This window comes from Symphalangus syndactylus, chromosome 10 (genome assembly GCF_028878055.3).
Source record: "Symphalangus syndactylus isolate Jambi chromosome 10, NHGRI_mSymSyn1-v2.1_pri, whole genome shotgun sequence".
Classification (NCBI taxonomy): Eukaryota; Metazoa; Chordata; class Mammalia; order Primates; family Hylobatidae; genus Symphalangus; species Symphalangus syndactylus.
The window spans coordinates 136,675,757-136,964,114 of record NC_072432.2 but is presented as its reverse complement, the minus strand read 5'-3'; positions in this window follow the sequence as shown (position 1 = coordinate 136,964,114).

Genomic DNA, 288,358 nt, shown 5'->3' with positions numbered 1-288,358 from the left:
TCCACTATTACCCACTTAGCGCTAAGAATGTCCAGTTGCATTTTCTACAGACAGAGTGTTTCAAAACTGCTCAATCAAAAGTATGGTTTAACTCTGTTAGCTGAATGCTCAGATCAGAAAGAAGTTTCACAGAAGGCTTCTGTGTAGTTTATATTTGAATATATTCCTTTTTCCACAACTACGCTCTTAGCGCTCCAAATGTCCAGTTGCATTTTCTACAGAAAGATTGTTCAGATTTGCTCAATCAAAAGTATGGTTTAACTCTGTTAGCTGAATGCACAGATCAGAAAGAAGTTTCACCGAATGATTCTGTGTAGTTTATATTTGAAGACATTCCTTTTTCCACTATTACCCTCTTAGCGCTCCGAATCTCCACTTGCATTTTCTACAAAAAGAGTGTTTCATAACTGCTCAATCAAAAATATGTTTTATCTCTGTTAACTGAATTTACACATCAGAAATAATTTTCACAGAATGCATCTGTGTCGTTTTTATTTGAAGATATTTTTTTTCCCAATGTAGGCCTCTTAGCGCTTAGCATGTCCAATTGACGTTTCTACAGAAAGAGTGTTTCAGAACGGCTCAATCAAAAGTAAGGTTCAACTCTGTTAGTTGAATGCACAGAACAGAAAGAATTTTCACAGAATGCTACTGTGTAGTTTATATTTGAATATATTCCTTTTTCCACTATTACCCTCTTAGCGCTCCGAATGTCCACTTGCATTTTCTACAGAAAGAGTGTTCAGAACTGCGCAATCAAAAGTATGGTTTAACTCTGTTAGCTTAATGAACATATCAGAAATAAGTTTCACACAATGCTTCTGTGTAGTTTTTATTTGAAGATATTATTTTTCCCAATAGAGGCCTCTTAGCGCTCAGAATGTCCAATTGCACTTTCTACAGAAAGAGTGTTTCAGAAAGGCTCAATCAAAAGTAAGGTTCAACACTGTTAGTTGAATGCACAGAACAAAAAGAAGTTTCATACAATGCTTCTGTGTAGTTTATATTTGAACACACTCTTTTTTCCACTATTACCCACTTAGCGCTACGAATGTCCAGTTGCATTTTCTACAGACGGAGTGTTTCAAAACTGCTCAATCAAAAGTATGGTTTAACTCTGTTTGCTGAATGCTCAGATCAGAAAGAAGTTTCACAGAATGCTTCTGTGTAGTTTATATTTGAATATATTCCTTTTTCCACTACTACTCTCTTAGCGCTCCAAATGTCCAGTTGCATTTTCTACAGAAAGAGTGTTCAGATCTGCTCAATCAAAAGTATGGTTTAACTCTGTTAGCTGAATGCACAGATCAGAAAGAAGTTTCACAGAATGATTCTGTGTAGTTTATATTTGGAGACATTCCTTTTTCCACTATTACCCTCTTAGCGCTCCGAATCTCCACTTGCATTTTCTACAGAAAGAGTGTTTCAGAACGGCTCAATCAAAACTAAGGTTCAACTCTTTTAGTTGAACAAACAGAACAGAAAGAAGTTTCACACAATTCTTCTGTGTAGTTTTTATTTGTAGACATTCTTTTTCCCAATATAGGCCTCTTAGCGCTCAGAATGTCCAATTGCAGTTTCTACAGAAAGAGTGTTTCAGAACGGCTCAATCAAAAGTAAGGTTCAACTCTGTTAGTTGAATGCGCAGAACAGAAAGAAGTTTCATACAATGCTTCTGTGTAGTTTATATTTGAACATATTCTTTTTTCCACTATTACCCACTTAGCGCTACGAATGTCCAGTTGCATTTTCTACAGACAGAGTGTTTCAAAACTGCTCAATCAAAAGTATGGTTTAACTCTGTTAGCTGAATGCTCAGATCAGAAAGAAGTTTCACAGAATGCTTCTGTGTAGTTTATATTTGAATATATTCCTTTTTCCACTACTACGCTCTTAGCGCTCCAAATGTCCAGTTGCATTTTCTACAGAAAGAGTGTTCAGATCTGCTCAATCAAAAGTATGGTTTAACTCTGTTAGCTGAATGCACAGATCAGAAAGAAGTTTCACCGAATGATTCTGTGTAGTTTATATTTGAAGACATTCCTTTTTCCACTATTACCCTCTTAGCGCTCCGAATCTCCACTTGCATTTTCTACAAAAAGAGTGTTTCATAACTGCTCAATCAAAAATATGTTTTATCTCTGTTAACTGAATTTACAGATCAGAAATAAGTTTCACAGAATGCATCTGTGTAGTTTTTATTTGAAGATATTCTTTTTCCCAATGTAGGCCTCTTAGCGCTTAGCATGTCCAATTGCAGTTTCTACAGAAAGAGTGTTTCAGAACGGCTCAATCAAAAGTAAGGTTCAACTCTGTTAGTTGAATGCACAGAACAGAAAGAATTTTCACAGAATGCTACTGTGTAGTTTATATTTGAATATAATCCTTTTTCCACTATTACCCTCTTAGCGCTCCGAATGTCCACTTGCATTTTCTACAGAAAGAGTGTTCAGAACTGCGCAATCAAAAGTATGGTTTAACTCTGTTAGCTTAATGAACATATCAGAAATAAGTTTCACACAATGCTTCTGTGTAGTTTTTATTTGAAGATATTATTTTTCCCAATATAGGCCTCTTAGCGCTCAGAATGTCCAATTGCAGTTTCTACAGAAAGAGTGTTTCAGAAAGGCTCAATCAAAAGTAAGGTTCAACTCTGTTAGTTGAATGCACAGAACAGAAAGAAGTTTCATACAATGCTTCTGTGTAGTTTATATTTGAACATATTCTTTTTTCCACTATTACCCACTTAGCGCTACGAATGTCCAGTTGCATTTTCTACAGACAGAGTGTTTCAAAACTGCTCAATCAAAAGTATGGTTAAACTCTGTTAGCTGAATGCTCAGATCAGAAAGAAGTTTCACAGAATGCTTCTGTGTAGTTTATATTTGAATATATTCCTTTTTCCACTACTACTCTCTTAGCGCTCCAAAGGTCCAGTTGCATTTTCTACAGAAAGAGAGTTCAGATGTGCTCAATCAAAAGTATGGTTTAACTCTGTTAGCTGAATGCACAGATCAGAAAGAAGTTTTGCAGAATGATTCTGTGTAGTTTATATTTGGAGACATTCCTTTTTCCACTATCACCCTCTTAGCGCTCCGAATCTCCACTTGCATTTTCTACAGAAAGAGTGTTTCAGAACGGCTCAATCAAAACTAAGGTTCAACTCTTTTAGTTGAACAAACAGAACAGAAAAAAGTTTCACAAAATTCTTCTGTGTAGTTTTTATTTGCAGACATTCTTTTTCCCAGTATAGGCCTCTTAGCGCTCAGAATGTCCAATTGCAGTTTCTACAGAAAGAGTGTTTCAGAACGGCTCAATCAAAAGTAAGGTTCAACTCTGTTAGTTGAATGCACAGAACAGAAAGAAGTTTCATACAATGCTTCTGTGTAGTTTATATTTGAACATATTCTTTTTTCCACTATTACCCACTTAGCGCTACGAATGTCCAGTTGCATTTTCTACAGACAGAGTGTTTCAAAACTGCTCAATCAAAAGTATGGTTTAACTCTGTTAGCTGAATGCTCAGATCAGAAAGAAGTTTCACAGAATGCTTCTGTGTAGTTTATATTTGAATATATTCCTTTTTCCACTACTACGCTCTTAGCGCTCGAAATGTCCAGTTGCATTTTCTACAGAAAGAGTGTTCAGATCTGCTCAATCAAAAGTATGGTTTAACTCTGTTAGCTGAATGCACAGATCAGAAAGAAGTTTCACCGAATGATTCTGTGTAGTTTATATTTGGAGACATTCCTTTTTCCACTATTACCCTCTTAGCGCTCCGAATCTCCACTTGCATTTTCTACAAAAAGAGTGTTTCATAACTGCTCAATCAAAAATATGTTTTATCTGTGTTAACTGAATTTATAGATCAGAAATAAGTTTCACAGAATGCATCTGTGTAGTTTTTATTTGAAGATATTCTTCTTCCCAATGTAGGCCTCTTAGCGCTTAGCATGTCCAATTGCAGTTTCTACAGAAAGAGTGTTTCAGAAAGGCTCAATCAAAAGTAAGGTTCAACTCTGTTAGTTGAATGCACAGAACAGAAAGAATTTTCACAGAATGCTACTGTGTAGTTTATATTTGAATATATTCCTTTTTCCACTATTACCCTCTTAGCGCTCCGAATGTCCACTTGCATTTTCTACAGAAAGAGTGTTCAGAACTGCGCAATCAAAAGTATGGTTTAACTCTGTTAGCTTAATGAACATATCAGAAATAAGTTTCACACAATGCTTCTGTGTAGTTTTTATATGAAGATATTATTTTTCCCAATATAGGCCTCTTTGTGCTCAGAATGTCCAATTGCAGTTTGTACAGAAAGAGTGTTTCAGAAAGGCTCAATCAAAAGTAAGGTTCAACTCTGTTAGTTGAATGCACAGAACAGAAAGAAGTTTCATACAATGCTTCTGTGTAGTTTATATTTGAACATATTCTTTTTTCCACTATTACCCACTTAGCGCTAAGAATGTCCACTTGCATTTTCTACAGACAGAGTGTTTCAAAACTGCTCAATCAAAAGTATGGTTTAACTCTGTTAGCTGAATTCTCAGATCAGAAAGAAGTTTCACAGAATGCTTCTGTGTAGTTTATATTTGAATATATTCCTTTTTCCACTACTACTCTCTTAGCGCTCCAAAGGTCCAGTTGCATTTTCTACAGAAAGAGAGTTCAGATCTGCTCAATCAAAAGTATGGTTTAACTCTGTTAGCTGAATGCACAGATCAGAAAGAAGTTTCAAAGAATGATTCTGTGTAGTTTATATTTGGAGACATTCCTTTTTCCACTAATACCCTCTTAGCGCTCCGAATCTCCACTTGCATTTTCTACAGAAAGAGTGTTTCAGAACGGCTCAATCAAAACTAAGTTTCAACTCTTTTACTTGAACAAACAGAACAGAAAGAAGTTTCACACAATTCATCTGTGTAGTTTTTATTTGTAGACATTCTTTTTCCCAATATAGGCCTCTTAGCGCTCAGAATGTCCAATTGCAGTTTCTACAGAAAGAGTGTTTCAGAACGGCTCAATCAAAAGTAAGGTTCAACTCTGTTAGTTGAATGCACAGAACAGAAAGAAGTTTCATACAATGCTTCTGTGTAGTTTATATTTGAACATATTCTTTTTTCCACTATTACCCACTTAGCGCTACGAATGTCCAGTTGCATTTTCTACAGACAGAGTGTTTCAAAACTGCTCAATCAAAAGTATGGTTTAACTCTGTTAGCTGAATGCTCAGATCAGAAAGAAGTTTCACAGAAGGCTTCTGTGTAGTTTATATTTGAATATATTGCTTTTTCCACTACTACGCTCTTAGCGCTCCAAATGTCCAGTTGCATTTTCTACAGAAAGAGTGTTCAGATCTGCTCAATCAAAAGTATGGTTTAACTCTGTTAGCTGAATGCACAGATCAGAAAGAAGTTTCACCGAATGATTCTGTGTAGTTTATATTTGAAGACATTCCTTTTTCCACTATTACCCTCTTAGCGCTCCGAATCTCCACTTGCATTTTCTACAAAAAGAGTGTTTCATAACTGCTCAATCAAAAATATGTTTTATCTCTGTTAACTGAATTTACACATCAGAAATAATTTTCACAGAATGCATCTGTGTAGTTTTTATTTGAAGATATTTTTTTTCCCAATGTAGGCCTCTTAGCGCTTAGCATGTCCAATTGCCGTTTCTACAGAAAGAGTGTTTCAGAACGGCTCAATCAAAAGTAAGGTTCAACTCTGTTAGTTGAATGCACAGAACAGAAAGAATTTTCACAGAATGCTTCTGTGTAGTTTATATTTGAATATAATCCTTTTTCCACTATTACCCTCTTAGCGCTCCGAATGTCCACTTGCATTTTCTACAGAAAGAATGTTCAGAACTGCGCAATCAAAAGTATGGTTTAACTCTGTTAGCTTAATGAACATATCAGAAATAAGTTTCACACAATGCTTCTGTGTAGTTTTTATTTGAAGATATTATTTTTCCCAATAGAGGCCTCTTAGCGCTCAGAATGTCCAATTGCACTTTCTACAGAAAGAGTGTTTCAGAAAGGCTCAATCAAAAGTAAGGTTCAACTCTGTTAGTTGAATGCACAGAACAAAAAGAAGTTTCATACAATGCTTCTGTGTAGTTTATATTTGAACACACTCTTTTTTCCACTATTACCCACTTAGCGCTACGAATGTCCAGTTGTATTTTCTACAGACGGAGTGTTTCAAAACTGCTCAATCAAAAGTATGGTTTAACTCTGTTTGCTGAATGCTCAGATCAGAAAGAAGTTTCACAGAATGCTTCTGTGTAGTTTATATTTGAATATATTCCTTTTTCCACTACTACTCTCTTAGCGCTCCAAATGTCCAGTTGCATTTTCTACAGAAAGAGTGTTCAGATCTGCTCAATCAAAAGTATGGTTTAACTCTGTTAGATGAATGCACAGATCAGAAAGAAGTTTCACAGAATGATTCTGTGTAGTTTATATTTGGAGACATTCCTTTTTCCACTATTACCCTCTTAGCGCTCCGAATCTCCACTTGCATTTTCTACAGAAAGAGTGTTTCAGAACGGCTCAATCAAAACTAAGGTTCAACTCTTTTAGTTGAACAAACAGAACAGAAAGAAGTTTCACACAATTCTTCTGTGTAGTTTTTATTTGTAGACATTCTTTTTCCCAATATAGGCCTCTTAGCGCTCAGAATGTCCAATTGCAGTTTCTACAGAAAGAGTGTTTCAGAACGGCTCAATCAAAAGTAAGGTTCAACTCTGTTAGTTGAATGCGCAGAACAGAAAGAAGTTTCATACAATGCTTCTGTGTAGTTTATATTTGAACATATTCTTTTTTCCACTATTACCCACTTAGCGCTACGAATGTCCAGTTGCATTTTCTACAGACAGAGTGTTTCAAAACTGCTCAATCAAAAGTATGGTTTAACTCTGTTAGCTGAATGCTCAGATCAGAAAGAAGTTTCACAGAATGCTTCTGTGTAGTTTATATTTGAATATATTCCTTTTTCCACTACTACGCTCTTAGCGCTCCAAATGTCCAGTTGCATTTTCTACAGAAAGAGTGTTCAGATCTGCTCAATCAAAAGTATGGTTTAACTCTGTTAGCTGAATGCACAGATCAGAAAGAAGTTTCACCGAATGATTCTGTGTAGTTTATATTTGAAGACATTCCTTTTTCCACTATTACCCTCTTAGCGCTCCGAATCTCCACTTGCATTTTCTACAAAAAGAGTGTTTCATAACTGCTCAATCAAAAATATGTTTTATCTCTGTTAACTGAATTTACAGATCAGAAATAAGTTTCACAGAATGCATCTGTGTAGTTTTTATTTGAAGATATTCTTTTTCCCAATGTAGGCCTCTTAGCGCTTAGCATGTCCAATTGCAGTTTCTACAGAAAGAGTGTTTCAGAACGGCTCAATCAAAAGTAAGGTTCAACTCTGTTAGTTGAATGCACAGAACAGAAAGAATTTTCACAGAATGCTACTGTGTAGTTTATATTTGAATATAATCCTTTTTCCACTATTACCCTCTTAGCGCTCCGAATGTCCACTTGCATTTTCTACAGAAAGAGTGTTCAGAACTGCGCAATCAAAAGTATGGTTTAACTCTGTTAGCTTAATGAACATATCAGAAATAAGTTTCACACAATGCTTCTGTGTAGTTTTTATTTGAAGATATTATTTTTCCCAATATAGGCCTCTTAGCGCTCAAAATGTCCAATTGCAGTTTCTACAGAAAGAGTGTTTCAGAAAGGCTCAATCAAAAGTAAGGTTCAACTCTGTTAGTTGAATGCACAGAACAGAAAGAAGTTTCATACAATGCTTCTGTGTAGTTTATATTTGAACATATTCTTTTTTCCACTATTACCCACTTAGCGCTACGAATGTCCAGTTGCATTTTCTACAGACAGAGTGTTTCAAAACTGCTCAATCAAAAGTATGGTTAAACTCTGTTAGCTGAATGCTCAGATCAGAAAGAAGTTTCACAGAATGCTTCTGTGTAGTTTATATTTGAATATATTCCTTTTTCCACTACTACTCTCTTAGCGCTCCAAAGGTCCAGTTGCATTTTCTACAGAAAGAGAGTTCAGATGTGCTCAATCAAAAGTATGGTTTAACTCTGTTAGCTGAATGCACAGATCAGAAAGAAGTTTTGCAGAATGATTCTGTGTAGTTTATATTTGGAGACATTCCTTTTTCCACTATTACCCTCTTAGCGCTCCGAATCTCCACTTGCATTTTCTACAGAAAGAGTGTTTCAGAACGGCTCAATCAAAACTAAGGTTCAACTCTTTTAGTTGAACAAACAGAACAGAAAGAAGTTTCACAAAATTCTTCTGTGTAGTTTTTATTTGCAGACATTCTTTTTCCCAGTATAGGCCTCTTAGCGCTCAGAATGTCCAATTGCAGTTTCTACAGAAAGAGTGTTTCAGAACGGCTCAATCAAAAGTAAGGTTCAACTCTGTTAGTTGAATGCACAGAACAGAAAGAAGTTTCATACAATGCTTCTGTGTAGTTTATATTTGAACATATTCTTTTTTCCACTATTACCCACTTAACGCTACGAATGTCCAGTTGCATTTTCTACAGACAGAGTGTTTCAAAACTGCTAAATCAAAAGTATGGTTTAACTCTGTTAGCTGAATGCTCAGATCAGAAAGAAGTTTCACAGAATGCTTCTGTGTAGTTTATATTTGAATATATTCCTTTTTCCACTACTACGCTCTTAGCGCTCGAAATGTCCAGTTGCATTTTCTACAGAAAGAGTGTTCAGATCTGCTCAATCAAAAGTATGGTTTAACTCTGTTAGCTGAATGCACAGATCAGAAAGAAGTTTCACCGAATGATTCTGTGTAGTTTATATTTGGAGACATTCCTTTTTCCACTATTACCCTCTTAGCGCTCCGAATCTCCACTTGCATTTTCTACAAAAAGAGTGTTTCATAACTGCTCAATCAAAAATATGTTTTATCTGTGTTAACTGAATTTACAGATCAGAAATAAGTTTCACAGAATGCATCTGTGTAGTTTTTATTTGAAGATATTCTTCTTCCCAATGTAGGCCTCTTAGCGCTTAGCATGTCCAATTGCAGTTTCTACAGAAAGAGTGTTTCAGAAAGGCTCAATCAAAAGTAAGGTTCAACTCTGTTAGTTGAATGCACAGAACAGAAAGAATTTTCACAGAATGCTACTGTGTAGTTTATATTTGAATATATTCCTTTTTCCACTATTACCCTCTTAGCGCTCCGAATGTCCACTTGCATTTTCTACAGAAAGAGTGTTCAGAACTGCGCAATCAAAAGTATGGTTTAACTCTGTTAGCTTAATGAACATATCAGAAATAAGTTTCACACAATGCTTCTGTGTAGTTTTTATATGAAGATATTATTTTTCCCAATATAGCCCTCTTTGTGCTCAGAATGTCCAATTGCAGTTTGTACAGAAAGAGTGTTTCAGAAAGGCTCAATCAAAAGTAAGGTTCAACTCTGTTAGTTGAATGCACAGAACAGAAAGAAGTTTCATACAATGCTTCTGTGTAGTTTATATTTGAACATATTCTTTTTTCCACTATTACCCACTTAGCGCTAAGAATGTCCACTTGCATTTTCTACAGACAGAGTGTTTCAAAACTGCTCAATCAAAAGTATGGTTTAACTCTGTTAGCTGAATTCTCAGATCAGAAAGAAGTTTCACAGAATGCTTCTGTGTAGTTTATATTTGAATATATTCCTTTTTCCACTACTACTCTCTTAGCGCTCCAAAGGTCCAGTTGCATTTTCTACAGAAAGAGAGTTCAGATCTGCTCAATCAAAAGTATGGTTTAACTCTGTTAGCTGAATGCACAGATCAGAAAGAAGTTTCAAAGAATGATTCTGTGTAGTTTATATTTGGAGACATTCCTTTTTCCACTAATACCCTCTTAGCGCTCCGAATCTCCACTTGCATTTTCTACAGAAAGAGTGTTTCAGAACGGCTCAATCAAAACTAAGTTTCAACTCTTTTACTTGAACAAACAGAACAGAAAGAAGTTTCACACAATTCATCTGTGTAGTTTTTATTTGTAGACATTCATTTTCCCAATATAGGCCTCTTAGCGCTCAGAATGTCCAATTGCAGTTTCTACAGAAAGAGTGTTTCAGAACGGCTCAATCAAAAGTAAGGTTCAACTCTGTTAGTTGAATGCACAGAACAGAAAGAAGTTTCATACAATGCTTCTGTGTAGTTTATATTTGAACATATTCTTTTTTCCACTATTACCCACTTAGCGCTACGAATGTCCAGTTGCATTTTCTACAGACAGAGTGTTTCAAAACTGCTCAATCAAAAGTATGGTTTAACTCTGTTAGCTGAATGCTCAGATCAGAAAGAAGTTTCACAGAAGGCTTCTGTGTAGTTTATATTTGAATATATTGCTTTTTCCACTACTACGCTCTTAGCGCTCCAAATGTCCAGTTGCATTTTCTACAGAAAGAGTGTTCAGATCTGCTCAATCAAAAGTATGGTTTAACTCTGTTAGCTGAATGCACAGATCAGAAAGAAGTTTCACCGAATGATTCTGTGTAGTTTATATTTGAAGACATTCCTTTTTCCACTATTACCCTCTTAGCGCTCCGAATCTCCACTTGCATTTTCTACAAAAAGAGTGTTTCATAACTGCTCAATCAAAAATATGTTTTATCTCTGTTAACTGAATTTACACATCAGAAATAATTTTCACAGAATGCATCTGTGTAGTTTTTATTTGAAGATATTTTTTTTCCCAATGTAGGCCTCTTAGCGCTTAGCATGTCCAATTGCCGTTTCTACAGAAAGAGTGTTTCAGAACGGCTCAATCAAAAGTAAGGTTCAACTCTGTTAGTTGAATGCACAGAACAGAAAGAATTTTCACAGAATGCTACTGTGTAGTTTATATTTGTATATATTCCTTTTTCCACTATTACCCTCTTAGCGCTCCGAATGTCCACTTGCATTTTCTACAGAAAGAATGTTCAGAACTGCGCAATCAAAAGTATGGTTTAACTCTGTTAGCTTAATGAACATATCAGAAATAAGTTTCACACAATGCTTCTGTGTAGTTTTTATTTGAAGATATTATTTTTCCCAATAGAGGCCTCTTAGCGCTCAGAATGTCCAATTGCAGTTTCTACAGAAAGAGTGTTTCAGAACGGCTCAATCAAAACTAAGGTTCAACTCTTTTAGTTGAACAAACAGAACAGAAAGAAGTTTCACACAATTCTTCTGTGTAGTTTTTATTTGTAGACATTCTTTTTCCCAATATAGGCCTCTTAGCGCTCAGAATGTCCAATTGCAGTTTCTACAGAAAGAGTGTTTCAGAACGGCTCAATCAAAAGTAAGGTTCAACTCTGTTAGTTGAATGCACAGAACAGAAAGAAGTTTCATACAATGCTTCTGTGTAGTTTATATTTGAACATATTCTTTTTTCCACTATTACCCACTTAGCGCTACGAATGTCCAGTTGCATTTTCTACAGACAGAGTGTTTCAAAACTGCTCAATCAAAAGCATGGTTTAACTCTGTTAGCTGAATGCTCAGATCAGAAAGAAGTTTCACAGAATGCTTCTGTGCAGTTTATATTTGAATATATTCCTTTTTCCACTACTACGCTCTTAGCGCTCCAAATGTCCAGTTGCATTTTCTACAGAAAGAGTGTTCAGATCTGCTCAATCAAAAGTATGGTTTAACTCTGTTAGCTGAATGCACAGATCAGAAAGAAGTTTCACCGAATGATTCTGTGTAGTTTATATTTGAAGACATTCCTTTTTCCACTATTACCCTCTTAGCGCTCCGAATCTCCACTTGCATTTTCTACAAAAAGAGTGTTTCATAACTGCTCAAGCAAAAATATGTTTTATCTCTGTTAACTGAATTTACAGATCAGAAATAAGTTTCACAGAATGCATCTGTGTAGTTTTTATTTGAAGATATTCTTTTTCCCAATGTAGGCCTCTTAGCGCTTAGCATGTCCAATTGCAGTTTCTACAGAAAGAGTGTTTCAGAACGGCTCAATCAAAAGTAAGGTTCAACTCTGTTAGTTGAATGCACAGAACAGAAAGAATTTTCACAGAATGCTACTGTGTAGTTTATATTTGAATATATTCCTTTTTCCACTATTACCCTCTTAGCGCTCCGAATGTCCACTTGCATTTTCTACAGAAAGAGTGTTCAGAACTGCGCAATCAAAAGTATGGTTTAACTCTGTTAGCTTAATGAACATATCAGAAATAAGTTTCACACAATGCTTCTGTGTAGTTTTTATTTGAAGATATTATTTTTCCCAATATAGGCCTCTTAGCGCTCAGAATGTCCAATTGCATTTTCTACAGAAAGAGTGTTTCAGAAAGGCTCAATCAAAAGTAAGGTTCAACTCTGATAGTTGAATGCACAGAACAGAAAGTAGTTTCATACAATGCTTCTGTGTAGTTTATATTTGAACATATTCTTTTTTCCACTATTACCCACTTAGCGCTACGAATGTCCAGTTGCATTTTCTACAGACAGAGTGTTTCAAAACTGCTCAATCAAAAGTATGGTTTAACTCTGTTAGCTGAATGCTCAGATCAGAAAGAAGTTTCACAGAATGCTTCTGTGTAGTTTATATTTGAATATATTCCTTTTTCCACTACTACTCTCTTAGCGCTCGAAATGTCCAGTTGCATTTTCTACAGAAAGAGTGTTCAGATCTGCTCAATCAAAAGTATGGTTTAACACTGTTAGCTGAATGCACAGATCAGAAAGAAGTTTCACAGAATGATTCTGTGTAGTTTATATTTGGAGACATTTCTTTTTCCACTATTACCCTCTTAGCGCTACGAATCTCCACTTGCATTTTCTACAGAAAGTGTGTTTCAGAACGGCTCAATCAAAACTAAGGTTCAACTCTTTTAGTTGAACAAACAGAACAGAAAGAAGTTTCACACAATTCTTCTGTGTAGTTTTTATTTGTAGACATTCTTTTTCCCAATATAGGCCTCTTAGCGCTCAGAATGTCCAATTGCAGTTTCTACAGAAAGAGTGTTTCAGAACGGCTCAATCAAAAGTAAGGTTCAACTCTGTTAGTTGAATGCACAGAACAGAAAGAAGTTTCATACAATGCTTCTGTGTAGTTTATATTTGAACATATTCTTTTTTCCACTATTACCCACTTAGCGCTACGAATGTCCAGTTGCATTTTCTACAGACAGAGTGTTTCAAAACTGCTCAATCAAAAGTATGGTTTAATTCTGTTAGCTGAATGCTCAGATCAGAAAGAAGTTTCACAGAATGCTTCTGTGTAGTTTATATTTGAATATATTCCTTTTTCCACTACTACGCTCTTAGCGCTCCAAATGTCCAGTTGCATTTTCTACAGAAAGAGTGTTCAGATCTGCTCAATCAAAAGTGTGGTTTAACTCTGTTAGCTGAATGCACAGATCAGAAAGAAGTTTCACCGAATGATTCTGTGTAGTTTATATTTGAAGACATTCCTTTTTCCACTATTACCCTCTTAGCGCTCCGAATCTCCACTTGCATTTTCTACAAAAAGAGTGTTTCATAACTGCTCAATCAAAAATATGTTTTATCTCTGTTAACTGAATTTACAGATCAGAAATAAGTTTCACAGAATGCATCTGTGTAGTTTTTATTTGAAGATATTCTTTTTCCCAATGTAGGCCTCTTAGCGCTTAGCATGTCCAATTGCAGTTTCTACAGAAAGAGTGTTTCAGAACGGCTCAATCAAAAGTAAGGTTCAACTCTGTTAGTTGAATGCACAGAACAGAAAGAATTTTCACAGAATGCTACTGTGTAGTTTATATTTGTATATATTCCTTTTTCCACTATTACCCTCTTAGCGCTCCGAATGTCCACTTGCATTTTCTACAGAAAGAATGTTCAGAACTGCGCAATCAAAAGTATGGTTTAACTCTGTTAGCTTAATGAACATATCAGAAATAAGTTTCACACAATGCTTCTGTGTAGTTTTTATTTGAAGATATTATTTTTCCCAATAGAGGCCTCTTAGCGCTCAGAATGTCCAATTGCAGTTTCTACAGAAAGAGTGTTTCAGAACGGCTCAATCAAAACTAAGGTTCAACTCTTTTAGTTGAACAAACAGAACAGAAAGAAGTTTCACACAATTCTTCTGTGTAGTTTTTATTTGTAGACATTCTTTTTCCCAATATAGGCCTCTTAGCGCTCAGAATGTCCAATTGCAGTTTCTACAGAAAGAGTGTTTCAGAACGGCTCAATCAAAAGTAAGGTTCAACTCTGTTAGTTGAATGCACAGAACAGAAAGAAGTTTCATACAATGCTTCTGTGTAGTTTATATTTGAACATATTCTTTTTTCCACTATTACCCACTTAGCGCTACGAATGTCCAGTTGCATTTTCTACAGACAGAGTGTTTCAAAACTGCTCAATCAAAAGCATGGTTTAACTCTGTTAGCTGAATGCTCAGATCAGAAAGAAGTTTCACAGAATGCTTCTGTGCAGTTTATATTTGAATATATTCCTTTTTCCACTACTACGCTCTTAGCGCTCCAAATGTCCAGTTGCATTTTCTACAGAAAGAGTGTTCAGATCTGCTCAATCAAAAGTATGGTTTAACTCTGTTAGCTGAATGCACAGATCAGAAAGAAGTTTCACCGAATGATTCTGTGTAGTTTATATTTGAAGACATTCCTTTTTCCACTATTACCCTCTTAGCGCTCCGAATCTCCACTTGCATTTTCTACAAAAAGAGTGTTTCATAACTGCTCAAGCAAAAATATGTTTTATCTCTGTTAACTGAATTTACAGATCAGAAATAAGTTTCACAGAATGCATCTGTGTAGTTTTTATTTGAAGATATTCTTTTTCCCAATGTAGGCCTCTTAGCGCTTAGCATGTCCAATTGCAGTTTCTACAGAAAGAGTGTTTCAGAACGGCTCAATCAAAAGTAAGGTTCAACTCTGTTAGTTGAATGCACAGAACAGAAAGAATTTTCACAGAATGCTACTGTGTAGTTTATATTTGAATATATTCCTTTTTCCACTATTACCCTCTTAGCGCTCCGAATGTCCACTTGCATTTTCTACAGAAAGAGTGTTCAGAACTGCGCAATCAAAAGTATGGTTTAACTCTGTTAGCTTAATGAACATATCAGAAATAAGTTTCACACAATGCTTCTGTGTAGTTTTTATTTGAAGATATTATTTTTCCCAATATAGGCCTCTTAGCGCTCAGAATGTCCAATTGCATTTTCTACAGAAAGAGTGTTTCAGAAAGGCTCAATCAAAAGTAAGGTTCAACTCTGATAGTTGAATGCACAGAACAGAAAGTAGTTTCATACAATGCTTCTGTGTAGTTTATATTTGAACATATTCTTTTTTCCACTATTACCCACTTAGCGCTACGAATGTCCAGTTGCATTTTCTACAGACAGAGTGTTTCAAAACTGCTCAATCAAAAGTATGGTTTAACTCTGTTAGCTGAATGCTCAGATCAGAAAGAAGTTTCACAGAATGCTTCTGTGTAGTTTATATTTGAATATATTCCTTTTTCCACTACTACTCTCTTAGCGCTCGAAATGTCCAGTTGCATTTTCTACAGAAAGAGTGTTCAGATCTGCTCAATCAAAAGTATGGTTTAACACTGTTAGCTGAATGCACAGATCAGAAAGAAGTTTCACAGAATGATTCTGTGTAGTTTATATTTGGAGACATTTCTTTTTCCACTATTACCCTCTTAGCGCTACGAATCTCCACTTGCATTTTCTACAGAAAGTGTGTTTCAGAACGGCTCAATCAAAACTAAGGTTCAACTCTTTTAGTTGAACAAACAGAACAGAAAGAAGTTTCACACAATTCTTCTGTGTAGTTTTTATTTGTAGACATTCTTTTTCCCAATATAGGCCTCTTAGCGCTCAGAATGTCCAATTGCAGTTTCTACAGAAAGAGTGTTTCAGAACGGCTCAATCAAAAGTAAGGTTCAACTCTGTTAGTTGAATGCACAGAACAGAAAGAAGTTTCATACAATGCTTCTGTGTAGTTTATATTTGAACATATTCTTTTTTCCACTATTACCCACTTAGCGCTACGAATGTCCAGTTGCATTTTCTACAGACAGAGTGTTTCAAAACTGCTCAATCAAAAGTATGGTTTAATTCTGTTAGCTGAATGCTCAGATCAGAAAGAAGTTTCACAGAATGCTTCTGTGTAGTTTATATTTGAATATATTCCTTTTTCCACTACTACGCTCTTAGCGCTCCAAATGTCCAGTTGCATTTTCTACAGAAAGAGTGTTCAGATCTGCTCAATCAAAAGTGTGGTTTAACTCTGTTAGCTGAATGCACAGATCAGAAAGAAGTTTCACCGAATGATTCTGTGTAGTTTATATTTGAAGACATTCCTTTTTCCACTATTACCCTCTTAGCGCTCCGAATCTCCACTTGCATTTTCTACAAAAAGAGTGTTTCATAACTGCTCAATCAAAAATATGTTTTATCTCTGTTAACTGAATTTACAGATCAGAAATAAGTTTCACAGAATGCATCTGTGTAGTTTTTATTTGAAGATATTCTTTTTCCCAATGTAGGCCTCTTAGCGCTTAGCATGTCCAATTGCAGTTTCTACAGAAAGAGTGTTTCAGAACGGCTCAATCAAAAGTAAGGTTCAACTCTGTTAGTTGAATGCACCGAACAGAAAGAATTTTCACAGAATGCTACTGTGTAGTTTATATTTGAATATATTCCTTTTTCCACTATTACCCTCTTAGCGCTCCGAATGTCCACTTGCATTTTCTACAGAAAGAGTGTTCAGAACTGCGCAATCAAAAGTATGGTTTAACTCTGTTAGCTTAATGAACATATCAGAAATAAGTTTCACACAATGCTTCTGTGTAGTTTTTATTTGAAGATATTATTTTTCCCAATATAGGCCTCTTAGCGCTCAGAATGTCCAATTGCAGTTTCTACAGAAAGAGTGTTTCAGAAAGACTCAATCAAAAGTAAGGTTCACCTCTGTTAGTTGAATGCACAGAACAGAAAGAAGTTTCATACAAAGCTTCTGTGTAGTTTATATTTGAACATATTCTTTTTTCCACTATTACCCACTTAGCGCTACGAATGTCCAGTTGCATTTTCTACAGACAGAGTGTTTCAAAACTGCTCAATCAAAAGTATGGTTAAACTCTGTTAGCTGAATGCTCAGATCAGAAAGAAGTTTCACAGAATGCTTCTGTGTAGTTTATATTTGAATATATTCCTTTTTCCACTACTACTCTCTTAGCGCTCCAAATCTCCAGTTGCATTTTCTACAGAAAGAGTGTTCAGATCTGCTCAATCAAAAGTATGGTTTAACTCTGTTAGCTGAATGCACAGATCAGAAAGAAGTTTCACAGAATGATTCTGTGTAGTATATATATGGAGACATTCCTTTTTCCACTATTACCCTCTTAGCGCTCCGAATCTCCACTTGCATTTTCTACAGAAAGAGTGTTTCAGAACGGCTCAATCAAAACTAAGGTTCAACTCTTTTAGTTGAACAAACAGAACAGAAAGAAGTTTCACACAATTGTTCTGTGCAGTTTTTATTTGTAGACATTGTTTTTCCCAATATAGGCCTCTTAGCGCTCAGAATGTCCAATTGCAGTTTCTACAGAAAGGGTGTTTCAGAACGGCTCAATCAAAAGTAAGGTTCAACTCTGTTAGTTGAATGCACAGAACAGAAAGAAGTTTCATACAATGCTTCTGTGTAGTTTATATTTGAACATATTCTTTTTTCCACTATTACCCACTTAGCGCTACGAATGTCCAGTTGCATTTTCTACAGACAGAGTGTTTCAAAACTGCTCAATCAAAAGCATGTTTTAACTCTGTTAGCTGAATGCTCAGATCAGAAAGAAGTTTCACAGAATGCTTCTGTGTAGTTTATATTTGAATATATTACTTTTTCCACTACTACGCTCTTAGTGCTCCAAATGTCCAGTTGCATTTTCTACAGAAAGAGTGTTCAGATCTGCTCAATCAAAAGTATGGTTTAACTCTGTTAGCTGAATGCACAGATCAGAAAGAAGTTTCACCGAATTATTCTGTGTAGTTTATATTTGAAGACATTCCTTTTTCCACTATTACCCTCTTAGCGCTCCGAATCTCTACTTGCATTTTCTACAAAAAGAGTGTTTCATAACTGCTCAATCAAAAATATGTTTTATCTCTGTTAACTGAATTTACAGATCAGAAATAAGTTTCACAGAATGCATCTGTGTAGTTTTTATTTGAAGATATTCTTTTTCCCAATGTAGGCCTCTTAGCGCTTAGCATGTCCAATTGCAGTTTCTACAGAAAGAGTGTTTCAGAACGGCTCAATCAAAAGTAAGGTTCAACTCTGTTAGTTGAATGCACAGAACAGAAAGAATTTTCACAGAATGCTACTGTGTAGTTTATATTTGAATATATTCCTTTTTCCACTATTACCCTCTTAGCGCTCCGAATGTCCACTTGCATTTTCTACAGAAAGAGTGTTCAGAACTGCGCAATCAAAAGTATGGTTTAACTCTGTTAGCTTAATGAACATATCAGAAATAAGTTTCACACAATGCTTCTGTGTAGTTTTTATTTGAAGATATTATTTTTCCCAATATAGGCCTCTTAGCGCTCAGAATGTCCAATTGCAGTTTCTACAGAAAGAGTGTTTCAGAAAGGCTCAATCAAATGTAAGGTTCAACTCTGTTAGTTGAATGCACAGAACAGAAAGAAGTTTCATACAATGCTTCTGTGTAGTTTATATTTGAACATATTCTTTTTTCCACTATTACCCACTTAGCGCTACGAATGTCCAGTTGCATTTTCTACAGACAGAGTGTTTCAAAACTGCTCAATCAAAAGTATGGTTAAACTCTGTTAGCTGAATGCTCAGATCAGAAAGAAGTTTCACAGAATGCTTCTGTGTAGTTTATATTTGAATATATTCCTTTTTCCACTACTACGCTCTTAGCGCTCCAAATGTCCAGTTGCATTTTCTACAGAAAGAGTGTTCAGATCTGCTCAATCAAAAGTATGGTTTAACTCTGTTAGCTGAATGCACAGATGAGAAAGAAGTTTCACCGAATGATTCTGTGTAGTTTATATTTGAAGACATTCCTTTTTCCACTATTACCCTCTTAGCGCTCCGAATCTCCACTTGCATTTTCTACAAAAAGAGTGTTTCATAACTGCTCAATCAAAAATATGTTTTATCTCTGTTAACTGAATTTACAGATCAGAAATAAGTTTCACAGAATGCATCTGTGTAGTTTTTATTTGAAGATATTCTTTTTCCCAATGTAGGCCTCTTAGCGCTTAGCATGTCCAATTGCAGTTTCTACAGAAAGAGTGTTTCAGAACGGCTCAATCAAAAGTAAGGTTCAACTCTGTTAGTTGAATGCACAGAACAGAAAGAATTTTCACTGAATGCTACTGTGTAGTTTATATTTGAATATATTCCTTTTTCCACTATTACCCTCTTAGCGCTCCGAATGTCCACTTGCATTTTCTACAGAAAGAGTGTTCAGAACTGCGCAATCAAAAGTATGGTTTAACTCTGTTAGCTTAATGAACATATCAGAAATAAGTTTCACACAATGCTTCTGTGTAGTTTTTATTTGAAGATATTTTTTTTCCCAATATAGGCCTCTTAGCGCTCAGAATGTCCAATTGCAGTTTCTACAGAAAGAGTGTTTCAGAACGGCTCAATCAAAAGTAAGGTTCAACTCTGTTAGTTGAATGCACAGAACACAAAGGAGTTTCATACAATGCTTCTGTGTAGTTCATATTTGAACATATTCTTTTTTCCAATATTACCCACTTAGCGCTACGAATATCCAGTTGCATTTTCTACAGACAGAGTGTTTCAAAACTGCTCAATCAAAAGTATGGTTTAACTCTGTTAGCTGAATGCTCAGATCAGAAAGAAGTTTCACAGAATGCTTCTGTGTAGTTTATATTTGAATATATTCCATTTTCCACTACTACGCTCTTAGCGCTCGAAATGTCCAGTTGCATTTTCTACAGACAGAGTGTTTCAAAACTGCTCAATCAAATGTATGGTTTAACTCTGTTAGCTGAATGCTCAGATCAGAAAGAAGTTTCACAGAATGCTTCTGTGTAGTTTATATTTGAATATATTCCTTTTTCCACTACTACTCTCTTAGTGCTCCAAATGTCCAGTTGCATTTTCTACAGAAAGAGAGTTCAGATCTGCTCAATCAAAAGTATGGTTTAACTCTGTTAGCTGAATGCACAGATCAGAAAGAAGTTTCACAGAATGATTCTGTGTAGTTTATATTTGGAGACATTCCTTTTTCCACTATTACCCTCTTAGCGCTCCGAATCTCCACTTGCATTTTCTACAGAAAGAGTGTTTCAGAACGGCTCAATCAAAACTAAGGTTCAAATCTTTTAGTTGAACAAACAGAACAGAAAGAAGTTTCACACAATTCTTCTGTGTAGTTTTTATTTGTAGACATTCTTTTTCCCAATATAGGCCTCTTAGCGCTCAGAATGTCCAATTGCAGTTTCTACAGAAAGAGTGTTTCAGATCGGCTCAATCAAAAGTAAGGTTCAACTCTGTTAGTTGAATGCACAGAACAGAAAGAAGTTTCATACAATGCTTCTGTGTAGTTTATATTTGAACATATTCTTTTTTCCACTATTACCCACTTAGCGCTACGAATGTCCAGTTGCATTTTCTACAGACAGAGTGTTTCAAAACTGCTCAATCAAAAGTATGGTTAAACTCTGTTAGCTGAATGCTCAGATCAGAAAGAAGTTTCACAGAATGCTTCTGTGTAGTTTATATTTGAATATATTCCTTTTTCCACTACTACGCTCTTAGCGCTCCAAATGTCCAGTTGCATTTTCTACAGAAAGAGTGTTCAGATCTGCTCAATCAAAAGTATGGTTTAACTCTGTTAGCTGAATGCACAGATGAGAAAGAAGTTTCACCGAATGATTCTGTGTAGTTTATATTTGAAGACATTCCTTTTTCCACTATTACCCTCTTAGCGCTCCGAATCTCCACTTGCATTTTCTACAAAAAGAGTGTTTCATAACTGCTCAATCAAAAATATGTTTTATCTCTGTTAACTGAATTTACAGATCAGAAATATGTTTCACAGAATGCATCTGTGTAGTTTTTATTTGAAGATATTCTTTTTCCCAATGTAGGCCTCTTAGCGCTTAGCATGTCCAATTGCAGTTTCTACAGAAAGAGTGTTTCAGAACGGCTCAATCAAAAGTAAGGTTCAACTCTGTTAGTTGAATGCACAGAACAGAAAGAATTTTCACAGAATGCTACTGTGTAGTTTATATTTGAATATATTCCTTTTTCCACTATTACCCTCTTAGCGCTCCGAATGTCCACTTGCATTTTCTACAGAAAGAGTGTTCAGAACTGCGCAATCAAAAGTATGGTTTAACTCTGTTAGCTTAATGAACATATCAGAAATAAGTTTCACACAATGCTTCTGTGTAGTTTTTATTTGAAGATATTATTTTTCCCAATATAGGCCTCTTAGCGCTCAGAATGTCCAATTGCAGTTTCTACAGAAAGAGTGTTTCAGAACGGCTCAATCAAAAGTAAGGTTCAACTCTGTTAGTTGAATGCACAGAACACAAAGGAGTTTCATACAATGCTTCTGTGTAGTTCATATTTGAACATATTCTTTTTTCCAATATTACCCACTTAGCGCTACGAATATCCAGTTGCATTTTCTACAGACAGAGTGTTTCAAAACTGCTCAATCAAAAGTATGGTTTAAGTCTGTTAGCTGAATGCTCAGATCAGAAAGAAGTTTCACAGAATGCTTCTGTGTAGTTTATATTTGAATATATTCCTTTTTCCACTACTACGCTCTTAGCGCTCGAAATGTCCAGTTGCATTTTCTACAGACAGAGTGTTTCAAAACTGCTCAATCAAAAGTATGGTTTAACTCTGTTAGCTGAATGCTCAGATCAGAAAGAAGTTTCACAGAATGCTTCTGTGTAGTTTATATTTGAATATATTCCTTTTTCCACTACTACTCTCTTAGCGCTCCAAATGTCCAGTTGCATTTTCTACAGAAAGAGAGTTCAGATCTGCTCAATCAAAAGTATGGTTTAACTCTGTTAGCTGAATGCACAGATCAGAAAGAAGTTTCACAGAATGATTCTGTGTAGTTTATATTTGGAGACATTCCTTTTTCCACTATTACCCTCTTAGCGCTCCGAATCTCCACTTGCATTTTCTACAGAAAGAGTGTTTCAGAACGGCTCAATCAAAACTAAGGTTCAAATCTTTTAGTTGAACAAACAGAACAGAAAGAAGTTTCACACAATTCTTCTGTGTAGTTTTTATTTGTAGACATTCTTTTTCCCAATATAGGCCTCTTAGCGCTCAGAATGTCCAATTGCAGTTTCTACAGAAAGAGTGTTTCAGATCGGCTCAATCAAAAGTAAGGTTCAACTCTGTTAGTTGAATGCACAGAACAGAAAGAAGTTTCATACAATGCTTCTGTGTAGTTTATATTTGAACATATTCTTTTTTCCACTATTACCCACTTAGCGCTACGAATGTCCAGTTGCATTTTCTACAGACAGAGTGTTTCAAAACTGCTCAATCAAAAGTATGGTTAAACTCTGTTAGCTGAATGCTCAGATCAGAAAGAAGTTTCACAGAATGCTTCTGTGTAGTTTATATTTGAATATATTCCTTTTTCCACTACTACGCTCTTAGCGCTCCAAATGTCCAGTTGCATTTTCTACAGAAAGAGTGTTCAGATCTGCTCAATCAAAAGTATGGTTTAACTCTGTTAGCTGAATGCACAGATGAGAAAGAAGTTTCACCGAATGATTCTGTGTAGTTTATATTTGAAGACATTCCTTTTTCCACTATTACCCTCTTAGCGCTCCGAATCTCCACTTGCATTTTCTACAAAAAGAGTGTTTCATAACTGCTCAATCAAAAATATGTTTTATCTCTGTTAACTGAATTTACAGATCAGAAATAAGTTTCACAGAATGCATCTGTGTAGTTTTTATTTGAAGATATTCTTTTTCCCAATGTAGGCCTCTTAGCGCTTAGCATGTCCAATTGCAGTTTCTACAGAAAGAGTGTTTCAGAACGGCTCAATCAAAAGTAAGGTTCAACTCTGTTAGTTGAATGCACAGAACAGAAAGAATTTTCACAGAATGCTACTGTGTAGTTTATATTTGAATATATTCCTTTTTCCACTATTACCCTCTTAGCGCTCCGAATGTCCACTTGCATTTTCTACAGAAAGAGTGTTCAGAACTGCGCAATCAAAAGTATGGTTTAACTCTGTTAGCTTAATGAACATATCAGAAATAAGTTTCACACAATGCTTCTGTGTAGTTTTTATTTGAAGATATTATTTTTCCCAATATAGGCCTCTTAGCGCTCAGAATGTCCAATTGCAGTTTCTACAGAAAGAGTGTTTCAGAACGGCTCAATCAAAAGTAAGGTTCAACTCTGTTAGTTGAATGCACAGAACACAAAGGAGTTTCATACAATGCTTCTGTGTAGTTCATATTTGAACATATTCTTTTTTCCAATATTACCCACTTAGCGCTACGAATATCCAGTTGCATTTTCTACAGACAGAGTGTTTCAAAACTGCTCAATCAAAAGTATGGTTTAACTCTGTTAGCTGAATGCTCAGATCAGAAAGAAGTTTCACAGAATGCTTCTGTGTAGTTTATATTTGAATATATTCCATTTTCCACTACTACGCTCTTAGCGCTCGAAATGTCCAGTTGCATTTTCTACAGACAGAGTGTTTCAAAACTGCTCAATCAAATGTATGGTTTAACTCTGTTAGCTGAATGCTCAGATCAGAAAGAAGTTTCACAGAATGCTTCTGTGTAGTTTATATTTGAATATATTCCTTTTTCCACTACTACTCTCTTAGCGCTCCAAATGTCCAGTTGCATTTTCTACAGAAAGAGAGTTCAGATCTGCTCAATCAAAAGTATGGTTTAACTCTGTTAGCTGAATGCACAGATCAGAAAGAAGTTTCACAGAATGATTCTGTGTAGTTTATATTTGGAGACATTCCTTTTTCCACTATTACCCTCTTAGCGCTCCGAATCTCCACTTGCATTTTCTACAGAAAGAGTGTTTCAGAACGGCTCAATCAAAACTAAGGTTCAAATCTTTTAGTTGAACAAACAGAACAGAAAGAAGTTTCACACAATTCTTCTGTGTAGTTTTTATTTGTAGACATTCTTTTTCCCAATATAGGCCTCTTAGCGCTCAGAATGTCCAATTGCAGTTTCTACAGAAAGAGTGTTTCAGATCGGCTCAATCAAAAGTAAGGTTCAACTCTGTTAGTTGAATGCACAGAACAGAAAGAAGTTTCATACAATGCTTCTGTGTAGTTTATATTTGAACATATTCTTTTTTCCACTATTACCCACTTAGCGCTACGAATGTCCAGTTGCATTTTCTACAGACAGAGTGTTTCAAAACTGCTCAATCAAAAGTATGGTTTAACTCTGTTAGCTGAATGCTCAGATCAGAAAGAAGTTTCACAGAATGCTTCTGTGTAGTTTATATTTGAATATATTCCTTTTTCCACTACTACGCTCTTAGCGCTACGAATGTCCAGTTGCATTTTCTACAGAAAGAGAGTTCAGATCTGCTCAATCAAAAGTATGGTTTAACTCTGTTAGCTGAATGCACAGATCAGAAAGAAGTTTCACAGAATGATTCTGTGTAGTTTATATTTGGAGACATTCCTTTTTCCACTATTACCCTCTTAGCGCTCCGAATCTCCACTTGCATTTTCTACAGAAAGAGTGTTTCAGAACGGCTCAATCAAAACTAAGGTTCAAATCTTTTAGTTGAACAAACAGAACAGAAAGAAGTTTCACACAATTCTTCTGTGTAGTTTTTATTTGTAGACATTCTTTTTCCCAATATAGGCCTCTTAGCGCTCAGAATGTCCAATTGCAGTTTCTACAGAAAGAGTGTTTCAGATCGGCTCAATCAAAAGTAAGGTTCAACTCTGTTAGTTGAATGCACAGAACAGAAAGAAGTTTCATACAATGCTTCTGTGTAGTTTATATTTGAACATATTCTTTTTTCCACTATTACCCACTTAGCGCTACGAATGTCCAGTTGCATTTTCTACAGACAGAGTGTTTCAAAACTGCTCAATCAAAAGTATGGTTTAACTCTGTTAGCTGAATGCTCAGATCAGAAAGAAGTTTCACAGAATGCTTCTGTGTAGTTTATATTTGAATATATTCCTTTTTCCACTACTACGCTCTTAGCGCTCCAAATGTCCAGTTGCATTGTCTACAGAAAGAGTGTTCAGATCTGCTCAATCAAAAGTATGGTTGAACTCTGTTAGCTGAATGCACAGATCAGAAAGAAGTTTCATCGAATGATTCTGTGTAGTTTATATTTGAAGACATTCCTTTTTCCACTATTACCCTCTTAGCGCTCCGAATCTTCACTTGCATTTTCTACAAAAAGTGTGTTTCATAACTGCTCAATCAAAAATATGTTTTATCTCTGTTAACTGAATTTACAGTTCAGAAATAAGTTTCACAGAATGCATCTGTGTAGTTTTTATTTGAAGATATTCTTTTTCCCAATGTAGGCCTCTTAGCGCTTAGCATGTCCAATTGCAGTTTCTACAGAAAGAGTGTTTCAGAACGGCTCAATCAAAAGTAAGGTTCAACTCTGTTAGTTGAATGCACAGAACAGAAAGAATTTTCACAGAATGCTACTGTGTAGTTTATATTTGAATATATTCCTTTTTCCACTATTACCCTCTTAGCGCTCCGAATGTCCACTTGCATTTTCTACAGAAAGAGTGTTCAGAACTGCGCAATCAAAAGTATGTTTTAACTCTGTTAGATTAATGAACATATCAGAAATAAGTTACACAATGCTTCTGTGTAGTTTTTATTTGAAGATATTATTTTTCCCATTATAGGCCTCTTAGCGCTCAGAATGTCCAATTGCAGTTTCTACAGAAAGAGTGTTTCAGAAAGGCTCAATCAAAAGTAAGGTTCAACTCTGTTAGTTGAATGCACAGAACAGAAAGAAGTTTCATACACTGCATCTGTGAAGTTTATATTTGAACATATTCTTTTTTCCACAATTACCCACGTAGCACTACGAATGTCCAGTTGCATTTTCTACAGACAGAGTGTTTCAAAACTGCTCAATCAAAATTATGGTTTAACTCTGTTATCTGAAAGCTCAGATCAGAAAGAAGTTTCACAGAATGCTTCTTTGTAGTTTATATTTGAATATATTCCTTTTTCCACTACTACGCTCTTAGCGCTCCAAATGTCCAGTTGCATTTTCTACAGAAAGAGAGTTCAGATCTGCTCAATCAAAAGTATGGTTTAACTCTGTTAGCTGAATTCACAGATCAGAAAGAAGTTTCACAGAATGATTCTGTGTAGTTTATATTTGGAGACATTCCTTTTTCCACTATTACCCTCTTAGCGCTCCGAATCTCCACTTGCATTTTCTACAGAAAGAGTGTTTCAGAACGGCTCAATCAAAACTAAGGTTCAACTCTTTTAGTTGAACAAACAGAACAGAAAGGAGTTTCACACAATTCTTCTGTGTAGTTTTTATTTGTAGACATTCTTTTTCCCAATATAGGCCTCTTAGCGATCAGAATGTCCAATTGCAGTTTCTACAGAAAGAGTGTTTCAGAACGGCTCAATCAAAAGTAAGGTTCAACTCTGTTAGTTGAATGCACAGAACAGAAAGAAGTTTCATACAATGCTTCTGTGTAGTTTATATTTGAACATATTCTTTTTTCCACTATTACCCACTTAGCGCTACGAATGTCCAGTTGCATTTTCTACAGACAGAGTGTTTCAAAACTGCTCAATCAAAAGTATGGTTGAACTCTGTTAGATGAATGCTCAGATCAGAAGAAAGTTTCACAGAATGCTTCTGTGTAGTTTATATTTGAATATATTCCTTTTTCCACTACTACGCTCTTAGCGCTCCAAATGTCCAGTTGCATTTTCTACAGAAAGAGTGTTCAGATCTGCTCTATCAAAAGTATGGTTTAACTCTGTTAGCTGAATGCACAGATCAGAAAGAAGTTTCACCGAATGATTCTGTGTAGTTTATATTTGAAGACATTCCTTTTTCCACTATTACCCTCTTAGCGCTCCGAATCTCCACTTGCATTTTCTACAAAAAGAGTGTTTCATAACTGCTCAATCAAAAATATGTTTTATCTCTGTTAACTGAATTTACAGATCAGAAATAAGTTTCACAGAATGCATCTGTGTAGTTTTTATTTGAAGATATTCTTTTTCCCAATGTAGGCCTCTTAGCGCTTAGCATGTCCAATTGCAGTTTCTACAGAAAGAGTGTTTCAGAACGGCTCAATCAAAAGTAAGGTTCAACTCTGTTAGTTGAATGCACAGAACAGAAAGAATTTTCACAGAATGCTACTGTGTAGTTTATATTTGAATATATTCCTTTTTCCACTATTACCCTCTTAGCGCTCCGAATGTCCACTTGCATTTTCTACAGAAAGAGAGTTCAGAACTGCGCAATCAAAAGTATGTTTTAACTCTGTTAGCTTAATGAACATATCAGAAATAAGTTTCACACAATGCTTCTGTGTGGTTTTTATTTGAAGATATTATTTTTCCCAATATAGGCCTCTTAGCGCTCAGAATGTCCAATTGCAGTTTCTACAGAAAGAGTGTTTCAGAAAGGCTCAATCAAAAGTAAGGTTCAACTCTGTTAGTTGAATGCACAGAACAGAAAGAAGTTTCATACAATGCTTCTGTGTAGTTTATATTTGAACATATTCTTTTTTCCACTATTACCCACTTAGCGCTACGAATGTCCAGTTGCATTTTCTACAGACAGAGTGTTTCAAAACTGCTCAATCAAAAGTATGGTTTAACTCTGTTAGCTGAATGCTCAGATCAGAAAGAAGTTTCACAGAATGCTTCTGTGTAGTTTATATTTGAATATATTCCTTTTTCCACTACTACGCTCTTAGCGCTACGAATGTCCAGTTGCATTTTCTACAGAAAGAGAGTTCTGATCTGCTCAATCAAAAGTATGGTTTAACTCTGTTAGCTGAATGCACAGATCAGAAAGAAGTTTCACAGAATGATTCTGTGTAGTTTATATTTGGAGACATTCCTTTTTCCACTATTACCCTCTTAGCGCTCCGAATCTCCACTTGCATTTTCTACAGAAAGAGTGTTTCAGAACGGCTCAATCAAAACTAAGGTTCAACTCTTTTAGTTGAACAAACAGAACAGAAAGAAGTTTCACACAATTCTTCTGTGTAGTTTTTATTTGTAGACATTCTTTTTCCCAATATAGGCCTCTTAGCGCTCTGAATGTCCAATTGCAGTTTCTACAGAAAGAGTGTTTCAGAACGGCTCAATCAAAAGTAAGGTTCAACTCTGTTAGTTGAATGCACAGAACAGAAAGATGTTTCATACAATGTTTCTGTGTAGTTTATATTTGAACATATTCTTTTTTCCACTATTACCCACTTAGCGCTACGAATGTCCAGTTGCATTTTCTACAGACAGAGTGTTTCAAAACTGCTCAATCAAAAGTATGCTTTAACTCTGTTAGCTGAATGCTCAGATCAGAAAAAAGTTTCACAGAATGCTTCTGTGTAGTTTATATTTGAATATATTCCTTTTTCCACTACTACGCTCTTAGCGCTCCAAATGTCCAGTTGCATTGTCTACAGAAAGAGTGTTCAGATCTGCTCAATCAAAAGTATGGTTGAACTCTGTTAGCTGAATGCACAGATCAGAAAGAAGTTTCATCGAATGATTCTGTGTAGTTTATATTTGAAGACATTCCTTTTTCCACTATTACCCTCTTAGCGCTCCGAATCTTCACTTGCATTTTCTACAAAAAGTGTGTTTCATAACTGCTCAATCAAAAATATGTTTTATCTCTGTTAACTGAATTTACAGTTCAGAAATAAGTTTCACAGAATGCATCTGTGTAGTTTTTATTTGAAGATATTCTTTTTCCCAATGTAGGCCTCTTAGCGCTTAGCATGTCCAATTGCAGTTTCTACAGAAAGAGTGTTTCAGAACGGCTCAATCAAAAGTAAGGTTCAACTCTGTTAGTTGAATGCACAGAACAGAAAGAATTTTCACAGAATGCTACTGTGTAGTTTATATTTGAATATATTCCTTTTTCCACTATTACCCTCTTAGCGCTCCGAATGTCCACTTGCATTTTCTACAGAAAGAGTGTTCAGAACTGCGCAATCAAAAGTATGTTTTAACTCTGTTAGATTAATGAACATATCAGAAATAAGTTTCACACAATGCTTCTGTGTAGTTTTTATTTGAAGATATTATTTTTCCCATTATAGGCCTCTTAGCGCTCAGAATGTCCAATTGCAGTTTCTACAGAAAGAGTGTTTCAGAAAGGCTCAATCAAAAGTAAGGTTCAACTCTGTTAGTTGAATGCACAGAACAGAAAGAAGTTTCATACACTGCATCTGTGAAGTTTATATTTGAACATATTCTTTTTTCCACAATTACCCACGTAGCACTACGAATGTCCAGTTGCATTTTCTACAGACAGAGTGTTTCAAAACTGCTCAATCAAAATTATGGTTTAACTCTGTTATCTGAAAGCTCAGATCAGAAAGAAGTTTCACAGAATGCTTCTTTGTAGTTTATATTTGAATATATTACTTTTTCCACTACTACTCTCTTAGCGCTCCAAATGTCCAGTTGCATTTTCTACAGAAAGAGAGTTCAGATCTGCTCAATCAAAAGTATGGTTTAACTCTGTTAGCTGAATTCACAGATCAGAAAGAAGTTTCACAGAATGATTCTGTGTAGTTTATATTTGGAGACATTCCTTTTTCCACTATTACCCTCTTAGCGCTCCGAATCTCCACTTGCATTTTCTACAGAAAGAGTGTTTCAGAACGGCTCAATCAAAACTAAGGTTCAACTCTTTTAGTTGAACAAACAGAACAGAAAGAAGTTTCACACAATTGTTCTGTGCAGTTTTTATTTGTAGACATTGTTTTTCCCAATATAGGCCTCTTAGCGCTCAGAATGTCCAATTGCAGTTTCTACAGAAAGAGTGTTTCAGAACGGCTCAATCAAAAGTAAGGTTCAACTCTGTTAGTTGAATGCACAGAACAGAAAGAAGTTTCATACAATGCTTCTGTGTAGTTTATATTTGAACATATTCTTTTTTCCACTATTACCCACTTAGCGCTACGAATGTCCAGTTGCATTTTCTACAGACAGAGTGTTTCAAAACTGCTCAATCAAAAGTATGGTTTAACTCTGTTAGCTGAATGCTCAGATCAGAAAGAAGTTTCACAGAATGCTTCTGTGTAGTTTATATTTGAATATATTACTTTTTCCACTACTACGCTCTTAGTGCTCCAAATGTCCAGTTGCATTTTCTACAGAAAGAGTGTTCAGATCTGCTCAATCAAAAGTATGGTTTAACTCTGTTAGCTGAATGCACAGATCAGAAAGAAGTTTCACCGAATTATTCTGTGTAGTTTATATTTGAAGACATTCCTTTTTCCACTATTACCCTCTTAGCGCTCCGAATCTCCACTTGCATTTTCTACAAAAAGAGTGTTTCATAACTGCTCAATCAAAAATATGTTTTATCTCTGTTAACTGAATTTACAGATCAGAAATAAGTTTCACAGAATGCATCTGTGTAGTTTTTATTTGAAGATATTCTTTTTCCCAATGTAGGCCTCTTAGCGCTTAGCATGTCCAATTGCAGTTTCTACAGAAAGAGTGTTTCAGAACGGCTCAATCAAAAGTAAGGTTCAACTCTGTTAGTTGAATGCACAGAACAGAAAGAATTTTCACAGAATGCTACTGTGTAGTTTATATTTGAATATATTCCTTTTTCCACTATTACCCTCTTAGCGCTCCAAATGTCCACTTGCATTTTCTACAGAAAGAGTGTTCAGAACTGCGCAATCAAAAGTATGGTTTAACTCTGTTAGCTTAATGAACATATCAGAAATAAGTTTCACACAATGCTTCTGTGTAGTTTTTATTTGAAGATATTATTTTTCCCAATATAGGCCTCTTAGCGCTCAGAATGTCCAATTGCAGTTTCTACAGAAAGAGTGTTTCAGAAAGACTCAATCAAATGTAAGGTTCAACTCTGTTAGTTGAATGCACAGAACAGAAAGAAGTTTCATACAATGCTTCTGTGTAGTTTATATTTGAACATATTCTTTTTTCCACTATTACCCACTTAGCGCTACGAATGTCCAGTTGCATTTTCTACAGACAGAGTGTTTCAAAACTGCTCAATCAAAAGTATGGTTAAACTCTGTTAGCTGAATGCTCAGATCAGAAAGAAGTTTCACAGAATGCTTCTGTGTAGTTTATATTTGAATATATTCCTTTTTCCACTACTACTCTCTTAGCGCTCCAAATGTCCAGTTGCATTTTCTACAGAAAGAGTGTTCAGATCTGCTCAATCAAAAGTATTGTTTAACTCTGTTAGCTGAATGCACAGATCAGAAAGAAGTTGCACAGAATGATTCTGTGTAGTTTATATTTGGAGACATTCCTTTTTCCACTATTACCCTCTTAGCGCTCCGAATCTCCACTTGCATTTTCTACAAAAAGAGTGTTTCATAACTGCTCAATCAAAAATATGTTTTATCTCTGTTAACTGAATTTACAGATCAGAAATAAGTTTCACAGAATGCATCTGTGTAGTTTTTATTTGAAGATATTCTTTTTCCCAATGTAGGCCTCTTAGCGCTTAGCATGTCCAATTGCAGTTTCCACAGAAAGAGTGTTTCAGAACGGCTCAATCAAAAGTAAGGTTCAACTCTGTTAGTTGAATGCACAGAACAGAAAGAATTTTCACAGAATGCTACTGTGTAGTTTATATTTGAATATATTCCTTTTTCCACTATTACCCTCTTAGCGCTCCGAATGTCCACTTGCATTTTCTACAGAAAGACTGTTCAGAACTGCGCAATCAAAAGTATGGTTTAACTCTGTTAGCTTAATGAACATATCAGAAATAAGTTTCACACAATGCTTCCGTGTAGTTTTTATTTGAAGATATTATTTTTCCCAATATAGGCCTCTTAGCGCTCAGAATGTCCAATTGCAGTTTCTACAGAAAGAGTGTTTCAGAAAGGCTCAATCAAAAGTAAGGTTCAACTCTGTTAGTTGAATGCACAGAACAGAAAGAAGTTTCATACAATGCTTCTGTGTAGTTTATATTTGAACATATTCTTTTTTCCATTATTACCCACTTAGCGCTACGAATGTCCAGTTGCATTTTCTACAGACAGAGTGTTTCAAAACTGCTCAATCAAAAGTATGGTTTAACTCTGTTAGCTGAATGCTCAGATCAGAAAGAAGTTTCACAGAATGCTTCTGTGTAGTTTATATTTGAATATATTCCTTTTTCCACTACTACGCTCTTAGCGCTCCAAATGTCCAGTTGCATTTTCTACAGAAAGAGTGTTCAGATCTGCTCAATCAAAAGTATGGTTTAACTCTGTTAGCTGAAAGCACAGATGAGAAAGAAGTTTCACCGAATGATTCTGTGTAGTTTATATTTGAAGACATTCCTTTTTCCACTATTACCCTCTTAGCGCTCCGAATCTCCACTTGCATTTTCTACAAAAAGAGTGTTTCATAACTGCTCAATCAAAAATATGTTTTATCTCTGTTAACTGAATTTACAGATCAGAAATAAGTTTCACAGAATGCATCTGTGTAGTTTTTATTTGAAGATATTCTTTTTCCCAATGTAGGCCTCTTAGCGCTTAGCATGTCCAATTGCAGTTTCTACAGAAAGAGTGTTTCAGAACGGCTCAATCAAAAGTAAGGTTCAACTCTGTTAGTTGAATGCACAGAACAGAAAGAATTTTCACAGAATGCTACTGTGTAGTTTATATTTGAATATATTCCTTTTTCCACTATTACCCTCTTAGCGCTCCGAATGTCCACTTGCATTTTCTACAGAAAGAGAGTTCAGATCTGCTCAATCAAAAGTATGGTTTAACTCTGTTAGCTGAATTCACAGATCAGAAAGAAGTTTCACAGAATGATTCTGTGTAGTTTATATTTGGAGACATTCCTTTTTCCACTATTACCCTCTTAGCGCTCCGAATCTCCACTTGCATTTTCTACAGAAAGAGTGTTTCAGAACGGCTCAATCAAAACTAAGGTTCAACTCTTTTAGTTGAACAAACAGAACAGAAAGAAGTTTCACACAATTCTTCTGTGTAGTTTTTATTTGTAGACATTCTTTTTCCCAATATAGGCCTCTTAGCGCTCAGAATGTCCAATTGCAGTTTCTACAGAAAGAGTGTTTCAGAACGGCTCAATCAAAAGTAAGGTTCAACTCTGTTAGTTGAATGCACAGAACAGAAAGAAGTTTCATACAATGCTTCTGTGTAGTTTATATTTGAACATATTCTTTTTTCCACTATTACCCACTTAGCGCTACGAATGTCCAGTTGCATTTTCTACAGACAGAGTGTTTCAAAACTGCTCAATCAAAAGTATGGTTGAACTCTGTTAGATGAATGCTCAGATCAGAAGAAAGTTTCACAGAATGCTTCTGTGTAGTTTATATTTGAATATATTCCTTTTTCCACTACTACGCTCTTAGCGCTCCAAATGTCCAGTTGCATTTTCTACAGAAAGAGTGTTCAGATCTGCTCTATCAAAAGTATGGTTTAACTCTGTTAGCTGAATGCACAGATCAGAAAGAAGTTTCACCGAATGATTCTGTGTAGTTTATATTTGAAGACATTCCTTTTTCCACTATTACCCTCTTAGCGCTCCGAATCTCCACTTGCATTTTCTACAAAAAGAGTGTTTCATAACTGCTCAATCAAAAATATGTTTTATCTCTGTTAACTGAATTTACAGATCAGAAATAAGTTTCACAGAATGCATCTGTGTAGTTTTTATTTGAAGATATTCTTTTTCCCAATGTAGGCCTCTTAGCGCTTAGCATGTCCAATTGCAGTTTCTACAGAAAGAGTGTTTCAGAACGGCTCAATCAAAAGTAAGGTTCAACTCTGTTAGTTGAATGCACAGAACAGAAAGAATTTTCACAGAATGCTACTGTGTAGTTTATATTTGAATATATTCCTTTTTCCACTATTACCCTCTTAGCGCTCCGAATGTCCACTTGCATTTTCTACAGAAAGAGAGTTCAGAACTGCGCAATCAAAAGTATGTTTTAACTCTGTTAGCTTAATGAACATATCAGAAATAAGTTTCACACAATGCTTCTGTGTGGTTTTTATTTGAAGATATTATTTTTCCCAATATAGGCCTCTTAGCGCTCAGAATGTCCAATTGCAGTTTCTACAGAAAGAGTGTTTCAGAAAGGCTCAATCAAAAGTAAGGTTCAACTCTGTTAGTTGAATGCACAGAACAGAAAGAAGTTTCATACAATGCTTCTGTGTAGTTTATATTTGAACATATTCTTTTTTCCACTATTACCCACTTAGCGCTACGAATGTCCAGTTGCATTTTCTACAGACAGAGTGTTTCAAAACTGCTCAATCAAAAGTATGGTTTAACTCTGTTAGCTGAATGCTCAGATCAGAAAGAAGTTTCACAGAATGCTTCTGTGTAGTTTATATTTGAATATATTCCTTTTTCCACTACTACGCTCTTAGCGCTACGAATGTCCAGTTGCATTTTCTACAGAAAGAGAGTTCTGATCTGCTCAATCAAAAGTATGGTTTAACTCTGTTAGCTGAATGCACAGATCAGAAAGAAGTTTCACAGAATGATTCTGTGTAGTTTATATTTGGAGACATTCCTTTTTCCACTATTACCCTCTTAGCGCTCCGAATCTCCACTTGCATTTTCTACAGAAAGAGTGTTTCAGAACGGCTCAATCAAAACTAAGGTTCAACTCTTTTAGTTGAACAAACAGAACAGAAAGAAGTTTCACACAATTCTTCTGTGTAGTTTTTATTTGTAGACATTCTTTTTCCCAATATAGGCCTCTTAGCGCTCAGAATGTCCAATTGCAGTTTCTACAGAAAGAGTGTTTCAGAACGGCTCAATCAAAAGTAAGGTTCAACTCTGTTAGTTGAATGCACAGAACAGAAAGAATTTTCACAGAATGCTACTGTGTAGTTTATATTTGAATATATTCCTTTTTCCACTATTACCCTCTTAGCGCTCCGAATGTCCACTTGCATTTTCTACAGAAAGAGAGTTCAGAACTGCGAAATCAAAAGTATGTTTTAACTCTGTTAGCTTAATGAACATATCAGAAATAAGTTTCACACAATGCTTCTGTGTGGTTTTTATTTGAAGATATTATTTTTCCCAATATAGGCCTCTTAGCGCTCAGAATGTCCAATTGCAGTTTCTACAGAAAGAGTGTTTCAGAAAGGCTCAATCAAAAGTAAGGTTCAACTCTGTTAGTTGAATGCACAGAACAGAAAGAAGTTTCATACAATGCTTCTGTGTAGTTTATATTTGAACATATTCTTTTTTCCACTATTACCCACTTAGCGCTACGAATGTCCAGTTGCATTTTCTACAGACAGAGTGTTTCAAAACTGCTCAATCAAAAGTATGGTTTAACTCTGTTAGCTGAATGCTCAGATCAGAAAGAAGTTTCACAGAATGCTTCTGTGTAGTTTATATTTGAATATATTCCTTTTTCCACTACTACGCTCTTAGCGCTCCAAATGTCCAGTTGCATTTTCTACAGAAAGAGTGTTCAGATCTGCTCAATCAAAAGTATGGTTTAACTCTGTTAGCTGAATGCACAGATGAGAAAGAAGTTTCACCGAATGATTCTGTGTAGTTTATATTTGAAGACATTCCTTTTTCCACTATTACCCTCTTAGCGCTCCGAATCTCCACTTGCATTTTCTACAAAAAGAGTGTTTCATAACTGCTCAATCAAAAATATGTTTTATCTCTGTTAACTGAATTTACAGATCAGAAATAAGTTTCACAGAATGCATCTGTGTAGTTTTTATTTGAAGATATTCTTTTTCCCAATGTAGGCCTCTTAGCGCTTAGCATGTCCAATTGCAGTTTCTACAGAAAGAGTGTTTCAGAACGGCTCAATCAAAAGTAAGGTTCAACTCTGTTAGTTGAATGCACAGAACAGAAAGAATTTTCACAGAATGCTACTGTGTAGTTTATATTTGAATATATTCCTTTTTCCACTATTACCCTCTTAGCGCTCCGAATGTCCACTTGCATTTTCTACAGAAAGAGAGTTCAGATCTGCTCAATCAAAAGTATGGTTTAACTCTGTTAGCTGAATTCACAGATCAGAAAGAAGTTTCACAGAATGATTCTGTGTAGTTTATATTTGGAGACATTCCTTTTTCCACTATTACCCTCTTAGCGCTCCGAATCTCCACTTGCATTTTCTACAGAAAGAGTGTTTCAGAACGGCTCAATCAAAACTAAGGTTCAACTCTTTTAGTTGAACAAACAGAACAGAAAGAAGTTTCACACAATTCTTCTGTGTAGTTTTTATTTGTAGACATTCTTTTTCCCAATATAGGCCTCTTAGCGCTCAGAATGTCCAATTGCAGTTTCTACAGAAAGAGTGTTTCAGAACGGCTCAATCAAAAGTAAGGTTCAACTCTGTTAGTTGAATGCACAGAACAGAAAGAAGTTTCATACAATGCTTCTGTGTAGTTTATATTTGAACATATTCTTTTTTCCACTATTACCCACTTAGCGCTACGAATGTCCAGTTGCATTTTCTACAGACAGAGTGTTTCAAAACTGCTCAATCAAAAGTATGGTTGAACTCTGTTAGATGAATGCTCAGATCAGAAGAAAGTTTCACAGAATGCTTCTGTGTAGTTTATATTTGAATATATTCCTTTTTCCACTACTACGCTCTTAGCGCTCCAAATGTCCAGTTGCATTTTCTACAGAAAGAGTGTTCAGATCTGCTCTATCAAAAGTATGGTTTAACTCTGTTAGCTGAATGCACAGATCAGAAAGAAGTTTCACCGAATGATTCTGTGTAGTTTATATTTGAAGACATTCCTTTTTCCACTATTACCCTCTTAGCGCTCCGAATCTCCACTTGCATTTTCTACAAAAAGAGTGTTTCATAACTGCTCAATCAAAAATATGTTTTATCTCTGTTAACTGAATTTACAGATCAGAAATAAGTTTCACAGAATGCATCTGTGTAGTTTTTATTTGAAGATATTCTTTTTCCCAATGTAGGCCTCTTAGCGCTTAGCATGTCCAATTGCAGTTTCTACAGAAAGAGTGTTTCAGAACGGCTCAATCAAAAGTAAGGTTCAACTCTGTTAGTTGAATGCACAGAACAGAAAGAATTTTCACAGAATGCTACTGTGTAGTTTATATTTGAATATATTCCTTTTTCCACTATTACCCTCTTAGCGCTCCGAATGTCCACTTGCATTTTCTACAGAAAGAGAGTTCAGAACTGCGCAATCAAAAGTATGTTTTAACTCTGTTAGCTTAATGAACATATCAGAAATAAGTTTCACACAATGCTTCTGTGTGGTTTTTATTTGAAGATATTATTTTTCCCAATATAGGCCTCTTAGCGCTCAGAATGTCCAATTGCAGTTTCTACAGAAAGAGTGTTTCAGAAAGGCTCAATCAAAAGTAAGGTTCAACTCTGTTAGTTGAATGCACAGAACAGAAAGAAGTTTCATACAATGCTTCTGTGTAGTTTATATTTGAACATATTCTTTTTTCCACTATTACCCACTTAGCGCTACGAATGTCCAGTTGCATTTTCTACAGACAGAGTGTTTCAAAACTGCTCAATCAAAAGTATGGTTTAACTCTGTTAGCTGAATGCTCAGATCAGAAAGAAGTTTCACAGAATGCTTCTGTGTAGTTTATATTTGAATATATTCCTTTTTCCACTACTACGCTCTTAGCGCTACGAATGTCCAGTTGCATTTTCTACAGAAAGAGAGTTCTGATCTGCTCAATCAAAAGTATGGTTTAACTCTGTTAGCTGAATGCACAGATCAGAAAGAAGTTTCACAGAATGATTCTGTGTAGTTTATATTTGGAGACATTCCTTTTTCCACTATTACCCTCTTAGCGCTCCGAATCTCCACTTGCATTTTCTACAGAAAGAGTGTTTCAGAACGGCTCAATCAAAACTAAGGTTCAACTCTTTTAGTTGAACAAACAGAACAGAAAGAAGTTTCACACAATTCTTCTGTGTAGTTTTTATTTGTAGACATTCTTTTTCCCAATATAGGCCTCTTAGCGCTCAGAATGTCCAATTGCAGTTTCTACAGAAAGAGTGTTTCAGAACGGCTCAATCAAAAGTAAGGTTCAACTCTGTTAGTTGAATGCACAGAACAGAAAGAATTTTCACAGAATGCTACTGTGTAGTTTATATTTGAATATATTCCTTTTTCCACTATTACCCTCTTAGCGCTCCGAATGTCCACTTGCATTTTCTACAGAAAGAGAGTTCAGAACTGCGCAATCAAAAGTATGTTTTAACTCTGTTAGCTTAATGAACATATCAGAAATAAGTTTCACACAATGCTTCTGTGTGGTTTTTATTTGAAGATATTATTTTTCCCAATATAGGCCTCTTAGCGCTCAGAATGTCCAATTGCAGTTTCTACAGAAAGAGTGTTTCAGAAAGGCTCAATCAAAAGTAAGGTTCAACTCTGTTAGTTGAATGCACAGAACAGAAAGAAGTTTCATACAATGCTTCTGTGTAGTTTATATTTGAACATATTCTTTTTTCCACTATTACCCACTTAGCGCTACGAATGTCCAGTTGCATTTTCTACAGACAGAGTGTTTCAAAACTGCTCAATCAAAAGTATGGTTTAACTCTGTTAGCTGAATGCTCAGATCAGAAAGAAGTTTCACAGAATGCTTCTGTGTAGTTTATATTTGAATATATTCCTTTTTCCACTACTACGCTCTTAGCGCTCCAAATGTCCAGTTGCATTTTCTACAGAAAGAGTGTTCAGATCTGCTCAATCAAAAGTATGGTTTAACTCTGTTAGCTGAATGCACAGATGAGAAAGAAGTTTCACCGAATGATTCTGTGTAGTTTATATTTGAAGACATTCCTTTTTCCACTATTACCCTCTTAGCGCTCCGAATCTCCACTTGCATTTTCTACAAAAAGAGTGTTTCATAACTGCTCAATCAAAAATATGTTTTATCTCTGTTAACTGAATTTACAGATCAGAAATAAGTTTCACAGAATGCATCTGTGTAGTTTTTATTTGAAGATATTCTTTTTCCCAATGTAGGCCTCTTAGCGCTTAGCATGTCCAATTGCAGTTTCTACAGAAAGAGTGTTTCAGAACGGCTCAATCAAAAGTAAGGTTCAACTCTGTTAGTTGAATGCACAGAACAGAAAGAATTTTCACAGAATGCTACTGTGTAGTTTATATTTGAATATATTCCTTTTTCCACTATTACCCTCTTAGCGCTCCGAATGTCCACTTGCATTTTCTACAGAAAGAGAGTTCAGATCTGCTCAATCAAAAGTATGGTTTAACTCTGTTAGCTGAATTCACAGATCAGAAAGAAGTTTCACAGAATGATTCTGTGTAGTTTATATTTGGAGACATTCCTTTTTCCACTATTACCCTCTTAGCGCTCCGAATCTCCACTTGCATTTTCTACAGAAAGAGTGTTTCAGAACGGCTCAATCAAAACTAAGGTTCAACTCTTTTAGTTGAACAAACAGAACAGAAAGAAGTTTCACACAATTCTTCTGTGTAGTTTTTATTTGTAGACATTCTTTTTCCCAATATAGGCCTCTTAGCGCTCAGAATGTCCAATTGCAGTTTCTACAGAAAGAGTGTTTCAGAACGGCTCAATCAAAAGTAAGGTTCAACTCTGTTAGTTGAATGCACAGAACAGAAAGAAGTTTCATACAATGCTTCTGTGTAGTTTATATTTGAACATATTCTTTTTTCCACTATTACCCACTTAGCGCTACGAATGTCCAGTTGCATTTTCTACAGACAGAGTGTTTCAAAACTGCTCAATCAAAAGTATGGTTGAACTCTGTTAGATGAATGCTCAGATCAGAAGAAAGTTTCACAGAATGCTTCTGTGTAGTTTATATTTGAATATATTCCTTTTTCCACTACTACGCTCTTAGCGCTCCAAATGTCCAGTTGCATTTTCTACAGAAAGAGTGTTCAGATCTGCTCTATCAAAAGTATGGTTTAACTCTGTTAGCTGAATGCACAGATCAGAAAGAAGTTTCACCGAATGATTCTGTGTAGTTTATATTTGAAGACATTCCTTTTTCCACTATTACCCTCTTAGCGCTCCGAATCTCCACTTGCATTTTCTACAAAAAGAGTGTTTCATAACTGCTCAATCAAAAATATGTTTTATCTCTGTTAACTGAATTTACAGATCAGAAATAAGTTTCACAGAATGCATCTGTGTAGTTTTTATTTGAAGATATTCTTTTTCCCAATGTAGGCCTCTTAGCGCTTAGCATGTCCAATTGCAGTTTCTACAGAAAGAGTGTTTCAGAACGGCTCAATCAAAAGTAAGGTTCAACTCTGTTAGTTGAATGCACAGAACAGAAAGAATTTTCACAGAATGCTACTGTGTAGTTTATATTTGAATATATTCCTTTTTCCACTATTACCCTCTTAGCGCTCCGAATGTCCACTTGCATTTTCTACAGAAAGAGAGTTCAGAACTGCGCAATCAAAAGTATGTTTTAACTCTGTTAGCTTAATGAACATATCAGAAATAAGTTTCACACAATGCTTCTGTGTGGTTTTTATTTGAAGATATTATTTTTCCCAATATAGGCCTCTTAGCGCTCAGAATGTCCAATTGCAGTTTCTACAGAAAGAGTGTTTCAGAAAGGCTCAATCAAAAGTAAGGTTCAACTCTGTTAGTTGAATGCACAGAACAGAAAGAAGTTTCATACAATGCTTCTGTGTAGTTTATATTTGAACATATTCTTTTTTCCACTATTACCCACTTAGCGCTACGAATGTCCAGTTGCATTTTCTACAGACAGAGTGTTTCAAAACTGCTCAATCAAAAGTATGGTTTAACTCTGTTAGCTGAATGCTCAGATCAGAAAGAAGTTTCACAGAATGCTTCTGTGTAGTTTATATTTGAATATATTCCTTTTTCCACTACTACGCTCTTAGCGCTACGAATGTCCAGTTGCATTTTCTACAGAAAGAGAGTTCTGATCTGCTCAATCAAAAGTATGGTTTAACTCTGTTAGCTGAATGCACAGATCAGAAAGAAGTTTCACAGAATGATTCTGTGTAGTTTATATTTGGAGACATTCCTTTTTCCACTATTACCCTCTTAGCGCTCCGAATCTCCACTTGCATTTTCTACAGAAAGAGTGTTTCAGAACGGCTCAATCAAAACTAAGGTTCAACTCTTTTAGTTGAACAAACAGAACAGAAAGAAGTTTCACACAATTCTTCTGTGTAGTTTTTATTTGTAGACATTCTTTTTCCCAATATAGGCCTCTTAGCGCTCAGAATGTCCAATTGCAGTTTCTACAGAAAGAGTGTTTCAGAACGGCTCAATCAAAAGTAAGGTTCAACTCTGTTAGTTGAATGCACAGAACAGAAAGAAGTTTCATACAATGCTTCTGTGTAGTTTATATTTGAACATATTCTTTTTTCCACTATTACCCACTTAGCGCTACGAATGTCCAGTTGCATTTTCTACAGACAGAGTGTTTCAAAACTGCTCAATCAAAAGTATGCTTTAACTCTGTTAGCTGAATGCTCAGATCAGAAAAAAGTTTCACAGAATGCTTCTGTGTAGTTTATATTTGAATATATTCCTTTTTCCACTACTACGCTCTTAGCGCTCCAAATGTCCAGTTGCATTGTCTACAGAAAGAGTGTTCAGATCTGCTCAATCAAAAGTATGGTTGAACTCTGTTAGCTGAATGCACAGATCAGAAAGAAGTTTCATCGAATGATTCTGTGTAGTTTATATTTGAAGACATTCCTTTTTCCACTATTACCCTCTTAGCGCTCCGAATCTTCACTTGCATTTTCTACAAAAAGTGTGTTTCATAACTGCTCAATCAAAAATATGTTTTATCTCTGTTAACTGAATTTACAGTTCAGAAATAAGTTTCACAGAATGCATCTGTGTAGTTTTTATTTGAAGATATTCTTTTTCCCAATGTAGGCCTCTTAGCGCTTAGCATGTCCAATTGCAGTTTCTACAGAAAGAGTGTTTCAGAACGGCTCAATCAAAAGTAAGGTTCAACTCTGTTAGTTGAATGCACAGAACAGAAAGAATTTTCACAGAATGCTACTGTGTAGTTTATATTTGAATATATTCCTTTTTCCACTATTACCCTCTTAGCGCTCCGAATGTCCACTTGCATTTTCTACAGAAAGAGTGTTCAGAACTGCGCAATCAAAAGTATGTTTTAACTCTGTTAGATTAATGAACATATCAGAAATAAGTTTCACACAATGCTTCTGTGTAGTTTTTATTTGAAGATATTATTTTTCCCATTATAGGCCTCTTAGCGCTCAGAATGTCCAATTGCAGTTTCTACAGAAAGAGGGTTTCAGAAAGGCTCAATCAAAAGTAAGGTTCAACTCTGTTAGTTGAATGCACAGAACAGAAAGAAGTTTCATACACTGCATCTGTGAAGTTTATATTTGAACATATTCTTTTTTCCACAATTACCCATGTAGCACTACGAATGTCCAGTTGCATTTTCTACAGACAGAGTGTTTCAAAACTGCTCAATCAAAATTATGGTTTAACTCTGTTATCTGAAAGCTCAGATCAGAAAGAAGTTTCACAGAATGCTTCTTTGTAGTTTATATTTGAATATATTACTTTTTCCACTACTACTCTCTTAGCGCTCCAAATGTCCAGTTGCATTTTCTACAGAAAGAGAGTTCAGATCTGCTCAATCAAAAGTATGGTTTAACTCTGTTAGCTGAATTCACAGATCAGAAAGAAGTTTCACAGAATGATTCTGTGTAGTTTATATTTGGAGACATTCCTTTTTCCACTATTACCCTCTTAGCGCTCCGAATCTCCACTTGCATTTTCTACAGAAAGAGTGTTTCAGAACGGCTCAATCAAAACTAAGGTTCAACTCTTTTAGTTGAACAAACAGAACAGAAAGAAGTTTCACACAATTGTTCTGTGCAGTTTTTATTTGTAGACATTGTTTTTCCCAATATAGGCCTCTTAGCGCTCAGAATGTCCAATTGCAGTTTCTACAGAAAGAGTGTTTCAGAACGGCTCAATCAAAAGTAAGGTTCAACTCTGTTAGTTGAATGCACAGAACAGAAAGAAGTTTCATACAATGCTTCTGTGTAGTTTATATTTGAACATATTCTTTTTTCCACTATTACCCACTTAGCGCTACGAATGTCCAGTTGCATTTTCTACAGACAGAGTGTTTCAAAACTGCTCAATCAAAAGCATGTTTTAACTCTGTTAGCTGAATGCTCAGATCAGAAAGAAGTTTCACAGAATGCTTCTGTGTAGTTTATATTTGAATATATTACTTTTTCCACTACTACGCTCTTAGTGCTCCAAATGTCCAGTTGCATTTTCTACAGAAAGAGTGTTCAGATCTGCTCAATCAAAAGTATGGTTTAACTCTGTTAGCTGAATGCACAGATCAGAAAGAAGTTTCACCGAATTATTCTGTGTAGTTTATATTTGAAGACATTCCTTTTTCCACTATTACCCTCTTAGCGCTCCGAATCTCCACTTGCATTTTCTACAAAAAGAGTGTTTCATAACTGCTCAATCAAAAATATGTTTTATCTCTGTTAACTGAATTTACAGATCAGAAATAAGTTTCACAGAATGCATCTGTGTAGTTTTTATTTGAAGATATTCTTTTTCCCAATGTAGGCCTCTTAGCGCTTAGCATGTCCAATTGCAGTTTCTACAGAAAGAGTGTTTCAGAACGGCTCAATCAAAAGTAAGGTTCAACTCTGTTAGTTGAATGCACAGAACAGAAAGAATTTTCACAGAATGCTACTGTGTAGTTTATATTTGAATATATTCCTTTTTCCACTATTACCCTCTTAGCGCTCCGAATGTCCACTTGCATTTTCTACAGAAAGAGTGTTCAGAACTGCGCAATCAAAAGTATGGTTTAACTCTGTTAGCTTAATGAACATATCAGAAATAAGTTTCACACAATGCTTCTGTGTAGTTTTTATTTGAAGATATTATTTTTCCCAATATAGGCCTCTTAGCGCTCAGAATGTCCAATTGCAGTTTCTACAGAAAGAGTGTTTCAGAAAGACTCAATCAAATGTAAGGTTCAACTCTGTTAGTTGAATGCACAGAACAGAAAGAAGTTTCATACAATGCTTCTGTGTAGTTTATATTTGAACATATTCTTTTTTCCACTATTACCCACTTAGCGCTACGAATGTCCAGTTGCATTTTCTACAGACAGAGTGTTTCAAAACTGCTCAATCAAAAGTATGGTTAAACTCTGTTAGCTGAATGCTCAGATCAGAAAGAAGTTTCACAGAATGCTTCTGTGTAGTTTATATTTGAATATATTCCTTTTTCCACTACTACTCTCTTAGCGCTCCAAATGTCCAGTTGCATTTTCTACAGAAAGAGTGTTCAGATCTGCTCAATCAAAAGTATTGTTTAACTCTGTTAGCTGAATGCACAGATCAGAAAGAAGTTGCACAGAATGATTCTGTGTAGTTTATATTTGGAGACATTCCTTTTTCCACTATTACCCTCTTAGCGCTCCGAATCTCCACTTGCATTTTCTACAAAAAGAGTGTTTCATAACTGCTCAATCAAAAATATGTTTTATCTCTGTTAACTGAATTTACAGATCAGAAATAAGTTTCACAGAATGCATCTGTGTAGTTTTTATTTGAAGATATTCTTTTTCCCAATGTAGGCCTCTTAGCGCTTAGCATGTCCAATTGCAGTATCCACAGAAAGAGTGTTTCAGAACGGCTCAATCAAAAGTAAGGTTCAACTCTGTTAGTTGAATGCACAGAACAGAAAGAATTTTCACAGAATGCTACTGTGTAGTTTATATTTGAATATATTCCTTTTTCCACTATTACCCTCTTAGCGCTCCGAATGTCCACTTGCATTTTCTACAGAAAGACTGTTCAGAACTGCGCAATCAAAAGTGTGGTTTAACTCTGTTAGCTTAATGAACATATCAGAAATAAGTTTCACACAATGCTTCCGTGTAGTTTTTATTTGAAGATATTATTTTTCCCAATATAGGCCTCTTAGCGCTCAGAATGTCCAATTGCAGTTTCTACAGAAAGAGTGTTTCAGAAAGGCTCAATCAAAAGTAAGGTTCAACTCTGTTAGTTGAATGCACAGAACAGAAAGAAGTTTCATACAATGCTTCTGTGTAGTTTATATTTGAACATATTCTTTTTTCCACTATTACCCACTTAGCGCTACGAATGTCCAGTTGCATTTTCTACAGACAGAGTGTTTCAAAACTGCTCAATCAAAAGTATGGTTGAACTCTGTTAGCTGAATGCTCAGATCAGAAAGAAGTTTCACAGAATGCTTCTGTGTAGTTTATATTTGAATATATTCCTTTTTCCACTACTACGCTCTTAGCGCTCCAAATGTCCAGTTGCATTTTCTACAGAAAGAGTGTTCAGATCTGCTCAATCAAAAGTATGGTTTAACTCTGTTAGCTGAATGCACAGATGAGAAAGAAGTTTCACCGAATGATTCTGTGTAGTTTATATTTGAAGACATTCCTTTTTCCACTATTACCCTCTTAGCGCTCCGAATCTCCACTTGCATTTTCTACAAAAAGAGTGTTTCATAACTGCTCAATCAAAAATATGTTTTATCTCTGTTAACTGAATTTACAGATCAGAAATAAGTTTCACAGAATGCATCTGTGTAGTTTTTATTTGAAGATATTCTTTTTCCCAATGTAGGCCTCTTAGCGCTTAGCATGTCCAATTGCAGTTTCTACAGAAAGAGTGTTTCAGAACGGCTCAATCAAAAGTAAGGTTCAACTCTGTTAGTTGAATGCACAGAACAGAAAGAATTTTCACAGAATGCTACTGTGTAGTTTATATTTGAATATATTCCTTTTTCCACTATTACCCTCTTAGCGCTCCGAATGTCCACTTGCATTTTCTACAGAAAGAGTGTTCAGAACTGCGCAATCAAAAGTATGGTTTAACTCTGTTAGCTTAATGAACATATCAGAAATAAGTTTCACACAATGCTTCTGTGTAGTTTTTATTTGAAGATATTATTTTTCCCAATATAGGCCTCTTAGCGCTCAGAATGTCCAATTGCAGTTTCTACAGAAAGAGTGTTTCAGAACGGCTCAATCAAAAGTAAGGTTCAACTCTGTTAGTTGAATGCACAGAACACAAAGGAGTTTCATACAATGCTTCTGTGTAGTTCATATTTGAACATATTCTTTTTTCCAATATTACCCACTTAGCGCTACGAATATCCAGTTGCATTTTCTACAGACAGAGTGTTTCAAAACTGCTCAATCAAAAGTATGGTTTAACTCTGTTAGCTGAATGCTCAGATCAGAAAGAAGTTTCACAGAATGCTTCTGTGTAGTTTATATTTGAATATATTCCATTTTCCACTACTACGCTCTTAGCGCTCGAAATGTCCAGTTGCATTTTCTACAGACAGAGTGTTTCAAAACTGCTCAATCAAATGTATGGTTTAACTCTGTTAGCTGAATGCTCAGATCAGAAAGAAGTTTCACAGAATGCTTCTGTGTAGTTTATATTTGACTATATTCCTTTTTCCACTACTACTCTCTTAGCGCTCCAAATGTGCAGTTGCATTTTCTACAGAAAGAGAGTTCAGATCTGCTCAATCAAAAGTATGGTTTAACTCTGTTAGCTGAATGCACAGATCAGAAAGAAGTTTCACAGAATGATTCTGTGTAGTTAATATTTGGAGACATTCCTTTTTCCACTATTACCCTCTTAGCGCTCCGAATCTCCACTTGCATTTTCTACAGAAAGAGTGTTTCAGAACGGCTCAATCAAAACTAAGGTTCAAATCTTTTAGTTGAACAAACAGAACAGAAAGAAGTTTCACACAATTCTTCTGTGTAGTTTTTATTTGTAGACATTCTTTTTCCCAATATAGGCCTCTTAGCGCTCAGAATGTCCAATTGCATTTTCTACAGTAAGAGTGTTTCAGATCGGCTCAATCAAAAGTAAGGTTCAACTCTGTTAGTTGAATGCACAGAACAGAAAGAAGTTTCATACAATGCTTCTGTGTAGTTTATATTTGAACATATTCTTTTTTCCACTATTACCCACTTAGCGCTACGAATGTCCAGTTCCATTTTCTACAGACAGAGTGTTTCAAAACTGCTCAATCAAAAGTATGGTTTAACTCTGTTAGCTGAATGCTCAGATCAGAAAGAAGTTTCACAGAATGCTTCTGTGTAGTTTATATTTGAATATATTCCTTTTTCCACTACTACGCTCTTAGCGCTCCAAATGTCCAGTTGCATTGTCTACAGAAAGAGTGTTCAGATCTGCTCAATCAAAAGTATGGTTGAACTCTGTTAGCTGAATGCACAGATCAGAAAGAAGTTTCATCGAATGATTCTGTGTAGTTTATATTTGAAGACATTCCTTTTTCCACTATTACCCTCTTAGCGCTCCGAATCTTCACTTGCATTTTCTACAAAAAGTGTGTTTCATAACTGCTCAATCAAAAATATGTTTTATCTCTGTTAACTGAATTTACAGTTCAGAAATAAGTTTCACAGAATGCATCTGTGTAGTTTTTATTTGAAGATATTCTTTTTCCCAATGTAGGCCTCTTAGCGCTTAGCATGTCCAATTGCAGTTTCTACAGAAAGAGTGTTTCAGAACGGCTCAATCAAAAGTAAGGTTCAACTCTGTTAGTTGAATGCACAGAACAGAAAGAATTTTCACAGAATGCTACTGTGTAGTTTATATTTGAATATATTCCTTTTTCCACTATTACCCTCTTAGCGCTCCGAATGTCCACTTGCATTTTCTACAGAAAGAGTGTTCAGAACTGCGCAATCAAAAGTATGTTTTAACTCTGTTAGATTAATGAACATATCAGAAATAAGTTTCACACAATGCTTCTGTGTAGTTTTTATTTGAAGATATTATTTTTCCCATTATAGGCCTCTTAGCGCTCAGAATGTCCAATTGCAGTTTCTACAGAAAGAGTGTTTCAGAAAGGCTCAATCAAAAGTAAGGTTCAACTCTGTTAGTTGAATGCACAGAACAGAAAGAAGTTTCATACACTGCATCTGTGAAGTTTATATTTGAACATATTCTTTTTTCCACAATTACCCACGTAGCACTACGAATGTCCAGTTGCATTTTCTACAGACAGAGTGTTTCAAAACTGCTCAATCAAAATTATGGTTTAACTCTGTTATCTGAAAGCTCAGATCAGAAAGAAGTTTCACAGAATGCTTCTTTGTATTTTATATTTGAATATATTACTTTTTCCACTACTACTCTCTTAGCGCTCCAAATGTCCAGTTGCATTTTCTACAGAAAGAGAGTTCAGATCTGCTCAATCAAAAGTATGGCTTAACCCTGTTAGCTGAATTCACAGATCAGAAAGAAGTTTCACAGAATGATTCTGTGTAGTTTATATTTGGAGACATTCCTTTTTCCACTATTACCCTCTTAGCGCTCCGAATCTCCCCTTGCATTTTCTACAGAAAGAGTGTTTCAGAACGGCTCAATCAAAACTAAGGTTCAACTCTTTTAGTTGAACAAACAGAACAGAAAGAAGTTTCACACAATTCTTCTGTGTAGTTTTTATTTGTAGACATTCTTTTTCCCAATATAGGCCTCTTAGCGCTCAGAATGTCCAATTGCAGTTTCTACAGAAAGAGTGTTTCAGAACGGCTCAATAAAAAGTAAGGTTCAACTCTGTTAGTTGAATGCACAGAACAGAAAGAAGTTTCATACAATGCTTCTGTGTAGTTTATATTTGAACATATTCTTTTTTCCACTATTACCCACTTAGCGCTACGAATGTCCAGTTGCATTTTCTACAGACAGAGTGTTTCAAAACTGCTCAATCAAAAGTATGGTTGAACTCTGTTAGATGAATGCTCAGATCAGAAGAAAGTTTCACAGAATGCTTCTGTGTAGTTTATATTTGAATATATTCCTTTTTCCACTACTACGCTCTTAGCGCTCCAAATGTCCAGTTGCATTTTCTACAGAAAGAGTGTTCAGATCTGCTCTATTAAAAGTAAGGTTTAACTCTGTTAGCTGAATGCACAGATCAGAAAGAAGTTTCACCGAATGATTCTGTGTAGTTTATATTTGAAGACATTCCTTTTTCCACTATTACCCTCTTAGCGCTCCGAATCTCCACTTGCATTTTCTACAAAAAGAGTGTTTCATAACTGCTCAATCAAAAATATGTTTTATCTCTGTTAACTGAATTTACAGATCAGAAATAAGTTTCACAGAATGCATCTGTGTAGTTTTTATTTGAAGATATTCTTTTTCCCAATGTAGGCCTCTTAGCGCTTAGCATGTCCAATTGCAGTTTCTACAGAAAGAGTGTTTCAGAACGGCTCAATCAAAAGTAAGGTTCAACTCTGTTAGTTGAATGCACAGAACAGAAAGAATTTTCACAGAATGCTACTGTGTAGTTTATATTTGAATATATTCCTTTTTCCACTATTACCCTCTTAGCGCTCCGAATGTCCACTTGCATTTTCTACAGAAAGAGAGTTCAGAACTGCGCAATCAAAAGTATGTTTTAACTCTGTTAGCTTAATGAACATATCAGAAATAAGTTTCACACAATGCTTCTGTGTGGTTTTTATTTGAAGATATTATTTTTCCCAATATAGGCCTCTTAGCGCTCAGAATGTCCAATTGCAGTTTCTACAGAAAGAGTGTTTCAGAAAGGCTCAATCAAAAGTAAGGTTCAACTCTGTTAGTTGAATGCACAGAACAGAAAGTAGTTTCATACAATGCTTCTGTGTAGTTTGTATTTGAACATATTCTTTTTTCCACTATTACCCACTTAGCGCTACGAATGTCCAGTTGCATTTTCTACAGACAGAGTGTTTCAAAACTGCTCAATCAAAAGTATGGTTTAACTCTGTTAGCTGAATGCTCAGATCAGAAAGAAGTTTCACAGAATGCTTCTGTGTAGTTTATATTTGAATATATTCCTTTTTCCACTACTACTCTCTTAGCGCTCCAAATGTCCAGTTGCATTTTCTACAGAAAGAGTGTTCAGATCTGCTCAATGAAAAGTATGGTTTAACTCTGTTAGCTGAATGCACAGATCAGAAAGAAGTTTCACAGAATGATTCTGTGTAGTTTATATTTGGAGACATTTCTTTTTCCACTGTTACCCTCTTAGCGCTACGAATCTCCACTTGTATTTTCTACAGAAAGTGTGTTTCAGAACGGCTCAATCAAAACTAAGGTTCAACTCTTTTAGTTGAACAAACAGAACAGAAAGAAGTTTCACACAATTCTTCTGTGTAGTTTTTATTTGTAGACATTCTTTTTCCCAATATAGGCCTCTGAGCGCTCAGAATGTCCAATTGCAGTTTCTACAGAAAGAGTGTTTCAGAACGGCTCAATCAAAAGTAAGGTTCAACTCTGTTAGTTGAATGCACAGAACAGAAAGAAGTTTCATACAATGCTTCTGTGTAGTTTATATTTGAACATATTCTTTTTTCCACTATTACCCACTTAGCGCTACGAATGTCCAGTTGCATTTTCTACAGACAGAGTGTTTCAAAACTGCTCAATCAAAAGTATGGTTTAATTCTGTTAGCTGAATGCTCAGATCAGAAAGAAGTTTCACAGAATGCTTCTGTGTAGTTTATATTTGAATATATTCCTTTTTCCACTACTACGCTCTTAGCGCTCCAAATGTCCAGTTGCATTTTCTACAGAAAGAGTGTTCAGATCTGCTCAATCAAAAGTATGGTTAAACTCTGTTAGCTGAATGCACAGATCAGAAAGAAGTTTCACCGAATGATTCTGTGTAGTTTATATTTGAAGACATTCCTTTTTCCACTATTACCCGCTTAGCGCTCCGAATCTCCACTTGCATTTTCTACAAAAAGAGTGTTTCATAACTGCTCAATCAAAAATATGTTTTATCTCTGTTAACTGAATTTACAGATCAGAAATAAGTTTCACAGAATGCATCTGTGTAGTTTTTATTTGAAGATATTCTTTTTCCCAATGTAGGCCTCTTAGCGCTTAGCATGTCCAATTGCAGTTTCTACATAAAGAGTGTTTCAGAACGGCTCAATCAAAAGTAAGGTTCAACTCTGTTAGTTGAATGCACAGAACAGAAAGAATTTTCACAGAATGCTACTGTGTAGTTTATATTTGAATATATTCCTTTTTCCACTATTACCCTCTTAGCGCTCCGAATGTCCACTTGCATTTTCTACAGAAAGAGTGTTCAGAACTGCGCAATCAAAAGTATGGTTTAACTCTGATAGCTTAATGAACATATCAGAAATAAGTTTCACACAATGCTTCTGTGTAGTTTTTATTTGAAGATATTATTTTTCCCAATATAGGCCTCTTAGCGCTCAGAATGTCCAATTGCAGTTTCTACAGAAAGAGTGTTTCAGAAAGACTCAATCAAAAGTAAGGTTCAACTCTGTTAGTTGAATGCACAGAACAGAAAGAAGTTTCATACAATGTTTCTGTGTAGTTTATATTTGAACATATTTTTTTCCACTATTACCCACTTAGCGCTACGAATGTCCAGTTGCATTTTCTACAGACAGAGTGTTTCAAAACTGCTCAATCAAAAGTATGGTTAAACTCTGTTAGCTGAATGCTCAGATCAGAAAGAAGTTTCACAGAATGCTTCTGTGTAGTTTATATTTGAATATATTCCTTTTTCCACTACTACTCTCTTAGCGCTCCAAATCTCCAGTTGCATTTTCTACAGAAAGAGTGTTCAGATCTGCTCAATCAAAAGTATGGTTTAACTCTGTTAGCTGAATGCACAGATCAGAAATAAGTTTCACAGAATGATTCTGTGTAGTTTATATTTGGAGACATTCCTTTTTCCACTATTACCCTCTTAGCGCTCCGAATCTCCACTTGCATTTTCTACAGAAAGAGTGTTTCAGAACGGCTCAATCAAAACTAAGGTTCAACTCTTTTAGTTGAACAAACAGAACAGAAAGGAGTTTCACACTATTGTTCTGTGTAGTTTTTATTTGTAGACATTCTTTTTCCCAATATAGGCCTCTTAGCGCTCAGAATGTCCAATTGCAGTTTCTACAGAAAGAGTGTTTCAGAACGGCTCAATCAAAAGTAAGGTTCAACTCTGTTAGTTGAATGCACAGAACAGAAAGAAGTTTCATACAATGCTTCTGTGTAGTTTATATTTGAACATATTCTTTTTTCCACTATTACCCACTTAGCGCTACGAATGTCCAGTTGCATTTCCTACAGACAGAGTGTTTCAAAACTGCTCAATCAAAAGCATGGTTTAACTCTGTTAGCTGAATGCTCAGATCAGAAAGAAGTTTCACAGAATTCTTCTGTGTAGTTTATATTTGAATATATTCCTTTTTCCACTACTACTCTCTTAGCGCTCCAAATGTCCAGTTGCATTTTCTACAGAAAGAGTGTTCAGATCTGCTCAATCAAAAGTATGGTTTAACTCTGTTAGCTGAATGCACAGATCAGAAAGAAGTTTCACCGAATGATTCTGTGTAGTTTATATTTGAAGACATTCCTTTTTCCACTATTACCCTCTTAGCGCTCCGAATCTCCACTTGCATTTTCTACAAAAAGAGTGTTTCATAACTGCTCAAGCAAAAATATGTTTTATCTCTGTTAACTGAATTTACAGATCAGAAATAAGTTTCACAGAATGCATCTGTGTAGTTTTTATTTGAAGATATTCTTTTTCCCAATGTAGGCCTCTTAGCGCTTAGCATGTCCAATTGCAGTTTCTACAGAAAGAGTGTTTCAGAACGGCTCAATCAAAAGTAAGGTTCAACTCTGTTAGTTGAATGCACAGAACAGAAAGAATTTTCACAGAATGCTACTGTGTAGTTTATATTTGAATATATTCCTTTTTCCACTATCACCCTCTTAGCGCTCCGAATGTCCACTTGCATTTTCTACAGAAAGAGTGTTCAGAACTGCGCAATCAAAAGTATGGTTTAACTCTGTTAGCTTAATGAACATATCAGAAATAAGTTTCACACAATGCTTCTGTGTAGTTTTTATTTGAAGATATTATTTTTCCCAATATAGTCCTCTTAGCGCTCAGAATGTCCAATTGCAGTTTCTACAGAAAGAGTGTTTCAGAAAGGCTCAATCAAAATTAAGGTTCAACTCTGTTAGTTGAATGCACAGAACAGAAAGAAGTTTCATACAATGCTTCTGTGTAGTTTATATTTGAACATATTCTTTTTTCCACTATTACCCACTTAGCGCTACGAATGTCCAGTTGCATTTTCTACAGACAGAGTGTTTCAAAACTGCTCAATCAAAAGTATGGTTTAACTCTGTTAGCTGAATGCTCAGATCAGAAAGAAGTTTCACAGAATGCTTCTGTGTAGTTTATATTTGAATATATTCCTTTTTCCACTACTACTCTCTTAGCGCTCCAAATGTCCAGTTGCATTTTCTACAGAAAGAGAGTTCAGATCTGCTCAATCAAAAGTATGGTTTAACTCTGTTAGCTGAATGCACAGATCAGAAAGAAGTTTCACCGAATGATTCTGTGTAGTTTATATTTGGAGACATTCCTTTTTCCACTATTACCCTCTTAGCGCTCCGAATCTCCACTTGCATTTTCTACAGAAAGAGTGTTTCAGAACGGCTCAATCAAAACTAAGGTTCAACTCTTTTAGTTGAAAAAACAGAACAGAAAGAAGTTTCACACAATTCTTCTGTGTAGTTTTTATTTGTAGACATTCTTTTTCCCAATATAGGCCTCTTAGCGCTCAGAATGTCCAATTGCAGTTTCTACAGAAAGAGTGTTTCAGAACGGCTCAATCAAAAGTAAGGTTCAACTCTGTTAGTTGAATGCACAGAACAGAAAGATGTTTCATACAATGTTTCTGTGTAGTTTATATTTGAACATATTCTTTTTTCCACTATTACCCACTTAGCGCTACGAATGTCCAGTTGCATTTTCTACAGACAGAGTGTTTCAAAACTGCTCAATCAAAAGTATGCTTTAACTCTGTTAGCTGAATGCTCAGATCAGAAAAAAGTTTCACAGAATGCTTCTGTGTAGTTTATATTTGAATATATTCCTTTTTCCACTACTACGCTCTTAGCGCTCCAAATGTCCAGTTGCATTGTCTACGGAAAGAGTGTTCAGATCTGCTCAATCAAAAGTATGGTTGAACTCTGTTAGCTGAATGCACAGATCAGAAAGAAGTTTCATCGAATGATTCTGTGTAGTTTATATTTGAAGACATTCCTTTTTCCACTATTACCCTCTTAGCGCTCCGAATCTTCACTTGCATTTTCTACAAAAAGTGTGTTTCATAACTGCTCAATCAAAAATATGTTTTATCTCTGTTAACTGAATTTACAGTTCAGAAATAAGTTTCACAGAATGCATCTGTGTAGTTTTTATTTGAAGATATTCTTTTTCCCAATGTAGGCCTCTTAGCGCTTAGCATGTCCAATTGCAGTTTCTACAGAAAGAGTGTTTCAGAACGGCTCAATCAAAAGTAAGGTTCAACTCTGTTAGTTGAATGCACAGAACAGAAAGAATTTTCACAGAATGCTACTGTGTAGTTTATATTTGAATATATTCCTTTTTCCACTATTACCCTCTTAGCGCTCCGAATGTCCACTTGCATTTTCTACAGAAAGAGTGTTCAGAACTGCGCAATCAAAAGTATGTTTTAACTCTGTTAGATTAATGAACATATCAGAAATAAGTTTCACACAATGCTTCTGTGTAGTTTTTATTTGAAGATATTATTTTTCCCATTATAGGCCTCTTAGCGCTCAGAATGTCCAATTGCAGTTTCTACAGAAAGAGTGTTTCAGAAAGGCTCAATCAAAAGTAAGGTTCAACTCTGTTAGTTGAATGCACAGAACAGAAAGAAGTTTCATACACTGCATCTGTGAAGTTTATATTTGAACATATTCTTTTTTCCACAATTACCCACGTAGCACTACGAATGTCCAGTTGCATTTTCTACAGACAGAGTGTTTCAAAACTGCTCAATCAAAATTATGGTTTAACTCTGTTATCTGAAAGCTCAGATCAGAAAGAAGTTTCACAGAATGCTTCTTTGTAGTTTATATTTGAATATATTACTTTTTCCACTACTACTCTCTTAGCGCTCCAAATGTCCAGTTGCATTTTCTACAGAAAGAGAGTTCAGATCTGCTCAATCAAAAGTATGGTTTAACTCTGTTAGCTGAATTCACAGATCAGAAAGAAGTTTCACAGGATGATTCTGTGTAGTTTATATTTGGAGACATTCCTTTTTCCACTATTACCCTCTTAGCGCTCCGAATCTCCACTTGCATTTTCTACAGAAAGAGTGTTTCAGAACGGCTCAATCAAAACTAAGGTTCAACTCTTTTAGTTGAACAAACAGAACAGAAAGAAGTTTCACACAATTCTTCTGTGTAGTTTTTATTTGTAGACATTCTTTTTCCCAATATAGGCCTCTTAGCGCTCAGAATGTCCAATTGCAGTTTCTACAGAAAGAGTGTTTCAGAACGGCTCAATCAAAAGTAAGGTTCAACTCTGTTAGTTGAATGCACAGAACAGAAAGAAGTTTCATACAATGCTTCTGTGTAGTTTATATTTGAACATATTCTTTTTTCCACTATTACCCACTTAGCGCTACGAATGTCCAGTTGCATTTTCTACAGACAGAGTGTTTCAAAACTGCTCAATCAAAAGTATGGTTGAACTCTGTTAGATGAATGCTCAGATCAGAAGAAAGTTTCACAGAATGCTTCTGTGTAGTTTATATTTGAATATATTACTTTTTCCACTACTACGCTCTTAGCGCTCCAAATGTCCAGTTGCATTTTCTACAGAAAGAGTGTTCAGATCTGCTCTATCAAAAGTATGGTTTAACTCTGTTAGCTGAATGCACAGATCAGAAAGAAGTTTCACCGAATGATTCTGTGTAGTTTATATTTGAAGACATTCCTTTTTCCACTATTACCTTCTTAGCGCTCCGAATCTCCACTTGCATTTTCTACAAAAAGAGTGTTTCATAACTGCTCAATCAAAAATATGTTTTATCTCTGTTAACTGAATTTACAGATCAGAAATAAGTTTCACAGAATGCATCTGTGTAGTTTTTATTTGAAGATATTCTTTTTCCCAATGTAGGCCTCTTAGCGCTTAGCATGTCCAATTGCAGTTTCTACAGAAAGAGTGTTTCAGAACGGCTCAATCAAAAGTAAGGTTCAACTCTGTTAGTTGAATGCACAGAACAGAAAGAATTTTCACAGAATGCTACTGTGTAGTTTATATTTGAATATAATCCTTTTTCAACTATTACCCTCTTAGCGCTCCGAATGTCCACTTGCATTTTCTACAGAAAGAGAGTTCAGAACTGCGCTATCAAAAGTATGTTTTAACTCTGTTAGCTTAATGAACATATCAGAAATAAGTTTCACACAATGCTTCTGTGTGGTTTTTATTTGAAGATATTATTTTTCCCAATATAGGCCTCTTAGCGCTCAGAATGTCCAATTGCAGTTTCTACAGAAAGAGTGTTTCAGAAAGACTCAATCAAAAGTAAGGTTCAACTCTGTTAGTTGAATGCACAGAACAGAAAGAAGTTTCATACAATGCTTCTGTGTAGTTTATATTTGAACATACTTTTTTCCACTATTACCCACTTAGCGCTACGAATGTCCAGTTGCATTTTCTACAGACAGAGTGTTTCAAAACTGCTCAATCAAAAGTATGGTTAAACTCTGTTAGCTGAATGCTCAGATCAGAAAGAAGTTTCACAGAATGCTTCTGTGTAGTTTATATTTGAATATATTCCTTTTTCCACTACTACTCTCTTAGCGCTCCAAATCTCCAGTTGCATTTTCTACAGAAAGAGTGTTCAGATCTGCTCAATCAAAAGTATGGTTTAACTCTGTTAGCTGAATGCACAGATCAGAAAGAAGTTTCACAGAATGATTCTGTGTAGTTTATATTTGGAGACATTCCTTTTTCCACTATTACCCTTTTAGCGCTCCGAATCTCCATTTGCGTTTTCTACAGAAAGAGTGTTTCAGAACGGCTCAATCAAAACTAAGGTTCAACTCTTTTAGTTGAACAAACAGAACAGAAAGAAGTTTCACACTATTGTTCTGTGTAGTTTTTATTTGTAGACATTCTTTTTCCCAATATAGGCCTCTTAGCGCTCAGAATGTCCAATTGCAGTTTCTACAGAAAGAGTGTTTCAGAACGGCTCAATTAAAAGTAAGGTTCAACTCTGTTAGTTGAATGCACAGAACAGAAAGATGTTTCATACAATGCTTCTGTGTAGTTTATATTTGAACATATTCTTTTTTCCACTATTACCCACTTAGCGCTACGAATGTCCAGTTGCATTTTCTACAGACAGAGTGTTTCAAAACTGCTCAATCAAAAGCATGGTTTAACTCTGTTAGCTGAATGCTCAGATCAGAAAGAAGTTTCACAGAATGCTTCTGTGTAGTTTATATTTGAATATATTCCTTTTTCCACTACTACGCTCTTAGCGCTCCAAATGTCCAGTTGCATTTTCTACAGAAAGAGTGTTCAGATCTGCTAAATCAAAAGTATGTTTTAACTCTGTTAGCTGAATGCACAGATCAGAAAGATGTTTCACCGAATGATTCTGTGTAGTTTATATTTGAAGACATTCCTTTTTCCACTATTACCCTCTTAGCGCTCCGAATCTCCACTTGCATTTTCTACAAAAAGAGTGTTTCATAACTGCTCAAGCAAAAATATGTTTTATCTCTGTTAACTGAATTTACAGATCAGAAATAAGTTTCACAGAATGCATCTGTGTAGTTTTTATTTGAAGATATTCTTTTTCCCAATGTAGGCCTCTTAGCGCTTAGCATGTCCAATTGCAGTTTCTACAGAAAGAGTGTTTCAGAACGGCTCAATCAAAAGTAAGGTTCAACTCTGTTAGTTGAATGCACAGAACAGAAAGAATTTTCACAGAATGCTACTGTGTAGTTTATATTTGAATATATTCCTTTTTCCACTATTACCCTCTTAGCGCTCCGAATGTCCCCTTGCATTTTCTACAGAAAGAGTGTTCAGAACTGCGCAATCAAAAGTATGGTTTAACTCTGTTAGCTTAATGAACATATCAGAAATAAGTTTCACACAATGCTTCTGTGTAGTTTTTATTTGAAGATATTATTTTTCCCAATATAGGCCTCTTAGCGCTCAGAATGTCCAATTGCATTTTCTACAGAAAGAGTGTTTAAGAAAGGCTCAATCAAAAGTAAGGTTCAACTCTGATATTTGAATGCACAGAACAGAAAGTAGTTTCATACAATGCTTCTGTGTAGTTTATATTTGAACATATTCTTTTTTCCACTATTACCGACTTAGCGCTACGAATGTCCAGTTGCATTTTCTACAGACAGAGTGTTTCAAAACTGCTCAATCAAAAGTATGGTTTAACTCTGTTAGCTGAATGCTCAGATCCGAAAGAAGTTTCACAGAATGCTTCTGTGTAGTTTATATTTGAATATATTCCTTTTTCCACTACTACTCTCTTAGCGCTCCAAATGTCCAGTTGCATTTTCTACAGAAAGAGTGTTCAGATCTGCTCAATCAAAAGTATGGTTTAACACTGTTAGCTGAATGCACAGATCAGAAAGAAGTTTCACAGAATGATTCTGTGTAGTTTATATTTGGAGACATTTCTTTTTCCACTATTACCCTCTTAGCGCTACGAATCTCCACTTGCATTTTCTACAGAAAGTGTGTTTCAGAACGGCTCAATCAAAACTAAGGTTCAACTCTTTTAGTTGAACAAACAGAACAGAAAGAAGTTTCACACAATTCTTCTGTGTAGATTTTATTTGTAGACATTCTTTTTCCCAATATAGGCCTCTTAGCGCTCAGAATGTCCAATTGCAGTTTCTACAGAAAGAGTGTTTCAGAACGGCTCAATCAAAAGTAAGGTTCAACTCTGTTAGTTGAATGCACAGAACAGAAAGAAGTTTCATACAATGCTTCTGTGTAGTTTATATTTGAACATATTCTTTTTTCCACTATTACCCACTTAGCGCTACGAATGTCCAGTTGCATTTTCTACAGACAGAGTGTTTCAAAACTGCTCAATCAAAAGCATGTTTTAACTCTGTTAGCTGAATGCTCAGATCAGAAAGAAGTTTCACAGAATGCTTCTGTGTAGTTTATATTTGAATATATTACTTTTTCCACTACTACGCTCTTAGTGCTCCAAATGTCCAGTTGCATTTTCTACAGAAAGAGTGTTCAGATCTGCTCAATCAAAAGTATGGTTTAACTCTGTTAGCTGAATGCACAGATCAGAAAGAAGTTTCACCGAATTATTCTGTGTAGTTTATATTTGAAGACATTCCTTTTTCCACTATTACCCTCTTAGCGCTCCGAATCTCCACTTGCATTTTCTACAAAAAGAGTGTTTCATAACTGCTCAATCAAAAATATGTTTTATCTCTGTTAACTGAATTTACAGATCAGAAATAAGTTTCACAGAATGCATCTGTGTAGTTTTTATTTGAAGATATTCTTTTTCCCAATGTAGGCCTCTTAGCGCTTAGCATGTCCAATTGCAGTTTCTACAGAAAGAGTGTTTCAGAACGGCTCAATCAAAAGTAAGGTTCAACTCTGTTAGTTGAATGCACAGAACAGAAAGAATTTTCACAGAATGCTACTGTGTAGTTTATATTTGAATATATTCCTTTTTCCACTATTACCCTCTTAGCGCTCCGAATGTCCACTTGCATTTTCTACAGAAAGAGTGTTCAGAACTGCGCAATCAAAAGTATGGTTTAACTCTGTTAGCTTAATGAACATATCAGAAATAAGTTTCACACAATGCTTCTGTGTAGTTTTTATTTGAAGATATTATTTTTCCCAATATAGGCCTCTTAGCGCTCAGAATGTCGAATTGCAGTTTCTACAGAAAGAGTGTTTCAGAAAGACTCAATCAAATGTATGGTTCAACTCTGTTAGTTGAATGCACAGAACAGAAAGAAGTTTCATACAATGCTTCTGTGTAGTTTATATTTGAACATATTCTTTTTTCCACTATTACCCACTTAGCGCTACGAATGTCCAGTTGCATTTTCTACAGACAGAGTGTTTCAAAACTGCTCAATCAAAATTATGGTTAAACTCTGTTAGCTGAATGCTCAGATCAGAAAGAAGTTTCACAGAATGCTTCTGTGTAGTTTATATTTGAATATATTCCTTTTTCCACTACTACTCTCTTAGCGCTCCAAATCTCCAGTTGCATTTTCTACAGAAAGAGTGTTCAGATCTGCTCAATCAAAAGTATGGTTTAACTCTGTTAGCTGAATGCACAGATCAGAAAGAAGTTTCACAGAATGATTCTGTGTAGTTTATATTTGGAGACATTCCTTTTTCCACTATTACCCTCTTAGCGCTCCGAATCTCCACTTGCATTTTCTACAGAAAGAGTGTTTCAGAACGGCTCAATCAAAACTAAGGTTCAACTCTTTTAGTTGAACAAACAGAACAGAAAGAAGTTTCACACAATTCTTCTGTGTAGTTTTTATTTTTAGACATTCTTTTTCCCAATATAGGCCTCTTAGCGCTCAGAATGTCCAATTGCAGTTTCTACAGAAAGAGTGTTTCAGAACGGCTCAATCAAAAGTAAGGTTCAACTCTGTTAGTTGAATGCACAGAACAGAAAGAAGTTTCATACAATGCTTCTGTGTAGTTTATATTTGAACATATTCTTTTTTCCACTATTACCCACTTAGCGCTACGAATGTCCAGTTGCATTTTCTACAGACAGAGTGTTTCAAAACTGCTCAATCAAAAGTATGGTTTAACTCTGTTAGCTGAATGCTCAGATCAGAAAGAAGTTTCACAGAATGCTTCTGTGTAGTTTATATTTGAATATATTCCTTTTTCCACTACTACGCTCTTAGCGCTCCAAATGTCCAGTTGCATTTTCTACAGAAAGAGTGTTCAGATCTGCTCAATCAAAAGTATGGTTTAACTCTGTTAGCTGAATGCACAGATCAGAAAGAAGTTTCACCGAATGATTCTGTGTAGTTTATATTTGAAGACATTCCTTTTTCCACTATTACCCTCTTAGCGCTCCGAATCTCCACTTGCATTTTCTACAAAAAGTGTGTTTCATAACTGCTCAATCAAAAATATGTTTTATCTCTGTTAACTGAATTTACAGATCAGAAATAAGTTTCACAGAATGCACCTGTGTAGTTTTTATTTGAAGATATTCTTTTTCCCAATGTAGGCCTCTTAGCGCTTAGCATGTCCAATTGCAGTTTCTACAGAAAGAGTGTTTCAGAACGGCTCAATCAAAAGTAAGGTTCAACTCTGTTAGTTGAATGCACAGAAAAGAAAGAATTTTCACAGAATGCTACTGTGTAGTTTATATTTGAATATATTACTTTTTCCACTATTACCCTCTTAGCGCTCCGAATGTCCACTTGCATTTTCTACAGAAAGAGTGTTCAGAACTGCGCAATCAAAAGTATGGTTTAACTCTGTTAGCTTCATGAACATATCAGAAATAAGTTTCACACAATGCTTCTGTGTAGTTTTTATTTGAAGATATTATTTTTCCCAATATAGGCCTCTTAGCGCTCAGAATGTCCAATTGCAGTTTCTACAGAAAGAGTGTTTCAGAAAGGCTCATTCAAAAGTAAGGTTCAACTCTGTTAGTTGAATGCACAGAACAGAAAGAAGTTTCATACAATGCTTCTGTGTAGTTTATATTTGAACATATTCTTTTTTCCACTATTACCCACGTAGCGCTACGAATGTCCAGTTGCATTTTCTACAGACAGAGTGTTTCAAAACTGCTCAATCAAAAGTATGGTTTAACTCTGTTAGCTGAATGCTCAGATCAGAAAGAAGTTTCACAGAATGCTTCTGTGTAGTTTATATTTGAATATATTCCTTTTTCCACTACTACTGTCTTAGCGCTCCAAATGTCCAGTTGCATTTTCTACAGAAAGAGTGTTCAGGTCTGCTCAATCAAAAGTATGGTTTAACTCTGTTAGCTGAATGCACAGATCAGAAAGAAGTTGCACAGAATGATTCTGTGTAGTTTATATTTGGAGACATTCCTTTTTCCACTATTACCCTCTTAGCGCTCCGAATCTCCACTTGCATTTTCTACAAAAAGAGTGTTTCATAACTGCTCAATCAAAAATATGTTTTATCTCTGTTAACTGAATTTACAGATCAGAAATAAGTTTCACAGAATGCATCTGTGTAGTTTTTATTTGAAGATATTCTTTTTCCCAATGTAGGCCTCTTAGCGCTTAGCATGTCCAATTGCAGTTTCCACAGAAAGAGTGTTTCAGAACGGCTCAATCAAAAGTAAGGTTCAAATCTGTTAGTTGAATGCACAGAACAGAAAGAATTTTCACAGAATGCTACTGTGTAGTTTATATTTGAATATATTCCTTTTTCCACTATTACCCTCTTAGCGCTCCGAATGTCCACTTGCATTTTCTACAGAAAGACTGTTCAGAACTGCGCAATCAAAAGTATGGTTTAACTCTGTTAGCTTAATGAACATATCAGAAATAAGTTTCACACAATGCTTCTGTGTAGTTTTTATTTGAAGATATTATTTTTCCCAATATAGGCCTCTTAGCGCTCAGAATGTCGAATTGCAGTTTCTACAGAAAGAGTGTTTCAGAAAGGCTCAATCAAAAGTAAGGTTCAACTCTGTTAGTTGAATGCACAGAACAGAAAGAAGTTTCATACAATGCTTCTGTGTAGTTTATATTTGAACATATTCTTTTTTCCACTATTACCCACTTAGCGCTACGAATGTCCAGTTGCATTTTCTACAGACAGAGTGTTTCAAAACTGCTCAATCAAAAGTATGGTTTAACTCTGTTAGCTGAATGCTCAGATCAGAAAGAAGTTTCACAGAATGCTTCTGTGTAGTTTATATTTGAATATATTCCTTTTTCCACTACTACGCTCTTAGCGCTCCAAATGTCCAGTTGCATTTTCTACAGAAAGAGTGTTCAGATCTGCTCAATCAAAAGTATGGTTTAACTCTGTTAGCTGAATGCACAGATGAGAAAGAAGTTTCACCGAATGATTCTGTGTAGTTTATATTTGAAGACATTACTTTTTCCACTATTACCCTCTTAGCGCTCCGAATCTCCACTTGCATTTTCTACAAAAAGAGTGTTTCATAACTGCTCAATCAAAAATATGTTTTATCTCTGTTAACTGAATTTACAGATCAGAAATAAGTTTCACAGAATGCATCTGTGTAGTTTTTATTTGAAGATATTCTTTTTCCCAATGTAGGCCTCTTAGCGCTTAGCATGTCCAATTGCAGTTTCTACAGAAAGAGTGTTTCAGAACGGCTCAATAAAAAGTAAGTTTCAACTCTGTTAGTTGAATGCACAGAACAGAAAGAATTTTCACAGAATGCTACTGTGTAGTTTATATTTGAATATATTCCTTTTTCCACTATTACCCTCTTAGCGCTCCGAATGTCCCCTTGCATTTTCTACAGAAAGAGTGTTCAGAACTGCGCAATCAAAAGTATGGTTTAACTCTGTTAGCTTAATGAACATATCAGAAATAAGTTTCACACAATGCTTCTGTGTAGTTTTTATTTGAAGATATTATTTTTCCCAATATAGGCCTCTTAGCGCTCAGAATGTCCAATTGCATTTTCTACAGAAAGAGTGTTTAAGAAAGGCTCAATCAAAAGTAAGGTTCAACTCTGATAGTTGAATGCACAGAACAGAAAGTAGTTTCATACAATGCTTCTGTGTAGTTTATATTTGAACATATTCTTTTTTCCACTATTACCGACTTAGCGCTACGAATGTCCAGTTGCATTTTCTACAGACAGAGTGTTTCAAAACTGCTCAATCAAAAGTATGGTTTAACTCTGTTAGCTGAATGCTCAGATCAGAAAGAAGTTTCACAGAATGCTTCTGTGTAGTTTATATTTGAATATATTCCTTTTTCCACTACTACTCTCTTAGCGCTCCAAATGTCCAGTTGCATTTTCTACAGAAAGAGTGTTCAGATCTGCTCAATCAAAAGTATGGTTTAACACTGTTAGCTGAATGCACAGATCAGAAAGAAGTTTCACAGAATGATTCTGTGTAGTTTATATTTGGAGACATTTCTTTTTCCACTATTACCCTCTTAGCGCTACGAATCTCCACTTGCATTTTCTACAGAAAGTGTGTTTCAGAACGGCTCAATCAAAACTAAGGTTCAACTCTTTTAGTTGAACAAACAGAACAGAAAGAAGTTTCACACAATTCTTCTGTGTAGATTTTATTTGTAGACATTCTTTTTCCCAATATAGGCCTCTTAGCGCTCAGAATGTCCAATTGCAGTTTCTACAGAAAGAGTGTTTCAGAACGGCTCAATCAAAAGTAAGGTTCAACTCTGTTAGTTGAATGCACAGAACAGAAAGAAGTTTCATACAATGCTTCTGTGTAGTTTATATTTGAACATATTCTTTTTTCCACTATTACCCACTTAGCGCTACGAATGTCCAGTTGCATTTTCTACAGACAGAGTGTTTCAAAACTGCTCAATCAAAAGCATGTTTTAACTCTGTTAGCTGAATGCTCAGATCAGAAAGAAGTTTCACAGAATGCTTCTGTGTAGTTTATATTTGAATATATTACTTTTTCCACTACTACGCTCTTAGTGCTCCAAATGTCCAGTTGCATTTTCTACAGAAAGAGTGTTCAGATCTGCTCAATCAAAAGTATGGTTTAACTCTGTTAGCTGAATGCACAGATCAGAAAGAAGTTTCACCGAATTATTCTGTGTAGTTTATATTTGAAGACATTCCTTTTTCCACTATTACCCTCTTAGCGCTCCGAATCTCCACTTGCATTTTCTACAAAAAGAGTGTTTCATAACTGCTCAATCAAAAATATGTTTTATCTCTGTTAACTGAATTTACAGATCAGAAATAAGTTTCACAGAATGCATCTGTGTAGTTTTTATTTGAAGATATTCTTTTTCCCAATGTAGGCCTCTTAGCGCTTAGCATGTCCAATTGCAGTTTCTACAGAAAGAGTGTTTCAGAACGGCTCAATCAAAAGTAAGGTTCAACTCTGTTAGTTGAATGCACAGAACAGAAAGAATTTTCACAGAATGCTACTGTGTAGTTTATATTTGAATATATTCCTTTTTCCACTATTACCCTCTTAGCGCTCCGAATGTCCACTTGCATTTTCTACAGAAAGAGTGTTCAGAACTGCGCAATCAAAAGTATGGTTTAACTCTGTTAGCTTAATGAACATATCAGAAATAAGTTTCACACAATGCTTCTGTGTAGTTTTTATTTGAACATATTATTTTTCCCAATATAGGCCTCTTAGCGCTCAGAATGTCGAATTGCAGTTTCTACAGAAAGAGTGTTTCAGAAAGACTCAATCAAATGTATGGTTCAACTCTGTTAGTTGAATGCACAGAACAGAAAGAAGTTTCATACAATGCTTCTGTGTAGTTTATATTTGAACATATTCTTTTTTCCACTATTACCCACTTAGCGCTACGAATGTCCAGTTGCATTTTCTACAGACAGAGTGTTTCAAAACTGCTCAATCAAAAGTATGGTTAAACTCTGTTAGCTGAATGCTCAGATCAGAAAGAAGTTTCACAGAATGCTTCTGTGTAGTTTATATTTGAATATATTCCTTTTTCCACTACTACTCTCTTAGCGCTCCAAATCTCCAGTTGCATTTTCTACAGAAAGAGTGTTCAGATCTGCTCAATCAAAAGTATGGTTTAACTCTGTTAGCTGAATGCACAGATCAGAAAGAAGTTTCACAGAATGATTCTGTGTAGTTTATATTTGGAGACATTCCTTTTTCCACTATTACCCTCTTAGCGCTCCGAATCTCCACTTGCATTTTCTACAGAAAGAGTGTTTCAGAACGGCTCAATCAAAACTAAGGTTCAACTCTTTTAGTTGAACAAACAGAACAGAAAGAAGTTTCACACAATTCTTCTGTGTAGTTTTTATTTTTAGACATTCTTTTTCCCAATATAGGCCTCTTAGCGCTCAGAATGTCCAATTGCAGTTTCTACAGAAAGAGTGTTTCAGAACGGCTCAATCAAAAGTAAGGTTCAACTCTGTTAGTTGAATGCACAGAACAGAAAGAAGTTTCATACAATGCTTCTGTGTAGTTTATATTTGAACATATTCTTTTTTCCACTATTACCCACTTAGCGCTACGAATGTCCAGTTGCATTTTCTACAGACAGAGTGTTTCAAAACTGCTCAATCAAAAGTATGGTTTAACTCTGTTAGCTGAATGCTCAGATCAGAAAGAAGTTTCACAGAATGCTTCTGTGTAGTTTATATTTGAATATATTCCTTTTTCCACTACTACGCTCTTAGCGCTCCAAATGTCCAGTTGCATTTTCTACAGAAAGAGTGTTCAGATCTGCTCAATCAAAAGTATGGTTTAACTCTGTTAGCTGAATGCACAGATCAGAAAGAAGTTTCACCGAATGATTCTGTGTAGTTTATATTTGAAGACATTCCTTTTTCCACTATTACCCTCTTAGCGCTCCGAATCTCCACTTGCATTTTCTACAAAAAGTGTGTTTCATAACTGCTCAATCAAAAATATGTTTTATCTCTGTTAACTGAATTTACAGATCAGAAATAAGTTTCACAGAATGCACCTGTGTAGTTTTTATTTGAAGATATTCTTTTTCCCAATGTAGGCCTCTTAGCGCTTAGCATGTCCAATTGCAGTTTCTACAGAAAGAGTGTTTCAGAACGGCTCAATCAAAAGTAAGGTTCAACTCTGTTAGTTGAATGCACAGAAAAGGAAGAATTTTCACAGAATGCTACTGTGTAGTTTATATTTGAATATATTCCTTTTTCCACTATTACCCTCTTAGCGCTCCGAATGTCCACATGCATTTTCTACAGAAAGAGTGTTCAGAACTGCGCAATCAAAAGTATGGTTTAACTCTGTTAGCTTCATGAACATATCAGAAATAAGTTTCACACAATGCTTCTGTGTAGTTTTTATTTGAAGATATTATTTTTCCCAATATAGGCCTCTTAGCGCTCAGAATGTCCAATTGCAGTTTCTACAGAAAGAGTGTTTCAGAAAGGCTCATTCAAAAGTAAGGTTCAACTCTGTTAGTTGAATGCACAGAACAGAAAGAAGTTTCATACAATGCTTCTGTGTAGTTTATATTTGAACATATTCTTTTTTCCACTATTACCCACGTAGCGCTACGAATGTCCAGTTGCATTTTCTACAGACAGAGTGTTTCAAAACTGCTCAATCAAAAGTATGGTTTAACTCTGTTAGCTGAATGCTCAGATCAGAAAGAAGTTTCACAGAATGCTTCTGTGTAGTTTATATTTGAATATATTCCTTTTTCCACTACTACTGTCTTAGCGCTCCAAATGTCCAGTTGCATTTTCTACAGAAAGAGTGTTCAGGTCTGCTCAATCAAAAGTATGGTTTAACTCTGTTAGCTGAATGCACAGATCAGAAAGAAGTTGCACAGAATGATTCTGTGTAGTTTATATTTGGAGACATTCCTTTTTCCACTATTACCCTCTTAGCGCTCCGAATCTCCACTTGCATTTTCTACAAAAAGAGTGTTTCATAACTGCTCAATCAAAAATATGTTTTATCTCTGTTAACTGAATTTACAGATCAGAAATAAGTTTCACAGAATGCATCTGTGTAGTTTTTATTTGAAGATATTCTTTTTCCCAATGTAGGCCTCTTAGCGCTTAGCATGTCCAATTGCAGTTTCCACAGAAAGAGTGTTTCAGAACGGCTCAATCAAAAGTAAGGTTCAAATCTGTTAGTTGAATGCACAGAACAGAAAGAATTTTCACAGAATGCTACTGTGTAGTTTATATTTGAATATATTCCTTTTTCCACTATTACCCTCTTAGCGCTCCGAATGTCCACTTGCATTTTCTACAGAAAGACTGTTCAGAACTGCGCAATCAAAAGTATGGTTTAACTCTGTTAGCTTAATGAACATATCAGAAATAAGTTTCACACAATGCTTCTGTGTAGTTTTTATTTGAAGATATTATTTTTCCCAATATAGGCCTCTTAGCGCTCAGAATGTCGAATTGCAGTTTCTACAGAAAGAGTGTTTCAGAAAGGCTCAATCAAAAGTAAGGTTCAACTCTGTTAGTTGAATGCACAGAACAGAAAGAAGTTTCATACAATGCTTCTGTGTAGTTTATATTTGAACATATTCTTTTTCCACTATTACCCACTTAGCGCTACGAATGTCCAGTTGCATTTTCTACAGACAGAGTGTTTCAAAACTGCTCAATCAAAAGTATGGTTTAACTCTGTTAGCTGAATGCTCAGATCAGAAAGAAGTTTCACAGAATGCTTCTGTGTAGTTTATATTTGAATATATTCCTTTTTCCACTACTACGCTCTTAGCGCTCCAAATGTCCAGTTGCATTTTCTACAGAAAGAGTGTTCAGATCTGCTCAATCAAAAGTATGGTTTAACTCTGTTAGCTGAATGCACAGATGAGAAAGAAGTTTCACCGAATGATTCTGTGTAGTTTATATTTGAAGACATTCCTTTTTCCACTATTACCCTCTTAGCGCTCCGAATCTCCACTTGCATTTTCTACAAAAAGAGTGTTTCATAACTGCTCAATCAAAAATATGTTTTATCTCTGTTAACTGAATTTACAGATCAGAAATAAGTTTCACAGAATGCATCTGTGTAGTTTTTATTTGAAGATATTCTTTTTCCCAATGTAGGCCTCTTAGCGCTTAGCATGTCCAATTGCAGTTTCTACAGAAAGAGTGTTTCAGAACGGCTCAATCAAAAGTAAGGTTCAACTCTGTTAGTTGAATGCACAGAACAGAAAGAATTTTCACAGAATGCTACTGTGTAGTTTATATTTGAATATATTCCTTTTTCCACTATTACCCTCTTAGCGCTCCGAATGTCCACTTGCATTTTCTACAGAAAGAGTGTTCAGAACTGCGCAATCAAAAGTATGGTTTAACTCTGTTAGCTTAATGAATATATCAGAAATAAGTTTCACACAATGCTTCTGTGTAGTTTTTATTTGAAGATATTATTTTTCCCAATATAGGCCTCTTAGCGCTCAGAATGTCCAATTGCAGTTTCTACAGAAAGAGTGTTTCCGAACGGCTCAATCAAAAGTAAGGTTCAACTCTGTTAGTTGAATGCACAGAACACAAAGGAGTTTCATACAATGCTTCTGTGTAGTTCATATTTGAACATATTCATTTTTCCACTATTACCCACTTAGCGCTACGAATGTCCAGTTGCATTTTCTACAGACAGAGTGTTTCAAAACTGCTCAATCAAAATTATGGTTTAAATCTGTTAGCTGAATTCTCAGATCAGAAAGAAGTTTCACAGAATGCTTCTGTGTAGTTTATATTTGAATATATTACTTTTTCCACTACTACGCTCTTAGCGCTCCAAATGTCCAGGTGCATTTTCTACAGAAAGAGTGTTCAGAACTGCACAATCAAAAGTATGGTTTAACTCTGTTAGCTTAATGAACATATCAGAAATAAGTTTCACACAATGCTTCTGTGTAGTTTTTATTTTAAGATATTATTTTTCCCAATAGAGGCCTATTAGCGCTCAGAATGTCCAATTGCAGTTTCTACAGAAAGAGTGTTTCAGAAAGGCTCAATCAAAAGTAAGGTTCAACTCTGTTAGTTGAATGCACAGAACAGAAAGAAGTTTCATACAATGCTTCTGTGTAGTTTATATTTGAATATATTCTATTTTACACTATTACCCACTTAGCGCTACGAATGTCCAGTTGCATTTTCTACAGACAGAGTGTTTCAAAACTGCTCAATCAAAAGTATGGTTTAACTCTGTTAGCTGAATGCTCAGATCAGAAAGAAGTTTCACAGAATGCTTCTGTGTAGTTTATATTTGAATATATTCCTTTTTCCACTACTACTCTCTTAGCGCTCCAAATGTCCAGTTGTATTTTCTACAGAAAGAGTGTTCAGATCTGCTCAATCAAAAGTATGGTTTAACTCTGTTAGCTGAATGCACAGATCAGAAAGAAGTTTCACAGAATGATTCTGTGTAGTTTATATTTGGAGACATTCCTTTTTCCACTATTACCCTCTTAGCGCTCCGAATATCCACTTGCATTTTCTACAGAAAGAGTGTTTCAGAACGGCTCAATCAAAACTAAGGTTCAACTCTTTTAGTTGAACAAACAGAACAGAAAGAAGTTTCACACAATTCTTCTGTGTAGTTTTTATTTGTAGACATTCTTTTTCCCAATATAGGCCTCTTAGCGCTCAGAATGTCCAATTGCAGTTTCTACAGAAAGAGTGTTTCAGAACGGCTCAATCAAAAGTAAGGTTCAACTCTGTTAGTGGAATGCACAGAACAGAAAGAATTTTCATACAATGCTTCTGTGTAGTTTATATTTGAACATATTCTTTTTTCCACTATTACCCACTTAGCGCTACGAATGTCCAGTTGCATTTTCTACAGACAGAGTGTTTCAAAACTGCTCAATCAAAAGTATGGTTTAACTCTGTTAGCTGAATGCTCAGATCAGAAAGAAGTTTCACAGAATGCTTCTGTGTAGTTTATATTTGAATATATTCCTTTTTCCACTACTACTCTCTTAGCGCTCCAAATGTCCAGTTGCATTTTCTACAGAAAGAGTGTTCAGATCTGCTCAATCAAATGTATGGTTTAACTCTGTTAGCTGAATGCACAGATCAGAAAGAAGTTTCACAGAATGATTCTGTGTAGTTTATATTTGGAGACATTCCTTTTTCCACTATTACCCTCTTAGCGCTCCGAATCTCCACTTGCATTTTCTACAGAAAGAGTGTTTCAGAACGGCTCAATCAAAACTAAGGTTCAACTCTTTTAGTTGAACAAACAGAACAGAAAGAAGTTTCACACAATTCTTCTGTGTAGTTTTTATTTTTAGACATTCTTTTTCCCAATATAGGCCTCTTAGCGCTCAGAATGTCCAATTGCAGTTTCTACAGAAAGAGTGTTTCAGAACGGCTCAATCAAAAGTAAGGTTCAACTCTGTTAGTTGAATGCACAGAACAGAAAGAAGTTTCATACAATGCTTCTGTGTAGTTTATGTTTGAACATATTCTTTTTTCCACTATTACCCACTTAGCGCTACGAATGTCCAGTTGCATTGTCTACAGACAGAGTGTTTCAAAACTGCTCAATCAAAAGCATGGTTTAACTCTGTTAGCTGAATGCTCAGATCAGAAAGAAGTTTCACAGAATGCTTCTGTGTAGTTTATATTTGAATATATTCCTTTTTCCACTACTACGCTCTTAGCGCTCCAAATGTACAGTTGCATTTTCTACAGAAAGAGTGTTCAGATCTGCTCAATCAAAAGAATGGTTTAACTCTGTTAGCTGAATGCACAGATCAGAAAGAAGTTTCACCGAATGATTCTGTGTAGTTTATATTTGGAGACATTCCTTTTTCAACTATTACCCTCTTAGCGCTCCGAATCTCCACTTGCATTTTCTACAGAAAGAGTGTTTCAGAACGGCTCAATCAAAACTAATGTTCAACTATTTTAGTTGAACAAACAGAACAGAAAGAAGTTTCACACAATTCTTCTGTGTAGTTTTTATTTGTAGACATTCTTTTTCCCAATATAGGCCTCTTAGCGCTCAGAATGTCCAATTGCAGTTTCTACAGAAAGAGTGTTTCAGAACGGCTCAATCAAAAGTAAGGTTCAACTCTGTTAGTTGAATGCACAGAACAGAAAGAATTTTCACAGAATGCTACTGTTTAGTTTATATTTGAATATATTCCTTTTTCCACTATTACCCTCTTAGCGCTCAGAATGTCTACTTGCATTTTCTACAGAAAGAGTGTTCAGAACTGGGCAATCAAAAGTATGGTTTAACTCTGTTAGCTTAATGAACATATCAGAAATAAGTTTCACACAATGCATCTGTGTAGTTTTTATTTGAAGATATTATTTTGCCCAATATAGGCCTCTTAGCGCTCAGAATGTCCAATTGCAGTTTCTACAGAAAGAGTGTTTCAGAAAGGTTCAATCAAAAGTCAGGTTCAACTCTGTTAGTTGAATGCACAGAACAGAAAGAAGTTTCATACAATGCTTCTGTGTAGTTTATATTTGAACATATTCATTTTTCCACTATTACCCACTTAGCGCTACGAATGTCCAGTTGCATTTTCTACAGACAGAGTGTTTCAAAACTGCTCAATCAAAATTATGGTTTAAATCTGTTAGCTGAATTCTCAGATCAGAAAGAAGTTTCACAGAATGCTTCTGTGTAGTTTATATTTGAATATATAACTTTTTCCACTAATACGCTCTAAGCGCTCCAAATGTCCAGTTGCATTTTCTACAGAAAGAGTGTTCAGATCTGCTCAATCAAAAGTATGGTTTAACTCTGTTAGCTGAATGCACAGATCAGAAAGAAGTTTCACCGAATGATTCTGTGTAGTTTATATTTGAAGACATTCCTTTTTCCACTATTGCCCTCTTAGCGCTCCGAATCTCCACTTGCATTTTCTACAAAAAGAGTGTTTCATAACTGCTCAATCAAAAATATGTTTTATCTCTGTTAACTGAATTTACATATCAGAAATAAGTTTCACAGAATGCATCTGTGTAGTTTTTATTTGAAGATATTCTTTTTCCCAATGTAGGCCTCTTAGCGCTTAGCATGTCCAATTGCAGTTTCTACAGAAAGAGTGTTTCAGAACGGCTCAATCAAAAGTAAGGTTCAACTCTGTTAGTTGAAGGCACAGAACAGAAAGAATTTTCACAGAATGCTACTGTGTAGTTTATATTTGAATATATTCCTTTTTCCACTATTACCCTCTTAGCGCTCCGAATGTCCACTTGCATTTTCTACAGAAAGAGTGTTCAGAACTGCACAATCAAAAGTATGGTTTAACTCTGTTAGCTTAATGAACATATCAGAAATAAGTTTCACACAATGCTTCTGTGTAGTTTTTATTTTAAGATATTATTTTTCCCAATAGAGGCCTCTTAGCGCTCAGAATGTCCAATTGCAGTTTCTACAGAAAGAGTGTTTCAGAAAGGCTCAATCAAAAGTAAGGTTCAACTCTGTTAGTTGAATGCACAGAACAGAAAGAAGTTTCATACAATGCTTCTGTGTAGTTTATATTTGAACATATTCTATTTTACACTATTACCCAGTTAGCGCTACGAATGTCCAGTTGCATTTTCTACAGACAGAGTGTTTCAAAACTGCTCAATCAAAAGTATGGTTTAACTCTGTTAGCTGAATGCTCAGATCAGAAAGAAGTTTCACAGAATGCTTCTGTGTAGTTTATATTTGAATATATTCCTTTTTCCACTACTACTCTCTTAGCGCTCCAAATGTCCAGTTGTATTTTCTACAGAAATAGTGTTCAGATCTGCTCAATCAAAAGTATGGTTTAACTCTGTTAGCTGAATGCACAGATCAGAAAGAAGTTTCACAGAATGGTTCTGTGTAGTTTATATTTGGAGACATTCCTTTTTCCACTATTACCCTCTTAGCGCACCGAATATCCACTTGCATTTTCTACAGAAAGAGTGTTTCAGAACGGCTCAATCAAAACTAAGGTTCAACTCTTTTAGTTGAACAAACAGAACAGAAAGAAGTTTCACACAATTCTTCTGTGTAGTTTTTATTTGTAGACATTCTTTTTCCCAATATAGGCCTCTTAGCGCTCAGAATGTCCAATTGCAGTTTCAACAGAAAGAGTGTTTCAGAACGGCTCAATCAAAAGTAAGGTTCAACTCTGTTAGTGGAATGCACAGAACAGAAAGAATTTTCATACAATGCTTCTGTGTAGTTTATATTTGAACATATTCTTTTTTCCACTATTACCCACTTAGCGCTACGAATGTCCAGTTGCATTTTCTACAGACAGAGTGTTTCAAAACTGCTCAATCAAAAGTATGGTTTAACTCTGTTAGCTGAATGCTCAGATCAGAAAGAAGTTTCACAGAATGCTTCTGTGTAGTTTATATTTGAATATATTCCTTTTTCCACTACTACTCTCTTAGCGCTCCAAATGTCCAGTTGCATTTTCTACAGAAAGAGTGTTCAGATCTGCTCAATCAAAAGTATGGTTTAACTCTGTTACCTGAATGTACAGATCAGAAAGAAGTTTCACAGAATGATTCTGTGTAGTTTATATTTGGAGACATTCCTTTTTCCACTATTACCCTCTTAGCGCTCCGAATCTCCACTTGCATTTTCTACAGAAAGAGTGTTTCAGAACGGCTCAATCAAAACTAAGTTTCAACACTTTTAGTTGAACAAACAGAACAGAAAGAAGTTTCACACAATTCTTTTGTGTAGTTTTTATTTGTAGACATTTTTTTCCCAATATAGGCCTCTTAGCGCTCAGAATGTCCAATTGCAGTTTCTACAGAAAGAGTGTTTCAGAACGGCTCAATCAAAAGTAAGGATCAACTCTGTTAGTTGAATGCACAGAACAGAAAGGAGTTTCATACAATGCTTCTGTGTAGTTTATATTTGAACATATTCTTTTTTCCACTATTACCCACTTAGCGCTACGAATGTCCAGTTGCATTTTCTACAGACAGAGTGTTTCAAAACTGCTCAATCAAAAGTATGGTTTAACTCTGTTAGCTGAATGCTCAGATCAGAAAGAAGTTTCACAGAATGCTTCTGTGTAGTTTATATTTGAATATATTACTTTTTCCACTACTACGCTCTTAGCGCTCCAAATGTCCAGTTGCATTTTCTACAGAAAGAGTGTTCAGATCTGCTCAATCAAAAGTATGGTTTAACTCTGTTAGCTGAATGCACAGATCAGAAAGTAGTTTCACCGAATGATTCTGTGTAGTTTATATTTGAAGACATTCCTTTTTCCACTATTTCCCTCTTAGCGCTCCGAATCTCCACTTGCATTTTCTACAAAAAGAGTGTTTCATAACTGCTCAATCAAAAATATGTTTTATCTCTGTTAACTGAATTTACAGATCAGAAATAAGTTTCACAGAATGCATCTGTGTAGCTTTTATTTGAAGATATTCTTTTTCCCAATGTAGGCCTCTTAGCGCTTAGCTTGTCCAATTGCAGTTTCTACAGAAAGAGTGTTTCAGAACGGCTCAATCAAAAGTAAGGTTCAACTCTGTTAGTTGAATGCACAGAACAGAAAGAATTTTCACAGAATGCTACTGTGTAGTTTATATTTGAATATATTCCTTTTTCCACTATTACCCTCTTAGCGCTCCGAATGTGCACTTGCATTTTCTACAGAAAGAGTGTTCAGAACTGCGCAATCAAAAGTATGGTTTAACTATGTTAGCTTAATGGAGATATCAGAAATAAGTTTCACACAATGCTTCTGTGTAGTTTTTATTTGAAGATATTATTTTTCCCAATAGAAGCCTCTTAGCGCTGAGAATGTCCAATTGCAGTTTCTACAGAAAGAGTGTTTCAGAAAGGCTCAATCAAAAGTAAGGTTCAACTCTGTTAGTTGAATGCACAGAACAGAAAGAAGTTTCATACAATGCTTCTGTGTAGTTTATATTTGAACATATTCTATTTTCCACTATTAGCCACTTAGCGCTACGAATGTCCAGTTGCATTTTCTACAGACAGAGTGTTTCAAAACTGCTCAATCAAAAGTATGGTTTAACTCTGTTAGCTGAATGCTCAGATCAGAAAGAAGTTTCACAGAATGCTTCTGTGTAGTTTATATTTGAATATATTCCTTTTTCCACTACTACTCTCTTAGCGCTCCAAATGTCCAGTTGCATTTTCTACAGAAAGAGTGTTCAGATCTGCTGAAACAAAAGTATGGTTTAACTCTGTTAGCTGAATGCACAGATCAGAAAGAAGTTTCACAGAATGATTCTGCGTAGTTTATATTTGGAGACATTCCTTTTTCCACTATTACCCTCTTAGCGCTCCGAATCTCCACTTGCATTTTCTACAGAAAGAGTGTTTCAGAACGGCTCAATCAAAACTAATGTTCAACTCTTTTAGTTGAACAAACAGAACAGAAAGAAGTTTCACACAATTCTTCTGTGTAGTTTTTATTTGTAGACATTCTTTTTCCCAATATAGGCCCCTTAGCGCTCAGAATGTCCAATTGCAATTTCTACAGAAAGAGTGTTTCAGAACGGCTCAATCAAAAGTAAGGTTCAACTCTGTTAGTTGAATGCACAGAACAGAAAGAAGTGTCATACAATGCTTCTGTGTAGTTTATATTTGAACATATTCTTTTTTCCACTCTTACCCACTTAGCGCTACGAATGTCCAGTTGCATTTTCTACAGACAGAGTGTTTCAAAACTGCTCAATCAAAAGTATGGTTTAACTCTGTTAGATGAATGCTCAGATCAGAAAGAAGTTTCACAGAATGCTTCTGTGTAGTTTATATTTGAATATATTCCTTTTTCCACTACTACGCTCTTAGCGCTCCAAATGTCCAGTTGCATTTTCTACAGAAAGAGTGTTCAGATCTGCCCAATCAAAAGTATGGTTTAACTCTGTTAGCTGAATGCACAGATCAGAAAGTAGTTTCACCGAATGATTCTGTGTAGTTTATATTTGAAGACATTCCTTTTTCCACTATTACCCTCTTAGCGCTCCGAATCTCCACTTGCATTTTCTACAAAAAGAGTGTATCATAACTGCTCAATCAAAAATATGTTTTATCTCTGTTAACTGAATTTACAGATCAGAAATAAGTTTCACAGAATGCATCTGTGTAGCTTTTATTTGAAGATATTCTTTTTCCCAATGTAGGCCTCTTAGCGCTTAGCATGTCCAATTGCAGTTTCTACAGAAAGAGTGTTTCAGAACGGCTCAATCAAAAGTAAGGTTCAACTCTGTTAGTTGAATGCACAGAACAGAAAGAATTTTCACAGAATGCTACTGTGTAGTTTATATTTGAATATATTCCTTTTTCCACTCTTACCCTCTTCGCGCTCCGAATGTCCACTTGCATTTTCTACAGAAAGAGTGTTCAGAACTGCGCAATCAAAAGTATGGTTTAACTCTGTTAGCTTAATGAACATATCAGAAATCAGTTTCACACAATGCTTCTGTGTAGTTTTTATTTTAAGATATTATTTTTCCCAACAGAGGCCTCTTAGCGCTCAGAATGTCCAATTGCAGTTTCTACAGAAAGAGTGTTTCAGAAAGGCTCAATCAAAAGTAAGGTTCAACTCTGTTAGTTGAATGCACAGAACAGAAAGAAGTTTCATACAATGCTTCTGTGTAGTTTATATTTGATCATATTCTATTTTCCACTATTACCCACTTAGCGCTACGAATGTCCAGTTGCATTTTCTACAGACAGAGTGTTTCAAAACTGCTCAATCAAAAGTATGGTTTAACTCTGTTAGCTGAATGTTCAGATCAGAAAGAAGTTTCACAGAATGCTTCTGTGTAGTTTATATTTGAATATATTCCTTTTTCCACTACTACTCTCTTAGCGCTCCAAATGTCCAGTTGCATTTTCTACAGAAAGAGTGTTCAGATCTGCTCAAACAAAAGTATGGTTTAACTCTGTTAGCTGAATGCACAGATCAGAAAGAAGTTTCACAGAATGATTCTGTGTAGTTTATATTTGGAGACATTCCTTTTTCCACTATTACCCTCTTAGCGCTCCGAATCTCCACTTGCATTTTCTACAGAAAGTGTGTTTCAGAAAGGCTCAATCAAAACTAAGGTTCAACTCTTTTAGTTGAACAAACAGAACAGAAAGAAGTTTCACACAATTCTTCTGTGTAGTTTTTATTTGTAGACATTCTTTTTCCCAATATAGGCCTCTTAGCGCTCAGAATGTCCAATTGCAGTTTCTACAGAAAGAGTGTTTCAGAACGGCTCAATCAAAAGTAAGGTTCAACTCTGTTAGTTTAATGCACAGAACAGAAAGAATTTTCACAGAATGCTACTGTTTAGTTTATATTTGAATATATTCCTTTTTCCAGTATTACCCTCTTAGCGCTCAGAATGTCTACTTGCATTTTCTACAGAAAGAGTGTTCAGAACTGGGCAATCAAAAGTATGGTTTAACTCTGTTAGCTTAGAGAACATATCAGAAATAAGTTTCACACAATGCTTCTGTGTAGTTTTTATTTGAAGATATTATTTTTCCCAATATAGGCCTCTTAGCGCTCAGAATGTCCAATTGCAGTTTCTACAGAAAGAGTGTTTCAGAAAGGTTCAATCAAAAGTCAGGTTCAACTCTGTTAGTTGAATGCACAGAACAGAAAGAAGTTTCATACAATGTTTCTGTGTAGTTTATATTTGAACATATTCATTTTTCCACTATTACCCACTTAGTGCTACGAATGTCCAGTTGCATTTTCTACAGACAGAGTGTTTCAAAACTGCTCAATCAAAAGTATGGTTGAACTCTGTTAGCTGAATTCTCAGATCAGAAAGAAGTTTCACAGAATGCTTCTGTGTAGTTTATATTTGAATATATTACTTTTTCCACTACTACGCTCTTAGCGCTCCAAATGTCCAGTTGCATTTTCTACAGAAAGAGTGTTCAGATCTGCTCAATCAAAAGTATGGTTTAACTCTGTTAGCTGAATGCACAGATCAGAAAGAAGTTTCACCGAATGATTCTGTGTAGTTTATATTTGAAGACATTCCTTTTTCCACTATTACCCTCTTAGCGCTCCGAATCTCCACTTGCATTTTCTACAAAAAGAGTGTTTCATAACTGCTCAATCAAAAATATGTTTTATCTCTGTTAACTGAATTTACATATCAGAAATAAGTTTCACAGAATGCATCTGTGTAGTTTTTATTTGAAGATATTCTTTTTCCCAATGTAGGCCTCTTAGCGCTTAGCATGTCCAATTGCAGTTTCTAAAGAAAGAGTGTTTCAGAACGGCTCAATCAAAAGTAAGGTTCAACTCTGTTAGTTGAAGGCACAGAACAGAAAGAATTTTCACAGAATGCTACTGTGTAGTTTATATTTGAATATATTCCTTTTTCCACTATTACCCTCTTAGCGCTCCGAATGTCCACTTGCATTTTCTACAGAAAGAGTGTTCAGAACTGCACAATCAAAAGTATGGTTTAACTCTGTTAGCTTAATGAACATATCAGAAATAAGTTTCACACAATGCTTCTGTGTAGTTTTTATTTTAAGATATTATTTTTCCCAATAGAGGCCTCTTAGCGCTCAGAATGTCCAATTGCAGTTTCTACAGAAAGAGTGTTTCAGAAAGGCTCAATCAAAAGTAAGGTTCAACTCTGTTAGTTGAATGCACAGAACAGAAAGAAGTTTCATACAATGCTTCTGTGTAGTTTATATTTGAACATATTCTATTTTCCACTATTACCCACTTAGCGCTACGAATGTCCAGTTGCATTTTCTACAGACAGAGTGTTTCAAAACTGCTCAATCAAAAGTATGGTTTAACTCTGTTAGCTGAATGCTCAGATCAGAAAGAAGTTTCACAGAATGCTTCTGTGTAGTTTATATTTGAATATATTCCTTTTTCCACTACTACTCTCTTAGCGCTCCGAATGCCCACTTGCATTTTCTACAGAAAGAGTGTTCAGAACTGCACAATCAAAAGTATGGTTTAACTCTGTTAGCTTAATGAACATATCAGAAATAAGTTTCACACAATGCTTCTGTGTAGTTTTTATTTTAAGATATTATTTTTCCCAATAGAGGCCTCTTAGCGCTCAGAATGTCCAATTGCAGTTTCTACAGAAAGAGTGTTTCAGAAAGGCTCAATCAAAAGTAAGGTTCAACTCTGTTAGTTGAATGCACAGAACAGAAAGAAGTTTCATACAATGCTTCTGTGTAGTTTATATTTGAACATATTCTATTTTACACTATTACCCAGTTAGCGCTACGAATGTCCAGTTGCATTTTCTACAGACAGAGTGTTTCAAAACTGCTCAATCAAAAGTATGGTTTAACTCTGTTAGCTGAATGCTCAGATCAGAAAAAAGTTTCACAGAATGCTTCTGTGTAGTTTATATTTGAATATATTCCTTTTTCCACTACTACTCTCTTAGCGCTCCAAATGTCCAGTTGTATTTTCTACAGAAAGAGTGTTCAGATCTGCTCAATCAAAAGTATGGTTTAACTCTGTTAGCTGAATGCACAGATCAGAAAGAAGTTTCACAGAATGATTCTGTGTAGTTTATATTTGGAGACATTCCTTTTTCCACTATTACCCTCTTAGCGCTCCGAATATCCACTTGCATTTTCTACAGAAAGAGTGTTTCAGAACGGCTCAATCAAAACTAAGGTTCAACTCTTTTAGTTGAACAAACAGAACAGAAAGAAGTTTCACACAATTCTTCTGTGTAGTTTTTATTTGTAGACATTCTTTTTCCCAATATAGGCCTCTTAGCGCTCAGAATGTCCAATTGCAGTTTCAACAGAAAGAGTGTTTCAGAACGGCTCAATCAAAAGTAAGGTTCAACTCTGTTAGTGGAATGCACAGAACAGAAAGAATTTTCATACAATGCTTCTGTGTAGTTTATATTTGAACATATTCTTTTTTCCACTATTACCCACTTAGCGCTACGAATGTCCAGTTGCATTTTCTACAGACAGAGTGTTTCAAAACTGCTCAATCAAAAGTATGGTTTAACTCTGTTAGCTGAATGCTCAGATCAGAAAGAAGTTTCACAGAATGCTTCTGTGTAGTTTATATTTGAATATATTCCTTTTTCCACTACTACTCTCTTAGCGCTCCAAATCTCCAGTTGCATTTTCTACAGAAAGAGTGTTCAGATCTGCTCAATGAAAAGTATGGTTTAACTCTGTTACCTGAATGTACAGATCAGAAAGAAGTTTCACAGAATGATTCTGTGTAGTTTATATTTGGAGACATTCCTTTTTCCACTATTACCCTCTTAGCGCTCCGAATCTCCACTTGCATTTTCTACAGAAAGAGTGTTTCAGAACGGCTCAATCAAAACTAAGTTTCAACTCTTTTAGTTGAACAAACAGAACAGAAAGAAGTTTCACACAATTCTTTTGTGTAGTTTTTATTTGTAGACATTTTTTTCCCAATATAGGCCTCTTAGCGCTCAGAATGTCCAATTGCAGTTTCTACAGAAAGAGTGTTTCAGAACGGCTCAATCAAAAGTAAGGATCAACTCTGTTAGTTGAATGCACAGAACAGAAAGGAGTTTCATACAATGCTTCTGTGTAGTTTATATTTGAACATATTCTTTTTTCCACTATTACCCACTTAGCGCTACGAATGTCCAGTTGCATTTTCTACAGACAGAGTGTTTCAAAACTGCTCAATCAAAAGTATGGTTTAACTCTGTTAGCTGAATGCTCAGATCAGAAAGAAGTTTCACAGAATGCTTCTGTGTAGTTTATATTTGAATATATTCCTTTTTCCACTACTACGCTCTTAGCGCTCCAAATGTCCAGTTGCATTTTCTACAGAAAGAGTGTTCAGATCTGCTCAATCAAAAGTATGGTTTAACTCTGTTAGCTGAATGCACAGATCAGAAAGTAGTTTCACCGAATGATTCTGTGTAGTTTATATTTGAAGACATTCCTTTTTCCACTATTTCCCTCTTAGCGCTCCGAATCTCCACTTGCATTTTCTACAAAAAGAGTGTTTCATAACTGCTCAATCAAAAATATGTTTTATCTCTGTTAACTGAATTTACAGATCAGAAATAAGTTTCACAGAATGCATCTGTGTAGCTTTTATTTGAAGATATTCTTTTTCCCAATGTAGGCCTCTTAGCGCTTAGCTTGTCCAATTGCAGTTTCTACAGAAAGAGTGTTTCAGAACGGCTCAATCAAAAGTAAGGTTCAACTCTGTTAGTTGAATGCACAGAACAGAAAGAATTTTCACAGAATGCTACTGTGTAGTTTATATTTGAATATATTCCTTTTTCCACTATTACCCTCTTAGCGCTCCGAATGTCCACTTGCATTTTCTACAGAAAGAGTGTTCAGAACTGCGCAATCAAAAGTATGGTTTAACTCTGTTAGCTTAATGGACATATCAGAAATAAGTTTCACACAATGCTTCTGTGTAGTTTTTATTTGAAGATATTATTTTTCCCAATAGAAGCCTCTTAGCGCTGAGAATGTCCAATTGCAGTTTCTACAGAAAGAGTGTTTCAGAAAGGCTCAATCAAAAGTAAGGTTCAACTCTGTTAGTTGAATGCACAGAACAGAAAGAAGTTTCATACAATGCTTCTGTGTAGTTTATATTTGAACATATTCTATTTTCCACTATTAGCCACTTAGCGCTACGAATGTCCAGTTGCATTTTCTACAGACAGAGTGTTTCAAAACTGCTCAATCAAAAGTATGGTTTAACTCTGTTAGCTGAATGCTCAGATCAGAAAGAAGTTTCACAGAATGCTTCTGTGTAGTTTATATTTGAATATATTCCTTTTTCCACTACTACTCTCTTAGCGCTCCAAATGTCCAGTTGCATTTTCTACAGAAAGAGTGTTCAGATCTGCTGAAACAAAAGTATGGTTTTACTCTGTTAGCTGAATGCACAGATCAGAAAGAAGTTTCACAGAATGATTCTGCGTAGTTTATATTTGGAGACATTCCTTTTTCCACTATTACCCTCTTAGCGCTCCGAATCTCCACTTGCATTTTCTACAGAAAGAGTGTTTCAGAACGGCTCAATCAAAACTAATGTTCAACTCTTTTAGTTGAACAAACAGAACAGAAAGAAGTTTCACACAATTCTTCTGTGTAGTTTTTATTTGTAGACATTCTTTTTCCCAATATAGGCCCCTTAGCGCTCAGAATGTCCAATTGCAATTTCTACAGAAAGAGTGTTTCAGAACGGCTCAATCAAAAGTAAGGTTCAACTCTGTTAGTTGAATGCACAGAACAGAAAGAATTTTCACAGAATGCTACTGTTTAGTTTATATTTGAATATATTCCTTTTTCCAGTATTACCCTCTTAGCGCTCAGAATGTCTACTTGCATTTTCTACAGAAAGAGTGTTCAGAACTGGGCAATCAAAAGTATGGTTTAACTCTGTTAGCTTAATGAATATATCAGAAATAAGTTTCACACAATGCTTCTGTGTAGTTTTTATTTGAAGATATTATTTTTCCCAATATAGGCCTCTTAGCGCTCAGAATGTCCAATTGCAGTTTCTACAGAAAGAGTGTTTCAGAAAGGTTCAATCAAAAGTCAGGTTCAACTCTGTTAGTTGAATGCACAGAACAGAAAGAAGTTTCATACAATGTTTCTGTGTAGTTTATATTTGAACATATTCATTTTTCCACTATTACCCACTTAGTGCTACGAATGTCCAGTTGCATTTTCTACAGACAGAGTGTTTCAAAACTGCTCAATCAAAAGTATGGTTGAACTCTGTTAGCTGAATTCTCAGATCAGAAAGAAGTTTCACAGAATGCTTCTGTGTAGTTTATATTTGAATATATTACTTTTTCCACTACTACGCTCTTAGCGCTCCAAATGTCCAGTTGCATTTTCTACAGAAAGAGTGTTCAGATCTGCTCAATCAAAAGTATGGTTTAACTCTGTTAGCTGAATGCACAGATCAGAAAGAAGTTTCACCGAATGATTCTGTGTAGTTTATATTTGAAGACATTCCTTTTTCCACTCTTACCCTCTTAGCGCTCCGAATCTCCACTTGCATTTTCTACAAAAAGAGTGTTTCATAACTGCTCAATCAAAAATATGTTTTATCTCTGTTAACTGAATTTACATATCAGAAATAAGTTTCACAGAATGCATCTGTGTAGTTTTTATTTGAAGATATTCTTTTTCCCAATGTAGGCCTCTTAGCGCTTAGCATGTCCAATTGCAGTTTCTAAAGAAAGAGTGTTTCAGAACGGCTCAATCAAAAGTAAGGTTCAACTCTGTTAGTTGAAGGCACAGAACAGAAAGAATTTTCACAGAATGCTACTGTGTAGTTTATATTTGAATATATTCCTTTTTCCACTATTACCCTCTTAGCGCTCCGAATGTCCACTTGCATTTTCTACAGAAAGAGTGTTCAGAACTGCACAATCAAAAGTATGGTTTAACTCTGTTAGCTTAATGAACATATCAGAAATAAGTTTCACACAATGCTTCTGTGTAGTTTTTATTTTAAGATATTATTTTTCCCAATAGAGGCCTCTTAGCGCTCAGAATGTCCAATTGCAGTTTCTACAGAAAGAGTGTTTCAGAAAGGCTCAATCAAAAGTAAGGTTCAACTCTGTTAGTTGAATGCACAGAACAGAAAGAAGTTTCATACAATGCTTCTGTGTAGTTTATATTTGAACATATTCTATTTTCCACTATTACCCACTTAGCGCTACGAATGTCCAGTTGCATTTTCTACAGACAGAGTGTTTCAAAACTGCTCAATCAAAAGTATGGTTTAACTCTGTTAGCTGAATGCTCAGATCAGAAAGAAGTTTCACAGAATGCTTCTGTGTAGTTTATATTTGAATATATTCCTTTTTCCACTACTACTCTCTTAGCGCTCCAAATGTGCAGTTGTATTTTCTACAGAAAGAGTGTTCAGATCTGCTCAATCAAAAGTATGGTTTAACTCTGTTAGCTGAATGCACAGATCAGAAAGAAGTTTCACAGAATGATTCTGTGTAGTTTATATTTGGAGACATTCCTTTTTCCACTATTACCCTCTTAGCGCTCCGAATATCCACTTGCATTTTCTACAGAAAGAGTGTTTCAGAACGGCTCAATCAAAACTAAGGTTCAACTCTTTTAGTTGAACAAACAGAACAGAAAGATGTTTCACACAATTCTTCTGTGTAGTTTTTATTTGTAGATATTCTTTTTCCCAATATAGGCCTCTTAGCGCTCAGAATGTCCAATTGCAGTTTCTACAGAAAGAGTGTTTCAGAACGGCTCAATCAAAAGTAAGGATCAACTCTGTTAGTTGAATGCACAGAACAGAAAGAAGTTTCATACAATGCTTCTGTGTAGTTTATATTTGAACATATTCTTTTTTCCACTATTACCCACTTAGCGCTACGAATGTCCAGATGCATTTTCTACAGACAGAGTGTTTCAAAACTGCTCAATCAAAAGTATGGTTTAACTCTGTTAGCTGAATGCTCAGATCAGAAAGAAGTTTCACAGAATGCTTCTGTGTAGTTTATATTTGAATATATTCCTTTTTCCACTACTACGCTCTTAGCGCTCCAAATGTCCAGTTGCATTTTCTACAGAAAGAGTGTTCAGATCTGCTCAATCAAAAGTATGGTTTAACTCTGTTAGCTGAATGCACAGAACAGAAAGAATTTTCACAGAATGCTACTGTGTAGTTTATATTTGAATATATTACTTTTTCCACTATTACCCTCTTAGCGCTCCGAATGTCCACTTGCATTTTCTACAGAAAGAGTGTTCAGAACTGCGCAATCAAAAGTATGGTTTAACTCTGTTAGCTTAATGAACATATCAGAAATAAGTTTCACACAATGCTTCTGTGTAGTTTTTATTTGAAGATATTATTTTTCCCAATAGAGGCCTCTTAGCGCTGAGAATGTCCAATTGCAGTTTCTACAGAAAGAGTGTTTCAGTAAGGCTCAATCAAAAGTAAGGTTCAACTCTGTTAGTTGAATGCACAGAACAGAAAGAAGTTTCATACAATGCTTCTGTGTAGTTTATAATTGAACATATTCTATTTTCCACTATTAGCCACTTAGCGCTACGAATGTCCAGTTGCATTTTCTACAGACAGAGTGTTTCAAAACTGCTCAATCAAAAGTATGTTTTAACTCTGTTAGCTGAATGCTCAGATCAGAAAGAAGTTTCACAGAATGCTTCTGTGTAGTTTATATTTGAATATATTCCTTTTTCCACTACTACTCTCTTAGCGCTCCAAATGTCCAGTTGCATTTTCTACAGACAGAGTGTTTCAAAACTGCTCAATCAAAAGTATGGTTTAACTCTGTTAGCTGAATGCTCAGATCAGAAAGAAGTTTCACAGAATGCTTCTGTGTAGTTTATATTTGAATATATTCCTTTTTCCACTACTACTCTCTTAGCGCTCCAAATGTCGAGTTGTATTTTCTACAGAAAGAGTGTTCAGATCTGCTCAATCAAAAGTATGGTTTAACTCTGTTAGCTGAATGCACAGATCAGAAAGAAGTTTCACAGAATGATTCTGTGTAGTTTATATTTGGAGACATTCCTTTTTCCACTATTACCCTCTTAGCGCTCCGAATATCCACTTGCATTTTCTACAGAAAGAGTGTTTCAGAACGGCTCAATCAAAACTGAGGTTCAACTCTTTTAGTTGAACAAACAGAACAGAAAGAAGTTTCACACAATTCTTCTGTGTAGTTTTTATTTGTAGACATTCTTTTTCCCAATATAGGCCTCTTAGCGCTCAGAATGTCCAATTGCAGTTTCTACAGAAAGAGTGTTTCAGAACGGCTCAATCAAATTAAGGTTCAACTCTGTTAGTGGAATGCACAGAACAGAAAGAATTTTCATACAATGCTTGTGTGTAGTTTATATTTGAACATATTCTTTTTTCCACTATTACCCACTTAGCCCTACGAATGTCCAGTTGCATTTTCTACAGACAGAGTGTTTCAAAACTGCTCAATCAAAAGTATGGTTTAACTCTGTTAGCTGAATGCTCAGATGAGAAAGAAGTTTCACAGAATGCTTCTGTGTAGTTTATATTTGAATATATTCCTTTTTCCACTACTACTCTCTTAGCGCTCCAAATGTCCAGTTGCATTTTCTACAGAAAGAGTGTTCAGATCTGCTCAATCAAAAGTATGGTTTAACTCTGTTACCTGAATGTACAGATCAGAAAAAAGTTTCACAGAATGATTCTGTGTAGTTTATATTTGGAGACATTCCTTTTTCCACTATTACCCTCTTAGCGCTCCGAATCTCCACTTGCATTTTCTACAGAAAGAGTGTTTCAGAACGGCTCAATCAAAAGTAAGGATCAACTCTGTTAGTTGAATGCACAGAACAGAAAGAAGTTTAATACAATGCTTCTGTGTAGTTTATATTTGAACATATTCTTTTTTCCACTATTACCCACTTAGCGCTCCGAATGTCCACTTGCATTTTCTACAGAAAGAGTGTTCAGAACTGCGCAATCAAAAGTATGGTTTAACTCTGTTAGCTTAATGAACATATCAGAAATAATTTTCACACAATGCTTCTGTGTAGTTTTTATTTGGAGATATTATTTTTCCCAATAGAGGCCTCTTAGCGCTCAGAATGTACAATTGCAGTTTCTACAGAAAGAGTGTTTCAGAAAGGCTCAATCAAATGTAAGGTTCAACTCTGTTAGTTGAATGCACAGAACAGAAAGAAGTTTCATACAATGCTTCTGTGTAGTTTATATTTGAACATATTCTATTTTCCACTATTACCCACTTAGCGCTACGAATGTCCAGTTGCATTTTCTACAGACAGAGTGTTTCAAAACTGCTCAATCAAAAGTATGGTTTAACTCTGTTAGCTGAATGCTCAGATCAGAAAGAAGTTTCACAGAATGCTTCTGTGTAGTTTATATTTGAATATATTCCTTTTTCCACTACTACTCTCTTAGCGCTCCAATTGTCCAGTTGCATTTTCTACAGAAAGAGTGTTCAGATCTGCTCAAACAAAAGTATGGTTTAACTCTGTTAGCTGAATGCACAGATCAGAATGATGTTTCACAGAATGATTCTGTGTAGTTTATATTTGGAGACATTCCTTTTTCCACTATTACCCTCTTAGCGCTCCGAATCTCCACTTGCATTTTCTACAGAAATTGTGTTTCAGAACGGCTCAATCAAAACTAAGGTTCAACTCTTTTAGTTGAACAAACAGAACAGAAAGAAGTTTCACACAATTCTTCTGTGTAGTTTTTATTTGTAGACATTCTTTTTCCCAATATAGGCCTCTTAGCGCTCAGAATGTCCAATTGCAGTTTCTACAGAAAGAGTGTTTCAGAACGGCTCAATCAAAAGTAAGGTTCAACTCTGTTAGTTGAATGCACAGAACAGAAAGAATTTTCACAGAATGCTACTGTTTAGTTTATATTTGAATATATTCCTTTTTCCAGTATTACCCTCTTAGCGCTCAGAATGTCTACTTGCATTTTCTACAGAAAGAGTGTTCAGAACTGGGCAATCAAAAGTATGGTTTAACTCTGTTAGCTTAATGAATATATCAGAAATAAGTTTCACACAATGCTTCTGTGTAGTTTTTATTTGAAGATATTATTTTTCCCAATATAGGCCTCTTAGCGCTCAGAATGTCCAATTGCAGTTTCTACAGAAAGAGTGTTTCAGAAAGGTTCAATCAAAAGTCAGGTTCAACTCTGTTAGTTGAATGCACAGAACAGAAAGAAGTTTCATACAATGTTTCTGTGTAGTTTATATTTGAACATATTCATTTTTCCACTATTACCCACTTAGTGCTACGAATGTCCAGTTGCATTTTCTACAGACAGAGTGTTTCAAAACTGCTCAATCAAAAGTATGGTTGAACTCTGTTAGCTGAATTCTCAGATCAGAAAGAAGTTTCACAGAATGCTTCTGTGTAGTTTATATTTGAATATATTACTTTTTCCACTACTACGCTCTTAGCGCTCCAAATGTCCAGTTGCATTTTCTACAGAAAGAGTGTTCAGATCTGCTCAATCAAAAGTATGGTTTAACTCTGTTAGCTGAATGCACAGATCAGAAAGAAGTTTCACCGAATGATTCTGTGTAGTTTATATTTGAAGACATTCCTTTTTCCACTATTACCCTCTTAGCGCTCCGAATCTCCACTTGCATTTTCTACAAAAAGAGTGTTTCATAACTGCTCAATCAAAAATATGTTTTATCTCTGTTAACTGAATTTACATATCAGAAATAAGTTTCACAGAATGCATCTGTGTAGTTTTTATTTGAAGATATTCTTTTTCCCAATGTAGGCCTCTTAGCGCTTAGCATGTCCAATTGCAGTTTCTAAAGAAAGAGTGTTTCAGAACGGCTCAATCAAAAGTAAGGTTCAACTCTGTTAGTTGAAGGCACAGAACAGAAAGAATTTTCACAGAATGCTACTGTGTAGTTTATATTTGAATATATTCCTTTTTCCACTATTACCCTCTTAGCGCTCCGAATGTCCACTTGCATTTTCTACAGAAAGAGTGTTCAGAACTGCACAATCAAAAGTATGGTTTAACTCTGTTAGCTTAATGAACATATCAGAAATAAGTTTCACACAATGCTTCTGTGTAGTTTTTATTTTAAGATATTATTTTTCCCAATAGAGGCCTCTTAGCGCTCAGAATGTCCAATTGCAGTTTCTACAGAAAGAGTGTTTCAGAAAGGCTCAATCAAAAGTAAGGTTCAACACTGTTAGTTGAATGCACAGAACAGAAAGAAGTTTCATACAATGCTTCTGTGTAGTTTATATTTGAACATATTCTATTTTCCACTATTACCCACTTAGCGCTACGAATGTCCAGTTGCATTTTCTACAGACAGAGTGTTTCAAAACTGCTCAATCAAAAGTATGGTTTAACTCTGTTAGCTGAATGCTCAGATCAGAAAGAAGTTTCACAGAATGCTTCTGTGTAGTTTATATTTGAATATATTCCTTTTTCCACTAATACTCTCTTAGCGCTCCAAATGTGCAGTTGTATTTTCTACAGAAAGAGTGTTCAGATCTGCTCAATCAAAAGTATGGTTTAACTCTGTTAGCTGAATGCACAGATCAGAAAGAAGTTTCACAGAATGATTCTGTGTAGTTTATATTTGGAGACATTCCTTTTTCCACTATTACCCTCTTAGCGCTCCGAATATCCACTTGCATTTTCTACAGAAAGAGTGTTTCAGAACGGCTCAATCAAAACTAAGGTTCAACTCTTTTAGTTGAACAAACAGAACAGAAAGATGTTTCACACAATTCTTCTGTGTAGTTTTTATTTGTAGATATTCTTTTTCCCAATATAGGCCTCTTAGCGCTCAGAATGTCCAATTGCAGTTTCTACAGAAAGAGTGTTTCAGAACGGCTCAATCAAAAGTAAGGATCAACTCTGTTAGTTGAATGCACAGAACAGAAAGAAGTTTCATACAATGCTTCTGTGTAGTTTATATTTGAACATATTCTTTTTTCCACTATTACCCACTTAGCGCTACGAATGTCCAGATGCATTTTCTACAGACAGAGTGTTTCAAAACTGCTCAATCAAAAGTATGGTTTAACTCTGTTAGCTGAATGCTCAGATCAGAAAGAAGTTTCACAGAATGCTTCTGTGTAGTTTATATTTGAATATATTCCTTTTTCCACTACTACGCTCTTAGCGCTCCAAATGTCCAGTTGCATTTTCTACAGAAAGAGTGTTCAGATCTGCTCAATCAAAAGTATGGTTTAACTCTGTTAGCTGAATGCACAGAACAGAAAGAATTTTCACAGAATGCTACTGTGTAGTTTATATTTGAATATATTACTTTTTCCACTATTACCCTCTTAGCGCTCCGAATGTCCACTTGCATTTTCTACAAAAAGAGTGGTCAGAACTGCGCAATCAAAAGTATGGTTTAACTCTGTTAGCTTAATGAACATATCAGAAATAAGTTTCACACAATGCTTCTGTGTAGTTTTTATTTGAAGATATTATTTTTCCCAATAGAGGCCTCTTAGCGCTGAGAATGTCCAATTGCAGTTTCTACAGAAAGAGTGTTTCAGTAAGGCTCAATCAAAAGTAAGGTTCAACTCTGTTAGTTGAATGCACAGAACAGAAAGAAGTTTCATACAATGCTTCTGTGTAGTTTATAATTGAACATATTCTATTTTCCACTATTAGCCACTTAGCGCTACGAATGTCCAGTTGCATTTTCTACAGACAGAGTGTTTCAAAACTGCTCAATCAAAAGTATGTTTTAACTCTGTTAGCTGAATGCTCAGATCAGAAAGAAGTTTCACAGAATGCTTCTGTGTAGTTTATATTTGAATATATTCCTTTTTCCACTACTACTCTCTTAGCGCTCCAAATGTCCAGTTGCATTTTCTACAGACAGAGTGTTTCAAAACTGCTCAATCAAAAGTATGGTTTAACTCTGTTAGCTGAATGCTCAGATCAGAAAGAAGTTTCACAGAATGCTTCTGTGTAGTTTATATTTGAATATATTCCTTTTTCCACTACTACTCTCTTAGCGCTCCAAATGTCGAGTTGTATTTTCTACAGAAAGAGTGTTCAGATCTGCTCAATCAAAAGTATGGTTTAACTCTGTTAGCTGAATGCACAGATCAGAAAGAAGTTTCACAGAATGATTCTGTGTAGTTTATATTTGGAGACATTCCTTTTTCCACTATTACCCTCTTAGCGCTCCGAATATCCACTTGCATTTTCTACAGAAAGAGTGTTTCAGAACGGCTCAATCAAAACTGAGGTTCAACTCTTTTAGTTGAACAAACAGAACAGAAAGAAGTTTCACACAATTCTTCTGTGTAGTTTTTATTTGTAGACATTCTTTTTCCCAATATAGGCCTCTTAGCGCTCAGAATGTCCAATTGCAGTTTCTACAGAAAGAGTGTTTCAGAACGGCTCAATCAAAAGTAAGGTTCAACTCTGTTAGTGGAATGCACAGAACAGAAAGAATTTTCATACAATGCTTGTGTGTAGTTTATATTTGAACATATTCTTTTTTCCACTATTACCCACTTAGCGCTACGAATGTCCAGTTGCATTTTCTACAGACAGAGTGTTTCAAAACTGCTCAATCAAAAGTATGGTTTAACTCTGTTAGCTGAATGCTCAGATGAGAAAGAAGTTTCACAGAATGCTTCTGTGTAGTTTATATTTGAATATATTTCTTTTTCCACTACTACTCTCTTAGCGCTCCAAATGTCCAGTTGCATTTTCTACAGAAAGAGTGTTCAGATCTGCTCAATCAAAAGTATGGTTTAACTCTGTTACCTGAATGTACAGATCAGAAAAAAGTTTCACAGAATGATTCTGTGTAGTTTATATTTGGAGACATTCCTTTTTCCACTATTACCCTCTTAGCGCTCCGAATCTCCACTTGCATTTTCTACAGAAAGAGTGTTTCAGAACGGCTCAATCAAAAGTAAGGATCAACTCTGTTAGTTGAATGCACAGAACAGAAAGAAGTTTAATACAATGCTTCTGTGTAGTTTATATTTGAACATATTCTTTTTTCCACTATTACCCACTTAGCGCTCCGAATGTCCACTTGCATTTTCTACAGAAAGAGTGTTCAGAACTGCGCAATCAAAAGTATGGTTTAACTCTGTTAGCTTAATGAACATATCAGAAATAATTTTCACACAATGCTTCTGTGTAGTTTTTATTTGGAGATATTATTTTTCCCAATAGAGGCCTCTTAGCGCTCAGAATGTCCAATTGCAGTTTCTACAGAAAGAGTGTTTCAGAAAGGCTCAATCAAATGTAAGGTTCAACTCTGTTAGTTGAATGCACAGAACAGAAAGAAGTTTCATACAATGCTTCTGTGTAGTTTATATTTGAACATATTCTATTTTCCACTATTACCCACTTAGCGCTACGAATGTCCAGTTGCATTTTCTACAGACAGAGTGTTTCAAAACTGCTCAATCAAAAGTATGGTTTAACTCTGTTAGCTGAATGCTCAGATCAGAAAGAAGTTTCACAGAATGCTTCTGTGTAGTTTATATTTGAATATATTCCTTTTTCCACTACTACTCTCTTAGCGCTCCAATTGTCCAGTTGCATTTTCTACAGAAAGAGTGTTCAGATCTGCTCAAACAAAAGTATGGTTTAACTCTGTTAGCTGAATGCACAGATCAGAATGATGTTTCACAGAATGATTCTGTGTAGTTTATATTTGGAGACATTCCTTTTTCCACTATTACCCTCTTAGCGCTCCGAATCTCCACTTGCATTTTCTACAGAAATTGTGTTTCAGAACGGCTCAATCAAAACTAAGGTTCAACTCTTTTAGTTGAACAAACAGAACAGAAAGAAGTTTCACACAATTCTTCTGTGTAGTTTTTATTTGTAGACATTCTTTTTCCCAATATAGGCCTCTTAGCGCTCAGAATGTCCAATTGCAGTTTCTACAGAAAGAGTGTTTCAGAACGGCTCAATCAAAAGTAAGGTTCAACTCTGTTAGTTGAATGCACAGAACAGAAAGAATTTTCACAGAATGCTACTGTTTAGTTTATATTTGAATATATTCCTTTTTCCAGTATTACCCTCTTAGCGCTCAGAATGTCTACTTGCATTTTCTACAGAAAGAGTGTTCAGAACTGGGCAATCAAAAGTATGGTTTAACTCTGTTAGCTTAATGAACATATCAGAAATAAGTTTCACACAATGCTTCTGTGTAGTTTTTATTTGAAGATATTATTTTTCCCAATATAGGCCTCTTAGCGCTCAGAATGTCCAATTGCAGTTTCTACAGAAAGAGTGTTTCAGAAAGGTTCAATCAAAAGTCAGGTTCAACTCTGTTAGTTGAATGCACACAACAGAAAGAAGTTTCATACAATGCTTCTGTGTAGTTTATATTTGAACATATTCATTTTTCCACTATTACCCACTTAGCGCTACGAATGTCCAGTTGCATTTTCTACAGACAGAGTGTTTCAAAACTGCTCAATCAAAAGTATGGTTTAAATCTGTTAGCTGAATTCTCAGATCAGAAAGAAGTTTCACAGAATGCTTCTGTGTAGTTTATATTTGAATATATTCCTTTTTCCACTACTACGTTCTTAGCGCTCCAAATGTCCAGTTGCATTTTCTACAGAAAGAGTGTTCAGATCTGCTCAATCAAAAGTATGGTTTAACTCTGTTAGCTGAATGCACAGATCAGAAAGAAGTTTCACCGAATGATTCTGTGTAGTTTATATTTGAAGACATTCCTTTTTCCACTATTACCCACTTAGCGCTCCGAATCTCCACTTGCATTTTCTACAAAAAGAGTGTTTCATAACTGCTCAATCAAAAATATGTTTTATCTCTGTTAACTGAATTTACATATCAGAAATAAGTTTCACAAAATGCATCTGTGTAGTTTTTATTTGAAGATATTCTTTTTCCCAATGTAGGCCTCTTAGCGCTTAGCATGTCCAATTGCAGTTTCTAAAGAAAGAGTGTTTCAGAACGGCTCAATCAAAAGTAAGGTTCAACTCTGTTAGTTGAAGGCACAGAACAGAAAGTATTTTCACAGAATGCTACTGTGTAGTTTATATTTCAATATATTCCTTTTTCCACTATTACCCTCTTAGCGCTCCGAATGTCCACTTGCATTTTCTACAGAAAGAGTGTTCAGAACTGCACAATCAAAAGTATGGTTTAACTCTGTTAGCTTAATGAACATATCAGAAATAAGTTTCACACAATGATTCTGTGTAGTTTTTATTTTAAGATATTATTTTTCCCAATAGAGGCCTCTTAGCGCTCAGAATGTCCAATTGCAGTTTCTACAGAAGGAGTGTTTCAGAAAGGCTCAATCAAAAGTAAGGTTCAACTCTGTTAGTTGAATGCACAGAACAGAAAGTAGTTTCATACAATGCTTCTGTGTAGTTTATATTTGAACATATTCTATTTTCCACTATTACCCACTTAGCGCTACGAATGTCCAGTTGCATTTTCTACAGACAGAGTGTTTCAAAACTGCTCAATCAAAAGTATGGTTTAACTCTGTTAGCTGAATGCTCAGATCAGAAAGAAGTTTCACAGAATGCTTCTGTGTAGTTTATATTTGAATATATTCCTTTTTCCACTACTACACTCTTAGCGCTCCAAATGTTCAGTTGTATTTTCTACAGAAAGAGTGTTCAGAGCTGCTCAATCAAAAGTATGGTTTAACTCTGTTAGCTGAATGCACAGATCAGAAAGAAGTTTCACAGAATGATTCTGTGTAGTTTATATTTGGAGACATTCCTTTTTCCACTATTACCCTCTTAGCGCTCCGAATATCCATTTGCATTTTCTACAGAAAGAGTGTTTCAGAACGGCTCAATCAAAACTGAGGTTCAACTCTTTTAGTTGAACAAACAGAACAGAAAGAAGTTTCACACAATTCTTCTGTGTAGTTTTTATTTGTAGACATTCTTTTTCCCAATATAGGCCTCTTAGCGCTCAGAATGTCCAATTGCAGTTTCTACAGAAAGAGTGTTTCAGAACGGCTCAATCAAAAGTAAGGTTCAACTCTGTTAGTGGAATGCACAGAACAGAAAGTATTTTCATACAATGCTTCTGTGTAGTTTATATTTGAACATATTCTTTTTTCCACTATTACCCACTTAGCGCTACGAATGTCCAGTTGCATTTTCTACAGACAGAGTGTTTCAAAACTGCTCAATCAAAAGTATGGTTTAAATCTGTTAGCTGAATTCTCAGATCAGAAAGAAGTTTCACAGAATGCTTCTGTGTAGTTTATATTTGAATATATTCCTTTTTCCACTACTACGCTCTTAGCGCTCCAAATGTCCAGTTGCATTTTCTACAGAAAGAGTGTTCAGATCTGCTCAATCAAAAGTATGGTTGAACTCTGTTAGCTGAATGCACAGATCAGAAAGAAGTTTCACCGAATGATTCTGTGTAGTTTATATTTGAAGACATTCCTTTTTCCACTATTACCCACTTAGCGCTCCGAATCTCCACTTGCATTTTCTACAAAAAGAGTGTTTCATAACTGCTCAATCAAAAATATGTTTTATCTCTGTTAACTGAATTTACATATCAGAAATAAGTTTCACAAAATGCATCTGTGTAGTTTTTATTTGAAGATATTCTTTTTCCCAATGTAGGCCTCTTAGCGCTTAGCATGTCCAATTGCAGTTTCTAAAGAAAGAGTGTTTCAGAACGGCTCAATCAAAAGTAAGGTTCAACTCTGTTAGTTGAAGGCACAGAACAGAAAGTATTTTCACAGAATGCTACTGTGTAGTTTATATTTCAATATATTCCTTTTTCCACTATTACCCTCTTAGCGCTCCGAATGTCCACTTGCATTTTCTACAGAAAGAGTGTTCAGAACTGCACAATCAAAAGTATGGTTTAACTCTGTTAGCTTAATGAACATATCAGAAATAAGTTTCACACAATGATTCTGTGTAGTTTTTATTTTAAGATATTATTTTTCCCAATAGAGGCCTCTTAGCGCTCAGAATGTCCAATTGCAGTTTCTACAGAAGGAGTGTTTCAGAAAGGCTCAATCAAAAGTAAGGTTCAACTCTGTTAGTTGAATGCACAGAACAGAAAGTAGTTTCATACAATGCTTCTGTGTAGTTTATATTTGAACATATTCTATTTTCCACTATTACCCACTTAGCGCTACGAATGTCCAGTTGCATTTTCTACAGACAGAGTGTTTCAAAACTGCTCAATCAAAAGTATGGTTTAACTCTGTTAGCTGAATGCTCAGATCAGAAAGAAGTTTCACAGAATGCTTCTGTGTAGTTTATATTTGAATATATTCCTTTTTCCACTACTACACTCTTAGCGCTCCAAATGTTCAGTTGTATTTTCTACAGAAAGAGTGTTCAGATCTGCTCAATCAAAAGTATGGTTTAACTCTGTTAGCTGAATGCACAGATCAGAAAGAAGTTTCACAGAATGATTCTGTGTAGTTTATATTTGGAGACATTCCTTTTTCCACTATTACCCTCTTAGCGCTCCGAATATCCATTTGCATTTTCTACAGAAAGAGTGTTTCAGAACGGCTCAATCAAAACTGAGGTTCAACTCTTTTAGTTGAACAAACAGAACAGAAAGAAGTTTCACACAATTCTTCTGTGTAGTTTTTATTTGTAGACATTCTTTTTCCCAATATAGGCCTCTTAGCGCTCAGAATGTCCAATTGCAGTTTCTACAGAAAGAGTGTTTCAGAACGGCTCAATCAAAAGTAAGGTTCAACTCTGTTAGTGGAATGCACAGAACAGAAAGTATTTTCATACAATGCTTCTGTGTAGTTTATATTTGAACATATTCTTTTTTCCACTATTACCCACTTAGCGCTACGAATGTCCAGTTGCATTTTCTACAGACAGAGTGTTTCAAAACTGCTCAATCAAAAGTATGGTTTAACTCTGTTAGCTGAATACTCAGATCAGAAAGAAGTTTCACAGAATGCTTCTGTGTAGTTTATATTTGAATATATTCCTTTTTCCACTAGTACTCTCTTAGCGCTCCAAATGTCCGGTTGCATTTTCTACAGAAAGAGTGTTCAGATCTGCTCAATCAAAAGTATGGTTTAACTCTGTTACCTGAATGTACAGATCAGAAAGAAGTTTCACAGAATGATTCTGTGTAGTTTATATTTGGAGACATTCCTTTTTCCACTATTACCCTCTTAGCGCTCCGAATCAACACTTGCATTTTCTACAGAAAGAGTGTTTCAGAACGGCTCAATCAAAAGTAAGGATCAACTCTGTTAGTTGAATGCACAGAACAGAAAGAAGTTTCATACAATGCTTCTGTGTAGTTTATATTTGAACATATTCTTTTTTCCACTATTACCCACTTAGCGCTACGAATGTCCAGTTGCATTTTCTACAGACAGAGTGTTTCAAAACTGCTCAATCAAAAGTATGGTTTAACTCTGTTAGCTGAATGCTCAGATCAGAAAGAAATTTCACAGAATGCTTCTGTGTAGTTTATATTTGAATATATTCCTTTTTCCACTACTACGCTCTTAGCGCTCCAAATGTCCAGTTGCATTTTCTACAGAAAGAGTGTTCAGATCTGCTCAATCAAAAGTATGGTTTAACTCTGTTAGCTGAATGCACAGATCAGAAAGTAGTTTCACCGAATGATTCTGTGTAGTTTATATTTGAAGACATTCCTTTTTCCACTATTTCCCTCTTAGCGCTCCGAATCTCCACTTGCATTTTCTACAAAAAGAGTATTTCATAACTGCTCAATCAAAAATATGTTTTATCTCTGTTAACTGAATTTACAGATCAGAAATAAGTTTCACAGAATGCATCTGTGTATCTTTTATTTGAAGATATTCTTTTTCCCAATGTAGGCCTCTTAGCGCTTAGCATGTCCAATTGCAGTTTCTACAGAAAGAGTGTTTCAGAACGGCTCAATCAAAAGTAAGGTTCAACTCTGTTAGTTGAATGCACAGAACAGAAAGAATTTTCACAGAATGCTACTGTGTAGTTTATATTTGAATATATTCCTTTTTCCACTATTACCCTCTTAGCGCTCCGAATGTCCACTTGCATTTTCTACAGAAAGAGTGTTCAGAACTGTGCAATCAAAAGTATGGTTTAACTCTGTTAGCTTAATGAACATATCAGAAATAAGTTTCACACAATGCTTCTGTGTAGTTTTTATTTGAAGATATTATTTTTCCCAATAGAGGCCTCTTAGCGCTGAGAATGTCCAATTGCAGTTTCTACAGAAAGAGTGTTTCAGAAAGGCTCAATCAAAAGTAAGGTTCAACTCTGTTAGTTGAATGCACAGAACAGAAAGAAGTTTCATACAATGCTTCTGTGTAGTTTATATTTGAACATATTCTATTTTCCACTATTAGCCACTTAGCGCTACGAATGTCCAGGTGCATTTTCTACAGACAGAGTGTTTCAAAACTGCTCAATCAAAAGTATGGTTTAACTCTGTTAGCTGAATGCTCAGATCAGAAAGAAGTTTCACAGAATGCTTCTGTGTAGTTTATATTTGAATATATTCCTTTTTCCACTACTACTCTCTTAGCGCTCCAAATGTCCAGTTGCATTTTCTACAGAAAGAGTGTTCAGATCTGCTCAAACAAAAGTATGGTTTAACTCTGTTAGCTGAATGCACAGATCAGAAAGATGTTTCACAGAATGATTCTGTGTAGTTTATATTTGGAGACATTCCTTTTTCCACTATTACCCTCTTAGCGCTCCGAATCTCCACTTGCATTTTCTACAGAAAGTGTGTTTCAGAACGGCTCAATCAAAACTAAGGTTCAACTCTTTTAGTTGAACAAACAGAACAGAAAGAAGTTTCACACAATTCTTCTGTGTAGTTTTTATTTGTAGACATTCTTTTTCCCAATATAGGCCTCTTAGCGCTCAGAATGTCCAATTGCAGTTTCTACAGAAAGAGTGTTTCAGAACGGCTAAATCAAAAGTAAGGTTCAACTCTGTTAGTTGAATGCACAGAACAGAAAGAATTTTCACAGAATGCTACTGTTTAGTTTATATTTGAATATATTCCTTTTTCCGGTATTACCCTCTTAGCGCTCAGAATGTCTACTTGCATTTTCTACAGAAAGAGTGTTCAGAACTGGGCAATCAAAAGTATGGTTTAACTCTGTTAGCTTAATGAACATATCAGAAATAAGTTTCACACAATGCTTCTGTGTAGTTTTTATTTGAAGATATTATTTTTCCCAATATAGGCCTCTTAGCGCTCAGAATGTCCAATTGCAGTTTCTACAGAAAGAGTGTTTCAGAAAAGTTCAATCAAAAGTCAGGTTCAACTCTGTTAGTTGAATGCACAGAACAGAAAGAAGTTTCATACAATGCTTCTGTGTAGTTTATATTTGAACATATTCTTTTTTCCACTATTACCCACTTAGCACTACGAATGTCCAGTTGCATTTTCTACAGACAGAGTGTTTCAAAACTGCTCAATCAAAAGTATGGTTTAACTCTGTTAGCTGAATGCTCAGATCAGAAAGAAGTTTCACAGAATGCTTCTGTGTAGTTTATATTTGAATATATTCCTTTTTCCACTACTACGCTCTTAGCGCTCCAAATGTCCAGTTGCATTTTCTACAGAAAGAGTGTTCAGATCTGCTCAATCAAAAGTGTGGTTTTACTCTGTTAGCTGAATGCACAGATCAGAAAGTAGTTTCACCGAATGATTCTGTGTAGTTTATATTTGAAGACATTCCTTTTTCCACTATTTCCCTCTTAGCGCTCCGAATCTCCAATTGCATTTTCTACAAAAAGAGTGTTTCATAACTGCTCAATCAAAAATATGTTTTATCTCTGTTAACTGAATTTACAGATCAGAAATAAGTTTCACAGTATGCATCTGTGTAGCTTTTATTTGAAGATATTCTTTTTCCCAATGTAGGCCTCTTAGCGCTTAGCATGTCCAATTGCAGTTTCTACAGAAAGAGTGTTTCAGAACGGCTCAATCAAAAGTAAGGTTCAACTCTGTTAGTTGAATGCACAGAACAGAAAGAATTTTCACAGAATGCTACTGTGTAGTTTATATTTGAATATATTCCTTTTTCCACTATTACCCTCTTAGCGCTCCGAATGTCCACTTGCATTTTCTACAGAAAGAGTGTTCAGAACTGCGCAATCAAAAGTATGGTTTAACTCTGTTAGCTTAATGAACATATCAGAAATAAGTTTCACACAATGCTTCTGTGTAGTTTTTATTTGAAGATATTATTTTTCCCAATAGAGGCCTCTTAGCGCTGAGAATGTCCAATTGCAGTTTCTACAGAAAGAGTGTTTCAGAAAGGCTCAATCAAAAGTAAGGTTCAACTCTGTTAGTTGAATGCACAGAACAGAAAGAAGTTTCATACAATTCTTCTGTGTAGTTTATATTTGAACATATTCTATTTTCCACTATTAGCCACTTAGCGCTACGAATGTCCAGTTGCATTTTCTACAGACAGAGTGTTTCAAAACTGCTCAATCAAAAGTATGGTTTAACTCTGTTAGCTGAATGCTCAGATCAGAAAGAAGTTTCACAGAATGCTTCTGTGTAGTTTATATTTGAATATATTCCTTTTTCCACCACTACTCTCTTAGCGCTCCAAATGTCCAGTTGCATTTTCTACAGAAAGAGTGTTCAGATCTGCTCAAACAAAAGTATGGTTTAACTCTGTTAGCTGAATGCACAGATCAGAAAGAAGTTTCACAGAATGATTCTGTGTAGTTTATATTTGGAGACATTCCTTTTTCCACTATTACCCTCTTAGCGCTCCGAATCTCCACTTGCATTTTCTACAGAAAGAGTGTTTCAGAACGGCTCAATCAAAACTAAGGTTCAACTCTTTTAGTTGAACAAACAGAACAGAAAGAAGTTTCACACAATTCTTCTGTGTAGTTTTTATTTGTAGACATTCTTTTTCCCAATATAGGCCTCTTAGCGCTCAGAATGTCCAATTGAAATTTCTACAGAAAGAGTGTTTCAGAACGGCTCAATCAAAAGTAAGGTTCAACTCTGTTAGTTGAATGCACAGAACAGAAAGAAGTTTCATACAATGCTTCTGTGTAGTTTATATTTGAACATATTCTTTTTTCCACTATTACCCACTTAGCGCTACGAATGTCCAGTTGCATTTTCTAAAGACAGAGTGTTTCAAAACTGCTCAATCAAAAGTATGGTTTAACTCTGTTAGCTGAATGCTCAGATCAGAAAGAAGTTTCACAGAATGCTTCTGTGTAGTTTATATTTGAATATATTCCTTTTTCCACTACTACGCTCTTAGCGCTCCAAATGTCCAGTTGCATTTTCTACAGAAAGAGTGTTCAGATCTGCTCAATCAAAAGTATGGTTTAACTCTGTTAGCTGAATGCACAGATCAGAAAGTAGTTTCACCGAATGATTCTGTGTAGTTTATATTTGAAGACATTCCTTTTTCCACTATTACCCTCTTAGCGCTCCGAATCTCCACTTGCATTTCCTACAAAAAGAGTGTTTCATAACTGCTCAATCAAAAATATGTTTTATCTCTGTTAACTGAATTTACAGATCAGAAATAAGTTTCACAGAATGCATCTGTGTAGCTTTTATTTGAAGATATTCTATTTCCCAATGTAGGCCTCTTAGCGCTTAGCATGTCCAATTGCAGTTTCTACAGAAAGAGTGTTTCAGAACGGCTCAATCAAAAGTAAGGTTCAACTCTGTTAGTTGAATGCACAGAACAGAAAGAATTTTCACAGAATGCTACTGTGTAGTTTATATTTGAATATATTCCTTTTTCCACTCTTACCCTCTTCGCACTCCGAATGTCCACTTGCATTTTCTACAGAAAGAGTGTTCAGAACTGCGCAATCAAAAGTATGGTTTAACTCTGTTAGCTTAATGAACATATCAGAAATAAGTTTCACACAATGCTTCTGTGTAGTTTTTATTTGAAGATATTATTTTTCCCAATAGAGGCCTCTTAGCGCTCAGAATGTCCAATTGCAGTTTCTACAGAAAGAGTGTTTCAGAAAGGCTCAATCAAAAGTAAGGTTCAACTCTGTTAGTTGAATGCACAGAACAGAAAGTATTTTCATACAATGCTTCCGTGTAGTTTATATTTGAACATATTCTATTTTCCACTATTACCCACTTAGCGCTACGAATGTCCAGTTGCATTTTCTACAGAGTGTTTCAAAACTGCTCAATCAAAAGTATGGTTTAACTCTGTTAGCTGAATGCTCAGATCAGAAAGAAGTTTCACAGAATGCTTCTGTGTAGTTTATATTTGAATATATTCCTTTTTCCACTACTACTCTCTTAGCGCTCCAAATGTCCAGTTGCATTTTCTACAGAAAGAGTGTTCAGATCTACTCAATCCAAAGTATGGTTTAACTCTGTTAGCTGCATGCACAGATCAGAAAGATGGTTCACCGAATGATTCTGTGTAGTTTATATTTGAAGACATTCCTTTTTCCACTATTACCCTCTTAGCGCTCCGAATCTCCACTTGCATTTTCTACAAAAAGAGTGTTTCATAACTGCTCAATCAAAAATATGTTTTATCTCTGTTAACTGAATTTACAGATCAGAAATAAGTTTCACAGAATGCATCTGTGTAGTTTTTATTTGAAGATATTCTTTTTCCCAATGTAGGCCTCTTAGCGCTTAGCATGTCCAATTGCAGTTTCTACAGAAAGAGTGTTTCAGAACGGCTCAATCAAAAGTAAGGTTCAACTCTGTTAGTTGAATGCACAGAACAGAAAGAATTTTCACAGAATGCTACTGTGTAGTTTATATTTGAATATATTCCTTTTTCCACTATTACCCTCTTAGCGCTCCGAATGTCCACTTGCATTTTCTACAGAAAGAGTGTTCAGAACTGCGCAATCAAAACTACGGTTTAACTCTGTTAGCTTAATGAACATATCAGAAATAAGTTTCACACAATCCTTCTGTGTAGTTTGTACTTGAACATATTCTTTTTTCCACTATTACCCACTTAGCGCTACGAATGTCCATTTGCATTTTCTACAGACAGAGTGTTTCAAAACTGCTCAATCAAAAGTATGGTTTAACTCTGTTAGCTGAATGCTCAGATCAGAAAGAAGTTTCACAGATGCTTCTGTGTAGTTTATATTTGAATATATTCCTTTTTCCACTACTACGCTCTTAGCGCTCCAAATGTCCAGTTGCATTTTCTACAGAAAGAGTGTTCAGATCTGCTCAATCAAAAGTATGGTTTAACTCTGTTAGCTGAATGCACAGATCAAAAAGAAGTTTCACCGAATGATTCTGTGTAGTTTATATTTGAAGACATTCCTTTTTCCACTATTACCTTCTTAGCGCTCCGAATCTCCACTTGCATTTTGTACAAAAAGAGTGTTTCATACCTGCTCAATCAAAAATATGTTTTATCTCTGTTAACTGAATTTACAGATCAGAAATAAGTTTCACAGAATGCATCTGTGTAGTTTTTATTTGAAGATATTCTTTTTCCCAATGTAGGCCTCTTAGCGCTTAGCATGTCCAATTGCAGTTTCTACAGAAAGAGTGTTTCAGAACGGCTCAATCAAAAGTAAGGTTCAACTCTGTTAGTTGAATGCACAGAACAGAAAGTATTTTCACAGAATGCTACTGTGTAGTTTATATTTGAATATATTCCTTTTTCCAATATTACCCTCTTAGCGCTCCGAATGTCCACTTGCATTTTCTACAGAAAGAGTGTTCAGAACTGCGCAATCAAAAGTACGGTTTAACTCTGTTAGCTTAAGGAACATATCAGAAATAAGTTTCACACAATGCTTCTGTGTAGTTTTTATTTGAAGATATTATTTTTCCCAATATAGGCCTCTTAGCGCTCAGAATGTCCAATTGCAGTTTCTACAGAAAGAGTGTTTCAGAAAGGCTCAATCAAAAGTAAGGTTCAACTCTGTTAGCTGAATGCACAGAACAGAAAGAAGTTTCATACAATGCTTCTGTGTAGTTTATATTTGAACATATTCTTTTTTCCACTATTACCCACTTAGCGCTACGAATGTCCAGTTGCATTTTCTACAGACAGAGTGTTTCAAAACTGCTCAATGAAAAGTATGGTTTAACTCTGTTAGCTGAATGCTCAGATCAGAAAGAAGTTTCACAGATGCTTCTGTGTAGTTTATATTTGAATATATTCCTTTTTCCACTACTACGCTCTTAGCGCTCCAAATGTCCAGTTGCATTTTCTACAGAAAGAGTGTTCAGATCTGCTCAATCAAAAGTATGGTTTAACTCTGTTAGCTGAATGCACAGATCAGAAAGAAATTTCACCGAATGATTCTGTGTAGTTTATATTTGAAGACATTCCTTTTTCCACTATTACCCTCTTAGCGCTCCGAATCTCCACTTGCATTTTCTACAAAAAGAGTGTTTCATAACTGCTCAATCAAAAATATGTTTTATCTCTGTTAACTGAATTTACAGATCAGAAATAAGTTTCACAGAATGCATCTGTGTAGTTTTTATTTGAAGATATTCTTTTTCCCAATGTAGGCCTCTTAGCGCGTAGCATGTCCAATTGCAGTTTCTACAGAAAGAGTGTTTCAGAACGGCTCAATCAAAAGTAAGGTTCAACTCTGTTAGTTGAATGCACAGAACAGAAAGAATTTTCACAGAATGCTACGGTGTAGTTTATATTTGAATATATTCCTTTTTCCACTATTACCCTCTTAGCGCTCCGAATGTCCACTTGCATTTTCTACAGAAAGAGTGTTCAGAACTGCGCAATCAAAAGTATGGTTTAACTCTGTTAGCTTAATGAACATATCAGAAATAAGTTTCACACAATGCTTCTGTGTAGTTTTTATTTGAAGATATTATTTTCCCCAATAGAGGCCTCTTAGCGCTCAGAATGTCCAATTGCAGTTTCTACAGAAAGAGTGTTTCAGAAAGGCTCAATCAAAAGTAAGGTTCAACTCTGTTAGTTGAATGCACAGAACAGAAAGAAGTTTCATACAATGCTTCTGTGTAGTTTATATTTGAACATATTCTTTTTTCCACTATTACCCACTTAGCGCTACGAATGTCCAGTTGCATTTTCTACAGACAGAGTGTTTCAAAACTGCTCAATCAAAAGTATGGTTTAACTCTGTTAGCTGAATGCACAGATCAGAAAGAAGTTTCACAGAATGCTTCTGTGTAGTTTATATTTGAATATATTACTTTTTCCACTACTACGCTCTTAGCGCTCCAAGTGTCCAGTTGCATTTTCTACAGAAAGAGTGTTCAGATCTGCTCAATCAAAAGAATGGTTTAACTCTGTTAGCTGAATGCACAGATCAGAAAGATGTTTCACCGAATGATTCTGTGTAGTTTATATTTGAAGACATTCCTTTTTCCACTATTACCCTATTAGCGCTCCGAATCTCCACTTGCATTTTCTACAAAAAGAGTGTTTCATAACTCCTCAATCAAAAATATGTTTTATCTCTGTTAACTGAATTTACAGATCAGAAATAAGTTTCACAGAATGCATCTGTTTAGCTTTTATTTGAAGATATTCTTTTTCCCAATGTAGGCCTCTTAGCGCTTAGCATGTCCAATTGCAGTTTCTACAGAAAGAGTGTTTCAGAACGGCTCAATCAAAAGTAAGGTTCAACTCTGTTAGTTAAATGCACAGAACAGAAAGAATTTTCACAGAATGCTACTGTGTAGTTTATATTTGAATATATTCCTTTTTCCACTATTACCCTCTTAGCGCTCCGAATGTCCACTTGCATTTTCTACCGAAAGAGTGTTCAGAACTGCGCAATGAAAAGTATGGTTTAACACTGTTAGCTTAATGAACATATCAGAAATAAGTTTCACACAATGCTTCTGTGTAGTTTTTATTTGAAGATATTATTTTTCCCAATATAGGCCTCTTAGCGCTCAGAATGTCCAATTGCAGTTTCTACAGAAAGAGTGTTTCAGAAAGGCTCAATCAAAAGTAAGGTTCAACTCTGTTAGTTGAATGCACAGAACAGAAAGAAGTTTCATACAATACTTCTGTGTAGTTTATATTTGAACATATTCTTTTTTCCACTATTACCCACTTAGCGCTACGAATGTCCAGTTGCATTTTCTACAGACAGAGTGTTTCAAAACTGCTCAATCAAAAGTATGGTTTAACTCTCTTAGCTGAATGCTCAGATCAGAAAGAAGTTTCACAGAATGCTTCTGTGTAGTTTATATTTGAATATATTCCTTTTTCCACTACTACTCTCTTAGCGCTCCAAATGTCCAGTTGCATTTTCTACAGAAAGAGTGATCAGATCTGCTCAATCAAAAGTATGGTTTAACTCTGTTAGCTGAATGCACAGATCAGAAAGAAATTTCACAGAATGATTCTGTGTAGTTTATATTTGGAGACATTCCTTTTTCCAATATTACCCTCTTAGCGCTCCGAATATCCACTTGCATTTTCTACAGAAAGAGTGTTTCAGAACGGCTCAATCAAAACTAAGGTTCAACTCTTTTAGTTGAACAAACAGAACAGAAAGAAGTTTCACACAATTCTTCTGTGTAGTTTTTATTTGTAGACATTCTTTTTCCCAATATAGGCCTCTTAGCGCTCAGAATGTCCAATTGCAGTTTCCTCAGAAAGAGTGTTTCAGAACGGCTCAATCAAAAGTAAAGTTCAACTCTGTTAGTTGAATGCACAGAACAGAAAGAAGTTTCATACAATGCTTCTGTGTAATTTATATTTGAATATATTCCTTTTTCCACTACTACGCTCTTAGCGCTCCAAATGTCCAGTTGCATTTTCTACAGAAAGAGTGTTCAGATCTGCTCAATCAAAAGTATGGTTTAACTCTGTTAGCTGAATGCTCAGATCAGAAAAAAGTTTCACAGAATGATTCTGTGTAGTTTATATTTGGAGACATTCCTTTTTCCACTATTACCCTCTTAGCGCTCCGAATCTCCACTTGCATTTTCTACAAAAAGAGTGTTTCATAACTGCTCAATCAAAAATATGTTTTATCTCTGTTAACTGAATTTACAGATCAGAAATAATTTTCACAGAATGCATCTGTGTAGTTTTTATTTGAAGATATTCTTTTTCCCAATATGGGCCTCTTAGCGCTTAGCATGTCCAATTGCAGTTTCTACAGAAAGAGTGTTTCAGAACGGCTCAATCAAAATTAAGGTTCAACTCTGTTAGTTGAATGCACAGAACAGAAAGAATTTTCACAGAATGCTACTGTGTAGTTTATATTTGAATATATTCCTTTTTCCACTATTACCCTCTTAAGGCTGCGAATGTCCACTTGCATTTTCTACAGAAAGAGTGTTCAGAACTGCGCAATCAAAAGTATGGTTTAACTCTGTTAGCTTAATGAACATATCAGAAATAAGTTTCACACAATGCTTCTGTGTAGTTTTTATTCAAAGATATTATTTTTCCCAATATAGGCCTCTTAGCGCTCAGAATGTCCAATTGCAGTTTCTACAGAAAGAGTGTTTCAGAAAGGCTCAATCAAAAGTAAGGTTCAACTCTGTTAGTTGAATGCACAGAACAGAAAGAAGTTTCATACAATGCTTCTGTGTAGTTTATATTTGAACATATTCTTTTTTCCACTATTACCCACTTAGGGCTACGAATGTCCAGTTGCATTTTCTACAGACAGAGTGTTTCAAAACTGCTCAATCAAAAGTATGGTTTAACTCTGTTAGCTGAATGCTCAGATCAGAAAGAAGTTTCACAGAATGATTCTGTGTAGTTTATATTTGGAGACATTCCTTTTTCCACTACTACCCTCTTAGCGCTCCAAATCTCCACTTGCATTTTCTACAGAAAGAGTGTTTCAGAACGGCTCAATCAAAACTAAGGTTCAACTCTTTTAGTTGAACAAACAGAACAGAAAGAAGTTTCACACAATTCTTCTGTGTAGTTTTTATTTGTAGACATTTTTTTCCCAATATAGGCCTCTTAGCGCTCAGAATGTCCAATTGCAGTTTCTACAGAAAGAGTGTTTCAGAACGGCTCAATCAAAAGTAAGGTTCAACTCTGTTAGTTGAATGCACAGAACAGAAAGAAGTTTCATACAATGCTTCTGTGTAGTTTATATTTGAACATATTCTTTTTTCCACTATTACCCACTTAGCGCTACGAATGTCCAGTTGCATTTTCTACAGACAGAGTGTTTCAAAACTGCTCAATCAAAAGTATGGTTTAACTCTGTTAGCTGAATGCACAGATCAGAAAGAAGTTTCACAGAATGCTTCTGTGTAGTTTATATTTGAATATATTCCTTTTTCCACTACTACGCTCTTAGCGCTCCAAGTGTCCAGTTGCATTTTCTACAGAAAGAGTGTTCAGATCTGCTCAATCAAAAGAATGGTTTAACTCTGTTAGCTGAATGCACAGATCAGAAAGATGTTTCACCGAATGATTCTGTGTAGTTTATATTTGAAGACATTCCTTTTTCCACTATTACCCTATTAGCGCTCCGAATCTCCACTTGCATTTTCTACAAAAAGAGTGTTTCATAACTCCTCAATCAAAAATATGTTTTATCTCTGTTAACTGAATTTACAGATCAGAAATAAGTTTCACAGAATGCATCTGTTTAGTTTTTATTTGAAGATATTCTTTTTCCCAATGTAGGCCTCTTAGCGCTTAGCATGTCCAATTGCAGTTTCTACAGAAAGAGTGTTTCAGAACGGCTCAATCAAAAGTAAGGTTCAACTCTGTTAGTTAAATGCACAGAATAGAAAGAATTTTCTCAGAATGCTACTGTGTAGTTTATATTTGAATATATTCCTTTTTCCACTATTACCCTCTTAGCGCTCCGAATGTCCACTTGCATTTTCTACAGAAAGAGTGTTCAGAACTGCGCAATCAAAAGTATGGTTTAACACTGTTAGCTTAATGAACATATCAGAAATAAGTTTCACACAATGCTTCTGTGTAGTTTTTATTTGAAGATATTATTTTTCCCAATATAGGCCTCTTAGCGCTCAGAATGTCCAATTGCAGTTTCTACAGAAAGAGTGTTTCAGAAAGGCTCAATCAAAAGTAAGGTTCAACTCTGTTAGTTGAATGCACAGAACAGAAAGAAGTTTCATACAATACTTCTGTGTAGTTTATATTTGAACATATTCTTTTTTCCACTATTACCCACTTAGCGCTACGAATGTCCAGTTGCATTTTCTACAGACAGAGTGTTTCAAAACTGCTCAATCAAAAGTATGGTTTAACTCTCTTAGCTGAATGCTCAGATCAGAAAGAAGTTTCACAGAATGCTTCTGTGTAGTTTATATTTGAATATATTCCTTTTTCCACTACTACTCTCTTAGCGCTCCAAATGTCCAGTTGCATTTTCTACAGAAAGAGTGATCAGATCTGCTCAATCAAAAGTATGGTTTAACTCTGTTAGCTGAATGCACAGATCAGAAAGAAATTTCACAGAATGATTCTGTGTAGTTTATATTTGGAGACATTCCTTTTTCCAATATTACCCTCTTAGCGCTCCGAATATCCACTTGCATTTTCTACAGAAAGAGTGTTTCAGAACGGCTCAATCAAAACTAAGGTTCAACTCTTTTAGTTGAACAAACAGAACAGAAAGAAGTTTCACACAATTCTTCTGTGTAGTTTTTATTTGTAGACATTCTTTTTCCCAATATAGGCCTCTTAGCGCTCAGAATGTCCAATTGCAGTTTCCTCAGAAAGAGTGTTTCAGAACGGCTCAATCAAAAGTAAAGTTCAACTCTGTTAGTTGAATGCACAGAACAGAAAGAAGTTTCATACAATGCTTCTGTGTAATTTATATTTGAATATATTCCTTTTTCCACTACTACGCTCTTAGCGCTCCAAATGTCCAGTTGCATTTTCTACAGAAAGAGTGTTCAGATCTGCTCAATCAAAAGTATGGTTTAACTCTGTTAGCTGAATGCTCAGATCAGAAAAAAGTTTCACAGAATGATTCTGTGTAGTTTATATTTGGAGACATTCCTTTTTCCACTATTACCCTCTTAGCGCTCCGAATCTCCACTTGCATTTTCTACAAAAAGAGTGTTTCATAACTGCTCAATCAAAAATATGTTTTATCTCTGTTAACTGAATTTACAGATCAGAAATAATTTTCACAGAATGCATCTGTGTAGTTTTTATTTGAAGATATTCTTTTTCCCAATATGGGCCTCTTAGCGCTTAGCATGTCCAATTGCAGTTTCTACAGAAAGAGTGTTTCAGAACGGCTCAATCAAAATTAAGGTTCAACTCTGTTAGTTGAATGCACAGAACAGAAAGAATTTTCACAGAATGCTACTGTGTAGTTTATATTTGAATATATTCCTTTTTCCACTATTACCCTCTTAAGGCTGCGAATGTCCACTTGCATTTTCTACAGAAAGAGTGTTCAGAACTGCGCAATCAAAAGTATGGTTTAACTCTGTTAGCTTAATGAACATATCAGAAATAAGTTTCACACAATGCTTCTGTGTAGTTTTTATTCAAAGATATTATTTTTCCCAATATAGGCCTCTTAGCGCTCAGAATGTCCAATTGCAGTTTCTACAGAAAGAGTGTTTCAGAAAGGCTCAATCAAAAGTAAGGTTCAACTCTGTTAGTTGAATGCACAGAACAGAAAGAAGTTTCATACAATGCTTCTGTGTAGTTTATATTTGAACATATTCTTTTTTCCACTATTACCCACTTAGCGCTACGAATGTCCAGTTGCATTTTCTACAGACAGAGTGTTTCAAAACTGCTCAATCAAAAGTATGGTTTAACTCTGTTAGCTGAATGCTCAGATCAGAAAGAAGTTTCACAGAATGATTCTGTGTAGTTTATATTTGGAGACATTCCTTTTTCCACTACTACCCTCTTAGCGCTCCGAATCTCCACTTGCATTTTCTACAGAAAGAGTGTTTCAGAACGGCTCAATCAAAACTAAGGTTCAACTCTTTTAGTTGAACAAACAGAACAGAAAGAAGTTTCACACAATTCTTCTGTGTAGTTTTTATTTGTAGACATTTTTTTCCCAATATAGGCCTCTTAGCGCTCAGAATGTCCAATTGCAGTTTCTACAGAAAGAGTGTTTCAGAACGGCTCAATCAAAAGTAAGGTTCAACTCTGTTAGTTGAATGCACAGAACAGAAAGAAGTTTCATACAATGCTTCTGTGTAGTTTATATTTGAACATATTCTTTTTTCCACTATTACCCACTTAGCGCTACGAATGTCCAGTTGCATTTTCTACAGACAGAGTGTTTCAAAACTGCTCAATCAAAAGTATGGTTTAACTCTGTTAGCTGAATGCACAGATCAGAAAGAAGTTTCACAGAATGCTTCTGTGTAGTTTATATTTGAATATATTCCTTTTTCCACTACTACGCTCTTAGCGCTCCAAGTGTCCAGTTGCATTTTCTACAGAAAGAGTGTTCAGATCTGCTCAATCAAAAGAATGGTTTAACTCTGTTAGCTGAATGCACAGATCAGAAAGATGTTTCACCGAATGATTCTGTGTAGTTTATATTTGAAGACATTCTTTTTCCACTATTACCCTATTAGCGCTCCGAATCTCCACTTGCATTTTCTACAAAAAGAGTGTTTCATAACTCCTCAATCAAAAATATGTTTTATCTCTGTTAACTGAATTTACAGATCAGAAATAAGTTTCACAGAATGCATCTGTTTAGTTTTTATTTGAAGATATTCTTTTTCCCAATGTAGGCCTCTTAGCGCTTAGCATGTCCAATTGCAGTTTCTACAGAAAGAGTGTTTCAGAACGGCTCAATCAAAAGTAAGGTTCAACTCTGTTAGTTAAATGCACAGAATAGAAAGAATTTTCACAGAATGCTACTGTGTAGTTTATATTTGAATATATTCCTTTTTCCACTATTACCCTCTTAGCGCTCCGAATGTCCACTTGCATTTTCTACAGAAAGAGTGTTCAGAACTGCGCAATCAAAAGTATGGTTTAACACTGTTAGCTTAATGAACATATCAGAAATAAGTTTCACACAATGCTTCTGTGTAGTTTTTATTTGAAGATATTATTTTTCCCAATATAGGCCTCTTAGCGCTCAGAATGTCCAATTGCAGTTTCTACAGAAAGAGTGTTTCAGAAAGGCTCAATCAAAAGTAAGGTTCAACTCTGTTAGTTGAATGCACAGAACAGAAAGAAGTTTCATACAATACTTCTGTGTAGTTTATATTTGAACATATTCTTTTTTCCACTATTACCCACTTAGCGCTACGAATGTCCAGTTTCATTTTCTACAGACAGAGTGTTTCAAAACTGCTCAATCAAAAGTATGGTTTAACTCTCTTAGCTGAATGCTCAGATCAGAAAGAAGTTTCACAGAATGCTTCTGTGTAGTTTATATTTGAATATATTCCTTTTTCCACTACTACTCTCTTAGCGCTCCAAATGTCCAGTTGCATTTTCTACAGAAAGAGTGATCAGATCTGCTCAATCAAAAGTATGGTTTAACTCTGTTAGCTGAATGCACAGATCAGAAAGAAATTTCACAGAATGATTCTGTGTAGTTTATATTTGGAGACATTCCTTTTTCCAATATTACCCTCTTAGCGCTCCGAATATCCACTTGCATTTTCTACAGAAAGAGTGTTTCAGAACGGCTCAATCAAAACTAAGGTTCAACTCTTTTAGTTGAACAAACAGAACAGAAAGAAGTTTCACACAATTCTTCTGTGTAGTTTTTATTTGTAGACATTCTTTTTCCCAATATAGGCCTCTTAGCGCTCAGAATGTCCAATTGCAGTTTCCTCAGAAAGAGTGTTTCAGAACGGCTCAATCAAAAGTAAAGTTCAACTCTGTTAGTTGAATGCACAGAACAGAAAGAAGTTTCATACAATGCTTCTGTGTAATTTATATTTGAATATATTCCTTTTTCCACTACTACGCTCTTAGCGCTCCAAATGTCCAGTTGCATTTTCTACAGAAAGAGTGTTCAGATCTGCTCAATCAAAAGTATGGTTTAACTCTGTTAGCTGAATGCTCAGATCAGAAAAAAGTTTCACAGAATGATTCTGTGTAGTTTATATTTGGAGACATTCCTTTTTCCACTATTACCCTCTTAGCGCTCCGAATCTCCACTTGCATTTTCTACAAAAAGAGTGTTTCATAACTGCTCAATCAAAAATATGTTTTATCTCTGTTAACTGAATTTACAGATCAGAAATAATTTTCACAGAATGCATCTGTGTAGTTTTTATTTGAAGATATTCTTTTTCCCAATATGGGCCTCTTAGCGCTTAGCATGTCCAATTGCAGTTTCTACAGAAAGAGTGTTTCAGAACGGCTCAATCAAAATTAAGGTTCAACTCTGTTAGTTGAATGCACAGAACAGAAAGAATTTTCACAGAATGCTTCTGTGTAGTTTATATTTGAATATATTCCTTTTTCCACTATTACCCTCTTAAGGCTGCGAATGTCCACTTGCATTTTCTACAGAAAGAGTGTTCAGAACTGCGCAATCAAAAGTATGGTTTAACTCTGTTAGCTTAATGAACATATCAGAAATAAGTTTCACACAATGCTTCTGTGTAGTTTTTATTCAAAGATATTATTTTTCCCAATATAGGCCTCTTAGCGCTCAGAATGTCCAATTGCAGTTTCTACAGAAAGAGTGTTTCAGAAAGGCTCAATCAAAAGTAAGGTTCAACTCTGTTAGTTGAATGCACAGAACAGAAAGAAGTTTCATACAATGCTTCTGTGTAGTTTATATTTGAACATATTCTTTTTTCCACTATTACCCACTTAGCGCTACGAATGTCCAGTTGCATTTTCTACAGACAGAGTGTTTCAAAACTGCTCAATCAAAAGTATGGTTTAACTCTGTTAGCTGAATGCTCAGATCAGAAAGAAGTTTCACAGAATGCTTCTGTGTAGTTTATATTTGAATATATTCCTTTTTCCACTACTACTCTCTTAGCGCTCCAAATGTCCAGTTGCATTTTCTAAAGAAAGAGTGTTCAGATCTGCTCAATCAAAAGTATGGTTTAAATCTGTTAGCTGAATGCACATATCAGAAAGAAGTTTCACAGAATTATTCTGTGTAGTTTATATTTGGAGACATTCCTTTTTCCACTTTTACCCTCATAGCGCTCCGAATCTCCACTTGCATTTTCTACAGAAAGAGTGTTTCAGAACGGCTCAATCAAAACTAAGGTTCAACTCTTTTAGTTGAACAAACAGAACAGAAAGAAGTTTCACACAATTCTTCTGTGTAGTTTTTATTTGTAGACATTCTTTTTCCCAATATAGGCCTCTTAGCACTCAGAATGTCCAATTGCAGTTTCTACAGAAAGAGTGTTTCAGAACGGCTCAATCAAAAGAAAGGTTCAACTCTGTTAGTTGAATGCACAGAACAGAAAGAAGTTTCATACAATGCTTCTGTGTAGTTTATATTTGAACATATTCTTTTTTCCACTATTACCCACTTAGCGCTACGAATGTCCAGTTGCATTTTCTACAGACAGAGTGTTTCAAAACTGCTCAATCAAAAGTATGGTTTAACTCTCTTAGCTGAATGCTCAGATCAGAAAGAAGTTTCACAGAATGCTTCTGTGTAATTTATATTTGAATATATTCCTTTTTCCACTACTACGCTCTTAGCGCTCCAAATGTCCAGTTGCATTTTCTACAGAAAGAGTGTTCAGATCTGCTCAATCAAAAGTATGGTTTAACTCTGTTAGCTGAATGCACAGATCAGAAAGAAGTTTCACCGAATGATTCTGTGTAGTTTATATTTGAAGACATTCCTTTTTCCACTATTACCCTCTTAGCGCTCCGAATCTCCACTTGCATTTTCTACAAAAAGAGTGTTTCATAACTGCTCAATCAAAAATATGTTTTATCTCTGTTAACTGAATTTACAGATCAGAAATAAGTTTCACAGAATGCATCTGTGTAGTTTTTATTTGAAGATATTCTTTTTCCCAATGTAGGCCTCTTAGCGCTTAGCATGTCCAATTGCAGTTTCTACAGAAAGAGTGTTTCAGAACGGCTCAATCAAAAGTAAGGTTCAACTCTGTTAGTTGAATGCACAGAACAGAAAGAATTTTCACAGAATGCTACTGTGTAGTTTACATTTGAATATATTCCTTTTTCCACTATAACCCTCTTAGCGCTCCGAATGTCCACTTGAATTTTCTACAGAAAGAGTGTTCAGAACTGCGCAATCAAAAGTATGGTTTAACTCTGTTAGCTTAATGAACATATCAGAAATAAGTTTCACACAATGCTTCTGTGTAGTTTTTATTTGAAGATATTATTTTTCCCAATAGAGGCCTCTTAGCGCTCAGAATGTCCAGTTGCAGTTTCTACAGAAAGAGTGTTTCAGAAAGGCTCAATCAAAAGTAAGGTTCAAATCAGTTAGTTGAATGCACAGAACAGAAAGAAGTTTCATACAATGCTTCTGTGTAGCTTATATTTGAACATATTCTTTTTTCCACTATTACCCACTTAGCGCTACGAATGTCCAGTTGCATTTTCTACACACAGAGTGTTTCAAAACTGCTCAATCAAAAGTATGGTTTAACTCTGTTAGCTGAATGCTCAGATCAGAAAGAAGTTTCACAGAATGCTTCTGTGTAGTTTATATTTGAATATATTCCTTTTTCCACTACCACGCTCTTAGCGCTCCAAATGTCCAGTTGCATTTTCTACAGAAAGAGTGTTCAGATCTGCTCAATCAAAAGTATGGTTTAACTCTGTTAGCTGAATGCACAGATCAGAAACAAGTTTCACCGAATGATTCTGTGTAGTTTATATTTGAAGACATTCCTTTTTCCACTATTAACCTCTTAGCGCTCCGAATCTCCACTTGCATTTTCTACAAAAAGAGTGTTTCATAACTGCTCAATCAAAAATATGTTTTATCTCTGTTAACTGAATTTACAGATCAGAAATAAGTTTCACAGAATGCATATGTGTAGTTTTTATTTGAAGATATTCTTTTTCCCAATGTAGGTCTCTTAGCGCTTAGCATGTCCAGTTGCAGTTTCTACAGAAAGAGTGTTTCAGAACGGCTCAATCAAAAGTAAGGTTCAACACTGTTAGTTGAATGCACAGAACAGAAAGAATTTTCACAGAATGCTACTGTGTAGTTTATATTTGAATATATTCCTTTTTCCACTATTACCCTCTTAGCGCTCCGATTGTCCCCTTGCATTTTCTACAGAAAGAGTGTTCAGAACTGCGCAATCAAAAGTATGGTTTATCTCTGTTAGCTTAATGAACATATCAGAAATAAGTTTCACACAATGCTTCTGTGTAGTTTTTATTTGAAGATATTATTTTTCCCAATAGAGGCCTCTTAGCGCTCAGAATGTCCAATTGCAGTTTCTACAGAAAGAGTGTTTCAGAAAGGCTCAATCAAAAGAAAGGTTCAACTCTGTTAGTTGAATGCACAGAACAGGAAGAAGTTTCATACAATGCTTCTGTGTAGTTTATATTTGAACATATTCTTTTTTCCACTATTACCCACTTAGCGCTACGAATGTCCAGTTGCATTTTCTACAGACAGAGTGTTTCAAAACTGCTCAATCAAAAGTATGGTTTAACTCTGTTAGCTGAATGCTCAGATCAGAAAGTAGTTTCACAGAATGCTTCTGTGTAGTTTATATTTGAATATATTCCTTTTTCCACTACTACTCTCTTAGCGCTCCAAATGTCCAGTTGCATTTTCTACAGAAACAGTGTTCAGATCTGCTCAATCAAAAGTATGGTTTAACTCTGTTAGCTGAATGCACAGATCAGAAATAAGTTTCACAGAATGATTCTGTGTAGTTTATATTTGGAGACATTCCTTTTTCCACTATTACCCTCTTAGCGCTCCGAATCTCCACTTGCATTTTCTACAGAAAGAGTGTTTCAGAACGGCTCAATCAAAACTAAGGTTCAACTCTTTTAGTTGAAGAAACAGAACAGAAAGAAGTTTCACAGAATTCTTCTGTGTAGTTTTTATTTGTAGACATTCTTTTTCCCAATATAGGCCTCCTAGCGCTCATAATGTCCAATTGCAGTTTCTACAGAAAGAGTGTTTCAGAACGGCTCAATCAAAAGTAAGGTTCAACTCTGTTAGTTGAATGCACAGAACAGAAAGAAGTTTCATACAATGCTTCTGTGTAGTTTATATTTGAACATATTCTTTTTTCCACTATTACCCACTTAGCGCTACGAATGTCCAGTTGCATTTTCTACAGACAGAGTGTTTCAAAACTGCTCAATCAAAAGTATGGTTTAACTCTCTTAGCTGAATGCTCAGATCAGAAAGAAGTTTCACAGAATGCTTCTGTGTAGTTTATATTTGAATATATTCCTTTTTCCACTACTACTCTCTTAGCGCTCCAAATGTCCAGTTGCATTTTCTACAGAAACAGTGTTCAGATCTGCTCAATCAAAAGTATGGTTTAACTCTGTTAGCTGAATGCACAGATCAGAAATAAGTTTCACAGAATGATTCTGTGTAGTTTATATTTGGAGACATTCCTTTTTCCACTATTACCCTCTTAGCGCTCCGAATCTCCACTTGCATTTTCTACAGAAAGAGTGTTTCAGAACGGCTCCATCAAAACTAAGGTTCAACTCTTTTAGTTGAACAAACAGAACAGAAAGAAGTTTCACAGAATTCTTCTGTGTAGATTTTATTTGTAGACATTCTTTTTCCCAATATAGGCCTCCTAGCGCTCAGAATGTCCAATTGCAGTTTCTACAGAAAGAGTGTTTCAGAACGGCTCAATCAAAAGTAAGGTTCAACTCTGTTAGTTGAATGCACAGAACAGAAAGAAGTTTCATACAATGCTTCTGTGTAGTTTATATTTGAACATATTCTTTTGTCCACTATTACCCACTTAGCGCTACGAATGTCCAGTTGCATTTTCTACAGACAGAGTGTTTCAAAACTGCTCAATCAAAAGTATGGTTTAACTCTGTTAGCTGAATGCTCAGATCAGAAAGAAGTTTCACAGAATGCTTCTGTGTAATTTATATTTGAATATATTCCTTTTTCCACTACTACGCTCTTAGCGCTCCAAATGTCCAGTTGCATTTTCTACAGAAAGAGTGTTCAGATCTGCTCAATCAAAAGTATGGTTTAACTCTGTTAGCTGAATGCACAGATCAGAAAGAAGTTTCACCGAATGATTCTGTGTAGTTTATATTTGAAGACATTCCTTTTTCCACTATTACCCTCTTAGCGCTCCGAATCTCCACTTGCATTTTCTACAAAAAGAGTGTTTCATAACTGCTCAATCAAAAATATGTTTTATCTCTGTTAACTGAATTTACAGATCAGAAATAAGTTTCACAGAATGCATCTGTGTAGTTTTTATTTGAAGATATTCTTTTTCCCAATGTAGGCCTCTTAGCGCTTAGCATGTCCAATTGCAGTTTCTACAGAAAGAGTGTTTCAGAACGGCTCAATCAAAAGTAAGGTTCAACTCTGTTAGTTGAATGCACAGAACCGAAAGAATTTTCACAGAATGCTACTGTGTAGTTTACATTTGAATATATTCCTTTTTCCACTATAACCCTCTTAGCGCTCCGAATGTCCACTTGCATTTTCTACAGAAAGAGTGTTCAGAACTGCGCAATCAAAAGTATGGTTTAACTCTGTTAGCTTAATGAACATATCAGAAATAAGTTTCACACAATGCTTCTGTGTAGTTTTTATTTGAAGATATTATTTTTCCCAATAGAGGCCTCTTAGCGCTCAGAATGTCCAGTTGCAGTTTCTACAGAAAGAGTGTTTCAGAAAGGCTCAATCAAAAGTAAGGTTCAAATCAGTTAGTTGAATGCACAGAACAGAAAGAAGTTTCATACAATGCTTCTGTGTAGTTTATATTTGAACATATTCTTTTTTCCACTATTACCCACTTAGCGCTACGAATGTCCAGTTGCATTTTCTACAGACAGAGTGTTTCAAAACTGCTCAATCAAAAGTATGGTTTAACTCTGTTAGCTGAATGCTCAGATCAGAAAGAAGTTTCACAGAATGCTTCTGTGTAGTTTATATTTGAATATATTCCTTTTTCCACTACCACGCTCTTAGCGCTCCAAATGTCCAGTTGCATTTTCTACAGAAAGAGTGTTCAGATCTGCTCAATCAAAAGTATGGTTTAACTCTGTTAGCTGAATGCACAGATCAGAAACAAGTTTCACCGAATGATTCTGTGTAGTTTATATTTGAAGACATTCCTTTTTCCACTATTAACCTCTTAGCGCTCCGAATCTCCACTTGCATTTTCTACAAAAAGAGTGTTTCATAACTGCACAATCAAAAATATGATTTATCTCTGTTAACTGAATTTACAGATCAGAAATAAGTTTCACAGAATGCATATGTGTAGTTTTTATTTGAAGATATTCTTTTTCCCAATGTAGGTCTCTTAGCGCTTAGCATGTCCAGTTGCAGTTTCTACAGAAAGAGTGTTTCAGAACGGCTCAATCAAAAGTAAGGTTCAACACTGTTAGTTGAATGCACAGAACAGAAAGAATTTTCACAGAATGCTACTGTGTAGTTTATATTTGAATATATTCCTTTTTCCACTATTACCCTCTTAGCGCTCCGATTGTCCCCTTGCATTTTCTACAGAAAGAGTGTTCAGAACTGCGCAATCAAAAGTATGGTTTATCTCTGTTAGCTTAATGAACATATCAGAAATAAGTTTCACACAATGCTTCTGTGTAGTTTTTATTTGAAGATATTATTTTTCCCAATAGAGGCCTCTTAGCGCTCAGAATGTCCAATTGCAGTTTCTACAGAAAGAGTGTTTCAGAAAGGCTCAATCAAAAGAAAGGTTCAACTCTGTTAGTTGAATGCACAGAACAGGAAGAAGTTTCATACAATGCTTCTGTGTAGTTTATATTTGAACATATTCTTTTTTCCACTATTACCCACTTAGCGCTACGAATGTCCAGTTGCATTTTCTACAGACAGAGTGTTTCAAACTGCTCAATCAAAAGTATGGTTTAACTCTGTTAGCTGAATGCTCAGATCAGAAAGTAGTTTCACAGAATGCTTCTGTGTAGTTTATATTTGAATATATTCCTTTTTCCACTACTACTCTCTTGGCGCTCCAAATGTCCAGTTGCATTTTCTACAGAAACAGTGTTCAGATCTGCTCAATCAAAAGTATGGTTTAACTCTGTTAGCTGAATGCACAGATCAGAAATAAGTTTCACAGAATGATTCTGTGTAGTTTATATTTGGAGACATTCCTTTTTCCACTATTACCCTCTTAGCGCTCCGAATCTCCACTTGCATTTTCTACAGAAAGAGTGTTTCAGAACGGCTCAATCAAAACTAAGGTTCAACTCTTTTAGTTGAAGAAACAGAACAGAAAGAAGTTTCACAGAATTCTTCTGTGTAGTTTTTATTTGTAGACATTCTTTTTCCCAATATAGGCCTCCTAGCGCTCATAATGTCCAATTGCAGTTTCTACAGAAAGAGTGTTTCAGAACGGCTCAATCAAAAGTAAGGTTCAACTCTGTTAGTTGAATGCACAGAACAGAAAGAAGTTTCATACAATGCTTCTGTGTAGTTTATATTTGAACATATTCTTTTTTCCACTATTACCCACTTAGCGCTACGAATGTCCAGTTGCATTTTCTACAGACAGAGTGTTTCAAAACTGCTCAATCAAAAGTATGGTTTAACTCTCTTAGCTGAATGCTCAGATCAGAAAGAAGTTTCACAGAATGCTTCTGTGTAATTTATATTTGAATATATTCCTTTTTCCACTACTACGCTCTTAGCGCTCCAAATGTCCAGTTGCATTTTCTACAGAAAGAGTGTTCAGATCTGCTCAATCAAAAGTATGGTTTAACTCTGTTAGCTGAATGCACAGATCAGAAAGAAGTTTCACCGAATGATTCTGTGTAGTTTATATTTGAAGACATTCCTTTTTCCACTATTACCCTCTTAGCGCTCCGAATCTCCACTTGCATTTTCTACAAAAAGAGTGTTTCATAACTGCTCAATCAAAAATATGTTTTATCTCTGTTAACTGAATTTACAGATCAGAAATAAGTTTCACAGAATGCATCTGTGTAGTTTTTATTTGAAGATATTCTTTTTCCCAATGTAGGCCTCTTAGCGCTTAGCATGTCCAATTGCAGTTTCTACAGAAAGAGTGTTTCAGAACGGCTCAATCAAAAGTAAGGTTCAACTCTGTTAGTTGAATGCACAGAACAGAAAGAATTTTCACAGAATGCTACTGTGTAGTTTACATTTGAATATATTCCTTTTTCCACTATAACCCTCTTAGCGCTCCGAATGTCCACTTGCATTTTCTACAGAAAGAGTGTTCAGAACTGCGCAATCAAAAGTATGGTTTAACTCTGTTAGCTTAATGAACATATCAGAAATAAGTTTCACACAATGCTTCTGTGTAGTTTTTATTTGAAGATATTATTTTTCCCAATAGAGGCCTCTTAGCGCTCAGAATGTCCAGTTTCAGTTTCTACAGAAAGAGTGTTTCAGAAAGGCTCAATCAAAAGTAAGGTTCAAATCAGTTAGTTGAATGCACAGAACAGAAAGAAGTTTCATACAATGCTTCTGTGTAGTTTATATTTGAACATATTCTTTTTTCCACTATTACCCACTTAGCGCTACGAATGTCCAGTTGCATTTTCTACAGACAGAGTGTTTCAAAACTGCTCAATCAAAAGTATGGTTTAACTATGTTAGCTGAATGCTCAGATCAGAAAGAAGTTTCACAGAATGCTTCTGTGTAGTTTATATTTGAATATATTCCTTTTTCCACTACCACGCTCTTAGCGCTCCAAATGTCCAGTTGCATTTTCTACAGAAAGAGTGTTCAGATCTGCTCAATCAAAAGTATGGTTTAACTCTGTTAGCTGAATGCACAGATCAGAAACAAGTTTCACCGAATGATTCTGTGTAGTTTATATTTGAAGACATTCCTTTTTCCACTATTAACCTCTTAGCGCTCCGAATCTCCACTTGCATTTTCTACAAAAAGAGTGTTTCATAACTGCTCAATCAAAAATATGTTTTATCTCTGTTAACTGAATTTACAGATCAGAAATAAGTTTCACAGAATGCATATGTGTAGTTTTTATTTGAAGATATTCTTTTTCCCAATGTAGGTCTCTTAGCGCTTAGCATGTCCAGTTGCAGTTTCTACAGAAAGAGTGTTTCAGAACGGCTCAATCAAAAGTAAGGTTCAACACTGTTAGTTGAATGCACAGAACAGAAAGAATTTTCACAGAATGCTACTGTGTAGTTTATATTTGAATATATTCCTTTTTCCACTATTACCCTCTTAGCGCTCCGATTGTCCCCTTGCATTTTCTACAGAAAGAGTGTTCAGAACTGCGCAATCAAAAGTATGGTTTATCTCTGTTAGCTTAATGAACATATCAGAAATAAGTTTCACACAATGCTTCTGTGTAGTTTTTATTTGAAGATATTATTTTTCCCAATAGAGGCCTCTTAGCGCTCAGAATGTCCAATTGCAGTTTCTACAGAAAGAGTGTTTCAGAAAGGCTCAATCAAAAGAAAGGTTCAACTCTGTTAGTTGAATGCACAGAACAGGAAGAAGTTTCATACAATGCTTCTGTGTAGTTTATATTTGAACATATTCTTTTTTCCACTATTACCCACTTAGCGCTACGAATGTCCAGTTGCATTTTCTACAGACAGAGTGTTTCAAAACTGCTCAATCAAAAGTATGGTTTAACTCTGTTAGCTGAATGCTCAGATCAGAAAGTAGTTTCACAGAATGCTTCTGTGTAGTTTATATTTGAATATATTCCTTTTTCCACTACTACTCTCTTAGCGCTCCAAATGTCCAGTTGCATTTTCTACAGAAACAGTGTTCAGATCTGCTCAATCAAAAGTATGGTTTAACTCTGTTAGCTGAATGCACAGATCAGAAATAAGTTTCACAGAATGATTCTGTGTAGTTTATATTTGGAGACATTCCTTTTTCCACTATTACCCTCTTAGCGCTCCGAATCTCCACTTGCATTTTCTACAGAAAGAGTGTTTCAGAACGGCTCAATCAAAACTAAGGTTCAACTCTTTTAGTTGAAGAAACAGAACAGAAAGAAGTTTCACAGAATTCTTCTGTGTAGTTTTTATTTGTAGACATTCTTTTTCCCAATATAGGCCTCCTAGCGCTCATAATGTCCAATTGCAGTTTCTACAGAAAGAGTGTTTCAGAACGGCTCAATCAAAAGTAAGGTTCAACTCTGTTAGTTGAATGCACAGAACAGAAAGAAGTTTCATACAATGCTTCTGTGTAGTTTATATTTGAACATATTCTTTTTTCCACTATTACCCACTTAGCGCTACGAATGTCCAGTTGCATTTTCTACAGACAGAGTGTTTCAAAACTGCTCAATCAAAAGTATGGTTTAACTCTCTTAGCTGAATGCTCAGATCAGAAAGAAGTTTCACAGAATGCTTCTGTGTAGTTTATATTTGAATATATTCCTTTTTCCACTACTACTCTCTTAGCGCTCCAAATGTCCAGTTGCATTTTCTACAGAAACAGTGTTCAGATCTGCTCAATCAAAAGTATGGTTTAACTCTGTTAGCTGAATGCACAGATCAGAAATAAGTTTCACAGAATGATTCTGTGTAGTTTATATTTGGAGACATTCCTTTTTCCACTATTACCATCTTAGCGCTCCGAATCTCCACTTGCATTTTCTACAGAAAGAGTGTTTCAGAACGGCTCCATCAAAACTAAGGTTCAAATCTTTTAGTTGAACAAACAGAACAGAAAGAAGTTTCACAGAATTCTTCTGTGTAGTTTTTATTTGTAGACATTCTTTTTCCCAATATAGGCCTCCTAGCGCTCAGAATGTCCAATTGCAGTTTCTACAGAAAGAGTGTTTCAGAACGGCTCAATCAAAAGTAAGGTTCAACTCTGTTAGTTGAATGCACAGAACAGAAAGAAGTTTCATACAATGCTTCTGTGTAGTTTATATTTGAACATATTCTTTTGTCCACTATTACCCACTTAGCGCTACGAATGTCCAGTTGCATTTTCTACAGACAGAGTGTTTCAAAACTGCTCAATCAAAAGTATGGTTTAACTCTGTTAGCTGAATGCTCAGATCAGAAAGAAGTTTCACAGAATGCTTCTGTGTAATTTATATTTGAATATATTCCTTTTTCCACTACTACGCTCTTAGCGCTCCAAATGTCCAGTTGCATTTTCTACAGAAAGAGTGTTCAGATCTGCTCAATCAAAAGTATGGTTTAACTCTGTTAGCTGAATGCACAGATCAGAAAGAAGTTTCACCGAATGATTCTGTGTAGTTTATATTTGAAGACATTCCTTTTTCCACTATTACCCTCTTAGCGCTCCGAATCTCCACTTGCATTTTCTACAAAAAGAGTGTTTCATAACTGCTCAATCAAAAATATGTTTTATCTCTGTTAACTGAATTTACAGATCAGAAATAAGTTTCACAGAATGCATCTGTGTAGTTTTTATTTGAAGATATTCTTTTTCCCAATGTAGGCCTCTTAGCGCTTAGCATGTCCAATTGCAGTTTCTACAGAAAGAGTGTTTCAGAACGGCTCAATCAAAAGTAAGGTTCAACTCTGTTAGTTGAATGCACAGAACAGAAAGAATTTTCACAGAATGCTACTGTGTAGTTTACATTTGAATATATTCCTTTTTCCACTATAACCCTCTTAGCGCTCCGAATGTCCACTTGCATTTTCTACAGAAAGAGTGTTCAGAACTGCGCAATCAAAAGTATGGTTTAACTCTGTTAGCTTAATGAACATATCAGAAATAAGTTTCACACAATGCTTCTGTGTAGTTTTTATTTGAAGATATTATTTTTCCCAATAGAGGCCTCTTAGCGCTCAGAATGTCCAGTTGCAGTTTCTACAGAAAGAGTGTTTCAGAAAGGCTCAATCAAAAGTAAGGTTCAAATCAGTTAGTTGAATGCACAGAACAGAAAGAAGTTTCATACAATGCTTCTGTGTAGTTTATATTTGAACATATTCTTTTTTCCACTATTACCCACTTAGCGCTGCGAATGTCCAGTTGCATTTTCTACAGACAGAGTGTTTCAAAACTGCTCAATCAAAAGTATGGTTTAACTCTGTTAGCTGAATGCTCAGATCAGAAAGAAGTTTCACAGAATGCTTCTGTGTAGTTTATATTTGAATATATTCCTTTTTCCACTACCAGGCTCTTAGCGCTCCAAATGTCCAGTTGCATTTTCTACAGAAAGAGTGTTCAGATCTGCTCAATCAAAAGTATGGTTTAACTCTGTTAGCTGAATGCACAGATCAGAAACAAGTTTCACCGAATGATTCTGTGTAGTTTATATTTGAAGACATTCCTTTTTCCACTATTAACCCCTTAGCGCTCCGAATCTCCACTTGCATTTTCTACAAAAAGAGTGTTTCATAACTGCTCAATCAAAAATATGTTTTATCTCTGTTAACTGAATTTACAGATCAGAAATAAGTTTCACAGAATGCATATGTGTAGTTTTTATTTGAAGAGATTCTTTTTCCCAATGTAGGTCTCTTAGCGCTTAGCATGTCCAGTTGCAGTTTCTACAGAAAGAGTGTTTCAGAACGGCTCAATCAAAAGTAAGGTTCAACACTGTTAGTTGAATGCACAGAACAGAAAGAATTTTCACAGAATGCTACTGTGTAGTTTATATTTGAATATATTCCTTTTTCCACTATTACCCTCTTAGCGCTCGGATTGTCCCCTTGCATTTTCTACAGAAAGAGTGTTCAGAACTGCGCAATCAAAAGTATGGTTTATCTCTGTTAGCTTAATGAACATATCAGAAATAAGTTTCACACAATGCTTCTGTGTAGTTTTTATTTGAAGATATTATTTTTCCCAATAGAGGCCTCTTAGCGCTCAGAATGTCCAATTGCAGTTTCTACAGAAAGAGTGTTTCAGAAAGGCTCAATCAAAAGAAAGGTTCAACTCTGTTAGTTGAATGCACAGAACAGGAAGAAGTTTCATACAATGCTTCTGTGTAGTTTATATTTGAACATATTCTTTTTTCCACTATTACCCACTTAGCGCTACGAATGTCCAGTTGCATTTTCTACAGACAGAGTGTTTCAAAACTGCTCAATCAAAAGTATGGTTTAACTCTGTTAGCTGAATGCTCAGATCAGAAAGTAGTTTCACAGAATGCTTCTGTGTAGTTTATATTTGAATATATTCCTTTTTCCACTACTAGTCTCTTAGCGCTCCAAATGTCCAGTTGCATTTTCTACAGAAACAGTGTTCAGATCTGCTCAATCAAAAGTATGGTTTAACTCTGTTAGCTGAATGCACAGATCAGAAAGAAGTTTCACCGAATGATTCTGTGTAGTTTATATTTGAAGACATTCCTTTTTCCACTATTACCCTCTTAGCGCTCCGAATCTCCACTTGCATTTTCTACAAAAAGAGTGTTTCATAACTGCTCAATCAAAAATATGTTTTATCTCTGTTAACTGAATTTACAGATCAGAAATAAGTTTCACAGAATGCATCTGTGTAGTTTTTATTTGAAGATATTCTTTTTCCCAATGTAGGCCTCTTAGCGCTTAGCATGTCCAATTGCAGTTTCTACAGAAAGAGTGTTTCAGAACGGCTCAATCAAAAGTAAGGTTCAACTCTGTTAGTTGAATGCACAGAACAGAAAGAAGTTTCATACAATGCTTCTGTGTAGTTTATATTTGAACATATTCTTTTTTCCACTATTACCCACTTAGCGCTACGAACGTCCAGTTGCATTTTCTACAGACAGAGTGTTTCAAAACTGCTCAATCAAAAGTATGGTTTAACTCTGTTAGCTGAATGCTCAGATCAGAAAGAAGTTTCACAGAATGCTTCTGTGTAATTTATATTTGAATATATTCCTTTTTCCACTACTACGCTCTTGGCGCTCCAAATGTCCAGTTGCATTTTCTACAGAAAGAGTGTTCAGATCTCCTCAATCAAAAGTATGGTTTAACTCTGTTAGCTGAATGCACAGATCAGAAAGACGTTTCACCGAATGATTCTGTGTAGTTTATATTTGAAGACATTCCTTTTTCCACTATTACCCTCTTAGCGCTCCGAATCTCCACTTGCATTTTCTACAAAAAGAGTGTTTCATAACTGCTCAATCAAAAATATGTTTTATCTCTGTTAACTGAATTTACAGATCAGAAATAAGTTTCACAGAATGCATCTGTGTAGTTTTTATTTGAAGATATTCTTTTTCCCAATGTAGGCCTCTTAGCGCTTAGCATGTCCAATTGCAGTTTCTACAGAAAGAGTGTTTCAGAACGGCTCAATCAAAAGTAAGGTTCAACTCTGTTAGTTGAATGCACAGAACAGAAAGAATTTTCACAGAATGCTACTGTGTAGTTTATATTTGAATATATTCCTTTTTCCACTATAACACTCTTAGCGCTCCGAATGTCCACTTGCATTTTCTACAGAAAGAGTGTTCAGAACTGCGCAATCAAAAGTATGGTTTAACTCTGTTAGCTTAATGAACATATCAGAAATAAGTTTCACACAATGCTTCTGTGTAGTTTTTATTTGAAGATATTATTTTTCCCAATAGAGGCCTCTTAGCGCTCAGAATGTCCGATTGCAGTTTCTACAGAAAGAGTGTTTCAGAAAGGCTCAATCAAAAGTAAGGTTCAACTCTGTTAGTTGAATGCACAGAACAGAAAGGAGTTTCACACAATGCTTCTGTGTAGTTCATATTTGAACATATTCTTTTTTCCACTATTACCCTCTTAGCGCTACGAATGTCCAGTTGCATTTTCCACAGACAGAGTGTTTCAAAACTGCTCAATCAAAAGTATGGTTTAACTCTGTTAGCTGAATGCTCAGATCAGAAAGAAGTTTCACAGAATGCTTCTGTGTAGTTTATATTTGAATATATTCCTTTTTCCACTACTACTCTCTTAGCGCTCCAAATGTCCAGTTGCATTTTCTACAGAAACAGTGTTCAGATCTGCTCAATCAAAAGTATGTTTTAACTCTGTTAGCTGAATGCACAGATCAGAAAGATGTTTCACAGAATGATTCTGTGTAGTTTATATTTGGAGACATTCCTTTTTCCACTATTACCCTCTTAGCGCTCCGAATCTCCACTTGCATTTTCTACAGAAAGAGTGTTTCAGAACGGCTCAATCAAAACTAAGGTTCAACTCTTTTAGTTGAACAAACAGAACAGAAAGAAGTTTCACACAATTCTTCTGTGTAGTTTTTATTTGTAGACATTCTTTTTCCCAATATAGGCCTCTTAGCACTCAGAATGTCCAATTGCAGTTTCTACAGAAAGAGTGTTTCAGAACGGCTCAATCAAAAGTAAGGTTCAAGTCTGTTAGTTGAATGCACAGAACAGAAAGAAGTTTCATGCAATGCTTCTGTGTAGTTTATATTTGAACATTTTTTTTTGTCCACTATTACCCACTTAGCGCTACGAATGTCCAGTTGCATTTTCTACAGACAGAGTGTTTCAAAACTGCTCAATCAAAAGTATGGTTTAACTCTGTTAGCTGAATGCTCAGATCAGAAAGAAGTTTCACAGAATGCTCCTGTGTAGTTTATATTTGAATATATTCCTTTTTCCACTACTACGCTCTTAGCGCTCCAAATGTCCAGTTGCATTTTCTACAGAAAGAGTGTTCAGATCTGCTCAATCAAAAGTATGGTTTAACACTGTTAGCTGAATGCACAGATCAGAAAAAAGTTTCACCGAATGATTCTGTGTAGTTTATATTTGAAGACATTCCTTTTCCACTATTACCCTCTTAGCGCTCCGAATCTCCACTTGCATTTTCTACAAAAAGAGTGTTTCATAACTGCTCAATCAAAAATATGTTTTATCTCTGTTAACTGAATTTACAGATCAGAAATAAGTTTCACAGAATGCATCTGTGTAGTTTTTATTTGAAGATATTTTTTTTCCCAATGTAGGCCTCTTAGCGCTTAGCATGTCCAATTGCAGTTTCTACAGAAAGAGTGTTTCAGAACGGCTCAATCAAAATTAAGGTTCAACTCTGTTAATTGAATGCACAGAACAGAAAGAATTTTCACAGAATGCTACTGTGTAGTTTATATTTGAATATATTCCTTTTTCCACTATTACCTTCTTACCGCTCCGAATGTCCACTTGCATTTTCTACAGAAAGAGTGTTCAGATCTGCTCAATCAAAAGTATGGTTTAACTCTGTTAGCTGAATGCACAGATCAGAAAGAAGTTTCACCGAATGATTCTGTGTAGTTTATATTTGAAGACATTCCTTTTTCCACTATTACCCTCTTAGCGCTCCGAATCTCCACTTGCATTTTCTACAAAAAGAGTGTTTCATAACTGCTCAATCAAAAATATGTTTTATCTCTGTTAACTGAATTTACAGATCAGAAATAAGTTTCACAGAATGCATCTGTGTAGTTTTTATTTGAAGATATTCTTTTTCCCAATGTAGGCCTCTTAGCGCTTAGCATGTCCAATTGCAGTTTCTACAGAAAGAGTGTTTCAGAACGGCTCAATCAAAAGTAAGGTTCAACTCTGTTAGTTGAATGCACAGAAGAGAAAGAATTTTCACAGAATGCTACTGTGTAGTTTATATTTGAATATATTCCTTTTTCCACTATTACCCTCTTAGCGCTCCGAATGTCCACTTGCATTTTCTACAGAAAGAGTGTTCAGAACTGCGCAATCAAAAGTATGGTTTAACTCTGTTAGTTTAATGAACATATCAGAAATAAGTTTCACACAATGCTTCTGTGTAGTTTTTATTTGAAGATATTATTTTTCCCAATAGAGGCCTCTTAGCGCTCAGAATGTCCAGTTGCAGTTTCTACAGAAAGAGTGTTTCAGAAAGGCTCAATCAAAAGTAAGGTTCAAATCCGTTAGTTGAATGCACAGAACAGAAAGAAGTTTCATACAATGCTTCTTTGTAGTTTATATTTGAACATATTCTTTTTTCCACTATTACCCACTTAGCGCTACGAATGTCCAGTTGCATTTTCTACAGACAGAGTGTTTCAAAACTGCTCAATCAAAAGTATGGTTTAACTCTGTTAGCTGAATGCTCAGATCAGAAAGAAGTTTCACAGAATGCTTCTGTGTAGTTTATATTTGAATATATTCCTTTTTCCACTACCACGCTCTTAGCGCTCCAAATGTCCAGTTGCATTTTCTACAGAAAGAGTGTTCAGATCTGCTCAATCAAAAGTATGGTTTAACTCTGTTAGCTGAATGCACAGATCAGAAAGAAGTTTCACTGAATGATTCTGTGTAGTTTATATTTGAAGACATTCCTTTTTCCACTATTAACCTCTTAGCGCTCCGAATCTCCACTTGCATTTTCTACAAAAAGAGTGTTTCATAACTGCTCAATCAAAAATATGTTTTATCTCTGTTAACTGAATTTACAGATCAGAAATAAGTTTCACAGAATGCATCTGTGTAGTTTTTATTTGAAGATATTCTTTTTCCCAATGTAGGCCTCTTAGCGCTTAGCATGTCCAATTGCAGTTTCTACAGAAAGAGTGTTTCAGAACGGCTCAATCAAAAGTAAGGTTCAACTCTGTTAGTTGAATGCACAGAACAGAAAGAATTTTCACAGAATGCTACTGTGTAGTTTATATTTGAATATATTCCTTTTTTCAATATTACCCTCTTAGCGCTCCGATTGTCCACTTGCATTTTCTACAGAAAGAGTGTTCAGAACTGCGCAATCAAAAGTATGGTTTAACTCTGTTAGCTTAATGAACATATCAGAAATAAGTTTCACACAATGCTTCTGTGTAGTTTTTATTTGAAGATATTATTTTTCCCAATAGAGGCCTATTAGTGCTCAGAATGTCCAATTGCAGTTTCTACAGAAAGTGTGTTTCAGAAAGGCTCAATCAAAAGTAAGGTTCAACTCTGTTAGTTGAATGCACAGAACAGAAAGAAGTTTCACACAATGCTTCTGTGTAGTTTATATTTGAACATATTCTTTTTTCCACTACTACCCACTTAGCGCTACGAATGTCCAGTTGCATTTTCTACAGACAGAGTGTTTCAAAACTGCTCAATCAAAAGTATGGTTTAACTCTGTTAGCTGAATGCTCAGATCAGAAAGAAGTTTCACAGAATGCTTCTGTGTAGTTTATATTCGAATATATTCCTTTTTCAACTACTACTCTCTTAGCGCTCCAAATGTCCAGTTGCATTTTCTACAGAAAGAGTGTTCAGATCTGCTCAATCAAAAGTATGCTTTAACTCTGTTAGCTGAATGCACAGATCAGAAAGAAGTTTCACAGAATGATTCTGTGTAGTTTATATTTGGAGACATTCCTTTTTCCACTATTACCCTCTTAGCGCTCCGAATCTCCACTTACATTTTCTACAGAAAGAGTGTTTCAGAACGGCTCAATCAAAACTAAGGTTCAACTCTTTTAGTTGAACAAACAGAACAGAAAGAAGTTTCACACAATTCTTCTGTGTAGTTTTTATTTGTAGACATTCTTTTTCCCAATATAGGCCTCCTAGCGCTCAGAATGTCCAATTGCAGTTTCTACAGGAAGAGTGTTTCAGAAAGGCTCAATCAAAAGTAAGGTTCAACTCTGATAGTTGAATGCACAGAACAGAAAGAAGTTTCACACAATGCTTCTGTGTAGTTTATATTTGAACATATTCTTTTTTCCACTATTACCCTCTTAGCGCTACGAATGTCCAGTTGCATTTTCAACAGACAGAGTGTTTCAAAACTGCTCAATCAAAAGTATGGTTTAACTCTGTTAGCTGAATGCTCAGATCAGAAAGAAGTTTCACAGAATGCTTCTGTGTAGTTTATATTTGAATATATTCCTTTTTCCACTACTACTCTCTTAGCGCTCCAAATGTCCAGTTGCATTTTCTACAGAAACAGTGTTCAGATCTGCTCAATCAAAAGTATGTTTTAACTCTGTTAGCTGAATGCACAGATCAGAAAGGTGTTTCACAGAATGATTCTGTGTAGTTTATATTTGGAGACATTCCTTTTTCCACTATTACCCTCTTAGCGCTCCGAATCTCCACTTGCATTTTCTACAAAAAGAGTTTTTCATAACTGCTCAATCAAAAATATGTTTTATCTCTGTTAACTGAATTTACAGATCAGAAATAAGTTTCACAGAATGCATCTGTGTAGTTTTTATTTGAAGATATTCTTTTTCCCAATGTAGGCCTCTTAGCGCTTAGCATGTCCAATTGCGGTTTCTACAGAAAGAGTGTTTCAGAACGGCTCAATCAAAAGTAAGTTTCAACTCTGTTAGTTGAATGCACACAACAGAAAGAATTTTCACAGAATGCTACTGTGTAGTTTATATTTGAATATATTCCTTTTTCCACTATTACCCTCTTAGCCCTCCGAATGTCCACTTGCATTTTCTACAGAAAGAGTGTTCAGAACTGCGCAATCAAAAGTATGGTTTAACTCTGTTAGCTTAATGAACATATCTGAAATAAGTTTCACACAATGCTTGTGTTTAGTTTTTATTTGAAGATATTATTTTTCCCAATATAGGCCTCTTAGCGCTCAGAATGTCCAATTGCAGTTTCTACAGAAAGAGTGTTTCAGAAAGGCTCAATCAAAAGTAAGTTTCAACTCTGTTAGTTGAATGCACAGAACAGAAAGAAGTTTCATACAATGCTTCTGTGTAGTTTATATTTGAACATATTCTTTTTTCCACTATTACCCACTTAGCGCTACGAATGTCCAGTTGCATTTTCTACAGACAGAGTGTTTCAAAACTGCTCAATCAAAAGTATGGTTTAACTCTGTTAGCTGAATGCTCAGATCAGAAAGAAGTTTCACAGAATGCTTCTGTGTAGTTTATATTTGAATATATTCCTTTTTCCACTACTGCTCTCTTAGCGCTCCAAATGTCCAGTTGCATTTTCTACAGAAAGAGTGTTCAGATCTGCTCAATCAAAAGTATGGTTTAACTCTGTTTGCTGAATGCACAGATCAGAAAGAAGTTTCACAGAATGATTCTGTGTAGTTTATATTTGGAGACATTCCTTTTTCCACTATCACCCTCTTAGCGCTAAGAATCTCCACTTGCATTTTCTACAGAAAGAGTGTTTCAGAACAGCTCAATCAAAACTAAGGTTCAACTCTTTTAGTTGAACAAACAGAACAGAAAGAAGTTTCACACAATTCTTCTGTGTAGTTTTTATTTGTAGACATTCTTTTTCCCAATATAGGCCTCTTAGCGCTCAGAATGTCCAATTGCAGTTTCTACAGAAAGAGTGTTTCAGAACGGCTCAATCAAAAGTAAGGTTCAACTCTGTTAGTTGAATGCACAGAACAGAAAGAAGTTTCATACAATGCTTCTGTGTAGTTTATATTTGAACATATTTTTTTTCCACTATTACCCACTTAGCGCTACGAATGTCCAGTTGCATTTTCTACAGACAGAGTGTTTCAAAACTGCTCAATCAAAAGTATGGTTTAACTCTGTTAGCTGAATGCTCAGATCAGAAAGTAGTTTCACAGAATGCTTCTGTGTAGTTTATATTTGAATATATTCCTTTTTCCACTACTACGCTCTTAGCGCTCCAAATGTCCAGTTGCATTTTCTACAGAAAGAGTGTTCAGATCTGCTCAATCAAAAGTATGGTTTAACTCTGTTAGCTGAATGCACAGATCAGAAAGAAGTTTCACCGAATGATTCTGTGTAGTTTATATTTGAAGACATTCCTTTTTCCACTATTACCCTCTTAGCGCTCCGAATCTCCACTTGCATTTTCTACAAAAAGAGTGTTTCATAACTGCTCAATCAAAAATATGTTTTATCTCTGTTAACTGAATTTACAGATCAGAAATAAGTTTCACAGAATGCATCTGTGTAGTTTTTATTTGAAGATATTCTTTTTCCCAATGTAGGCCTCTTAGCGCTTAGCATGTCCAATTGCGGTTTCTACAGAAAGAGTGTTTCAGAAGGGCTCAAGCAAAAGTAAGGTTCAACTCTGTTAGTTGAATGCACAGAACAGAAAGAATTTTCACAGAATGCTACTGTGTAGTTTATATTTGAATATATTCCTTTTTCCACTATTACCCTCTTAGCGCTCCGAATGTCCACTTGCATTTTCTACAGAAAGAGTGTTCAGAACTGCGCAATCAAAAGTATGGTTTAACTCTGTTAGCTTAATGAACATATCAGAAATAAGTTTCACACAATGCTTCTGTGTAGTTTTTATTTGAAGATATTATTTTTCCCAATAGAGGCCTCTTAGCGCTCAGAAAGTCCAATTGCACTTTCTACAGAAAGAGTGTTTCAGAAAGGCTCAATCAAAAGTAAGGTTCAACTCTGTTAGTTGAATGCACAGAACAGAAAGAAGTTTCATACAATGCTTCTGTGTAGTTTATATTTGAACATATTCTTTTTTCCACTATTACCCACTTAGCGCTACGAATGTCCAGTTGCATTTTCTACAGACAGAGTGTTTCAAAACTGCTCAATCAAAAGTATGGTTTAACTCTGTTAGCTGAATGCTCAGATCAGAAAGAAGTTTCACAGAATGCTTCTGTGTAGTTTATATTTGAATATATTCCTTTTTCCACTACTACTCTCTTAGCGCTCCAAATGTCCAGTTGCATTTTCTACAGAAAGAGTGTTCAGATCTGCTCAATCAAAAGTATGGTTTAACTCTGTTAGCTGAATGCACAGATCAGAAAGAAGTTTCACAGAATGATTCTGTGTAGATTATATTTGGAGACATTCCTTTTTCCACTATTACCCTCTTAGCGCTCCGAATCTCCACTTGCATTTTCTACAGAAAGAGTGTTTCAGATCGGCTCAATCAAAACTAAGGTTCAACTCTTTCAGTTGAACAAACAGAACAGAAAGAAGTTTCACACAATTCTTCTGTGTAGTTTTTATTTGTAGACATTCTTTTTCCCAATATAGGCCTCTTAGCGCTCAGAATGTCCAATTGCAGTTTCTACAGAAAGAGTGTTTCAGAACGGCTCAATCAAAAGTAAGGTTCAACTCTGTTAGTTGAATGCACAGAACAGAAAGAAGTTTCATACAATGCTTCTGTGTAGTTTATATTTGAACATATTTTTTTTCCACTATTACCCACTTAGCGCTACGAATGTCCAGTTGCATTTTCTACAGACAGAGTGTTTCAAAACTGCTCAATCAAAAGTGTGGTTTAACTCTGTTAGCTGAATGCTCAGATCAGAAAGTAGTTTCACAGAATGCTTCTGTGTAGTTTATATTTGAATATATTCCTTTTTCCACTACTACGCTCTTAGCGCTCCAAATGTCCAGTTGCATTTTCTACAGAAAGAGTGTTCAGATCTGCTCAATCAAAAGTATGGTTTAACTCTGTTAGCTGAATGCACAGATCAGAAAGAAGTTTCACCGAATGATTCTGTGTAGTTTATATTTGAAGACATTCCTTTTTCCACTATTACCCTCTTAGCGCTCCGAATCTCCACTTGCATTTTCTACAAAAAGAGTGTTTCATTACTGCTCAATCAAAAATATGTTTTATCTCTGTTAACTGAATTTACAGATCAGAAATAAGTTTCACAGAATGCATCTGTGTAGTTTTTATTTGAAGATATTATTTTTCCCAATGTAGGCCTCTTAGCGCTTAGCATGTCCAACTGCGGTTTCTACAGAAAGAGTGTTTCAGAAGGGCTCAAGCAAAAGTAAGGTTCAACTCTGTTAGTTGAATGCACAGAACAGAAAGAATTTTCACAGAATGCTACTGTGTAGTTTATATTTGAATATATTCCTTTTTCCACTATTACCCTCTTAGCGCTCCGAATGTCCACTTGCATTTTCTACAGAAAGAGTGTTCAGAACTGCGCAATCAAAAGTATGGTTTAACTCTGTTAGCTTAATGAACATATCAGAAATAAGTTTCACACAATGCTTCTGTGTAGTTTTTATTTGAAGATATTATTTTTCCCAATAGAGTCCTCTTAGCGCTCAGAATGTCCAATTGCAGTTTCTACAGAAAGAGTGTTTCAGAAAGGCTCAATCAAATGTAAGGTTCAACTCTGTTAGTTGAATGCACAGAACAGAAAGAAGTTTCATACAATGCTTCTGTGTAGTTTATATTTGAACATATTCTTTTTTCCACTATTACCCACTTAGCGCTACGAATGTCCAGTTGCATTTTCTACAGACAGAGTGTTTCAAAACTGCTCAATCAAAAGTATGGTTTAACTCTGTTAGCTGAATGCTCAGATCAGAAAGAAGTTTCACAGAATGCTTCTGTGTAGTTTATATTTGAATATATTCCTTTTTCCACTACTACTCTCTTAGCGCTCCAAATGTCCAGTTGCATTTTCTACAGAAAGAGTGTTCAGATCTGCTCAATCAAAAGTATGGTTTAACTCTGTTAGCTGAATGCACAGATCAGAAAGAAGTTTCACAGAATGATTCTGTGTAGTTTATATTTGGAGACATTCCTTTTTCCACTATTACCCTCTTAGCGCTCCGAATCTCCACTTGCATTTTCTACAGAAAGAGTGTTTCAGATCGGCTCAATCAAAACTAAGGTTCAACTCTTTCTGTTGAACAAACAGAACAGAAAGAAGTTTCACACAATTCTTCTGTGTAGTTTTTATTTGTAGACATTCTTTTTCCCAATATAGGCCTCTTAGCGCTCAGAATGTCCAATTGCAGTTTCTACAGAAAGAGTGTTTCAGAACGGCTCAATCAAAAGTAAGGTTCAACTCTGTTAGTTGAATGCACAGAACAGAAAGAAGTTTCATACAATGCTTCTGTGTAGTTTATATTTGAACATATTTTTTTTCCACTATTACCCACTTAGCGCTACGAATGTCCAGTTGCATTTTCTACAGACAGAGTGTTTCAAAACTGCTCAATCAAAAGTATGGTTTAACTCTGTTAGCTGAATGCTCAGATCAGAAAGTAGTTTCACAGAATGCTTCTGTGTAGTTTATATTTGAATATATTCCTTTTTCCACTACTACGCTCTTAGCGCTCCAAATGTCCAGTTGCATTTTCTACAGAAAGAGTGTTCAGATCTGCTCAATCAAAAGTATGGTTTAACTCTGTTAGCTGAATGCACAGATCAGAAAGAAGTTTCACCGAATGATTCTGTGTAGTTTATATTTGAAGACATTCCTTTTTCCACTATTACCCTCTTAGCGCTCCGAATCTCCACTTGCATTTTCTACAAAAAGAGTGTTTCATAACTGCTCAATCAAAAATATGTTTTATCTCTGTTAACTGAATTTACAGATCAGAAATAAGTTTCACAGAATGCATCTGTGTAGTTTTTATTTGAAGATATTCTTTTTCCCAATGTAGGCCTCTTAGCGCTTAGCATGTCCAATTGCGGTTTCTACAGAAAGAGTGTTTCAGAAGGGCTCAAGCAAAAGTAAGGTTCAACTCTGTTAGTTGAATGCACAGAACAGAAAGAATTTTCACAGAATGCTACTGTGTAGTTTATATTTGAATATATTCCTTTTTCCACTATTACCCTCTTAGCGCTCCGAATGTCCACTTGCATTTTCTACAGAAAGAGTGTTCAGAACTGCGCAATCAAAAGTATGGTTTAACTCTGTTAGCTTAATGAACATATCAGAAATAAGTTTCACACAATGCTTCTGTGTAGTTTTTATTTGAAGATATTATTTTTCCCAATAGAGTCCTCTTAGCGCTCAGAATGTCCAATTGCAGTTTCTACAGAAAGAGTGTTTCAGAAAGGCTCAATCAAATGTAAGGTTCAACTCTGTTAGTTGAATGCACAGAACAGAAAGAAGTTTCATACAATGCTTCTGTGTAGTTTATATTTGAACATATTCTTTTTTCCACTATTACCCACTTAGCGCTACGAATGTCCAGTTGCATTTTCTACAGACAGAGTGTTTCAAAACTGCTCAATCAAAAGTATGGTTTAACTCTGTTAGCTGAATGCTCAGATCAGAAAGAAGTTTCACAGAATGCTTCTGTGTAGTTTATATTTGAATATATTCCTTTTTCCACTACTACTCTCTTAGCGCTCCAAATGTCCAGTTGCATTTTCTACAGAAAGAGTGTTCAGATCTGCTCAATCAAAAGTATGGTTTAACTCTGTTAGCTGAATGCACAGATCAGAAAGAAGTTTCACAGAATGATTCTGTGTAGTTTATATTTGGAGACATTCCTTTTTCCACTATTACCCTCTTAGCGCTCCGAATCTCCACTTGCATTTTCTACAGAAAGAGTGTTTCAGATCGGCTCAATCAAAACTAAGGTTCAACTCTTTCAGTTGAACAAACAGAACAGAAAGAAGTTTCACACAATTCTTCTGTGTAGTTTTTATTTGTAGACATTCTTTTTCCCAATATAGGCCTCTTAGCGCTCAGAATGTCCAATTGCAGTTTCTACAGAAAGAGTGTTTCAGAACGGCTCAATCAAAAGTAAGGTTCAACTCTGTTAGTTGAATGCACAGAACAGAAAGAAGTTTCATACAATGCTTCTGTGTAGTTTATATTTGAACATATTTTTTTTCCACTATTACCCACTTAGCGCTACGAATGTCCAGTTGCATTTTCTACAGACAGAGTGTTTCAAAACTGCTCAATCAAAAGTATGGTTTAACTCTGTTAGCTGAATGCTCAGATCAGAAAGTAGTTTCACAGAATGCTTCTGTGTAGTTTATATTTGAATATATTCCTTTTTCCACTACTACGCTCTTAGCGCTCCAAATGTCCAGTTGCATTTTCTACAGAAAGAGTGTTCAGATCTGCTCAATCAAAAGTATGGTTTAACTCTGTTAGCTGAATGCACAGATCAGAAAGAAGTTTCACCGAATGATTCTGTGTAGTTTATATTTGAAGACATTCCTTTTTCCACTATTACCCTCTTAGCGCTCCGAATCTCCACTTGCATTTTCTACAAAAAGAGTGTTTCATAACTGCTCAATCAAAAATATGTTTTATCTCTGTTAACTGAATTTACAGATCAGAAATAAGTTTCACAGAATGCATCTGTGTAGTTTTTATTTGAAGATATTCTTTTTCCCAATGTAGGCCTCTTAGCGCTTAGCATGTCCAATTGCGGTTACTACAGAAAGAGTGTTTCAGAAGGGCTCAAGCAAAAGTAAGGTTCAACTCTGTTAGTTGAATGCACAGAACAGAAAGAATTTTCACAGAATGCTACTGTGTAGTTTATATTTGAATATATTCCTTTTTCCACTATTACCCTCTTAGCGCTCCGAATGTCCACTTGCATTTTCTATAGAAAGAGTGTTCAGAACTGCGCAATCAAAAGTATGGTTTAACTCTGTTAGCTTAATGAACATATCAGAAATAAGTTTCACACAATGCTTCTGTGTAGTTTTTATTTGAAGATATTATTTTTCCCAATAGAGTCCTCTTAGCGCTCAGAATGTCCAATTGCAGTTTCTACAGAAAGAGTGTTTCAGAAAGGCTCAATCAAATGTAAGGTTCAACTCTGTTAGTTGAATGCACAGAACAGAAAGAAGTTTCATACAATGCTTCTGTGTAGTTTATATTTGAACATATTCTTTTTTCCACTATTACCCACTTAGCGCTACGAATGTCCAGTTGCATTTTCTACAGACAGAGTGTTTCAAAACTGCTCAATCAAAAGTATGGTTTAACTCTGTTAGCTGAATGCTCAGATCAGAAAGAAGTTTCACAGAATGCTTCTGTGTAGTTTATATTTGAATATATTCCTTTTTCCACTACTACTCTCTTAGCGCTCCAAATGTCCAGTTGCATTTTCTACAGAAAGAGTGTTCAGATCTGCTCAATCAAAAGTATGGTTTAACTCTGTTACCTGAATGCACAGATCAGAAAGAAGTTTCACAGAATGATTCTGTGTAGTTTATATTTGGAGACATTCCTTTTTCCACTATTACCCTCTTAGCGCTCCGAATCTCCACTTGCATTTTCTACAGAAAGAGTGTTTCAGATCGGCTCAATCAAAACTAAGGTTCAACTCTTTCAGTTGAACAAACAGAACAGAAAGAAGTTTCACACAATTCTTCTGTGTAGTTTTTATTTGTAGACATTCTTTTTCCCAATATAGGCCTCTTAGCGCTCAGAATGTCCAATTGCAGTTTCTACAGAAAGAGTGTTTCAGAACGGCTCAATCAAAAGTAAGGTTCAACTCTGTTAGTTGAATGCACAGAACAGAAAGAAGTTTCATACAATGCTTCTGTGTAGTTTATATTTGAACATATTTTTTTTCCACTATTACCCACTTAGCGCTACGAATGTCCAGTTGCATTTTCTACAGACAGAGTGTTTCAAAACTGCTCAATCAAAAGTATGGTTTAACTCTGTTAGCTGAATGCTCAGATCAGAAAGTAGTTTCACAGAATGCTTCTGTGTAGTTTATATTTGAATATATTCCTTTTTCCACTACTACGCTCTTAGCGCTCCAAATGTCCAGTTGCATTTTCTACAGAAAGAGTGTTCAGATCTGCTCAATCAAAAGTATGGTTTAACTCTGTTAGCTGAATGCACAGATCAGAAAGAAGTTTCACCGAATGATTCTGTGTAGTTTATATTTGAAGACATTCCTTTTTCCACTATTACCCTCTTAGCGCTCCGAATCTCCACTTGCATTTTCTACAAAAAGAGTGTTTCATAACTGCTCAATCAAAAATATGTTTTATCTCTGTTAACTGAATTTACAGATCAGAAATAAGTTTCACAGAATGCATCTGTGTAGTTTTTATTTGAAGATATTCTTTTTCCCAATGTAGGCCTCTTAGCGCTTAGCATGTCCAAATGCGGTTTCTACAGAAAGAGTGTTTCAGAAGGGCTCAAGCAAAAGTAAGGTTCAACTCTGTTAGTTGAATGCACAGAACAGAAAGAATTTTCACAGAATGCTACTGTGTAGTTTATATTTGAATATATTCCTTTTTCCACTATTACCCTCTTAGCGCTCCGAATGTCCACTTGCATTTTCTACAGAAAGAGTGTTCAGAACTGCGCAATCAAAAGTATGGTTTAACTCTGTTAGCTTAATGAACATATCAGAAATAAGTTTCACACAATGCTTCTGTGTAGTTTTTATTTGAAGATATTATTTTTCCCAATATAGGCCTCTTAGCGCTCAGAATGTCCAATTGCAGTTTCTACAGAATGAGTGTTTCAGAAAGGCTCAATCAAAAGTAAGGTTCAACTCTGTTAGTTGAATGCACAGAACAGAAAGAAGTTTCATACAATGCTTCTGTGTAGTTTATATTTGAACATATTCTTTTTTCCACTATTACCCACTTAGCGCTACGAATGTCCAGTTGCATTTTCTACAGACAGAGTGTTTCAAAACTGCTCAATCAAAAGTATGGTTTAACTCTGTTAGCTGAATGCTCAGATCAGAAAGAAGTTTCACAGAATGCTTCTGTGTAGTTTATATTTGAATATATTCCTTTTTCCACTACTACTCTCTTAGCGCTCCAAATGTCCAGTTGCATTTTCTACAGAAAGAGTGTTCAGATCTGCTCAATCAAAAGTATGGTTTAACTCTGTTAGCTGAATGCACAGATCAGAAAGATGTTTCACAGAATGATTCTGTGTAGTTTATATTTGGAGACAATCCTTTTTCCACTATTACCCTCTTAGCGCTAAGAATCTCCACTTGCATTTTCTACAGAAAGAGTGTTTCAGAACGGCTCAATCAAAACTAAGGTTCAACTCTTTTAGTTGAACAAGCAGAACAGAAAGAAGTTTCACACAATTCTTCTGTGTAGTTTTTATTTGTAGACATTCTTTTTCCCAATATAGGCCTCTTAGCGCTCAGAATGTCCAATTGCAGTTTCTACAGAAAGAGTGTTTCAGAACGGCTCAATCAAAAGTAAGGTTCAACTCTGTTAGTTGAATGCACAGAACAGAAAGAAGTTTCATACAATGCTTCTGTGTAGTTTATATTTGAACATATTTTTTTTCCACTATTACCCACTTAGCGCTACGAATGTCCAGTTGCATTTTCTACAGACAGAGTGTTTCAAAACTGCTCAATCAAAAGTATGGTTTAACTCTGTTAGCTGAATGCTCAGATCAGAAAGAAGTTTCACAGAATGCTTCTGTGTAGTTTATATTTGAATATATTCCTTTTTCCACTACTACGCTCTTAGCGCTCCAAATGTCCAGTTGCATTTTCTACAGAAAGAGTGTTCAGATCTGCTCAATCAAAAGTATGGTTTAACTCTGTTAGCTGAATGCACAGATCAGAAAGAAGTTTCACCGAATGATTCTGTGTAGTTTATATTTGAAGACATTCCTTTTTCCACTATTACCCTCTTAGCGCTCCGAATCTCCACTTGCATTTTCTACAAAAAGAGTGTTTCATAACTGCTCAATCAAAAATATGTTTTATCTCTGTTAACTGAATTTACAGATCAGAAATAAGTTTCACAGAATACATCTGTGTGGTTTTTATTTGAAGATATTCTTTTTCCCAATGTAGGCCTCATAGCGCTTAGCATGTCCAATTGCGGTTTCTACAGAAAGAGTGTTTCAGAACGGCTCAATCAAAAGTAAGTTTCAACTCTGTTAGTTGAATGCACAGAACAGAAAGAATTTTCACAGAATGCTACTGTGTAGTTTATATTTGAATATATTCCTTTTTCCACTATTACCCTCTTAGCGCTCCGAATGTCCACTTGCATTTTCTACAGAAAGAGTGTTCAGAACTGCGCAATCAAAAGTATGGTTTAACTCTGTTAGCTTAATGAACATATCAGAAATAAGTTTCACACAATGCTTCTGTGTAGTTTTTATTTGAAGATATTATTTTTCCCAATATAGGCCTCTTAGCGCTCAGAATGTCCAATTGCAGTTTCTACAGAATGAGTGTTTCAGAAAGGCTCAATCAAAAGTAAGGTTCAACTCTGTTAGTTGAATGCACAGAACAGAAAGAAGTTTCATACAATGCTTCTGTGTAGTTTATATTTGAACATATTCTTTTTTCCACTATTACCCACTTAGCGCTACGAATGTACAGTTGCATTTTCTACAGACAGAGTGTTTCAAAACTGCTCAATCAAAAGTATGGTTTAACTCTGTTAGCTGAATGCTCAGATCAGAAAGAAGTTTCACAGAATGCTTCTGTGTAGTTTATATTTGAATATATTCCTTTTTCCACTACTACTCTCTTAGCGCTCCAAATGTCCAGTTGCATTTTCTACAGAAAGAGTGTTCAGATCTGCTCAATCAAAAGTATGGTTTAACTCTGTTAGCTGAATGCACAGATCAGAAAGATGTTTCACAGAATGATTCTGTGTAGTTTATATTTGGAGACATTCCTTTTTCCACTATTACCCTCTTAGCGCTAAGAATCTCCACTTGCATTTTCTACAGAAAGAGTGTTTCAGAACGGCTCAATCAAAACTAAGGTTCAAATCTTTTAGTTGAACAAGCAGAACAGATAGAAGTTTCACACAATTCTTCTGTGTAGTTTTTATTTGTAGACATTCTTTTTCCCAATATAGGCCTCTTAGCGCTCAGAATGTCCAATTGCAGTTTCTACAGAAAGAGTGTTTCAGAACGGCTCAATCAAAAGTAAGGTTCAACTCTGTTAGTTGAATGCACAGAACAGAAAGAAGTTTCATACAATGCTTCTGTGTAGTTTATATTTGAACATATTTTTTTTCCACTATTACCCACTTAGCGCTACGAATGTCCAGTTGCATTTTCTACAGACAGAGTGTTTCAAAACTGCTCAATCAAAAGTATGGTTTAACTCTGTTAGCTGAATGCTCAGATCAGAACGAAGTTTCACAGAATGCTTCTGTGTAGTTTATATTTGAATATATTCCTTTTTCCACTACTACGCTCTTAGCGCTCCAAATGTCCAGTTGCATTTTCTACAGAAAGAGTGTTCAGATCTGCTCAATCAAAAGTATGGTTTAACTCTGTTAGCTGAATGCACAGATCAGAAAGAAGTTTCACCGAATGATTCTGTGTAGTTTATATTTGAAGACATTCCTTTTTCCACTATTACCCTCTTAGCGCTCCGAATCTCCACTTGCATTTTCTACAAAAAGAGTGTATCATAACTGCTCAATCAAAAATATGTTTTATCTCTGTTAACTGAATTTACAGATCAGAAATAAGTTTCACAGAATACATCTGTGTGGTTTTTATTTGAAGATATTCTTTTTCCCAATGTAGGCCTCTTAGCGCTTAGCATGTCCAATTGCAGTTTCTACAGAAAGAGTGTTTCAGAACGGCTCAATCAAAAGTAAGTTTCAACTCTGTTAGTTGAATGCACAGAACAGAAAGAATTTTCACAGAATGCTACTGTGTAGTTTATATTTGAATATATTCCTTTTTCCACTATTACCCTCTTAGCGCTCCGAATGTCCACTTGCATTTTCTACAGAAAGAGTGTTCAGAACTGCGCAATCAAAAGTATGGTTTAACTCTGTTAGCTTAATGAACATATCAGAAATAAGTTTCACACAATGCTTCTGTGTAGTTTTTATTTGAAGATATTATTTTTCCCAATAGAGGCCTCTTTGCGCTCAGAATGTCCAATTGCACTTTCTACAGAAAGAGTGTTTCAGAAAGGCTCAATCAAAAGTAAGGTTCAACTCTGTTAGTTGAATGCACAGAACAGAAAGAAGTTTCATACAATGCTTCTGTGTAGTTTATATTTGAACATATTTTTTTTCCACTATTACCCACTTAGCGCTACGAATGTCCAGTTGCATTTTCTACAGACAGAGTGTTTCAAAACTGCTCAATCAAAAGTATGGTTTAACTCTGTTAGCTGAATGCTCAGATCAGAAAGAAGTTTCACAGAATGCTTCTGTGTAGTTTATATTTGAATATATTCCTTTTTCCACTACTACGCTCTTAGCGCTCCAAATGTCCAGTTGCATTTTCTACAGAAAGAGTGTTCAGATCTGCTCAATCAAAAGTATGGTTTAACTCTGTTAGCTGAATGCACAGATCAGAAAGAAGTTTCACAGAATGATTCTGTGTAGTTTATATTTGGAGACATTCCTTTTTCCACTATTACCCTCTTAGCGCTCCGAAACTCCACTTGCATTTTCTACAGAAAGAGTGTTTCAGATCGGCTCAATCAAAACTAAGGTTCAACTCTTTCAGTTGAACAAACAGAACAGAAAGAAGTTTCACACAATTCTTCTGTGTGTTTTTATTTGTAGACATTCTTTTTCCCAATATAGGCCTCTTAGCGCTCAGAATGTCCATTTGCAGTTTCTACAGAAAGAGTGTTTCAGAACGGCTCAATCAAAAGTAAGGTTCAACTCTGTTAGTTGAATGCACAGAACAGAAAGAAGTTTCATACAATGCTTCTGTGTAGTTTATATTTGAACATATTTTTTTTCCACTATTACCCACTTAGCGCTACGAATGTCCAGTTGCATTTTCTACAGACAGAGTGTTTCAAAACTGCTCAATCAAAAGTATGGTTTAACTCTGTTAGCTGAATGCTCAGATCAGAAAGTAGTTTCACAGAATGCTTCTGTGTAGTTTATATTTGAATATATTCCTTTTTCCACTACTACGCTCTTAGCGCTCCAAATGTCCAGTTGCATTTTCTACAGAAAGAGTGTTCAGATCTGCTCAATCAAAAGTATGGTTTAACTCTGTTAGCTGAATGCACAGATCAGAAAGAAGTTTCACCGAATGATTCTGTGTAGTTTATATTTGAAGACATTCCTTTTTCCACTATTACCCTCTTAGCGCTCCGAATCTCCACTTGCATTTTCTACAAAAAGAGTGTTTCATAACTGCTCAATCAAAAATATGTTTTATCTCTGTTAACCGAATTTACAGATCAGAAATAAGTTTCACAGAATGCATCTGTGTAGTTTTTATTTGAAGATATTCTTTTTCCCAATGTAGGCCTCTTAGCGCTTAGCATGTCCAATTGCGGTTTCTACAGAAAGAGTGTTTCAGAAGGGCTCAAGCAAAAGTAAGGTTCAACTCTGTTAGTTGAATGCACAGAACAGAAAGAATTTTCACAGAATGCTACTGTGTAGTTTATATTTGAATATATTCCTTTTTCCACTATTACCCTCTTAGCGCTCCGAATGTCCACTTGCATTTTCTACAGAAAGAGTGTTCAGAACTGCGCAATCAAAAGTATGGTTTAACTCTGTTAGCTTAATGAACATATCAGAAATAAGTTTCACACAATGCTTCTGTGTAGTTTTTATTTGAAGATATTATTTTTCCCAATAGAGTCCTCTTAGCGCTCAGAATGTCCAATTGCAGTTTCTACAGAAAGAGTGTTTCAGAAAGGCTCAATCAAATGTAAGGTTCAACTCTGTTAGTTGAATGCACAGAACAGAAAGAAGTTTCATACAATGCTTCTGTGTAGTTTATATTTGAACATATTCTTTTTTCCACTATTACCCACTTAGCGCTACGAATGTCCAGTTGCATTTTCTACAGACAGAGTGTTTCAAAACTGCTCAATCAAAAGTATGGTTTAACTCTGTTAGCTGAATGCTCAGATCAGAAAGAAGTTTCACAGAATGCTTCTGTGTAGTTTATATTTGAATATATTCCTTTTTCCACTACTACTCTCTTAGCGCTCCAAATGTCCAGTTGCATTTTCTACAGAAAGAGTGTTCAGATCTGCTCAATCAAAAGTATGGTTTAACTCTGTTACCTGAATGCACAGATCAGAAAGAAGTTTCACAGAATGATTCTGTGTAGTTTATATTTGGAGACATTCCTTTTTCCACTATTACCCTCTTAGCGCTCCGAATCTCCACTTGCATTTTCTACAGAAAGAGTGTTTCAGATCGGCTCAATCAAAACTAAGGTTCAACTCTTTCAGTTGAACAAACAGAACAGAAAGAAGTTTCACACAATTCTTCTGTGTAGTTTTTATTTGTAGACATTCTTTTTCCCAATATAGGCCTCTTAGCGCTCAGAATGTCCAATTGCAGTTTCTACAGAAAGAGTGTTTCAGAACGGCTCAATCAAAAGTAAGGTTCAACTCTGTTAGTTGAATGCACAGAACAGAAAGAAGTTTCATACAATGCTTCTGTGTAGTTTATATTTGAACATATTTTTTTTCCACTATTACCCACTTAGCGCTACGAATGTCCAGTTGCATTTTCTACAGACAGAGTGTTTCAAAACTGCTCAATCAAAAGTATGGTTTAACTCTGTTAGCTGAATGCTCAGATCAGAAAGTAGTTTCACAGAATGCTTCTGTGTAGTTTATATTTGAATATATTCCTTTTTCCACTACTACGCTCTTAGCGCTCCAAATGTCCAGTTGCATTTTCTACAGAAAGAGTGTTCAGATCTGCTCAATCAAAAGTATGGTTTAACTCTGTTAGCTGAATGCACAGATCAGAAAGAAGTTTCACCGAATGATTCTGTGTAGTTTATATTTGAAGACATTCCTTTTTCCACTATTACCCTCTTAGCGCTCCGAATCTCCACTTGCATTTTCTACAAAAAGAGTGTTTCATAACTGCTCAATCAAAAATATGTTTTATCTCTGTTAACTGAATTTACAGATCAGAAATAAGTTTCACAGAATGCATCTGTGTAGTTTTTATTTGAAGATATTCTTTTTCCCAATGTAGGCCTCTTAGCGCTTAGCATGTCCAAATGCGGTTTCTACAGAAAGAGTGTTTCAGAAGGGCTCAAGCAAAAGTAAGGTTCAACTCTGTTAGTTGAATGCACAGAACAGAAAGAATTTTCACAGAATGCTACTGTGTAGTTTATATTTGAATATATTCCTTTTTCCACTATTACCCTCTTAGCGCTCCGAATGTCCACTTGCATTTTCTACAGAAAGAGTGTTCAGAACTGCGCAATCAAAAGTATGGTTTAACTCTGTTAGCTTAATGAACATATCAGAAATAAGTTTCACACAATGCTTCTGTGTAGTTTTTATTTGAAGATATTATTTTTCCCAATAGAGGCCTCTTAGCGCTCAGAATGTCCAATTGCAGTTTCTACAGAATGAGTGTTTCAGAAAGGCTCAATCAAAAGTAAGGTTCAACTCTGTTAGTTGAATGCACAGAACAGAAAGAAGTTTCATACAATGCTTCTGTGTAGTTTATATTTGAACATATTCTTTTTTCCACTATTACCCACTTAGCGCTACGAATGTCCAGTTGCATTTTCTACAGACAGAGTGTTTCAAAACTGCTCAATCAAAAGTATGGTTTAACTCTGTTAGCTGAATGCTCAGATCAGAAAGAAGTTTCACAGAATGCTTCTGTGTAGTTTATATTTGAATATATTCCTTTTTCCACTACTACTCTCTTAGCGCTCCAAATGTCCAGTTGCATTTTCTACAGAAAGAGTGTTCAGATCTGCTCAATCAAAAGTATGGTTTAACTCTGTTAGCTGAATGCACAGATCAGAAAGATGTTTCACAGAATGATTCTGTGTAGTTTATATTTGGAGACAATCCTTTTTCCACTATTACCCTCTTAGCGCTAAGAATCTCCACTTGCATTTTCTACAGAAAGTGTGTTTCAGAACGGCTCAATCAAAACTAAGGTTCAACTCTTTTAGTTGAACAAGCAGAACAGAAAGAAGTTTCACACAATTCTTCTGTGTAGTTTTTATTTGTAGACATTCTTTTTCCCAATATAGGCCTCTTAGCGCTCAGAATGTCCAATTGCAGTTTCTACAGAAAGAGTGTTTCAGAACGGCTCAATCAAAAGTAAGGTTCAACTCTGTTAGTTGAATGCACAGAACAGAAAGAAGTTTCATACAATGCTTCTGTGTAGTTTATATTTGAACATATTTTTTTTCCACTATTACCCACTTAGCGCTACGAATGTCCAGTTGCATTTTCTACAGACAGAGTGTTTCAAAACTGCTCAATCAAAAGTATGGTTTAACTCTGTTAGCTGAATGCTCAGATCAGAAAGAAGTTTCACAGAATGCTTCTGTGTAGTTTATATTTGAATATATTCCTTTTTCCACTACTACGCTCTTAGCGCTCCAAATGTCCAGTTGCATTTTCTACAGAAAGAGTGTTCAGATCTGCTCAATCAAAAGTATGGTTTAACTCTGTTAGCTGAATGCACAGATCAGAAAGAAGTTTCACCGAATGATTCTGTGTAGTTTATATTTGAAGACATTCCTTTTTCCACTATTACCCTCTTAGCGCTCCGAATCTCCACTTGCATTTTCTACAAAAAGAGTGTTTCATAACTGCTCAATCAAAAATATGTTTTATCTCTGTTAACTGAATTTACAGATCAGAAATAAGTTTCACAGAATACATCTGTGTGGTTTTTATTTGAAGATATTCTTTTTCCCAATGTAGGCCTCATAGCGCTTAGCATGTCCAATTGCGGTTTCTACAGAAAGAGTGTTTCAGAACGGCTCAATCAAAAGTAAGTTTCAACTCTGTTAGTTGAATGCACAGAACAGAAAGAATTTTCACAGAATGCTACTGTGTAGTTTATATTTGAATATATTCCTTTTTCCACTATTACCCTCTTAGCGCTCCGAATGTCCACTTGCATTTTCTACAGAAAGAGTGTTCAGAACTGCGCAATCAAAAGTATGGTTTAACTCTGTTAGCTTAATGAACATATCAGAAATAAGTTTCACACAATGCTTCTGTGTAGTTTTTATTTGAAGATATTATTTTTCCCAATATAGGCCTCTTAGCGCTCAGAATGTCCAATTGCAGTTTCTACAGAATGAGTGTTTCAGAAAGGCTCAATCAAAAGTAAGGTTCAACTCTGTTAGTTGAATGCACAGAACAGAAAGAAGTTTCATACAATGCTTCTGTGTAGTTTATATTTGAACATATTCTTTTTTCCACTATTACCCATTTAGCGCTACGAATGTACAGTTGCATTTTCTACAGACAGAGTGTTTCAAAACTGCTCAATCAAAAGTATGGTTTAACTCTGTTAGCTGAATGCTCAGATCAGAAAGAAGTTTCACAGAATGCTTCTGTGTAGTTTATATTTGAATATATTCCTTTTTCCACTACTACTCTCTTAGCGCTCCAAATGTCCAGTTGCATTTTCTACAGAAAGAGTGTTCAGATCTGCTCAATCAAAAGTATGGTTTAACTCTGTTAGCTGAATGCACAGATCAGAAAGATGTTTCACAGAATGATTCTGTGTAGTTTATATTTGGAGACATTCCTTTTTCCACTATTACCCTCTTAGCGCTAAGAATCTCCACTTGCATTTTCTACAGAAAGAGTGTTTCAGAACGGCTCAATCAAAACTAAGGTTCAAATCTTTTAGTTGAACAAGCAGAACAGAGAGAAGTTTCACACAATTCTTCTGTGTAGTTTTTATTTGTAGACATTCTTTTTCCCAATATAGGCCTCTTAGCGCTCAGAATGTCCAATTGCAGTTTCTACAGAAAGAGTGTTTCAGAACGGCTCAATCAAAAGTAAGGTTCAACTCTGTTAGTTGAATGCACAGGACAGAAAGAAGTTTCATACAATGCTTCTGTGTAGTTTATATTTGAACATATTTTTTTTCCACTATTACCCACTTAGCGCTACGAATGTCCAGTTGCATTTTCTACAGACAGAGTGTTTCAAAACTGCTCAATCAAAAGTATGGTTTAACTCTGTTAGCTGAATGCTCAGATCAGAACGAAGTTTCACAGAATGCTTCTGTGTAGTTTATATTTGAATATATTCCTTTTTCCACTACTACGCTCTTAGCGCTCCAAATGTCCAGTTGCATTTTCTACAGAAAGAGTGTTCAGATCTGCTCAATCAAAAGTATGGTTTAACTCTGTTAGCTGAATGCACAGATCAGAAAGAAGTTTCACCGAATGATTCTGTGTAGTTTATATTTGAAGACATTCCTTTTTCCACTATTACCCTCTTAGTGCTCCGAATCTCCACTTGCATTTTCTACAAAAAGAGTGTATCATAACTGCTCAATCAAAAATATGTTTTATCTCTGTTAACTGAATTTACAGATCAGAAATAAGTTTCACAGAATACATCTGTGTGGTTTTTATTTGAAGATATTCTTTTTCCCAATGTAGGCCTCTTAGCGCTTAGCATGTCCAATTGCAGTTTCTACAGAAAGAGTGTTTCAGAACGGCTCAATCAAAAGTAAGTTTCAACTCTGTTAGTTGAATGCACAGAACAGAAAGAATTTTCACAGAATGCTACTGTGTAGTTTATATTTGAATATATTCCTTTTTCCACTATTACCCTCTTAGCGCTCCGAATGTCCACTTGCATTTTCTACAGAAAGAGTGTTCAGAACTGCGCAATCAAAAGTATGGTTTAACTCTGTTAGCTTAATGAACATATCAGAAATAAGTTTCACACAATGCTTCTGTGTAGTTTTTATTTGAAGATATTATTTTTCCCAATAGAGGCCTCTTTGCGCTCAGAATGTCCAATTGCACTTTCTACAGAAAGAGTGTTTCAGAAAGGCTCAATCAAAAGTAAGGTTCAACTCTGTTAGTTGAATGCACAGAACAGAAAGAAGTTTCATACAATGCTTCTGTGTAGTTTATATTTGAACATATTCTTTTTTCCACTATTACCCACTTAGCGCTACGAATGTCCAGTTGCATTTTCTACAGACAGAGTGTTTCAAAACTGCTCAATCAAAAGTATGGTTTAACTCTGTTAGCTGAATGCTCAGATCAGAAAGAAGTTTCACAGAATGCTTCTGTGTAGTTTATATTTGAATATATTCCTTTTTCCACTACTATTCTCTTAGCGCTCCAAATGTCCAGTTGCATTTTCTACAGAAAGAGTGTTCAGATCTGCTCAATCAAAAGTATGGTTTAACTCTGTTAGCTGAATGCACAGATCAGAAAGAAGTTTCACAGAATGATTCTGTGTAGTTTATATTTGGAGACATTCCTTTTTCCACTATTACCCTCTTAGCGCTCCGAAACTCCACTTGCATTTTCTACAGAAAGAGTGTTTCAGATCGGCTCAATCAAAACTAAGGTTCAACTCTTTCAGTTGAACAAACAGAACAGAAAGAAGTTTCACACAATTCTTCTGTGTGTTTTTATTTGTAGACATTCTTTTTCCCAATATAGGCCTCTTAGCGCTCAGAATGTCCATTTGCAGTTTCTACAGAAAGAGTGTTTCAGAACGGCTCAATCAAAAGTAAGGTTCAACTCTGTTAGTTGAATGCACAGAACAGAAAGAAGTTTCATACAATGCTTCTGTGTAGTTTATATTTGAACATATTTTTTTTCCACTATTACCCACTTAGCGCTACGAATGTCCAGTTGCATTTTCTACAGACAGAGTGTTTCAAAACTGCTCAATCAAAAGTATGGTTTAACTCTGTTAGCTGAATGCTCAGATCAGAAAGTAGTTTCACAGAATGCTTCTGTGTAGTTTATATTTGAATATATTCCTTTTTCCACTACTACGCTCTTAGCGCTCCAAATGTCCAGTTGCATTTTCTACAGAAAGAGTGTTCAGATCTGCTCAATCAAAAGTATGGTTTAACTCTGTTAGCTGAATGCACAGATCAGAAAGAAGTTTCACCGAATGATTCTGTGTAGTTTATATTTGAAGACATTCCTTTTTCCACTATTACCCTCTTAGCGCTCCGAATCTCCACTTGCATTTTCTACAAAAAGAGTGTTTCATAACTGCTCAATCAAAAATATGTTTTATCTCTGTTAACTGAATTTACAGATCAGAAATAAGTTTCACAGAATGCATCTGTGTAGTTTTTATTTGAAGATATTCTTTTTCCCAATGTAGGCCTCTTAGCGCTTAGCCTGTCCAATTGCGGTTTCTACAGAAAGAGTGTTTCAGAAGGGCTCAAGCAAAAGTAAGGTTCAACTCTGTTAGTTGAATGCACAGAACAGAAAGAATTTTCACAGAATGCTACTGTGTAGTTTATATTTGAATATATTCCTTTTTCCACTATTACCCTCTTAGCGCTCCGAATGTCCACTTGCATTTTCTACAGAAAGAGTGTTCAGAACTGCGCAATCAAAAGTATGGTTTAACTCTGTTAGCTTAATGAACATATCAGAAATAAGTTTCACACAATGCTTCTGTGTAGTTTTTATTTGAAGATATTATTTTTCCCAATAGAGGCCTCTTAGCGCTCAGAATGTCCAATTGCACTTTCTACAGAAAGAGTGTTTCAGAAAGGCTCAATCAAAAGTAAGGTTCAACTCTGTTAGTTGAATGCACAGAACAGAAAGAAGTTTCATACAATGTTTCTGTGTAGTTTATATTTGAACATATTCTTTTTTCCACTATTACCCACTTAGCGCTACGAATGTCCAGTTGCATTTTCTACAGACAGAGTGTTTCAAAACTGCTCAATCAAAAGTATGGTTTAACTCTGTTAGCTGAATGCTCAGATCAGAAAGAAGTTTCACAGAATGCTTCTGTGTAGTTTATATTTGAATATATTCCTTTTTCCACTACTACTCTCTTAGCGCTCCAAATGTCCAGTTGCATTTTCTACAGAAAGAGTGTTCAGATCTGCTCAATCAAAAGTATGGTTTAACTCTGTTAGCTGAATGCACAGATCAGAAAGAAGTTTCACAGAATGATTCTGTGTAGTTTATATTTGGAGACATTCCTTTTTCCACTATTACCCTCTTAGCGCTAAGAATCTCCACTTGCATTTTCTACAGAAAGAGTGTTTCAGAACGGCTCAATCAAAACTAAGGTTCAACTCTTTTAGTTGAACAAGCAGAACAGAAAGAAGTTTCACACAATTCTTCTGTGTAGTTTTTATTTGTAGACATTCTTTTTCCCAATATAGGCCTCTTAGCGCTCAGAATGTCCAATTGCAGTTTCTACAGAAAGAGTGTTTCAGAACGGCTCAATCAAAAGTAAGGTTCAACTCTGTTAGTTGAATGCACAGAACAGAAAGAAGTTTCATACAATGCTTCTGTGTAGTTTATATTTGAACATATTTTTTTTCCACTATTACCCACTTAGCGCTACGAATGTCCAGTTGCATTTTCTACAGACAGAGTGTTTCAAAACTGCTCAATCAAAAGTATGGTTTAACTCTGTTAGCTGAATGCTCAGATCAGAAAGAAGTTTCACGGAATGCTTCTGTGTAGTTTATATTTGAATATATTCCTTTTTCCACTACTACGCTCTTAGCGCTCCAAATGTCCAGTTGCATTTTCTACAGAAAGAGTGTTCAGATCTGCTCAATCAAAAGTATGGTTTAACTCTGTTAGCTGAATGCACAGATCAGAAAGAAGTTTCACCGAATGATTCTGTGTAGTTTATATTTGAAGACATTCCTTTTTCCACTATTACCCTCTTAGCGCTCCGAATCTCCACTTGCATTTTCTACAAAAAGAGTGTTTCATAACTGCTCAATCAAAAATATGTTTTATCTCTGTTAACTGAATTTACAGATCAGAAATAAGTTTCACAGAATACATCTGTGTGGTTTTTATTTGAAGATATTCTTTTTCCCAATGTAGGCCTCTTAGCGCTTAGCATGTCCAATTGCAGTTTCTACAGAAAGAGTGTTTCAGAACGGCTCAATCAAAAGTAAGTTTCAACTCTGTTAGTTGAATGCACAGAACAGAAAGAATTTTCACAGAATGCTACTGTGTAGTTTATATTTGAATATATTCCTTTTTCCACTATTACCCTCTTAGCGCTCCGAATGTCCACTTGCATTTTCTACAGAAAGAGTGTTCAGAACTGCGCAATCAAAAGTATGGTTTAACTCTGTTAGCTTAATGAACATATCAGAAATAAGTTTCACACAATGCTTCTGTGTAGTTTTTATTTGAAGATATTATTTTTCCCAATAGAGGCCTCTTTGCGCTCAGAATGTCCAATTGCACTTTCTACAGAAAGAGTGTTTCAGAAAGGCTCAATCAAAAGTAAGGTTCAACTCTGTTAGTTGAATGCACAGAACAGAAAGAAGTTTGATACAATGCTTCTGTGTAGTTTATATTTGAACATATTCTTTTTTCCACTATTACCCACTTAGCGCTACGAATGTCCAGTTGCATTTTCTACAGACAGAGTGTTTCAAAACTGCTCAATCAAAAGTATGGTTTAACTCTGTTAGCTGAATGCTCAGATCAGAAAGAAGTTTCACAGAATGCTTCTGTGTAGTTTATATTTGAATATATTCCTTTTTCCACTAATACTCTCTTAGCGCTCCAAATGTCCAGTTGCATTTTCTACAGAAAGAGTGTTCAGATCTGCTCAATCAAAAGTATGGTTTAACTCTGTTAGGTGAATGCACAGATCAGAAGAAGTTTCACAGAATGATTCTGTGTAGTTTATATTTGGAGACATTCCTTTTTCCACTATTACCCTCTTAGCGCTCCGAATCTCCACTTGCATTTTCTACAGAAAGAGTGTTTCAGATCGGCTCAATCAAAACTAAGGTTCAACTCTTTCAGTTGAACAAACAGAACAGAAAGAAGTTTCACACAATTCTTCTGTGTAGTTTTTATTTGTAGACATTCTTTTTCCCAATATAGGCCACTTAGCGCTCAGAATGTCCAATTGCAGTTTCTACAGAAAGAGTGTTTCAGAACGGCTCAATCAAAAGTAAGGTTCAACTCTGTTAGTTGAATGCACAGAACAGAAAGAAGTTTCATACAATGCTTCTGTGTAGTTTATATTTGAACATATTTTTTTTCCACTATTACCCAGTTAGCGCTACGAATGTCCAGTTGCATTTTCTACAGACAGAGTGTTTCAAAACTGCTCAATCAAAAGTATGGTTTAACTCTGTTAGCTGAATGCTCAGATCAGAAAGTAGTTTCACAGAATGCTTCTGTGTAGTTTATATTTGAATATATTCCTTTTTCCACTACTACGCTCTTAGCGCTCCAAATGTCCAGTTGCATTTTCTACAGAAAGAGTGTTCAGATCTGCTCAATCAAAAGTATGGTTTAACTCTGTTAGCTGAATGCACAGATCAGAAAGAAGTTTCACCGAATGATTCTGTGTAGTTTATATTTGAAGACATTCCTTTTTCCACTATTACCCTCTTAGCGCTCCGAATCTCCACTTGCATTTTCTACAAAAAGAGTGTATCATAACTGCTCAATCAAAAATATGTTTTATCTCTGTTAACTGAATTTACAGATCAGAAATAAGTTTCACAGAATACATCTGTGTGGTTTTTATTTGAAGATATTCTTTTTCCCAATGTAGGCCTCTTAGCGCTTAGCATGTCCAATTGCAGTTTCTACAGAAAGAGTGTTTCAGAACGGCTCAATCAAAAGTAAGTTTCAACTCTGTTAGTTGAATGCACAGAACAGAAAGAATTTTCACAGAATGCTACTGTGTAGTTTATATTTGAATATATTCCTTTTTCCACTATTACCCTCTTAGCGCTCCGAATGTCCACTTGCATTTTCTACAGAAAGAGTGTTCAGAACTGCGCAATCAAAAGTATGGTTTAACTCTGTTAGCTTAATGAACATATCAGAAATAAGTTTCACACAATGCTTCTGTGTAGTTTTTATTTGAAGATATTATTTTTCCCAATAGAGGCCTCTTTGCGCTCAGAATGTCCAATTGCACTTTCTACAGAAAGAGTGTTTCAGAAAGGCTCAATCAAAAGTAAGGTTCAACTCTGTTAGTTGAATGCACAGAACAGAAAGAAGTTTCATACAATGCTTCTGTGTAGTTTATATTTGAACATATTCTTTTTTCCACTATTACCCACTTAGCGCTACGAATGTCCAGTTGCATTTTCTACAGACAGAGTGTTTCAAAACTGCTCAATCAAAAGTATGGTTTAACTCTGTTAGCTGAATGCTCAGATCAGAAAGAAGTTTCACAGAATGCTTCTGTGTAGTTTATATTTGAATATATTCCTTTTTCCACTACTATTCTCTTAGCGCTCCAAATGTCCAGTTGCATTTTCTACAGAAAGAGTGTTCAGATCTGCTCAATCAAAAGTATGGTTTAACTCTGTTAGCTGAATGCACAGATCAGAAAGAAGTTTCACAGAATGATTCTGTGTAGTTTATATTTGGAGACATTCCTTTTTCCACTATTACCCTCTTAGCGCTCCGAAACTCCACTTGCATTTTCTACAGAAAGAGTGTTTCAGATCGGCTCAATCAAAACTAAGGTTCAACTCTTTCAGTTGAACAAACAGAACAGAAAGAAGTTTCACACAATTCTTCTGTGTGTTTTTATTTGTAGACATTCTTTTTCCCAATATAGGCCTCTTAGCGCTCAGAATGTCCATTTGCAGTTTCTACAGAAAGAGTGTTTCAGAACGGCTCAATCAAAAGTAAGGTTCAACTCTGTTAGTTGAATGCACAGAACAGAAAGAAGTTTCATACAATGCTTCTGTGTAGTTTATATTTGAACATATTTTTTTTCCACTATTACCCACTTAGCGCTACGAATGTCCAGTTGCATTTTCTACAGACAGAGTGTTTCAAAACTGCTCAATCAAAAGTATGGTTTAACTCTGTTAGCTGAATGCTCAGATCAGAAAGTAGTTTCACAGAATGCTTCTGTGTAGTTTATATTTGAATATATTCCTTTTTCCACTACTACGCTCTTAGCGCTCCAAATGTCCAGTTGCATTTTCTACAGAAAGAGTGTTCAGATCTGCTCAATCAAAAGTATGGTTTAACTCTGTTAGCTGAATGCACAGATCAGAAAGAAGTTTCACCGAATGATTCTGTGTAGTTTATATTTGAAGACATTCCTTTTTCCACTATTACCCTCTTAGCGCTCCGAATCTCCACTTGCATTTTCTACAAAAAGAGTGTTTCATAACTGCTCAATCAAAAATATGTTTTATCTCTGTTAACCGAATTTACAGATCAGAAATAAGTTTCACAGAATGCATCTGTGTAGTTTTTATTTGAAGATATTCTTTTTCCCAATGTAGGCCTCTTAGCGCTTAGCATGTCCAATTGCGGTTTCTACAGAAAGAGTGTTTCAGAAGGGCTCAAGCAAAAGTAAGGTTCAACTCTGTTAGTTGAATGCACAGAACAGAAAGAATTTTCACAGAATGCTACTGTGTAGTTTATATTTGAATATATTCCTTTTTCCACTATTACCCTCTTAGCGCTCCGAATGTCCACTTGCATTTTCTACAGAAAGAGTGTTCAGAACTGCGCAATCAAAAGTATGGTTTAACTCTGTTAGCTTAATGAACATATCAGAAATAAGTTTCACACAATGCTTCTGTGTAGTTTTTATTTGAAGATATTATTTTTCCCAATAGAGTCCTCTTAGCGCTCAGAATGTCCAATTGCAGTTTCTACAGAAAGAGTGTTTCAGAAAGGCTCAATCAAATGTAAGGTTCAACTCTGTTAGTTGAATGCACAGAACAGAAAGAAGTTTCATACAATGCTTCTGTGTAGTTTATATTTGAACATATTCTTTTTTCCACTATTACCCACTTAGCGCTACGAATGTCCAGTTGCATTTTCTACAGACAGAGTGTTTCAAAACTGCTCAATCAAAAGTATGGTTTAACTCTGTTAGCTGAATGCTCAGATCAGAAAGAAGTTTCACAGAATGCTTCTGTGTAGTTTATATTTGAATATATTCCTTTTTCCACTACTACTCTCTTAGCGCTCCAAATGTCCAGTTGCATTTTCTACAGAAAGAGTGTTCAGATCTGCTCAATCAAAAGTATGGTTTAACTCTGTTACCTGAATGCACAGATCAGAAAGAAGTTTCACAGAATGATTCTGTGTAGTTTATATTTGGAGACATTCCTTTTTCCACTATTACCCTCTTAGCGCTCCGAATCTCCACTTGCATTTTCTACAGAAAGAGTGTTTCAGATCGGCTCAATCAAAACTAAGGTTCAACTCTTTCAGTTGAACAAACAGAACAGAAAGAAGTTTCACACAATTCTTCTGTGTAGTTTTTATTTGTAGACATTCTTTTTCCCAATATAGGCCTCTTAGCGCTCAGAATGTCCAATTGCAGTTTCTACAGAAAGAGTGTTTCAGAACGGCTCAATCAAAAGTAAGGTTCAACTCTGTTAGTTGAATGCACAGAACAGAAAGAAGTTTCATACAATGCTTCTGTGTAGTTTATATTTGAACATATTTTTTTTCCACTATTACCCACTTAGCGCTACGAATGTCCAGTTGCATTTTCTACAGACAGAGTGTTTCAAAACTGCTCAATCAAAAGTATGGTTTAACTCTGTTAGCTGAATGCTCAGATCAGAAAGTAGTTTCACAGAATGCTTCTGTGTAGTTTATATTTGAATATATTCCTTTTTCCACTACTACGCTCTTAGCGCTCCAAATGTCCAGTTGCATTTTCTACAGAAAGAGTGTTCAGATCTGCTCAATCAAAAGTATGGTTTAACTCTGTTAGCTGAATGCACAGATCAGAAAGAAGTTTCACCGAATGATTCTGTGTAGTTTATATTTGAAGACATTCCTTTTTCCACTATTACCCTCTTAGCGCTCCGAATCTCCACTTGCATTTTCTACAAAAAGAGTGTTTCATAACTGCTCAATCAAAAATATGTTTTATCTCTGTTAACTGAATTTACAGATCAGAAATAAGTTTCACAGAATGCATCTGTGTAGTTTTTATTTGAAGATATTCTTTTTCCCAATGTAGGCCTCTTAGCGCTTAGCATGTCCAAATGCGGTTTCTACAGAAAGAGTGTTTCAGAAGGGCTCAAGCAAAAGTAAGGTTCAACTCTGTTAGTTGAATGCACAGAACAGAAAGAATTTTCACAGAATGCTACTGTGTAGTTTATATTTGAATATATTCCTTTTTCCACTATTACCCTCTTAGCGCTCCGAATGTCCACTTGCATTTTCTACAGAAAGAGTGTTCAGAACTGCGCAATCAAAAGTATGGTTTAACTCTGTTAGCTTAATGAACATATCAGAAATAAGTTTCACACAATGCTTCTGTGTAGTTTTTATTTGAAGATATTATTTTTCCCAATAGAGGCCTCTTAGCGCTCAGAATGTCCAATTGCAGTTTCTACAGAATGAGTGTTTCAGAAAGGCTCAATCAAAAGTAAGGTTCAACTCTGTTAGTTGAATGCACAGAACAGAAAGAAGTTTCATACAATGCTTCTGTGTAGTTTATATTTGAACATATTCTTTTTTCCACTATTACCCACTTAGCGCTACGAATGTCCAGTTGCATTTTCTACAGACAGAGTGTTTCAAAACTGCTCAATCAAAAGTATGGTTTAACTCTGTTAGCTGAATGCTCAGATCAGAAAGAAGTTTCACAGAATGCTTCTGTGTAGTTTATATTTGAATATATTCCTTTTTCCACTACTACTCTCTTAGCGCTCCAAATGTCCAGTTGCATTTTCTACAGAAAGAGTGTTCAGATCTGCTCAATCAAAAGTATGGTTTAACTCTGTTAGCTGAATGCACAGATCAGAAAGATGTTTCACAGAATGATTCTGTGTAGTTTATATTTGGAGACAATCCTTTTTCCACTATTACCCTCTTAGCGCTAAGAATCTCCACTTGCATTTTCTACAGAAAGATTGTTTCAGACCGGCTCAATCAAAACTAAGGTTCAACTCTTTTAGTTGAACAAGCAGAACAGAAAGAAGTTTCACACAATTCTTCTGTGTAGTTTTTATTTGTAGACATTCTTTTTCCCAATATAGGCCTCTTAGCGCTCAGAATGTCCAATTGCAGTTTCTACAGAAAGAGTGTTTCAGAACGGCTCAATCAAAAGTAAGGTTCAACTCTGTTAGTTGAATGCACAGAACAGAAAGAAGTTTCATACAATGCTTCTGTGTAGTTTATATTTGAACATATTTTTTTTCCACTATTACCCACTTAGCGCTACGAATGTCCAGTTGCATTTTCTACAGACAGAGTGTTTCAAAACTGCTCAATCAAAAGTATGGTTTAACTCTGTTAGCTGAATGCTCAGATCAGAAAGAAGTTTCACAGAATGCTTCTGTGTAGTTTATATTTGAATATATTCCTTTTTCCACTACTACGCTCTTAGCGCTCCAAATGTCCAGTTGCATTTTCTACAGAAAGAGTGTTCAGATCTGCTCAATCAAAAGTATGGTTTAACTCTGTTAGCTGAATGCACAGATCAGAAAGAAGTTTCACCGAATGATTCTGTGTAGTTTATATTTGAAGACATTCCTTTTTCCACTATTACCCTCTTAGCGCTCCGAATCTCCACTTGCATTTTCTACAAAAAGAGTGTTTCATAACTGCTCAATCAAAAATATGTTTTATCTCTGTTAACTGAATTTACAGATCAGAAATAAGTTTCACAGAATACATCTGTGTGGTTTTTATTTGAAGATATTCTTTTTCCCAATGTAGGCCTCATAGCGCTTAGCATGTCCAATTGCGGTTTCTACAGAAAGAGTGTTTCAGAACGGCTCAATCAAAAGTAAGTTTCAACTCTGTTAGTTGAATGCACAGAACAGAAAGAATTTTCACAGAATGCTACTGTGTAGTTTATATTTGAATATATTCCTTTTTCCACTATTACCCTCTTAGCGCTCCGAATGTCCACTTGCATTTTCTACAGAAAGAGTGTTCAGAACTGCGCAATCAAAAGTATGGTTTAACTCTGTTAGCTTAATGAACATATCAGAAATAAGTTTCACACAATGCTTCTGTGTAGTTTTTATTTGAAGATATTATTTTTCCCAATATAGGCCTCTTAGCGCTCAGAATGTCCAATTGCAGTTTCTACAGAATGAGTGTTTCAGAAAGGCTCAATCAAAAGTAAGGTTCAACTCTGTTAGTTGAATGCACAGAACAGAAAGAAGTTTCATACAATGCTTCTGTGTAGTTTATATTTGAACATATTCTTTTTTCCACTATTACCCATTTAGCGCTACGAATGTACAGTTGCATTTTCTACAGACAGAGTGTTTCAAAACTGCTCAATCAAAAGTATGGTTTAACTCTGTTAGCTGAATGCTCAGATCAGAAAGAAGTTTCACAGAATGCTTCTGTGTAGTTTATATTTGAATATATTCCTTTTTCCACTACTACTCTCTTAGCGCTCCAAATGTCCAGTTGCATTTTCTACAGAAAGAGTGTTCAGATCTGCTCAATCAAAAGTATGGTTTAACTCTGTTAGCTGAATGCACAGATCAGAAAGATGTTTCACAGAATGATTCTGTGTAGTTTATATTTGGAGACATTCCTTTTTCCACTATTACCCTCTTAGCGCTAAGAATCTCCACTTGCATTTTCTACAGAAAGAGTGTTTCAGAACGGCTCAATCAAAACTAAGGTTCAAATCTTTTAGTTGAACAAGCAGAACAGATAGAAGTTTCACACAATTCTTCTGTGTAGTTTTTATTTGTAGACATTCTTTTTCCCAATATAGGCCTCTTAGCGCTCAGAATGTCCAATTGCAGTTTCTACAGAAAGAGTGTTTCAGAACGGCTCAATCAAAAGTAAGGTTCAACTCTGTTAGTTGAATGCACAGAACAGAAAGAAGTTTCATACAATGCTTCTGTGTAGTTTATATTTGAACATATTTTTTTTCCACTATTACCCACTTAGCGCTACGAATGTCCAGTTGCATTTTCTACAGACAGAGTGTTTCAAAACTGCTCAATCAAAAGTATGGTTTAACTCTGTTAGCTGAATGCTCAGATCAGAACGAAGTTTCACAGAATGCTTCTGTGTAGTTTATATTTGAATATATTCCTTTTTCCACTACTACGCTCTTAGCGCTCCAAATGTCCAGTTGCATTTTCTACAGAAAGAGTGTTCAGATCTGCTCAATCAAAAGTATGGTTTAACTCTGTTAGCTGAATGCACAGATCAGAAAGAAGTTTCACCGAATGATTCTGTGTAGTTTATATTTGAAGACATTCCTTTTTCCACTATTACCCTCTTAGCGCTCCGAATCTCCACTTGCATTTTCTACAAAAAGAGTGTATCATAACTGCTCAATCAAAAATATGTTTTATCTCTGTTAACTGAATTTACAGATCAGAAATAAGTTTCACAGAATACATCTGTGTGGTTTTTATTTGAAGATATTCTTTTTCCCAATGTAGGCCTCTTAGCGCTTAGCATGTCCAATTGCAGTTTCTACAGAAAGAGTGTTTCAGAACGGCTCAATCAAAAGTAAGTTTCAACTCTGTTAGTTGAATGCACAGAACAGAAAGAATTTTCACAGAATGCTACTGTGTAGTTTATATTTGAATATATTCCTTTTTCCACTATTACCCTCTTAGCGCTCCGAATGTCCACTTGCATTTTCTACAGAAAGAGTGTTCAGAACTGCGCAATCAAAAGTATGGTTTAACTCTGTTAGCTTAATGAACATATCAGAAATAAGTTTCACACAATGCTTCTGTGTAGTTTTTATTTGAAGATATTATTTTTCCCAATAGAGGCCTCTTTGCGCTCAGAATGTCCAATTGCACTTTCTACAGAAAGAGTGTTTCAGAAAGGCTCAATCAAAAGTAAGGTTCAACTCTGTTAGTTGAATGCACAGAACAGAAAGAAGTTTCATACAATGCTTCTGTGTAGTTTATATTTGAACATATTCTTTTTTCCACTATTACCCACTTAGCGCTACGAATGTCCAGTTGCATTTTCTACAGACAGAGTGTTTCAAAACTGCTCAATCAAAAGTATGGTTTAACTCTGTTAGCTGAATGCTCAGATCAGAAAGAAGTTTCACAGAATGCTTCTGTGTAGTTTATATTTGAATATATTCCTTTTTCCACTACTATTCTCTTAGCGCTCCAAATGTCCAGTTGCATTTTCTACAGAAAGAGTGTTCAGATCTGCTCAATCAAAAGTATGGTTTAACTCTGTTAGCTGAATGCACAGATCAGAAAGAAGTTTCACAGAATGATTCTGTGTAGTTTATATTTGGAGACATTCCTTTTTCCACTATTACCCTCTTAGCGCTCCGAAACTCCACTTGCATTTTCTACAGAAAGAGTGTTTCAGATCGGCTCAATCAAAACTAAGGTTCAACTCTTTCAGTTGAACAAACAGAACAGAAAGAAGTTTCACACAATTCTTCTGTGTGTTTTTATTTGTAGACATTCTTTTTCCCAATATAGGCCTCTTAGCGCTCAGAATGTCCATTTGCAGTTTCTACAGAAAGAGTGTTTCAGAACGGCTCAATCAAAAGTAAGGTTCAACTCTGTTAGTTGAATGCACAGAACAGAAAGAAGTTTCATACAATGCTTCTGTGTAGTTTATATTTGAACATATTTTTTTTCCACTATTACCCACTTAGCGCTACGAATGTCCAGTTGCATTTTCTACAGACAGAGTGTTTCAAAACTGCTCAATCAAAAGTATGGTTTAACTCTGTTAGCTGAATGCTCAGATCAGAAAGTAGTTTCACAGAATGCTTCTGTGTAGTTTATATTTGAATATATTCCTTTTTCCACTACTACGCTCTTAGCGCTCCAAATGTCCAGTTGCATTTTCTACAGAAAGAGTGTTCAGATCTGCTCAATCAAAAGTATGGTTTAACTCTGTTAGCTGAATGCACAGATCAGAAAGAAGTTTCACCGAATGATTCTGTGTAGTTTATATTTGAAGACATTCCTTTTTCCACTATTACCCTCTTAGCGCTCCGAATCTCCACTTGCATTTTCTACAAAAAGAGTGTTTCATAACTGCTCAATCAAAAATATGTTTTATCTCTGTTAACTGAATTTACAGATCAGAAATAAGTTTCACAGAATGCATCTGTGTAGTTTTTATTTGAAGATATTCTTTTTCCCAATGTAGGCCTCTTAGCGCTTAGCCTGTCCAATTGCGGTTTCTACAGAAAGAGTGTTTCAGAAGGGCTCAAGCAAAAGTAAGGTTCAACTCTGTTAGTTGAATGCACAGAACAGAAAGAATTTTCACAGAATGCTACTGTGTAGTTTATATTTGAATATATTCCTTTTTCCACTATTACCCTCTTAGCGCTCCGAATGTCCACTTGCATTTTCTACAGAAAGAGTGTTCAGAACTGCGCAATCAAAAGTATGGTTTAACTCTGTTAGCTTAATGAACATATCAGAAATAAGTTTCACACAATGCTTCTGTGTAGTTTTTATTTGAAGATATTATTTTTCCCAATAGAGGCCTCTTAGCGCTCAGAATGTCCAATTGCACTTTCTACAGAAAGAGTGTTTCAGAAAGGCTCAATCAAAAGTAAGGTTCAACTCTGTTAGTTGAATGCACAGAACAGAAAGAAGTTTCATACAATGTTTCTGTGTAGTTTATATTTGAACATATTCTTTTTTCCACTATTACCCACTTAGCGCTACGAATGTCCAGTTGCATTTTCTACAGACAGAGTGTTTCAAAACTGCTCAATCAAAAGTATGGTTTAACTCTGTTAGCTGAATGCTCAGATCAGAAAGAAGTTTCACAGAATGCTTCTGTGTAGTTTATATTTGAATATATTCCTTTTTCCACTACTACTCTCTTAGCGCTCCAAATGTCCAGTTGCATTTTCTACAGAAAGAGTGTTCAGATCTGCTCAATCAAAAGTATGGTTTAACTCTGTTAGCTGAATGCACAGATCAGAAAGAAGTTTCACAGAATGATTCTGTGTAGTTTATATTTGGAGACATTCCTTTTTCCACTATTACCCTCTTAGCGCTAAGAATCTCCACTTGCATTTTCTACAGAAAGAGTGTTTCAGAACGGCTCAATCAAAACTAAGGTTCAACTCTTTTAGTTGAACAAGCAGAACAGAAAGAAGTTTCACACAATTCTTCTGTGTAGTTTTTATTTGTAGACATTCTTTTTCCCAATATAGGCCTCTTAGCGCTCAGAATGTCCAATTGCAGTTTCTACAGAAAGAGTGTTTCAGAACGGCTCAATCAAAAGTAAGGTTCAACTCTGTTAGTTGAATGCACAGAACAGAAAGAAGTTTCATACAATGCTTCTGTGTAGTTTATATTTGAACATATTTTTTTTCCACTATTACCCACTTAGCGCTACGAATGTCCAGTTGCATTTTCTACAGACAGAGTGTTTCAAAACTGCTCAATCAAAAGTATGGTTTAACTCTGTTAGCTGAATGCTCAGATCAGAAAGAAGTTTCACGGAATGCTTCTGTGTAGTTTATATTTGAATATATTCCTTTTTCCACTACTACGCTCTTAGCGCTCCAAATGTCCAGTTGCATTTTCTACAGAAAGAGTGTTCAGATCTGCTCAATCAAAAGTATGGTTTAACTCTGTTAGCTGAATGCACAGATCAGAAAGAAGTTTCACCGAATGATTCTGTGTAGTTTATATTTGAAGACATTCCTTTTTCCACTATTACCCTCTTAGCGCTCCGAATCTCCACTTGCATTTTCTACAAAAAGAGTGTTTCATAACTGCTCAATCAAAAATATGTTTTATCTCTGTTAACTGAATTTACAGATCAGAAATAAGTTTCACAGAATGCATCTGTGTAGTTTTTATTTGAAGATATTCTTTTTCCCAATGTAGGCCTCTTAGCGCTTAGCCTGTCCAATTGCGGTTTCTACAGAAAGAGTGTTTCAGAAGGGCTCAAGCAAAAGTAAGGTTCAACTCTGTTAGTTGAATGCACAGAACAGAAAGAATTTTCACAGAATGCTACTGTGTAGTTTATATTTGAATATATTCCTTTTTCCACTATTACCCTCTTAGCGCTCCGAATGTCCACTTGCATTTTCTACAGAAAGAGTGTTCAGAACTGCGCAATCAAAAGTATGGTTTAACTCTGTTAGCTTAATGAACATATCAGAAATAAGTTTCACACAATGCTTCTGTGTAGTTTTTATTTGAAGATATTATTTTTCCCAATAGAGGCCTCTTAGCGCTCAGAATGTCCAATTGCACTTTCTACAGAAAGAGTGTTTCAGAAAGGCTCAATCAAAAGTAAGGTTCAACTCTGTTAGTTGAATGCACAGAACAGAAAGAAGTTTCATACAATGTTTCTGTGTAGTTTATATTTGAACATATTCTTTTTTCCACTATTACCCACTTAGCGCTACGAATGTCCAGTTGCATTTTCTACAGACAGAGTGTTTCAAAACTGCTCAATCAAAAGTATGGTTTAACTCTGTTAGCTGAATGCTCAGATCAGAAAGAAGTTTCACAGAATGCTTCTGTGTAGTTTATATTTGAATATATTCCTTTTTCCACTACTACTCTCTTAGCGCTCCAAATGTCCAGTTGCATTTTCTACAGAAAGAGTGTTCAGATCTGCTCAATCAAAAGTATGGTTTAACTCTGTTAGCTGAATGCACAGATCAGAAAGAAGTTTCACAGAATGATTCTGTGTAGTTTATATTTGGAGACATTCCTTTTTCCACTATTACCCTCTTAGCGCTAAGAATCTCCACTTGCATTTTCTACAGAAAGAGTGTTTCAGAACGGCTCAATCAAAACTAAGGTTCAACTCTTTTAGTTGAACAAGCAGAACAGAAAGAAGTTTCACACAATTCTTCTGTGTAGTTTTTATTTGTAGACATTCTTTTTCCCAATATAGGCCTCTTAGCGCTCAGAATGTCCAATTGCAGTTTCTACAGAAAGAGTGTTTCAGAACGGCTCAATCAAAAGTAAGGTTCAACTCTGTTAGTTGAATGCACAGAACAGAAAGAAGTTTCATACAATGCTTCTGTGTAGTTTATATTTGAACATATTTTTTTTCCACTATTACCCACTTAGCGCTACGAATGTCCAGTTGCATTTTCTACAGACAGAGTGTTTCAAAACTGCTCAATCAAAAGTATGGTTTAACTCTGTTAGCTGAATGCTCAGATCAGAAAGAAGTTTCACGGAATGCTTCTGTGTAGTTTATATTTGAATATATTCCTTTTTCCACTACTACGCTCTTAGCGCTCCAAATGTCCAGTTGCATTTTCTACAGAAAGAGTGTTCAGATCTGCTCAATCAAAAGTATGGTTTAACTCTGTTAGCTGAATGCACAGATCAGAAAGAAGTTTCACCGAATGATTCTGTGTAGTTTATATTTGAAGACATTCCTTTTTCCACTATTACCCTCTTAGCGCTCCGAATCTCCACTTGCATTTTCTACAAAAAGAGTGTTTCATAACTGCTCAATCAAAAATATGTTTTATCTCTGTTAACTGAATTTACAGATCAGAAATAAGTTTCACAGAATACATCTGTGTGGTTTTTATTTGAAGATATTCTTTTTCCCAATGTAGGCCTCATAGCGCTTAGCATGTCCAATTGCGGTTTCTACAGAAAGAGTGTTTCAGAACGGCTCAATCAAAAGTAAGTTTCAACTCTGTTAGTTGAATGCACAGAACAGAAAGAATTTTCACAGAATGCTACTGTGTAGTTTATATTTGAATATATTCCTTTTTCCACTATTACCCTCTTAGCGCTCCGAATGTCCACTTGCATTTTCTACAGAAAGAGTGTTCAGAACTGCGCAATCAAAAGTATGGTTTAACTCTGTTAGCTTAATGAACATATCAGAAATAAGTTTCACACAATGCTTCTGTGTAGTTTTTATTTGAAGATATTATTTTTCCCAATATAGGCCTCTTAGCGCTCAGAATGTCCAATTGCAGTTTCTACAGAATGAGTGTTTCAGAAAGGCTCAATCAAAAGTAAGGTTCAACTCTGTTAGTTGAATGCACAGAACAGAAAGAAGTTTCATACAATGCTTCTGTGTAGTTTATATTTGAACATATTCTTTTTTCCACTATTACCCATTTAGCGCTACGAATGTACAGTTGCATTTTCTACAGACAGAGTGTTTCAAAACTGCTCAATCAAAAGTATGGTTTAACTCTGTTAGCTGAATGCTCAGATCAGAAAGAAGTTTCACAGAATGCTTCTGTGTAGTTTATATTTGAATATATTCCTTTTTCCACTACTACTCTCTTAGCGCTCCAAATGTCCAGTTGCATTTTCTACAGAAAGAGTGTTCAGATCTGCTCAATCAAAAGTATGGTTTAACTCTGTTAGCTGAATGCACAGATCAGAAAGATGTTTCACAGAATGATTCTGTGTAGTTTATATTTGGAGACATTCCTTTTTCCACTATTACCCTCTTAGCGCTAAGAATCTCCACTTGCATTTTCTACAGAAAGAGTGTTTCAGAACGGCTCAATCAAAACTAAGGTTCAAATCTTTTAGTTGAACAAGCAGAACAGATAGAAGTTTCACACAATTCTTCTGTGTAGTTTTTATTTGTAGACATTCTTTTTCCCAATATAGGCCTCTTAGCGCTCAGAATGTCCAATTGCAGTTTCTACAGAAAGAGTGTTTCAGAACGGCTCAATCAAAAGTAAGGTTCAACTCTGTTAGTTGAATGCACAGAACAGAAAGAAGTTTCATACAATGCTTCTGTGTAGTTTATATTTGAACATATTTTTTTTCCACTATTACCCACTTAGCGCTACGAATGTCCAGTTGCATTTTCTACAGACAGAGTGTTTCAAAACTGCTCAATCAAAAGTATGGTTTAACTCTGTTAGCTGAATGCTCAGATCAGAACGAAGTTTCACAGAATGCTTCTGTGTAGTTTATATTTGAATATATTCCTTTTTCCACTACTACGCTCTTAGCGCTCCAAATGTCCAGTTGCATTTTCTACAGAAAGAGTGTTCAGATCTGCTCAATCAAAAGTATGGTTTAACTCTGTTAGCTGAATGCACAGATCAGAAAGAAGTTTCACCGAATGATTCTGTGTAGTTTATATTTGAAGACATTCCTTTTTCCACTATTACCCTCTTAGCGCTCCGAATCTCCACTTGCATTTTCTACAAAAAGAGTGTATCATAACTGCTCAATCAAAAATATGTTTTATCTCTGTTAACTGAATTTACAGATCAGAAATAAGTTTCACAGAATACATCTGTGTGGTTTTTATTTGAAGATATTCTTTTTCCCAATGTAGGCCTCTTAGCGCTTAGCATGTCCAATTGCAGTTTCTACAGAAAGAGTGTTTCAGAACGGCTCAATCAAAAGTAAGTTTCAACTCTGTTAGTTGAATGCACAGAACAGAAAGAATTTTCACAGAATGCTACTGTGTAGTTTATATTTGAATATATTCCTTTTTCCACTATTACCCTCTTAGCGCTCCGAATGTCCACTTGCATTTTCTACAGAAAGAGTGTTCAGAACTGCGCAATCAAAAGTATGGTTTAACTCTGTTAGCTTAATGAACATATCAGAAATAAGTTTCACACAATGCTTCTGTGTAGTTTTTATTTGAAGATATTATTTTTCCCAATAGAGGCCTCTTTGCGCTCAGAATGTCCAATTGCACTTTCTACAGAAAGAGTGTTTCAGAAAGGCTCAATCAAAAGTAAGGTTCAACTCTGTTAGTTGAATGCACAGAACAGAAAGAAGTTTCATACAATGCTTCTGTGTAGTTTATATTTGAACATATTCTTTTTTCCACTATTACCCACTTAGCGCTACGAATGTCCAGTTGCATTTTCTACAGACAGAGTGTTTCAAAACTGCTCAATCAAAAGTATGGTTTAACTCTGTTAGCTGAATGCTCAGATCAGAAAGAAGTTTCACAGAATGCTTCTGTGTAGTTTATATTTGAATATATTCCTTTTTCCACTACTATTCTCTTAGCGCTCCAAATGTCCAGTTGCATTTTCTACAGAAAGAGTGTTCAGATCTGCTCAATCAAAAGTATGGTTTAACTCTGTTAGCTGAATGCACAGATCAGAAAGAAGTTTCACAGAATGATTCTGTGTAGTTTATATTTGGAGACATTCCTTTTTCCACTATTACCCTCTTAGCGCTCCGAAACTCCACTTGCATTTTCTACAGAAAGAGTGTTTCAGATCGGCTCAATCAAAACTAAGGTTCAACTCTTTCAGTTGAACAAACAGAACAGAAAGAAGTTTCACACAATTCTTCTGTGTGTTTTTATTTGTAGACATTCTTTTTCCCAATATAGGCCTCTTAGCGCTCAGAATGTCCATTTGCAGTTTCTACAGAAAGAGTGTTTCAGAACGGCTCAATCAAAAGTAAGGTTCAACTCTGTTAGTTGAATGCACAGAACAGAAAGAAGTTTCATACAATGCTTCTGTGTAGTTTATATTTGAACATATTTTTTTTCCACTATTACCCACTTAGCGCTACGAATGTCCAGTTGCATTTTCTACAGACAGAGTGTTTCAAAACTGCTCAATCAAAAGTATGGTTTAACTCTGTTAGCTGAATGCTCAGATCAGAAAGTAGTTTCACAGAATGCTTCTGTGTAGTTTATATTTGAATATATTCCTTTTTCCACTACTACGCTCTTAGCGCTCCAAATGTCCAGTTGCATTTTCTACAGAAAGAGTGTTCAGATCTGCTCAATCAAAAGTATGGTTTAACTCTGTTAGCTGAATGCACAGATCAGAAAGAAGTTTCACCGAATGATTCTGTGTAGTTTATATTTGAAGACATTCCTTTTTCCACTATTACCCTCTTAGCGCTCCGAATCTCCACTTGCATTTTCTACAAAAAGAGTGTTTCATAACTGCTCAATCAAAAATATGTTTTATCTCTGTTAACTGAATTTACAGATCAGAAATAAGTTTCACAGAATGCATCTGTGTAGTTTTTATTTGAAGATATTCTTTTTCCCAATGTAGGCCTCTTAGCGCTTAGCCTGTCCAATTGCGGTTTCTACAGAAAGAGTGTTTCAGAAGGGCTCAAGCAAAAGTAAGGTTCAACTCTGTTAGTTGAATGCACAGAACAGAAAGAATTTTCACAGAATGCTACTGTGTAGTTTATATTTGAATATATTCCTTTTTCCACTATTACCCTCTTAGCGCTCCGAATGTCCACTTGCATTTTCTACAGAAAGAGTGTTCAGAACTGCGCAATCAAAAGTATGGTTTAACTCTGTTAGCTTAATGAACATATCAGAAATAAGTTTCACACAATGCTTCTGTGTAGTTTTTATTTGAAGATATTATTTTTCCCAATAGAGGCCTCTTAGCGCTCAGAATGTCCAATTGCACTTTCTACAGAAAGAGTGTTTCAGAAAGGCTCAATCAAAAGTAAGGTTCAACTCTGTTAGTTGAATGCACAGAACAGAAAGAAGTTTCATACAATGTTTCTGTGTAGTTTATATTTGAACATATTCTTTTTTCCACTATTACCCACTTAGCGCTACGAATGTCCAGTTGCATTTTCTACAGACAGAGTGTTTCAAAACTGCTCAATCAAAAGTATGGTTTAACTCTGTTAGCTGAATGCTCAGATCAGAAAGAAGTTTCACAGAATGCTTCTGTGTAGTTTATATTTGAATATATTCCTTTTTCCACTACTACTCTCTTAGCGCTCCAAATGTCCAGTTGCATTTTCTACAGAAAGAGTGTTCAGATCTGCTCAATCAAAAGTATGGTTTAACTCTGTTAGCTGAATGCACAGATCAGAAAGAAGTTTCACAGAATGATTCTGTGTAGTTTATATTTGGAGACATTCCTTTTTCCACTATTACCCTCTTAGCGCTAAGAATCTCCACTTGCATTTTCTACAGAAAGAGTGTTTCAGAACGGCTCAATCAAAACTAAGGTTCAACTCTTTTAGTTGAACAAGCAGAACAGAAAGAAGTTTCACACAATTCTTCTGTGTAGTTTTTATTTGTAGACATTCTTTTTCCCAATATAGGCCTCTTAGCGCTCAGAATGTCCAATTGCAGTTTCTACAGAAAGAGTGTTTCAGAACGGCTCAATCAAAAGTAAGGTTCAACTCTGTTAGTTGAATGCACAGAACAGAAAGAAGTTTCATACAATGCTTCTGTGTAGTTTATATTTGAACATATTTTTTTTCCACTATTACCCACTTAGCGCTACGAATGTCCAGTTGCATTTTCTACAGACAGAGTGTTTCAAAACTGCTCAATCAAAAGTATGGTTTAACTCTGTTAGCTGAATGCTCAGATCAGAAAGAAGTTTCACGGAATGCTTCTGTGTAGTTTATATTTGAATATATTCCTTTTTCCACTACTACGCTCTTAGCGCTCCAAATGTCCAGTTGCATTTTCTACAGAAAGAGTGTTCAGATCTGCTCAATCAAAAGTATGGTTTAACTCTGTTAGCTGAATGCACAGATCAGAAAGAAGTTTCACCGAATGATTCTGTGTAGTTTATATTTGAAGACATTCCTTTTTCCACTATTACCCTCTTAGCGCTCCGAATCTCCACTTGCATTTTCTACAAAAAGAGTGTTTCATAACTGCTCAATCAAAAATATGTTTTATCTCTGTTAACTGAATTTACAGATCAGAAATAAGTTTCACAGAATACATCTGTGTGGTTTTTATTTGAAGATATTCTTTTTCCCAATGTAGGCCTCTTAGCGCTTAGCATGTCCAATTGCAGTTTCTACAGAAAGAGTGTTTCAGAACGGCTCAATCAAAAGTAAGTTTCAACTCTGTTAGTTGAATGCACAGAACAGAAAGAATTTTCACAGAATGCTACTGTGTAGTTTATATTTGAATATATTCCTTTTTCCACTATTACCCTCTTAGCGCTCCGAATGTCCACTTGCATTTTCTACAGAAAGAGTGTTCAGAACTGCGCAATCAAAAGTATGGTTTAACTCTGTTAGCTTAATGAACATATCAGAAATAAGTTTCACACAATGCTTCTGTGTAGTTTTTATTTGAAGATATTATTTTTCCCAATAGAGGCCTCTTTGCGCTCAGAATGTCCAATTGCACTTTCTACAGAAAGAGTGTTTCAGAAAGGCTCAATCAAAAGTAAGGTTCAACTCTGTTAGTTGAATGCACAGAACAGAAAGAAGTTTCATACAATGCTTCTGTGTAGTTTATATTTGAACATATTCTTTTTTCCACTATTACCCACTTAGCGCTACGAATGTCCAGTTGCATTTTCTACAGACAGAGTGTTTCAAAACTGCTCAATCAAAAGTATGGTTTAACTCTGTTAGCTGAATGCTCAGATCAGAAAGAAGTTTCACAGAATGCTTCTGTGTAGTTTATATTTGAATATATTCCTTTTTCCACTAATACTCTCTTAGCGCTCCAAATGTCCAGTTGCATTTTCTACAGAAAGAGTGTTCAGATCTGCTCAATCAAAGTATGGTTTAACTCTGTTAGCTGAATGCACAGATCAGAAAGAAGTTTCACAGAATGATTCTGTGTAGTTTATATTTGGAGACATTCCTTTTTCCACTATTACCCTCTTAGCGCTCCGAATCTCCACTTGCATTTTCTACAGAAAGAGTGTTTCAGATCGGCTCAATCAAAACTAAGGTTCAACTCTTTCAGTTGAACAAACAGAACAGAAAGAAGTTTCACACAATTCTTCTGTGTAGTTTTTATTTGTAGACATTCTTTTTCCCAATATAGGCCTCTTAGCGCTCAGAATGTCCAATTGCAGTTTCTACAGAAAGAGTGTTTCAGAACGGCTCAATCAAAAGTAAGGTTCAACTCTGTTAGTTGAATGCACAGAACAGAAAGAAGTTTCATACAATGCTTCTGTGTAGTTTATATTTGAACATATTTTTTTTCCACTATTACCCACTTAGCGCTACGAATGTCCAGTTGCATTTTCTACAGACAGAGTGTTTCAAAACTGCTCAATCAAAAGTATGGTTTAACTCTGTTAGCTGAATGCTCAGATCAGAAAGTAGTTTCACAGAATGCTTCTGTGTAGTTTATATTTGAATATATTCCTTTTTCCACTACTACGCTCTTAGCGCTCCAAATGTCCAGTTGCATTTTCTACAGAAAGAGTGTTCAGATCTGCTCAATCAAAAGTATGGTTTAACTCTGTTAGCTGAATGCACAGATCAGAAAGAAGTTTCACCGAATGATTCTGTGTAGTTTATATTTGAAGACATTCCTTTTTCCACTATTACCCTCTTAGCGCTCCGAATCTCCACTTGCATTTTCTACAAAAAGAGTGTTTCATAACTGCTCAATCAAAAATATGTTTTATCTCTGTTAACTGAATTTACAGATCAGAAATAAGTTTCACAGAATGCATCTGTGTAGTTTTTATTTGAAGATATTCTTTTTCCCAATGTAGGCCTCTTAGCGCTTAGCATGTCCAATTGCGGTTTCTACAGAAAGAGTGTTTCAGAAGGGCTCAAGCAAAAGTAAGGTTCAACTCTGATAGTTGAATGCACAGAACAGAAAGAATTTTCACAGAATGCTACTGTGTAGTTTATATTTGAATATATTCCTTTTTCCACTATTACCCTCTTAGCGCTCCGAATGTCCACTTGCATTTTCTACAGAAAGAGTGTTCAGAACTGCGCAATCAAAAGTATGGTTTAACTCTGTTAGCTTAATGAACATATCAGAAATAAGTTTCACACTATGCTTCTGTGTAGTTTTTATTTGAAGATATTATTTTTCCCAATATAGGCCTCTTAGCGCTCAGAATGTCCAATTGCAGTTTCTACAGAATGAGTGTTTCAGAAAGGCTCAATCAAAATTAAGGTTCAACTCTGTTAGTTGAATGCACAGAACAGAAAGAAGTTTCATACAATGCTTCTGTGTAGTTTATATTTGAACATATTCTTTTTTCCACTATTACCCAATTAGCGCTACGAATGTCCAGTTGCATTTTCTACAGACAGAGTGTTTCAAAAGTGCTCAATCAAAAGTATGGTTTAACTCTGTTAGCTGAATGCTCAGATCAGAAAGAAGTTTCACAGAATGCTTCTGTGTAGTTTATATTTGAATATATTCCTTTTTCCACTACTACTCTCTTAGCGCTCCAAATGTCCAGTTGCATTTTCTACAGAAAGAGTGTTCAGATCTGCTCAATCAAAAGTATGGTTTAAATCTGTTAGCTGAATGCACAGATCAGAAAGAAGTTTCACAGAATGATTCTGTGTAGTTTATATTTGGAGACATTCCTTTTTCCACTATTACCCTCTTAGCGCTAAGAATCTCCACTTGCATTTTCTACAGAAAGAGTGTTCCAGAACGGCTCAATCAAAACTAAGGTTCAACTCTTTTAGTTGAACAAGCAGAACAGAAAGAAGTTTCACACAATTCTTCTGTGTAGTTTTTATTTGTAGACATTCTTTTTCCCAATATAGGCCTCTTAGCGCTCAGAATGTCCAATTGCAGTTTCTACAGAAAGAGTGTTTCAGAACGGCTCAATCAAAAGTAAGGTTCAACTCTGTTAGTTGAATGCACAGAACAGAAAGAAGTTTCATACAATGCTTCTGTGTAGTTTATATTTGAACATATTTTTTTTCCACTATTACCCACTTAGCGCTACGAATGTCCAGTTGCATTTTCTACAGACAGAGTGTTTCAAAACTGCTCAATCAAAAGTATGGTTTAACTCTGTTAGCTGAATGCTCAGATCAGAAAGAAGTTTCACAGAATGCTTTTGTGTAGTTTATATTTGAATATATTCCTTTTTCCACTACTACGCTCTTAGCGCTCCAAATGTCCAGTTGCATTTTCTACAGAAAGAGTGTTCAGATCTGCTCAATCAAAAGTATGGTTTAACACTGTTAGCTGAATGCACAGATCAGAAAAAAGTTTCACCGAATGATTCTGTGTAGTTTATATTTGAAGACATTCCTTTTTCCACTATTACCCTCTTAGCGCTCCGAATCTCCACTTGCATTTTCTACAAAAAGAGTGTTTCATAACTGCTGAATCCAAAATATGTTTTATCTCTGTTAACTGAATTTACAGATCAGAAATAAGTTTCACAGAATGCATCTGTGTAGTTTTTATTTGAAGATATTCTTTTTCCCAATGTAGGCCTCTTAGCGCTTAGCATGTCCAATTGCAGTTTCTACAGAAAGAGTGTTTCAGAACGGCTCAATCAAAAGTAAGGTTCAACTCTGTTAGTTGAATGCACAGAACAGAAAGAATTTTCACAGAATGCTACTGTGTAGTTTATATTTGAATATATTCCTTTTTCCACTATTACCCTCTTAGCGCTCCGAATGTCCACTTGCATTTTCTACAGAAAGAGTGTTCAGAACTGCGCAATCAAAAGTATGGTTTAACTCTGTTAGCTTAATGAACATATCAGAAATAAGTTTCACACAATGCTTCTGTGTAGTTTTTATTTGAAGATATTATTTTTCCCAATAGAGTCCTCTTAGCGCTCAGAATGTCCAATTGCAGTTTCTACAGAAAGAGTGTTTCAGAAAGGCTCAATCAAATGTAAGGTTCAACTCTGTTAGTTGAATGCACAGAACAGAAAGAAGTTTCATACAATGCTTCTGTGTAGTTTATATTTGAACATATTCTTTTTTCCACTATTACCCACTTAGCGCTACGAATGTCCAGTTGCATTTTCTACAGACAGAGTGTTTCAAAACTGCTCAATCAAAAGTATGGTTTAACTCTGTTAGCTGAATGCTCAGATCAGAAAGAAGTTTCACGGAATGCTTCTGTGTAGTTTATATTTGAATATATTCCTTTTTCCACTACTACGCTCTTAGCGCTCCAAATGTCCAGTTGCATTTTCTACAGAAAGAGTGTTCAGATCTGCTCAATCAAAAGTATGGTTTAACTCTGTTAGCTGAATGCACAGATCAGAAAGAAGTTTCACCGAATGATTCTGTGTAGTTTATATTTGAAGACATTCCTTTTTCCACTATTACCCTCTTAGCGCTCCGAATCTCCACTTGCATTTTCTACAAAAAGAGTGTTTCATAACTGCTCAATCAAAAATATGTTTTATCTCTGTTAACTGAATTTACAGATCAGAAATAAGTTTCACAGAATACATCTGTGTGGTTTTTATTTGAAGATATTCTTTTTCCCAATGTAGGCCTCTTAGCGCTTAGCATGTCCAATTGCAGTTTCTACAGAAAGAGTGTTTCAGAACGGCTCAATCAAAAGTAAGTTTCAACTCTGTTAGTTGAATGCACAGAACAGAAAGAATTTTCACAGAATGCTACTGTGTAGTTTATATTTGAATATATTCCTTTTTCCACTATTACCCTCTTAGCGCTCCGAATGTCCACTTGCATTTTCTACAGAAAGAGTGTTCAGAACTGCGCAATCAAAAGTATGGTTTAACTCTGTTAGCTTAATGAACATATCAGAAATAAGTTTCACACAATGCTTCTGTGTAGTTTTTATTTGAAGATATTATTTTTCCCAATAGAGGCCTCTTTGCGCTCAGAATGTCCAATTGCACTTTCTACAGAAAGAGTGTTTCAGAAAGGCTCAATCAAAAGTAAGGTTCAACTCTGTTAGTTGAATGCACAGAACAGAAAGAAGTTTCATACAATGCTTCTGTGTAGTTTATATTTGAACATATTCTTTTTTCCACTATTACCCACTTAGCGCTACGAATGTCCAGTTGCATTTTCTACAGACAGAGTGTTTCAAAACTGCTCAATCAAAAGTATGGTTTAACTCTGTTAGCTGAATGCTCAGATCAGAAAGAAGTTTCACAGAATGCTTCTGTGTAGTTTATATTTGAATATATTCCTTTTTCCACTACTACTCTCTTAGCGCTCCAAATGTCCAGTTGCATTTTCTACAGAAAGAGTGTTCAGATCTGCTCAATCAAAGTATGGTTTAACTCTGTTAGCTGAATGCACAGATCAGAAAGAAGTTTCACAGAATGATTCTGTGTAGTTTATATTTGGAGACATTCCTTTTTCCACTATTACCCTCTTAGCGCTCCGAATCTCCACTTGCATTTTCTACAGAAAGAGTGTTTCAGATCGGCTCAATCAAAACTAAGGTTCAACTCTTTCAGTTGAACAAACAGAACAGAAAGAAGTTTCACACAATTCTTCTGTGTAGTTTTTATTTGTAGACATTCTTTTTCCCAATATAGGCCTCTTAGCGCTCAGAATGTCCAATTGCAGTTTCTACAGAAAGAGTGTTTCAGAACGGCTCAATCAAAAGTAAGGTTCAACTCTGTTAGTTGAATGCACAGAACAGAAAGAAGTTTCATACAATGCTTCTGTGTAGTTTATATTTGAACATATTTTTTTTCCACTATTACCCACTTAGCGCTACGAATGTCCAGTTGCATTTTCTACAGACAGAGTGTTTCAAAACTGCTCAATCAAAAGTATGGTTTAACTCTGTTAGCTGAATGCTCAGATCAGAAAGTAGTTTCACAGAATGCTTCTGTGTAGTTTATATTTGAATATATTCCTTTTTCCACTACTACGCTCTTAGCGCTCCAAATGTCCAGTTGCATTTTCTACAGAAAGAGTGTTCAGATCTGCTCAATCAAAAGTATGGTTTAACTCTGTTAGCTGAATGCACAGATCAGAAAGAAGTTTCACCGAATGATTCTGTGTAGTTTATATTTGAAGACATTCCTTTTTCCACTATTACCCTCTTAGCGCTCCGAATCTCCACTTGCATTTTCTACAAAAAGAGTGTTTCATAACTGCTCAATCAAAAATATGTTTTATCTCTGTTAACTGAATTTACAGATCAGAAATAAGTTTCACAGAATGCATCTGTGTAGTTTTTATTTGAAGATATTCTTTTTCCCAATGTAGGCCTCTTAGCGCTTAGCATGTCCAATTGCGGTTTCTACAGAAAGAGTGTTTCAGAAGGGCTCAAGCAAAAGTAAGGTTCAACTCTGTTAGTTGAATGCACAGAACAGAAAGAATTTTCACAGAATGCTACTGTGTAGTTTATATTTGAATATATTCCTTTTTCCACTATTACCCTCTTAGCGCTCCGAATGTCCACTTGCATTTTCTACAGAAAGAGTGTTCAGAACTGCGCAATCAAAAGTATGGTTTAACTCTGTTAGCTTAATGAACATATCAGAAATAAGTTTCACACTATGCTTCTGTGTAGTTTTTATTTGAAGATATTATTTTTCCCAATATAGGCCTCTTAGCGCTCAGAATGTCCAATTGCAGTTTCTACAGAATGAGTGTTTCAGAAAGGCTCAATCAAAATTAAGGTTCAACTCTGTTAGTTGAATGCACAGAACAGAAAGAAGTTTCATACAATGCTTCTGTGTAGTTTATATTTGAACATATTCTTTTTTCCACTATTACCCAATTAGCGCTACGAATGTCCAGTTGCATTTTCTACAGACAGAGTGTTTCAAAAGTGCTCAATCAAAAGTATGGTTTAACTCTGTTAGCTGAATGCTCAGATCAGAAAGAAGTTTCACAGAATGCTTCTGTGTAGTTTATATTTGAATATATTCCTTTTTCCACTACTACTCTCTTAGCGCTCCAAATGTCCAGTTGCATTTTCTACAGAAAGAGTGTTCAGATCTGCTCAATCAAAAGTATGGTTTAAATCTGTTAGCTGAATGCACAGATCAGAAAGAAGTTTCACAGAATGATTCTGTGTAGTTTATATTTGGAGACATTCCTTTTTCCACTATTACCCTCTTAGCGCTAAGAATCTCCACTTGCATTTTCTACAGAAAGAGTGTTCCAGAACGGCTCAATCAAAACTAAGGTTCAACTCTTTTAGTTGAACAAGCAGAACAGAAAGAAGTTTCACACAATTCTTCTGTGTAGTTTTTATTTGTAGACATTCTTTTTCCCAATATAGGCCTCTTAGCGCTCAGAATGTCCAATTGCAGTTTCTACAGAAAGAGTGTTTCAGAACGGCTCAATCAAAAGTAAGGTTCAACTCTGTTAGTTGAATGCACAGAACAGAAAGAAGTTTCATACAATGCTTCTGTGTAGTTTATATTTGAACATATTTTTTTTCCACTATTACCCACTTAGCGCTACGAATGTCCAGTTGCATTTTCTACAGACAGAGTGTTTCAAAACTGCTCAATCAAAAGTATGGTTTAACTCTGTTAGCTGAATGCTCAGATCAGAAAGAAGTTTCACAGAATGCTTTTGTGTAGTTTATATTTGAATATATTCCTTTTTCCACTACTACGCTCTTAGCGCTCCAAATGTCCAGTTGCATTTTCTACAGAAAGAGTGTTCAGATCTGCTCAATCAAAAGTATGGTTTAACACTGTTAGCTGAATGCACAGATCAGAAAAAAGTTTCACCGAATGATTCTGTGTAGTTTATATTTGAAGACATTCCTTTTTCCACTATTACCCTCTTAGCGCTCCGAATCTCCACTTGCATTTTCTACAAAAAGAGTGTTTCATAACTGCTGAATCCAAAATATGTTTTATCTCTGTTAACTGAATTTACAGATCAGAAATAAGTTTCACAGAATGCATCTGTGTAGTTTTTATTTGAAGATATTCTTTTTCCCAATGTAGGCCTCTTAGCGCTTAGCATGTCCAATTGCAGTTTCTACAGAAAGAGTGTTTCAGAACGGCTCAATCAAAAGTAAGGTTCAACTCTGTTAGTTGAATGCACAGAACAGAAAGAATTTTCACAGAATGCTACTGTGTAGTTTATATTTGAATATATTCCTTTTTCCACTATTACCCTCTTAGCGCTCCGAATGTCCACTTGCATTTTCTACAGAAAGAGTGTTCAGAACTGCGCAATCAAAAGTATGGTTTAACTCTGTTAGCTTAATGAACATATCAGAAATAAGTTTCACACAATGCTTCTGTGTAGTTTTTATTTGAAGATATTATTTTTCCCAATAGAGTCCTCTTAGCGCTCAGAATGTCCAATTGCAGTTTCTACAGAAAGAGTGTTTCAGAAAGGCTCAATCAAATGTAAGGTTCAACTCTGTTAGTTGAATGCACAGAACAGAAAGAAGTTTCATACAATGCTTCTGTGTAGTTTATATTTGAACATATTCTTTTTTCCACTATTACCCACTTAGCGCTACGAATGTCCAGTTGCATTTTCTACAGACAGAGTGTTTCAAAACTGCTCAATCAAAAGTATGGTTTAACTCTGTTAGCTGAATGCTCAGATCAGAAAGAAGTTTCACAGAATGCTTCTGTGTAGTTTATATTTGAATATATTCCTTTTTCCACTACTACTCTCTTAGCGCTCCAAATGTCCAGTTGCATTTTCTACAGAAAGAGTGTTCAGATCTGCTCAATCAAAAGTATGGTTTAACTCTGTTAGCTGAATGCACAGATCAGAAAGAAGTTTCACAGAATGATTCTGTGTAGTTTATATTTGGAGACATTCCTTTTTCCACTATTACCCTCTTAGCGCTCCGAATCTCCACTTGCATTTTCTACAGAAAGAGTGTTTCAGATCGGCTCAATAAAAACTAAGGTTCAACTCTTTCAGTTGAACAAACAGAACAGAAAGAAGTTTCACACCATTCTTCTGTGTAGTTTTTATTTGTAGACATTCTTTTTCCCAATATAGGACTCTTAGCGCTCAGAATGTCCAATTGCAGTTTCTACAGAAAGAGTGTTTCAGAACGGCTCAATCAAAAGTAAGGTTCAACTCTGTTAGTTGAATGCACAGAACAGAAAGAAGTTTCATACAATGCTTCTGTGTAGTTTATATTTGAACATATTTTTTTTCCACTATTACCCACTTAGCGCTACGAATGTCCAGTTGCATTTTCTACAGACAGAGTGTTTCAAAACTGCTCAGTCAAAAGTATGGTTTAACTCTGTTAGCTGAATGCTCAGATCAGAAAGAAGTTTCACAGAATGCTTCTGTGTAGTTTATATTTGAATATATTCCTTTTTCCACTACTACTCTCTTAGCGCTCCAAATGTCCAGTTGCATTTTCTACAGAAAGAGTGTTCAGATCTGCTCAATCAAAAGTATGGTTTAACTCTGTTAGCTGAATGCACAGATCAGAAAGAAGTTTCACAGAATGATTCTGTGTAGTTTATATTTGGAGACATTTCTTTTTCCACTATTACCCTCTTAGCGCTCCGAATCTCCACTTGCATTTTCTACAGAAAGAGTGTTTCAGATCGGCTCAATCAAAACTAAGGTTCAACTCTTTCAGTTGAACAAACAGAACAGAAAGAAGTTTCACACAATTCTTCTGTGTAGTTTTTATTTGTAGACATTCTTTTTCCCAATATAGGCCTCTTAGCGCTCAGAATGTCCAATTGCAGTTTCTACAGAAAGAGTGTTTCAGAACGGCTCAATCAAAAGTAAGGTTCAACTCTGTTAGTTGAATGCACAGAACAGAAAGTAGTTTCATACAATGCTTCTGTGTAGTTTATATTTGAACATATTTTTTTTCCACTATTACCCACTTAGCGCTACGAATGTCCAGTTGCATTTTCTACAGACAGAGTGTTTCAAAACTGCTCAATCAAAAGTATGGTTTAACTCTGTTAGCTGAATGCTCAGATCAGAAAGTAGTTTCACAGAATGCTTCTGTGTAGTTTATATTTGAATATATTCCTTTTTCCACTACTACGCTCTTAGCGCTCCAAATGTCCAGTTGCATTTTCTACAGAAAGAGTGTTCAGATCTGCTCAATCAAAAGTATGGTTTAACTCTGTTAGCTGAATGCACAGATCAGAAAGAAGTTTCACCGAATGATTCTGTGTAGTTTATATTTGAAGACATTCCTTTTTCCACTATTACCCTCTTAGCGCTCCGAATCTCCACTTGCATTTTCTACAAAAAGAGTGTTTCATAACTGCTCAATCAAAAATATGTTTTATCTCTGTTAACTGAATTTACAGATCAGAAATAAGTTTCACAGAATGCATCTGTGTAGTTTTTATTTGAAGATATTCTTTTTCCCAATGTAGGCCTCTTAGCGCTTAGCCTGTCCAATTGCGCTTTCTACAGAAAGAGTGTTTCAGAAGGGCTCAAGCAAAAGTAAGGTTCAACTCTGTTAGTTGAATGCACAGAACAGAAAGAATTTTCACAGAATGCTACTGTGTAGTTTATATTTGAATATATTCCTTTTTCCACTATTACCCTCTTAGCGCTCCGAATGTCCACTTGCATTTTCTACAGAAAGAGTGTTCAGAACTGCGCAATCAAAAGTATGGTTTAACTCTGTTAGCTTAATGAACATATCAGAAATAAGTTTCACACAATGCTTCTGTGTAGTTTTTATTTGAAGATATTATTTTTCCCAATAGAGGCCTCTTAGCGCTCAGAATGTCCAATTGCACTTTCTACAGAAAGAGTGTTTCAGAAAGGCTCAATCAAAAGTAAGGTTCAACTCTGTTAGTTGAATGCACAGAACAGAAAGAAGTTTCATACAATGCTTCTGTGTAGTTTATATTTGAATATATTCTTTTTTCCACTATTACCCACTTAGCGCTACGAATGTCCAGTTGCATTTTCTACAGACAGAGTGTTTCAAAACTGCTCAATCAAAAGTATGGTTTAACTCTGTTAGCTGAATGCTCAGATCAGAAAGAAGTTTCACAGAATGCTTCTGTGTAGTTTATATTTGAATATATTCCTTTTTCCACTACTACTCTCTTAGCGCTCCAAATGTCCAGTTGCATTTTCTACAGAAAGAGTGTTGAGATCTGCTCAATCAAAAGTATGGTTTAACTCTGTTAGCTGAATGCACAGATCAGAAAGAAGTTTCACCGAATGATTCTGTGTAGTTTATATTTGAAGACATTCCTTTTTCCACTATTACCCTCTTAGCGCTCCGAATCTCCACTTGCATTTTCTACAAAAAGAGTGTTTCATAACTGCTCAATCAAAAATATGTTTTATCTCTGTTAACTGAATTTACAGATCAGAAATAAGTTTCACAGAATACATCTGTGTGGTTTTTATTTGAAGATATTCTTTTTCCCAATGTAGGCCTCTTAGCGCTTAGCATGTCCAATTGCAGTTTCTACAGAAAGAGTGTTTCAGAACGGCTCAATCAAAAGTAAGTTTCAACTCTGTTAGTTGAATGCACAGAACAGAAAGAATTTTCACAGAATGCTACTGTGTAGTTTATATTTGAATATATTCCTTTTTCCACTATTACCCTCTTAGCGCTCCGAATGTCCACTTGCATTTTCTACAGAAAGAGTGTTCAGAACTGCGCAATCAAAAGTATGGTTTAACTCTGTTAGCTTAATGAACATATCAGAAATAAGTTTCACACAATGCTTCTGTGTAGTTTTTATTTGAAGATATTATTTTTCCCAATAGAGGCCTCTTTGCGCTCAGAATGTCCAATTGCACTTTCTACAGAAAGAGTGTTTCAGAAAGGCTCAATCAAAAGTAAGGTTCAACTCTGTTAGTTGAATGCACAGAACAGAAAGAAGTTTCATACAATGCTTCTGTGTAGTTTATATTTGAACATATTCTTTTTTCCACTATTACCCACTTAGCGCTACGAATGTCCAGTTGCATTTTCTACAGACAGAGTGTTTCAAAACTGCTCAATCAAAAGTATGGTTTAACTCTGTTAGCTGAATGCTCAGATCAGAAAGAAGTTTCACAGAATGCTTCTGTGTAGTTTATATTTGAATATATTCCTTTTTCCACTACTACTCTCTTAGCGCTCCAAATGTCCAGTTGCATTTTCGACAGAAAGAGTGTTCAGATCTGCTCAATCAAAAGTATGGTTTAACTCTGTTAGCTGAATGCACAGATCAGAAAGAAGTTTCACAGAATGATTCTGTGTAGTTTATATTTGGAGACATTCCTTTTTCCACTATTACCCTCTTAGCGCTCCGAATCTCCACTTGCATTTTCTACAGAAAGAGTGTTTCAGATCGGCTCAATCAAAACTAAGGTTCAACTCTTTCAGTTGAACAAACAGAACAGAAAGAAGTTTCACACAATTCTTCTGTGTAGTTTTTATTTGTAGACATTCTTTTTCCCAATATAGGCCTCTTAGCGCTCAGAATGTCCAATTGCAGTTTCTACAGAAAGAGTGTTTCAGAACGGCTCAATCAAAAGTAAGGTTCAACTCTGTTAGTTGAATGCACAGAACAGAAAGAAGTTTCATACAATGCTTCTGTGTAGTTTATATTTGAACATATTTTTTTTCCACTATTACCCACTTAGCGCTACGAATGTCCAGTTGCATTTTCTACAGACAGAGTGTTTCAAAACTGCTCAATCAAAAGTATGGTTTAACTCTGTTAGCTGAATGCTCAGATCAGAAACTAGTTTCACAGAATGCTTCTGTGTAGTTTATATTTGAATATATTCCTTTTTCCACTACTACGCTCTTAGCGCTCCAAATGTCCAGTTGCATTTTCTACAGAAAGAGTGTTCAGATCTGCTCAATCAAAAGTATGGTTTAACTCTGTTAGCTGAATGCACAGATCAGAAAGAAGTTTCACCGAATGATTCTGTGTAGTTTATATTTGAAGACATTCCTTTTTCCACTATTACCCTCTTAGCGCTCCGAATCTCCACATGCATTTTCTACAAAAAGAGTGTTTCATAACTGCTCAATCAAAAATATGTTTTATCTCTGTTAACTGAATTTACAGATCAGAAATAAGTTTCACAGAATGCATCTGTGTAGTTTTTATTTGAAGATATTCTTTTTCCCAATGTAGGCCTCTTAGCGCTTAGCATGTCCAATTGCGGTTTCTACAGAAAGAGTGTTTCAGAAGGGCTCAAGCAAAAGTAAGGTTCAACTCTGTTAGTTGAATGCACAGAACAGAAAGAATTTTCACAGAATGCTACTGTGTAGTTTATATTTGAATATATTCCTTTTTCCACTATTACCCTCTTAGCGCTCCGAATGTCCACTTGCATTTTCTACAGAAAGAGTGTTCAGAACTGCGCAATCAAAAGTATGGTTTAACTCTGTTAGCTTAATGAACATATCAGAAATAAGTTTCACACAATGCTTCTGTGTAGTTTTTATTTGAAGATATTATTTTTCCCAATAGAGGCCTCTTAGCGCTCAGAATGTCCAATTGCACTTTCTACAGAAAGAGTGTTTCAGAAAGGCTCAATCAAAAGTAAGGTTCAACTCTGTTAGTTGAATGCACAGAACAGAAAGAAGTTTCATACAATGCTTCTGTGTAGTTTATATTTGAACATATTCTTTTTTCCACTATTACCCACTTAGCGCTACGAATGTCCAGTTGCATTTTCTACAGACAGAGTGTTTCAAAACTGCTCAATCAAAAGTATGGTTTAACTCTGTTAGCTGAATGCTCAGATCAGAAAGAAGTTTCACAGAATGCTTCTGTGTAGTTTATATTTGAATATATTCCTTTTTCCACTACTACTCTCTTAGCGCTCCAAATGTCCAGTTGCATTTTCTACAGAAAGAGTGTTCAGATCTGCTCAATCAAAAGTATGGTTTAACTCTGTTAGCTGAATGCACAGATCAGAAAGAAGTTTCACAGAATGATTCTGTGTAGTTTATATTTGGAGACATTCCTTTTTCCACTATTACCCTCTTAGCGCTCCGAATCTCCACTTGCATTTTCTACAGAAAGAGTGTTTCAGATCGGCTCAATCAAAACTAAGGTTCAACTCTTTCAGTTGAACAAACAGAACAGAAAGAAGTTTCACACAATTCTTCTGTGTAGTTTTTATTTGTAGACATTCTTTTTCCCAATATAGGCCTCTTAGCGCTCATAATGTCCAATTGCAGTTTCTACAGAAAGAGTGTTTCAGAACGGCTCAATCAAAAGTAAGGTTCAACTCTGTTAGTTGAATGCACAGAACAGAAAGAAGTTTCATACAATGCTTCTGTGTAGTTTATATTTGAATATATTCCTTTTTCCACTACTACTCTCTTAGCGCTCCAAATGTCCAGTTGCATTTTCTACAGAAAGAGTGTTCAGATCTGCTCAATCAAAAGTATGGTTTAACTCTGTTAGCTGAATGCACAGATCAGAAAGAAGTTTCACAGAATGATTCTGTGTAGTTTATATTTGGAGACATTCCTTTTTCCACTATTACCCTCTTAGCGCTAAGAATCTCCACTTGCATTTTCTACAGAAAGAGTGTTCCAGAACGGCTCAATCAAAACTAAGGTTCAACTCTTTTAGTTGAACAAGCAGAACAGAAAGAAGTTTCACACAATTCTTCTGTGTAGTTTTTATTTGTAGACATTCTTTTTCCCAATATAGGCCTCTTAGCGCTCAGAATGTCCAATTGCAGTTTCTACAGAAAGAGTGTTTCAGAACGGCTCAATCAAAAGTAAGGTTCAACTCTGTTAGTTGAATGCACAGAACAGAAAGAAGTTTCATACAATGCTTCTGTGTAGTTTATATTTGAACATATTCTTTTTTCCACTATTACCCACTTAGCGCTACGAATGTCCAGTTGCATTTTCTACAGACAGAGTGTTTCAAAACTGCTCAATCAAAAGTATGGTTTAACTCTGTTAGCTGAATGCTCAGATCAGAAAGAAGTTTCACAGAATGCTTCTGTGTAGTTTATATTTGAATATATTCCTTTTTCCACTACTACGCTCTTAGCGCTCCAAATGTCCAGTTGCATTTTCTACAGAAAGAGTGTTGAGATCTGCTCAATCAAAAGTATGGTTTAACTCTGTTAGCTGAATGCACAGATCAGAAAGAAGTTTCACCGAATGATTCTGTGTAGTTTATATTTGAAGACATTCCTTTTTCCACTATTACCCTCTTAGCGCTCCGAATCTCCACTTGCATTTTCTACAAAAAGAGTGTTTCATAACTGCTCAATCAAAAATATGTTTTATCTCTGTTAACTGAATTTACAGATCAGAAATAAGTTTCACAGAATGCATCTGTGTAGTTTTTATTTGAAGATATTCTTTTTCCCAATGTAGGCCTCTTAGCGCTTAGCATGTCCAATTGCAGTTTCTACAGAAAGAGTGTTTCAGAACGGCTCAATCAAAAGTAAGGTTCAACTCTGTTAGTTGAATGCACAGAACAGAAAGAATTTTCACAGAATGCTACTGTGTAGTTTATATTTGAATATATTCCTTTTTCCACTATTACCCTCTTAGCGCTCCGAATGTCCACTTGCATTTTCTACAGAAAGAGTGTTCAGAACTGCGCAATCAAAAGTATGGTTTAACTCTGTTAGCTTAATGAACATATCAGAAATAAGTTTCACACAATGCTTCTGTGTAGTTTTTATTTGAAGATATTATTTTTCCCAATAGAGTCCTCTTAGCGCTCAGAATGTCCAATTGCAGTTTCTACAGAAAGAGTGTTTCAGAAAGGCTCAATCAAATGTAAGGTTCAACTCTGTTAGTTGAATGCACAGAACAGAAAGAAGTTTCATACAATGCTTCTGTGTAGTTTATATTTGAACATATTCTTTTTTCCACTATTACCCACTTAGCGCTACGAATGTCCAGTTGCATTTTCTACAGACAGAGTGTTTCAAAACTGCTCAATCAAAAGTATGGTTTAACTCTGTTAGCTGAATGCTCAGATCAGAAAGAAGTTTCACAGAATGCTTCTGTGTAGTTTATATTTGAATATATTCCTTTTTCCACTACTACTCTCTTAGCGCTCCAAATGTCCAGTTGCATTATCTACAGAAAGAGTGTTCAGATCTGCTCAATCAAAAGTATGGTTTAACTCTGTTAGCTGAATGCACAGATCAGAAAGAAGTTTCACAGAATGATTCTGTGTAGTTTATATTTGGAGACATTCCTTTTTCCACTATTACCCTCTTAGCGCTCGGAATCTCCACTTGCATTTTCTACAGAAAGAGTGTTTCAGATCGGCTCAATCAAAACTAAGGTTCAACTCTTTCAGTTGAACAAACAGAACAGAAAGAAGTTTCACACAATTCTTCTGTGTAGTTTTTATTTGTAGACATTCTTTTTCCCAATATAGGACTCTTAGCGCTCAGAATGTCCAATTGCAGTTTCTACAGAAAGAGTGTTTCAGAACGGCTCAATCAAAAGTAAGGTTCAACTCTGTTAGTTGAATGCACAGAACAGAAAGAAGTTTCATACAATGCTTCTGTGTAGTTTATATTTGAACATATTTTTTTTCCACTATTACCCACTTAGGGCTACGAATGTCCAGTTGCATTTTCTACAGAGTGTTTCAAAACTGCTCAATCAAAAGTATGGTTTAACTCTGTTAGCTGAATGCTCAGATCAGAAAGAAGTTTCACAGAATGCTTCTGTGTAGTTTATATTTGAATATATTCCTTTTTCCACTACTACTCTCTTAGCGCTCCAAATGTCCAGTTGCATTTTCTACAGAAAGAGTGTTCAGATCTGCTCAATCAAAAGTATGGTTTAACTCTGTTAGCTGAATGCACAGATCAGAAAGAAGTTTCACAGAATGATTCTGTGTAGTTTATATTTGGAGACATTCCTTTTTCCACTATTACCCTCTTAGCGCTCCGAATCTCCACTTGCATTTTCTACAGAAAGAGTGTTTCAGATCGGCTCAATCAAAACTAAGGTTCAACTCTTTCAGTTGAACAAACAGAACAGAAAGAAGTTTCACACAATTCTTCTGTGTAGTTTTTATTTGTAGACATTCTTTTTCCCAATATAGGCCTCTTAGCGCTCAGAATGTCCAATTGCAGTTTCTACAGAAAGAGTGTTTCAGAACGGCTCAATCAAAAGTAAGGTTCAACTCTGTTAGTTGAATGCACAGAACAGAAAGAAGTTTCATACAATGCTTCTGTGTAGTTTATATTTGAACATATTTTTTTTCCACTATTACCCACTTAGCGCTACGAATGTCCAGTTGCATTTTCTACAGACAGAGTGTTTCAAAACTGCTCAATCAAAAGTATGGTTTAACTCTGTTAGCTGAATGCTCAGATCAGAAAGTAGTTTCACAGAATGCTTCTGTGTAGTTTATATTTGAATATATTCCTTTTTCCACTACTACGCTCTTAGCGCTCCAAATGTCCAGTTGCATTTTCTACAGAAAGAGTGTTCAGATCTGCTCAATCAAAAGTATGGTTTAACTCTGTTAGCTGAATGCACAGATCAGAAAGAAGTTTCACCGAATGATTCTGTGTAGTTTATATTTGAAGACATTCCTTTTTCCACTATTACCCTCTTAGCGCTCCGAATCTCCACTTGCATTTTCTACAAAAAGAGTGTTTCATAACTGCTCAATCAAAAATATGTTTTATCTCTGTTAACTGAATTTACAGATCAGAAATAAGTTTCACAGAATGCATCTGTGTAGTTTTTATTTGAAGATATTCTTTTTCCCAATGTAGGCCTCTTAGCGCTTAGCATGTCCAATTGCGGTTTCTACAGAAAGAGTGTTTCAGAAGGGCTCAAGCAAAAGTAAGGTTCAACTCTGTTAGTTGAATGCACAGAACAGAAAGAATTTTCACAGAATGCTACTGTGTAGTTTATATTTGAATATATTCCTTTTTCCACTATTACCCTCTTAGCGCTCCGAATGTCCACTTGCATTTTCTACAGAAAGAGTGTTCAGAACTGCGCAATCAAAAGTATGGTTTAACTGTGTTAGCTTAATGAACATATCAGAAATAAGTTTCACACAATGCTTCTGTGTAGTTTTTATTTGAAGATATTATTTTTCCCAATAGAGGCCTCTTAGCGCTCAGAATGTCCAATTGCACTTTCTACAGAAAGAGTGTTTCAGAAAGGCTCAATCAAAAGTAAGGTTCAACTCTGTTAGTTGAATGCACAGAACAGAAAGAAGTTTCATACAATGCTTCTGTGTAGTTTATATTTGAACATATTCTTTTTTCCACTATTACCCACTTAGCGCTACGAATGTCCAGTTGCATTTTCTACAGACAGAGTGTTTCAAAACTGCTCAATCAAAAGTATGGTTTAACTCTGTTAGCTGAATGCTCAGATCAGAAAGAAGTTTCACAGAATGCTTCTGTGTAGTTTATATTTGAATATATTCCTTTTTCCACTACTACTCTCTTAGCGCTCCAAATGTCCAGTTGCATTTTCTACAGAAAGAGTGTTCAGATCTGCTCAATCAAAGTATGGTTTAACTCTGTTAGCTGAATGCACAGATCAGAAAGAAGTTTCACAGAATGATTCTGTGTAGTTTATATTTGGAGACATTCCTTTTTCCACTATTACCCTCTTAGCGCTCCGAATCTCCACTTGCATTTTCTACAGAAAGAGTGTTTCAGATCGGCTCAATCAAAACTAAGGTTCAACTCTTTCAGTTGAACAAACAGAACAGAAAGAAGTTTCACACAATTCTTCTGTGTAGTTTTTATTTGTAGACATTCTTTTTCCCAATATAGGCCTCTTAGCGCTCAGAATGTCCAATTGCAGTTTCTACAGAAAGAGTGTTTCAGAACGGCTCAATCAAAAGTAAGGTTCAACTCTGTTAGTTGAATGCACAGAACAGAAAGAAGTTTCATACAATGCTTCTGTGTAGTTTATATTTGAACATATTTTTTTTCCACTATTACCCACTTAGCGCTACGAATGTCCAGTTGCATTTTCTACAGACAGAGTGTTTCAAAACTGCTCAATCAAAAGTATGGTTTAACTCTGTTAGCTGAATGCTCAGATCAGAAAGTAGTTTCACAGAATGCTTCTGTGTAGTTTATATTTGAATATATTCCTTTTTCCACTACTACGCTCTTAGCGCTCCAAATGTCCAGTTGCATTTTCTACAGAAAGAGTGTTCAGATCTGCTCAATCAAAAGTATGGTTTAACTCTGTTAGCTGAATGCACAGATCAGAAAGAAGTTTCACCGAATGATTCTGTGTAGTTTATATTTGAAGACATTCCTTTTTCCACTATTACCCTCTTAGCGCTCCGAGTCTCCACTTGCATTTTCTACAAAAAGAGTGTTTCATAACTGCTCAATCAAAAATATGTTTTATCTCTGTTAACTGAATTTACAGATCAGAAATAAGTTTCACAGAATGCATCTGTGTAGTTTTTATTTGAAGATATTCTTTTTCCCAATGTAGGCCTCTTAGCGCTTAGCATGTCCAATTGCGGTTTCTACAGAAAGAGTGTTTCAGAAGGGCTCAAGCAAAAGTAAGGTTCAACTCTGTTAGTTTAATGCACAGAACAGAAAGAATTTTCACTGAATGCTACTGTGTAGTTTATATTTGAATATATTCCTTTTTCCACTATTACCCTCTTAGCGCTCCGAATGTCCACTTGCATTTTCTACAGAAAGAGTGTTCAGAACTGCGCAATCAAAAGTATGGTTTAACTCTGTTAGCTTAATGAACATATCAGAAATAAGTTTCACACAATGCTTCTGTGTAGTTTTTATTTGAAGATATTATTTTTCCCAATATAGGCCTCTTAGCGCTCAGAATGTCCAATTGCAGTTTCTACAGAATGAGTGTTTCAGAAAGGCTCAATCAAAAGTAAGGTTCAACTCTGTTAGTTGAATGCACAGAACAGAAAGAAGTTTCATACAATGCTTCTGTGTAGTTTATATTTGAACATATTCTTTTTTCCACTATTACCCAATTAGCGCTACGAATGTCCAGTTGCATTTTCTACAGACAGAGTGTTTCAAAACTGCTCAATCAAAAGTATGGTTTAACTCTGTTAGCTGAATGCTCAGATCAGAAAGAAGTTTCACAGAATGCTTCTGTGTAGTTTATATTTGAATATATTCCTTTTTCCACTACTACTCTCTTAGCGCTCCAAATGTCCAGTTGCATTTTCTACAGAAAGAGTGTTCAGATCTGCTCAATCAAAAGTATGGTTTAACTCTGTTAGCTGAATGCACAGATCAGAAAGAAGTTTCACAGAATGATTCTGTGTAGTTTATATTTGGAGACATTCCTTTTTCCACTATTACCCTCTTAGCGCTAAGAATCTCCACTTGCATTTTCTACAGAAAGAGTGTTCCAGAACGGCTCAATCAAAACTAAGGTTCAACTCTTTTAGTTGAACAAGCAGAACAGAAAGAAGTTTCACACAATTCTTCTGTGTAGTTTTTATTTGTAGACATTCTTTTTCCCAATATAGGCCTCTTTGCGCTCAGAATGTCCAATTGCAGTTTCTACAGAAAGAGTGTTTCAGAACGGCTCAATCAAAAGTAAGGTTCAACTCTGTTAGTTGAATGCACAGAACAGAAAGAAGTTTCATACAATGCTTCTGTGTAGTTTATATTTGAACATATTTTTTTTCCACTATTACCCACTTAGCGCTACGAATGTCCAGTTGCATTTTCTACAGACAGAGTGTTTCAAAACTGCTCAATCAAAAGTATGGTTTAACTCTGTTAGCTGAATGCTCAGATCAGAAAGAAGTTTCACAGAATGCTTTTGTGTAGTTTATATTTGAATATATTCCTTTTTCCACTACTACGCTCTTAGCGCTCCAAATGTCCAGTTGCATTTTCTACAGAAAGAGTGTTCAGATCTGCTCAATCAAAAGTATGGTTTAACTCTGTTAGCTGAATGCACAGATCAGAAAGAAGTTTCACCGAATGATTCTGTGTAGTTTATATTTGAAGACATTCCTTTTTCCACTATTACCCTCTTAGCGCTCCGAATCTCCACTTGCATTTTCTACAAAAAGAGTGTTTCATAACTGCTCAATCAAAAATATGTTTTATCTCTGTTAACTGAATTTACAGATCAGAAATAAGTTTCACAGAATGCATCTGTGTAGTTTTTATTTGAAGATATTCTTTTTCCCAATGTAGGCCTCTTAGCGCTTAGCATGTCCAATTGCAGTTTCTACAGAAAGAGTGTTTCAGAACGGCTCAATCAAAAGTAAGGTTCAACTCTGTTAGTTGAATGCACAGAACAGAAAGAATTTTCACAGAATGCTACTGTGTAGTTTATATTTGAATATATTCCTTTTTCCACTATTACCCTCTTAGCGCTCCGAATGTCCACTTGCATTTTCTACAGAAAGAGTGTTCAGAACTGCGCAATCAAAAGTATGGTTTAACTCTGTTAGCTTAATGAACATATCAGAAATAAGTTTCACACAATGCTTCTGTGTAGTTTTTATTTGAAGATATTATTTTTCCCAATAGAGTCCTCTTAGCGCTCAGAATGTCCAATTGCAGTTTCTACAGAAAGAGTGTTTCAGAAAGGCTCAATCAAATGTAAGGTTCAACTCTGTTAGTTGAATGCACAGAACAGAAAGAAGTTTCATAGAATGCTTCTGTGTAGTTTATATTTGAACATATTCTTTTTTCCACTATTACCCCCTTAGCGCTACGAATGTCCAGTTGCATTTTCTACAGACAGAGTGTTTCAAAACTGCTCAATCAAAAGTATGGTTTAACTCTGTTAGCTGAATGCTCAGATCAGAAAGAAGTTTCACAGAATGCTTCTGTGTAGTTTATATTTGAATATATTCCTTTTTCCACTACTACTCTCTTAGCGCTCCAAATGTCCAGTTGCATTTTCTACAGAAAGAGTGTTCAGATCTGCTCAATCAAAAGTATGGTTTAACTCTGTTAGCTGAATGCACAGATCAGAAAGAAGTTTCACAGAATGATTCTGTGTAGTTTATATTTGGAGACATTCCTTTTTCCACTATTACCCTCTTAGCGCTCCGAATCTCCACTTGCATTTTCTACAGAAAGAGTGTTTCAGATCGGCTCAATCAAAACTAAGGTTCAACTCTTTCAGTTGAACAAACAGAACAGAAAGAAGTTTCACACAATTCTTCTGTGTAGTTTTTATTTGTAGACATTCTTTTTCCCAATATAGGACTCTTAGCGCTCAGAATGTCCAATTGCAGTTTCTACAGAAAGAGTGTTTCAGAACGGCTCAATCAAAAGTAAGGTTCAACTCTGTTAGTTGAATGCACAGAACAGAAAGAAGTTTCATACAATGCTTCTGTGTAGTTTATATTTGAACATATTTTTTTTCCACTATTACCCACTTAGCGCTACGAATGTCCAGTTGCATTTTCTACAGACAGAGTGTTTCAAAACTGCTCAATCAAAAGTATGGTTTAACTCTGTTAGCTGAATGCTCAGATCAGAAAGAAGTTTCACAGAATGCTTCTGTGTAGTTTATATTTGAATATATTCCTTTTTCCACTACTACTCTCTTAGCGCTCCAAATGTCCAGTTGCATTTTCTACAGAAAGAGTGTTCAGATCTGCTCAATCAAAAGTATGGTTTAACTCTGTTAGCTGAATGCACAGATCAGAAAGAAGTTTCACAGAATGATTCTGTGTAGTTTATATTTGGAGACATTCCTTTTTCCACTATTACCCTCTTAGCGCTCCGAATCTCCACTTGCATTTTCTACAGAAAGAGTGTTTCAGATCGGCTCAATCAAAACTAAGGTTCAAATCTTTCAGTTGAACAAACAGAACAGAAAGAAGTTTCACACAATTCTTCTGTGTAGTTTTTATTTGTAGACATTCTTTTTCCCAATATAGGCCTCTTAGCGCTCAGAATGTCCAATTGCAGTTTCTACAGAAAGAGTGTTTCAGAACGGCTCAATCAAAAGTAAGGTTCAACTCTGTTAGTTGAATGCACAGAACAGAAAGAAGTTTCATACAATGCTTCTGTGTAGTTTATATTTGAACATATTTTTTTTCCACTATTACCCACTTAGCGCTACGAATGTCCAGTTGCATTTTCTACAGACAGAGTGTTTCAAAACTGCTCAATCAAAAGTATGGTTTAACTCTGTTAGCTGAATGCTCAGATCAGAAAGTAGTTTCACAGAATGCTTCTGTGTAGTTTATATTTGAATATATTCCTTTTTCCACTACTACGCTCTTAGCGCTCCAAATGTCCAGTTGCATTTTCTACAGAAAGAGTGTTCAGATCTGCTCAATCAAAAGTATGGTTTAACTCTGTTAGCTGAATGCACAGATCAGAAAGAAGTTTCACCGAATGATTCTGTGTAGTTTATATTTGAAGACATTCCTTTTTCCACTATTACCCTCTTAGCGCTCCGAATCTCCACTTGCATTTTCTACAAAAAGAGTGTTTCATAACTGCTCAATCAAAAATATATTTTATCTCTGTTAACTGAATTTACAGATCAGAAATAAGTTTCACAGAATGCATCTGTGTAGTTTTTATTTGAAGATATTCTTTTTCCCAATGTAGGCCTCTTAGCGCTTAGCCTGTCCAATTGCAGTTTCTACAGAAAGAGTGTTTCAGAAGGGCTCAAGCAAAAGTAAGGTTCAACTCTGTTAGTTGAATGCACAGAACAGAAAGAATTTTCACAGAATGCTACTGTGTAGTTTATATTTGAATATATTCCTTTTTCCACTATTACCCTCTTAGCGCTCCGAATGTCCACTTGCATTTTCTACAGAAAGAGTGTTCAGAACTGCACAATCAAAAGTATGGTTTAACTCTGTTAGCTTAATGAACATATCAGAAATAAGTTTCACACAATGCTTCTGTGTAGTTTTTATTTGAAGATATTATTTTTCCCAATAGAGGCCTCTTAGCGCTCAGAATGTCCAATTGCACTTTCTACAGAAAGAGTGTTTCAGAAAGGCTCAATCAAAAGTAAGGTTCAACTCTGTTAGTTGAATGCACAGAACAGAAAGAAGTTTCATACAATGCTTCTGTGTAGTTTATATTTGAATATATTCTTTTTTCCACTATTACCCACTTAGCGCTACGAATGTCCAGTTGCATTTTCTACAGACAGAGTGTTTCAAAACTGCTCAATCAAAAGTATGGTTTAACTCTGTTAGCTGAATGCTCAGATCAGAAAGAAGTTTCACAGAATGCTTCTGTGTAGTTTATATTTGAATATATTCCTTTTTCCACTACTACTCTCTTAGCGCTCCAAATGTCCAGTTGCATTTTCTACAGAAAGAGGGTTCAGATCTGCTCAATCAAAAGTATGGTTTAACTCTGTTAGCTGAATGCACAGATCAGAAAGAAGTTTCACAGTATGATTCTGTGTAGTTTATATTTGGAGACATTCCTTTTTCCACTATTACCCTCTTAGCGCTAAGAATCTCCACTTGCATTTTCTACAGAAAGAGTGTTTCAGAACGGCTCAATCAAAACTAAGGTTCAACTCTTTTAGTTGAACAAGCAGAACAGAAAGAAGTTTCACACAATTCTTCTGTGTAGTTTTTATTTGTAGACATTCTTTTTCCCAATATAGGCCTCTTAGCGCTCAGAATGTCCAATTGCAGTTTCTACAGAAAGAGTGTTTCAGAACGGCTCAATCAAAAGTAAGGTTCAACTCTGTTAGTTGAATGCACAGAACAGAAAGAAGTTTCATACAATGCTTCCGTGTAGTTTATATTTGAACATATTTTTTTTCCACTATTACCCACTTAGCGCTACGAATGTCCAGTTGCATTTTCTACAGACAGAGTGTTTCAAAACTGCTCAATCAAAAGTATGGTTTAACTCTGTTAGCTGAATGCTCAGATCAGAAAGAAGTTTCACAGAATGCTTCTGTGTAGTTTATATTTGAATATATTCCTTTTTCCACTACTACGCTCTTAGCGCTCCAAATGTCCAGTTGCATTTTCTACAGAAAGAGTGTTCAGATCTGCTCAATCAAAAGTATGGTTTAACTCTGTTAGCTGAATGCACAGATCAGAAAGAAGTTTCACCGAATGATTCTGTGTAGTTTATATTTGAAGACATTCCTTTTTCCACTATTACCCTCTTAGCGCTCCGAATCTCCACTTGCATTTTCTACAAAAAGAGTGTTTCATAACTGCTCAATCAAAAATATGTTTTATCTCTGTTAACTGAATTTACAGATCAGAAATTAGTTTCACAGAATACATCTGTGTGGTTTTTATTTGAAGATATTCTTTTTCCCAATGTAGGCCTCTTAGCGCTTAGCATGTCCAATTGCAGTTTCTACAGAAAGAGTGTTTCAGAACGGCTCAATCAAAAGTAAGTTTCAACTCTGTTAGTTGAATGCACAGAACAGAAAGAATTTTCACAGAATGCTACTGTGTAGTTTATATTTGAATATATTCCTTTTTCCACTATTACCCTCTTAGCGCTCCGAATGTCCACTTGCATTTTCTACAGAAAGAGTGTTCAGAACTGCGCAATCAAAACTATGGTTTAAATCTGTTAGCTTAATGAACATATCAGAAATAAGTTTCACACAATGCTTCTGTGTAGTTTTTATTTGAAGATATTATTTTTCCCAATAGAGGCCTCTTTGCGCTCAGAATGTCCAATTGCACTTTCTACAGAAAGAGTGTTTCAGAAAGGCTCAATCAAAAGTAAGGTTCAACTCTGTTAGTTGAATGCACAGAACAGAAAGAAGTTTCATACAATGCTTCTGTGTAGTTTATATTTGAACATATTCTTTTTTCCACTATTACCCACTTAGCGCTACGAATGTCCAGTTGCATTTTCTACAGACAGAGTGTTTCAAAACTGCTCAATCAAAAGTATGGTTTAACTCTGTTAGCTGAATGCTCAGATCAGAAAGAAGTTTCACAGGATGCTTCTGTGTAGTTTATATTTGAATATATTCCTTTTTCCACTACTACTCTCTTAGCGCTCCAAATGTCCAGTTGCATTTTCTACAGAAAGAGTGTTCAGATCTGCTCAATCAAAAGTATGGTTTAACTCTGTTAGCTGAATGCACAGATCAGAAAGAAGTTTCACAGAATGATTCTGTGTAGTTTATATTTGGAGACATTCCTTTTTCCACTATTACCCTCTTAGCGCTCCGAATCTCCACTTGCATTTTCTACAGAAAGAGTGTTTCAGATCGGCTCAATCAAAACTAAGGTTCAACTCTTTCAGTTGAACAAACAGAACAGAAAGAAGTTTCACACAATTCTTCTGTGTAGTTTTTATTTGTAGACATTCTTTTTCCCAATATAGGCCTCTTAGCGCTCAGAATGTCCAATTGCAGTTTCTACAGAAAGAGTGTTTCAGAACGGCTCAATCAAAAGTAAGGTTCAACTCTGTTAGTTGAATGCACAGAACAGAAAGAAGTTTCATACAATGCTTCTGTGTAGTTTATATTTGAACATATTTTTTTTCCACTATTACCCACTTAGCGCTACGAATGTCCAGTTGCATTTTCTACAGACAGAGTGTTTCAAAACTGCTCAATCAAAAGTATGGTTTAACTCTGTTAGCTGAATGCTCAGATCAGAAAGTAGTTTCACAGAATGCCCCTGTGTAGTTTATATTTGAATATATTCCTTTTTCCACTACTACGCTCTTAGCGCTCCAAATGTCCAGTTGCATTTTCTACAGAAAGAGTGTTCAGATCTGCTCAATCAAAAGTATGGTTTAACTCTGTTAGCTGAATGCACAGATCAGAAAGAAGTTTCACCGAATGATTCTGTGTAGTTTATATTTGAAGACATTCCTTTTTCCACTATTACCCTCTTAGCGCTCCGAATCTCCACTTGCATTTTCTACAAAAAGAGTGTTTCATAACTGCTCAATCAAAAATATGTTTTATCTCTGTTAACTGAATTTACAGATCAGAAATAAGTTTCACAGAATGCATCTGTGTAGTTTTTATTTGAAGATATTCTTTTTCCCAATGTAGGCCTCTTAGCGCTTAGCATGTCCAATTGCGGTTTCTACAGAAAGAGTGTTTCAGAAGGGCTCAAGCAAAAGTAAGGTTCAACTCTGTTAGTTGAATGCACAGAACAGAAAGAATTTTCACAGAATGCTACTGTGTAGTTTATATTTGAATATATTCCTTTTTCCACTATTACCCTCTTAGCGCTCCGAATGTCCACTTGCATTTTCTACAGAAAGAGTGTTCAGAACTGCGCAATCAAAAGTATGGTTTAACTCTGTTAGCTTAATGAACATATCAGAAATAAGTTTCACACAATGCTTCTGTGTAGTTTTTATTTGAAGATATTATTTTTCCCAATAGAGGCCTCTTAGCGCTCAGAATGTCCAATTGCACTTTCTACAGAAAGAGTGTTTCAGAAAGGCTCAATCAAAAGTAAGGTTCAACTCTGTTAGTTGAATGCACAGAACAGAAAGAAGTTTCATACAATGCTTCTGTGTAGTTTATATTTGAACATATTCTTTTTTCCACTATTACCCACTTAGCGCTACGAATGTCCAGTTGCATTTTCTACAGACAGAGTGTTTCAAAACTGCTCAATCAAAAGTATGGTTCAACTCGGTTAGCTGAATGCTCAGATCAGAAAGAAGTTTCACAGAATGCTTCTGTGTAGTTTATATTTGAATATATTCCTTTTTCCACTACTACTCTCTTAGCGCTCCAAAGGTCCAGTTGCATTTTCTACAGAAAGAGTGTTCAGATCTGCTCAATCAAAAGTATGGTTTAACTCTGTTTGCTGAATGCACAGATCAGAAAGAAGTTTCACAGAATGATTCTGTGTAGTTTATATTTGGAGACATTCCTTTTTCCACTATTACCCTCTTAGCGCTCCGAATCTCCACTTGCATTTTCTACAGAAAGAGTGTTTCAGAACGGCTCAATCAAAACTAAGGTTCAACTCTTTCAGTTGAACAAACAGAACAGAAAGAAGTTTCACACAATTCTTCTGTGTAGTTTTTATTTGTAGACATTCTTTTCCCCAATATAGGCCTCTTAGCGCTCAGAATGTCCAATTGCAGTTTCTACAGAAAGAGTGTTTCAGAACGGCTCAATCAAAAGTAAGGTTCAAATCTGTTAGTTGAATGCACAGAACAGAAAGAAGTTTCATACAATGCTTCTGTGTATTTTATATTTGAACATATTTTTTTTCCACTATTACCCACTTAGCGCTACGAATGTCCAGTTGCATTTTCTACAGACAGAGTGTTTCAAAACTGCTCAATCAAAAGTATGGTTTAACTCTGTTAGCTGAATGCTCAGATCAGAAAGATGTTTCACAGAATGCTTCTGTGTAGTTTATATTTGAATATATTCCTTTTTCCACTACTACGCTCTTAGCGCTCCAAATGTCCAGTTGCATTTTCTACAGAAAGAGTGTTCAGATCTGCTCAATCAAAAGTATGGTTTAACTCTGTTAGCTGAATGCACAGATCAGAAAGAAGTTTCACCGAATGATTCTGTGTAGTTTATATTTGAAGACATTCCTTTTTCCACTATTACCCTCTTAGCGCTCCGAATCTCCACTTGCATTTTCTACAAAAAGAGTGTTTCATAACTGCTCAATCAAAAATATGTTTTATCTCTGTTAACTGAATTTACAGATCAGAAATAAGTTTCACAGAATGCATCTGTGAAGTTTTTATTTGAAGATATTCTTTTTCCCAATGTAGGCCTCTTAGCGCTTAGCATGTCCAATTGCGGTTTCTACAGAAAGAGTGTTTCAGAACGGCTCAATCAAAAGTAAGTTTCAACTCTGTTAGTTGAATGCACAGAACAGAAATAATTTTCACAGAATGCTACTGTGTAGTTTATATTTGAATATATTCCTTTTTCCACTATTACCCTCTTAGCGCTCCGAATGTCCACTTGCATTTTCTACAGAAAGAGTGTTCAGAACTGCGCAATCAAAAGTATGGTTTAACTCTGTTAGCTTAATGAACATATCAAAAATAAGTTTCACACAATGCTTCTGTGTAGTTTTTATTTGAAGATATTATTTTTCGCAATAGAGGCCTCTTAGCGCTCAGAATGTCCAATTGCAGTTTCTACAGAAAGAGTGTTTCAGAAAGGCTCAATCAAAAGTAAGGTTCAACTCTGTTAGTTGAATGCACAGAACAGAAAGGAGTTTCATACAATGCTTCTGTGTAGTTTATATTTGAACATATTCTTTTTTCCACTATTACCCACTTAGCGCTACGAATGTCCAGTTGCATTTTCTACAGACAGAGTGTTTCAAAACTGCTCAATCAAAAGTAAGGTTTAACTCTGTTAGCTGAATGCTCAGATCAGAAAGAAGTTTCACAGAATGCTTCTTTGTAGTTTATATTTGAATATATTCCTTTTTCCACTACTACTCTCTTAGCGCTCCAAATGTCCAGTTGCATTTTCTACAGAAAGAGTGTTCAGATCTGCTCAATCAAAAGTATGGTTTAACTCTGTTAGCTGAATGCACAGATCAGAAAGAAGTTTCACAGAATGATTCTGTGTAGTTTATAATTGGAGACATTCCTTTTTCCACTATTACCCTCTTAGCGCTCCGAATCTCCACTTGCATTTTCTCCAGAAAGAGTGTTTCAGAACGGCTCAATCAAAACTAAGGTTCAACTCTTTTAGTTGAACAAACAGAACAGAAAGAAGTTTCACACAATTCTTCTGTGTAGTTTTTATTTGTAGACATTCTTTTTCCAGATATAGGCCTCCTAGCGCTCAGAATGTCCAATTGCAGTTTCTACAGAAAGAGTGTTTCAGAACGGCTCAATCAAAAGTAAGGTTCAACTCTGTTAGTTGAATGCACAGAACAGAAAGAAGTTTCATACAATGCTTCTGTGTAGTTTATATTTGAACATATTCTTTTTTCCACTATTACCCACTTAGCGCTACGAATGTCCAGTTGCATTTTCTACAGACAGAGTGTTTCAAAACTGCTCAATCAAAAGTATGGTTTAACTCTGTTAGCTGAATGCTCAGATCAGAAAGAAGTTTCACAGAATGCTTCTGTGTAGTTTATATTTGAATATATTCCTTTTTCCACTACTACGCTCTTAGCGCTCCAAATGTCCAGTTGCATTTTCTAAAGAAAGAGTGTTCAGATCTGCTCAATCAAAAGTATGGTTTAACTCTGTTAGCTGAATGCACAGATCAGAAAGAAGTTTCACCGAATCATTCTGTGTAGTTTATAATTGAAGACAATCCTTTTTCCACTATTACCCTCTTAGCGCTCCGAATCTCCACTTGCATTTTCTACAAAAAGAGTGTTTCATAACTGCTCAATCAAAAATATGTTTTATCTCTGTTAACTGAATTTACAGATCAGAAATAAGTTTCACAGAATGCATCTGTGTAGTTTTTATTTGAAGATATTCTTTTTCCCAATGTAGGCCTCTTAGCGCTTAGCATGTCCAATTGCAGTTTCTACAGAAAGAGTGTTTCAGAACGGCTCAATCAAAAGTAAGGTTCAACTCTGTTAGTTGAATGCACAGAACAGAAAGAATTTTCACAGAATGCTACTGTGTAGTTTATATTTGAATATATTCCATTTTCCACTATTACCCTCTTAGCGCTCCGAATGTCCACTTGCATTTTCTACAGAAAGAGTGTTCAGAACTGCGCAATCAAAAGTATGGTTTAACTCTGTTAGCTTAATGAACATATCAGAAGTAAGTTTCACACAATGCTTCTGTGAAGTTTTTATTTGAAGATATTATTTTTCCCAATATAGGCCTCTTAGCGCTCAGAATGTCCAATTACAGTTTCTACAGAAAGAGTGTTTCAGAAAGGCTCAATCAAAAGTAAGGTTCAACTCTGTTAGTTGAATGCACAGAACAGAAAGAAGTTTCATACAATGCTTCTGTGTAGTTTATATTTGAACATATTCTTTTTTCCAGTATTATCCCCTTAGCGCTACGAATGTCCAGTTGCATTTTCTACAGACAGAGTGTTTCAAAACTGCTCAATCAAAAGTATGGATTAACTCTGTTAGCTGAATGCTCAGATCGGAAAGAAGTTTCACAGAATGCTTCTGTGTAGTTTTTATTTGAATATATTCCTTTTTCCACTACTACTCTCTTAGCGCTCCAAATGTCCAGTTGCATTATCTACAGAAAGAGTGTTCAGATCTGCTCAATCTAAAGTATGGTTTAACTGTTAGCTGAATGCACAGATCAGAAAGAAGTTTCACAGAATGATTCTGTGTAGTTTATATTTGGAGACATTCCTTTTTCCACTATTACCCTCTTAGCGCTCCGAATCTCCACTTGCATTTTCTACAGAAAGAGTGTTTCAGAACGGCTCAATCAAAACTAAGGTTCAACTCTTTTAGTTGAACAAACAGAACAGAAAGAAGTTTCACACAATTCTTCTGTGTAGTTTTTATTTGTAGACATTCTTTTTCCCAATATAGGCCTCTTAGCGCTCAGAATGTCCAATTGCAGTTTCTACAGAAAGAGTGTTTCAGAACGGCTCAATCAAAAGTAAGGTTCAACTCTGTTAGGTGAATGCACAGAACAGAAAGAAGTTTCATACAATGCTTCTGTGTAGTTTATATTTGAACATATTCTTTTTTCCACTATTACCCACTTAGCGCTACGAATGTCCTGTTGCATTTTCTACAGACAGAGTGTTTCAAAACTGCTCAATCAAAAGTATGGTTTAACTCTGTTAGCTGAATGCTCAGATCAGAAAGAAGTTTCACAGAATGCTTCTGTGTAGTTTATATTTGAATATATTCCTTTTTCCACTACTACGCTCTTAGCGCTCCAAATGTCCAGTTGCATTTTCTACAGAAAGAGTGTTCAGATCTGCTCAATCAAAAGTATGGTTTAAATCTGTTAGCTGAATGCACAGATCAGAAAGAAGTTTCACCGAATTATTCCGTGTAGTTTATATTTGAAGACATTCCTTTTTCCACTATTACCCTCTTAGCGCTCCGAATCTCCACTTGCATTTTCTACAAAAAGAGTGTTTCACAACTGCTCAATCAAAAATATGTTTTATCTCTGTTAACTGAATTTACACATCAGAAATAAGTTTCACAGAATGCATCTGTGTAGTTTTTATTTGAAGATATTCTTTTTCCCAATGTAGGCCTCTTAGCGCTTAGCATGTCCAATTGCAGTTTCTACAGAAAGAGTGTTTCAGAACGGCTCAATCAAAAGTAAGGTTCAACTCTGTTAGTTGAACGCACAGAACAGAAAGGAATTTCACAGAATGCTACTGTGTAGTTTATATTTGAATATATTCCATTTTCCACTATTACCCTCTTAGCGCTCCGAATGTCCACTTGCATTTTCTACAGAAAGAGTGTTCAGAACTGCGCAATCAAAAGTATGGTTTAAATCTGTTAGCTTAATGAACATATCAGAAATAAGTTTCACACAATGCTTCTGTGTAGTTTTTATTTGAAGATATTCTTTTTCCCAATGTAGGCCTCTTAGCGCTTAGCATGTCCAATTGCAGTTTCTACAGAAAGAGTGTTTCAGAACGGCTCAATCAAAAGTAAGGTTCAACTCTGTTAGTTGAATGCACAGAACAGAAAGAATTTTCACAGAATGCTACTGTGTAGTTTATATTTGAATATATTCCATTTTCCACTATTACCCTCTTAGCGCTCCGAATGTCCACTTGCATTTTCTACAGAAAGAGTGTTCAGAACTGCGCAATCAAAAGTATGGTTTAACTCTGTTAGCTTAATGAACATATCAGAAATAAGTTTCACACAATGCTTCTGTGAAGTTTTTATTTGAAGATATTATTTTTCCCAATATAGGCCTCTTAGCGCTCAGAATGTCCAATTGCAGTTTCTACAGAAAGAGTGTTTCAGAAAGGCTCAATCAAAAGTAAGGTTCAACTCTGTTAGTTGAATGCACAGAACAGAAAGAAGTTTCATACAATGCTTCTGTGTAGTTTATATTTGAACATATTCTTTTTTCCAGTATTATCCCCTTAGCGCTACGAATGTCCATTTGCATTTTCTACAGACAGAGTGTTTCAAAACTGCTCAATCAAAAGTATGGTTTAACTCTGTTAGCTGAATGCTCAGAGCAGAAAGAAGTTTCACAGAATGCTTCTGTGTAGTTTATATTTGAATATATTCCTTTTTCCACTACTACTCTCTTAGCGCTCCAAATGTCCAGTTGCATTTTCTACAGAAAGAGTGTTCAGATCTGCTCAATCAAAAGTATGGTTTAACTCTGTTAGCTGAATGCACAGATCAGAAAGAAGTTTCACAGAATGATTCTGTGTACTTTATATTTGGAGACATTCCTTTTTCCACTATTACCCTCTTAGCGCTCCGAATCTCCACTTGCATTTTCTACAGAAAGAGTGTTTCAGAACGGCTCAATCAAAACTAAGGTTCAACTCTTTTAGTTGAACAAACAGAACAGAAAGAAGTTTCACACAATTCTTCTGTGTAGTTTTTATTTGTAGACATTCTTTTTCCCAATATAGGCCTCTTAGCGCTCAGAATGTCCAATTGCAGTTTCTACAGAAAGAGTGTTTCAGAACGGCTCAATCAAAAGTAAGGTTCAACTCTGTTAGTTGAATGCACAGAACAGAAAGAAGTTTCATACAATGCTTCTGTGTAGTTTATATTGGAACATATTCTTTTTTCCACTATTACCCACTTAGCGCTACGAATGTCCAGTTGCATTTTCTACAGACAGAGTGTTTCAAAACTGCTCAATCAAAAGTATGGTTTAACTCTGTTAGCTGAATGCTCAGAACAGAAAGAAGTTTCACAGAATGCTTCTGTGTAGTTTATATTTGAATATATTCCTTGTTCCACTACTACGCTCTTAGCGCTCCAAATGTCCAGTTGCATTTTCTACAGAAAGAGTGTTCAGATCTGCTCAATCAAAAGTATGGTTTAACTCTGTTAGCTGAATGCACAGATCAGAAAGAAGTTTCACCGAATGATTCTGTGTAGTTTATATTTGAAGACATTCCTTTTTCCACTATTACCCTCTTAGCGCTCCGAATCTCCACTTGCATTTTCTACAAAAAGAGTGTTTCATAACTGCTCAATCAAAAATATGTTTTATCTCTGTTAACTGAATTTACAGATCAGAAATAAGTTTCACAGAATGCATCTGTGTAGTTTTTATTTGAAGATATTCTTTTTCCCAATGTAGGCCTCTTAGCGCTTAGCATGTCCAATTGCAGTTTCTACAGAAAGAGTGTTTCAGAACGGCTCAATCAAAAGTAAGGTTCAACTCTGTTAGTTGAATGCACAGAACAGAAAGAATTTTCACAGAATGCTACTGTGTAGTTTATATTTGAATATATTCCTTTTTCCACTATTACCCTCTTAGCGCTTCGAATCTCCACTTGCATTTTCTACAGAAAGAGTGTTTCAGAACGGCTCAATCAAAACTAAGGTTCAACTCTTTTAGTTGAACAAACAGAACAGAAAGAAGTTTCACACAATCCTTCTGTGTAGTTTTTATTTGTAGACATTCTTTATCCCAATATAGGCCTCTTAGCGCTCAGAATGTCCAAATGCAGTTTCTACAGAAAGAGTGTTTCAGAACGGCTCAATCAAAAGTAAGGTTCAACTCTGTTAGTTGAATGCACAGAACAGAAAGAAGTTTCATACAATGCTTCTGTGTAGTTTATATTTGAACATATTCTTTTTTCCACTATTACCCACTTAGCGCTACGAATGTCCAGTTGCATTTTCTACAGACAAAGTGTTTCAAAAGTGCTCAATCAAAAGTATGGTTTAACTCTGTTAGCTGAATCCTGAGATCAGAAAGAAGTTTCACAGAATGCTTCTGTGTAGTTTATATTTGAATATATTCCTTTTTCCACTACTACGCTCTTAGCGCTCCAAATGTCCAGTTGCATTTTCCACAGAAAGAGTGTTCAGATCTGCTCAATCAAAAGTATGGTTTAACTCTGTTAGCTGAATGCACAGATCAGAAAGAAGTTTCACCGAATGATTCTGTGTAGTTTATATTTGAAGACATTCCTTTTTCCACTATTACCCTCTTAGCGCTCCGAATCTCCACTTGCATTTTCTACAAAAAGAGTGTTTCATAACTGCTCAATCAAAAATATGTTTTATCTCTGCTAACTGAATTTACAGATCAGAAATAAGTTTCACAGAATGCATCTGTGTAGTTTTTATTTGAAGATATTCTTTTTCCCAATGTAGGCCTCTTAGCGCTTAGCATGTCCAATTGCAGTTTCTACAGAAAGAGTGTTTCAGAACGGCTCAATCAAAAGTAAGGTTCAACTCTGTTAGTTGAATGCACAGAACAGAAAGAATTTTCACAGAGTGCTACTGTGTAGTTTATATTTGAATATATTCCTTTTTCCACTATTACCCTCTTAGCGCTCCGAATGTCCACTTGCATTTTCTACAGAAAGAGTGTTCAGAACTGCGCAATCAAAAGTATGGTTTAACTCTGTTAGCTTAATGAACATATCAGAAATAAGTTTCACACAATGCTTCTGTGTAGTTTTTATTTGAAGATATTATTTTTCCCAATATAGGCCTCTTAGCGCTTAGCATGTCCAATTGCAGTTTCTACAGAAAGAGTGTTTCAGAACGGCTCAATCAAAAGTAAGGTTCAACTCTGTTAGTTGAATGCACAGAACAGAAAGAATTTTCACAGAATGCTACTGTGTAGTTTATATTTGAATATATTCCTTTTTCCACTATTACCCTCTTAGCGCTCCGAATGTCCACTTGCATTTTCTACAGAAAGAGTGTTCAGAACTGCGCAATCAAAAGTATGGTTTAACTCTGTTAGCTTAAGGAACATATCAGAAATAAGTTTCACACAATGCTTCTGTGTAGTTTTTATTTGAAGATATTATTTTTCCCATTACAGGCCTCTTAGCGCTCAGAATGTCCAATTGCAGTTTCTACAGAAAGAGTGTTTCAGAAAGGCTCAATCAAAAGTAAGGTTCAACTCTGTTAGTTGAATGCAAAGAACAGAAAGAAGTTTCATACAATGCTTCTGTGTAGTTTATATCTGAACATACTCTTTTTTCCACTATTACCCACTTAGCGCTATGAATGTCCAGTTGCATTTTCTACAGACAGAGTGTTTCAAAACTGCTCAATCAAAAGTATGGTTTAACTCTGTTAGCTGAATGTTCAGATCAGAAAGAAGTTTCACAGAATGTTTCTGTGTAGTTTATATATGAATATATTCCTTTTTCCACTACTACTCTCTTAGCGCTCCAAATGTCCAGTTCATTTTCTACAGAAAGAGTGTTCAGATCTGCTCAATCAAAAGTATGGTTTAACTCTGTTAGCTGAATGCACAGATCAGAAAGAAGTTTCACAGAATGATTCTGTGTAGTTTATATTTGGAGACATTCCTTTTTCCACTATTACCCTCTTATCGCTCCGATCTCCACTTGCATTTTCTACAGAAAGAGTGTTTCAGAACGGCTCAATCAAAACTAAGGTTCAACTCTTTTAGTTGTACAAACAGAACAGAAAGAAGTTTCACACAATTCTTCTGTGTAGTTTTTATTTGTAGACATTCTTTTTCCCAATATAGGCCTCTTAGCGCTCAGAATGTCCAATTGCTGTTTCTACAGAAAGAGTGTTTCAGAACGGCTCAATCAAATGTAAGGTTCAACTCTGTTAGTTGAATGCACAGAACAGAAAGAAGTTTCATACAATGCTTCTGTGTAGTTTATATTTGAACATATTCTTTTTTCCACTATTACCCACTTAGCGCTACGAATGTCCAGTTGCATTTTCTACAGACAGAGTGTTTCAAAACTGCTCAATCAAATGTATGGTTTAACTCCGTTACCTGAATGCTCAGATAAGAAAGAAGTTTCACACAATGCTTCTGTTTAGTTTATATTTGAATATATTCCTTTTTCCACTACTACGCTCTTAGCGCTCCAAATGTCCAGTTGCATTTTCTACAGAGAGAGTGTTCAGATCTGCTCAATCAAAAGTATGGTTTAACTCTGTTAGCTGAATGCACAGATCAGAAAGAAGTTTCACCGAATGATTCTGTGTAGTTTATATTTGAAGACATTCCTTTTTCCACTATTACCCTCTTAGCGCTCCGAATCTCCACTTGCATTTTCTACAAAAAGAGTGTTTCATAACTGCTCAATCAAAAATATGTTTTATCTCTGTTAACTGAATTTACAGAACAGAAATAAGTTTCACAGAATGCATCTGTGTAGTTTTTATTTGAAGATATTCTTTTTCCCAATGTAGGCCTCTTAGCGCTTAGCATGTCCAATTGCAGTTTCTACAGAAAGAGTGTTTCATAACGGCTCAATCAAAAGTAAGGTTCAACTCTGTTAGTTGAATGCACAGAACAGAAAGAATTTTCACAGAATGCTACTGTGTAGTTTATATTTGAATATATTCCTTTTTCCACTCTTACCCTCTTAGCGCTCCGAATGTCCACTTGCATTTTCTACAGAAAGAGTGTTCAGAACTGCGCAATCAAAAGTATGGTTTAACTCTGTTAGCTTAATGAACATATCAGAAATAAGTTTCACACAATGCTTCTGTGTAGTTTTTATTTGAAGATATTATTTTTCCCAATATAGGCCTCTTAGCGCTCAGAATGTCCATTTGCAGTTTCTACAGAAAGAGTGTTTCAGAAAGGCTCAATCAAAAGTAAGGTTCAACTCTGTTAGTTGAATGCACAGAACAGAAAGTAGTTTCATACAATGCTTCTGTGTAGTTTATATTTGAACATATTCTTTTTTCCACTATTACCCACTTAGCGCTACGAATGTCCAGTTGCATTTTCTAGAGACAGAGTGTTTCAAAACTGCTCAATCAAAAGTATGGTTTAACTCTGTTAGCTGAATGCTCAGATCAGAAAGAAGTTTCACAGAATGCTTCTGTGTAGTTTATATTTGAATATATTCCTTTTTCCACTACTACTCTCTTAGCGCTCCAAATGTCCAGTTGCATTTTCTACAGAAAGAGTGTTCAGATCTGCTCAATCAAAAGAATGGTTTAACTCTGTTAGCTGAATGCACAGATCAGAAAGAAGTTTCACAGAATGATTCTGTGTAGTTTATATTTGGAGACATTCCTTTTTCCACTATTACCCTCTTAGCGCTCCGAATCTCCACTTGCATTTTCTACAGAAAGAGTGTTTCAGAACGGCTCAATCAAAACCAAGGTTCAACTCTTTTAGTTGAACAAACAGAACAGAAAGAAGTTTCACACAATTCTTCTGTGTAGTTTTTATTTGTAGACATTCTTTTTCCCAATATAGGCCTCTTAGCGCTCAGAATGTCCAATTGCAGTTTCTACAGAAAGAGTGTTTCAGAACGGCTCCATCAAAACTAAGGTTCAACTCTTTTAGTTGAACAAACAGAACAGAAAGAAGTTTCACACAATTCTTCTGTGTAGTTTTTATTTGTAGACATTCTTTTTCCCAATATAGGCCTCTTAGCGCTCAGAATGTCCAATTGCTGTTTCTACAGAAAGAGTGTTTCAGAACGGCTCAATCAAATGTAAAGTTCAACTCTGTTAGTTGAATGCACAGAACAGAAAGAAGTTTCATACAATGCTTCTGTGTAGTTTATATTTGAACATATTCTTTTTTCCACTATTACCCACTTAGCGCTACGAATGTCCAGTTGCATTTTCTACAGACAGAGTGTTTCAAAACTGCTCAATCAAATGTATGGTTTAACTCCGTTACCTGAATGCTCAGATAAGAAAGAAGTTTCACACAATGCTTCTGTTTAGTTTATATTTGAATATATTCCTTTTTCCACTACTACGCTCTTAGCGCTCCAAATGTCCAGTTGCATTTTCTACAGAGAGAGTGTTCAGATCTGCTCAATCAAAAGTATGGTTTAACTCTGTTAGCTGAATGCACAGATCAGAAAGAAGTTTCACCGAATGATTCTGTGTAGTTTATATTTGAAGACATTCCTTTTTCCACTATTACCCTCTTAGCGCTCCGAATCTCCACTTGCATTTTCTACAAAAAGAGTGTTTCATAACTGCTCAATCAAAAATATGTTTTATCTCTGTTAACTGAATTTACAGAACAGAAATAAGTTTCACAGAATGCATCTGTGTAGTTTTTATTTGAAGATATTCTTTTTCCCAATGTAGGCCTCTTAGCGCTTAGCATGTCCAATTGCAGTTTCTACAGAAAGAGTGTTTCATAACGGCTCAATCAAAAGTAAGGTTCAACTCTGTTAGTTGAATGCACAGAACAGAAAGAATTTTCACAGAATGCTACTGTGTAGTTTATATTTGAATATATTCCTTTTTCCACTCTTACCCTCTTAGCGCTCCGAATGTCCACTTGCATTTTCTACAGAAAGAGTGTTCAGAACTGCGCAATCAAAAGTATGGTTTAACTCTGTTAGCTTAATGAACATATCAGAAATAAGTTTCACACAATGCTTCTGTGTAGTTTTTATTTGAAGATATTATTTTTCCCAATATAGGCCTCTTAGCGCTCAGAATGTCCATTTGCAGTTTCTACAGAAAGAGTGTTTCAGAAAGGCTCAATCAAAAGTAAGGTTCAACTCTGTTAGTTGAATGCACAGAACAGAAAGTAGTTTCATACAATGCTTCTGTGTAGTTTATATTTGAACATATTCTTTTTTCCACTATTACCCACTTAGCGCTACGAATGTCCAGTTGCATTTTCTAGAGACAGAGTGTTTCAAAACTGCTCAATCAAAAGTATGGTTTAACTCTGTTAGCTGAATGCTCAGATCAGAAAGAAGTTTCACAGAATGCTTCTGTGTAGTTTATATTTGAATATATTCCTTTTTCCACTACTACTCTCTTAGCGCTCCAAATGTCCAGTTGCATTTTCTACAGAAAGAGTGTTCAGATCTGCTCAATCAAAAGAATGGTTTAACTCTGTTAGCTGAATGCACAGATCAGAAAGAAGTTTCACAGAATGATTCTGTGTAGTTTATATTTGGAGACATTCCTTTTTCCACTATTACCCTCTTAGCGCTCCGAATCTCCACTTGCATTTTCTACAGAAAGAGTGTTTCAGAACGGCTCAATCAAAACCAAGGTTCAACTCTTTTAGTTGAACAAACAGAACAGAAAGAAGTTTCACACAATTCTTCTGTGTAGTTTTTATTTGTAGACATTCTTTTTCCCAATATAGGCCTCTTAGCGCTCAGAATGTCCAATTGCAGTTTCTACAGAAAGAGTGTTTCAGAACGGCTCCATCAAAACTAAGGTTCAACTCTTTTAGTTGAACAAACAGAACAGAAAGAAGTTTCACACAATTCTTCTGTGTAGTTTTTATTTGTAGACATTCTTTTTCCCAATATAGGCCTCTTAGCGCTCAGAATGTCCAAATGCAGTTTCTACAGAAAGAGTGTTTCAGAACGGCTCAATCAAAAGTAAGGTTCAACTCTGTTAGTTGAATGCACAGAACAGAAAGAAGTTTCATACAATGCTTCTGTGTAGTTTATATTTGAACATATTCTTTTTTCCACTATTACCCACTTAGCGCTACGAATGTCCAGTTGCATTTTCTACAGACAAAGTGTTTCAAAACTGCTCAATCAAAAGTATGGTTTAACTCTGTTAGCTGAATCCTGAGATCAGAAAGAAGTTTCACAGAATGCTTCTGTGTAGTTTATATTTGAATATATTCCTTTTTCCACTACTACGCTCTTAGCGCTCCAAATGTCCAGTTGCATTTTCCACAGAAAGAGTGTTCAGATCTGCTCAATCAAAAGTATGGTTTAACTCTGTTAGCTGAATGCACAGATCAGAAAGAAGTTTCACCGAATGATTCTGTGTAGTTTATATTTGAAGACATTCCTTTTTCCACTATTACCCTCTTAGCGCTCCGAATCTCCACTTGCATTTTCTACAAAAAGAGTGTTTCATAACTGCTCAATCAAAAATATGTTTTATCTCTGCTAACTGAATTTACAGATCAGAAATAAGTTTCACAGAATGCATCTGTGTAGTTTTTATTTGAAGATATTCTTTTTCCCAATGTAGGCCTCTTAGCGCTTAGCATGTCCAATTGCAGTTTCTACAGAAAGAGTGTTTCAGAACGGCTCAATCAAAAGTAAGGTTCAACTCTGTTAGTTGAATGCACAGAACAGAAAGAATTTTCACAGAGTGCTACTGTGTAGTTTATATTTGAATATATTCCTTTTTCCACTATTACCCTCTTAGCGCTCCGAATGTCCACTTGCATTTTCTACAGAAAGAGTGTTCAGAACTGCGCAATCAAAAGTATGGTTTAACTCTGTTAGCTTAATGAACATATCAGAAATAAGTTTCACACAATGCTTCTGTGTAGTTTTTATTTGAAGATATTATTTTTCCCAATATAGGCCTCTTAGCACTCAGAATGTCCAATTGCAGTTTCTACAGAAAGAGTGTTTCAGAACGGCTCAATCAAAAGTAAGGTTCAACTGTGTTAGTTGAATGCACAGAACAGAAAGAAGTTTCATACAATGCTTCTGTGTAGTTTATATTTGAACATATTCTTTTTTCCACTATTACCCACTTAGCGCTACGAATGTCCAGTTGCATTTTCTACAGACAGATTGTTTCAAAACTGCTCAATCAAAAGTATGGTTTAACTTTGTTAGCTGAATGCTCATTTCAGAAAGAAGTTTCACAGAATGCTTCTGTGTAGTTTATATTTGAATATATTCCTTTTTCCACTACTACTCTCTTAGCCCTCCAAAAGTCCAGTTGCATTTTCTACAGAAAGAGTGTTCAGATCTGCTGAATCAAAAGTATGGTTTAACTCTGTTAGCTGAATGCACAGATCAGAAAGAAGTTTCACAGAATGATTCTGTGTAGTTTATATTTGGAGACATTCCTTTTTCCACTATTACCCTCTTATCGCTCCGATCTCCACTTGCATTTTCTACAGAAAGAGTGTTTCAGAACGGCTCAATCAAAACTAAGGTTCAACTCTTTTAGTTGTACAAACAGAACAGAAAGAAGTTTCACACAATTCTTCTGTGTAGTTTTTATTTGTAGACATTCTTTTTCCCAATATAGGCCTCTTAGCGCTCAGAATGTCCAATTGCAGTTTCTACAGAAAGAGTGTTTCAGAACGGCTCAATCAAATGTAAGGTTCAACTCTGTTAGTTGAATGCACAGAACAGAAAGAAGTTTCATACAATGCTTCTGTGTAGTTTATATTTGAACATATTCTTTTTTCCACTATTACCCACTTAGCGCTACGAATGTCCAGTTGCATTTTCTACAGACAGAGTGTTTCAAAACTGCTCAATCAAATGTATGGTTTAACTCCGTTACCTGAATGCTCAGATAAGAAAGAAGTTTCACACAATGCATCTGTTTAGTTTATATTTGAATATATTCCTTTTTCCACTACTACGCTCTTAGCGCTCCAAATGTCCAGTTGCATTTTCTACAGAGAGAGTGTTCAGATCTGCTCAATCAAAAGTATGGTTTAACTCTGTTAGCTGAATGCACAGATCAGAAAGAAGTTTCACCGAATGATTCTGTGTAGTTTATATTTGAAGACATTCCTTTTTCCACTATTACCCTCTTAGCGCTCCGAATCTCCACTTGCATTTTCTACAAAAAGAGTGTTTCATAACTGCTCAATCAAAAATATGTTTTATCTCTGTTAACTGAATTTACAGAACAGAAATAAGTTTCACAGAATGCATCTGTGTAGTTTTTATTTGAAGATATTCTTTTTCCCAATGTAGGCCTCTTAGCGCTTAGCATGTCCAATTGCAGTTTCTACAGAAAGAGTGTTTCATAACGGCTCAATCAAAAGTAAGGTTCAACTCTGTTAGTTGAATGCACAGAACAGAAAGAATTTTCACAGAATGCTACTGTGTAGTTTATATTTGAATATATTCCTTTTTCCACTCTTACCCTCTTAGCGCTCCGAATGTCCACTTGCATTTTCTACAGAAAGAGTGTTCAGAACTGCGCAATCAAAAGTATGGTTTAACTCTGTTAGCTTAATGAACATATCAGAAATAAGTTTCACACAATGCTTCTGTGTAGTTTTTATTTGAAGATATTATTTTTCCCAATATAGGCCTCTTAGCGCTCAGAATGTCCATTTGCAGTTTCTACAGAAAGAGTGTTTCAGAAAGGCTCAATCCAAAGTAAGGTTCAACTCTGTTAGTTGAATGCACAGAACAGAAAGTAGTTTCATACAATGCTTCTGTGTAGTTTATATTTGAACATATTCTTTTTTCCACTATTACCCACTTAGCGCTACGAATGTCCAGTTGCATTTTCTAGAGACAGAGTGTTTCAAAACTGCTCAATCAAAAGTATGGTTTAACTCTGTTAGCTGAATGCTCAGATCAGAAAGAAGTTTCACAGAATGCTTCTGTGTAGTTTATATTTGAATATATTCCTTTTTCCACTACTACTCTCTTAGCGCTCCAAATGTCCAGTTGCATTTTCTACAGAAAGAGTGTTCAGATCTGCTCAATCAAAAGAATGGTTTAACTCTGTTAGCTGAATGCACAGATCAGAAAGAAGTTTCACAGAATGATTCTGTGTAGTTTATATTTGGAGACATTCCTTTTTCCACTATTACCCTCTTAGCGCTCCGAATCTCCACTTGCATTTTCTACAGAAAGAGTGTTTCAGAACGGCTCAATCAAAACCAAGGTTCAACTCTTTTAGTTGAACAAACAGAACAGAAAGAAGTTTCACACAATTCTTCTGTGTAGTTTTTATTTGTAGACATTCTTTTTCCCAATATAGGCCTCTTAGCGCTCAGAATGTCCAATTGCAGTTTCTACAGAAAGAGTGTTTCAGAACGGCTCCATCAAAACTAAGGTTCAACTCTTTTAGTTGAACAAACAGAACAGAAAGAAGTTTCACACAATTCTTCTGTGTAGTTTTTATTTGTAGACATTCTTTTTCCCAATATAGGCCTCTTAGCGCTCAGAATGTCCAAATGCAGTTTCTACAGAAAGAGTGTTTCAGAACGGCTCAATCAAAAGTAAGGTTCAACTCTGTTAGTTGAATGCACAGAACAGAAAGAAGTTTCATACAATGCTTCTGTGTAGTTTATATTTGAACATATTCTTTTTTCCACTATTACCCACTTAGCGCTACGAATGTCCAGTTGCATTTTCTACAGACAAAGTGTTTCAAAACTGCTCAATCAAAAGTATGGTTTAACTCTGTTAGCTGAATCCTGAGATCAGAAAGAAGTTTCACAGAATGCTTCTGTGTAGTTTATATTTGAATATATTCCTTTTTCCACTACTACGCTCTTAGCGCTCCAAATGTCCAGTTGCATTTTCCACAGAAAGAGTGTTCAGATCTGCTCAATCAAAAGTATGGTTTAACTCTGTTAGCTGAATGCACAGATCAGAAAGAAGTTTCACCGAATGATTCTGTGTAGTTTATATTTGAAGACATTCCTTTTTCCACTATTACCCTCTTAGCGCTCCGAATCTCCACTTGCATTTTCTACAAAAAGAGTGTTTCATAACTGCTCAATCAAAAATATGTTTTATCTCTGCTAACTGAATTTACAGATCAGAAATAAGTTTCACAGAATGCATCTGTGTAGTTTTTATTTGAAGATATTCTTTTTCCCAATGTAGGCCTCTTAGCGCTTAGCATGTCCAATTGCAGTTTCTACAGAAAGAGTGTTTCAGAACGGCTCAATCAAAAGTAAGGTTCAACTCTGTTAGTTGAATGCACAGAACAGAAAGAATTTTCACAGAGTGCTACTGTGTAGTTTATATTTGAATATATTCCTTTTTCCACTATTACCCTCTTAGCGCTCCGAATGTCCACTTGCATTTTCTACAGAAAGAGTGTTCAGAACTGCGCAATCAAAAGTATGGTTTAACTCTGTTAGCTTAATGAACATATCAGAAATAAGTTTCACACAATGCTTCTGTGTAGTTTTTATTTGAAGATATTATTTTTCCCAATATAGGCCTCTTAGCACTCAGAATGTCCAATTGCAGTTTCTACAGAAAGAGTGTTTCAGAACGGCTCAATCAAAAGTAAGGTTCAACTGTGTTAGTTGAATGCACAGAACAGAAAGAAGTTTCATACAATGCTTCTGTGTAGTTTATATTTGAACATATTCTTTTTTCCACTATTACCCACTTAGCGCTACGAATGTCCAGTTGCATTTTCTACAGACAGATTGTTTCAAAACTGCTCAATCAAAAGTATGGTTTAACTTTGTTAGCTGAATGCTCATTTCAGAAAGAAGTTTCACAGAATGCTTCTGTGTAGTTTATATTTGAATATATTCCTTTTTCCACTACTACTCTCTTAGCCCTCCAAAAGTCCAGTTGCATTTTCTACAGAAAGAGTGTTCAGATCTGCTGAATCAAAAGTATGGTTTAACTCTGTTAGCTGAATGCACAGATCAGAAAGAAGTTTCACAGAATGATTCTGTGTAGTTTATATTTGGAGACATTCCTTTTTCCACTATTACCCTCTTATCGCTCCGATCTCCACTTGCATTTTCTACAGAAAGAGTGTTTCAGAACGGCTCAATCAAAACTAAGGTTCAACTCTTTTAGTTGTACAAACAGAACAGAAAGAAGTTTCACACAATTCTTCTGTGTAGTTTTTATTTGTAGACATTCTTTTTCCCAATATAGGCCTCTTAGCGCTCAGAATGTCCAATTGCAGTTTCTACAGAAAGAGTGTTTCAGAAAGGCTCAATCAAATGTAAGGTTCAACTCTGTTAGTTGAATGCACAGAACAGAAAGAAGTTTCATACAATGCTTCTGTGTAGTTTATATTTGAACATATTCTTTTTTCCACTATTACCCACTTAGCGCTACGAATGTCCAGTTGCATTTTCTACAGACAGAGTGTTTCAAAACTGCTCAATCAAATGTATGGTTTAACTCCGTTACCTGAATGCTCAGATAAGAAAGAAGTTTCACACAATGCTTCTGTTTAGTTTATATTTGAATATATTCCTTTTTCCACTACTACGCTCTTAGCGCTCCAAATGTCCAGTTGCATTTTCTACAGAGAGAGTGTTCAGATCTGCTCAATCAAAAGTATGGTTTAACTCTGTTAGCTGAATGCACAGATCAGAAAGAAGTTTCACCGAATGATTCTGTGTAGTTTATATTTGAAGACATTCCTTTTTCCACTATTACCCTCTTAGCGCTCCGAATCTCCACTTGCATTTTCTACAAAAAGAGTGTTTCATAACTGCTCAATCAAAAATATGTTTTATCTCTGTTAACTGAATTTACAGAACAGAAATAAGTTTCACAGAATGCATCTGTGTAGTTTTTATTTGAAGATATTCTTTTTCCCAATGTAGGCCTCTTAGCGCTTAGCATGTCCAATTGCAGTTTCTACAGAAAGAGTGTTTCATAACGGCTCAATCAAAAGTAAGGTTCAACTCTGTTAGTTGAATGCACAGAACAGAAAGAATTTTCACAGAATGCTACTGTGTAGTTTATATTTGAATATATTCCTTTTTCCACTCTTACCCTCTTAGCGCTCCGAATGTCCACTTGCATTTTCTACAGAAAGAGTGTTCAGAACTGCGCAATCAAAAGTATGGTTTAACTCTGTTAGCTTAATGAACATATCAGAAATAAGTTTCACACAATGCTTCTGTGTAGTTTTTATTTGAAGATATTATTTTTCCCAATATAGGCCTCTTAGCGCTCAGAATGTCCATTTGCAGTTTCTACAGAAAGAGTGTTTCAGAAAGGCTCAATCAAAAGTAAGGTTCAACTCTGTTAGTTGAATGCACAGAACAGAAAGTAGTTTCATACAATGCTTCTGTGTAGTTTATATTTGAACATATTCTTTTTTCCACTATTACCCACTTAGCGCTACGAATGTCCAGTTGCATTTTCTAGAGACAGAGTGTTTCAAAACTGCTCAATCAAAAGTATGGTTTAACTCTGTTAGCTGAATGCTCAGATCAGAAAGAAGTTTCACAGAATGCTTCTGTGTAGTTTATATTTGAATATATTCCTTTTTCCACTACTACTCTCTTAGCGCTCCAAATGTCCAGTTGCATTTTCTACAGAAAGAGTGTTCAGATCTGCTCAATCAAAAGAATGGTTTAACTCTGTTAGCTGAATGCACAGATCAGAAAGAAGTTTCACAGAATGATTCTGTGTAGTTTATATTTGGAGACATTCCTTTTTCCACTATTACCCTCTTAGCGCTCCGAATCTCCACTTGCATTTTCTACAGAAAGAGTGTTTCAGAACGGCTCAATCAAAACCAAGGTTCAACTCTTTTAGTTGAACAAACAGAACAGAAAGAAGTTTCACACAATTCTTCTGTGTAGTTTTTATTTGTAGACATTCTTTTTCCCAATATAGGCCTCTTAGCGCTCAGAATGTCCAATTGCAGTTTCTACAGAAAGAGTGTTTCAGAACGGCTCCATCAAAACTAAGGTTCAACTCTTTTAGTTGAACAAACAGAACAGAAAGAAGTTTCACACAATTCTTCTGTGTAGTTTTTATTTGTAGACATTCTTTTTCCCAATATAGGCCTCTTAGCGCTCAGAATGTCCAAATGCAGTTTCTACAGAAAGAGTGTTTCAGAACGGCTCAATCAAAAGTAAGGTTCAACTCTGTTAGTTGAATGCACAGAACAGAAAGGAGTTTCATACAATGCTTCTGTGTAGTTTATATTTGAACATATTCTTTTTTCCACTATTACCCACTTAGCGCTACGAATGTCCAGTTGCATTTTCTACAGACAAAGTGTTTCAAAACTGCTCAATCAAAAGTATGGTTTAACTCTGTTAGCTGAATCCTGAGATCAGAAAGAAGTTTCACAGAATGCTTCTGTGTAGTTTATATTTGAATATATTCCTTTTTCCACTACTACGCTCTTAGCGCTCCAAATGTCCAGTTGCATTTTCCACAGAAAGAGTGTTCAGATCTGCTCAATCAAAAGTATGGTTTAACTCTGTTAGCTGAATGCACAGATCAGAAAGAAGTTTCACCGAATGATTCTGTGTAGTTTATATTTGAAGACATTCCTTTTTCCACTATTACCCTCTTAGCGCTCCGAATCTCCACTTGCATTTTCTACAAAAAGAGTGTTTCATAACTGCTCAATCAAAAATATGTTTTATCTCTGCTAACTGAATTTACAGATCAGAAATAAGTTTCACAGAATGCATCTGTGTAGTTTTTATTTGAAGATATTCTTTTTCCCAATGTAGGCCTCTTAGCGCTTAGCATGTCCAATTGCAGTTTCTACAGAAAGAGTGTTTCAGAACGGCTCAATCAAAAGTAAGGTTCAACTCTGTTAGTTGAATGCACAGAACAGAAAGAATTTTCACAGAGTGCTACTGTGTAGTTTATATTTGAATATATTCCTTTTTCCACTATTACCCTCTTAGCGCTCCGAATGTCCACTTGCATTTTCTACAGAAAGAGTGTTCAGAACTGCGCAATCAAAAGTATGGTTTAACTCTGTTAGCTTAATGAACATATCAGAAATAAGTTTCACACAATGCTTCTGTGTAGTTTTTATTTGAAGATATTATTTTTCCCAATATAGGCCTCTTAGCACTCAGAATGTCCAATTGCAGTTTCTACAGAAAGAGTGTTTCAGAACGGCTCAATCAAAAGTAAGGTTCAACTCTGTTAGTTGAATGCACAGAACAGAAAGAAGTTTCATACAATGCTTCTGTGTAGTTTATATTTGAACATATTCTTTTTTCCACTATTACCCACTTAGCGCTACGAATGTCCAGTTGCATTTTCTACAGACAGATTGTTTCAAAACTGCTCAATCAAAAGTATGGTTTAACTTTGTTAGCTGAATGCTCATTTCAGAAAGAAGTTTCACAGAATGCTTCTGTGTAGTTTATATTTGAATATATTCCTTTTTCCACTACTACTCTCTTAGCCCTCCAAAAGTCCAGTTGCATTTTCTACAGAAAGAGTGTTCAGATCTGCTGAATCAAAAGTATGGTTTAACTCTGTTAGCTGAATGCACAGATCAGAAAGAAGTTTCACAGAATGATTCTGTGTAGTTTATATTTGGAGACATTCCTTTTTCCACTATTACCCTCTTATCGCTCCGATCTCCACTTGCATTTTCTACAGAAAGAGTGTTTCAGAACGGCTCAATCAAAACTAAGGTTCAACTCTTTTAGTTGTACAAACAGAACAGAAAGAAGTTTCACACAATTCTTCTGTGTAGTTTTTATTTGTAGACATTCTTTTTCCCAATATAGGCCTCTTAGCGCTCAGAATGTCCAATTGCAGTTTCTACAGAAAGAGTGTTTCAGAACGGCTCAATCAAATGTAAGGTTCAACTCTGTTAGTTGAATGCACAGAACAGAAAGAAGTTTCATACAATGCTTCTGTGTAGTTTATATTTGAACATATTCTTTTTTCCACTATTACCCACTTAGCGCTACGAATGTCCAGTTGCATTTTCTACAGACAGAGTGTTTCAAAACTGCTCAATCAAATGTATGGTTTAACTCCGTTACCTGAATGCTCAGATAAGAAAGAAGTTTCACACAATGCTTCTGTTTAGTTTATATTTGAATATATTCCTTTTTCCACTACTACGCTCTTAGCGCTCCAAATGTCCAGTTGCATTTTCTACAGAGAGAGTGTTCAGATCTGCTCAATCAAAAGTATGGTTTAACTCTGTTAGCTGAATGCACAGATCAGAAAGAAGTTTCACCGAATGATTCTGTGTAGTTTATATTTGAAGACATTCCTTTTTCCACTATTACCCTCTTAGCGCTCCGAATCTCCACTTGCATTTTCTACAAAAAGAGTGTTTCATAACTGCTCAATCAAAAATATGTTTTATCTCTGTTAACTGAATTTACAGAACAGAAATAAGTTTCACAGAATGCATCTGTGTAGTTTTTATTTGAAGATATTCTTTTTCCCAATGTAGGCCTCTTAGCGCTTAGCATGTCCAATTGCAGTTTCTACAGAAAGAGTGTTTCATAACGGCTCAATCAAAAGTAAGGTTCAACTCTGTTAGTTGAATGCACAGAACAGAAAGAATTTTCACAGAATGCTACTGTGTAGTTTATATTTGAATATATTCCTTTTTCCACTCTTACCCTCTTAGCGCTCCGAATGTCCACTTGCATTTTCTACAGAAAGAGTGTTCAGAACTGCGCAATCAAAAGTATGGTTTAACTCTGTTAGCTTAATGAACATATCAGAAATAAGTTTCACACAATGCTTCTGTGTAGTTTTTATTTGAAGATATTATTTTTCCCAATATAGGCCTCTTAGCGCTCAGAATGTCCATTTGCAGTTTCTACAGAAAGAGTGTTTCAGAAAGGCTCAATCAAAAGTAAGGTTCAACTCTGTTAGTTGAATGCACAGAACAGAAAGTAGTTTCATACAATGCTTCTGTGTAGTTTATATTTGAACATATTCTTTTTTCCACTATTACCCACTTAGCGCTACGAATGTCCAGTTGCATTTTCTAGAGACAGAGTGTTTCAAAACTGCTCAATCAAAAGTATGGTTTAACTCTGTTAGCTGAATGCTCAGATCAGAAAGAAGTTTCACAGAATGCTTCTGTGTAGTTTATATTTGAATATATTCCTTTTTCCACTACTACTCTCTTAGCGCTCCAAATGTCCAGTTGCATTTTCTACAGAAAGAGTGTTCAGATCTGCTCAATCAAAAGAATGGTTTAACTCTGTTAGCTGAATGCACAGATCAGAAAGAAGTTTCACAGAATGATTCTGTGTAGTTTATATTTGGAGACATTCCTTTTTCCACTATTACCCTCTTAGCGCTCCGAATCTCCACTTGCATTTTCTACAGAAAGAGTGTTTCAGAACGGCTCAATCAAAACCAAGGTTCAACTCTTTTAGTTGAACAAACAGAACAGAAAGAAGTTTCACACAATTCTTCTGTGTAGTTTTTATTTGTAGACATTCTTTTTCCCAATATAGGCCTCTTAGCGCTCAGAATGTCCAATTGCAGTTTCTACAGAAAGAGTGTTTCAGAACGGCTCCATCAAAACTAAGGTTCAACTCTTTTAGTTGAACAAACAGAACAGAAAGAAGTTTCACACAATTCTTCTGTGTAGTTTTTATTTGTAGACATTCTTTTTCCCAATATAGGCCTCTTAGCGCTCAGAATGTCCAAATGCAGTTTCTACAGAAAGAGTGTTTCAGAACGGCTCAATCAAAAGTAAGGTTCAACTCTGTTAGTTGAATGCACAGAACAGAAAGAAGTTTCATACAATGCTTCTGTGTAGTTTATATTTGAACATATTCTTTTTTCCACTATTACCCACTTAGCGCTACGAATGTCCAGTTGCATTTTCTACAGACAAAGTGTTTCAAAACTGCTCAATCAAAAGTATGGTTTAACTCTGTTAGCTGAATCCTGAGATCAGAAAGAAGTTTCACAGAATGCTTCTGTGTAGTTTATATTTGAATATATTCCTTTTTCCACTACTACGCTCTTAGCGCTCCAAATGTCCAGTTGCATTTTCCACAGAAAGAGTGTTCAGATCTGCTCAATCAAAAGTATGGTTTAACTCTGTTAGCTGAATGCACAGATCAGAAAGAAGTTTCACCGAATGATTCTGTGTAGTTTATATTTGAAGACATTCCTTTTTCCACTATTACCCTCTTAGCGCTCCGAATCTCCACTTGCATTTTCTACAAAAAGAGTGTTTCATAACTGCTCAATCAAAAATATGTTTTATCTCTGCTAACTGAATTTACAGATCAGAAATAAGTTTCACAGAATGCATCTGTGTAGTTTTTATTTGAAGATATTCTTTTTCCCAATGTAGGCCTCTTAGCGCTTACCATGTCCAATTGCAGTTTCTACAGAAAGAGTGTTTCAGAACGGCTCAATCAAAAGTAAGGTTCAACTCTGTTAGTTGAATGCACAGAACAGAAAGAATTTTCACAGAGTGCTACTGTGTAGTTTATATTTGAATATATTCCTTTTTCCACTATTACCCTCTTAGCGCTCCGAATGTCCACTTGCATTTTCTACAGAAAGAGTGTTCAGAACTGCGCAATCAAAAGTATGGTTTAACTCTGTTAGCTTAATGAACATATCAGAAATAAGTTTCACACAATGCTTCTGTGTAGTTTTTATTTGAAGATATTATTTTTCCCAATATAGGCCTCTTAGCACTCAGAATGTCCAATTGCAGTTTCTACAGAAAGAGTGTTTCAGAACGGCTCAATCAAAAGTAAGGTTCAACTCTGTTAGTTGAATGCACAGAACAGAAAGAAGTTTCATACAATGCTTCTGTGTAGTTTATATTTGAACATATTCTTTTTTCCACTATTACCCACTTAGCGCTACGAATGTCCAGTTGCATTTTCTACAGACAGATTGTTTCAAAACTGCTAAATCAAAAGTATGGTTTAACTTTGTTAGCTGAATGCTCATTTCAGAAAGAATTTTCACAGAATGCTTCTGTGTAGTTTATATTTGAATATATTCCTTTTTCCACTACTACTCTCTTAGCCCTCCAAAAGTCCAGTTGCATTTTCTACAGAGAGAGTGTTCAGATCTGCTGAATCAAAAGTATGGTTTAACTCTGTTAGCTGAATGCACAGATCAGAAAGAAGTTTCACAGAATGATTCTGTGTAGTTTATATTTGGAGACATTCCTTTTTCCACTATTACCCTCTTAGCGCTCCGATCTCCACTTGCATTTTCTACAGAAAGAGTGTTTCAGAACGGCTCAATCAAAACTAAGGTTCAACTCTTTTAGTTGTACAAACAGAACAGAAAGAAGTTTCACACAATTCTTCTGTGTAGTTTTTATTTGTAGACATTCTTTTTCCCAATATAGGCCTCTTAGCGCTCAGAATGTCCAATTGCAGTTTCTACAGAAAGAGTGTTTCAGAACGGCTCAATCAAATGTAAGGTTCAACTCTGTTAGTTGAATGCACAGAACAGAAAGAAGTTTCATACAATGCTTCTGTGTAGTTTATATTTGAACATATTCTTTTTTCCACTATTACCCACTTAGCGCTACGAATGTCCAGTTGCATTTTCTACAGACAGAGTGTTTCAAAACTGCTCAATCAAATGTATGGTTTAACTCCGTTACCTGAATGCTCAGATAAGAAAGAAGTTTCACACAATGCTTCTGTTTAGTTTATATTTGAATATATTCCTTTTTCCACTACAACGCTCTTAGCGCTCCAAATGTACAGTTGCATTTTCTACAGAGAGAGTGTTCAGATCTGCTCAATCAAAAGTATGGTTTAACTCTGTTAGCTGAATGCACAGATCAGAAAGAAGTTTCACCGAATGATTCTGTGTAGTTTATATTTGAAGACATTCCTTTTTCCACTATTACCCTCTTAGCGCTCCGAATCTCCACTTGCATTTTCTACAAAAAGAGTGTTTCATAACTGCTCAATCAAAAATATGTTTTATCTCTGTTAACTGAATTTACAGAACAGAAATAAGTTTCACAGAATGCATCTGTGTAGTTTTTATTTGAAGATATTCTTTTTCCCAATGTAGGCCTCTTAGCGCTTAGCATGTCCAATTGCAGTTTCTACAGAAAGAGTGTTTCATAACGGCTCAATCAAAAGTAAGGTTCAACTCTGTTAGTTGAATGCACAGAACAGAAAGAATTTTCACAGAATGCTACTGTGTAGTTTATATTTGAATATATTCCTTTTTCCACTCTTACCCTCTTAGCGCTCCGAATGTCCACTTGCATTTTCTACAGAAAGAGTGTTCAGAACTGCGCAATCAAAAGTATGGTTTAACTCTGTTAGCTTAATGAACATATCAGAAATAAGTTTCACACAATGCTTCTGTGTAGTTTTTATTTGAAGATATTATTTTTCCCAATAGAGGCCTCTTAGCGCTCAGAATGTCCAATTGCAGTTTCTACAGAGAGAGTGTTTCAGAAAGGCTCAATCAAAAGTAAGGTTCAACTCTGTTAGTTGAATGCACAGAACAGAAAGAAGTTTCATACAATGCTTCTGTGTAGTTTTTATTTGAACATATTCTTTTTTCCACTATTACCCACTTAGCGCTACGAATGTCCAGTTGCATTTTCTATAGACAGAGTGTTTCAAAACTGCTCAATCAAAAGTATGGTTTAACTCTGTTAGCTGAATGCTCAGATCAGAAAGAAGTTTCACAGAATGCTTCTGTGTAGTTTATATTTGAATATATTCCTTTTTCCACTACTACTCTCTTAGCGCTCCAAATGTCCAGTTGCATTTTCTACAGAAAGAATGTTCAGATCTGCTCAATCAAAAGTATGGTTTAACTCTGTTAGCTGAATGCACAGATCAGAAAGAAGTTTCACAGAATGATTCTGTGTAGTTTATATTTGGAGACATTCCTTTTTCCACTATTAGCCTCTTAGCGCTCCGAATCTCCACTTGCATTTTCTACAGAAAGAGTGTTTCAGAACGGCTCAATCAAAACTAAGGTTCAACTCTTTTAGTTGAACAAACAGAACAGAAAGAAGTTTCACACAATTCTTCTGTGTAGTTTTTATTTGTAGACATTCTTTTTCCCAATATAGGCCTCTTAGCGCTCAGAATGTCCAATTGCAGTTTCTACAGAAAGAGTGTTTCAGAACGGCTCAATCAAAAGTAAGGTTCAACTCTGTTAGTTGAATGCACAGAACAGAAAGAAGTTTCATACAATGCTTCTGTGTAGTTTATATTTGAACATATTCTTTTGTCCACTATTACCCACTTAGCGCTACGAATGTCCAGTTGCATTTTCTACAGACAGAGTGTTTCAAAACTGCTCAATCAAAAGTGTGGTTTAACTCTGTTAGCTGAATGCTCAGATCAGAAAGAAGTTTCACAGAATGCTTCTGTGTAGTTTATATTTGAATATATTCCTTTTTCCACTACTACTCTCTTAGCGCTCCAAATGTCCAGTTGCATTTTCTACAGAAAGAGTGTTCAGATCTGCTCAATCAAAAGTATGGTTTAACTCTGTTAGCTGAATGCACAGATCAGAAAGAAGTTTCACAGAATGATTCTGTGTAGTTTATATTTGGAGACATTCCTTTTTCCACTATTACCCCCTTAGCGCTCCGAATCTCCACTTGCATTTTCTACAGAAAGAGTGTTTCAGAACGGCTGAATCAAAACTAAGGTTCAACTCTTTTAGTTGAACAAACAGAACAGAAAGAAGTTTCACACAATTCTTCTGTGTAGTTTTTATTTGTAGACATTCTTTTTCCCAATATAGGCCTCTTAGCGCTCAGAATGTCCAATTGCAGTTTCTACAGAAAGAGTGTTTCAGAACGGCTCAATCAAAAGTAAGGTTCAACTCTGTTAGTTGAATGCACAGAACAGAAAGAAGTTTCATACAATGCTTCTGTGTAGTTTATATTTGAACATATTCTTTTGTCCACTATTACCCACTTAGCGCTACGAATGTCCAGTTGCATTTTCTACAGACAGAGTGTTTCAAAACTGCTCAATCAAAAGTGTGGTTTAACTCTGTTAGCTGAATGCTCAGATCAGAAAGAAGTTTCACAGAATGCTTCTGTGTAGTTTATATTTGAATATATTCCTTTTTCCACTACTACTCTCTTAGCGCTCCAAATGTCCAGTTGCATTTTCTACAGAAAGAGTGTTCAGATCTGCTCAATCAAAAGTATGGTTTAACTCTGTTAGCTGAATGCACAGATCAGAAAGAAGTTTCACAGAATGATTCTGTGTAGTTTATATTTGGAGACATTCCTTTTTCCACTATTACCCCCTTAGCGCTCCGAATCTCCACTTGCATTTTCTACAGAAAGAGTGTTTCAGAACGGCTGAATCAAAACTAAGGTTCAACTCTTTTAGTTGAACAAACAGAACAGAAAGAAGTTTCACACAATTCTTCTGTGTAGTTTTTATTTGTAGACATTCTTTTTCCCAATATAGGCCTCTTAGCGCTCAGAATGTCCAATTGCAGTTTCTACAGAAAGAGTGTTTCAGAACGGCTCAATCAAAAGTAAGGTTCAACTCTGTTAGTTGAATGCACAGAACAGAAAGAAGTTTCATACAATGCTTCTGTGTAGTTTATATTTGAACATATTCTTTTTTCCACTATTACCCACTTAGCGCTACGAATGTCCAGTTTCATTTTCTACAGACAGAGTGTTTCAAAACTGCTCAATCAAAAGTATGGTTTAACTCTGTTAGCTGAATGCTCAGATCAGAAAGAAGTTTCACAGAATGCTTCTGTGTAGTTTATATTTGAATATATTCCTTTTTCCACTACTACTCTCTTAGCGCTCCAAATGTCCAGTTGCATTTTCTACAGAAAGAGTGTTCAGATCTGCTCAATCAAAAGTATGGTTTAACTCTGTTAGCTGAATGCACAGATCAGAAAGAAGTTTCACCGAATGATTCTGTGTAGTTTATATTTGAAGACATTCCTTTTTCCACTATTACCATCTTATCGCTCCGAATCTCCACTTGCATTTTCTACAAAAAGAGTGTTTCAAAACTGCTCAATCAAAAATATGTTTTATCTCTGTTAACTGAATTTACAGATCAGAAATAAGTTTCACAGAATGCATCTGTGTAGTTTTTATTTGAAGATATTCTTTTTCCCAATGTAGGCCTCTTAGCGCTTAGCATGTCCAATTGCAGTTTCTACAGAAAGAGTGTTTCAGAACGGCTCAATCAAAAGTAAGGTTCAACTCTGTTAGTTGAATGCACAGAACAGAAAGAATTTTCACAGAATGCTACTGTGTAGTTTATATTTGAATATATTCCTTTTTCCACTATTTCCCTCTTAGCGCTCCGAATGTCCACTTGCATTTTCTACAGAAAGAGTGTTCAGAACTGCGCAATCAAAAGTATGGTTTAACTCTGTTAGCTTAATGAACATATCAGGAATAAGTTTCACACAATGCTTCTGTGTAGTTTTTATTTGAAGATATTATTTTTCCCAATAGAGGCCTCTTAGCGCTCAGAATGTCCAATTGCAGTTTCTACAGAAAGAGTGTTTCAGAAAGGCTCAATCAAATGTAAGGTTCAACTCTGTTAGTTGAATGCACAGAACAGAAAGAAGTTTCATACAACGCTTCTGTGTAGTTTATATTTGAACATATTTTTTTTCCACTATTACCCACTTAGCGCTACGAATGTCCAGTTGCATTTTCTAGAGACAGAGTGTTTCAAAACTGCTCAATCAAAAGTATGGTTTAACTCTGTTAGCTTAATGCTCAGATCAGAAAGAAGTTTCACAGAATGCTTCTGTGTAGTTTATATTTGAATATATTCCTTTTTCCACTACTACTCTCTTAGCGCTCCAAATGTCCAGTTGCATTTTCTACAGAAAGAGTGTTCAGATCTGCTCAATCAAAAGTATGGTTTAACTCTGTTAGCTGAATGCACAGATCAGAAAGAAGTTTCACAGAATGATTCTGTGTAGTTTATATTTGGAGACATTCCTTTTTCCACTATTACCCTCTTAGCGCTCCGAATCTCCACTTGCATTTTCTACAGAAAGAGTGTTTCAGAACGGCTCAATCAAAACTAAGGTTCAACTCTTTTAGTTGAACAAACAGAACAGAAAGAAGTTTCACACAATTCTTCTGTGTAGTTTTTATTTGTAGACATTCTTTTTCCCAATATAGGCCTCTTACCGCTCAGAATGTCCAATTGCAGTTTCTACAGAAAGAGTGTTTCAGAACGGCTCAATCAAAAGTAAGGTTCAACTCTGTTAGTTGAATGCACAGAACAGAAAGAAGTTTCATACAATGCTTCTGTGTAGTTTATATTTGAACATATTCTTTTTTCCACTATTACCCACTTAGCGCTACGAATGTCCAGTTGCATTTTCTACAGACAGAGTGTTTCAAAACTGCTCAATCAAAAGTATGGTTTAACTCTGTTAGCTGAATGCTCAGATCAGAAAGAAGTTTCACAGAATGCTTCTGTGTAGTTTATATTTAGATATATTCCTTTTTCCACTACTACGCTCTTAGCGCTCCAAATGTCCAGTTGCATTTTCTACAGAAAGAGTGTTCAGATCTTCTCAATCAAAAGTATGGTTTAACTCTGTTAGCTGAATGCACAGATCAGAAAGAAGTTTCACAGAATGATTCTGTGTAGTTTATGTTTGGAGACATTCCTTTTTCCACTATTACCCTCTTAGCGCTCCGAATCTCCACTTGCATTTTCTACAAAAAGAGTGTTTCATAACTGCTCAATCAAAAATATGTTTTATCTCTGTTAACTGAATTTACAGATCAGAAATAAGTTTCACAGAATGCATCTGTGTAGTTTTTATTTGAAGATATTCTTTTTCCCAATGTAGGCCTCTTAGCGCTTACCATGTCCAATTGCAGTTTCTACAGAAAGAGTGTTTCAGAACGGCTCAATCAAAAGTAAGGTTCAACTCTGTTATTTGAATGCACAGAACAGAAAGAATTTTCACAGAATGCTACTGTGTAGTTTATATTTGAATATATTCCTTTTTCCACTATTACCCTCTTAGCGCTCCGAATGTCCACTTGCATTTTCTACAGAAAGAGTGTTCAGAACTGCGCAATCAAAACTATGGTTTAAATCTGTTAGCTTAATGAACATATCAGAAATAAGTTTCACACAATGCTTCTGTGTAGTTTTTATTTGAAGATATTATTTTTCCCAATAGAGGCCTCTTAGTGCTCAGAATGTCCAATTGCAGTTTCTACAGAAAGAGTGTTTCAGAAAGGCTCAATCAAAAGTAAGGTTCAACTCTGTTAGTTGAATGCACAGAACAGAAAGAAGTTTCATACAATGCTTCTGTGTAGTTTATATTTGAACATATTCTTTTTTCCACTATTACCCACTTAGCGCTACGAATGTCCAGTTGCATTTTCTACAGACAGAGTGTTTCAAAACTGCTCAATCAAAAGTATGGTTTAACTCTGTTAGCTGAATGCTCAGATCAGAAAGAAGTTTCACAGAATGCTTCTGTGTAGTTTATATTTGAATATATTCCTTTTTCCACTACTACTCTCTTAGCGCTCCAAATGTCCAGTTGCATTTTCTACAGAAAGAATGTTCAGATCTGCTCAATCAAAAGTATGGTTTAACTCTGTTAGCTGAATGCACAGATCAGAAAGAAGTTTCACAGAATGATTCTGTGTAGTTTATATTTGGAGACATTCCTTTTTCCACTATTAGCCTCTTAGCGCTCCGAATCTCCACTTGCATTTTCTACAGAAAGAGTGTTTCAGAACGGCTCAATCAAAACTAAGGTTCAAATCTTTTAGTTGAACAAACAGAACAGAAAGAAGTTTCACACAATTCTTCTGTGTAGTTTTTATTTGTAGACATTCTTTTTCCCAATATAGGCCTCTTAGCGCTCAGAATGTCCAATTGCACTTTCTACAGAAAGAGTGTTTCAGAACGGCTCAATCAAAAGTAAGGTTCAACTCTGTTAGTTGAATGCACAGAACAGAAAGAAGTTTCATACAATGCTTCTGTGTAGTTTATATTTGAACATATTCTTTTGTCCACTATTACCCACTTAGCGCTACGAATGTCCAGTTGCATTTTCTACAGACAGAGTGTTTCAAAACTGCTCAATCAAAAGTGTGGTTTAACTCTGTTAGCTGAATGCTCAGATCAGAAAGAAATTTCACAGAATGCTTCTGTGTAGTTTATATTTGAATATATTCCTTTTCCCACTACTACTCTCTTAGCGCTCCAAATGTCCAGTTGCATTTTCTACAGAAAGAGTGTTCAGATCTGCTCAATCAAAAGTATGGTTTAACTCTGTTAGCTGAATGCACAGATCAGAAAGAAGTTTCACAGAATGATTCTGTGTAGTTTATATTTGGAGACATTCCTTTTTCCACTATTACCCCCTTAGCGCTCCGAATCTCCACTTGCATTTTCTACAGAAAGATTGTTTCAGAACGGCTGAATCAAAACTAAGGTTCAACTCTTTTAGTTGAACAAACAGAACAGAAAGAAGTTTCACACAATTCTTCTGTGTAGTTTTTATTTGTAGACATTCTTTTTCCCAATATAGGCCTCTTAGCGCTCAGAATGTCCAATTGCAGTTTCTACAGAAAGAGTGTTTCAGAACGGCTCAATCAAAAGTAAGGTTCAACTCTGTTAGTTGAATGCACAGAACAGAAAGAAGTTTCATACAATGCTTCTGTGTAGTTTATATTTGAACATATTCTTTTTTCCACTATTACCCACTTAGCGCTACGAATGTCCAGTTTCATTTTCTACAGACAGAGTGTTTCAAAACTGCTCAATCAAAAGTATGGTTTAACTCTGTTAGCTGAATGCTCAGATCAGAAAGAAGTTTCACAGAATGCTTCTGTGTAGTTTATATTTGAATATATTCCTTTTTCCACTACTACTCTCTTAGCGCTCCAAATGTCCAGTTGCATTTTCTACAGAAAGAGTGTTCAGATCTGCTCAATCAAAAGTATGGTTTAACTCTGTTAGCTGAATGCACAGATCAGAAAGAAGTTTCACCGAATGATTCTGTGTAGTTTATATTTGAAGACATTCCTTTTTCCACTATTACCCTCTTAGCGCTCCGAATCTCCACTTGCATTTTCTACAAAAAGAGTGTTTCATAACTGCTCAATCAAAAATATGTTTTATCTCTGTTAACTGAATTTACAGATCAGAAATAAGTTTCACAGAATGCATCTGTGTAGTTTTTATTTGAAGATATTCTTTTTCCCAATGTAGGCCTCTTAGCGCTTAGCATGTCCAATTACAGTTTCTACAGAAAGAGTGTTTCAGAACGGCTCAATCAAAAGTAAGGTTCAACTCTGTTAGTTGAATGCACAGAACAGAAAGAATTTTCACAGAATGCTACTGTGTAGTTTATATTTGAATATATTCCTTTTTCCACTATTTCCCTCTTAGCGCTCCGAATGTCCACTTGCATTTTCTACAGAAAGAGTGTTCAGAACTGCGCAATCAAAAGTATGGTTTAACTCTGTTAGCTTAATGAACATATCAGGAATAAGTTTCACACAATGCTTCTGTGTAGTTTTTATTTGAAGATATTATTTTTCCCAATAGAGGCCTCTTAGCGCTCAGAATGTCCAATTGCAGTTTCTACAGAAAGAGTGTTTCAGAAAGGCTCAATCAAAAGTAAGGTTCAACTCTGTTAGTTGAATGCACAGAACAGAAAGAAGTTTCATACAATGCTTCTGTGTAGTTTATATTTGAACATAATCTTTTTTCCACTATTACCCACTTAGCGCTACGAATGTCCAGTTGCATTTTCTACAGACAGAGTGTTTCAAAACTGCTCAATCAAAAGTATGGTTTAACTCTGTTAGCTGAATGCTCAGATCAGAAAGAAGTTTCACAGAATGCTTCTGTGAAGTTTATATTGGAATATATTCCTTTTTCCACTACTACGCTCTTAGCGCTCCAAATGTCCAGTTGCATTTTCTACAGAAAGAGTGTTCAGATCTGCTCAATCAAAAGTATGGTTTAACTCTGTTAGCTGAATGCACAGATCAGAAAGAAGTTTCACCGAATGATTCTGTGTAGTTTATATTTGAAGACATTCCTTTTTCCACTATTACCCTCTTAGCGCTCCGAATCTCCACTTGCATTTTCTACAAAAAGAGTGTTTCATAACTGCTCAATCAAAAATATGTTTTATCTCTGTTAACTGAATTTACAGATCAGAAATAAGTTTCACAGAATGCATCTGTGTAGTTTTTATTTGAAGATATTCTTTTTCCCAATGTAGGCCTCTTAGCGCTTAGCATGTCCAATTGCAGTTTCTACAGAAAGAGTGTTTCATAACGGCTCAATCAAAAGTAAGGTTCAACTCTGTTAGTTGAATGCACAGAACAGAAAGAATTTTCACAGAATGCTACTGTGTAGTTTATATTTGAATATATTCCTTTTTCCCCTATTACCCTCTTAGCGCTCCGAATGTCCACTTGCATTTTCTACAGAAAGAGTGTTCAGAACTGCGCAATCAAAAGTATGGTTTAACTCTGTTAGCTTAATGAACATATCAGAAATAAGTTTCACACAATGCTTCTGTGTAGTTTTTATTTGAAGATATTATTTTTCCCAATAGAGGCCTCTTAGCGCTCAGAATGTCCAATTGCAGTTCCTACAGAAAGAGTGTTTCAGAAAGGCTCAATCAAAAGTAAGGTTCAACTCTGTTAGTTGAATGCACAGAACAGAAAGAAGTTTCATACAATGCTTCTGTGTAGTTTATATTTGAACATATTCTTTTTTCCACTGTTACCCACTTAGCGCTACGAATGTCCAGTTGCATTTTCTACAGACAGAGTGTTTCAAAACTGCTCAATCAAAAGAATGGTTTAACTCTGTTAGCTGAATGCTCAGATCAGAAAGAAGTTTCACAGAATGCTTCTGTGTAGTTTATATTTGAATATATTCCTTTTTCCACTACTACTCTCTTAGCGCTCCAAATGTCCAGTTGCATTTTCTACAGAAAGAGTGTTCAGATCTGCTCAATCAAAAGTATGGTTTAACTCTGTTAGCTGAATGCACAGATCAGAAAGAAGTTTCACAGAATGATTCTGTGTAGTTTATATTTGGAGACATTCCTTTTTCCACTATTACCCTCTTAGCGCTCTGAATCTCCACTTGCATTTTCTACAGAAAGAGTGTTTCAGAACGGCTCAATCAAAACTAAGGTTCAACACTTTTAGTTGAACAAACAGAACAGAAAGAAGTTTCACACAATTCTTCTGTGTAGTTTTTATTTGTAGACATTCTTTTTCCCAATATAGGCCTCTTAGCGCTCAGAATGTCCAATTGCAGTTTCTACAGAAAGAGTGTTTCAGAACGGCTCAATCAAAAGTAAGGTTCAACTCTGTTAGTTGAATGCACAGAACAGAAAGAAGTTTCATACAATGCTTCTGTGTAGTTTATATTTGAACATATTCTTTTGTCCACTATTACCCACTTAGCGCTACGAATGTCCAGTTGCATTTTCGACAGACAGAGTGTTTCAAAACTGCTCAATCAAAAGTATGGTTTAACTCTGTTAGCTGAATGCTCAGATCAGAAAGAAGTTTCACAGAATGCTTCTGTGTAGTTTATATTTGAATATATTCCTTTTTCCACTACTACACTCTTAGCGCTCCAAATGTCCAGTTGCATTTTCTACAGAAAGAGTGTTCAGATCTGCTCAATCAAAAGTATGGTTTAACTCTGTTAGCTGAATGCACAGATCAGAAAGAAGTTTCACCGAATGATTCTGTGTAGTTTATATTTGAAGACAATCCTTTTTCCACTATTACCCTCTTAGCGCTCCGAATCTCCACTTGCATTTTCTACAAAAAGAGTGTTTCATAACTGCTCAATCAAAAATATGTTTTATCTCCGTTAACTGAATTTACAGATCAGAAATAAGTTTCACAGAATGCATCTGTGTAGTTTTTATTTGAAGATATTCTTTTTCCCAATGTAGGCCTCTTAGCGCTTAGCATGTCCAATTGCAGTTTCTACAGAAAGAGTGTTTCAGAACGGCTCAATCAAAAATAAGGTTCAACTCTGTTAGTTAAATGCACAGAACAGAAAGAATTTTCACAGAATGCTACTGTGTAGTTTATATTTGAATATATTCCTTTTTCCACTATTTCCCTCTTAGCGCTCCGAATGTCCACTTGCATTTTCTACAGAAAGAGTGTTCAGAACTGCGCAATCAAAAGTATGGTTTAACTCTGTTAGCTTAATGAACATATCAGGAATAAGTTTCACACAATGCTTCTGTGTAGTTTTTATTTGAAGATATTATTTTTCCCAATGGAGGCCTCTTAGCGCTCAGAATGTCCAATTGCAGTTTCTACAGAAAGAGTGTTTCAGAAAGGCTCAATCAAAAGTAAGGTTCAACTCTGTTAGTTGAATGCACAGAACAGAAAGAAGTTTCATACAATGCTTCTGTGTAGTTTATATTTGAACATATTTTTTTTCCACTATTACCCACTTAGCGCTACGAATGTCCAGTTGCATTTTCTACAGACAGAGAGTTTCAAAACTGCTCAATCAAAAGTATGGTTTAACTCTGTTAGCTGAATGCTCAGATCAGAAAGAAGTTTCACAGAATGCTTCTGTGTAGTTTATATTTGAATATATTCCTTTTTCCACTACTACGCTCTTAGCGCTCCAAATGTCCAGTTGCATTTTCTACAGAAAGAGTGTTCAGATCTGCTCAATCAAAAGTATGGTTTAACTCTGTTAGCTGAATGCACAGATCAGAAAGAAGTTTCACCGAATGATTCTGTGTAGTTTATATTTGAAGACAATCCTTTTTCCACTATTACCCCCTTAGCGCTCCGAATCTCCACTTGCATTTTCTACAAAAAGAGTGTTTCATAACTGCTCAATCAAAAATATGTTTTATCTCTGTTAACTGAATTTACAGATCAGAAATAAGTTTCACAGAATGCATCTGTGTAGTTTTTATTTGAAGATATTCTTTTTCCCAATGTAGGCCTCTTAGCGCTTAGCATGTCCAATTGCAGTTTCTACAGAAAGAGTGTTTCAGAACGGCTCAATCAAAAGTAAGGTTCAACTCTGTTAGTTGAATGCACAGAACAGAAAGAATTTTCACAGAATGCTACTGTGTAGTTTATATTTGAATATATTCTTTTTTCCACTATTACCCAATTAGCGCTACGAATGTCCAGTTGCATTTTCTACAGACAGAGTGTTTCAAAACTGCTCAATCAAAAGTATGGTTTAACTCTGTTAGCTGAATGCTCAGATCAGAAAGAAGTTTCACAGAATGCTTCTGTGTAGTTTATATTTGAATATATTCCTTTTTCCACTACTACTCTCTTAGCGCTCCAAATGTCCAGTTGCATTTTCTACAGAAAGAGTGTTCAGATCTGCTCAATCAAAAGTATGGTTTAACTCTGTTAGCTGAATGCACAGATCAGAAAGAAGTTTCACAGTATGATTCTGTGTAGTTTATATTTGGAGACATTCCTTTTTCCACTATTACCCACTTAGCGCTCCGAATCTCTACTTGCATTTTCTACAGAAAGAGTGTTTCAGAACGGCTCAATCAAAACTAAGGTTCAACTCTTTTAGTTGAACAAACAGAACAGAAAGAAGTTTCACACAATTCTTCTGTGTAGTTTTTATTTGTAGACATTCTTTTTCCCAATATAGGCCTCTTAGCGCTCAGAATGTCCAATTGCAGTTTCTACAGAAAGAGTGTTTCAGAACGGCTCAATCAAAAGTAAGGTTCAACTCTGTTAGTTGAATGTACAGAACAGAGAGAAGTTTCATACAATGCTTCTGTGTAGTTTATATTTGAACATATTCTTTTTTCCACTATTACCCACTTAGCGCTACGAATGTCCAGTTGCATTTTCTACAGACAGAGTGTTTCAAAACTGCTCAATCAAAAGTATGGTTTAACTCCGTTAGCTGAATGCTCAGATCAGAAAGAAGTTTCACAGAATGCTTCTGTGTAGTTTATATTTAGATATATTCCTTTTTCCACTACTACGCTCTTAGCGCTCCAAATGTCCAGTTGCATTTTCTACAGAAAGAGTGTTCAGATCTGCTCAATCAAAAGTATGGTTTAACTCTGTTAGCTGAATGCACAGATCAGAAAGAAGTTTCACAGAATGATTCTGTGTAGTTTATATTTGGAGACATTCCTTTTTCCACTATTACCCTCTTAGCGCTCCGAATCTCCACTTGCATTTTCTACAAAAAGAGTGTTTCATAACTGCTCAATCAAAAATATGTTTTATCTCTGTTAACTGAATTTACAGATCAGAAATAAGTTTCACAGAATGCATCTGTGTAGTTTTTATTTGAAGATATTCTGTTTCCCAATGTAGGCCTCTTAGCGCTTAGCATGTCCAATTGCAGTTTCTACAGAAAGAGTGTTTCAGAACGGCTCAATCAAAAGTAAGGTTCAACTCTGTTATTTGAATGCACAGAACAGAAAGAATTTTCACAGAATGCTACTGTGTAGTTTATATTTGAATATATTCCTTTTTCCACTATTACCCTCTTAGCGCTCCGAATGTCCACTTGCATTTTCTACAGAAAGAGTGTTCAGAACTGCGCAATCAAAAGTATGGTTTAAATCTGTTAGCTTAATGAACATATCAGAAATAAGTTTCACACAATGCTTCTCTGTAGTTTTTATTTGAAGATATTATTTTTCCCAATAGAGGCCTCTTAGTGCTCAGAATGTCCAATTGCAGTTTCTACAGAAAGAGTGTTTCAGAAAGGCTCAATCAAAAGTAAGGTTCAACTCTGTTAGTTGAATGCACAGAACAGAAAGAAGTGTCATACAATGCTTCTGTGTAGTTTATATTTGAACATATTCTTTTTTCCACTATTACCCACTTAGCGCTACGAATGTCCATTTGCATTTTCTACAGACAGAGTGTTTCAAAACTGCTCAATCAAAAGTATGGTTTAACTCTGTTAGCTGAATGCTCAGATCAGAAAGAAGTTTCACAGAATGCTTCTGTGTAGTTTATATTTGAATATATTCCTTTTTCCACTACTACTCTCTTAGCGCTCCAAATGTCCAGTTGCATTTTCTACAGAAAGAATGTTCAGATCTGCTCAATCAAAAGTATGTTTTAACTCTGTTAGCTGAATGCACAGATCAGAAAGAAGGTTCACAGAATGATTCTGTGTAGTTTATATATGTAGATATTCCTTTTTCCACTATTAGCCTCTTAGCGCTCCGAATCTCCACTTGCATTTTCTACAGAAAGAGTGTTTCAGAACGGCTCAATCAAAACTAAGGTTCAACTCTTTTAGTTGAACAAACAGAACAGAAAGAAGTTTCACACAATTCTTCTGTGTAGTTTTTATTTGTAGACATTCTTTTTCCCAATATAGGCCTCTTAGCGCTCAGAATGTCCAATTGCACTTTCTACAGAAAGAGTGTTTCAGAACGGCTCAATCAAAAGTAAGGTTCAACTCTGTTAGTTGAATGCACAGAACAGAAAGACGTTTCATACAATGCTTCTGTGTAGTTTATATTTGAACATATTCTTTTGTCCACTATTACCCACTTAGCGCTACGAATGTCCAGTTGCATTTTCTACAGACAGAGTGTTTCAAAACTGCTCAATCAAAAGTATGGTTTAACTCTGTTAGCTGAATGCTCAGATCAGAAAGAAGTTTCACAGAATGCTTCTGTGTAGTTTATATTGGAATATATTCCTTTTTCCACTACTACGCTCTTAGCGCTCCAAATGTCCAGTTGCATTTTCTACAGAAAGAGTGTTCAGATCTGCTCAATCAAAAGTATGGTTTAACTCTGTTAGCTGAATGCACAGATCAGAAAGAAGTTTCACCGAATGATTCTGTGTAGTTTATATTTGAAGACATTCCTTTTTCCACTATTACCCTCTTAGCGCTCCGAATCTCCACTTGCATTTTCTACAAAAAGAGTGTTTCATAACTGCTCAATCAAAAATATGTTTTATCTCTGTTAACTGAATTTACAGATCAGAAATAAGTTTCACAGAATGCATCTGTGTAGTTTTTATTTGAAGATATTCTTTTTCCCAATGTAGGCCTCTTAGCGCTTAGCATGTCCAATTGCAGTTTCTACAGAAAGAGTGTTTCATAACGGCTCAATCAAAAGTAAGGTTCAACTCTGTTAGTTGAATGCACAGAACAGAAAGAATTTTCACAGAATGCTACTGTGTAGTTTATATTTGAATATATTCCTTTTTCCACTATTACCCTCTTAGCGCTCCGAATGTCCACTTGCATTTTCTACAGAAAGAGTGTTCAGAACTGCGCAATCAAAAGTATGGTTTAACTCTGTTAGCTTAATGAACATATCAGAAATAAGTTTCACACAATGCTTCTGTGTAGTTTTTATTTGAAGATATTATTTTTCCCAATAGAGGCCTCTTAGCGCTCAGAATGTCCAATTGCAGTTCCTACAGAAAGAGTGTTTCAGAAAGGCTCAATCAAAAGTAAGGTTCAACTCTGTTAGTTGAATGCACAGAACAGAAAGAAGTTTCATACAATGCTTCTGTGTAGTTTATATTTGAACATATTCTTTTTTCCACTATTACCCACTTAGCGCTACGAATGTCCAGTTGCATTTTCTACAGACAGAGTGTTTCAAAACTGCTCAATCAAAAGTATGGTTTAACTCTGTTAGCTGAATGCTCAGATCAGAAACAAGTTTCACAGAATGCTTCTGTGTAGTTTATATTTGAATATATTCCTTTTTCCACTACTACTCTCTTAGCGCTCCAAATGTCCAGTTGCATTTTCTACAGAAAGAGTGTTCAGATCTGCTCAATCAAAAGTATGGTTTAACTCTGTTAGCTGAATGCACAGATCAGAAATAAGTTTCACAGAATGATTCTGTGTAGTTTATATTTGGAGACATTCCTTTTTCCACTATTACCCTCTTAGCGCTCTGAATCTCCACGTGCATTTTCTACAGAAAGAGTGTTTCAGAACGGCTCAATCAAAACTAAGGTTCAACACTTTTAGTTGAACAAACAGAACAGAAAGAAGTTTCACACAATTCTTCTGTGTAGTTTTTATTTGTAGACATTCTTTTTCCCAATATAGGCCTCTTAGCGCTCAGAATGTCCAATTGCAGTTTCTACAGAAAGAGTGTTTCAGAACGGCTCAATCAAAAGTAAGGTTCAACTCTGTTAGTTGAATGCACAGAACAGAAAGAAGTTTCATACAATGCTTCTGTGTAGTTTATATTTGAACATATTCTTTTTTCCACTATTACCCACTTAGCGCTACGAATGTCCAGTTGCATTTTCTACAGAGTGTTTCAAAACTGCTCAATCAAAAGTATGGTTTAACTCTGTTAGCTGAATGCTCAGATCAGAAAGAAGTTTCACAGAATGCTTCTGTGTAGTTTATATTTGAATATATTCCTTTTTCCACTACTACACTCTTAGCGCTCCAAATGTCCAGTTGCATTTTCTACAGAAAGAGTGTTCAGATCTGCTCAATCAAAAGTATGGTTTAACTCTGTTAGCTGAATGCACAGATCAGAAAGAAGTTTCACCGAATGATTCTGTGTAGTTTATATTTGAAGACAATCCTTTTTCCACTATTACCCTCTTAGCGCTCCGAATCTCCACTTGCATTTTCTACAAAAAGAGTGTTTCATAACTGCTCAATCAAAAATATGTTTTATCTCTGTTAACTGAATTTACAGATCAGAAATAAGTTTCACAGAATGCATCTGTGTAGTTTTTATTTGAAGATATTCTTTTTCCCAATGTAGGCCTCTTAGCGCTTAGCATGTCCAATTGCAGTTTCTACAGAAAGAGTGTTTCAGAACGGCTCAATCAAAAGTAAGGTTCAACTCTGTTAGTTAAATGCACAGAACAGAAAGAATTTTCACAGAATGCTACTGTGTAGTTTATATTTGAATATATTCCTTTTTCCACTATTTCCCTCTTAGCGCTCCGAATGTCCACTTGCATTTTCTACAGAAAGAGTGTTCAGAACTGCGCAATCAAAAGTATGGTTTAACTCTGTTAGCTTAATGAACATATCAGGAATAAGTTTCACACAATGCTTCTGTGTAGTTTTTATTTGAAGATATTATTTTTCCCAATAGAGGCCTCTTAGCGCTCAGAATGTCCAATTGCAGTTTCTACAGAAAGAGTGTTTCAGAAAGGCTCAATCAAAAGTAAGGTTCAACTCTGTTAGTTGAATGCACAGAACAGAAAGAAGTTTCATACAATGCTTCTGTGTAGTTTATATTTGAACATATTTTTTTTCCACTATTACCCACTTAGCGCTACGAATGTCCAGTTGCATTTTCTACAGACAGAGTTTTTCAAAACTGTTCAATCAAAAGTATGGTTTAACTCTGTTAGCTGAATGCTCAGATCAGAAAGAAGTTTCACAGAATGCTTCTGTGTAGTTTATATTTGAATATATTCCTTTTTCCACTACTACGCTCTTAGCGCTCCAAATGTCCAGTTGCATTTTCTACAGAAAGAGTGTTCAGATCTGCTCAATCAAAAGTATGGTTTAACTCTGTTAGCTGAATGCACAGATCAGAAAGAAGTTTCACCGAGTGATTCTGTGTAGTTTATATTTGAAGACATTCCTTTTTCCACTATTACCCTCTTAGCGCTCCGAATCTCCACTTGCATTTTCTACAAAAAGAGTGTTTCATAATTGCTCAATCAAAAATATGTTTTATCTCTGTTAACTGAATTTACAGATCAGAAATAAGTTTCACAGAATGCATCTGTGTAGTTTTTATATGAAGATATTCTTTTTCCCAATGTAGGCCTCTTAGCGCTTAGCATGCCCAATTGCAGTTTCTACAGAAAGAGTGTTTCAGAACGGCTCAATCAAAAGTAAGGTTCAACTCTGTTAATTGAATGCACAGAACAGAAAGAATTTTCACAGAATGCTACTGTGTAGTTTATATTTGAATATATTCCTTTTTCCACTATTACCCTCTTAGCGCTCCGAATGTCCACTTGCATTTTCTACAGAAAGAGTGTTCAGAACTGCGCAATCAAAAGTATGGTTTAACTCTGTTAGCTTAATGAACATATCAGGAATAAGTTTCACACAATTCTTCTGTGAAGTTTTTATTTGAAGATATTATTTTTCCCAATAGAGGCCTCTTAGCGCTCAGAATGTCCAATTGCAGTTTCTACAGAAAGAGTGTTTCAGAAAGGCTCAATCAAAAGTAAGGTTCAACTCTGTTAGTTGAATGCACAGAACAGAAAGAAGTTTCATACAATGCTTCTGTGTAGTTTATATTTGAACATATTTTTTTTCCACTATTACCCACTTAGTGCTACGAATCTCCAGTTGCATTTTCTACAGACAGAGTGTTTCAAAACTGCTCAATCAAAAGTATGGTTTAACTCTGTTAGCTGAATGCTCAGATCAGAAAGAAGTTTCACAGAATGCTTCTGTGTAGTTTATATTTGAATATATTCCTTTTTCCACTACTACGCTCTTAGCGCTCCAAATGTCCAGTTGCATTTTCTACAGAAAGAGTGTTCAGATCTGCTCAATCAAAAGTATGGTTTAACTCTGTTAGCTGAATGCACAGATCAGAAAGAAGTTTCACCGAATGATTCTGTGTAGTTTATATTTGAAGACATTCCTTTTCCACTATTACCCCCTTAGCGCTCCGAATCTCCACTTGCATTTTCTACAAAAGGAGTGTTTCATAACTGCTCAACCAAAAATATGTTTTATCTCTGTTAACTGAATTTACAGATCAGAAATAAGTTTCACAGAATGCATCTGTGTAGTTTTTATTTGAAGATATTCTTTTTCCCAATGTAGGCCTCTTACCGCTTACCATGTCCAATTGCAGTTTCTACAGAAAGAGTGTTTCAGAACGGCTCAATCAAAAGTAAGGTTCAACTCTGTTATTTGAATGCACAGAACAGAAAGAATTTTCACAGAATGCTACTGTGTAGTTTATATTTGAATATATTCCTTTTTCCACTATTACCCTCTTAGCGCTCCGAATGTCCACTTGCATTTTCTACAGAAAGAGTGTTCAGAACTGCGAAATCAAAAGTATGGTTTAAATCTGTTAGCTTAATGAACATATCAGAAATAAGTTTCACACAATGCTTCTGTGTAGTTTTTATTTGAAGATATTATTTTTCCCAGTAGAGGCCTCTTAGTGCTCAGAATGTCCAATTGCAGTTTCTACAGAAAGAGTGTTTCAGAAAGGCTCAATCAAAAGTAAGGTTCAACTCTGTTAGTTGAATGCACAGAACAGAAAGAAGTTTCATACAATGCTTCTGTGTAGTTTATATTTGAACATATTCTTTTTTCCACTCTTACCCACTTAGCGCTACGAATGTCCAGTTGCATTTTCTACAGACAGAGTGTTTCAAAACTGCTCAATCAAAAGTATGGTTTAACTCAGTTAGCTGAATGCTCAGATCAGAAAGAAGTTTCACAGAATGCTTCTGTGTAGTTTATATTTGAATATATTCCTTTTTCCACTACTACTCTCTTAGCGCTCCAAATGTCCAGTTGCATTTTGTACAGAAAGAATGTTCAGATCTGCTCAATCAAAAGTATGGTTTAAATCCGTTAGCAGAATGCACAGATCAGAAAGAAGTTTCACAGAATGATTCTGTGTAGTTTATATTTGGAGATATTCCTTTTTCCACTATTAGCCTCTTAGCGCTCCGAATCTCCACTTGCATTTTCTACAGAAAGAGTGTTTCAGAACGGCTCAATCAAAACTAAGGTTCAACTCTTTTAGTTGAACAAACAGAACAGAAAGAAGTTTCACACAATTCTTCCGTGTAGTTTTTATTTTTAGACATTCTTTTTCCCAATATAGGCCTCTTAGCGCTCAGAATGTCCAATTGCAGTTTCTACAGAAAGAGTGTTTCAGAACGGCTCAATCAAAAGTAAGGTTCAACTCTGTTAGTTGAATGCACAGAACAGAAAGAAGTTTCATACAATGCTTCTGTGTAGTTTATATTTGAACATATTCTTTTGTCCACTATTACCCACTTAGCGCTACGAATGTCCAGTTGCATTTTCTACAGACAGAGTGTTTCAAAACTGCTCAATCAAAAGTATGGTTTAACTCTGTTAGCTGAATGCTCAGACCAGAAAGAAGTTTCACAGAATGCTTCTGTGTAGTTTATATTTGAATATATTCCTTTTTCCACTACTACTCTCTTAGCGCTCCAAATGTCCAGTTGCATTTTCTACAGAAAGAGTGTTCAGATCTGCTCAATCAATAGTATGGTTTAACTCTGTTAGCTGAATGCACAGATCAGAAAGAAGTTTCACCGAATGATTCTGTGTAGTTTATATTTGAAGACATTCCTTTTTCCACTATTACCCTCTTAGCGCTCCGAATCTCCACTTGCATTTTCTACAAAAAGAGTGTTTCATAACTGCTCAATCAAAAATATGTTTTATCTCTGTTAACTGAATTTACAGATCAGAAATAAGTTTCACAGAATGCATCTGTGTAGTTTTTATTTGAAGATATTCTTTTTCCCAATGTAGGCCTCTTAGCGCTTAGCATGTCCAATTGCAGTTTCTACAGAAAGAGTGTTTCATAACGGCTCAATCAAAAGTAAGGTTCAACTCTGTTAGTTGAATGCACAGAACAGAAAGAATTTTCACAGAATGCTACTGTGTAGTTTATATTTGAATATATTCCTTTTTCCACTATTGCCTTCTTAGCGCTCAGAATGTCCACTTACATTTTATACAGAAAGAGTGTTCAGAACTGCGCAATCAAAAGTATGGTTTAACTCTGTTAGCTTAATGAACATATCAGAAATAAGTTTCACACAATGCTTCTGTGTAGTTTTTATTTGAAGATATTATTTTTCCCAATAGAGGCCTCTTAGCGCTCAGAATGTCCAATTGCAGTTTCTACAGAAAGAGTGTTTCAGAAAGGCTCAATCAAAAGTAAATTTCAACTCTGTTAGTTGAATGCACAGAACAGAAAGAAGTTTCATACAATGATTCTGTGTAGTTTATATTTGAACATATTATTTTTTCCACTATTACCCAATTAGTGCTACGAATGTCCAGTTGCATTTTCTACAGACAGAGTGTTTCAAAACTGCTCAATCAAAAGTATGGTTTAACTCTGTTAGCTGAATGCTCAGATCAGAAAGAAGTTTCACAGAATGTTTCTGAGTAGTTTATATTTGAATATATTCCTTTTTCCACTACTACTCTCTTAGCGCTCCAAATGTCCAGTTGCATTTTCTACAGAAAGAGTGTTCAGATCTGCTCAATCAAAAGTACGGTTTAACTCTGTTAGCTGAATGCACTGATCAGAAAGAAGTTTCACAGAATGATTCTGTGTAGTTTTTATTTGGAGACATTCCATTATCCACTATTACCCTCTTAGCGCTCCGAATCTCCACTTGCATTTTCTACAGAAAGAGTGTTTCAGAACGACTCAATCAAAACTAAGGTTCAACTCTTTTAATTGAACAAACAGAACAGAAAGATGTTTCACACAATTCTTCTGTGTAGTTTTTATTTGTAGACATTCTTTTTCCCAATATAGGCCTCTTAGCCCTCAGAATGTCCAATTGCAGTTTCTACAGAAAGAGTGTTTCTGAACGGCTCAATCAAAAGTAAGGTTCAACTCTGTTAGTTGAATGCACAGAACAGAAAGAAGTTTCATACAATGCTTCTGTGTAGTTTATATTTGAACATATTCTTTTTTCCACTATTATCCACTTAGCGCTACGAATGTCCAGTTGCATTTTCTACAGACAGAGTGTTTCAAAACTGCTCAATCAAAAGTATGGTTTAACTCTGTTAGCTGAATGCTCAGATCAGAAAGAAGTTTCACAGAATGCTTCTGTGTAGTTTATATTTGAATATATTCCTTTTTCCACTACTACTCTCTTAGCGCTCCAAATGTCCAGTTGCATTTTCTACAGAAAGAGTGTTCAGATCTGCTCAATCAAAAGTATGGTTTAACTCTGTTAGCTGAATGCACAGATCAGAAAGAAGTTTCACAGAATGCTTCTGTGTAGTTTATATTTGAATATATTCCTTTTTCCACTACTAGTCTCTTAGCGCTCCAAATGTCCAGTTGCATTTTCTACAGAAAGAGTGTTCAGATCTGCTCAATCAAAAGTATGGTTTAACTCTGTTAGCTGAATGCACAGATCAGAAAGAAGTTTCACAGAATGATTCTGTGTAGTTTATATTTGGAGACATTCCTTTTTCCACTATTACCCTCTTAGCGCTCCGAATCTCCACTTGCATTTTCTACAAAAAGAGTGTTTCATAACTGCTCAATCAAAAATATGTTTTATCTCTGTTAACTGAATTTACACATCAGAAATAAGTTTCACAGAATGCATCTGTGTAGTTTTTATTTGAAGATATTCTTTTTCCCAATGTAGGCCTCTTACCGCTTACCATGTCCAATTGCAGTTTCTACAGAAAGAGTGTTTCAGAACGGCTCAATCAAAAGTAAGGTTCAACTCTGTTATTTGAATGCACAGAACAGAAAGTATTTTCACAGAATGCTACTGTGTAGTTTATATTTGAATATATTCCTTTTTCCACTATTACCCTCTTAGCGCTCCGAATGTCCACTTGCATTTTCTACAGAAAGAGTGTTCAGAACTGCGAAATCAAAAGTATGGTTTAAATCTGTTAGCTTAATGAACATATCAGAAATAAGTTTCACACAATGCTTCTGTGTAGTTTTTATTTGAAGATATTATTTTTCCCAGTAGAGGCCTCTTAGTGCTCAGAATGTCCAATTGCAGTTTCTACAGAAAGAGTGTTTCAGAAAGGCTCAATCAAAAGTAAGGTTCAACTCTGTTAGTTGAATGCACAGAACAGAAAGAAGTTTCATACAATGCTTCTGTGTAGTTTATATTTGAACATATTCTTTTTTCCACTCTTACCCACTTAGCGCTACGAATGTCCAGTTGCATTTTCTACAGACAGAGTGTTTCAAAACTGCTCAATCAAAAGTATGGTTTAACTCTGTTAGCTGAATGCTCAGATCAGAAAGAAGTTTCACAGAATGCTTCTGTGTAGTTTATATTTGAATATATTCCTTTTTCCACTACTACTCTCTTAGCGCTCCAAATGTCCAGTTGCATTTTGTACAGAAAGAATGTTCAGATCTGCTCAATCAAAAGTATGGTTTAAATCCGTTAGCAGAATGCACAGATCAGAAAGAAGTTTCACAGAATGATTCTGTGTAGTTTATATTTGGAGATATTCCTTTTTCCACTATTAGCCTCTTAGCGCTCCGAATCTCCACTTGCATTTTCTACAGAAAGAGTGTTTCAGAACGGCTCAATCAAAACTAAGGTTCAACTCTTTTAGTTGAACAAACAGAACAGAAAGAAGTTTCACACAATTCTTCCGTGTAGTTTTTATTTGTAGACATTCTTTTTCCCAATATAGGCCTCTTAGCGCTCAGAATGTCCAATTGCAGTTTCTACAGAAAGAGTGTTTCAGAACGGCTCAATCAAAAGTAAGGTTCAACTCTGTTAGTTGAATGCACAGAACAGAAAGAAGTTTCATACAATGCTTCTGTGTAGTTTATATTTGAACATATTCTTTTGTCCACTATTACCCACTTAGCGCTACGAATGTCCAGTTGCATTTTCTACAGACAGAGTGTTTCAAAACTGCTCAATCAAAAGTATGGTTTAACTCTGTTAGCTGAATGCTCAGACCAGAAAGAAGTTTCACAGAATGCTTCTGTGTAGTTTATATTTGAATATATTTCTTTTTCCACTACTACTCTCTTAGCGCTCCAAATGTCCAGTTGCATTTTCTACAGAAAGAGTGTTCAGATCTGCTCAATCAATAGTATGGTTTAACTCTGTTAGCTGAATGCACAGATCAGAAAGAAGTTTCACCGAATGATTCTGTGTAGTTTATATTTGAAGACATTCCTTTTTCCACTATTACCCTCTTAGCGCTCCGAATCTCCACTTGCATTTTCTACAAAAAGAGTGTTTCATAACTGCTCAATCAAAAATATGTTTTATCTCTGTTAACTGAATTTACAGATCAGAAATAAGTTTCACAGAATGCATCTGTGTAGTTTTTATTTGAAGATATTCTTTTTCCCAATGTAGGCCTCTTAGCGCTTAGCATGTCCAATTGCAGTTTCTACAGAAAGAGTGTTTCATAACGGCTCAATCAAAAGTAAGGTTCAACTCTGTTAGTTGAATGCACAGAACAGAAAGAATTTTCACAGAATGCTACTGTGTAGTTTATATTTGAATATATTCCTTTTTCCACTATTACCCTCTTAGCGCTCCGAATGTCCACTTGCATTTTCTACAGAAAGAGTGTTCAGAACTGCGCAATCAAAAGTATGGTTTAACTCTGTTAGCTTAATGAACATATCAGAAATAAGTTTCACACAATGCTTCTGTGTAGTTTTTATTTGAAGATATTATTTTTCCCAATAGAGGCCTCTTAGCGCTCAGAATGTCCAATTGCACTTTCTACAGAAAGAGTGTTTCAGAAAGGCTCAATCAAAAGTAAGGTTCAACTCTGTTAGTTGAATGCACAGAACAGAAAGAAGTTTCATACAATGCTTCTGTGTAGTTTATATTTGAACATATTCTTTTTTCCACTATTACCCACTTAGCGCTACGAATGTCCAGTTGCATTTTCTACAGACAGAGTGTTTCAAAACTGCTCAATCAAAAGTATGGTTTAACTCTGTTAGCTGAATGCTCAGATCAGAAAGAATTTTCACAGAATGCTTCTGTGTAGTTTATATTTGAATATATTCCTTTTTCCACTACTACTCTCTTAGCGCTCCAAATGTCCAGTTGCATTTTCTACAGAAAGAGTGTTCAGATCTGCTCAATCAAAAGTATGGTTTAACTCTGTTAGCTGAATGCACAGATCAGAAAGAAGTTTCACAGAATGATTCTGTGTAGTTTATATTTGGAGACATTCCTTTTTCCACTATTACCCTCTTAGCGCTCCGAATCTCCACTTGCATTTTCTACAGAAAGAGTGTTTCAGAACGACTCAATCAAAACTAAGGTTCAACTCTTTTAATTGAACAAACAGAACAGAAAGATGTTTCACACAATTCTTCTGTGTAGTTTTTATTTGTAGACATTCTTTTTCCCAATATAGGCCTCTTAGCCCTCAGAATGTCCAATTGCAGTTTCTACAGAAAGAGTGTTTCAGAAGGGCTCAATCAAAAGTAAGGTTCAACTCTGTTAGTTGAATGCACAGAACAGAAAGAAGTTTCATACAATGCTTCTGTGTAGTTTATATTTGAACATATTCTTTTTTCCACTATTACCCACTTAGCGCTACGAATGTCCAGTTGCATTTTCTACAGACAGAGTGTTTCAAAACTGCTCAATCAAAAGTATGGTTTAACTCTGTTAGCTGAATGCTCAGATCAGAAAGAAGTTTCACAGAATGCTTCTGTGTAGTTTATATTTGAATATATTCCTTTTTCCACTACTACGTTCTTAGCGCTCCAAATGTCCAGTTGCATTTTCTACAGAAAGAGTGTTCAGATCTGCTCAATCAAAAGTATGGTTTAACTCTGTTAGCTGAATGCACAGATCAGAAAGAAGTTTCACCGAATGATTCTGTGTAGTTTATATTTGAAGACATTCTTTTTTCCACTATTACCCTCTTAGCGCTCCGAATCTCCACTTTCATTTTCTACAAAAAGAGTGTTTCATAACTGCTCAATCAAAAATATGTTTTATCTCTGTTAACTGAATTTACAGATCAGAAATAAGTTTCACAGAATGCATCTGTGTAGTTTTTATTTGAAGATATTATTTTTCCCAATGTAGGCCTCTTAGCGCTTAGCATGTCCAATTGCAGTTTCTACAGAAAGAGTGTTTCAGAACGGCTCAATCAAAAGTAAGGTTCAGCTCTGTTAGTTGAATGCACAGAACAGAAAGAATTTTCACAGAATGCTACTGTGTAGTTTATATTTGAATATATTCCTTTTTCCACTATTACCCTCTTAGCGCTCCGGTTGTCCACTTGCATTTTCTACAGAAAGAGTGTTTCAGAACGGCTCAATCAAAACTAAGGTTCAACTCTTTTAGTTGAACAAACAGAACAGAAAGAAGTTTCACACAATTCTTCTGTGTAGTTTTTATTTGTAGACATTCTTTTTCCCAATATAGGCCTCTTAGCGCTCAGAATGTCCAATTGCAGTTTCTACAGAAAGAGTGTTTCAGAACGGCTCAATCAAAAGTAAGGTTCAACTCTGTTAGTTGAATGCACAGAACAGAAAGAATTTTCATACAATGCTTCTGTGTAGTTTATATTTGAACATATTCTTTTGTCCACTATTACCCTCTTAGCGCTCCGAATCTCCACTTGCATTTTCTACAAAAAGAGTGTTTCATAACTGCTCAATCAAAAATATGTTTTATCTCTGTTAACACAATTTACAGATCAGAAATAAGTTTCACAGAATGCTTCTGTGTAGTTTATATTTGAATATATTCCTTTTTCCACTACTACGCTCTTAGCGCTCCAAATGTCCAGTTGCATTTTCTACAGAAAGAGTGTTCAGATCTGCTCAATCAAAAGTATGGTTTAACTCTGTTAGCTGAATGCACAGATCAGAAAGAAGTTTCACCGAATGATTCTGTGTAGTTTATATTTGAAGACATTCCTTTTTCCACTATTACCCTCTTAGCGCTCCGAATCTCCACTTGCATTTTCTACAAAAAGAGTGTTTCATAACTGCTCAATCAAAAATATGTTTTATCTCTGTTAACTGAATTTACAGATCAGAAATAAGTTTCACAGAATGCATCTGTGTAGTTTTTATTTGAAGATATTCTTTTTCCCAATGTAGGCCTCTTAGCGCTTAGCATGTCCAATTGCAGGTTCTACAGAAAGAGTGTTTCAGAACGGCTCAATCAAAAGTAAGGTTCAACTCTGTTAGTTGAATGCACAGAACAGAAAGAATTTTCACAGAATGCTACTGTGTAGTTTATATTTGAATATATTCCTTTTTCCACTATTACCCTCTTAGCGCTCCGATTGTCCACTTGCATTTTCTACAGAAAGAGTGTTCAGAACTGCGCAATCAAAAGTATGGTTTAACTCTGTTAGCTTAATGAACATATCAGAAATAAGTTTCACACAATGCTTCTGTGTAGTTTTTATTTGAAGATATTATTTTTCCCAATAGAGGCCTCTTAGCGCTCAGAATGTCCAATTGCAGTTTCTACAGAAAGAGTGTTTCAGAAAGGCTCAATCAAAAGTAAGGTTCAACTCTGTTAGTTGAATGCACAGAACAGAAAGAAGTTTCATACAGTGCTTCTGTGTAGTTTATATTTGAACATATTCTTTTTTCCACTATTACTCACTTAGCGCTACGAATGTCCAGTTGCATTTTCTACAGACAGAGTGTTTCAAAACTGCTCAATCAAAAGTATGGTTTAACTCTGTTAGCTGAATGCTCAGATCAGAAAGAAGTTTCACAGAATGCTTCTTGTAGTTTATATTTGAATATATTCCTTTTTCCACTACTACTCTCTTAGCGCTCCAAATGTCCAGTTGCATTTTCTACAGAAAGAGTGTTCAGATCTGCTCAATCAAAAGTATGCTTTAACTCTGTTAGATGAATGCACAGATCAGAAAGAAGTTTCACAGAATGATTCTGTGTAGTTTATATTTGGAGACATTCCTTTTTCCACTATTACCCTCTTAGCGCTCCGAATCTCCACTTGCATTTTCTACAGAAAGAGTGTTTCAGAACGGCTCAATCAAAACTAAGGTTCAACTCTTTTAGTTGAACAAACAGAACAGAAAGAAGTTTCACACAATTCTTCTGTGTAGTTTTTATTTGTAGACATTCTTTTTCCCAATATAGGCCTCCTAGCGCTCAGAATGTCCAATTGCAGTTTCTACAGAAAGAGTGTTTCAGAACGGCTCAATCAAAAGTAAGGTTCAACTCTGTTAGTTGAATGCACAGAACAGAAAGAAGTTTCATACAATGATTCTGTGTAGTTTATATTTGAACATATTCTTTTTTCCACTATTACCCACTTAGCGCTACGAATGTCCAGTTGCATTTTCTACAGACAGAGTGTTTCAAAACTGCTCAATCAAAAGTATGGTTTAACTCTGTTAGCTGAATGCTCAGATCAGAAAGAAGTTTCACAGAATGCTTCTGTGTAGTTTATATTTAGATATATTCCTTTTTCCACTACTACGCTCTTAGCGCTCCAAATGTCCAGTTGCATTTTCTACAGAAAGAGTGTTCAGATCTGCTCAATCAAAAGTATGGTTTAACTCTGTTAGCTGAATGCACAGATCAGAAAGAAGTTTCACCGAATGATTCTGTGTAGTTTATATTTGGAGACATTCCTTTTTCCACTATTACCCTCTTAGCGCTCCGAATCTCCACTTGCATTTTCTACAAAAAGAGTGTTTCATAACTGCTCAATCAAAAATGTGTTTTATCTCTGTTAACTGAATTTACAGATCAGAAATAAGTTTCACAGAATGCATCTGTGTAGTTTTTATTTGAAGATATTCTTTTTCCCAATGTAGGCCTCTTAGCGCTTACCATGTCCAATTGCAGTTTCTACAGAAAGAGTGTTTCAGAACGGCTCAATCAAAAGTAAGGTTCAACTCTGTTATTTGAATGCACAGAACAGAAAGAATTTTCACAGAATGCTACTGTGTAGTTTATATTTGAATATATTCCTTTTTCCACTATTACCCTCTTAGCGCTCCGAATGTCCACTTGCATTTTCTAAAGAAAGAGTGTTCAGAACTGCGCAATCAAAAGTATGGTTTAAATCTGTTAGCTTAATGAACATATCAGAAATAAGTTTCACACAATGCTTCTGTGTAGTTTTTATTTGAAGATATTATTTTTCCCAATAGAGGCCTCTTAGTGCTCAGAATGTCCAATTGCAGTTTCTACAGAAAGAGTGTTTCAGAAAGGCTCAATCAAAAGTAAGGTTCAACTCTGTTAGTTGAATGCACAGAACAGAAAGATGTTTCATACAATGCTTCTGTGTAGTTTATATTTGAACATATTCTTTTTTCGACTATTAACCACTTAGCGCTACGAATGTCCAGTTGCATTATCTACAGACAGAGTGTTTCAAAACTGCTCAATCAAAAGTATGGTTTAACTCTGTTAGCTGAATGCTCAGATCAGAAAGAAGTTTCACAGAATGCTTCTGTGTAGTTTATATTTGAATATATTCCTTTTTCCACTACTACTCTCTTAGCGCTCCAAATGTCCAGTTGCATTTTCTACAGAAAGAATGTTCAGATCTGCTCAATCAAAAGTATGGTTTAACTCTGTTAGCTGAATGCACAGATCAGAAAGAAGTTTCACAGAATGATTCTGTGTAGTTTATATTTGGAGACATTCCTTTTTCCACTATTACCCTCTTAGCGCTCCGAATCTCCACTTGCATTTTCCACAGAAAGAGTGTTTCAGAACGGCTCAATCAAAACTAAGTTTCAACTCTTTTAGTTGAACAAACAGAACAGAAAGAAGTTTCACACAATTCTTCTGTGTAGTTTTTATTTGTAGACATTCTTTTTCCCAATATAGGCCTCTTAGCGCTCAGAATGTCCAATTGCAGTTTCTACAGAAATAGTGTTTCAGAACGGCTCAATCAAAAGTAAGGTTCAACTCTGTTAGTTGAATGCACAGAACAGAAAAAAGTTTCATACAATGCTTCTGTGTAGTTTATATATGAACATATTCTTTTGTCCACTATTACCCACTTAGCGCTACGAATGTCCAGTTGCATTTTCTACAGACAGAGTGTTTCAAAACTGCTCAATCAAAAGTGTGGTTTAACTCTGTTAGCTGAATGCTCAGATCAGAAAGAAGTTTCACAGAATGCTTCTGTGTAGTTTATATTTGAATATATTCCTTTTTCCACTACTACTCTCTTAGCGCTCCAAATGTCCAGTTGCATTTTCTACAGAAAGAGTGTTCAGATCTGCTCAATCAAAAGTATGGTTTAACTCTGTTAGCTGAATGCACAGATCAGAAAGAAGTTTCACCGAATGATTCTGTGTAGTTTATATTTGAAGACATTCCTTTTTCCACTATTACCCCCTTAGCGCTCCGAATCTCTACTTGCATTTTCTACAAAAAGAGTGTTTCATAACTGCTCAATCAACAATATGTTTTATCTCTGTTAACAGAATTTACAGATCAGAAATAAGTTTCACAGAATGCTTCTGTGTAGTTTATATTTGAATATATTCCTTTTTCCACTACTACGCTCTTAGCGCTCCAAATGTCCAGTTGCATTTTCTACAGAAAGAGTGTTCAGATCTGCTCAATCAAAAGTATGGTTTAACTCTGTTAGCTGAATGCACAGATCAGAAATAAGTTTCACAGAATGATTCTGTGTAGTTTATATTTGGACACATTCCTTTTTCCACTATTACCCTCTTAGCGCTCCGAATCTCCACTTGCATTTTCTACAGAAAGAGTGTTTCAGAACGGCTCAATCAAAACTAAGGTTCAACTCTTTTAGTTGAACAAACAGAACAGAAAGAAGTTTCACACAATTCTTCTGTGTAGTTTTTATTTGTAGACTTTCTTTTTCCCAATATAGGCCTCTTAGCACTCAGAATGTCCAATTGCAGTTTCTAAAGAAAGAGTGTTTCAGAACGGCTCAATCAAAAGTAAGGTTCAACTCTGTTAGTTGAATGCACAGAACAGAAAGAAGTTTCATACAATGCTTCTGTGTAGTTTATATTTGAACATATTCTTTTGTCCACTATTACCCACTTAGCGCTACGAATGTCCAGTTGCATTTTCTACAGACAGAGTGTTTCAAAACTGCTCAATCAAAAGTATGGTTTAACTCTGTTAGCTGAATGCTCAGATCAGAAAGAAGTTTCACAGAATGCTTCTGTGTAGTTTATATTTAGATATATTCCTTTTTCCACTACTACGCTCTTAGCGCTCCAAATGTCCAGTTGCATTTTCTACAGAAAGAGTGTTCAGATCTGCTCAATCAAAAGTATGGTTTAACACTGTTAGCTGAATGCACAGATCAGAAAGAAGTTTCAAAGAATGATTTTGTGTAGTTTATATTTGGAGACATTCCTTTTTCCACTATTACCCTCTTAGCGCTCCGAATCTCCACTTGCATTTTCTACAAAAAGAGTGTTTCATAACTGCTCAATCAAAAATATGTTTTATCTCTGTTAACTGAATTTACAGATCAGAAATAAGTTTCACAGAATGCATCTGTGTAGTTTTTATTTGAAGATATTCTTTTTCCCAATGTAGGCCTCTTAGCGCTTAGCATGTCCAATTGCAGTTTCTACAGAAAGAGTGTTTCAGAACGGCTCAATCAAAAGTAAGGTTCAACCCCGTTAGTTGAATGCACAGAACACAAAGCATTTTCACAGAATGCTACTGTGTAGTTTATATTTGAATATATTCCTTTTTCCACTATTACCCTCTTAGCGCTCCGATTGTCCACTTGCATTTTCTACAGAAAGAGTGTTCAGAACTGCGCAATCAAAAGTATGGTTTAACTCTGTTAGCTTAATGAACATATCAGAAATAAGTTTCACACAATGCTTCTGTGTAGTTTTTATTTGAAGATATTATTTTTCCCAATAGAGGCCTCTTAGCGCTCATAATGTCCAATTGCAGTTTCTACAGAAAGAGTGTTTCAGAAAGGCTCAATCAAAAGTAAGGTTCAACTCTGTTAGTTGAATGCACAGAACAGAAAGAAGTTTCATACAGTGCTTCTGTGTAGTTTATATTTGAACATATTCTTTTTTCCACTATTACCCACTTAGCGCTACGAATGTCCAGTTGCATTTTCTACAGACAGAGTGTTTCAAAACTGCTCAATCAAAAGTATGGTTTAACTCTGTTAGCTGAATGCTCAGATCAGAAAGAAGTTTCACAGAATGCTTCTGTGTAGTTTATATTTGAATATATTCCTTTTTCCACTACTACTCTCTTAGCGCTCCAAATGTCCAGTTGCATTTTCTACAGAAAGAGTGTTCAGATCTGCTCAATCAAAAGTATGGTTTAACTCTGTTAGCTGAATGCACAGATCAGAAAGAAGTTTCACAGAATGATTCTGTGTAGTTTATAATTGGAGACATTCCTTTTTCCACTATTACCCTCTTAGCGCTCGGAATCTCCACTTGCATTTTCCTCAGAAAGAGTGTTTCAGAACGGCTCAATCAAAACTAAGGTTCAACACTTTTAGTTGAACAAACAGAACAGAAAGAAGTTTCACACAATTCTTCTGTGTAGTTTTTATTTGTAGACATTCTTTTTCCCAATATAGGCCTCCTAGCGCTCAGAATGTCCAATTGCAGTTTCTACAGAAAGAGTGTTTCAGAACGGCTCAATCAAAAGTAAGGTTCAACTCTGTTAGTTGAATGCACAGAACAGAAAGAAGTTTCATACAATGCTTCTGTGTAGTTTATATTTGAACATATTCTTTTTTCCACTATTACCCACTTAGCGCTACGAATGTCCAGTTGCATTTTCTACAGACAGAGTGTTTCAAAACTGCTCAATCAAAAGTATGGTTTAACTCTGTTAGCTGAATGCTCAGATCAGAAAGAAGTTTCACAGAATGCTTCTGTGTAGTTTATATTTGAATATATTCCTTTTTCCACTACTACGCTCTTAGCGCTCCAAATGTCCAGTTGCATTTTCTACAGAAAGAGTGTTCAGATCTGCTCAATCAAAAGTATGGTTTAACTCTGTTAGCTGAATGCACAGATCAGAAAGAAATTTCACCGAATGATTCTGTGTAGTTTATATTTGAAGACATTCCTTTTTCCACTATTACCCTCTTAGCGCTCAGAATCTCCACTTGCATTTTCTACAAAAAGAGTGTTTCATATCTGCTCAATCAAAAATATGTTTTATCTCTGTTAACTGAATTTACAGATCAGAAATAAGTTTCACAGAATGCATCTGTGTAGTTTTTATTTGAAGATATTCTTTTTCCCAATGTAGGCCTCTTAGCGCTTAGCATGTCCAATTGCAGTTTCTACAGAAAGAGTGTTTCAGAACGGCTCAATCAAAAGTAAGGTTCAACTCTGTTAGTTGAATGCACAGAACAGAAAGAATTTTCACAGAATGCTACTGTGTAGTTTATATTTGAATATATTCCTTTTTCCACTATTACCCTCTTAGCGCTCCGATTGTCCACTTGCATTTTCTACAGAAAGAGTGTTCAGAACTGCGCAATCAAAAGTATGGTTTAACTCTGTTAGCTTAATGAACATATCAGAAATAAGTTTCACACAATGCTTCTGTGTAGTTTTTATTTGAAGATATTATTTTTCCCAATAGAGGCCTCTTAGCGCTCAGAATGTCCAATTGCAGTTTCTACAGAAAGAGTGTTTCAGAAAGGCTCAATCAAAAGTAAGGTTCAACTCTGTTAGTTGAATGCACAGAACAGAAAGAAGTTTCATACAGTGCTTCTGTGTAGTTTATATTTGAACATATTCTTTTTTCCACTATTACTCACTTAGCGCTACGAATGTCCAGTTGCATTTTCTACAGACAGAGTGTTTCAAAACTACTCAATCAAAAGTATGGTTTAACTCTGTTAGCTGAATGCTCAGATCAGAAAGAAGTTTCACAGAATGCTTCTTGTAGTTTATATTTGAATATATTCCTTTTTCCACTACTACTCTCTTAGCGCTCCAAATGTCCAGTTGCATTTTCTACAGAAAGAGTGTTCAGATCTGCTCAATCAAAAGTATGCTTTAACTCTGTTAGATGAATGCACAGATCAGAAAGAAGTTTCACAGAATGATTCTGTGTAGTTTATATTTGGAGACATTCCTTTTTCCACTATTACCCTCTTAGCGCTCCGAATCTCCACTTGCATTTTCTACAGAAAGAGTGTTTCAGAACGGCTCAATCAAAACTAAGTTTCAAATCTTTTAGTTGAACAAACAGAACAGAAAGAAGTTTCACACAATTCTTCTGTGTAGTTTTTATTTGTAGACATTCTTTTTCCCAATATAGGCCTCCTAGCGCTCAGAATGTCCAATTGCAGTTTCTACAGAAAGAGTGTTTCAGAACGGCTCAATCAAAAGTAAGGTTCAACTCTGTTAGTTGAATGCACAGAACAGAAAGAAGTTTCATACAATGCTTCTGTGTAGTTTATATTTGAACATATTCTTTTTTCCACTATTACCCACTTAGCGCTACGAATATCCAGTTGCATTTTCTACAGACAGAGTGTTTCAAAACTGCTCAATCAAAAGTATGGTTTAACTCTGTTAGCTGAATGCTCAGATCAGAAAGAAGTTTCACAGAATGCTTCTGTGTAGTTTATATTTGAATATATTCCTTTTTCCACTACTACGCTCTTAGCGCTCCAAATGTCCAGTTGCATTTTCTACAGAAAGAGTGTTCAGATCTGCTCAATCAAAAGTATGGTTTAACTCTGTTAGCTGAATGCACAGATCAGAAAGAAGTTTCACCGAATGATTCTGTGTAGTTTATATTTGAAGACATTCCTTTTTCCACTATTACCCTCTTAGCGCTCCGAATCTCCACTTGCATTTTCTACAAAAAGAGTGTTTCATAACTGCTCAATCAAAAATATGTTTTATCTCTGTTAACTGAATTTACAGATCAGAAATAAGTTTCACAGAATGCATCTGTGTAGTTTTTATTTGAAGATATTTTTTTCCCAATGTAGGCCTCTTAGCGCTTAGCATGTCCAATTGCAGTTTCTACAGAAAGAGTGTTTCAGAACGGCTCAATCAAAAGTAAGGTTCAACTCTGTTATTTGAATGCACAGAACAGAGAGAATTTTCACAGAATGCTACTGTGTAGTTTATATTTGAATATATTCCTTTTTCCACTATTACCCTCTTAGCGCTCCGAATGTCCACTTGCATTTTCTACAGAAAGAGTGTTCAGAACTGCGCAATCAAAAGTATGGTTTAAATCTGTTAGCTTAATGACCATATCAGAAATAAGTTTCACACAATGCTTCTGTGTAGTTTTTATTTGAAGATATTATTTTTCCCAATAGAGGCCTCTTAGTGCTCAGAATGTCCAATTGCAGTTTCTACAGAAAGAGTGTTTCAGAAAGGCTCAATCAAAAGTAAGGTTCAACTCTGTTAGTTGAATGCACAGAACAGAAAGAAGTTTCATACAATGCTTCTGTGTAGTTTATATTTGAACATATTCTTTTTTCCACTATTACCCACTTAGCGCTACGAATGTCCAGTTGCATTTTCTACAGACAGAGTGTTTCAAAACTGCTCAATCAAAAGTATGGTTTAACTCTGTTAGCTGAATGCTCAGATCAGAAAGAAGTTTCACAGAATGCTTCTGTGTAGTTTATATTTGAATATATTCCTTTTTCCACTACTACTCTCTTAGCGCTTCAAATGTCCATTTGCATTTTCTACAGAAAGAATGTTCAGATCTGCTCAATCAAAAGTATGGTTTAACTCTGTTAGCTGAATGCACAGATCAGAAAGAAGTTTCACAGAATGATTCTGTGTAGTTTATATTTGGAGACATTCCGTTTTCCACTATTAGCATCTTAGCGCTCCGAATCTCCACTTGCATTTTCTACAAAAAGAGTGTTTCATAACTGCTCAATCAAAAATATGTTTTATCTCTGTTAACTGAATTTACAGATCAGAAATAAGTTTCACAGAATGCATCTGTGTAGTTTTTATTTGAAGATATTCTTTTTCCCAATGTAGGCCTCTTAGCGCTTAGCATGTCCAATTGCAGTTTCTACAGAAAGAGTGTTTCAGAACGGCTCAATCAAAAGTAAGGTTCAACTCTGTTAGTTGAATGCACAGAACAGAAAGAATTTTCACAGAATGCTACTGTGTAGTTTATATTTGAATATATTCTTTTTTCCACTATTACCCACTTAGCGCTACGAATGTCCAGTTGCATTTTCTACAGACAGAGTGTTTCAAAACTGCTCAATCAAAAGTATGGTTTAACTCTGTTAGCTGAATGCTCAGATCAGAAAGAAGTTTCACAGAATGCTTCTGTGTAGTTTATATTTGAATATATTCCTTTTTCCACTACTACTCTCTTAGCGCTCAAAATGTCCAGTTGCATTTTCTACAGAAAGAGTGTTCAGATCTGCTCAATCAAAAGTATGGTTTAACTCTGTTAGCTGAATGCACAGATCAGAAAGAAGTTTCACAGAATGATTCTGTGTAGTTTATATTTGGAGACATTCCTTTTTCCACTATTACCCTCTTAGCGCTCCGAATCTCCACTTGCATTTTCTACAGAAAGAGTGTTTCAGAACGTCTCAATCAAAACTAAGGTTCAACTCTTTTAGTTGAACAAACAGAACAGAAAGAAGTTTCACACAATTCTTCTGTGTAGTTTTTATTTGTAGACATTCTTTTTCCCAATATAGGCCTCTTAGCGCTCAGAATGTCCAATTGCAGTTTCTACAGAAAGAGTGTTTCAGAACGGCTCAATCAAAAGTAAGGTTCAACTCTGTTAGTTGAATGCACAGAACAGAAAGAAGTTTCATACAATGCTTCTGTGTAGTTTATATTTGAACATATTCTTTTTTCCACTATTACCCACTTAGCGCTACGAATGTCCAGTTGCATTTTCTACAGACAGAGTGTTTCAAAACTGCTCAATCAAAAGTATGGTTTAACTCTGTTAGCTGAATGCTCAGATCAGAAAGAAGTTTCACAGAATGCTTCTGTGTAGTTTATATTTGAATATATTCCTTTTTCCACTACTACTCTCTTAGCGCTCAAAATGTCCAGTTGCATTTTCTACAGAAAGAGTGTTCAGATCTGCTCAATCAAAAGTATGGTTTAACTCTGTTAGCTGAATGCACAGATCAGAAAGAAGTTTCACAGAATGATTCTGTGTAGTTTATATTTGGAGACATTCCTTTTTCCACTATTACCCTCTTAGCGCTCCGAATCTCCACTTGCATTTTCTACAGAAAGAGTGTTTCAGAACGTCTCAATCAAAACTAAGGTTCAACACTTTTAGTTGAACAAACAGAACAGAAAGAAGTTTCACACAATTCTTCTGTGTAGTTTTTATTTGTAGACATTCTTTTTCCCAATATAGGCCTCTTAGCGCTCAGAATGTCCAATTGCAGTTTCTACAGAAAGAGTGTTTCAGAACGGCTCAATCAAAAGTAAGGTTCAACTCTGTTAGTTGAATGCACAGAACAGAAAGAAGTTTCATACAATGCTTCTGTGTAGTTTATATTTGAACATATTCTTTTTTCCACTATTACCCACTTAGCGCTACGAATGTCCAGTTGCATTTTCTACAGACAGAGTGTTTCAAAACTGCTCAATCAAAAGTATGGTTTAACTCTGTTAGCTGAATGCTCAGATCAGAAAGAAGTTTCACAGAATTCTTCTGTGTAGTTTATATTTAGATATATTCTTTTTCCACTACTACGCTCTTAGCGCTACAAATGTCCAGTTGCATTTTCTACAGAAAGAGTGTTCAGATCTGCTCAATCAAAAGTATGGTTTAACTCTGTTAGCTGAATGCACAGATCAGAAAGAAGTTTCACCGAATGATTCTGTGTAGTTTATATTTGGAGACATTCCTTTTTCCACTATTACCCTCTTAGCGCTCCGAATCTCCACTTGCATTTTCTACAAAAAGAGTGTTTCATAACTGCTCAATCAAAAATATGTTTTATCTCTGTTAACTGAATTTACAGATCAGAAATAAGTTTCACAGAATGCATCTGTGTAGTTTTTATTTGAAGATATTCTTTTTCCCAATGTAGGCCTCTTAGCGCTTAGCATGTCCAATTGCAGTTTCTACAGAAAGAGTGTTTCAGAACGGCTCAATCAAAAGTAAGGTTCAACTCTGTTATTTGAATGCACAGAACAGAAAGAATTTTCACAGAATGCTACTGTGTAGTTTATATTTGAATATATTCCTTTTTCCACTATTACCCTCTTAGCGCTCCGAATGTCCACTTGCATTTTCTACAGAAAGAGTGTTCAGAACTGCGCAATCAAAAGTATGGTTTAAATCTGTTAGCTTAATGAACATATCAGAAATAAGTTTCACACAATGCTTCTGTGTAGTTTTTATTTGAAGATATTATTTTTCCCAATAGAGGCCTCTTAGTGCTCAGAATGTCCAATTGCAGTTTCTACAGAAAGAGTGTTTCAGAAAGGCTCAATCAAAAGTAAGGTTCAACTCTGTTAGTTGAATGCACAGAACAGAAAGATGTTTCATACAATGCTTCTGTGTAGTTTATATTTGAACATATTCTTTTTTCCACTATTAACCACTTAGCGCTACGAATGTCCAGTTGCATTTTCTACAGACAGAGTGTTTCAAAACTGCTCAATCAAAAGTATGGTTTAACTCTGTTAGCTGAATGCTCAGATCAGAAAGAAGTTTCACAGAATGCTTCTGTGTAGTTTATATTTGAATATATTCCTTTTTCCACTACTACTCTCTTAGCGCTCCAAATGTCCAGTTGCATTTTCTACAGAAAGAATGTTCAGATCTGCTCAATCAAAAGTATGGTTTAACTCTGTTAGCTGAATGCACAGATCAGAAAGAAGTTTCACAGAATGATTCTGTGTAGTTTATATTTGGAGACATTCCTTTTTCCACTATTAGCCTCTTAGCGCTCCGAATCTCCACTTGCATTTTCTACAGAAAGAGTGTTTCAGAACGGCTCAATCAAAACTAAGGTTCAACTCTTTTAGTTGAACAAACAGAACAGAAAGAAGTTTCACACAATTCTTCTGTGTAGTTTTTTTTTGTAGACATTCTTTTTCCCAATATAGGCCTCTTAGCGCTCAGAATGTCCAATTGCAGTTTCTACAGAAAGAGTGTTTCAGAACGGCTCAATCAAAAGTAAGGTTCAACTCTGTTAGTTGAATGCACAGAACAGAAAGAAGTTTCATACAATGCTTCTGTGTAGTTTATATATGAACATATTCTTTTGTCCACTATTACCCACTTAGCGCTACGAATGTCCAGTTGCATTTTCTACAGACAGAGTGTTTCAAAACTGCTCAATCAAAAGTGTGGTTTAACTCTGTTAGCTGAATGCTCAGATCAGAAAGAAGTTTCACAGAATGCTTCTGTGTAGTTTATATTTGAATATATTCCTTTTTCCACTACTACTCTCTTAGCGCTCCAAATGTCCAGTTGCATTTTCTACAGAAAGAGTGTTCAGATCTGCTCAATCAAAAGTATGGTTTAACTCTGTTAGCTGAATGCACAGATCAGAAAGAAGTTTCACCGAATGATTCTGTGTAGTTTATATTTGAAGACATTCCTTTTTCCACTATTACCCCCTTAGCGCTCCGAATCTCTACTTGCATTTTCTACAAAAAGAGTGTTTCATAACTGCTCAATCAAAAATATGTTTTATCTCTGTTAACTGAATTTACAGATCAGAAATAAGTTTCACAGAATGCTTCTGTGTAGTTTATATTTGAATATATTCCTTTTTCCACTACTACGCTCTTAGCGCTCCAAATGTCCAGTTGCATTTTCTACAGAAAGAGTGTTCAGATCTGCTCAATCAAAAGTATGGTTTAACTCTGTTAGCTGAATGCACAGATCAGAAATATGTTTCACAGAATGATTCTGTGTAGTTTATATTTGGAGACATTCCTTTTTCCACTATTACCCTCTTAGCGCTCCGAATCTCCACTTGCATTTTCTACAGAAAGAGTGTTTCAGAACGGCTCAATCAAAACTAAGGTTCAACTCTTTTAGTTGAACAAACAGAACAGAAAGAAGTTTCACACAATTCTTCTGTGTAGTTTTTATTTGTAGACTTTCTTTTTCCCAATATAGGCCTCTTAGCGCTCAGAATGTCCAATTGCAGTTTCTACAGAAAGAGTGTTTCAGAACGGCTCAATCAAAAGTAAGGTTCAACTCTGTTAGTTGAATGCACAGAACAGAAAGAAGTTTCATACAATGCTTCTGTGTAGTTTATATTTGAACATATTCTTTTGTCCACTATTACCCACTTAGCGCTACGAATGTCCAGTTGCATTTTCTACAGACAGAGTGTTTCAAAACTGCTCAATCAAAAGTATGGTTTAACTCTGTTAGCTGAATGCTCAGATCAGAAAGAAGTTTCACAGAATGCTTCTGTGTAGTTTATATTTAGATATATTCCTTTTTCCACTACTACGCTCTTAGCGCTCCAAATGTCCAGTTGCATTTTCTACAGAAAGAGTGTTCAGATCTGCTCAATCAAAAGTATGGTTTAACTCTGTTAGCTGAATGCACAGATCAGAAAGAAGTTTCAAAGAATGATTTTGTGTAGTTTATATTTGGAGACATTCCTTTTTCCACTATTACCCTCTTAGCGCTCCGAATCTCCACTTGCATTTTCTACAAAAAGAGTGTTTCATAACTGCTCAATCAAAAATATGTTTTATCTCTGTTAACTGAATTTACAGATCAGAAATAAGTTTCACAGAATGCATCTGTGTAGTTTTTATTTGAAGATATTCTTTTTCCCAATGTAGGCCTCTTAGCGCTTAGCATGTCCAATTGCAGTTTCTACAGAAAGAGTGTTTCAGAACGGCTCAATCAAAAGTAAGGTTCAACCCTGTTAGTTGAATGCACAGAACAGAAATCATTTTCACAGAATGCTACTGTGTAGTTTATATTTGAATATATTCCTTTTTCCACTATTACCCTCTTAGCGCTCCGATTGTCCACTTCCATTTTCTACAGAAAGAGTGTTCAGAACTGCGCAATCAAAAGTATGTTTTAACTCTGTTAGCTTAATGAACATATCAGAAATAAGTTTCACACAATGCTTCTGTGTAGTTTTTATTTGAAGATATTATTTTTCCCAATAGAGGCCTCTTAGCGCTCATAATGTCCAATTGCAGTTTCTACAGAAAGAGTGTTTCAGAAAGGCTCAATCAAAAGTAAGGTTCAACTCTGTTAGTTGAATGCACAGAACAGAAAGATGTTTCATACAATGCTTCTGTGTAGTTTATATTTGAACATATTCTTTTTTCCACTATTACCCACTTAGCGCTACGAATGTCCAGTTGCATTTTCTACAGACAGAGTGTTTCAAAACTGCTCAATCAAAAGTATGGTTTAACTCTGTTAGCTGAATGCTCAGATCAGAAAGAAGTTTCACAGAATGCTTCTGTGTAGTTTATATTTGAATATATTCCTTTTTCCACTACTACTCCCTTAGCGCTCCAAATGTCCAGTTGCATTTTCTACAGAAAGAGTGTTCAGATCTGCTCAATCAAAAGTATGGTTTAACTCTGTTAGCTGAATGCACAGATCAGAAAGAAGTTTCACAGAATGATTCTGTGTAGTTTATATTTGGAGACATTCCTTTTTCCACTATTACCCTCTTAGCGCTCGGAATCTCCACTTGCATTTTCCTCAGAAAGAGTGTTTCAGAACGGCTCAATCAAAACTAAGGTTCAACACTTTTAGTTGAACAAACAGAACAGAAAGAAGTTTCACACAATTCTTCTGTGTAGTTTTTATTTGTAGACATTCTTTTTCCCAATATAGGCCTCCTAGCGCTCAGAATGTCCAATTGCAGTTTCTACAGAAAGAGTGTTTCAGAACGGCTCAATCAAAAGTAAGGTTCAACTCTGTTAGTTGAATGCACAGAACAGAAAGAAGTTTCATACAATGCTTCTGTGTAGTTTACATTTGAACATATTCTTTTTTCCACTATTACCCACTTAGCGCTACGAATGTCCAGTTGCATTTTCTACAGACAGAGTGTTTCAAAACTGCTCAATCAAAAGTATGGTTTAACTCTGTTAGCTGAATGCTCAGATCAGAAAGAAGTTTCACAGAATGCTTCTGTGTAGTTTATATTTGAATATATTCCTTTTTCCACTACTACGCTCTTAGCGCTCCAAATGTCCAGTTGCATTTTCTACAGAAAGAGTGTTCAGATCTGCTCAATCAAAAGTATGGTTTAACTCTGTTAGCTGAATGCACAGATCAGAAAGAAATTTCACCGAATGATTCTGTGTAGTTTATATTTGAAGACATTCCTTTTTCCACTATTACCCACTTAGCGCTCAGAATCTCCACTTGCATTTTCTACAAAAAGAGTGTTTCATATCTGCTCAATCAAAAATATGTTTTATCTCTGTTAACTGAATTTACAAATCAGAAATAAGTTTCACAGAATGCATCTGTGTAGTTTTTATTTGAAGATATTCTTTTTCCCAATGTAGGCCTCTTAGCGCTTAGCATGTCCAATTGCAGTTTCTACAGAAAGAGTGTTTCAGAACGGCTCAATCAAAAGTAAGGTTCAACTCTGTTAGTTGAATGCACAGAACAGAAAGAATTTTCACAGAATGCTACTGTGTAGTTTATATTTGAATATATTCCTTTTTCCACTATTACCCTCTTAGCGCTCCGATTGTCCACTTGCATTTTCTACAGAAAGAGTGTTCAGAACTGCGCAATCAAAAGTATGGTTTAACTCTGTTAGCTTAATGAACATATCAGAAATAAGTTTCACACAATGCTTCTGTGTAGTTTTTATTTGAAGATATTATTTTTCCCAATAGAGGCCTCTTAGCGCTCAGAATGTCCAATTGCAGTTTCTACAGAAAGAGTGTTTCAGAAAGGCTCAATCAAAAGTAAGGTTCAACTCTGTTAGTTGAAGGCACAGAACAGAAAGAAGTTTCATACAATGCTTCTGTGTAGTTTATATTTGAACATATTCTTTTTTCCACTATTACCCACTTAGCGCTACGAATGTCCAGTTGCATTTTCTACAGACAGAGTGTTTCAAAACTGCTCAATCAAAAGTATGGTTTAACTCTGTTAGCTGAATGCTCAGATCAGAAAGAAGTTTCACAGAATGCTTCTGTGTAGTTTATATTTGAATATATTCCTTTTTCCACTACTACGCTCTTAGCGCTCCAAATGTCCAGTTGCATTTTCTACAGAAAGAGTGTTCAGATCTGCTCAATCAAAAGTATGGTTTAACTCTGTTAGCTGAATGCACAGATCAAAAAGAAGTTTCACCGAATGATTCTGTGTAGTTTATATTTGAAGACAATCCTTTTTCCACTATTACCCCCTTAGCGCTCCGAATCTATACTTGCATTTTCTACAAAAAGAGTGTTTCATAACTGCTCAATCAAAAATATGTTTTATCTCTGTTAACTGAATTTACAGATCAGAAATAAGTTTCACAGAATGCTTCTGTGTAGTTTATATTTGAATATATTCCTTTTTCCACTACTACGCTCTTAGCGCTCCAAATGTCCAGTTGCATTTTCTACAGAAAGAGTGTTCAGATCTGCTCAATCAAAAGTATGGTTTAACTCTGTTAGCTGAATGCACAGATCAGAAAGAAGTTTCACCAAATGATTCTGTGTAGTTTATATTTGAAGACAATCCTTTTTCCACTATTACCCTCTTAGCGCTCCGAATCTCCACTTTCATTTTCTACAAAAAGAGTGTTTCATAACTGCTCAATCAAAAATGTTTTATCTCTGTTAACTGAATTTACATATCAGAAATAAGTTTCACAGAATGCATCTGTGTAGTTTTCATTTGAAGATATTCTTTTTCCCAATGTAGTCCTCTTAGCGCTTAGCATGTCCAATTGCAGTTTCTACAGAAAGAGTGTTTCAGAACGGCTCAATCAAAAGTAAGGTTCAACTCTGTTAGTTGAATGCACAGAACAGAAAGAATTTTCACAGAATGCTACTGTGTAGTTTATATTTGAATATATTTTTTTTCCACTATTACCCACTTAGCGCTACGAATGTCCAGTTGCATTTTCTACAGACAGAGTGTTTCAAAACTGCTCAATCAAAAGTATGGTTTAACTCTGTTAGCTGAATGCTCAGATCAGAAAGAAGTTTCACAGAATCCTTCTGTGTAGTTTATATTTGAATATATTCCTTTTTCCACTACTATTCTCTTAGCGCTCCAAATGTCCAGTTGCATTTTCTACAGAAAGAGTGTTCAGATCTGCTCAATCAAAAGTATGGTTTAACTCTGTTAGCTGAATGCACAGATCAGAAAGAAGTTTCACAGAATGATTCTGTGTAGTTTATATTTGGAGACATTCCTTTTTCCACTATTACCCTCTTAGCGCTCCGAATCTCCACTTGCATTTTCTACAGAAAGAGTGTTTCAGAACGGCTCAATCAAAGCTAAGGTTCAACTCTTTTAGTTGAACAAACAGAACAGAAAGAAGTTTCACACAATTCTTCTGTGTAGTTTTTATTTGTAGACATTCTTTTTCCCAATATAGGCCTCTTAGCGCTCAGAATGTCCAATTGCAGTTTCTACAGAAAGAGTGTTTCAGAACGGCTCAATCAAAAGTAAGGTTCAACTCTGTTAGTTGAATGCACAGAACAGAAAGAACTTTCATACAATGCTTCTGTGTAGTTTATATTTGAACATATTCTTTTGTCCACTATTACCCACTTAGCGCTACGAATGTCCAGTTGCATTTTCTACAGACAGAGTGTTTCAAAACTGCTCAATCAAAAGTATGGTTTAACTCTGTTAGCTGAATGCTCAGATCAGAAAGAAGTTTCACAGAATGCTTCTGTGTAGTTTATATTTAGATATATTCCTTTTTCCACTACTACGCTCTTCGCGCTCCAAATGTCCAGTTGCATTTTCTACAGAAAGAGTGTTCAGATCTGCTCAATCAAAAGTATGGTTTAACTCTGTTAGCTGAATGCCCAGATCAGAAAGAAGTTTCACAGAATGATTCTGTGTAGTTTATATTTGGAGACATTCCTTTTTCCACTATTACCCTCTTAGCGCTCTGAATCTCCACTTGCATTTTCTACAGAAAGAGTGTTTCAGAACGGCTCAATCAAAACTAAGGTTCAACACTTTTAGTTGAACAAACAGAACAGAAAGAAGTTTCACACAATTCTTCTGTGTAGTTTTTATTTGTAGACATTCTTTTTCCCAATATAGGCCTCCTAGCGCTCAGAATGTCCAATTGCAGTTTGTACAGAAAGAGTGTTTCAGAACGGCTCAATCAAAAGTAAGGTTCAACTCTGTTAGTTGAATGCACAGAACAGAAAGAAGTTTCATACAATGCTTCTGTGTAGTTTATATTTGAACATATTCTTTTTTCCACTATTACCCACTTAGCGCTACGAATGTCCAGTTGCATTTTCTACAGACAGAGTGTTTGAAAACTGCTCAATCAAAAGTATGGTTTAATTCTGTTAGCTGAATGCTCAGATCAGAAAGAAGTTTCACAGAATGCTTCTGTGTAGTTTATATTTGAATATATTCCTTTTTCCACTACTACGCTCTTAGCGCTCCAAATGTCCATTTGCATTTTCTACAGAAAGAGTGTTCAGATCTGCTCAATAAAAAGTATGGTTTAACTCTGTTAGCTGAATGCACAGATCAGAAAGAAATTTCACAGAATGATTCTGTGTAGTTTATATTTGGTGACATACCTTTTTCCACTATTACCCTCTTAGCGCTCCGAATCTCCACTTGCATTTTCTACAAAAAGAGTGTTTCATAACTGCTCAATCAAAAATATGTTTTATCTCTGTTAACTGAATTTACAGATCAGAAATAAGTTTCACAGAATGCATCTGTGTAGTTTTTATTTGAAGATATTCTTTTTCCCAATGTAGGCCTCTTAGCGCTTAGCATGTCCAATTGCAGTTTCTACAGAAAGAGTGTTTCAGAACGGCTCAATCAAAAGTAAGGTTCAACACTGTTAGTTGAATGCACAGAACAGAAAGTATTTTCACAGAATGCTACTGTGTAGTTTATATTTGAATATATTCCTTTTTCCACTATTACCCACTTAGCGCTACGAATGTCCAGTTGCATTTTCTACAGACAGAGTGTTTCAAAACTGCTCAATCAAAAGTATGGTTTAACTCTGTTAGCTGAATGCTCAGATCAGAAAGAAGTTTCACAGAATGCTTCTGTGTAGTTTATATTTGAATATATTCCTTTTTCCACTAATACTCTCTTAGCGCTCCAAATGTCCAGTTGCATTTTCTACAGAAAGAGTGTTCAGATCTGCTCAATCAAAAGTATGGTTTAACTCTGTTAGCTGAATGCACAGATCAGAAAGAAGTTTCAAAGAATGATTCTGTGTAGTTTATATTTGGAGACATTCCTTTTTCCACTATTACCCTCTTAGCGCTCTGAATCTCCACTTGCATTTTCAACAGAAAGAGTGTTTCAGAACGGCTCAATCAAAACTAAGGTTCAACACTTTTAGTTGAACAAACAGAACAGAAAGAAGTTTCACACAATTCTTCTGTGTAGTTTTTATTTTTAGACATTCTTTTTCCCAATATAGGCCTCCTAGCGCTCAGAATGTCCAATTGCAGTTTCTACAGAAAGAGTGTTTCAGAACGGCTCAATCAAAAGTAAGGTTCAACTCTGTTAGTTGAATGCACAGAACAGAAAGTATTTTCACAGAATGCTACTGTGTAGTTTATATTTGAATATATTCCTTTTTCCACTATTACCCTCTTAGCGCTCCGATTGTCCACTTGCATTTTCTACAGAGAGAGTGTTCAGAACTGCGCAATCAAAAGTATGGTTTAACTCTGTTAGCTTAATGAACATATCAGAAATAAGTTTCACACAATGCTTCTGTGTAGTTTTTATTTGAAGATATTATTTTTCCCAATAGAGGCCTGTTAGCGCTCAGAATGTCCAATTGCAGTTTCTACAGAAAGAGTGTTTCAGAAAGGCTCAATCAAAAGTAAGGTTCAACTCTGTTAGCTGAATGCACAGATCAGAAAGAAGTTTCACCGAATGATTCTGTGTAGTTTATATTTGAAGACATTCCTTTTTCCACTATTACCCTCTTAGCGCTCCGAATCTCCACTTGCATTTTCTACAAAAAGAGTGTTTCATAACTGCTCAATCAAAAATATGTTTTATCTCTGTTAACTGAATTTACAGATCAGAAATAAGTTTCACAGAATGCATCTGTGTAGTTTTTATTTGAAGATATTCTTTTTCCCAATGTAGGCCTCTTAGCGCTTAGCATGTCCAATTGCAGTTTCTACAGAAAGAGTGTTTCAGAACGGCTCAATCAAAAGTAAGGTTCAACTCTGTTAGTTGAATGCACAGAACAGAAAGAATTTTCACAGAATGCTACTGTGTAGTTTATATTTGAATATATTCCTTTTTCCACTATTACCCTCTTAGCGCTCCGATTGTCCACTTGCATTTTCTACAGAAAGAGTGTTCAGAACTGCGCAATCAAAAGTATGGTTTAACTCTGTTAGCTTAATGAACATATCAGAAATAAGTTTCACACAATGCTTCTGTGTAGTTTTTATTTGAAGATATTATTTTTCCCAATAGAGGCCTCTTAGCGCTCAGAATGTCCAATTGCAGTTTCTACAGAAAGAGTGTTTCAGAAAGGCTCAATCAAAAGTAAGGTTCAACTCTGTTAGTTGAAGGCACAGAACAGAAAGAAGTTTCATACAATGCTTCTGTGTAGTTTATATTTGAACATATTCTTTTTTCCACTATTACCCACTTAGCGCTACGAATGTCCAGTTGCATTTTCTACAGACACAGTGTTTCAAAACTGCTCAATCAAAAGTATGGTTTAACTCTGTTAGCTGAATGCTCAGATCAGAAAGAAGTTTCACAGAATGCTTCTGTGTAGTTTATATTTGAATATATTCCTTTTTCCACTACTACTCTCTTAGCGCTCCAAATGTCCAGTTGCATTTTCTACAGAAAGAGTGTTCAGATCTGCTCAATCAAAAGTATGGTTTAACTCTGTTAGCTGAATGCACAGATCAGAAAGAAGTTTCACAGAATGATTCTGTGTAGTTTATATTTGGAGACATTCCTTTTTCCACTATTACCCTCTTAGCGCTCCGAATCTCCACTTGCATTTTCTACAGAAAGAGTGTTTCAGAACGGCTCAATCAAAACTAAGGTTCAAATCTTTTAGTTGAACAAACAGAACTGAAATAAGTTTCACACAATTCTTCTGTGTAGTTTTTATTTGTAGACATTCTTTTTCCCAATATAGGCCTCCTAGCGCTCAGAATGTCCAATTGCAGTTTCTACAGAAAGAGTGTTTCAGAAAGGCTCAATCAAAAGTAAGGTTCAACTCTGTTAGTTGAATGCACAGAACACAAAGAAGTTTCATACAATGCTTCTGTGTAGTTTATATTTGAACATATTCCTTTTTCCACTATTACCCACTTAGCGCTACGAATGTCCAGTTGCATTTTCTACAGACAGAGTGTTTCAAAACTGCTCAATCAAAAGTATGGTTTAACTCTGTTAGCTGAATGCTCAGATCAGAAAGAAGTTTCACAGAATGCTTCTGTGTAGTTTATATTTGAATATATTCCTTTTTCCACTACTACGCTCTTAGCGCTCCAAATGTCCAGTTGCATTTTCTACAGAAAGAGTGTTCAGATATGCTCAATCAAAAGTATGGTTTAACTCTGTTAGCTGAATGCACAGATCAGAAAGAAGTTTCACCGAATGATTCTGTGTAGTTTATATTTGAAGACATTCCTTTTTCCACTATTACCCCCTTAGCGCTCCGAATCTCTACTTGCATTTTCTACAAAAAGAGTGTTTCATAACTGCTCAATCAAAAATATGTTTTATCTCTGTTAACTGAATTTACAGATCAGAAATAAGTTTCACAGAATGCTTCTGTGTAGTTTATATTTGAATATATTCCTTTTTCCACTACTACGCTCTTAGCGCTCCAAAGGTCCATTTGCATTTTCTACAGAAAGAGTGTTCAGATCTGCTCAATCAAAAGTATGGTTTAACTCTGTTAGCTGAATGCACAGATCAGAAAGAAGTTTCACCGAATGATTCTGTGTAGTTTATATTTGAAGACAATCCTTTTTCCACTATTACCCTCTTAGCGCTCCGAATCTCCACTTGCATTTTCTACAAAAAGAGTGTTTCATAACTGCTCAATCAAAAATGTTTTATCTCTGTTAACTGAATTTACAGATCAGAAATAAGTTTCACAGAATGCATCGGTGTAGTTTTTATTTGAAGATATTCTTTTTCCCAATGTAGGCCTCTTAGCGCTTAGCATGTCCAATTGCAGTTTCTACAGAAAGAGTGTTTCAGAACGGCTCAATCAAAAGTAAGGTTCAACTCTGTTAGTTGAATGCACAGAACAGAAAGAATTTTCACAGAATGCTACTGTGTAGTTTATATTTGAATATATTCTTTTTTCCACTATTACCCACTTAGCGCTACGAATGTCCAGTTGCATTTTCTACAGACAGAGTGTTTCAAAACTGCTCAATCAAAAGTATGGTTTAACTCTGTTAGCTGAATGCTCAGATCAGAAAGAAGTTTCACAGAATCCTTCTGTGTAGTTTATATTTGAATATATTCCTTTTTCCACTACTATTCTCTTAGCGCTCCAAATGTCCAGTTGCATTTTCTACAGAAAGAGTGTTCAGATCTGCTCAATCAAAAGTATGGTTTAACTCTGTTAGCTGAATGCACAGATCAGAAAGAAGTTTCACAGAATGATTCTGTGTAGTTTATATTTGGAGACATTCCTTTTTCCACTATTACCCTCTTAGCGCTCCGAATCTCCACTTGCATTTTCTACAGAAAGAGTGTTTCAGAACGGCTCAATCAAAGCTAAGGTTCAACTCTTTTAGTTGAACAAACAGAACAGAAAGAAGTTTCACACAATTCTTCTGTGTAGTTTTTATTTGTAGACATTCTTTTTCCCAATATAGGCCTCCTAGCGCTCAGAATGTCCAATTGCAGTTTGTACAGAAAGAGTGTTTCAGAACGGCTCAATCAAAAGTAAGGTTCAACTCTGTTAGTTGAATGCACAGAACAGAAAGAAGTTTCATACAATGCTTCTGTGTAGTTTATATTTGAACATATTCTTTTTTCCACTATTACCCACTTAGCGCTACGAATGTCCAGTTGCATTTTCTACAGACAGAGTGTTTCAAAACTGCTCAATCAAAAGTATGGTTTAATTCTGTTAGCTGAATGCTCAGATCAGAAAGAAGTTTCACAGAATGCTTCTGTGTAGTTTATATTTGAATATATTCCTTTTTCCACTACTACGCTCTTAGCGCTCCAAATGTCCATTTGCATTTTCTACAGAAAGAGTGTTCAGATCTGCTCAATCAAAAGTATGGTTTAACTCTGTTAGCTGAATGCACAGATCAGAAAGAAATTTCACAGAATGATTCTGTGTAGTTTATATTTGGAGACATACCTTTTTCCACTATTACCCTCTTAGCGCTCCGAATCTCCACTTGCATTTTCTACAAAAAGAGTGTTTCATAACTGCTCAATCAAAAATATGTTTTATCTCTGTTAACTGAATTTACAGATCAGAAATAAGTTTCACAGAATGCATCTGTGTAGTTTTTATTTGAAGATATTCTTTTTCCCAATGTAGGCCTCTTAGCGCTTAGCATGTCCAATTGCAGTTTCTACAGAAAGAGTGTTTCAGAACGGCTCAATCAAAAGTAAGGTTCAACACTGTTAGTTGAATGCACAGAACAGAAAGTATTTTCACAGAATGCTACTGTGTAGTTTATATTTGAATATATTCCTTTTTCCACTATTACCCACTTAGCGCTACGAATGTCCAGTTGCATTTTCTACAGACAGAGTGTTTCAAAACTGCTCAATCAAAAGTATGGTTTAACTCTGTTAGCTGAATGCTCAGATCAGAAAGAAGTTTCACAGAATGCTTCTGTGTAGTTTATATTTGAATATATTCCTTTTTCCACTAATACTCTCTTAGCGCTCCAAATGTCCAGTTGCATTTTCTACAGAAAGAGTGTTCAGATCTGCTCAATCAAAAGTATGGTTTAACTCTGTTAGCTGAATGCACAGATCAGAAAGAAGTTTCAAAGAATGATTCTGTGTAGTTTATATTTGGAGACATTCCTTTTTCCACTATTACCCTCTTAGCGCTCTGAATCTCCACTTGCATTTTCAACAGAAAGAGTGTTTCAGAACGGCTCAATCAAAACTAAGGTTCAACACTTTTAGTTGAACAAACAGAACAGAAAGAAGTTTCACACAATTCTTCTGTGTAGTTTTTATTTTTAGACATTCTTTTTCCCAATATAGGCCTCCTAGCGCTCAGAATGTCCAATTGCAGTTTCTACAGAAAGAGTGTTTCAGAACGGCTCAATCAAAAGTAAGGTTCAACTCTGTTAGTTGAATGCACAGAACAGAAAGTATTTTCACAGAATGCTACTGTGTAGTTTATATTTGAATATATTCCTTTTTCCACTATTACCCTCTTAGCGCTCCGATTGTCCACTTGCATTTTCTACAGAGAGAGTGTTCAGAACTGCGCAATCAAAAGTATGGTTTAACTCTGTTAGCTTAATGAACATATCAGAAATAAGTTTCACACAATGCTTCTGTGTAGTTTTTATTTGAAGATATTATTTTTCCCAATAGAGGCCTGTTAGCGCTCAGAATGTCCAATTGCAGTTTCTACAGAAAGAGTGTTTCAGAAAGGCTCAATCAAAAGTAAGGTTCAACTCTGTTAGCTGAATGCACAGATCAGAAAGAAGTTTCACCGAATGATTCTGTGTAGTTTATATTTGAAGACATTCCTTTTTCCACTATTACCCTCTTAGCGCTCCGAATCTCCACTTGCATTTTCTACAAAAAGAGTGTTTCATAACTGCTCAATCAAAAATATGTTTTATCTCTGTTAACTGAATTTACAGATCAGAAATAAGTTTCACAGAATGCATCTGTGTAGTTTTTATTTGAAGATATTCTTTTTCCCAATGTAGGCCTCTTAGCGCTTAGCATGTCCAATTGCAGTTTCTACAGAAAGAGTGTTTCAGAACGGCTCAATCAAAAGTAAGGTTCAACTCTGTTAGTTGAATGCACAGAACAGAAAGAATTTTCACAGAATGCTACTGTGTAGTTTATATTTGAATATATTCCTTTTTCCACTATTACCCTCTTAGCGCTCCGATTGTCCACTTGCATTTTCTACAGAAAGAGTGTTCAGAACTGCGCAATCAAAAGTATGGTTTAACTCTGTTAGCTTAATGAACATATCAGAAATAAGTTTCACACAATGCTTCTGTGTAGTTTTTATTTGAAGATATTATTTTTCCCAATAGAGGACTCTTAGCGCTCAGAATGTCCAATTGCAGTTTCTACAGAAAGAGTGTTTCAGAAAGGCTCAATCAAAAGTAAGGTTCAACTCTGTTAGTTGAAGGCACAGAACAGAAAGAAGTTTCATACAATGCGTCTGTGTAGTTTATATTTGAACATATTCTTTTTTCCACTATTACCCACTTAGCGCTACGAATGTCCAGTTGCATTTTCTACAGACACAGTGTTTCAAAACTGCTCAATCAAAAGTATGGTTTAACTCTGTTAGCTGAATGCTCAGATCAGAAAGAAGTTTCACAGAATGCTTCTGTGTAGTTTATATTTGAATATATTCCTTTTTCCACTACTACTCTCTTAGCGCTCCAAATGTCCAGTTGCATTTTCTACAGAAAGAGTGTTCAGATCTGCTCAATCAAAAGTATGGTTTAACTCTGTTAGCTGAATGCACAGATCAGAAAGAAGTTTCACAGAATGATTCTGTGTAGTTTATATTTGGAGACATTCCTTTTTCCACTATTACCCTCTTAGCGCTCCGAATCTCCACTTGCATTTTCTACAGAAAGAGTGTTTCAGAACGGCTCAATCAAAACTAAGGTTCAAATCTTTTAGTTGAACAAACAGAACTGAAATAAGTTTCACACAATTCTTCTGTGTAGTTTTTATTTGTAGACATTCTTTTTCCCAATATAGGCCTCCTAGCGCTCAGAATGTCCAATTGCAGTTTCTACAGAAAGAGTGTTTCAGAAAGGCTCAATCAAAAGTAAGGTTCAACTCTGTTAGTTGAATGCACAGAACACAAAGAAGTTTCATACAATGCTTCTGTGTAGTTTATATTTGAACATATTCCTTTTTCCACTATTACCCACTTAGCGCTACGAATGTCCAGTTGCATTTTCTACAGACAGAGTGTTTCAAAACTGCTCAATCAAAAGTATGGTTTAACTCTGTTAGCTGAATGCTCAGATCAGAAAGAAGTTTCACAGAATGCTTCTGTGTAGTTTATATTTGAATATATTCCTTTTTCCACTACTACGCTCTTAGCGCTCCAAATGTCCAGTTGCATTTTCTACAGAAAGAGTGTTCAGATATGCTCAATCAAAAGTATGGTTTAACTCTGTTAGCTGAATGCACAGATCAGAAAGAAGTTTCACCGAATGATTCTGTGTAGTTTATATTTGAAGACATTCCTTTTTCCACTATTACCCCCTTAGCGCTCCGAATCTCTACTTGCATTTTCTACAAAAAGAGTGTTTCATAACTGCTCAATCAAAAATATGTTTTATCTCTGTTAACTGAATTTACAGATCAGAAATAAGTTTCACAGAATGCTTCTGTGTAGTTTATATTTGAATATATTCCTTTTTCCACTACTACGCTCTTAGCGCTCCAAAGGTCCATTTGCATTTTCTACAGAAAGAGTGTTCAGATCTGCTCAATCAAAAGTATGGTTTAACTCTGTTAGCTGAATGCACAGATCAGAAAGAAGTTTCACCGAATGATTCTGTGTAGTTTATATTTGAAGAAAATCCTTTTTCCACTATTACCCTCTTAGCGCTCCGAATCTCCACTTGCATTTTCTACAAAAAGAGTGTTTCATAACTGCTCAATCAAAAATGTTTTATCTCTGTTAACTGAATTTACAGATCAGAAATAAGTTTCACAGAATGCATCGGTGTAGTTTTTATTTGAAGATATTCTTTTTCCCAATGTAGGCCTCTTAGCGCTTAGCATGTCCAATTGCAGTTTCTACAGAAAGAGTGTTTCAGAACGGCTCAATCAAAAGTAAGGTTCAACTCTGTTAGTTGAATGCACAGAACAGAAAGAATTTTCACAGAATGCTACTGTGTAGTTTATATTTGAATATATTCTTTTTTCCACTATTACCCACTTAGCGCTACGAATGTCCAGTTGCATTTTCTTCAGACAGAGTGTTTCAAAACTGCTCAATCAAAAGTATGGTTTAACTCTGTTAGCTGAATGCTCAGATCAGAAAGAAGTTTCACAGAATGCTTCTGTGTAGTTTATATTTGAATATATTCCTTTTTCCACTACTATTCTCTTAGCGCTCCAAATGTCCAGTTGCATTTTCTACAGAAAGAGTGTTCAGATCTGCTCAATCAAAAGTATGGTTTAACTCTGTTAGCTGAATGCACAGATCAGAAAGAAGTTTCACAGAATGATTCTGTGTAGTTTATATTTGGAGACATTCCTTTTTCCACTATTACCCTCTTAGCGCTCCGAATCTCCACTTGCATTTTCTACAGAAAGAGTGTTTCAGAACGGCTCAATCAAAACTAAGGTTCAACTCTTTTAGTTGAACAAACAGAACAGAAAGAAGTTTCACACAATTCTTCTGTGTAGTTTTTATTTGTAGACATTCTTTTTCCCAATATATGCCTCCTAGCGCTCAGAATGTCCAATTGCAGTTTCTACAGAAAGAGTGTTTCAGAACGGCTCAATCAAAAGTAAGGTTCAACTCTGTTAGTTGAATGCACAGAACAGAAAGAAGTTTCATACAATGCTTCTGTGTAGTTTATATTTGAACATATTCTTTTTTCCACTATTACCCACTTAGCGCTACGAATGTCCAGTTGCATTTTCTACAGACAGAGTGTTTCAAAACTGCTCAATCAAAAGTATGGTTTAACTCTGTTAGCTGAATGCTCAGATCAGAAAGAAGTTTCACAGAATGCTTCTGTGTAGTTTATATTTAGATATATTCCTTTTTCCACTACTACGCTCTTAGCGCTCCAAATGTCCAGTTGCATTTTCTACAGAAAGAGTGTTCAGATCTGCTCAATCAAAAGTATGGTTTAACTCTGTTAGCTGAATGCACAGATCAGAAAGAAGTTTCACCGAATGATTCTGTGTAGTTTATATTTGGTGACATTCCTTTTTCCACTATTACCCTCTTAGCGCTCCGAATCTCCACTTGCATTTTCTACAAAAAGAGTGTTTCATAACTGCTCAATCAAAAATATGTTTTATCTCTGTTAACTGAATTTACAGATCAGAAATAAGTTTCACAGAATGCATCTGTGTAGTTTTTATTTGAAGATATTCTTTTTCCCAATGTAGGCCTCTTAGCGCTTACCATGTCCAATTGCAGTTTCTACAGAAAGAGTGTTTCAGAACGGCTCAATCAAAAGTAAGGTTCAACTCTGTTATTTGAATGCACAGAACAGAAAGAATTTTCACAGAATGCTACTGTGTAGTTTATATTTGAATATATTCCTTTTTCCACTATTACCCTCTTAGCGCTCCGAATGTCCACTTGCATTTTCTAAAGAAAGAGTGTTCAGAACTGCGCAATCAAAAGTATGGTTTAAATCTGTTAGCTTAATGAACATATCAGAAATAAGTTTCACACAATGCTTCTGTGTAGTTTTTATTTGAAGATATTATTTTTCCCAATAGAGGCCTCTTAGTGCTCAGAATGTCCAATTGCAGTTTCTACAGAAAGAGTGTTTCAGAAAGGCTCAATCAAAAGTAAGGTTCAACTCTGTTAGTTGAATGCACAGAACAGAAAGATGTTTCATACAATGCTTCTGTGTAGTTTATATTTGAACATATTCTTTTTTCCACTATTAACCACTTAGCGCTACGAATGTCCAGTTGCATTATCTACAGACAGAGTGTTTCAAAACTGCTCAATCAAAAGTATGGTTTAACTCTGTTAGCTGAATGCTCAGATCAGAAAGAAGTTTCACAGAATGCTTCTGTGTAGTTTATATTTGAATATATTCCTTTTTCCACTACTACTCTCTTAGCGCTCCAAATGTCCAGTTGCATTTTCTACAGAAAGAATGTTCAGATCTGCTCAATCAAAAGTATGGTTTAACTCTGTTAGCTGAATGCACAGATCAGAAAGAAGTTTCACAGAATGATTCTGTGTAGTTTATATTTGGAGACATTCCTTTTTCCACTATTACCCTCTTAGCGCTCCGAATCTCCACTTGCATTTTCCACAGAAAGAGTGTTTCAGAACGGCTCAATCAAAACTAAGTTTCAACTCTTTTAGTTGAACAAACAGAACAGAAAGAAGTTTCACACAATTCTTCTGTGTAGTTTTTATTTGTAGACATTCTTTTTCCCAATATAGGCCTCTTAGCGCTCAGAATGTCCAATTGCAGTTTCTACAGAAATAGTGTTTCAGAACGGCTCAATCAAAAGTAAGGTTCAACTCTGTTAGTTGAATGCACAGAACAGAAAAAAGTTTCATACAATGCTTCTGTGTAGTTTATATATGAACATATTCTTTTGTCCACTATTACCCACTTAGCGCTACGAATGTCCAGTTGCATTTTCTACAGACAGAGTGTTTCAAAACTGCTCAATCAAAAGTGTGGTTTAACTCTGTTAGCTGAATGCTCAGATCAGAAAGAAGTTTCACAGAATGCTTCTGTGTAGTTTATATTTGAATATATTCCTTTTTCCACTACTACTCTCTTAGCGCTCCAAATGTCCAGTTGCATTTTCTACAGAAAGAGTGTTCAGATCTGCTCAATCAAAAGTATGGTTTAACTCTGTTAGCTGAATGCACAGATCAGAAAGAAGTTTCACCGAATGATTCTGTGTAGTTTATATTTGAAGACATTCCTTTTTCCACTATTACCCCCTTAGCGCTCCGAATCTCTACTTGCATTTTCTACAAAAAGAGTGTTTCATAACTGCTCAATCAACAATATGTTTTATCTCTGTTAACAGAATTTACAGATCAGAAATAAGTTTCACAGAATGCTTCTGTGTAGTTTATATTTGAATATATTCCTTTTTCCACTACTACGCTCTTAGCGCTCCAAATGTCCAGTTGCATTTTCTACAGAAAGAGTGTTCAGATCTGCTCAATCAAAAGTATGGTTTAACTCTGTTAGCTGAATGCACAGATCAGAAATAAGTTTCACAGAATGATTCTGTGTAGTTTATATTTGGACACATTCCTTTTTCCACTATTACCCTCTTAGCGCTCCGAATCTCCACTTGCATTTTCTACAGAAAGAGTGTTTCAGAACGGCTCAATCAAAACTAAGGTTCAACTCTTTTAGTTGAACAAACAGAACAGAAAGAAGTTTCACACAATTCTTCTGTGTAGTTTTTATTTGTAGACTTTCTTTTTCCCAATATAGGCCTCTTAGCACTCAGAATGTCCAATTGCAGTTTCTAAAGAAAGAGTGTTTCAGAACGGCTCAATCAAAAGTAAGGTTCAACTCTGTTAGTTGAATGCACAGAACAGAAAGAAGTTTCATACAATGCTTCTGTGTAGTTTATATTTGAACATATTCTTTTGTCCACTATTACCCACTTAGCGCTACGAATGTCCAGTTGCATTTTCTACAGACAGAGTGTTTCAAAACTGCTCAATCAAAAGTATGGTTTAACTCTGTTAGCTGAATGCTCAGATCAGAAAGAAGTTTCACAGAATGCTTCTGTGTAGTTTATATTTAGATATATTCCTTTTTCCACTACTACGCTCTTAGCGCTCCAAATGTCCAGTTGCATTTTCTACAGAAAGAGTGTTCAGATCTGCTCAATCAAAAGTATGGTTTAACACTGTTAGCTGAATGCACAGATCAGAAAGAAGTTTCAAAGAATGATTTTGTGTAGTTTATATTTGGAGACATTCCTTTTTCCACTATTACCCTCTTAGCGCTCCGAATCTCCACTTGCATTTTCTACAAAAAGAGTGTTTCATAACTGCTCAATCAAAAATATGTTTTATCTCTGTTAACTGAATTTACAGATCAGAAATAAGTTTCACAGAATGCATCTGTGTAGTTTTTATTTGAAGATATTCTTTTTCCCAATGTAGGCCTCTTAGCGCTTAGCATGTCCAATTGCAGTTTCTACAGAAAGAGTGTTTCAGAACGGCTCAATCAAAAGTAAGGTTCAACCCCGTTAGTTGAATGCACAGAACACAAAGCATTTTCACAGAATGCTACTGTGTAGTTTATATTTGAATATATTCCTTTTTCCACTATTACCCTCTTAGCGCTCCGATTGTCCACTTGCATTTTCTACAGAAAGAGTGTTCAGAACTGCGCAATCAAAAGTATGGTTTAACTCTGTTAGCTTAATGAACATATCAGAAATAAGTTTCACACAATGCTTCTGTGTAGTTTTTATTTGAAGATATTATTTTTCCCAATAGAGGCCTCTTAGCGCTCATAATGTCCAATTGCAGTTTCTACAGAAAGAGTGTTTCAGAAAGGCTCAATCAAAAGTAAGGTTCAACTCTGTTAGTTGAATGCACAGAACAGAAAGAAGTTTCATACAGTGCTTCTGTGTAGTTTATATTTGAACATATTTTTTTTTCCACTATTACCCACTTAGCGCTACGAATGTCCAGTTGCATTTTCTACAGACAGAGTGTTTCAAAACTGCTCAATCAAAAGTATGGTTTAACTCTGTTAGCTGAATGCTCAGATCAGAAAGAAGTTTCACAGAATGCTTCTGTGTAGTTTATATTTGAATATATTCCTTTTTCCACTACTACTCTCTTAGCGCTCCAAATGTCCAGTTGCATTTTCTACAGAAAGAGTGTTCAGATCTGCTCAATCAAAAGTATGGTTTAACTCTGTTAGCTGAATGCACAGATCAGAAAGAAGTTTCACAGAATGATTCTGTGTAGTTTATAATTGGAGACATTCCTTTTTCCACTATTACCCTCTTAGCGCTCGGAATCTCCACTTGCATTTTCCTCAGAAAGAGTGTTTCAGAACGGCTCAATCAAAACTAAGGTTCAACACTTTTAGTTGAACAAACAGAACAGAAAGAAGTTTCACACAATTCTTCTGTGTAGTTTTTATTTGTAGACATTCTTTTTCCCAATATAGGCCTCCTAGCGCTCAGAATGTCCAATTGCAGTTTCTACAGAAAGAGTGTTTCAGAACGGCTCAATCAAAAGTAAGGTTCAACTCTGTTAGTTGAATGCACAGAACAGAAAGAAGTTTCATACAATGCTTCTGTGTAGTTTATATTTGAACATATTCTTTTTTCCACTATTACCCACTTAGCGCTACGAATGTCCAGTTGCATTTTCTACAGACAGAGTGTTTCAAAACTGCTCAATCAAAAGTATGGTTTAACTCTGTTAGCTGAATGCTCAGATCAGAAAGAAGTTTCACAGAATGCTTCTGTGTAGTTTATATTTGAATATATTCCTTTTTCCACTACTACGCTCTTAGCGCTCCAAATGTCCAGTTGCATTTTCTACAGAAAGAGTGTTCAGATCTGCTCAATCAAAAGTATGGTTTAACTCTGTTAGCTGAATGCACAGATCAGAAAGAAATTTCACCGAATGATTCTGTGTAGTTTATATTTGAAGACATTCCTTTTTCCACTATTACCCTCTTAGCGCTCAGAATCTCCACTTGCATTTTCTACAAAAAGAGTGTTTCATATCTGCTCAATCAAAAATATGTTTTATCTCTGTTAACTGAATTTACAGATCAGAAATAAGTTTCACAGAATGCATCTGTGTAGTTTTTATTTGAAGATATTCTTTTTCCCAATGTAGGCCTCTTAGCGCTTAGCATGTCCAATTGCAGTTTCTACAGAAAGAGTGTTTCAGAACGGCTCAATCAAAAGTAAGGTTCAACTCTGTTAGTTGAATGCACAGAACAGAAAGAATTTTCACAGAATGCTACTGTGTAGTTTATATTTGAATATATTCCTTTTTCCACTATTACCCTCTTAGCGCTCCGATTGTCCACTTGCATTTTCTACAGAAAGAGTGTTCAGAACTGCGCAATCAAAAGTATGGTTTAACTCTGTTAGCTTAATGAACATATCAGAAATAAGTTTCACACAATGCTTCTGTGTAGTTTTTATTTGAAGATATTATTTTTCCCAATAGAGGCCTCTTAGCGCTCAGAATGTCCAATTGCAGTTTCTACAGAAAGAGTGTTTCAGAAAGGCTCAATCAAAAGTAAGGTTCAACTCTGTTAGTTGAATGCACAGAACAGAAAGAAGTTTCATACAGTGCTTCTGTGTAGTTTATATTTGAACATATTCTTTTTTCCACTATTACTCACTTAGCGCTACGAATGTCCAGTTGCATTTTCTACAGACAGAGTGTTTCAAAACTACTCAATCAAAAGTATGGTTTAACTCTGTTAGCTGAATGCTCAGATCAGAAAGAAGTTTCACAGAATGCTTCTTGTAGTTTATATTTGAATATATTCCTTTTTCCACTACTACTCTCTTAGCGCTCCAAATGTCCAGTTGCATTTTCTACAGAAAGAGTGTTCAGATCTGCTCAATCAAAAGTATGCTTTAACTCTGTTAGATGAATGCACAGATCAGAAAGAAGTTTCACAGAATGATTCTGTGTAGTTTATATTTGGAGACATTCCTTTTTCCACTATTACCCTCTTAGCGCTCCGAATCTCCACTTGCATTTTCTACAGAAAGAGTGTTTCAGAACGGCTCAATCAAAACTAAGTTTCAAATCTTTTAGTTGAACAAACAGAACAGAAAGAAGTTTCACACAATTCTTCTGTGTAGTTTTTATTTGTAGACATTCTTTTTCCCAATATAGGCCTCCTAGCGCTCAGAATGTCCAATTGCAGTTTCTACAGAAAGAGTGTTTCAGAACGGCTCAATCAAAAGTAAGGTTCAACTCTGTTAGTTGAATGCACAGAACAGAAAGAAGTTTCATACAATGCTTCTGTGTAGTTTATATTTGAACATATTCTTTTTTCCACTATTACCCACTTAGCGCTACGAATATCCAGTTGCATTTTCTACAGACAGAGTGTTTCAAAACTGCTCAATCAAAAGTATGGTTTAACTCTGTTAGCTGAATGCTCAGATCAGAAAGAAGTTTCACAGAATGCTTCTGTGTAGTTTATATTTGAATATATTCCTTTTTCCACTACTACGCTCTTAGCGCTCCAAATGTCCAGTTGCATTTTCTACAGAAAGAGTGTTCAGATCTGCTCAATCAAAAGTATGGTTTAACTCTGTTAGCTGAATGCACAGATCAGAAAGAAGTTTCACCGAATGATTCTGTGTAGTTTATATTTGAAGACATTCCTTTTTCCACTATTACCCTCTTAGCGCTCCGAATCTCCACTTGCATTTTCTACAAAAAGAGTGTTTCATAACTGCTCAATCAAAAATATGTTTTATCTCTGTTAACTGAATTTACAGATCAGAAATAAGTTTCACAGAATGCATCTGTGTAGTTTTTATTTGAAGATATTTTTTTCCCAATGTAGGCCTCTTAGCGCTTAGCATGTCCAATTGCAGTTTCTACAGAAAGAGTGTTTCAGAACGGCTCAATCAAAAGTAAGGTTCAACTCTGTTATTTGAATGCACAGAACAGAGAGAATTTTCACAGAATGCTACTGTGTAGTTTATATTTGAATATATTCCTTTTTCCACTATTACCCTCTTAGCGCTCCGAATGTCCACTTGCATTTTCTACAGAAAGAGTGTTCAGAACTGCGCAATCAAAAGTATGGTTTAAATCTGTTAGCTTAATGACCATATCAGAAATAAGTTTCACACAATGCTTCTGTGTAGTTTTTATTTGAAGATATTATTTTTCCCAATAGAGGCCTCTTAGTGCTCAGAATGTCCAATTGCAGTTTCTACAGAAAGAGTGTTTCAGAAAGGCTCAATCAAAAGTAAGGTTCAACTCTGTTAGTTGAATGCACAGAACAGAAAGAAGTTTCATACAATGCTTCTGTGTAGTTTATATTTGAACATATTCTTTTTTCCACTATTACCCACTTAGCGCTACGAATGTCCAGTTGCATTTTCTACAGACAGAGTGTTTCAAAACTGCTCAATCAAAAGTATGGTTTAACTCTGTTAGCTGAATGCTCAGATCAGAAAGAAGTTTCACAGAATGCTTCTGTGTAGTTTATATTTGAATATATTCCTTTTTCCACTACTACTCTCTTAGCGCTTCAAATGTCCATTTGCATTTTCTACAGAAAGAATGTTCAGATCTGCTCAATCAAAAGTATGGTTTAACTCTGTTAGCTGAATGCACAGATCAGAAAGAAGTTTCACAGAATGATTCTGTGTAGTTTATATTTGGAGACATTCCGTTTTCCACTATTAGCATCTTAGCGCTCCGAATCTCCACTTGCATTTTCTACAAAAAGAGTGTTTCATAACTGCTCAATCAAAAATATGTTTTATCTCTGTTAACTGAATTTACAGATCAGAAATAAGTTTCACAGAATGCATCTGTGTAGTTTTTATTTGAAGATATTCTTTTTCCCAATGTAGGCCTCTTAGCGCTTAGCATGTCCAATTGCAGTTTCTACAGAAAGAGTGTTTCAGAACGGCTCAATCAAAAGTAAGGTTCAACTCTGTTAGTTGAATGCACAGAACAGAAAGAATTTTCACAGAATGCTACTGTGTAGTTTATATTTGAATATATTCTTTTTTCCACTATTACCCACTTAGCGCTACGAATGTCCAGTTGCATTTTCTACAGACAGAGTGTTTCAAAACTGCTCAATCAAAAGTATGGTTTAACTCTGTTAGCTGAATGCTCAGATCAGAAAGAAGTTTCACAGAATGCTTCTGTGTAGTTTATATTTGAATATATTCCTTTTTCCACTACTACTCTCTTAGCGCTCAAAATGTCCAGTTGCATTTTCTACAGAAAGAGTGTTCAGATCTGCTCAATCAAAAGTATGGTTTAACTCTGTTAGCTGAATGCACAGATCAGAAAGAAGTTTCACAGAATGATTCTGTGTAGTTTATAT